The following is a 288358-nucleotide window of genomic DNA, read 5'->3' as shown; positions in this document are numbered from 1 at the left end:
CACTCTAATCATTTGCAGTTGCAAGCCATTAGTACCTAAAATGGTGTAGAAGCTATACTATGTTTACATCTGCTACGCAAAGTCAAAAGTTTAGTTTTCAGCAATTCTTATGAGATCACACCTCATTTTAATCATCACAGTGCTCAGAGGGCTGAATCTACATTATAAAAAAAGAAACTGTGTAGCTAGAGAACTTGAAGGTGAGGAGACTTGTGTATTTGGACAAAACAGAATATCGGTATTCCTTTAAAGGTGATTTCTCTACACTGAAAGCTTAACTTTGCTATGGTATACATGTATTATTCAGGGACATTTTAGTTTTTGTAAAATGTTAAAAATGTATTTATATATCCAGCAGAAAATGGAACTTTTATCTGTATGCACTTCTTATACTTCAATGTTGGCCGAGGAAGTTTTGGCAGGAATTTGCATTTGTGAAATAGACAATTTATACTTTCAGCACAACTATGTTCTTAACACTTGCATTTGCAATGTCCTGTGGTTTTGGAAAGAAATGTGTACTGTACATGTTGCTAACACTGGTTTATGCTTCTGATGTGGATCCATGGCAACTTTTACTGGAGTGGTGGGCACAGTGAAAAGTGACTGACATTCATATTTTTTTTGTTGAAGAAGTATAGACATCCAAATAAATCTGTGAAAAACACACACACACACACACACACACACACACATATATATATATATATATATATATATATATATATATTACGTGATATTTCTTTGCTTGTACAAACCTTCATTTGCGTGCATGTGTGTGTGTGTGTGTGTGTGTGTGTGTGTGTGTGTGCGTGTGCGCACGCGTGTGCATGAGCGCATGTGTTGGGGGGCCCATCTACCATTGTACTGTTCTTTTGTCCAAAATGAAAAGTGTGTTTCAAGTGCTTTTTTGCCGAACATGAGTAGACATCCTGATAATTCTGTAGAAAACATATAAACATTACTTATGTGGTATTCCTCAGTTTGTATAAACCTTCATTTGTGTGGAAGGGGGAGGTGGGACAGCCACCTAATATTCTGTTGTACTAAATAAAAAGTTTGTTTTATGCTTTTAATCTTGACAAAGGGTACATAGAAACTAATTATTTTTGTAGTAAATATATTACTTATGTGATATTTATCTGTTATAGCCATTTCTGTTTTATGTCACATAGGATTATGGCACCCACGTATACAAATCTAAGAAATTCCCCTTTCAGTTACACTGAGAATGAAGTAATAATACAGACTCTGAGGCAGCATGGAGCCTTCCTGCATGAGGGAAGCTATGGGGGATATGGCTGCCAGAAAGGAGATTTGGAACCAGTTAGTGATGTAAATGCAGTTGGTGGTCACAGTGTTATGATCTTGTGCAGGATCAAGCCACTGATATGATTTCATGAGCCCAATGAAGGGCATCTACAGTTGCCCAAGAACGGCTGGCTATGGGGGGGGGGGTCCTGCTACAGAGCCACCACTGACACCAAATGAGGAATTCCTGTTCACTGTCAGAGATCTCAGCAGCTTGGTGGAGACTGTGCAGTTTGTGTTTGAAGTAGGTCATGATGTGGCTGGGAAGCCAGTTGTGTCCCAAGTGCAGCTTCCAGGTAAGCTTACATATGGCATTTTTTTTATATTTGTTTGTAGAATAAAATATATAAATTGGATACTACTTTCTGTGATACATTTTTCTATCTGTACCTATTAATAAGGTGTATGGTTATACAAGTGAGTTGTTCAGTACAGATTGATGTCAGTGGACATCTCAGCCAAGTTTCAGTTACAGCTATTTCTTACAGGACATATAGGTCATGATGTATTCCCTGTCCCCCCTGTGTTTTTCCCATTGTGGTAGTTAATTACCATCCTTTCCTTACTTCTTTTCTTCCAGGACCATCCTCCCTGCAAAGTGTGAAGATACCTGCACATGATAAGCAAATGTTTCTTTGCTTATTACAAAGTATTATTTATATATATAATGTTGCATATATATATATATATATATATATATATATATATATATATATATATATATATATGTGTGTGTGTGTGTGTGTGTGTGTGTGTGTGTGAGGAGGGCGTAATGAGTGTCTTTACTGATGTACCATCTGAGGTTGTGTGACCAGTGTTACTTTTTGTTCCTCTCTTGGATTAAGTGTAATTTCATTCCTGTGTTTATTACTTATTATCACAGGTGATCCTCACAATGGAAGTATAGGACTACTACCACCTGATGTTGGAGTATCTGTAGGGTCAGATGATGATAGTGGCCAAATGGAGACACAGTTTGGGGGTGCAAAGGTTGAATCTGATACTAAAGTTGTGACTCACACATCCCCTGAATTTCCTTCAGACACCGTCAGTATGCCTATGTATACCCATTGCACTGAGTCAGTATTTAACATATTTAGTAGGCTGACGGATGAAATGTTCATCTTATATAATTTCTCTCCTGTCCTTACTGTGAGGAAGCATAATGCCCACACTTCACATGACATCCTGCCCTACACATAGAGTTATGATATGTGCTGAGTCACAATAATTATTTCAAAATGACATACCATCCTTGGCATGTTTAACAAATTGTACACCCAATTAACTTGTGATTTACCTTGAGGCATGGCTGATATACAGTCAGTATAAAAAATTATTTCAGTAGGCATTACTCACGCAATTTGGGCAATCAACACATTTAAGATAGTCATTCCTATCTAGTCTTATAGTAAGAGTTAACATTACTCATGATAATCACATTCTGACACCCTTTGTAAAATAGTCTGCATACTGGACACGGATCCTGCTTCACTTGTGCCTTTTCATTTAGCTCACTGAGCTTATGACTTATATCACAGAGAAAGTTAGGTGACAGCTGGATTTTCTCCACTCAGTACAGTCCAGAGTGCCAATGACCACCCATCACCACTAAGCCTATTTGCTCTACAGAAGGCTAACCAAATTACCAAATTAAACGTTTTATTTTTTTTCCTTCGCAGTGAACCCTGTTCGCCAACAACCTAATGTCATGCAAACAGGGAAGGCAAGCACAACAGTTCCTTTTTGAATTAAGCTTTGATTATAACATGTCAGAAGTAGACTCCAATATGCAAAGTGTATATCTGCAACATGTTAAGATAAAACAAATCTGTTCTATATTTAATCGCAATCACAACATTTTTTCTCTGCTTCTTACTTGTCCAAAGGTTGGCAGGGAGCATCACTGAACACACCTGAACACTGCTACTTCACATTCCAAGTTCAACACCTCAAAGTATAATCACGCATGCACCAATACTTTGCCAGCATCCTTGCAGATACGTTTCTCAGTACTGGGCTTTAGGAAGAGATTTTGAACAAAGATAAGCATTGTTAATGGACTGTATTAGCTCACTATATGGAAATTGCATAATGTACTCAAGTGAACTGCAGTGATTGACAGTGTAATATTCCCATGCATGAGTAGATACCACTCCTAATATCAGTGGCATTTATTAATGTTTATATACCATCATCCTAACCTGATGATACCTGACTGCTTCATAGCCCATCCCATGTTTCACAAGTTTATGTGTCTCATCTACACAACATCATGTAAAACAGGTACATGTCAGTGTCAGTTCTGCAATATACATTAATGAGAGCATAGATGACCTAAATAGTAGTAGATATTTATTATTGATCATAGGACTGCACTTATTCCTTCATATCAACAAATATGGCTTTGCACACAAAAAACTTCAATATCATAATATCTTCTCTGACAAAGAAAGAGAAACTAATCCTATGTACACTGCACTGCCACACTGTAGAAGTCAGACTTCTTTGGTGGTGCTTGTGCTAAGAACTGTGTCCTCCAGATTGTATAACTAGATAGGTAGATAGTTCTACTCTCACAGCAGTTAACTTGTGCATATGTGGGTTGTGTATAGAGTCATGTAAATATAGCTTTACATACTGCTGGACTCACTGAAATAGCAGTGTTGAGAAACATTTACACTGCAAGGTAAGTCCACTTCATTATCAGACCCTTCTCCCAACATCATCTTCTGTAAAGTGCACACTCACACAGTAGAAGTCAGACTTCTCTGGTGGTGCTTGCATTAAGTAATTGGTCCACTAAATTATGTAGCTACAGATGTAGGTGGTTCTACTCTCACAGTAGTCATCGTATGTATGTGGGTTATTTATAGAGTTGTGTAAATATGATTTTATGTACTGTGGTCTCACTGAAATAGCAGTGAAAAAGAACTTTTACAGTACAGGGTGAGTCCACATCAATGTCAGACCCTTCTCCAAACATCATCATCTGTGCAACACTATGCTGATGTAATTCTCTATAAAGTGCACTCTAACAGTCTCAAAGTAATTTCAAATCACTGATTATGTAAATCCTTTGACCAAGGAACTTTTACAGGGCTATCCTGTAAGTGCTAACTTGATATGATATGTAAGTAGAACAATCAGTGAGTGAACTTTCAGGAGAATTCAGGTTTGTGATGGTAGGCTGGCCACGAAAAGCAGATTAGAATTTGAAAATATTCCATAAAATAAGATAAAACTTTTGGTTGCTAAAGGTTGTACCCTATGGGTGACAGAGCAGTATTGGATGAACACCATATAATGCAACATGCTATTGTTAAAATTAAAGCAGTAGCTAGAAAAAATCAAACCCTGATGAAAAAAAATAATTGTGCTTGCAAAATGTTTGCATGTCAGATGGACCAAACAAAGCAAAGACAAGCAATATTATATCTATATAAGTTTTGTAGGTGGATTCTGGAAAGATTACACATTAATTTCACAGGACCAAGTTGATATGATTAAAATTATGTTCCAAGGAACCACTAGCAATTTAAGAACATATTTCATTGCCATGGCAAAAATTACTATTGTTTATGTCAGAAGAACGGTATTTATTTATTTGTTTGTTTGTTTGTTTGTTTATTTATTTGCCTTTGTTTACTGGTAAAGTCCACCTGGGTTTAGTTAAACCCCTTTTTAGCAGAATCAGAGGAAGAAAAGCTCCTTAGATTTCTTTTACTGACAGGCAGACAGTAAATAAATAAATATAATGAAGAATGACAGAGTACAAACAGTATGCAGGTATTTACTGAGTACATAATATTTTAAACAGTGTGCATAGATTTTCATTGTACATGAATATTTAAGCAGTGTCTATATACTTATAAAGCACACACACACACACACACACACACACACATATATATACATATATATATATATATATATATGTATATATATATATATATATATATATATATATATATATATATACAGGTAGATAATAGATAGATATAGATATGTATAGAGCATCATATTTCTTATTTCCCATGTGACATTATGAGTCTAAGTCACTTGTAGTGTAGATTCTTTTTTCATTTGGTGGTGTAACAGGGAGAGAACAAATTAGCAAACAGAGTATAAAACATGCATTTTTATTAAAAAAAGAGATGACAGATTTTTAGAGGCATCATTTTTGGTGGTTAGTATTTACAATCCCAGTCTTTAGAGAAAAATGGGGTGCAAGATGTTGTTTTGCTTGATAGAGAGAATAGAGAGTGGAGGAAAGGAAACAGCTTCATAAGGGAACTCTCTATTAAATGTATACAGTGAATTGTGAGATTATGACTGTAGAATCAAAACAGTTCAGCAACAAGGAAAGGTAGCTAACTGTATATTTTTAAGGAAAATCAAACAATCACTTCCAGTTGTGCACCTGGTCATCTGGTCACCAATGGATTAGCTTCAAGATCCATACAATTCTTGAAACACATACCAATGTTGTTGGTAATTGTACTACAGGACAGACATGCAGATTTATACTTCACTAGACATAACAGAACAAAACTGGGCCTGAATAATTGGAGTTTGAGAGGGTCTGTTTGAAATAAATAGTACATACAAAAGTTTCAGGATGACAGCCTCATGAAGAGCAGAACATCCAGTGAGGATGATTCAGTGTATCTCTGGGATACTACTGGGGTAGTCCTAAGCAGATTTCAGGAATTTTCCCAGATAAAATTTCATACCGATGTCAAAGAAATGATTCTTGAAGGATGTATCATGACAAGTTTGAACCTAGACATTTAATGGCTAAGGGCACTTGCCACTTATAAACAAGTTAATCCTTATGCCAGAGTATTGGAAGCTGATTGCATTAATATGCCAAATGTGGAGGATGACTCAGCTCCAAGTGTTTGCTTCTTGGCTGAATCTACACATTCAGTTGACTAATGAGTCTGTCATACCAGAAAATCGAGAAACCTCAACTGAAGTGAAAACAAATATCATTTTTAAAAAGCACCTCGCATCTCACCTACTGACTACAAATCATGGCAGCTGTACTGCTCCTGCATGTAAAACAGCTGTTCATTATTGCTGAAGTAGCTATATCAACTAATGGCTACTAGCAAATGGAAACCACGATATAATTTGGCACACTAAAGTTATAAAGGGCAACTGCATGCTTGTTCTACATTTGAATTTCCTTCAAAGTATATTAAAGCTACCTGTATCAAGGGCCATTAGTATGAAGATGAAGGAGAAAAAGAAGATTTGTCTTTGGGTCAAGCAGTGAGCTATGAATCAAGGGGGACTGAGAGTGGAGGACAATGGGAGAGACTAAGATGGCTTTATTTCAATTACCAGGAAACGTCTCCTAGAAGAGGTGCCAAAAAGTTACAGGAGAATGACTGTGCCTTAACAGTGAGATGGAAGTATGACTGGAAGGAGAGCACTGTGCTGGAAAGGTAAAACAGCATGGCAAAAGAAAAGCATTGTAAAGTGGAAAGAAGAGGTAGAAAAAATTGAGACAGCGTACCAACTGAATAAGATAAAAGAGTAAGGGATGGAGGAGAGAAGAAGAAGGGTATAGAGGGAGGAAACTGGCAAGAATGCTGGTAAGGGCAGAAGGGGGAAACTAACAACACCAAGAAGAGAGTGGAAGGTAGCTGAAAAAGAAAAGATTAGACAAGTAGACAAGCGATGGAGAAGGCATAATGAAAATACATGAAGGATGAACAGAGGGACACTGGAAAAGGTCAGGGGCTAGCAAGAACTTAAGAATGCATGGGAAGGCAGAAATGGAAAGCAAAACATGGATGGAGTGCAGGAAAAGTATGTGGGGAGATAGAGATGTGGTGGTGCTGTGTCTAGCCAGAAACCTATGAAGGAAAATGACTGAATTAGGAACACTGATAATATAAACTGAGGATGAAGTGGTTGAGATAACAGAAAAATAGGCAAAGGACATAAGGAATGGGACAAAGTTAGTTGATGACTGCAAACTGGGAGTGGTCATTGAAACCCCATAGCGATGTCAACATCCTGCAAGAAGGTCTTACGTAGACTAATGACTGGTGCCAAAGTCATGGTCTTAAACTTAATGCAAAAAATGCATTATCATCCCCTTCGGCAAGGGTGATGTTCCTGCAAACTACCACATCAATAGCAATACCCTAAGCACACATTCAGTGGTGAGAGATCTGGGCACACAGGTTGACAGCAATCTTAACTTCAAACACCATGTCTCCACAGTGGTAAGAAGGGCATTTATATTGCTCATCTCATAAGTAAGGGTGTTGCCTTAAGAAAAAGAGGTTTATAACTCCCCTGTTCTCTTCCCTCATCAGGCCAATAATAGAATACAGTGTTCCCTTTTGGTATGTTCCTTTCCAAACACCTGCAGCAATTGGAGAGGCCACAAAGGTTCCTTACAAAGAAAATTCAGGGTCTTCAAGATCTGTTTTATGTGGACAGACTGAAGTCATTGTTACTTTTTCTCTATTGTACAGACTGCTCAGAGGTGACATGTGTCTTGCATATAGAGGAATCTCTCACACAGCTTTAATGAAAATGCTGCACATTCGCAAGTCAAATGGCACACAGGTCACTTGCTCAAAGGACCTTATCCTGGTATGTGAAATCAAAAGAACTTGCTGGAGAGACAGGTTTGTCTCACAGAGGTTTCCCCTCCTTTGGAACAATCTTCCTATTCATGTTAAACAAAGCCCCTTGTTGGCTCTATTTAAGAGCAATTTGGATGATTGGATGGGTAACCAGAAATTCACCCAGGGGGTTCCACTTTTGTCCCTCTTGGACAGGGGCAATAGGTGCTGATTTTAGTGTCTGCTTAACTAGACACCCTTGGGAACATGGGTTAAACTTGGCTAGGCTTATAAAGGCCCTGGGCCTGTTAGCCTAGTAACCACCTATGATCCTATGACAAGGTGTTGGTAAAAGTCAGGCTAGGGAAGGATGTTGGAAAGTGGTTGTATACCTAATGGAAGAGTTGAGGGGTAAGTGACAGAGCATGAGGAGATGCGGCAAAGGGAGAACATGAGGTGAGAAGTGGTTAAACAACAGGAGTCATAAGGCAGCAGTCAAAGAGTAGCAATCGGAGATTAAGAATGTGAAAGGTGATGGTGATAAGGGTTGAACCTGAGCCCTGTACTGTATAATGTGTCTGACTGCATGTAGTGCAATGAAGAATAGATACACTTTTCTGACACAATGTGTGGGATGGGGAAGTTTCAGCTAACTGCAACAGTCAAACAGACTAAGCAGACTCATAGCCTCCTTTTGCTTACTAGTTTATATGATGCAATGTAATGTAGTGCAAGTGTGATATAATAGTTCCAAACAAAAGTCAAGTATTCAGGGGACTGATAACAGAACTAGCCTTAAGAGGGACCTAACACTGGAGGCATGGCCAGAAAGGATGCAGTTCTCATCTACCTCTCTATGTTTAAAATTCTGCAGCTGGGAATGACAATCAAAATGTGGTCCTGGAACTGTGGAAATCAGACCGAAAACCCAAAGTAAAACGAAAAAAAAGAAAAGAAAAAGATCAGTCACGGGTGATTATTATGGACAATCTAAACTATCAAACTTTGCCTGTAAAGAATTTGTCAAAACAAACATAATAAATATCTAGGTGGTTAGAACATAAAGAAAGGGCAGTGAAATATCCCTTTAATCCGGCAGTGGTCTGGTCTCTTTTAGTGCAGTATTATCAGTTGTGGGGACCTTACAGACAAGGAGAAATCACAGTGGTAGATGTGAAAAAAGTGCAAGGTGAATGGGATGGTGAGGGAAATGGAGGATATGTCATGCTGGGACAGGTGAAGAAAGTTCAGCCCTTTTCTCTGAAAAAGAGGAGAGACAATACACAATATGGTTATTGGTGGCACTAAGGGGCAAATGTTATGGAAGAGCACAGCAGGAAGGAAGAGGCACTGCCAACTGATCAAGTGGATACAGTTTAGTCATTTTGTGTTGTTGTTAGATGTCCTTTTCCCCTCTGCATGCCAAACAGCAGACCTTCTCTTAAGAACTTGAGCCCTTTCTTTCCTGAGGAAATTTTCTCCCTATGATCACCTAGTGTGAGAGATTCTGGAAGGTCCATCATCCAGGTGAACTTTGCAGAGTTTTATTGTCTCACTGCATCCCAGCCATGGCAGCAATTCTGACTAAATAGCCCAGATCCCTCCCCTTGGATAGTGATGTGGACATCTATGTCATTTTATGGACTACCTATGTCCATTCAACAATTTGTGTCATGCTGTCACACATGTGGTCATTGAGGGCTACCATCAATGGCTTAGATGGCCATTCCATTTCATCTCTGCACCAGCCATAGCCTGTATGTTTCCATCCCTACCCTCCATCCATCAGATATCATGTTTGGGAGTGGAGGCTATGACTTAATGGGTACCACCCCTTCTCCCACCAGATGACTGTGTCCATCCTGTCCTGTCATGCCATCAAACACCCAGGCCAATAATTGGAGCTGGGCTGCCTAGCGTGTAGTCAGGGTAGTTTTCCTCTATGCCACTGGTGTGGCAAACACACATGGGGAATCATCTTTACACAGAGAAAAGGTGAGTACAATCTGTTACTTAAATTGGTTGAGGAAGCTAGGACTGTTGGGACATTTAAAGGAGGCCGGGATTTGTGAAGGGATAAGATGGAGGCTAGCTGTCTTAAGTTACCTGCAACAGTCAGACTAGACATACCCATAATCTCCTTCTGTTGACTAGTTTATATGAGGTAATGCAATGCAAGTGTCATCTAACAGTTCTGAGTAAAAAGGAAGGACATTTAACAAATACAAGTTAAAATATATTGCAAGGTGTAAACACACACAATCACATTCTATAAACAATTGGTGCATTTAACCAAGTTTCACTTATTCCGAGCACAGGCAAGTAAAAGTTGCCTGCCAGTGGGTCTTCAGCTTTGTATCTGACTGTTTCTCATGTGAAATGTTGTTTGCTCAAACAGATGAACATGACACATGATAACAGACGTTTCTTATAATGTGATCACTGAGCTCTCATGGCAGGAGTCATGCTATACATTGTTAATTCCTATGAGGCCCTTGACAAATAAAACTTCCAAGCAAAAAACCTTAGTATCTAATAATCATTAAATGTAAATGCACTTCTGTTGTTATACTTCCTCTTTGCAAGATTTACCACTTAGCACAGTGCTGCCTATAATTAAAGAGAAAATACACCGAAAACAGTGTACAACAGGGCCTCATATGTCTCTCCACATTAGTGTTGTATGAACCCACTTGCAGTTCCTGCAATGATCCCTGAGGTTAGTTCAAGCCACTAGGCTAATTCTTTTTAATACCTTTTCATTTCTTTATATCAATTAAAAGAATCAGTTAACTGAATGCAATGAAAATTGACTCATGGTTCAGCTAACACAGTTGTTAATCACTAGATCTCTTTGCCAAGATAAGATTACTTGACACAAATTCACCATTGTTGTTACCCACATAAAAATTAAGTCAGTTATTGTTCTAAACTGCAGAGATATATATAAAGTGATAGGATGATAGCAATAATAAATTAATGAATCCCATACTTAGTAAAAGCTAATGCATGGGGAACAGTTCATTAAATCACTAACAGGGAGATTTTAAGCTTTATTTCTGAGATTATAAAATGATGTTGTAAAACCATTCAGAGCAAACGTGTCTGATAATAGTAATCGCTCAGTTACTTTTCATGTGTTTTTTATTTTAAATTCACGGTTGACCACCTAATAAATGAGGCCATCAGAAACCAAAATTACATTTTAGGTTAATTATACCCCCAAGTACAGTTGAAGGATATAGAGACCAGGGATGCAAAAAAAACATATTTAGTCAGCACTAATGTAATAATAGTCAGATGAATATGCACTTATTCATTTTATTTGAAACTGCACCAGATCATTTTATAAATATACAATTGTAAAATGTAATTTCTGACTTTGCACTTTAAATGAGCCCAGGAATAAACAAATACACTGGTGCAAACAAATGTCTAAAGACTGACTCCACATTTTCAGACAGATTTCAGTATGTCTGCTGAAGGAAATTATATATTCACCTCCTCACTCTCACCCATGAATAGCTGCTAACACAGTAGTGGAGTGAGCCCTGAATTACAAGTCTCCAAACATTGGCCAGAATGCTGACAGGATCTGCTTGCAGGCATCAATTACCCCAGATGGGAGCAATAAAGTCACTAATTCATCAAGCCCTTTATGTAATATCTTCTCATGTTAGGATGACTAGTATAAGGCAAACATTCCTTGGTGGAGTCAGATCACTGTGCTTGATGTGAGGTCCTCTGGCAATGGACAAAAGAAAACATTTACCTTTTTACACATGGCACTGGCATTAGGAAGTTCCTAAATCAAAAAAGAAACTCTTTAAAGCAGGCAATGAGCTGTCCTTGCCTCATGTTCACAATCCTGGGCCCTGGGAGGTACTGTTATATACATGTGGAGAATTTCTGGAATGCTTGTTATTTTAAGTCATGCTAGTAAAACCATGAATCCTACAGCAAAGGTAGCTCAGTAAGCCACTTTCAGTTAATGAGCTGAGGGCAAAGAATGTGATAATGGAGAAAACCTCTCATAATCATAACATAATATATTTTTTAATGTGTCCTTACTCATATTTCAGAAAATTGTTTCAGTAAAAACACGGCCAGAATGTCAGCCTCATGTTGCAGCTGTGCATAATGCTTTGCAAATGAAGCATTTATAGTAATGTTATAATAAGTACTCAGTGATCTAGCTTGCTATCATAAACTAAAAAGCCACAAAACTATTTTAGCTACTGAGCATATTTCTATACCTGTAAAGACAACTCCCTTAAGTGACAGCTGTCCGTATACCTTTAACAATATGTGCAGTGGAACAGCACAGAAGTGCTTCACACTTGGTTCTCAGCTAGGAAACCTTCTGTGCAGAGTCTGTATGTTCTCCCTGTATCTGCTTGGGATTTTGTCGGGTGTTTCAGTTTCTTCCCAGAGTGCAGAGGCATGTGTGTATGTGTGTGTGTGTGTGTGTGTGTGTGTGTGTGTGTGTGTGTATGTGTGTGTGTGAGTGTGTGTGTGTGTGTGTGTGTGTGTGTGTGTGTGTGTGTGTGTGTGTGTGTGTGTGTGTGTGTGTGTGTGTGTGTGTGTGTGTGTGTGTGTGTGTGTGTGTGTGTGTGCGTGTGTGTATCCTGCAACAGAGTGGCATTTTGTCTAGAATTATTTTTATGGACTGTGCCACTTAATATCAACATAAGCTTTTTGCTCCCCTGCAGGCTTGAATTGAATATAGTGATTATCAGAGAGTTTATAAAATAATAAATGACAGCAGCTGCATTCTATGCAGTAGATACAGATAGACAGATAGATTGACAGACTTGATATTGATATAGACATACAGGTCTTCAGATTTCAAGTCAGAGCAACTGGCATAAGGGAGTGTAAAAGATGAGCTTTCTAGATGTACTGTGGTGAGAGAGTGGACTTTTATTTCATACATTACAAGCAAAAAAGTGCACAAACCCTTGAAACAGTCGAGTTTATAAATCGTATGCCATAATACACTGGCTGAATTTTGTCTATCTACCACTTACTGCATTAGGTTACAGAAGAGTGTCATTCTATGAAGCTGAATGAATAGAATGACAGCAAACCAGTGTCGTTGGGCCCTGGAGGAAAATTGATCTGAACAACAGGAGTGAGTTTGGCGTATCTGACAGTTAATAGTACAGCACACAGATACCTTGCAAAGACCTGTAACTATTAAACAGAGGTGATGTGGGTAAGGTATGGCAACTGTTTTCAGGTTTATACATATTGCCAATCCTGCATATGCAGCCTTTAATACCTACTGAAAAATATGATGGTTCACAAACCCCAATAGCTAAGGTGGTATTTGTGTGATGGGACTGCTGTCCATGTGAAGCACAGCACAGAGTGGGATGCAATGTTTCCATCACTAATTGTATGTTCCACCTGCAGTTTTTACCCTGCAGAGTGTACTTACAAGAGTTGCCTGTGCACTGACTGTAGGGTCCCAATCTGTGTACCTTGCATGTTCTTTCTAGTCACTGGCCCCTCGAGTCACTAAACTTCAACTTCAGGTTTATTTGAATGCTTATAAATAATAACGCTAAAAAGTACAAGTTCAAATATCACAGAACATGTCAGCTGAGGGAAACAATGAAGCAATGAAATTAAAATCTGAGTTGAAAAAGATGAACCTTAAGAGACCTTTTAAAATTAAAGAGCATTGGGATGTCCCAGTACCACCATATTAGCAGACTCCAAATGTATAGCACTTGATAAATAAAAGATTGAATCTCAGACAACATGACTTTCACCAGCAGAACTACAAGTATCTTCTAAGTATCATAGCAGAAGGTATATGCAGCCCAGATTGGCACAAGCAATAAACATAGTAGATGATGATGTAAGATCAAGCATGCAGCTAATGTAGTCTCCAAATTACCAGTGTAATGTAATTTCCCAGTTAGTAAATGGGTGATGGGTTTTGTACTAGCTAAGAGTGATAAGGTTCACAGTCTGAAAGCCCCATATACAAGAATTTGTAATAGCCAATGTTTGAGGAAACCGGGGAGTGTGCAATCAAAGTCAAGGAGTAATAGTAAATAAATGTCTGATCCAGACAGTATTTTTTGTGAATGCACAAGGACTTACAGCAGCAGTCACCTGGCTCGTGAGGATGAGTGCCTTATAAATGATCACTCAGATATTATGCACCTTAGACATACATTTGAGCCACTCAACTCCCTAGATGATGCGAGTCTCTGAACATGATATGCAAGTCCACAGTACCCATCTTAGTTGTACAGAGATACAATCTTTACTTATCAAGTCCTATAGAGACTAATGTGGTTACTATGCATCTAGTGGATGAATTCTGTCAAGATGAGTTAATGGGGAACTCAGGATAACAGATATGCCTAAGGGAAGGAGAAGTAAAAACTACAGGTGATGAGCATTGCAATGACATTGAAGACCTCTCTTCCTGATGAGATCATCAAAGACCAGTAGATACACAGTGAAAAAAGGGACATAAATTGGAAAGCTGTTGTCCTCTGCAATTCATATTCTAGAGTAAGGAGGACCTAACTCCTCAAACAGCCCTCTGCCAGCATCCAAACCAATTTAAAAGAAGTATCCATTACCAGAATAAATTTGTAATTATTCTAAAATGTTCCCGTGGTCATCTCTGTCAAAACCTTGCCATGAGCTCAAGGAGTGTCCATGATCCAACAAAATACTGATATAAACAATATAGAAACAAGTTGAAATTACATCAGAGGAGGTCTGGGTGAAACAAACCACACTGAATGTTTGCTAAATCAGAATAACTGGCAACTGGACACAGTTAGTAATTTAGGAAACCAGGATAGAAGAAATAATGTAAGAATAATTGGTATGCAAGGAAAAATGGAAGCAGAAAATATGGTTAATTTCCTAAACCAGCTGGATTCCAAAAAGTATTAAGCCTTCATTAGGGCTTGTCATATGGTACAGAGAGAGATTATACCTCTCTGCCAAAACCTCCAACTAAGGAAGATGTTACTCACAGTTCTATAAATACTAAATTTGTTTAAATAGATAGTACTATCAGAATTGCTAGGCAAATGCTCTAAAAATCTATAGTTCTGAGATCATATCTGGCAATGATTACTAACAGAAAGTAATAGAAAGGTAGAAGGCTTTCTTAATATTGGAAATGTCCATAAAAAGGGTATTAAGTGCCACATTTTATTTCCAGCACAGTTATTAATCTTTCTATCAGAAAGCACAAGTACATTTGATTCTTTATAAGATGACTTTTCCTTTCTTAAATCTAAAAAGCTCAACAATCATCAAGAAGGTTTGGATTGGAGCAATGAAAGCCAAAAGAGACAGAGTACTTGGATGGAAAACTTTTAACAAAACAGCAAAAAGACTCATGAAATGGAACATTAATGCAATTAATTAACGTGTTTACATAAATAAAGTATACTTTTTGTCTATCCAGGAATAGATGTAGAAACTTCACACAAGATTATTTTTTGGACTTCAGTGACTCATTGTTATTCGTGTTCTGTGAGGACTTAAAATATGAATCCTAACAATAAATATCAATTTAGTCAAGTTAAATGAATGAAGCTTTTCAAACTGAGTTCTTTATTGTCTAAGGACAAAGACTGTATATATCACACATTGTTTGGTAAGCTCTGATCTAGATAATTTTTCTTCACTGTTTTAATATATTTTATTTATACCCATAAAGTTTAATCTGCAGTATGATTGTGTCTTTTGGCTTTTCCTGGTTAGGGGTTGCCACAGTGGAAATCCTGTCCACTAATAATTGGCAGTGGATTTTTATGGTGCCGAGTTGCCAGCCCGACGCCGGACCTTCAATGAAGGCACGCCCATTCACGCACGCACCTACCTGCATGTCTTTAATGTCACTCAACCGCAGGGGGGACCTGTAGACTCCACACAGAAGGTGCACCAGCTGAGAATCGAATGGGAGAACCTCTTGCTGTGAGGCGACAACCCTAACCGCTGCATTAGTCTACAGTATATGTCATTTAATTGATATAGAAAATGTATTTACTTAATATTTTATTCTGTCACATGGAAACATACTGGTTCATAGTAGAGTTTTTTCCTTTCAAAAATTTGTTTTTATAGTCATCATACTGTTTGTGAGACTAGTATATTCAATATGTAAATTGATTATTTATATTCATATTAATGGTTTTGATGTTTTTCCATATAAAATTTTTCTTAGACTATATCCAAACTCCCTTCTTTGTTTAAGCAATGAAAAGTCAGTAGTGAATGTTTAAAAAGCACAAAATAAAATAAAATATGTCATGGAGTCACTCTATGACTTTGCAGTAAGCAACATAAAGGGTTCTGGAGTTGAGTTTCCTGTCCAGAAGAGATCTAGAAAAGAAAACAATGAGTTTATTTGCTTTACATTCTCTTTTCTTTTAGTGAAGTTCATCAAATGTTATAAAATATGTTCAGAAATACTTTTGTTCTTGTACAGAAAAATTTGTAATTTAAAGAGTGAAAATAGCAGAGTGAGCTGACAGAAAGTTATGTAAACAGTAATAGCATGCAAATTACTGCATAAGCAGCTGAACTGTTTGCTAATCAATCAATCCAAGATGGAGTAGCTATTCAACAAGCTATAAAGCAACTGTGTAGACTCAGTGTTGGTTTTCCATGCAAATTCCGAAACCTATTGGAATACAGCCATGGAAAGGAGTCTACACAGAAGCAATGTTAGTAGCTGCTATTGATTTAATTCATGTGTATGTGCAACAGGCTGAAGTCTGTGCTGCTGCTGCTAATAGACCAAGGCCAAGAAGAAGAATTTTCAGATTTCAGGTAACTTATGACAATCTACATGATGTGGAAATTGTAGAGCACTATAGGATGGATAAAGACACACTACAGGGACTCTGCAACCTCTGTCGTCCTCAACTTAGAACAAGGGCAAATTGAGGGGAACCTATAACAGTGGAGACAAAGGTATGTGTAGCACTTAGAATTTCAGCTACAGGTGCCTTTCAGAGACCAACAGGGGACATGCTGGGGGTGTCACAGGCATCAGCATCAACAATCCCCCATTAATTCCTGAATGCTATGCTACACCATGCCAGTGACCACATATATTTTCTCCAGACTCCTGAGGGTAAGACCAGAAATATGCAGGAATTCTTCCCTGTAGCTAACTACCCTGAAATACTAGATGTCATAGATTGCACACATGTAGAAATTAAGGCACCATCCAGGGGAAAATAGAAAGGGCTTCCACTCTATTAACTGCTAAGCTGTGTGTAATGCCAAGAGAATCATCCTGAATGTGTGTGCTGGCCAACAAGGCAGTTACCATGACTCACACATCTGGCACAACTCCCAACTATATTAGATGTTCAGTAGGGTATATCCCACGGGTCATTTGCAATGGGATGCACACTATGCTCTGGAACTATTGCTGATGATACCCATCAGAAATGCACACACACCTGCTGAAGAATGCTATAAATGAGGTGCATGCTCAAACCAGAACTATTACATAGCATGTGTTTGGGCTGCTGAAGTCATGGTTCCAGTGCCTAGATACATCTGGGGAAGTCCTGCACTACAGTCCATGTACATGAACTGAAATCTTTACAGTATGTACCATGCTACACATCATCATCCTGAGAAAACAGCTTCAGCATGATCAACAAGGTGTAGGAGTACATATTCCACCACCAGTGCCAAGGTCACCACAGCCACATGCAGGTGAGGAGTCTGAATGGGAAGCAGCAGATGCTGTGGGTGTAGGCAGATGTACATGTGCTCAATATGCTATCGCACTGGCTAAGAGACAATATATAGCACACTCACTCACCACCTAAGGGCCTAAAACCTTCCTCCTACACACACATATATATATAGTAACATTGATGCCAGGCAACTCTCATGTTTACCTACCCATGTAATGGCTGTGTACTGCTTGCATCAAACAGAGTCAGCCCTGAACAAAAACTGTTGCAACTGCTGGATTTACAAGGTAAGTGTTGAACCTGGAGTGTATTGTGTAATAATATGAATGATTGGCATATCCTTGCATGTTACTACTTGATAGTGTAAGCAAGAAAATGTGAGAGATTTGTACATAAATGACCTTAACATGTGACAGCAGAGACTTATTTGATTTATATGTGTCCATTACTAAATAGGAGACATCAGGCATGAAAGATTCACACAGTCATACCTCTCAAAAGTAGTGATGGTCACTGCATGCCCTCAGTTTAACACCATACGTTTGTACTGGAAAATCATTAAAGAGAGAAGTTACAAAGTAATGATACATATTTCAGTTTCAGACTTCACAACCCTCACAACATCATTAAAAATAAAGATGGAAACATTTTGATGCCATCCACTGTCTAACTTTATAAGACCAATATATGTTAAAGGCACAATAACCAATTCAACATCACAAACACAGATATGATAAGCATTAAGTCAGCTATGCACCCTGAGCATCAGACACAAAGCTTATGTATCCCTGAATCCAAAAGATACAAAACAGGGATATGGCACAGTTATCATCACTTGTACAGGGTGTTGTGTGGGGGGAGCAGGAAGCCTAGGCTGACAGTGTGTGTGAGTAAGGAAGAGAAGCAGGTAGTCATTCGAATAAAGTAATAAATGGCCAGTGACACAAAATGAGTTTTAAGCTTCACAGCTGAACTATGTAACTGCTGTGTGTGTGTCTGTATAGGTCCTACAGATGAAATTGATGTGCATGAACACAGCTAAGCTCTATGCTAGCTCTATTCCTTGGTATGTTGGACAGGTGTGAGCCATGTATGGTAGAGGTGGCAGTTAATCATTGTCTTACCCAACCATGAGAACTGGCTCTGCCAGGAGTTGTACTGTCAAGTCCACACCCATAGTCAGATGCACTGCTGCTAATAGAATGTGACTGATGTCTGCTGGATGAGCTTCCCTCATGAGGACACCCAGGACCATGACCCCATGGTTTGCTACATCTGGGTATGGACAGCGCAACTACTGATGGAGCAGTGGAAGTGCTGCCACTTTGGGAGTGTGAGTGGGCATGGACACTTTGGATAACAGCAGATGATGTGGCTGACCTACACCCATGAGGATGCCATCACCCTCCCAGCATACATTCCATCAAAGACACTGCCCATTCCACATGTCAATCATCCAATCCACTGAATCAGCAACATGGTAGAGGCAGTCATGTATGTCAGCCTTGGCCACATCTACAACCCTAAGTATTTCCCTGGAGGACCTGTGGGAACATGTCTGTGCCTCCATGATGGCCATAAGCATACGTTGATCAGGTGGAGAATGTACAGCAGGCCTCCTTCGACCACCCCTAAAAACGCTCTTGCATGGCACCTCACCCACACTTTGGCTTTGGCCAGATTCAACAGACACTGAAGCCATAGTAACCAGAGTTCCCAGATTGATTGTCTCACCCTCCACCTGTCCAATATCTGAGGGCTTACTGGAATGGGTAGGTGTACGCCCAATGGAATTTCAGGGGATGGTTGTATGTCAACCTTTGTGTCAGATTCAACCTTTACATCCTCAACTGTGCCTCTGTTTGGCCACCATCATCATCGGAGTCTGCTGATACTCTGACATCAGTTGACAGAAGTCCCACAATTCCACTGTCAGGATTACCTGTGATAATAAGCAACAAACACAGGAACAATTAATACCTACACTACTATAGTCCAATATATGCTAATCAAATAACAGTGATGCCACTAGTAGACAGTACAGCAATACGCACAACAGTTCTAACATCACCATCACACCCTAAAATATTTCTTTGAATTGCTCATCAGTACTGACATAAAAATGTTTTGCTTGCCATGTGCAAATGATATTATGCTCCATATGCTGGACGTCCTTGAAGAAGTTAAGCAAAAGGTATGGACAACATCATCACAATTAACAGCAACACAGAGGATAATACCTTTTCCCCTTTATATGTCCATTAATTGTACTTTCAACAAGAACTTGGATGACAAGTCCACCCTAAGCCCATGTGTAATGAATCAGAATGTGTTAATTGTAGCAATCTTCAACCCCCCCCCCAAAAAAAAAAATTCTTGTGAAACAGAAGTCACATATTGATTTAAATTGTTTTATTATACAACATTATTTAACAATTGAGATGCAAAAGCCTTCCTAGGAGCTCCTCCTGGGGCATGTGTGCTATCCCTTACACAGTAGCACCCATGTCAAGGACATTCTGTTCTGCACTTTCCTGGCAGTTGTTTGGATCTCTGAAAGTGGACAGCAACTCTTCATTTACTGTTAGTGGTGAGTCTGTTGCAGGCCTCCCCTGTATGCATCCAGTCATGAGCCACTGCAGTTGTTCTCCTCCGTACAGATGTGATCATGTCAGGGGCCCTATGGCACACCTGATCATATGTCCTGCTGTGGCTGCCTACTGCAATAATGTCTGCAACTATCTGCTGCCAAATTTGCATTCTGCCTGACATAGCTCCATGTCCCCTCTCAAGCAGGAAGGCATCATGTCACCTAAAAGCTTCCATATTGACCTGATTCTTAGGGTCAGTAAAGGATGGTTTTCAGGGATTGAGATGCCTAGGTGCCATAGTCGTAGGTGTCCTAAAAGACAGCAAAAGGATAATACACATAAATATCACATAACTACAAAATAACTGTCCCCGGAATAAAACAGAAAAGGTAGCATTTTAGTATTACCCACTCGAGAAACATAAAACAGTCTAGACATTTGAAATATGAACAACAGGCTGGATACAAAAAAAAGGAGAGTAACAATAGCAACATATCCTTGTTTGTGCCATAACAGAAATGCAGCTTTACTCCCCCACACCAAAAAGAACAGGCAAATGACACATTTTGCTAACAAACCATCTATGAAATGCTAAAAGTGCTATCAAATGAACTGTCCCTGAAACATGTCTACAGATTTAACACAGAACATTCCACTTTAAGGTATTGTCGATAATGTACACCTGTGAAATACCCTGGCAAACATGCCCATGCCATCAGTGCACTTCCAGCGAATGCATGCAGATAAAAGTGTAGTCTTTGCTAACCAAAATATATCTTTAAACCATTAAACATATTTTTAATTACATTTCAGCATCTGCAGTATATAGCTGACAAAATGCAAGCATACCTTCTCAAGTTCGTAAACTTCTGTACAGATTTGTCCCAAAGTAATATCCACTTTTCTGTGTTCTCCACATAAACAAGTCTGCTAACCTTCAGTTTCCCTAGCTAAATGGTTGCCTTTATGGTGTAGATTCAGGGCCGTCAGCACTGTGAATATGCAAATAAGGTGTGAACTCAATTAAATGTCTGAATCTCAAATACTTGGCTCCATGTAGCAGATTGAAGCATAGTGAAAGCACTCCTTCAGTCTTGCAACTATAAAATATTAATGGTATGGAGAAGGAAAATACAACAGCAATGCAGACTACCCTACATCCAAAGGGTGTGTGAGGTTAGACATACAAAGTGTTACTTGTAATTTTGTCAAAATTGGAAATGTAAGTAATAGCACACAATTCAAAGGTTTTGTACATGAACATCCAACCTCCTCTTCATTTGTTGGCAACTGCATATTATATTATTGCCATTTAATATCCTCACCCATTTTAAGGACAATGATATAGAATGGCTTACACACTGCATGTCTCAGATTATTGGTCAGATAAGAGAAGAATGAGCAACAAACACAAAGAGGTAAGACAGAGGTGCATATTTGAAACTAATGCTCATAACTGGCTGTGTAATGACTCAGTGCACTACTTCCAGAATTAATAAATGTACAAATAACTTTTACATGTTTTCACATTACTGTAGATCATGTTGCAGTTGGTTGTATGCAGAATGATTTCAGTAACTTGCTACAAAAGTATTTGTGTGGCAAAGAGGTATAAAGGTTAAGGCACCTTTAATAAAGGTTCATTGGAGTGAGAGTTCAAATTCAGAGCTATGTAGAAATATTTCATGTGTGCTAACATTTTGTAGTGTGTGTATCATAGATTGCTTTTCATCTTTTCAACTACTTTTCCCTTTCTTTTCTATTATTTTTGTGGGGACAGTGTTTGAGAGATGCATGGCTTAATGCAAACACGGTTAATGGAGAAAAATAAATGTCAGGTTTAGCTGTGTTTATCTCATTTGCGAGAAGCATGGCAATGTGCAAACTGGACTACTGGCCCAGCCATGAAACAGACAGAACACCTTCAGATCACCTGCAAGCAGGACATCTGTAAAGGGACAAAGGTCTAAGACAATACATTGTTGCAGTTTTTCTTTTTCATCCTGCAACTGATCGTAGTGGCATTGTACAGTAGTTAGCAAGGTTCCCCAACAGCTGCTGCCATAAAACACCTGCAGACAGGACTCACGGCAGCCAATAATTGAAACTGGATACATTCAATTAATTCTGTTGAGCATTGTACAAACATGTTAAGCGAAGTTGCATGGCTGTTAACACAGAGACTTAAGAATGATTAAGAAATTAGGAAATGTCATGTACCTAGTCCTTTGGCAGCAGTTGTATGTGTAGGGCTGGAGTACAGATCATCTTGGGTTCTAGTACAGGGTGTGCAACCTATTTTTACTGTTATGACAGTGCAGTTTATTGCAATGAACTGAAAAAAGCGTTATTCAAAGATTCAAAAGATTCAAGGAAACTTTATTGTCATTTAGGACCACAAAAGTGCAGCCTAAATGAAATTACAAATGTCAGCTCATGAGTGAAATGCAGTGCAAATAACATAGATGCAGCAGTATGAAAGAATAACATAAGAAAGAAAATAACAACACATATGACATGCAAGAGGTAGTTCACATTACATAACCACATTCAATACCCATTGTCCAGTGATAAATAAATATCCACCACCAAACCCCTACACTGTTAAGATAGAGAATAAATAGACACTAGTGAATAACAGCTGTTTAGTTACCATATTGCACTTGTTAACACTGGATGTGACTCAGTGTAGCCATCATATTGCATAATAGTAATGCTGCTGGTAATTGCTCAGAGCAGCAGGATTAAATAAAAAAGCGCCTTCAGTGTATCAGGTATTACGGTTGGTGTCTGAGTTAATAAGTCTCACAGCTGTAGGATACAAACGTTTCCTGAATCTGGTGGTCCTACAACAGACACTGTGGTACCTCCTTCCAGATGGAAGTTGTGAGAACCAGTTGTAGGCTGGATAGGTCAAATCAGCAATTATTTTACATGTTCGCTTTATTGCTCTTGTAAAGAAGAGCTCCTGAATAGAAGGGAGGTTTGTGCCCAAGATTTTCTCAGCCACCCTTACCACCCTCTGCAGTTTCTTCTTCTTCTCAGCAACTGTGCAGCTGCCGAGCCATGCTATGAAGTTGCTAGTGAGGATGCTCTCGATAGCGCCCCTGTAAAAAGTGGTAAGAGCAGACAACCGGATTCTGGTCTTTTTGAGCTTTCTCAGGAGGTGAAGCCTCTGTAGAACCTTCTTGGCTATATGGTTGGTATTAGCAGCCCAGGAGAGGTCATCAGAGATGTGAAGACCCAGGAACTTGGTTGTTTTGACTTTCTCTACTACCTTCCCTTTGATCGTGAGTGGTTGGTGAACTGTTGCCTTTCTCCTGAAGTCCATAATCATTTCTTTGGTCTTATTAACATTCGGGTCTAGATTGCTCCTGCCACACCAAGCAATCAAAGAGTTCACCTCATCCCTGTAGTTATGTTCATTCCCACCACTAATGAGACCCATGACTGTGGTATCATCAGTGAATTTTATAATATGGTTTGACTTATGTTTTACAGTATAGTCATGTGTGAGGATGGTGAAGAGCGCATAATCTTGAGGAACACCAGTATTCAGGACCATGTGTTGAGCGGTTTTATTTCCAGCACACGTTCACTGGGATTTACCAATCAGAAAGTCAAGAGTCCAGTTACATAGATGCTTGTCTATCCCAAGTTTCATAAGCTTATCCACTAGTTGCCTTGGTATCACAATGTTGAATGCAGAACTGAAGTCAATGTACAGCAGCCTTATGTAGTTGTTCCTCCCTTCTAGGTGTTTTAGTGCAAGGTGTAATGTGACTGATATAGCATCCAGAGTCAATCTATTTGCCTGGTATGCAAACTGGAGTGGATCAAAGGACTTAGGCAGACTCACAGATATATGTTTCTACAAAATCCTCTCAAAGCACTTCATGATGTTTGAGGTTAAGACACCGGTCTGAAGTCATTGAGGCAGGTAGCGGTGGGTTTCTTCAGAAGTGGGACAATACTTGTTTCCTTGAAACTTGAGGGAACTTTCTCCATAGCAAGGGATGAGTTGAAGATGTCTGTCAGTACCAGACATAACTGATCAGCACACCCGTTCATCACCTTGCCAGGTATGTTGTCTGGTCCAGCAGCCTTCCTAGGATTCTATTCATACCTCTCAACCTGGAAACATCAAAAATCTGGACAAATGCCCATGAAAACTAGGTACAAATTTGTACGCTGATTAACATAACATTTCCATATATAATTATGTAATCACACCCACACAAATGGAAATGTGGGATGCCGACTTTCAAATGCAAACTGAAGAACAGACCACCAAAATATGGCCCCAGACCCTATAATAAATGGTAAGCATTTTTTTAAATGTGTAGCAATGATGTTCATTGGGAAGGGAGACGATGATGAAACTTAGGATTTTGTTTTTCATGACTTGCAGTATGTGGGTTTTCTGGTAAAAGTAGGACATTTAATAGTAGACAATATTCTAATCTTAGCAAAAGAATATTACTGTGGTAGCGTTGTCACCTCACAGTTAGACGTTGCCCATTCGACTCTCAGTTAGACCGTCTTCTGTGTGGTGACATGATTGAATTGGCGTTCCTTCATTGAAGGCTGTGCATTAGGCCCGGCAAGCCAGCATGTAAAAATCTACTGCCAATCATTAGTGGACCGGAGTTCCACTGTGGCAACCCCTAACCGGGAAAAGACGAAAAACACAAACAAAGCAAAAGAATATTATAGTTTGGTAGGACTTCTAAAAGTCATTCTCCGTGGCCTACTGATCAGTGGCATAGCTAGAGTTTGTGCTGCCTGGGGTTGTCTTTGAGTTTGCCACCCTTCCCCCCTCACAAAATCACAGTCTTTCCCCCTGCAGCCATTACAATGTCCCATTACTTGGCTATTTCACCCCATTTACCATAAACACTGTAATGTGCATACTTCTTTACTTCTACAATGATTATTTGGATTTCATTTAAAACTTTTATTTTACCTTTTATAGCACAAACACTAATAGACATTTGCTAAACAAAGCAATACAGTCTCACAATGAAAACAGACAGCATTAAAGCTTCTCTGCCCTTGAAACTCACATTCATTGAAACAGCAATGAAACCCACATACAAAGAAAATGCATCTAGCCAGTGGTGGATAAAGATTACCTATGGGCTGTTTTCAAATCATAGGCCCCTTGCACACAAAACATACATGTGTTCTTTGATACAACTTCCTGATTGCATTAAATTATATTAGGAAAACAAGATGAAATCCACAGAACCACCACGACAGTCTTGAATAAAATTGTAGTTTAATAGAAGGTTAGTGCTTTCATGCTCCCGCTGAGCACTTCAAAACACATTCTAAATAAATATTAAAACACTAACCACATGACCAATGATGTCACCAGCTATTTAAATACATTACAAGTCTTTAAAATGAGCTTTAAAGGTACATAACCATTTAACCCTGGATGTACATCTGCCTGTAATCTCACTATCCATCTAGTCTCTCTCTGTTCCACTACATTGTTGATATCTCCCATCCATAACTCTTGTTCAACATTTTCTAATACTCTAAACCTAAAACCATGTGTAACACCTTCCTTGTGGACATGCTTAGCCAAAGCATACCTCAGATCCCTATTTTTAATAGCCAGTAGGTGTTTCCTTATTCTCTCTCTTAACACCCTCACACGTTTTCCTATATAGAAACATGAACATGCTTGGCAGCAAGCTAAATAGACCACATTAGTGCTAGAGCATATAGCTCTAAATCTAAATGTGTATTGTTGGTTTGTTATAGGATGTACAATCGTATTATTAGAATCTATATACTGACAGTGGCTACAACCACCACAAGGTGTTGTACCCCTAACGTCTGTTGCCTTGTTCTCATTCTATTATCATAACACAGAAGTCACTTGAGAGAGTGTTTATTGTTAAATACAAAGTGTGGTTGGGTCCCACAACACTACCTATCTTGGCATTTGACAATAAAACTGGCCTTTTTTATTATATCACAAAAAATAGTGTTGTCGTAAGTATAATGCATCAGAAAACTTACTTTGTTTTTCTGACCATCGCTAGCCATCTGTCTCTGGTCTTGTGCTGTCTGTCCACTAGAAAAATAGGGTTGAGCTGAAGTATTTCTTAAAATTCAAACATCCCTAGCCATGGCCCTTACTTCACCTTCTTTATAACTCCTATCTCTAAACTCTTGTGTCAAGGTGGTCAAGTTAGACTCAAACACATTTTATTGGCTGTTCAACCTCAAAATCCTTATCCCTTAACACTTCAATACATTTTTGAACACTCTAGCCAGATGCATACTGTCCCTTCTCAGTGTGGTGTTCACTCAACATGATTCCCTATAGAGTCTGGTAGCTACCTTGTCATTCCCTAACTTAGAAACCTCAACATCTAAAAAAATCCATATTAGTATTAGAATATTTTATGTAAATTTGAGAAAGGTGGTTGTAGTGTGGAGATAATCTACAAACTCTGGAATCAGTTTTTCCGGTCTTTGCCACAATAGAAAGAGATCATCCACAAACCTTTTAAAAATATAATATATTTGGAAAACCTGTTATTGTTCAAAACATATGTTCATTTCCATTGGGACATAACCAAATTCGCATAACTAATGGTGCAGGGTGTGCCCATGGCTACACCCTGCTTCTGCCAATAGTACACCCCATCAAAAAGAAGTATGGTTATGGATTTTGGGTAGGCCATTTAGTGTGGGTACCGATGGAAGCAAAACTCTAAAATAGTTAAATAAATCTAAAGTAATCAAACTTTCTGCTTAAAAGGTTTGTGGATGATCTCTTTCTATTGTGGCAAGGACCGGAAGAACTGATTCCAGAGACACACTGACGTCCCGCTCACCAGACTGAGTAAGGAGAAGGTCACAGTAAGCTGCCTGTCGGGCACTAGAATCCGCCACATAACGCAAGCACTCAGGTCTCTCAACAGCAGGTACAAATACGACTCAGTCATTGTCCACGCTGGTGTAAACGACCTGAGACGTACCTCCTTGGACTACATGAAAAGAGACATTGAGGAGCTCTCTGATTATGTAGCCCAGTCAGGTATGACCCTGACCTTGAGCAGTATCCTACCTTCACCAAGAATGATGCCACAATACAGAGATAAGATGATCAGCTTTAACAATTGGCTTAAACTCTGGTGTCATTCAAAGGGGATCCAATGTCTGTCTGCCTGGGATGACATGCTGGACAAGCCACGCTGCTTCAAGGGACGGCTTGCACCTGTCACCCTGGGATTCCGGATATTGGCAAAGGCTCTTGCCACCCCATAGTGCCTTTTTAGGCAAGGCTCAAATTCTAAACCTACCACCCTAGAACACAAAAAGGAAAAAACTAAGGGTAATGCTGCTCAATGCCAGAAGTCTAAATCTCAAAATGCACGCACTCGAGGCCCTTCTCAGTATGGAGAACATCGATGTCTGTGCAGTGACAGAAACCTGGTTCAAGGCTCCTGAGAGCACCCCAGCACTATCAGGTTTTACCTCTTATCATGCGTTCCGCCCCAAAATCCGGACAATACCAAGAAAGGAGGGGGGTTATCCATATTCATCAAGGACACCCACACCTCAAGACTGGTGGCAACGCACGATGCATCGGAGACCATCCAGGTGAAATTAACCATAGGCAAGACTGCTCTGCAAATTGTAGCATGTTACAGGCCACCCTCACAAACTCAGGAACCTCACATGGCCTTCCTGAAAACACCAGAGGGATAAATGTATCACCAAACACCATCATACTAGGTGACTTCAATTACCCTAATATAGACTGGGAACACTACTCAAGCCCAAACACCCTAGCCCAAAAGTTCCTGGAATTCATAAACTCAAATGCCATGGAACAACTAGTCACCATCCCCACAAGAGGAGAAAACATACTTGATCTCATCATCACGAACATGGGAGCACAATGTTCAACACCGGAAGTATACCCCTCACTGGTGAGATCAGATCACAAACTAATCTCGCTGGAGGTCCTCATCCCACCCCCACCTGAAATAAAAAAGACCACAGCAAAGAACTTCTCGAAGCCGACTTCACACTTCTAAAGACTAGTGTGGTCTCCTTTAAGGCCCCCGAGCCAGCGGAAAACAGTACTCAAGCCGCTGAATCACTTACAAATGCCTTCTACCAGCACCTGCAGGACTGCATGGATAAGGCAATCCCAAGCAAAACAAAGACTCTTTGTACCAAAGGCAAGCGTCCAGTCTGGTGGACCCCAGCCATAAACAAACTCTACAACAAAAGGAGGAAGCTACTACAAGATAGAGCAAAATCCTTAAAAGGTAAGACACCCTTGATCACTATAAGTAAAAAACTAAGAGCTCTCATAAAATCATCCAAAGCAAATTTTGAGAGAAAAATAGCTAAAGACTCAAAAGACAATCATAAGGCCTTCTTTAGCTATGTTAGAAACCTGGGAGGAAACTCCCAGATATGCTCAGAACTAGTTCAAAATGATGTGAAGATTACTGATCCTACAGACATTGCCAACATACTGGCTGACAGGTTCAGTGCAAACTTCTCTCCCCTCCCCCCCAAAAGGAGAGATATCTATACCAAGCGATTGCAGCCCCCCAAACATCTCCAACGCCCAAGTGAGAACTGCTCTCTCCAAAGCAAAAAACACAGCATCCATGGAACCTGATGGTGTCCCCGGCTGTGTGCTCCACGAACTCAACGAGGAATTAAACCCACAGCTAGGACAGCTGTTTAATCATAGTCTTACCTCTGGATACGTACCCAGGGAGTGGCACACTGCAACTGTGGTCCCACTTCACAAAGGCGGTGCCTCCACCGACCCTGGAAATTACCGGCCCATTAGCTTGACAGGCCTTATCTGCAAAGCCATGGAGAGGATCATAATGGACCTCATAAATAAAGACATAGGGAATTTGCAGACTTTGGATCCATCCCAGTTTGGCTTTGTCAAAGGCAGATCATGCCTTCTAAACTTGGTTGACTTTTTCGAAACGGTCACCAAAGCCATTGATGAGGGAAAGGCAGTCCATACAGCCTACCTCGATCTGGCAAAGGCCTTTGATACAATACCCCACTCGGGTATCATTGAAAAACTCATCAGCTTAAATGTTAACCCATACATCACAAGATGGGTTGCAAACTGGCTGAGTGACAGAACCCACAGGGTCAGAGTTGCTGGCGCCATGTCAGACTCAAAGCCTGTCACAAGTGGTGTACCACAGGGCTCAGTCCTGGGCCCACTCTTGTTTGGCATCTACTTTTCCAAAGTACAAGCAAACACAGGAGGGTTATGGCTGACAAAGTTTGCAGATGACTGCAAACTGGGCGCCATAGTAGAAAACACATCTGACACAGATATCCTTCAGAAGGGTCTCACAGAAACGGATAACTGGTGCCAGAGCCATGGCCTAAAGTTAAATGCCAAAAAATGCATAGTCATACCCTTCGGGAAAAACAAGGTTACCCCTAGCTACCAAATAGGTGGCAATCCACTGAGCACAGAAGAAGTTATCAGGGACCTGGGGACCCAGGTTGATAGTAGTCTGTCATTCGACACCCATGTAGCTAAAGTAGTTAGGAAGACCTTCTACATTGCCCACCTTATCATGAAGGGATTCTCATCTAGATCAAGGGAGGTCATAGTCTCCCTATACTCATCACTCATCAGACCAATGATTGAGTACAATGCCCCATTCAGAATGTATCTGACCCGACACTTGCAGCAGCTGGAGAGGCCACAAAAGTTCCTCACCAAAAGGATAAAGGGTCTCAAACATCTGTCCTATGCTGCCCGATTGAAAGAACTCCAGCTCTATTCAGTCGCACGCTTGCTCAGAGGTGACCTTTGCCTAACATACAAGGCCATGTCAAACCCAGATCTGATGAATATGCTTCACCTCAAAAAATCTAGATCCGTCAGAGCCACAAGGGCGGGAGACTTAAACCTCGACACGGCTATTAATAGGACGTGCTGGAGGGATAGATTCATCACCCAAAGACTCCCTATGCTGTGGAATAAAATCCCGGTATATGTGAGGCAGAGCACCTCGCTGGCCTTGTTCAAGAGAAATCTTGACCAATGGATGGGAGATTGCAGATATACCCCAGGGATTACCTCAGTGACACTGCTCGACAGAGGCACAGCAAAATAATGGGTATAGTTCCCCATACTAAAGGGGTGGCGTAAGCTACAAAACTATGGGCTAGGCTTGTAAATGCCCTCGGGCAGATAGCCTAGTATGAACCTATGAACCTATGAACCTATCTCCACACTACAATAACCTTTCTCAAATTTACGTATAAATACTCTAATACTAATATGGATTTTTTAGATGTTGAGGTTTCTAAGCTAGGGAATGACAAGGTAGCTACCAGACTCTGTAGGAAACCATGTAGTGTAAACACCACACTAAGAAGGGGCAGTATGCATCTGGCTAGAGTGTTCAAAAATGTATTGAAGGGTCAAGGGATGAGGATTTTGAGGTAGAGCAACCAATAAAAAGTGTTTGAGTCTAACTTGACCACCTCAACACAAGAGTTTAGAGATAGGGGTTATATAGAAGGTGAAGTGAGGGCCATGGCTAGGGATGTTCTAACTTTAAGAAATACTTCAGTTCAACCCTATTTTTCTAGTGGACAGACAGCACAAGACCAGAGACAGATGGCTAGTGATGGTCAGAAAACAAAGTAAATTTTCTGATGCTTTATACTAATGACAACACTCGTTTTGTGATATAATAAAAAAGAACTGGCCAATTTTATTTTTGGATACCAAGATAGGTAGTGTTGTGGGACCACAACCACACTTTGTATTTAAGAATAAACACTCTCTCTCAAGCAACTTCTGTGCTATGATAATAGAATGAGAATAAGGCAATAGATTTTAGGGGGTACTGCACCTTGCAGTGGTTGTAGATCATGTCAGTTTATAGATTGTAATAATACAATTGTACATCCTGTAACAAACCAACAGTACAAATTTAGAGTTAGAGCTATATGCTCTAGCACTAATGTGGTCTATTTAGCTTGCTGCCAAACATGTTCATGTTTTTATATAGGAAAAACTGTGAGGATGTTAAGAAAGAGAATAAGGGAGCACCTATTGGCTATTAAAAATAGGGATCTGAGGTATGCTTTGGCTAAGCATGTCCACAAGGAAGGTGTTACACATAATTTCAGGTTTAGAGGATTAGAAAAGGCTGAACAACAGTTACGTCTGGGAGATATCAACAACATAGTAGAACAGAGAGAGACTAGATGGATAGTGAGATTACAGGTGAATGCACATCCAGGGTTAAATGGGTATGTACCTTTAAAGCCCATTTTAAAGGTTTGTAATTTATTTAAATAGCTGTTGACATCATTGGTCATGTGGTTAGTGTTTTAATATTTATTTAGAATGTGTTTTAAACTTTTTGTATTGGTCTGAAAAAGTGTTCAGGGGAGCATGAAAGCGCTAACCTTCTGTTAAACTACAATTTTATTCAAGACTGTCGTGGTGGTGCTGTGGATTTCATCTTGTTTTGCTGTTGATTCTGTTGCTTCCACAGACCTTTTTCACAGTGGATTACCTTCCTTTTTTAATTGTATTAAATTATTTTCCTTGTATACAGCACACTTGTTAGAGTGCATTTTAAATTTATTGTTTTGAAAAATTTTTCCTGTAAGCAATGAAACAAAATGCATGAACTAATAATGACAAAACCGCCCAATTAAGAACATTTCCAACATAAAAGTCTACTCAAACTTCAGCAATCCACCAGTATCAGCAAATATGCACAATCTCTGCAGAAGTAAAAGTAATCTAAATAATTCCACTTTAAAGAGGTCTATAACTAATGGAAAGGCTGCTGCCAGCAAACAACTTTATATTTCATTGTTTCATCTACAAATAAAGTGTCTGTTGCCCTTGAGGAACAAATTGCCTATGTTACATTTAAAAAAATGATAAGCTAGGAATATTGCAATAGGGAATGGATGGCAAACTGATACAAGGTTCATAGTTACCAGGTATCTGCACCAAAGAGGACATTCTCAGGACTGCAGCATCCACCCTCTTTAAAAGTACAGAACAGTACAGTATCAGCAATCCATTTACATACTGTGGGAGTAGAACCCACAGCCTTCTGCATCAAAAGCAAGTATTTTACAGTAGTAATTTCATGAACTGCAACATTCATAAAGGATATGTTTACTCTGGAGGTAAAATAACATGTTTTAAATGCATTATGTCCTGCAGTCCATATTTAAGTTATCATACCTTTTGTTGAGTGACTTATTTTGAATTTTAAAAGCTGATGTTGTGCGTGATTCCCTAGGCAATAAAAATTTAAACCCTAAAAATGTCAAAACCATTAAGTTTCTCACAAGTTTGGAAAACAGAGGATCTTACTAAAAGTTAATTTTATCAGATGATGCACAAAGTACATCTTGGAATTACACCACTATAAAAACATGTTTCAAGATGCATTGTATATAAACTTCCATCATTCTATGTAAAATTACAATGTTGTCAAATATAGTTTGTACAATAATATAACCATTTGAGCTAGATGACAGTTAATGAAACACTAGCACTCAAAATCTGAGATTATTGTCTCTAAGTACCATGTAGAGTATAAAAGGCACTAACCTTCAATTATCACGAAAAGCACCCCAGAACAGAAACTATACAAAAAAAAAAAAGACTCACTGAAGTAAAATAATGTAGGATCCAGCAGCATGATACTCACACTAGTCTCAGTCCATAATTCTTATATTATTAGATTCTGTCACAGTTACATCATATGCTTAAATTGGGAATTTGTGGCATCCATCTCTCACACACACACACATACACACACACACACACACACACACACACACACACACACACACACACACACACACACACACACACACACACACACACACACACACACACACACACACACACACACACACACACACACACAGTGATATATGTATGCACCAGATTGCATACACTGGCAATACTCAGTGCAGACTCGACAAACAAATTCAGCACTCTTTGTTTGCAAATATTTATTTTTGAGAGTTCAAGGATTACCCCACTATATAAATTCCAGTACTCTAAAAAAAATCGATGCGCACCCTGGATATTCTCTTTCTTCAACATCTGTTCTAAGACAGTATTAAAACAGAATAACTTCAGCTGAGTATAGCAGAGCTATGGTTCTTGACAACTCTCCTGCTGAAACTAAACACTGCATGCAACAGTTAATATTCATTAGTCATAAGGTCATGATCATTTACTAGTGTACACCATTTAAGCTATTAATGGATCTTGAGTTTATTACAGCACAGTTGTCACTAACAATCACCTTCCGGAGGCTCAGCAGGTCTTCAACACCCCTGCTAATGTTGCACCATATGCATTGCCTCTATTCCTGCAGTGATCTGCACTTTTCTTAATATGCAAATGAATCATGTGTGGTTTTGTATATAAAGGACCTATGTTAAAATGGCAAAGGACTCTCCTGGTGACTCATCCATGTGAAGAAGCAAGTGCAAACCATTCTGTTTCCTGTCAGGTCCCTGCGAATACTACAAGCAAGTTCCATCATTATGATTCCAGCTAAGCCCAACAAAACTTCATTAAAAACAATTTGTATTCAGTTCTAAAGTGAATATCTCCCATCTCCTGATAATCCTTTCAATTATTTCTGTTAGTTCCCAAATGTACAAACTGTTGCATTAAGAGATGTGAGTAAACTTAAAAAGAGGACAGTTTCCCCCTTCAAATTTTCATTTTTGCTCAGCTCTGTTTCTGAACCCGACTTGAAATTAGTCAGTGAGACCAAGTAAGCACATGCAGAGAAAGAGAAAAGATACAGAGAGTCAAGGAAAGATTGAGCAGCAGCCAGCTTAGTACTACTGTGACCGTCACAGAAACAGTGCAGCAGATGGAGAGTTAGTAGAATGAATTGGTCATTAGCGATACGCATAATAACGTGTTTTTTTTTTTTATTCTATAACTTACCTGCAGGAGATTGAGAAAGTAAATGGAATAGATTGTGGATTCTGTCCCATAGTGCGGACATGGGTGGGCGGGCGCTGGGCCTGGGTGATCTTCCCTTCCTTCTGCAGAAGTTAACGTAACTAAATTAACTTAAATAAAACTGTGGATAGTGCACACTGCACACACAGAACAGATCCTCTCCAGTCCAGAGTCTGCTCCCTCGCTTGCTGCTGCTGCTAATACAAACAATCCAAACATTTACAGACAAAGACAGTCCGAGAGTCTCTAAACAAATCCAGCAACAGGTAGTCCTCTGCTTCACAAAGCTGATGTCATCACACTTGCCTCTGCACATTGCTGACGATGTGCAATAACGTCATCAGCCATTGTTTAAAGTTTTAAATAAAAATTTTAAAAAATTGGAAAAAAATCAGAATTGAAGGGGACCACTTGGGAATTTGTGGCACCTCTTTATTTTACCCTCAAACCAGTAAATACCGAAGAATTCGGTATGGTTGAGAGGTATGATTCTATTATTTCAACATTCTTCTGACAACAGGTGTAAGTTTAGGACTGTCATACACATAATCCTGGGTTCAAATACAAGATATACAAGTTACCATTATATCCACTCCCACTTATAACACTTTAGATAATGGAGCTGATATGAATTATATGTATGAAGGATGAAACACCATTATTGTTTATTTTATTTAACATTTATTTACTGAGAAAGTCTGACTTTGAATGAAGCCAATTTTCAGTGCAGGCCCTGGGAGAAATGCTCCAGACGCATGTATTTGTAATGTGGGAGGAAACCCACACAAATGCAGGGAGGACATGCAGACTCCACACAGAAGGCACCCAAGCCAAGAATCGAAAAGGAGAATCTGTTGTTGTGAGGCAACAATGCTACCGCTGCACCACTGCATCGTCCATTGTGCTATCAAATGTATAACTGAGGGAATACTGTCTACTATATTTCTGTAAATATAATTCTGTCTGGACTTGCATGACCTTCACAATTACATAAGACACATACACAGCTGTATCTATATCTAATAACCTTGTCAGGCCACACACATACACGTATAACAGTTCAAACTGTCACCTGTATTTATGTCTGTGCAGCACTTCTTCTGTGGCAATGATGGAAAATGTATGCTGTGGAAGAAAAGGTTTTGTCCCTTATGCCTAGGCTTGAATCCAACAGTTTAAAAATCAATTTTTCTCAGTGTATGAAGGCAAAACAAATATCTCAGGTCATTACATTTATGCTCCCAGTACATGTCTGCAAACATAAATCACCTAATAATTACCCTACAATTTCCAATATATACTTCCAGGCTACATCATTAGACACCCTTCAAACTAAGACAAAGTGTCAGATTAACTTTCCAGTTTCAATTATTTAATTCATCCCTGATTGGCATTGCTGTGTTCTGCTTAACATCATGCAAACGTGATTGGCATATTTGCTCAGGTTTGCGCACTACCAGAAAATGCGACAACTGGAATTGATGGGAAAGCATCAGTTTCCATTGCTCTAGTTCATCTGGTAGACATGGCTGGCCTTAGAGAAGAAGGTACCAAGTTCTGGGCACAGAGGTGGGGTGTCCAGGAGTCCAGGATATTTACTGGACTCCTGGTAAAGTGCCACAGTCAAAGGCTTCTGCAGGGGGGCTATTCTGGCTCCCAGTACAATTCTGAGGCATGGAATAATGTGACCCAGGCTGTATCCAGTGCCACTGGCATCCCACACATTGGAGAACAGTGTAGGCATCATTTTAATGGCCTACACAGGCAAAAAAAGGATGCCCTCAACCGTTGGTTGAATGAGTTTGAGACTGCAGACATCCCACAGCTGTGTAATTATGACAATAAGAGAGTACTTGTAAGACTTAGAAAGCTAAATATAGGCAAGACTGGTATGCATAATGCTCTTCTGTTCTTTTCTGTTCTTTACCCAGCTGCCACCAAACGTGAGTTCAATAGGCAGGCTTGTGTTGCTCGAATGGAGAGATTGAGGAAGCAAGTGTCATGTATGCAGCAGAAGAGAAGTGTTACTATACATCTAAAAGTTAAAGGTAGCTTTTTTTTTTTTTTTATACAGTTGCATCAAAATGAGCATGCATATCTCAACTGTAAAAGCAAGTATGCATGCATTAGTCTGTAGCACAAACCAATTGTAGCTGTCAAATATTAGACTGTAGTCAAAGGTTTTGGTTTCAAATACCACAGTTCACAACTATACAATACTGTTATTTCTTAATAATATTTACATTAAATTAAAAATCCACACCAGTGGCACAAATGCCCTGCTGTAAAGTGTAATCTGTATAATTGGAACATGCATATGTGCAATGTATGCACATTTCAAGAATTACTTTCAGCAATCTGTAGTATAGTCTTATCTTTTAGGATGTATACTTAAATATAATACTTCAGATAAAAGAGTTGTATAATTGTGTTAAAATGCATTGTATGTCACATATGATGGTACTAATTTTATCTTTTTATTCCCTCACCCTACCCCTTATCTCTTATTTTTTTTTTATTTTCTATTATGTGTCATTAAAATGTCTCCATGTCATTCATGTATACCACATCACTAAATGCTACACAACACAGGGAGGTAAGCCATCCCAGTGGATCAGCCTGCCCCCAGTCCACCATCTCCAGCACTGATGCCCAGCAAGTCTGGGAACCAACCTGGCAGCACTCTTTCTTTTGCCCCTGCACTACCTGCATCCGCAGGTATTACTGGCCTGGAAGCTGGTGCAGTGGTACCCACTGGGATTAGAGGCAGAGGTGGTTATTTCATCAACCACCTTGGAGATGCCAGGGTTAGAGCATAGTGTCATCCCTCACACCATTGGTGTGTACCCCCACAGGGTAGAGATGCTGGTCTCCCTCATGGTTCTTAGGAGGAGCAGAAGTCAAGCACTCCAGCCACCAGCAGAGCAAAGAGACAGTGATGACAGTCCAGTGGGTGAGGACTCGATTCTCACTGTCTCCAAGCCTGACGGGCATGAGCCTGTGTTGTCCTCTCCCTTACCCCAATCATGGTGTCCCCTAACCTCTTGTATCCCTCACTGTCCATGTCTCTTGTCTTGCTTGCATTTGCTTCCTCACCTATTCAACTTACCTGACCCAGACATATTTACATCCTTTACCCAGCAGCCCTCTCTTATTGAATTAAAAAAGAAAATGGGCACCTATCCCACCAAAAAAAAGAAAAAAAAAATCATCCCATATGTAGCTGTCCATTTCACACACATGTCTTCTTGATACAATGCATTTGGTTCACTTGATTATGCAACATGCTTACATTGTTGTCAACCCTGTCTCTGGAGGTGACAGTCCAAATTCAGCTAATATTCTGCACATATGATAAGTTTTTACTGTTGAAGAAATAGATAGCTATGGTTCTTTCCTACCTCCCTCCTGCACATTCCTGTATTACGTTTTCTTTGTTCTTCCCCCTGCTTGCACCACTTTTCTATCTACCCATGTTAGCACCTATAATTTGGTCAAAAAAAAGAATCACACACACAGCACACATAAGTAGCAGAAAAAACAATGGATCCCTTCACTTTTTAGCTTCCATGTTTGCACAGAGTTTGGCATCATGCAACAATGCCAAGTGGCAATGAGTGGTGGTATAATGCCTTGGTTACCTCCATGCAATGCCACTTAATCCCACTATGCTATGCCAACACACAGCAACACATGTACTATAAATAACTAATGTCATTGCATTATCACTGTTTATTTAAAAGTCTTAGATACACCTGGATTTGAACACAGTGAGGTAGGCCAGCCTCAGTGGAGTCAAAAAGAAATGTGTCAATGCATTTACACCTGCTGCCACAGAGTCAGATAAGCAGCAGGTGTTTCATACACTCAGTACTAGCTCTCAGACTTTTAGCAATGCAGATCACATTTGTGCACTACTTAACTATCCACAAACAGGGAAAGTAACAGGAATATGTATTTTGCATGTGCAAACACTTTGCCAACCATTGTACAAGCCCCCTGTTCACTGCGCTATGGAAAACTAAATATTATTATGTATTAGTGCTGTTTACCGTCCATTTCCTGTTTATGACATGACATTACATATGGAACATAAAAAATTGAATGCCATATCTAAAAATATATCACATATTTACAATAATGCCATGTGTTGCTTCACTGCAAGCACTACAACCCTGGTGTCTCAGTTCTTTTTTCACACATATATCAACTACACTACATAAATTAATATGCTGCATGATATGCAATGGAAATCAGTCTGGTAACATACAGAACTAGAACTACTGACCCATAAGCCTAAACAGCCATATCTGCAAGGCTATGGAAGGAATCATCATGGATTTTATCCACAGGGACATACTGTAGGTGACCTTCAACCCACTTCAGCTGATGCATTTTGGTTTTGTCAAGGGAAGATCTTGCTTATTAAACCTAGTTAACTTCTTTGATAATGACCCCAAAGACCTGGATGAGGGATAGCAGGACATACCACCTATGTTGATTTATCCAAGGCCTTTGACACTGTTCCTCTTTCAGGTATCATACATAAACTCTCCCATCTGGGTATTTACTTATACATTGCTAGATGTATAGTCAACTAGCCCACTGACAGAATGCACACTGTCAAAGATGGAGACTGCACCTCTACCACTAGAACACTTACCATGGAATACCGCAGGTATCTGTGCTGGGCCATTAACTGTTTGGAAACTATTTTCTTGAAGTCCAGGCAAAGGTAGATGGCTTGTGACTTACCAGGTTAGCAGATAATTGTCAACTGGGCACACTCATAGAGTCCCCAACTATGTTAACATATTACAGAAGGGGCTGACACAGACAAATGATTGGTGCGAAACTCACAGACTGAACTTTAAAGCAAAAAATGCCTTATTGCTCCCTTTTACAGTGAAGTACCCTGCTAATTATTATGTACATAGCACCTCTATAAGCTCAAACAGAGAGTTGTGAGAATTGGGAACACATGTTGATAGAAATCTACACTTCAATCACTATGTGTCAATAATGGTGACACATACACATTCTGCACTGTGCACTTCATATATAAGGGCATCACATTCAAGATCAAGGAGGTCATAACTACTCTGCACTTGACTCTTATGAGACCACTAATTGAGTACAATTCTCCCTTCTGTATGTAACTCACCAGACACCTGCAGCAACTGGAGAAGACATAGAGATCTGTGACCAGGAGAATTCAGGGTATCCAAAACATGACATGCATGGAAAGACTGAAAGACCTGTCACAGTACTCAGTATCATGCAGGCTGCTGAGAGGCATCTTACGCCTAGCCTACAGAGCACTCTCAGACCCTGCCCTACTGTAAATGCTGGGCATCTTCAAATCAAATGGGACAAAAATAACTTGCTCCAGGGATCTCAACCTAGCCTGTGATGTAAACAGTACATGCTGGGGAGACTGATATATCTCTCAGTTATTGCCAATCGTCTGTAATAGGCTCCCACTGCATGTGAAGCAGTGCTCCTTAGTGACCCTATTCAAGTGCAACCTTGACATCTGGATGGGTGACTGTAAATTCACCCCTCTGGTAGCACCTCTGTCCCTCACAGACAGGGGCAGTTGGTGCTGATCACAAAATCACTCTGCTAATAATGACCATCTAACTATGCTCATGAAGGCTACTTGTGTTTTTATATTACTAGGCTTGTTAACACCCTAGGGCCATTTGGCTAGTAACCTCCTATGAAGCTATGAAACTATGCAGGCCTCCCAACATCTTCCCTCCAACATGCCCTTCTGATGTCATCCACTATACGTTGCCCTGCAGCCTTGTAAAAGTCAGAGTTGTGCTGTGGCACTAGGGTAAAGTACTGAGTTCTGTATTATGTGTACTTAGATAGGGGTTATTTTCTTATTGCAGTCAACTGTGTGTGTGTGTGTGTGTGTGTGTGTGTGTGTGTGTGTGTGTGTGTGTGTGCATGTGTGTGCATGTGTGTGTGTGTGTGTGTGTGTGTGAAGCCAGAAGAGCAAAAGTGTGTATCCTACAGGTATTGCTCCATTCTCATGGATTGACAATATTTTGATACTGCACATGCCTACACATCCATTCATGCAGGCCTCCCAACATATTTTCTCCATCATGCCCTACTGATGTCATCCACTATAAGTTGCTCTGCATCCTTGTAAAAGTCAGACTTGTGCCCTGGCACTAGAGTAAAGTAGTCAGTTCTGTAGTCTGTGTACTTAAATAGGTACAGGTTTATTTTCTTACTGTAGTCAAGTGTGTGTGTGTGTGTGTGTGTGTGTGTGTGTGTGTGTGTGTGTGTGTGTGTGTGTGTGTGTGTGTGTGTGTGTGTGTGTGTGTGTGTGTGTGTGTGAATGTATGTGTCTGCGTGTGTGTGTGTGTGTGTGTGTGTGTGTGTGTGTGTGTGTGTGTGTGTGTGTGTGTGTGTGTGTGTGTGTGTGTGTGTGTGTGTGTGTGTGTGTGTGTGTGTGTGTGCGTGTGTGTGTGTGTGTGAGTGTTTGTGTGTTTGCCTTGCTAGAAGAGCAGAGGGGGTGTATCCTAAAGTTACAACTCCAGTCCCATGGATTGACAGTATTCTGATACTTGCACATGTCTACACATCCATTTCATGCAGTTCTTTCAACATCTTCTCTCCAACATGCCCTGCTGATGTCATCCACTATAAGCTGTCCTGCAGGCTTGTAAAAGTCAGATGTCTGCTGTGGCACATGAGTAAAGTACTGAGGTCTGCAGTATATGTACTTAGGTAGGTGTTCTGTTCTCACTGTAGTCAAGTGTGTGTGTGTGTGTGTGTGTGTGTGTGTGTGTGTGTGTGTGTGTGTGTGTCCAGCCAGAGAGAATTGTATCCTACAGTTACAGCTACAATCCCATGAATTGACATTATTTTGATACTTGCACATGCCTACACATCCATTTCATGCAGACCTCCCAACATCTTCTCTCCAACATGCCCTTCTGATGTCATTTATTTTATTTATTTTACATTTGTTGACCGGGCTGGTCTAGCTGGATACATGTCCATTTTCAGTAGAGGCCCGGGGAGAAAAGCTCCACATAGAGATACATAATAGTACAATTACATAAAAGAAGTTATACAGTGTTAAGAAAAAATATTTAGGAAATGTAAAATAGTACAGTCAAAACGAAAATCCCTCCCCCTTTTTTTTTTAATAGTATTCCAGTTCATAGGTTACAGTGATAATTTATGCATAAAATGCTTATAATTAGTGTACGTAGGATAGATTGTAAATATTCCATATGAAGACATGAAGGAAGGGAGGGAATGAGTTAGGGGGAGAAGAAATTAGCCAGGGTTAGTGCAGGTGCATAGCCAGTGATTATTGAGATGTGATTTTAGATGTTTTTTAAAAAGTAGGAGAGAAGTCTGAGCTGTGATTTTGGTCGGAAGTTTATTCCATAATTTTCCTACAGAGTTTGAGAACAAGGAGTCACCTGCTGAGTTGTTTGATTTAGTAGTGTTAATCAGTAGTTTGTTTGAGGAACGTAAACTTTTGAGGTTGTTATATGGTGTGATAAGGCTAGAGAGTATAGGAGTGTTGCTAGGTTGATACAGGGTCTTGTGGGCTAAAGTAAGGTGGTAAGATTGAAGCTGGTTAGGGAGTTCAAGCCAGTTTAAGATTTAAGCAGTGGTGGGTTCTGAAAGGGGAGCTTGTAGCAAATCTAGCAATATTATTGTAGGAAGTTGCTAGTTTCTTGAGGTTGTTTTTGGAGATATCAGTATATATGGGAGCAGCATAGAGCAGAGTGGATAAAAGGTGAGTTCGAGCTATGGCAGACCTAGCTTCTGGAGAAAGATAGTTTTTGATGCGATAGAGGGATCCTAGTTTCTTATTAATTAATTTTATTGTATTGTTTATGTGTGTCTCGAAGTTTAGGTTGTTGTCAATTGTTATACCTAGCAATTTAGTGGTAGGGTCAGGTGAGATAAGGGTACCATTATTAGAAATAAGATTTATTTGTACAGGGGAAGACTTTTGGGTTGGGGTGAAAAGTAGCAATTTAGTTTTTTTGGGATTTAGAAGAAGGCAATGGTCGGAAAACCATTGTTCAACAGTGTTAAAGGCTTTTTGAGTAATTGACTGAAGTTCGGTTGGTGAGGAGGCAGAGCAGATTAATGTAGAGTCATCTGCGTACTGAATGCAGGTGGAGTATGGGATTTCAGATTTCAGGTAATTTATGAAGATAGAAAATAAAAGTGGGCCTAAAATAGAGCCCTGTGGAATGCCGAGGGAGATTGGGCGGTGATTGGATAGTTCATTTTGCCAGAGTACGGCCTGCTGACGATTGCCAAGGTAAGATGTAAACCATTTTAAAGATAGAGAATCCAAGGAGAGAGACTTAATGGTGTGGAGAAGAAGTTGATGGTTGACCATATCAAAAGCTTTGGATAGGTCAATGAAAACTGCGGATGATAGTCTATTGTTATTACGGTTGTTGTTGATACAGTTTGTGAATGATAGCAGGGCAGTGGTAGTCATCCACTACAAGTTGTCCTGAAGCCTTACAAATGTCAGACTTGTGCTGTGGCACTAGTGTGAAGTATTGAGTTCTGTAGTCCGAGTACCTAGATAGATAGGGGTTCTATTTTCAATGCAATTGGCTGGTGTGTGAGTGTGTTTGCGTGTGTGTGTGTGTGTGTGTGTGTGTGTGTGTGTGTGTGTGTGTGTGTGTGTGCACTTGCTTGACATTATAGAGAGTCTTTTACACCAGCACATGAGACACTGTTATTGCCATATTCTCCTCACCAGACACTGGTGGTGTCATCAGTTATATTTGATTTGTGGATGTGCACAGTTCCCACTAAGGCAAGGTCAGAGACTGGCCTGGAGGCCAGGTAGAAGTCACCTCATCCTATACAATACAGATTACTGTGACATGAATTTCAGTCTATCCACATACATTATGGCATGGTTTTTAGGCACTGTGTTTTCTTGGTGAGTAAACCCTGTGGTCTCTCGAGCTGTTGCATGTGTCTGGTGAGGTACATGAAAAAGAGAGCATTATACTCTATATTAGTGTTGTGATGAGGTTCAAGTACAGTGCTGTAATATACTCTTGAGATTGGAATACAATGGCATGACTTATGATGTGCACAACACAGGCTTTCAATACCAGTGTGGACACTTGATGGTTGATGTTCAGATTGGTATGTGCATGGGTTTCCATCACTTGGTTTGCATCACTGGGCTTCAGCATAGCAGGACTGTTGCCAATGTTGAAATTAGCAGGAAATTCTACTTTGCAGAAGTTCAAAATAAAGACACATTTTTGCATTTACTTGTAGACCATGTGGCTTTTTCACACTGATTCTTGAGATACACCAGTGGTGACACTTCTATTGGTACAGACTGATTCACCAACATTCACAATATGTATTCTCTCAGTGAGCCAATTGATTACCTATTGAGTGACATAAGGTTTACATCCCAGATGGGTGAGTTTCTCAATGGTACCTGCGTGGGGAATTGTGTTCAAACCCTAGGTCAGTTGAGGCTAGCCAGTATGCACTGTCTTACCTTCTTCCAGGCCTTTCACACAGAATCAATGGGCTGTGACAACATCACAGATTGCCTATCATGTGACTAGTCACATGCAGATTCCTGATACGATTGAATACACATTTCAACACATGCTCCAAACAGACTATGTTCCTGTAGAAGGGTGTACATCAACATGCATCCATCTGAGTTGATGGGGGAACAGCAACCAATGCATGCATGTATAGACATATCCTGGCTCTCCTTATCCGTGAGGTAGACTAACATGTCATCATGAACCTTTTCTTAAGGGACACTATTGATATTTCAGCTGTGTGCAACAGACCTGTTACATCTGATAGATGTTGTCAAAAAGGTCATTGAGGGCATGCATGATAACAACACTGCCATCCTTTTGAAATTGACAAGCCCAAGGCATTTGACACAAATCCACACTAAGGTATTTACTCAACACTGTCATTTATGGCCATATACATCTATATCACTTAGTGGGTAGACTACTGTATCACATACATGCATCTAAATATGTTGACATGTGTGAAGTGACCCATATCTCATGTCCAGTGATCAGGTCCATACATTAGGGCTGTCTGCTAGGCCCTTTCCTCTCCATTATTTAACTGATGGACATCACAGATGACATACACATCCCTGTGTCAAAACAGCTGTCTGAAGGACTTCAGATTGTGGGCAATCATTGTCTTCAACTGCGATATTAATATAATGTAGACAATGTCAACACACACCAAAGATTGCTGTCACAGCCATGACAATACCTGAAAAGACACAAAAACATGGGGGATTTGTTACATCAGGAAAACAAACACACAACCCAATTGTAATGTAGACATCACATCCTAAAATCAGATAAATACTGCAGGTATGTGACCTGTGCCCTGGGGTAGATGGTAAGTGGAACGTCCACTAGCATGTGGTTACAGTGCTGACTAATCTCTTGAATGTAATATCACTACTGAGTATGTGAAGGACATCCACATAGAAGGCCATAATACCTCCATAATTCACAGCCTTCATCACACTAATAACCGAATACAATGCACCCTTCTTCATGTACCTCCCTACACATCCTTCAGTGATGTGTAACTGAAGTGTACCAGCTTTTCCAGAGTGAGCTCCTACACATCTTATTGACCGTACCTTGGTATTCTTTTTGTTGCATAAGCAGAACTCCCATCAAGGTGTTATACTAGATGCATATGTGATACCTGCTCTGGTGATGCAGGTAGTACATACATAGCTGGCTTGGATAACATTCGTGATGGTGTGGATTGTGCCATAAATATATATTGTAGAGCTAAAACAATTATATAGGTATACATGTCATGCACAGCAGTTAACTAGATAGGTATACATGCCATGCATAGCAGTTAACTAGCCTGCATTGATCATAATGTCACATACAGGTATAGCAGTGTCCCTACTAACACCTCCAGCAGATGTTACAGTGCCAGGAAAGTGTGCATGATTACCCTCACAGAGTGTGGACATGCCATAATAGTTGGAGAATTATGTTTGAGCAGAATCATCTCTGATCTTTCTAAATCACATATGTTATGTCAGATACATGGGATTACTGGTGGTATTATTCTGATATTGTTCATGATTGTGCTGCTTCTTTTACTGTTGTCCATGAGCCTTTACCCGTGTCCCATGTGCTGGGGACCTCTGCTGGGATTACACTCATATTCAGGTAAATCAGTTTGCACAACTTCACAATATTTACCCTACCCCAATTGTATGCAACATCCCTGATATATGCCTTCTGCATTGTTCATGTGAGGATGCTTATTTCACACAAAATGTTCCCCATTGTTATATCACCTTGTGTGACAGTCACATAATATACCTTTTCACTGTGCAGTCCATACTGTACCATATTAATATGTGATTGGTGCTGCTGCTACAACTGACTTCCATTGACATGCTCTCATCTGTTTTACATTAGGTTGTTTCACCTGTCCTCTTTCCCTATGTTCGTGCCTACAATTAATCTGTATGTCCCTATTCAATACAAACACTTCCCCTGTGTGTTTATTTTGCATGGCAGTCCATGCGCCCTTACAGATCATTTACACAACATTTGTACAGAATGTCAGGAATGGGATTTCACAATGCTCTGCACTGTATATACACTGTCCTGCACTGTGTTTGGACCATATACTTAACTATCATACTTATCAGCTATCCAGATTTTCACAGAATGTCCAGAATTTTGCCTTATATATATTTTGGTGTGTTCCTTATAAAATTTGTGTTTTTTGCCATATTTGTGGCGTAATCTCAGGACTGATGTGATTCAATAATTGCATACATTTAAGTTTCAGACTTCAAATCCTTCAGAAATATATCTTAACACGAACCCCTTGTTATTCTAGCACATTTCTAATGAGAAACTATGTCAAATCTGTTTCTATTTCTGGGTCATTGTCCCCCCATTATATTGTCTTTTATCCAGAAGTCTTGCACTAAGAGATTGAGAACTATGAAAAGTATTATCTGTTAAGCCCTGGTGATCACTGTGGCATTCCGCACAAAACCGTGGATCTTCAGTGCTCTGACTTAAACTGGATTGCTAAGCATGTTCACTTACACAGTTTGCTATGAAACCTCACTTATTTACGTTTAGATGCAGTAGGCGGCATGAATATGCAATGAGTATTGCTCGCATGGCCCATCACTGTGCACACATGTAAATTCCTTGTAGGCTTTGCGCGAAGCCTACCCAGAGTTTACTGACTCCCAGGGATGCGCAATAATAGTTTTATATAAATTACTGAGTACTTTCAATTACAGTAGCTAAACTAGTTTGTATGTGATGTTTTAAGATATACATTGTTATTATGTGTATATGCAAGTGATGTTTGCTTTTGAATGCAGACTTAGATGTAGCAGGTGTATTTGCGCTTAGTTATTAAAGATTTGTTTTTTTCTTCCTCTTTCTATGTTTATGTTTTAACCTGATATTACAAAAGCTGTAGTGTCTCTCTCTCTCTCTCTCTATATATATATATATATATATATATATATACACACACACACACACACACACATATAAATATATATATATATATATATATATATATATATATATATATATATATATATATATATATATATATATACATATAGTGAAAGACATGCTTACCAGACAGGAATACATTATTTGCATTTTAATTTTGTTGCCAGAATACTCTTTTGTTTGTTTTAACTGGCAACATGGAAGGTGTGAAATGTGGCTATTAGCAGACTCTTAGGCTGGTCAAAGTATTATCAGTATTTTGCTTATTCTGCAGATAGTAACCATAGTATTTTAGCACTAGGTTACTTGTTTGGACTTTTTATTTTAATAAAGTTTTGAGGTAATTGTTTTAGCTCTACAAATATTATTAGTATATAGTAGCTAAATCAATAATCCATACATTTTAAGCATTTAGAATGAGTTATTACTGCAATGCATCTGTTCTGTCATACATATTGCAGTTTTTTTTAAAGAATATGGGATAATTTATAAAGATACATAATAAATGGTTATAAAGAAAAGTATATAATACCTCCAGATGTCAAAGAAAATGGCATATGATTTTACATATGAAACCTGAGCAGTCTTGAGAGAGATAATTATGCAACTGTTGGTGGATTTTGAAGGCCAACGATTTTTGCAGTTAATTGAAACTATGACCTTTTTATAAGCTGTTTCCTGTTGTTCATCTGCCTACTATGTCTGTCTGTCCGTCTGTGCAGGTTACTTAACCAGATAGTGCTCTGGGGCTTTTAAAACATATATTGTCTCCTTCACCACATACCTTGTAATAACTATGGACGTAAAGACTAAAAATATGTTTAAATAGATATAAACTAATATATGATAACATGGGAGATGAAATTAAAACATATTTTGACCAGTATGATATAGCTGATTTTTTAATAATGTATTTATAAATAATTTATATAAACCATTATCAATCACACACACATACACACACACACACACACACACACACACACACACACAGCATAAGCTCAACGATAAAAAGATCAACAGAAAAATATCTAAACTGAAAAATAAATTGAAAACCACTGACGAAGCTGAAGTTATACTATGGGAAGGTCTATACACTTTCCCCACTGTTGTGTGACCACAGAATTGGTATATATAATTAACAGGGGGGGTGTTGGTGTGGATAGGCTGTAAAGACACAGGCCCCTACATGGGGGTGCAGGGGGTCATTAAAAAATACAGTTTGATTTTGTCAGATTTTTCAATGGTTTTCTTTGCGGTTTGATTATGTCACGTTTTTCAATGTTTTTGCAGGGGGGCAACCCTCTGCACCCCCCATGTGTATGATGTGTCCCCCACATTCCCAGTTAATAATATATCCCAGCTCTGACGTTACGCAACAGTGAGGAAAGGGTATAAACCCTCCTCTGGTGTAACTTCAATTTTATCAGTGTTTTTTGGCTTAGATCTTTTTACTTTGAGATATATTTCTGTCAGTCACTTTATTGTTGATCTTAAGTTATTTAGTTCATTTCAGGAACATATATATATATATATATATATATATATATATATATATATATATATATATATATATATATATATATATATATATATATATATATATATATATATATCTATCTATATATATATATATATATATATATATATATATATATATATATATATATATATATATATATATAATATGCACATATGGATCTCCTTCAAATTATCAAAGTTTCAAAACTTCGAAATTCATATTGCCAAGACCATATGATTGAAATTTTGAAACTTCAAAAATTAAATAAAAAAATAAATAAATAAAAATAATTATTTTTACATTTTTGCTGGGGAGCAGGCCCCTTGCCCCCCAACACCCCCTGTTAATTAAATATACAGACTCCAAGATCACACTACAGTGAGAAAAATGGTAAATTTCCCATTCTGCATTGTTGGTTTCAAGACTTTGATCATATGGTCTTGGTCATATAAATTTCAAAGTTTTGAAACTTTGATAATCTGAAGGGGATCCATATATAGGTCTTCAGCTTTTAATTGTAATTTGGGATTTCCAGTCAGAATAGTAAATTTAAGAACCATGAACGGGAATGGTTTACTTGTACTTACGTGTAGATATGGTTGATATTGTTTTTATAAATATAATCTAATAAAACTCAAAAATGAAAGACAAACCAAAAATGAAATGCAGGCAACTGGTTCAGGCAAATAAAAGAGTAGACTCCAAATGAAATAAGTGTATTTAATGGATAAAATAAAGTGCTTTTCATCCAGTATATTAACTTGAACTTCTTCAGATAAAAAAACAAGTACAAATCAGAGTTTTAAATACCCCTCCCAGCTCTCTCATGTGATTGTTCAGTAGCAAGCTCTTAAAGGAACATCACTATAATACCATCCGATATCATTCTTCAGTGTTACATGGGTATAAAAACATTGTAAAAAGTCCCAATTATTTAACCTATGTAAAATATTATTTAGAACAACTTTTTATAAAACATATATATTAAAACATTTTAGAGCATATTTTAGAACATTTATCTCCTCAAATTTTTCAGTTTTAGCATGCAATGAATTGAGCACATGTTATTCAGTTCTGGGCTAATATATGCGTTCAAGTTTTTAAAAATAATATTTTACATATGTTAAATAATTGATACTTTTTACAATGTTTTTATACCTATGTAACAGTGAAGAATGACCTTGGATGGTATTGTAGTGATGTTCCTTTAAGAGCTTGCTCTTGAACAATCACATGGGAGAACTGGGATGGGTATTTAAAACTTTAATTTGTACTTGTTTTTTATCTGAAGACATTCAAGTTAATATACTGGATGAAAAGCAATTTATTTTTATCCATTAAATACACTTATTTCATTTGGAGTCTTCCGTTTTATTTGCCTGAACCAGTTGACAGGTTTTTATAAATATATCAAATAAAATGAGCTTTCAGGCAATAGTTTTCCTTTTGTTTCCATACAGTTATTATTATAAGGATCTGGGTTATACTGAAATTGTGGAGATCATATAATAGCACTTAGAAACATAAACATGCATCTGACTTTATGTCATCTTTTAAATGTGCTTCTTTAAATATAAATGGCTTCAACAGTGGCAAAAAGAGAGGTAGTTTGAGTATTTAAAAAATGCATACAACACAGATGGTGATCACTACAGCCAGACGAGACCTAGCTGCTCAAATTCCTCTTATGTGTAGTCAGGGATATGAGCAGGTGTTAGCTCGTGCAAATAGCTGCTTGCACTCTAATTCAGCTGCAGTTTTCATGAACTAGATAAGTAGGAAAGGGGAGTGGGGAGGTTGCTGTTAGGTTTAGGGAGGGAGACAAGGAGTGTAGTATGGATCAATAGAGATGTTAGGTTTACAGAGTGATTTGGCCTTCACCTCAGAAAAGTTTATCCCATAAAACAGAGGCACCAAAGCCGAACCCTGGGGTATGCCACTTGTTCCGAGTCTGCTGCTTGAGGTGGCTTCCTCTATTTTGACTAGGTGGGTTCTATCTGTGAGCCAGTTTGCTATCCATCTGGTAACATATGGATTGATGCCTTGTTGAGAGAGTTTATCTATTATGCCCTAGTGGGGTATAGTGTCAAAGGCTTTGGCCAGATCAATGTAGGCAGTGTGCACCATCTTCCCCTCATACATGGCTTTGGTGACTGTCTCAAAGAAGACAACCAAATTTAACAGACATGATCTCTCTCTGATGAAGCCAAATTGTGTAGAATTGAGTGTTTGGAGGTTGCCAATGTCCTTGTTAGTGAGGTCCATGCTAATCCATTCCATGGCCTTGCAGATCAGGCTAGTTAGGCTGATGGGTCTATAATTTCCCAGATCAGTGGACACTCCACATTTGTGCAACAGGATGACAGTGGCTGTCCTCCACTCAGCAGGGACAAAGCCAGTACTCAAGCATTGGTTGAATAGGGTGCCTAATGGTGCTGCAGGTTCCTGCCTGAGTTCATGTAGGATGCAGCCTGGGATGTCATCAGGTCCCATGGAGGCTGTATTTTTTGCCTTTGAAAGAGCAATGATGACCTGATCCCTAGATATAAGGGGAAGGGAGCAGGTACTGGGAATGTCCTGATGTACTGATGGGGGGAACAGGGGTGAAGTTTTCACTGAGTCTGTCAGACAGCAAGTTTGCTATATCTATGGCATTTGAATATGTGGTGTCCTTGACCACCAGTTCTGAATAGATCTGGGTGCTTCCTTTGAGGCTGTGGACATATATGAAGAAGGCCTTATGATTGTCTCTAGTAGATGTGGCCAATTTGGACTCGAAGTTTGCTTTTGAGGATTTCACTAGTATGCTTATTTTCTTGTTCAGGCTAAGGAGACATTGCTTCCAATTGGGCAACTGCTCCTTCTTGGGCTTGGACAGCAATTTTTTCCTCCTGTTACAGAGTTTATTTATTGCAGATGTCCACCAGACAGGTTTACTTTTCCTTCTGGAGGATGATTTAGTCCTGTCAGGTATTCCTGATTCCATGCATCTGTATAAATGCTTGGATAGTGCTTTGGTGTAGTTTCGGATATTGGTTCCAGTTCCTACGGGGGAGGGCTGTGAAATTGTTTATACCATACCTCAGGAGGCTGCAATCAGCTTTGGTTAAGTTTTTATGTCTGACCCTAGCTAGATGGGGATTGGGAGAGATGGTGACTTTGAAAGTGACCTCTTTATGGCCGGCACTTACCAGAGAGGATGATACTGTAGGGATGCTGCAGTAGTTACTCATGTTGGTTAATACCAAGTCCAAGATATTTTCACCTCTTGTGCTGGTATTGACTAGCTGTTCCAATGTGTTTGCATTGCCAAAATTGAGGAATCTCTGGGCATTTGTGTTCTGGCATGAGTGGTTCTTCCCAGTCAATGTTTGGGTAGTTAAAGTCATCCAGGATCAGAGTATAGGGTTGAATCTTGATAGATTCAAGCAGGTCCAGATAGGCAGAATGGGCATCTTGAGTCAGATTTGGGGGTGGTAGGTAGCTATGATTTGAATAGGGGTCTTGTCAATGGTTAACTGCACCTGGAGTGTCTCCTGTGTGTCATACTGTTTGACCAGCCTGGAGATATGTATGTCTTTAATATATATTGAAACTCCACCTCCTTTGGCTTTACTGCCCACATTTTGGGGTCTGAATATATGACAGGATGAGTAACCAGGTAAGGCTGGAGTGCGCTCCACAGCTTTGAACCAGGTTTCTGTTACTGCACAGATGTCAGCATTTTCCAGGGTTAAGAATGCTTGCAATTAGTGCGGTTTCATGTTTAGACTCCTAGCATTTAGCCCACGACCTTTAATTTGTGTTTTGTTGAAATTGTTATGTTGGTAGTTTTAGCCTCATCACTTTTCCTAAAAAGGCACTATGGAGGAGGCAAGAAACTTTGCCAGAAGCCTGAAGCCCAAGTGAGACAGATGCAGGCCATCTCTGGTAAAGCATAGTGGCCTGTCGAACATATCTTCCCAGGCTGTCAGGTACTGGATCCCCCTGGAATGACATCACAAACTAAGCCAATTGTTAAAGTCAATAATTTTCTGTTTGTATTGAGGCACCATTCTGGGTGACAGCAGAATGCTGCTTAAGGCTAGGGACATACCTGCCTGGGACACATAATCAGTGAGCTCAATCATGTCTCTCTTCATATAGTCCAGAGAGGTACGTCTCAAGTCATTCATGCCAGCATGGATTATGACAGAGTCATAACAGTACCTGTTGTTGACAGACTTGAGTGCATATGTGATATGGAGGATTCTGGCACCTGACAAACAACTAAAAATGACTTTCTCCTTATCCAACCTGGTGAGAGGCACATATGTGTGCCTCACAATGGAGTCGCCTATGACTAATGTGTTTTTGTTTTGCAATATAGTATTTTGCTATGTTGTTAGAAGTTTCATAAATAGTATTATATTATATGTTTTATTTCAATGTATCACATTTTGTTAGTTTCTGTAGAAGTTCAAACTCTTAGCAGAAGACAAGCACTTAACTATTAAAAGTGTTATTTTTATTTTGTATTTCAGATAATTATTTTCTGTGAAGACATCATAGGTCTTTTATTGCAAGATAATATTAACAAATTCAATGCAAAGGAATGTACAGTTCTAGCAAGTTCTATTTTAGAAAGGGCTCAGTAATCTAATGGAAAACTCTGTTGTAACTGGAGTTGTTAGCACGTAAAATGATGATAAAGGTATGATGTCAAAGGTTATTACTAAACATCACAAAAGGAAAACAAAAAAGTTTGCTTTTGTTTTAATAACTTGTCGATATTTTTTATCTTAAGAGGTCTGAATTTTATCCCAGGGACTGTTTTTGTTTTATTGGTTGAGTCTAGCAAATATCACAGAATTTTAGCTTCAGATTATGAAGGGGAGTATAATAAAGACAGAAGACTTTTACTGTATACTTAAAGAAAATGATACAAGCTCAGTCAGCAAACCTGTAATGAGAGCATGAGCTAAGACTTTAGTAAACTTAAATGACTGACTTAATCTTGTCAACATTAATAACTTTTCTGAATCAAATTCTTTATGTTACATTCATTACTTTTATAGATGTTATAGCCAGTCAGGGTATTTCAAATGATTTGGTTTCTAAAACAGAAAAGGTAAAGTTGATAACATGTCCTGTATCAGGTCAAAATGCAATTAATTAAACAGTAATGATAAAGCTAAGAAAGTGTGCTTCTTTTAATAGACTGCCTACTCATACAACAAGGATACATAATTTCAAAAGTGGTTTCTAACAGCAATACAACAGTACTTTTAATTATAATGATGAAGTTTGAAATGTGATCCCAAGAGACTTGATTAAATTATATTTATATGGGAAAGCCTTAAATTGGTATTATAATAACAGAGATCAATGGGATAAAGACTTATTGGAACTGCAAAAAAAGGTTGACAAAATAAAGTTAAAATATAAAAAAGGAGAAAAAGAACTATCAAAAAAAAAAAACCCCAGAAACTCCAGCAGCTTAAAGCTGCCATTATTTTAGAAAATGCCAGATTACATTCTTATTCTCATTTGTTTTTGGATATGGATAGGAATCATGCCTCTCAGCATTGCATATTTTTGCAGAATGTCCACATTTTCCCAATACCTTTGGTCTGCTCCTCATAATATTTGTGGTTTTCTGGCAAATTTGAGGATTGAAATCACTAAATAATGACATACATTTGAGTTTCAGACTTCATATCCTTCAGAAAATCAATTCTATCACAAAACCCGTTATTCTGATACTGTCTAAGTTTATAAGAGCAACATTTAAAAGCTGTCCCTAATTTTGGGCCTTTGTCTCCCTATTATTTTAGGCTTTGTACCACATTTCTTGCACTAAGAGGTTGAGAGGTATGAATTAACAAGATCTTACCACATCAACAATATATATATATTTCTACTGTAATAGGAAATATACAGACAAGGGAAAACATTATTGACTGTTAAAAAAACACCACAATAAAATTAATGTACAGCATAGTAATATAGAAAATGAAAAGGTAATCAATGCTTTTTTTCAACAGGAATATGTAAAACATTTCAAAGCAAATAAGAAAAATGCAAATACTATTTCTATACTAGAAACAAAAGAGCAACAGACTGAAAGAAAGTAAAATATTACCTTAAAATGTTTTGTCTCTGTTACAATTAGCATACCTCTATCATAGAAATAAACAAACATTTCTCTTTTATTAAAACCAGTAAAGATCCATCTGTATTTTCTTCTTATTAGCCTATATCATTAATGAATGTTGATTATAAAAAATCTTATTTTAAATCCTTGCAAATAGATTAAGCAATATGTTACCTACATGGGTAGAGGAAGACCAAACTGGCTTTATATGAAATAGGCAAACACAGGCTAACATCAAAAGAATAATTCATTTAATTGATTATGACAATGGCAATAACAATAAACAAAAACTATTAGCAATTAGCTTGGATCTAGATAAAGCCTTTGATTCAGTAAAAGGCTTTATTTAACTAAAGTTTAAGAAATATACATATTTCCAAATATGAATCATTTTTAATAAAATTCATCCTCATGTGTTAAACTAGGATATTTTATTTTTCAGTCAGTAAAGATAAAAGCATTGGCTTAAAACAAAGTTATCTGTGTCACCTTTATTAGTTGATTTGGCCACTGAACCCCTAGCCAATTACATAAAACTTTTTTTTTAATTTATTTTACATTTGTTTACTGGGAATATCCAACTGGGCCAGATGGCCCTTCTTCAGCAGAGGCCCAGGGAGAAAAGCTCCTTTGCAAAGAATCTAAAAATACATTGAAAACTGATTGCATACCACAGAATAAAAACATTACAGAACATGGATACAAGTGCAAAAATATTACATAAAATAGTTCAGAGTCTAAACGCTCTGTTACAAAAAAGAAAAATAAGAAACAACTTTACTTATTTGTAGTAGTATATACTAAGGCAATCTTGAGGCAGAGAGCATGAAGGAAAGAAAAGTGGAAGTGTAGGAATCTTGCGATAGAGAGAAGTCTGAACTGCAGGAAATGTGTTAAGCGTAGGAGAATTATTTATTTAAGGAATCCAGATTTTTGCAGGAAGAGAGGACTAGAAGAATTTAGACTTAGATGATTTATGTTGGTACAGGAGATGAGTGGAAGACTGGAGAAGGGTGAAGGGAGTGGTCATCCTGGGGAAGAGCAGGAGCATAGTCAATTGCCATTTAGGTAGTTTTTGAGGAGCGATTTGACATTTTTTTGTATTAGTAGTGTTTATGATTTGTTGTGGAATGGAGTTCTAGATCTTAAATATTTTGTACAAGAAGATGGATTTACCAAAGCTATTATTGACTTTTGTGTTTTTTAGTAATAATTTATCAGAGGATCTTAAAGTTCCATTACCGTAGAAACAAACTTGAGTGAAAAAAGGTAAAGTGCCTCAAAAAAGTCAAACAATCTGTACATCCAAAGCAAAAACTCAGAGGCACACCACGGCAATCGAAGCTTACTTTATTGTAACAAACAACACAGGAGACCAGGTCATTAGCACTTTCACATCTCTTAGAATGCTTCATCAGACTATATGCCTAGACCATTAATTCACATACTTTATAACAACTGTTATCCAATAGAAACACAATTAACATTTGAGATCATTTCCTGTAAAATATTTCACATTCCCCTTGGTCTTATATAAAACCATTCTAAACATCCATAATAAATATCACTCATATTAATATACTTCATTCCTCATCCTAAATTTGTTTATACCATTAAATGTATATGAATATAAAATTTATATAAAAATATAAAAGTATATATAACATATAAAATATATATGTAAAAAAAAAATATATATAAATATATACATATATATATATATATATATATATATATATATATACGGGTGTGGGGGGCACAGACATATAACATCAGTAAAAACTGCTTGCAAAATGTAGGGGGCTACACCCCCCCACACCCCTCAATGTGGGGGGCTGTGCCCCCCACACCTCCCAACTTTATATTCTCACTCCAGGGTTGCACTAGAGTGAAGAACAGGGCATATACCTGCCAGTGCTGTTTTTTGGTCAAATAAGTTTTCGGTCATATGGGTTTTCAGTCAAATAAACTTTCAGTCATTTGGTCTCAGTCAAATGGGCTTCGGTCGTATGAACTTTCAGTCATATGTAGTGAACCCATATATATATATATATATATATATATATATATATATATATATATATATAAATAGAAATATGAATAAACATAGGAGTTTGCATATGTAAACTATTTCTTTGTAGTATATAAATATATGTCAACAAAACACTGATCTGCAAGCATCGTACTTAAAATATATATTATAATATGTATATAATGTATACAATATAAATGAGACATTCTCTATCATCTGCTTAATTTCATTAATGTCAAGCCTGATCTGGGGCCATATGATCAAAAAAAAAAAAATATATATATATATATATATATATGTATATATATATATATATATATATATATATATATATATATATATATATATAGTAATATAAAACCTCTAATATTAATATATTCTAAAAAATCCTATATAATAAATAACTTCTATATATCTCACTGATAGACCACATAAGCATTAACATATTTATTCTATTTATTAATGTATATATATATATATATATATATATATATATAAGTTATTCATTATATAGGATTTTTTAGAATAAATTAATATTAAAGATTTTATATTGATATATATATTTATATATATATATATATATATATATATATATATTTTTTTTTTTTTTTTTTTTTGATGATATGGCCCCAGATCAGGCTTGACATTAATGAAATTAAGCAGATGATAGAGAATGTCTCATTTATATTATATACATTATATACATATTCTAATATATATTTTAAGTAAGATACTTGCAGAGCAGTGTTTTTTTGACATATATTTATATACCACAAAGAAATAGTTTACATATGCACACTCCTATGTTTATTCATATTTCTATATAAATAAATATATATATATATATATATATATATATATATATATATATATATTTTTTTTTTTTTACATATATATTTTATATGTTATATATACTTTTATATTTTTATATACATTTTATATTCATATACATTTAATGGTATAAACGAATTTAGGATGAGGAATGAAGTATATTAATATGAATGATATTTATTAAGGATGTTTAGAATGTGATTTTAAATGGTTTTACATAAGACCAAGGGGAATGTGAAATGTTTTACAGGAAATGATCTCAAATGTTAATTGTGTTTCTATTGGATAACAGTTATTATAAAATATGTGAATTAATATAGGCATATAGTCTGATGAAGCGTTCTAAGAGATGTGAAAGGACTAACTATTAACCTGGTCTCCTGCGTTGTTTGTTACAATAAAGTCAGCTTCGATTGCCGTGGTGTGCCTCTGAGTTTTTGCTTTGGTTCTATTGTCGTAGCATTGCTGTGCTAGGTCTTTGGGATCTGGGCAGCAGTTTGGATTGTAGATGATGGCAAATCTAGCTATTTTGTTATACAGATCTTGAGTTTGTTTAGGTCATTTTGTTTTAGATTAGTAAAGCTGGGGGAGGTATATAGCAAGGTGGGGAGGAGATGTGTTCTTGCTATGGTCTGTCTGTGGTATTGGTGAAGAAAGATTTTACTCTATTGATAATACCATGTTTAATATGCACCTTTTAATGGTTAAAGCCAAATGTTTGTTGAATTTTAGTGAGTTATCGATTGTTACCCCAAGACGTTTTATGTGTTGTACTGGTTCTATTTTGGTATTTTTAGATGACAAAATACTGAAGGGGGGGTTGAGTTACTTGGGATTTGCCTTTAGTAAAGATGATCAGTTTGGTTTTGTTTGGGTTGAGTATTAGCTGATGTATTGATAAGTATTTTTCTATGTCAAGGAATGATTTCTGTGTTATTTTCAGGAGTTTGGGAAGAGTTGGGGGTGAGCTTATAAGAGAGGAGTCATCAGTGTATTGAATAATAGTAGCATTTTTAGTAGCAGGGGATAGTTTATTGGTGAATATGGAAAAAAAAGTAGTGGACCAAGTATTGACCCTTTAGGAACACCCGCTGAGACAAAAAGAAGGGGAGAGAGTATGTTTTGCCACTTAACTGCTTGCTGGTAGTCAGTTAGGTAGCTATGGAACCATGCTAATGCTGCTTGGGGAAGTTTACAGTAGCTAGTTCATTTAGCAGTTTTTGATGTGAAACAGTAAAAGCTTTTGACATGTCAAGGAAGATGGATGAAACTAAGAGGCCATTGGTTTTAAGCTCATTGATCTTAGTGTTGAAGCAGATTAAGGCTGCTGTGGTGATATGTTTAGGTCTGAAACCATGTTGTGAGTTTGAGAGAAGGTTGTTCCTTAATAGGTGGTCTAGAAGATTCATATGAATGCATTTTAAAGATTTGTGCTAATGGGGGTAGAGAGGCTATGGGATGGTAGTTAGATAACTCTGTTGAGGGGCCACCTTTATGCATGGGTATGATGTGAGATATTTTCCACAGTTTAGGTATGTATTGTTCAGTTATAGATCAATTAACTAGAATTAAGATGGGGTATGTGATTGCATCAGCTGCATTTCTGAGAAATTCACTGGATAACTTCGTCAACAACAAGAGTAGTAGGCCTTAGTTTTTAAGGAGTAGTCTTATGGCATTGGTTTAAACTGTTTTGATATTGAATGAGTTGAGGTTTGGGAGGGTGCCTAAAGGTCGTTTTAAGGGTGAGCTGTTGTGATTTACTTTATATAGTATTGAGTTTATGATGTGGGAGTTAAATTGGGATGCACTACTGCCAGAGGTGGTGGGGGTGGTGAGTGATGATGTAGTATTTTGACCTGGGCTAAGGAGTTGTTTTATAGTTCCCCAAAATTTCTGAGGGTTGTTTTGGTGTTTTTACTGTAGAAAAGCATAACAAATTTTTTGTCTTTTCTAACTTTAATTTTGCCTGGTTTCTTAGTTGTCTGCAGGTAAGCAGAGAGCATTAGGGTTTTGTTTCCTGATAGTGGGATCAGGTTATATCCCTGTTTTTGAGACATTGCTTGCTATCTATGGAAAGCCATGGAATTTGTTTTGCTTTAACTCATTTTTCCTTGGGAGGCAAGATTATTTAAAATATTGAAGAAGGTTTGATTGTATAGTTGTACCACTGAGTCTGGAGAGAGCTGTTTTAATGGGGACCAGTTGCATTGTTGTAGTAGGCTTTTAAATACATTGGGACAGAAGTTTATATTATTCTGTATGAGTTTATAAATTGTGTTTTTGAAGTGCTTGATTGGTGTCAGGCCAGGTAGGTGGGCATGTGGTCACTTGGGCTGTCTGGTAGGTAACCTGCTTGTTGGTAAAGTTTGGGTTTATTTGTCAGGGTCCAGTCGAGGATACTTTGTTTGTTATTGTTGACTCTAGTTGGGGTAGATATCATCTGGGAGTACCCATATAGGTTGATAAAGTTAATTGGATCTTGGGAAGTACAGGTATTCTAATCCATGTTAAAATCTCCTATGATAATGGTTTCTTGGTTAAATGTAGTTGCTACCCAACTAAAGAGGTTTTCTATTTTGGTCTGGTTATTACCTGGTGGAATGTACAATGCAATAATTATTAAATGTTTATTGGGGTTGAGTTTTAAGCAAGTAATTAGTACTTCAGAGTCAGAGTGGTCTGGTGGGGTATAGTTAATGCATAATATGTTTAATGAGTTTCTATACATGATGACTATTGCACCTCCTCGCTTATGTAATCTGTCACTTCTGAGTATGTTGTTGTTTTGAGGGAAGATATTGGTGTCTTTTATATGTGGTTGAAGCCATGTTTCAGTTAGTTTAACAATATCCATAGAGTATAAGGTGAGGGTGGAATGGTATTTGTGAATCTTATTTGGTAAGCTTCTAATGTTCATTTTTATGAGTAGAATGTTGGTAGTCTTGTTAGTCAGATATGGCAAGTTATAAGTGAGGGGGTTTACTGTAGACCTCAGAGCTTGTGATGGGGTTTGTGGGTCTGGATTGGGATGTATATCACTGCTTTTTTAAGTTGTAGTGACTTTTGGTGGGGTTGGTGGATGCTTTTAATTAACAGTATTGCTGCTTTGTGTAGTAGGTTTGATGTTACACTGGTATGGTCATATCTGAATCTTTAAAATGTTGTAATGGAGTGGTTAAAGAGGTGAGGGGGCATTTAAATGTTTGTTAAAGTGGGTGAGTGATAAGGGGATCTGGATTAGTTGGTTAGTTGTTGTCTGTTATTTTTTCTTTGTGATAGGAGGTATTTTGGCATAGAAGTATGAGTATGCCAAGTAAGATGGTGTGGCTAAGTAACATGATGGCTATATTAGGCTGCTAAGGTTGAGTTTGTTATAGAGGGTGTTAAAAATTATTTGACAGGAGGAGACTAATAGGGTGTGACCAATAGGTAAGGTGGGTTGTAATTGGATAATTTGTGATTGTGGACAGTGCTCAACTCTAAGTACAGATGAAGTGGGGTGGGCGGGAATGGGGTTGTGTAGGGAGCAGAGTGAGCCAGAGTGTAGTGAGGGCAAACAGACTGGGGAAGAACCAAAGAAGAACCAAAGAAAGATCATGATGTGGAGAAAGAGAAAAAAAACAATCAGTGAAGCTGGAAATACTGGCAGGCAAGACACAGGGTAGTACTAATGCAGATAATAGCAAGCAAAGTCAGCAAATAATATATTGAAAGGGAAGGGATATAAGGTAGCAAACCCTGCTACTAGGAAGGGACCTTTCCGTTCCTCTAGAAAAAATATATGCTACACCATTATTGTAGTCCTGTAGGTCCCTTTCCAACTTCCTAATCTTCCTTTGCACAATCCTGTCACAATGCTTATCTACCTCACAAAATGTTTTTTCATAATCTCTTTTAATACCCATGAAGTTGCTATTATCAGTAATGCTGGTATTGAGAGAATCAATATCAGCCAGAAGTACATCCGATTTACATTCATAGTCAGCTACCATAATTTTCAGCAATTCAAGACTTGTTTTATTATACAACTCTGAAATTTCTTTAAATAAATTCGAACCTGGCAATGCATTGTTAGGCATTTTGTTGAGACGCAGCCCTTTCGGTATGCGTTCCACTCTGATACACTCATTTAGGTACTCTATTTCAAGCTGAGTTGTTTTAAAAGCATAAAGCTTATTATTAAATTCTAGCACAAGTTGTTCTAGCTGAGCGTTATTGGTGTTGTAATTCTTATTAGCGTTTACAGTACCTTCAGCAAATCTATAATGTTTGCTAGTCCAATTCCTAAGGTTGAAATCACTCTCAAAACGTCCTTGTTTCGGCGTCATATTAGGACCCTTTGCCTGCTGTTCTTGCATCAAGTAACAAGATTCACGAACATCATCAGTTGTGTCTGAAGCAGTTCTCCTTTTTCGTTTCACCACCGGTACAGGAATATCCCTCATATGTTCATTGTTGTTCTTTAAATTCTGTTGGTTGGGCGGCAAACCTGTTGTGGCGTTATTACTATCGTTGAGCAAAAGTCCGCTCAACTGAGACAGCAAACAGATTACTTGCTTGAACTCCCCTCTAGTGACGGGCGCGTCATCCGGACGTTCGACTTCGTCATCAATATTCAAAATAGATGGAGTTTTGCTAAAATCCACAGTACCTGGATTCTCGGCCATGCTACGTAAACGAAACAGCAAGTCAATAAAAAAGCACGATGAACCAGTAACACACAGCTCACGACCAGAGCAATCACAAGGACCTGGAAACAGATATTGTTTTATAAAAGACTCCTTTATTGCACTTTGTGTCCTCTTCAAATCCAAAAATTAAAAACAGCTTTAACAAAAACGAAAACAAGAAATATTGTCAAGCGCTTTCGCCCGGGCTCTCCCAGGCTTTATCAAGACAACTGTAAGTGGAAAAGCACTTCCTTTATATACCTTTTGCCTATTCCCCTGCTTCCTTAATTGGATTGATGGACTTGATTACTTAATTAACTTTTATTATTTATGTTTATATTTTATTTCTGTTTAACCACAACCAAATGATGTTGTTTTTAAAAATTCTAATATTTGGTGTTGATTAAAAACATTTAAAAATCTTGAAAATAAACTAACAAGCTAATAAAAATAAATATAGAAATAACTATGGAATAACAATAAAAACATGTTATAATTGCACTTTCTACCATCAACTTTAACAGCATTATGTTGTCCTTAGAATTAATAAATGTTTTATGGTATACCTTCCTTAAAAACAGTTTTTATTTGTTTATATGTAAACCAAATTAGATTGTTATGGAAGTATTCTTAAACTTGCTTGTGCTATACCTCAAAATATGTTTTTGTAAACATTATTTCTTAAGTCTGATAAAAAAGGAAAAAAATATATATGTATATATGTGAATTTGTAGTACTGACAACCTTTTCCAAAGGGAATGTGGACACCTAAGAGAATTATTTTTGGAGAAGGGTTATCCAAACAATTTATTTGAGGCCCTATGTAATGAAGTTTCTCAGAAAAGGAATACACTTTACCCCCCTCTGCTTGGCGTAACAGAAACACAAGAGATGGTTAAAACAAAAAATAGTGATAAGGTAACCAAACCTTCTTTTTCATACACATATAATAGCAATAATGAAGAAATTGAGAATACGATTAGGAGATTCTGGCCCATACTTTCCATTAATGATGACCTCAGAAAAAGTATTCCCAGTGAACCTCAATTTATTAGAAGAAGGGACCGTAATCTGAAAGAATTATTGGAGAGCGAGGCCAAACCTAATAATATTGTAAACCAACAGATTAGAGGAACTTATAAATGCAATTCCTGTAACCAATGTTGTTTTATATTGAACAATAAGGGTATTTATTTAAAATCAAGAAACATAAATTTATTTCCATCTGGCCATTTTAATTGTAACTCGAAAGGTGTGGTTTACTTAGGATTTTGTCAACATTGTTTATGTTTTTATGTTGGAAAGACTGAAAGAACCTTAAAAAGAAGGGTATATGAGCACATTTATGAAATTAAAAACAAGAAGGAATCGAATGCGTTTTTTAAGCATTCTCTGAAATGCAACAATATGTGCTTAAAATTTTTTGTGTTGGAACAAGCAACTGACAGTGTAAGAGGAGGTGACTGGGAGACATCCCTAGAACATAAAGAACTATTATGGCAGTTGAAATTAAATGCCACAAAACCACCAGGCCTCAATGATGCTATAAGCATTAATAGTGTCTTGAAGTTGCGAAGAGCCAAATTATAATAGAATGTGGTTCACAAGTAGGTTGCAACTGTTTAACATCTATGAAATGGCAGTCACAACATTTATAATAACAAGAGTTTTATAGAGATGGTTTTTCCACCAAATTGTTGTAAATAAGGTTATATGTTTTGTTATACATTTCATTATTTGGCATTATACAAGAATGTATAAATATGAAGCTATCAATGCATTTGTATACATATATATAGGTTTTTAAGAAGCTTTAGCATTTTTAGGTTAAAGGAAATTTTCTATTCAAGCGACACAATAATATAGAAAGTATTTTTATATACAGACTTTATACAGTTTTTTAAAAAAGATGTTTGTTTTTTAAAAAAGTATTTACATATATACATATATATTTTTTTCCTTTTTTATCAGACTTAAGAAATAATGTTTACAAAAACATATTTTGAGGTATAGCACAAGCAAGTTTAAGAATACTTCCATAACAATCTAATTTGGTTTACATATAAACAAATAAAAACTGTTTTTAAGGAAGGTATACCATAAAACATTTATTAATTCTAAGGACAACATAATGCTGTTAAAGTTGATGGTAGAAAGTGCAATTATAACATGTTTTTATTGTTATTCCATAGTTATTTCTATATTTATTTTTATTAGCTTGTTAGTTTATTTTCAAGGTTTTTAAATGTTTTTAATCAACACCAAATATTAGAATTTTTAAAAACAACATCATTTGGTTGTGGTTAAACAGAAATAAAATATAAACATAAATAATAAAAGTTAATTAAGTAATCAAGTCCATCAATCCAATTAAGGAAGCAGGGGAATAGGCAAAAGGTATATAAAGGAAGTGCTTTTCCACTTACAGTTGTCTTGATAAAGCCTGGGAGAGCCAGTGCGGCGCTTGACAATATTTCTTGTTTTCGTTTTTGTTAAAGCTGTTTTTAATTTTTGGATTTGAAGAGGACACAAAGTGCAATAAAGGAGTCTTTTATAAAACAATATCTGTTTCCAGGTCCTTGTGATTTTCAGTCAAATAAACTTTCAGTCATTTGGTCTCAGTCAAATGGGCTTCGGTCGTATGAACTTTCAGTCATATGTAGTGAACCCATATATATATATATATATATATATATATATATATATATATATATATATATATAAATAGAAATATGAATAAACATAGGAGTTTGCATATGTAAACTATTTCTTTGTAGTATATAAATATATGTCAACAAAACACTGATCTGCAAGCATCGTACTTAAAATATATATTATAATATGTATATAATGTATACAATATAAATGAGACATTCTCTATCATCTGCTTAATTTCATTCATGTCAAGCCTGATCTGGGGCCATATGATCAAAAAAAAAAAATATATATATATATATATATATATATATATATATATATATATATATATATATATATATATATATATATATATATATATATATATATATAGTAATATAAAACCTCTAATATTAATATATTCTAAAAATCCTATATAATAAATAACTTCTATATATCTCACTGATAGACCACATAAGCATTAACATATTTATTCTATTTATTAATGTATATATATATATAAATATATATTAATATATAAGTTATTCATTATATAGGATTTTTTAGTATAAATTAATATAAAAGAGTTTATATTGATATATATATTTATATATATATATATATATATATATATATATATATATATATATATATTTTTTTTTTTTTTTTTTTTTGATGATATGGACACAGATCAGGCTTGACATTAATGAAATTAAGCAGATGATAGAGAATGTCTCATTTATATTATATACATTATATACATATTCTAATATATATTTTAAGTAAGATACTTGCAGAGCAGTGTTTTTTTGACATATATTTATATACCACAAAGAAATAGTTTACATATGCACACTCCTATGTTTATTCATATTTCTATATAAATATATATATATATATATATATATATATATATATATATATATATATATATATATATATTTTTTTTTTTACATATATATTTTATATGTTATATATACTTTATATTTTTATATACATTTTATATTCATATACATTTAATGGTATAAACAATTTAGGATGAGGAATGAAGTATATTAATATGAATGATATTTATTAAGGATGTTTAGAATGTGATTTTAAATGGTTTTACATAAGACCAAGGGAATGTGAAATGTTTTACAGGAAATGATCTCAAATGTTAATTGTGTTTCTATTGGATAACAGTTATTATAAAATATGTGAATTAATATAGGCATATAGTCTGATGAAGCGTTCTAAGAGATGTGAAAGGACTAACTATTAACCTGGTCTCCTGCGTTGTTTGTTACAATAAAGTCAGCTTCGATTGCCGTGGTGTGCCTCTGAGTTTTTGCTTTGGTTCTATTGTCGTAGCATTGCTGTGCTAGGTCTTTGGGATCTGGGCAGCAGTTTGGATTGTAGATGATGGCAAATCTAGCTATTTTGTTATACAGATCTTGAGTTTGTTTAGGTCATTTTGTTTTAGATTAGTAAAGCTGGGGGAGGTATATAGCAAGGTGGGGAGGAGATGTGTTCTTGCTATGGTCTGTCTGTGGTATTGGTGAAGAAAGATTTTACTCTATTGATAATACCATGTTTAATATGCACCTTTTTAATGGTTAAAGCCAAATGTTTGTTGAATTTTAGTGAGTTATCGATTGTTACCCCAAGACGTTTTATGTGTTGTACTGGTTCTATTTTGGTATTTTTAGATGACAAAATACTGAAGGGGGGGTTGAGTTACTTGGGATTTGCCTTTAGTAAAGATGATCAGTTTGGTTTTGTTTGGGTTGAGTATTAGCTGATGTATTGATAAGTATTTTTCTATGTCAAGGAATGATTTCTGTGTTATTTTCAGGAGTTTGGGAAGAGTTGGGGGTGAGCTTATAAGAGAGGAGTCATCAGTGTATTGAATAATAGTAGCATTTTTAGTAGCAGGGGATAGTTTATTGGTGAATATGGAAAAAAAAGTAGTGGACCAAGTATTGACCCTTTAGGAACACCCGCTGAGACAAAAAGAAGGGGAGAGAGTATGTTTTGCCACTTAACTGCTTGCTGGTAGTCAGTTAGGTAGCTATGGAACCATGCTAATGCTGCTTGGGGAAGTTTACAGTAGCTAGTTCATTTAGCAGTTTTTGATGTGAAACAGTAAAAAGCTTTTGACATGTCAAGGAAGATGGATGAAACTAAGAGGCCATTGGTTTTAAGCTCATTGATCTTAGTGTTGAAGCAGATTAAGGCTGCTGTGGTGATATGTTTAGGTCTGAAACCATGTTGTGAGTTTGAGAGAAGGTTGTTCCTTAATAGGTGGTCTAGAAGTTTCTTATGAATGCATTTTTTAAAGATTTGTGCTAATGGGGGTAGAGAGGCTATGGGATGGTAGTTAGATAACTCTGTTGAGGGGCCACCTTTATGCATGGGTATGATGTGAGATATTTTCCACAGTTTAGGTATGTATTGTTCAGTTATAGATCAATTAACTAGAATTAAGATGGGGTATGTGATTGCATCAGCTGCATTTCTGAGAAATTCACTGGATAACTCGTCAACAACAAGAGTAGTAGGCCTTAGTTTTTTAAGGAGTAGTCTTATGGCATTGGTTTAAACTGTTTTGATATTGAATGAGTTGAGGTTTGGGAGGGTGCCTAAAGGTCGTTTTAAGGGTGAGCTGTTGTGATTTACTTTATATAGTATTGAGTTTATGATGTGGGAGTTAAATTGGGATGCACTACTGCCAGAGGTGGTGGGGGTGGTGAGTGATGATGTAGTATTTTGACCTGGGCTAAGGAGTTGTTTTATAGTTCCCCAAAATTTCTGAGGGTTGTTTTGGTGTTTTTACTGTAGAAAAGCATAACAAATTTTTTGTCTTTTCTAACTTTAATTTTTGCCTGGTTTCTTAGTTGTCTGCAGGTAAGCAGAGAGCATTAGGGTTTTGTTTCCTGATAGTGGGATCAGGTTATATCCCTGTTTTTGAGACATTGCTTGCTATCTATGGAAAGCCATGGAATTTGTTTTGCTTTAACTCATTTTTCCTTGGGAGGCAAGATTATTTAAAATATTGAAGAAGGTTTGATTGTATAGTTGTACCACTGAGTCTGGAGAGAGCTGTTTTAATGGGGACCAGTTGCATTGTTGTAGTAGGCTTTTAAATACATTGGGACAGAAGTTTATATTATTCTGTATGAGTTTATAAATTGTGTTTTTGAAGTGCTAGATTGGTGTCAGGCCAGGTAGGTGGGCATGTGGTCACTTGGGCTGTCTGGTAGGTAACCTGCTTGTTGGTAAAGTTTGGGTTTATTTGTCAGGGTCCAGTCGAGGATACTTTGTTTGTTATTGTTGACTCTAGTTGGGGTAGATATCATCTGGGAGTACCCATATAGGTTGATAAAGTTAATTGGATCTTGGGAAGTACAGGTATTCTAATCCATGTTAAAATCTCCTATGATAATGGTTTCTTGGTTAAATGTAGTTGCTACCCAACTAAAGAGGTTTTCTATTTTGGTCTGGTTATTACCTGGTGGAATGTACAATGCAATAATTATTAAATGTTTATTGGGGTTGAGTTTTAAGCAAGTAATTAGTACTTCAGAGTCAGAGTGGTCTGGTGGGGTATAGTTAATGCATAATATGTTTAATGAGTTTCTATACATGATGACTATTGCACCTCCTCGCTTATGTAATCTGTCACTTCTGAGTATGTTGTTGTTTTGAGGGAAGATATTGGTGTCTTTTATATGTGGTTGAAGCCATGTTTCAGTTAGTTTAACAATATCCATAGAGTATAAGGTGAGGGTGGAATGGTATTTGTGAATCTTATTTGGTAAGCTTCTAATGTTCATTTTTATGAGTAGAATGTTAGTAGTCTTGTTAGTCAGATATGGCAAGTTATAAGTGAGGGGGTTTACTGTAGACCTCAGAGCTTGTGATGGGGTTTGTGGGTCTGGATTGGGATGTATATCACTGCTTTTTTAAGTTGTAGTGACTTTTGGTGGGGTTGGTGGATGCTTTTAATTAACAGTATTGCTGCTTTGTGTAGTAGGTTTGATGTTACACTGGTATGGTCATATCTGAATCTTTAAAATGTTGTAATGGAGTGGTTAAAGAGGTGAGGGGGCATTTAAATGTTTGTTAAAGTGGGTGAGTGATAAGGGGATCTGGATTAGTTGGTTAGTTGTTGTCTGTTATTTTTTCTTTGTGATAGGAGGTATTTTGGCATAGAAGTATGAGTATGCCAAGTAAGATGGTGTGGCTAAGTAACATGATGGCTATATTAGGCTGCTAAGGTTGAGTTTGTTATAGAGGGTGTTAAAAATTATTTGACAGGAGGAGACTAATAGGGTGTGACCAATAGGTAAGGTGGGTTGTAATTGGATAATTTGTGATTGTGGACAGTGCTCAACTCTAAGTACAGATGAAGTGGGGTGGGTGGGAATGGGGGTTGTGTAGGGGAGCAGAGTGAGCCAGAGTGTAGTGAGGGCAAACAGACTGGGGAAGAACCAAAGAAGAACCAAAGAAAGATCATGATGTGGAGAAAGAGAAAAAAAACAATCAGTGAAGCTGGAAATACTGGCAGGCAAGACACAGGGTAGTACTAATGCAGATAATAGCAAGCAAAGTCAGCAAATAATATATTGAAAGGGAAGGGGATATAAGGTAGCAAACCCTGCTACTAGGGAGCAGTAGCTAAAAAACACAGTTGAAAATGTAATTCTGGAAGGCAGGACTAGAATAGAAGTAATTGTGAGATTTAATAGCTGGGCAGAGAGAAGAGAGAAACAGAGAGGTAAGGGGTAGAGACGGAGTTTGGCACTGTGGCGTGCAAGCAGCCTAACCTATATATATTTAGCAGAAATATGATTTTAAACTATTAAGGTACACTTATTGTTGAACTGCTGGGTCAGTGTAAGGAAGATAAATTACGTTCTTGGCTGGACGATGGTAAAGCTTGTGGCTTGCATTGATTGATCGGTCTGCTGTCAGCATTAAGGTAGACTTATTGCTGAACTGTTGGGTCAGTGTAGGGAAGGTGAATTAAGTCCTCGGCTGGACAATGGTAAAGATTGTGGTTTGCACTGATTGATTTACCTGGTCTGTTGTCTTTATAATGGATTGTCCACAAGACTTAGTAAGAACAGTAAAAAGTATGACTTCTGCACACCACTGGGACCCTTGAGAGTAATGGAGAAGAGTTACAGAGGTGAAAATGATATAATTGGATTTAAAATCAGTGTTCATTATACTTACAACATTCAGTTATTTAGTGAAGCTATACTATTAACAAAAAGTAATATAATTATTCACTAATAACTATAAAAAATTTAAATACTTTGAAGCATTATCAGATCTAAAGTTCAATCAGAAAAAAAAATAACAACTTATTAATTAACAAATATTTAAATTATTTGATGATGTCTAATAGTGAACTTAATGAGATAATAAAGACATCACTTAGGTGTCACTTTTACATACAATTGTAAAGAAATGGCAACAATAAAGTATAACACAGTTTTCAGACATATGGCTCTACAGCATATACAAAAATGTAATGATACAGAAATGACTGTTAAAGAAATAGTTATTTAGAAACACCAAAAGCTAGTAGATTCCATGTACATAAACTACATATTAAAAACATTTAGAAAATGTATATAATTACCCAGTGATAAAACACAGTACAGTAAACTGCCAGTTAAACGGCACCTATGGGGATTGGTAGATGCCGGATAACTGTAGTTTTTGGTTGCTTGAGAGTTACTATTAAAAATAGGCCTGACTAATACTGTACCCTATACTATTTGTTTGGTTTGATTTTTTCTCAGGTTGGAGAGAGAGAGAGACAATTTATTCCTAGCTTCTTTTTTAAAACTCTAAACACATAAGGTATGCTTCTGCAGGGGGGGGGGGGGGCAGAAACTGCAACACATGAAAATTGTACTGTATTGCTTCAATTTTCCGTCAGTTGCTTGAGTTCTGGTTAACTAAGAGTTTACTGTATTTCACATTATTCCCTACAGCGTTTGTGCCCAGAATGGGATTTGATCTTTTGGAGTCAAATGTTAAGATTGACTAAATTGCTTAGCACAGACTAGTCAATGCATATATATATATATATATATATATATATATATATATATATATATATATATATATATATATATATATATATATATATATATATATATATATATGTTAAGGATTTGGAAAACTGGATTGTAGAACAAATCTAAAGTCAATTGCAATATCTAAAGTTGATTTAATGTCAGATATAATGAAACAGAATATCCACCCATTTTTTGATTTTCTAAACAATTTTGAAACAAATAGTGGGATAGGGTGTTCATATGTATACAAAATATATAAATTAATTAAGACGTATAAATCTCATATCAAAGATAACTACTAAGATTATACTCTCCAAAATGAGTGGCTCAACATTAACTGCAATAAATAAAAATTGTTTTAATATTTTCAAAAAAAACTATATCATCTTTATTATGGAGATCATTCTTTTGGAAACTTCTACATTCTGCACAGATACTTATCACTCTACAGATAACTGAAATTATATACAAAAACGTATTATTGTTAGGAGTATAAATCCTTAAAGCAAATGTCAGCATACAGTTTATGACTGCAAAGTTCAACAACCTTTTTTTGGAGAAAAAGTGATGTTTTCTACAAACATTGTGATCTGATACATTTATATTAATTACATTTTTGGTGGTGTTGTTTAATGCTTCAGTTTGCAGATTTGTACCCAGGTCTCAATTTTCACTTCTCCAGAGCTTATTAACATTAGCCCGGAAAACTACTACAAACAAGTGGAAAAATGAGGTCATGCCTTTCTTCACAGAATTTGTAAATGCTTTCACTATAGTATGCCATTAAGAAATTAATACTATTTAGATAAAAAAAGCAAAATAAGCACAGAATATAATTGCTGGATAAAAACTGAAGTTACTTGTTGTTGAGTCTTTCGGCTTTTCCCGGTTAGGGGTTGCCACAGCGGAACACCGGTCCGCTAATGATTGGTAGTTGATTTTTACGTGCCGAGTTACCAGCCCTCACACACAGCCTTCAACGAAGGTACGCCCATTCACGCATGTCTCCATGCAGAAGATACTCTAGCTGAGAATCGAACCGGACAGCGTCTTACTGTGAGGTGACAACGCTACTGCAGCACCAACACCACAGGTAAAAACTGAAGTTACTAATAGAGATATATTAATTTATGATCTGTAATCTGTTTAAACTGGTCGTTTAATACATTTTAGTAAAGTATAATGCAAGAACTAATATAGACACTTGTGTAAATATTTGCCCAGGGGTTCGATAAACTCCATGTAGGCTTCACATGAAGCCTACATGGAGTTCAAATGTTGCACGATGAGCAGGAGTGCTAATCACATATACATGTCGTGCATCGCACTTACATGAATACAAGTGACATTTCATGGCCAGCAACAGTGTTGCCAGCCAGGATACTTTGCAGAGCAGCACAAACATAGCAAGAACATGTAAATAAATTTGCCTATGGGCAAACCTGCTCTGCGAGATTGCGTGGACAGCCTCAGTGACTACCAGGGGTAAAAATACTGTAATAACTGCAGTATTAACACATTACAGAAAAGTGTACTCACTGTAATGTACACTACAATAAGTATTTGCAGTCTGAAATAACAGATGTTGTGCTAAACAGCAAGGGCCAATACACTAGGCTGGTAAAGTGTGCTGATTAAAATGGCCGCAGACCTAAATGATAAGAATCAAGAAAGAGGAAGAGGGCATGTAAAATTTGGCAATGTAGCCAAGATAGGATATGCCAATTTATGCAAACTTCCAAAAAAAGTCAGTACTATAACATGAAGCACATATGTAACTAGCACAGTGCAGACTGCTATTTACACTCCCTTAGGAATATATGTATATCACCACATATGATAGTATACATGTGACTGTCACGCAAGGTTACATGTCAATGGAGATGAATGGTTGTAATATAAACATCACTGACAGCCTTACTGGAGAAGACATTTAGCTAGGATGGTATAGGAAGATCTGAAAAATGAGTTGCTTGAATATGACAACCAATCATGAAGGCATAGCAATAGACTCAGACAACTGCTGACTGAAGCAGGCACAATCAGAAACATTTTTAAAATATTAATAAAATTAATCTCAGATATTGCCAGAATATGTGAGTTTAAGTTGTCTTACATTTTCTGCAGGAGCAGATATTTACAACTATAATGACTGTCAGTATTATATAAGGGGAATTCACCATCCCTTTTCCAAAAATAAGCTGTCATTTGAAGGGTTAAGTGGGACAACCTGGAGTTGAATTCATGGGCAGTCCTGGGCATTTGAGAGGTTTGCTTGACACATAAGCTACAAGCCACATGTGCAAGAATCAAATATGTTGTCAGTGATCTCTGTGTTTACTGGGTGCAACACAGAAAGATGTATCACACATGCATCTTGTACCACACCTTAATAGGTATGAATACCAAAAGATAGTTCTGTGCAGGCGACAAGATGTGTGAGAGCTCACTGTGCCAAATGTAATACACTTGACTAAAGCATTCCTGGCTGACATAAGTATTGGACATAAGGATAATAATACTTATAAACAACATACTGTTGTAAGTGGATTCCCTACACACAGCTGGTTATTGCATGCATCTGCCACATATCATAGCAATAGATATTGTCTGAAGCACCTGCAATTGACGTGTGAATTAAGAACTGGTGTGTTATAATGAATGGTGCAGCGGTATGTGAGACTGATGGTAATGCATCAACTATGCTTATGTGCACAGAAAATACATCAGTGTAAAGCCTAGCATCAATAAGCAAGGAAGCTGTCACCATGATATTTTCTTCTCATAACAAACAATGCCTAGAGCATACCCTATAAGCACATGTCAAACCTCAAGACACATGATCACTGTCCACCTGACATACCAGTCAAAATGTTACACTGCCATGAATTCCTGACATGCATGCATATGTGTTCATGCAAACTATCAAGTGGTAATACTAATGAGGCAGTGGTATGTCCTTGACACTGCACAGTCACACTATAGCTGTACCTAGCATACAATTGGTGTTAATAGGTTCATTTGTTCACAGGGGAGTACTAGGCTAATGTTCCAGGATGACATAGGTATCATCCTAGACATATTAAACAAGAGTTTCACAAGTTTAAATTGCTATGTGAACAAAGTTCAGGCAGTTATGAGCCTACGCTATGTTATCTAAGACCAACTGCCTCTATCCACGAGGGACATGGGAGCAACACCAGGAGTACAATTACCATTAACCATCCATTGACGTAAGATGCACTTGAACAGGGCCAGGAAAGACCTTTGCTTTATGCGAATGGGAAGCTTGTTCCAGAGAAGGGGTAGTGTCTGAGAGATGCTTCAATCACTCCAATCTGATTTATTATGTCAGAGGCTAGGTTAACATCTTTGGAACGAGTGACCCTCATGCAGTTTGCTATACCAATGTGTAACATTTCTGTCAGGGCCAGATTGTAAGCTGCTCTGTAGGCCAGGCACAAATCAGCCCTTAGTAGTCTGTAGAAAACAGAATACAATCATATGGGATTCAATCTTTCCATGCAAGACTTGTCTTTTACCCTTTGTATCTTCCTTGTGCAAAATCTCTGGTGTTGCTTCAGCTGTTGCAGATGTATGGTGAGTTACATGCAAAAGGGTGCATTGTACTCAGTTATTGTTGTGATGAGGGTTAAGTAAAATTGAATTATAACATCTTTTGATCTGGATGATATGCCCATACTTATGAGTTGTGCCACATAAAAGGGATTTGTCACCACTGTGGACACATGGTGGTCGAACTTACTATCTGCCTGAGTACTCATACCACTAGGTCTGCTCATTGGGGTGTGCTGTCTATATTGTAAGCAGCTTCAGTATTTGCTTTACAAAAGGAAAGAATTATGCTTTTTTTGGGCATTTTTTTGCATCTCCATGGCTTTGGCACCATTCATTTGCAGGTGTTACTACTTTCTGCAGTATATCAGCACCATTACTGGATTGAAGGATTGTCCTCAATTTGCAATCATCTGCAAAGTTGATTGGACAAAGGCTGTTTAAGTTTGCCCTGACTTCTATGAGTTAAATACCAAACAGGAATGGACCTAGTACAGAACCCAGTAGCACTGCACTGCTCACTGGCCTTTTGCTACAGGTAAATTCAAACACTTTGACAATATGTGTCCTGTTGATGCTCCATTGGGCTACCACTTGATGATGTAGTAGTTTATGGCCAGTTGAGTCAGTGTCTCTGTAATACCTGAGTGTGGAATTGTGTCAAATGCCTTGGCCAGGTCAAGTTATGTGGGATGCATGCTCTTTTCCTTATACATAGCCTTGGTGACCTTCTCAAAGAAGTCTACCAGATTTAACAGACATGATGTAGCCTTAACAAATGAAAAATTGGTTAGCTACAGTTGGGAGATTACCTATGTTTTTGTTGATAAGGTCCATGATGATTCTTTCCATTGGCTTACAGATGAGTTTAGTCAGGCTTATGGGTCTATAATTTTCTGTGTCTTGTGATGGTCCTGACTTGTTCAGGAAGATGACTATTGCTGCCCACCATTCTGCCAGAAAATAGCCTGTCTGGAATATGTGGTTAAGTAGGGATCCAACTCTGTCTGCTAGGTCATGTTTTAATTTATTGATAAGGCAACTGAGGATGTTGTCAGGGTTCATTGGTGCCATGTTTTTAGCCTTAGAGAGTGCACAGATGAGCTGCTCTCTTGGGAAAATATACTGAGTAATTTTTGCATGTATATTTTGGGTGATGACCAGAGGAGACAGGGGGGTGGAGTTTGATACAAATCTGTCAGCTAGAAGGTTGTCTGTTGCCTCCAGCTGAGTATTGTTGGTGCCATCCACAATCATCTGTGCACATAGCTGTGTATTCCTTTTAAGATTTTGTACTTGTTTAAAAAAAAAGATTTGCGATTTTTGTACTTGTTTAAAAAAAGATTTGTGACAGCACCTCCAAATACAATCTTGGGGATGCATCACATTGCACACAATGGAACTGTTAACACAGTCATACATCTCTACCTATTTCATGTCATTACATCACTTGCACATCATATGCCTATTTGTTTATCATTGGAAAGGTGTGTGTGAGGGCTCAGATACCATATATGGTCACATTACATATGAGGCAGATATGGTTCGTGCAGAACAATTAATGACACAAATGCTGACAGTCACACAATGCTGCTGGGCAACACCTGAGTAATCCTTATGAAAAAAAAAAAAACACAATTGTATATGCAATGAACTCCCCAAAGTTGCAAGTGAATCTGACCTGGCTATATGTTTGTGTATATACTAGTATTAAAACATGTGGATGAAATGAAGCATATGTGCTCATGCAATTAGTATGATATAATATTGTTGTATGACACATAGCATTTCATGATGGTAGGTATACACATGCACATGTGCTACACTGCAAGTATCACTGTGATAGTTGAATGAGAAATGTGTATAATGTTAATATGCTCCACTACAAGAACACATGCCTTACTAAAGCAATGATATACATAGCATCATCCCATGTCAACAGTCCTCAGGGGGCATATTACTACAGCTGTTATGTTAGGAACATGTAATCAAATGGCAGGAATGGCCATCAATGCATTATCTCAAATCACAGATGGAAATATACTGTAGTAGGGTTACTGTACATCCACACCTCAACACAGCACATGTAGGTGACAGCAGCAGTTAACTGTGCAATCTTCATACCGTCATAGGAGATTACTAGACAAACAGCCAACATTACATAAAATCTGAGCCGTAATTATACAATTTAAACCAAAATTGCTATATCTGTATGATGGAAGATAGTTGTGGTATGTGTGTATGTGTTTGACTGCATTACATACTGTCTCTGTCTACATGTAACATGTGCACCATCCCATTACAGAATCAGCAATCACACATCCAGTGGTCTGTAGACGGCTTGCAGGGGGTCATGAAAGGGCTGTGCTTCACAATGTATGTGCACATCTTTGAGATGATGACATCCTCCAGTGTTCTGCAGAAAAAAATGTTATGTGGGCAGATGGAAAAAGGGGATGTTGGATTCATGGGGCTATGTTAAACATTCTATGTTAAACATTCTCCTGAGAGGGAGTCAAATGAAAAGAGACTGAAAAGATCATATACTGACCATAATATACCACCAACCACAAACACAGCAGTTGACTGAGGTCAGATTTGAACATTAAGCCTGTACAACACAACGCTAGAACTACCACAGATTTCTGACTTAACATTGTCACAGTACATTTTATAGAGGATGACAGCATCATTGTATGCTGAGGAGAAGAAGATGTTGGGAGGACTGTGTGACATAGATGTGGAGTCACATCTCAGTGTAAAATTGTCTCCACACTCATATTTTAATGGACACACACAAGTTATTTCTGTGAGATTAAACCACAAACTATCTGGTTATACAAGCTAAAGGTCAAATAGTTAATGCTCATGCCACAGCAGATGTTGGAGGATAATATTGTCAGAATGCACTTTATAGGAGATCACATCATCATTGTATGTTGAGAAGACGATGTTGGGAGAAGTGTCTGACATAGCTGTGGTCTCACATGCCATTCTAAAATTGTCTCCAGACTGATAACTTAAATAGACATATATAGTCAAGTTGATTGCTTTGAGATTAGAACTCCTACCTACCTAGTTACATAAGCTATAGAAGACAGTACTTAACACTAGTATCACAGCACAAGTCTGACTACTATATTATCAGATATGTCTTTATAGCAGATAACAGCATCAATGTATGGTGTGAAGAAAATGTTGGTAGGAGTGTCTCACATTCTGCTCAAAATTGTCACTAGAGAGTTAATTGAAGGCATACACAAAGAAGTTGACATTCAGAAGATGTTGGGAGGGCTGTATGAAATTGCTCTGTAGTCATGTGATACTGTAAAATGTTGTTCTCCGTGAGACTTGAGTGAGGACATAGACTTATGCTCTTCTGACTATACACACACAGTTAGACATACAGGCACACATACAAGTTAACTGTTGTGCAATCTGAACTCCTACCTACTTAGTCCAGCTGCAGAATACAGTACTTAACATTCATGCCATCGCAGAAGTCTGACTTTTTCCTTGTCACAGTGCACTTTTTAGAAGATGACATCATCATAATGTTGCAGGTAACATATACTGTTATGAGACTTGTGTGCAAAGGCTGAACGTAAGATTTGCTCATGTGCTTGCAGTATTCCAATTTTTTTATGTCATCTTGTTAACCTATATGAAATAAGCTGTCATAAATGTATGTTGCAAAACTGAGACCTACATGTACCTGTTTGTCAATATGTTGTATATATAACACATTAAGTCTCTTTCACACACACACACACACACACACACACACACACACACACACACACACACACTCACACACGCACACACGCACACACGCACACGCACACTCTGAAAACAGCAGGACTGCAAGTGTTGAGGCATGTGTTCATACTCTGATGAACTGATGTCCACAGTACTAGATTTTTCTGACAATATCAATGTGTTTTCTTCAGTGATGACCAATAGCTAGTGTCAGCATAAACCCATAACAAATGTAACAATGCAATTGTGTTTTTTATTTCTGTAATGTACATGATAAGTGGACCAATTACTGAGATATCATTTGCAAGTGCATTGCTGCAGGACACACATAAGTCTGAGTATATATGTCTTCAATGAAGAACACATCCCTTCCTTTCTGTTGTGTTTATGTATCCCTTTTGATGAGATGGAGGATAACTGGACAATAACCATAGTAAGACATGCCAAACACATAGCACATCACTGAGAAACTGATTTGTTTGAACAATGGCAAAGTGTTAGCGCATGTGAGATTTGTATTTCATGACTCCAACTTGAACTTGAGAAGTACTAAGGAATATATGTTATGGGAGAAATAGCTGACAGATACTATGCTGTTCATTCTGTAGTTTATATTGGAAATGCTGTGGCATAACTTTTATGAGATTAAGAACTGTTGCTATTGCCTTCCCCATTTCCTCAGTGTTAAGCAATGAGCAAATGTGGTTCTCTGCTTAAATGGCAGAAAAATAGTAATATTTCTATTGGTTCACCTTCTGTCATGCAAACAGGCTAAGTGGTGATGCACAGTGTCAGCATTCTGGACAGTACTGAGTGTAAAACATACATCTGCTGCCTAGCTTTCCCCTGTGGCACTAGGTGTAAGAGTAGTAAGGCCCTGGTCAGAGCACAGATAACAGAGTGTTCAAATCCAGATCATTCACTTTTTGTACAGATAGTGTCAGGATGGCATTAGCTAAGTAAATGTGATCATTACTGCAAATGTGACAAACAATGACTGCTATAAAGTATGTGCCTTACACAATTTTTATCATTAATGCCTACTTCTATACAGCGGTACAACTATTAACTGCTTTGCAGGCCTCACTGCAAATCACAGTTTAATTGTGTGTACAATTTTCTAGAAATGACAATGGGCAGTACACATTTTAAAATGATTGTTTCTAACTCAGCAGATGTGCTATTTGTGCATGGCCATATATCCTGAAAAGTGTGTGCTGCATGCTTTGTCACAATAAGGACATTTGCACATTGCATTATATGAAAATTTCATCCATCATCACCTGAACATGTCACTAACAGAATCCTGCAGATGATTTTAAAATATTCCATAGTGCATGAGCAGTGATAAACTATTGCATTAAGGTAACATGCTAGTATTAACCTTCAGCACAGTCAAGTCAGTGTGCAGACACCATCCATCAACATAATAGATACACACACATACAGAGGAGTTGGATGGATGGGTTGAGTACAATGGCACATTAGTGGTCATTTTTTGGCCTGCTGTCATTATTAACATTACATGCCTAGCATGAAGCCTGTGACTTAACGGTAGAGAAGGCTTAAGAAAGGGACAACAGGATTATGACAAAAAGAACAAGGTTAGCTAAATATGTCATACAAGTAGGGATGGATGTCACTTCGGATACTCATTTTTGGGCAGTAATCAATATATCTCTTTGAAATATCATAACTGTGGCAAATGTTAATATGTGAGTGATTAAATGTATCATGCATGTATGTCATCACACTAAGAAATGATGAGAGTTGCATCTGGAGTTGAACCCTTGAAGCTGTTGTAAAAACAATCTTCAGCCAATTGATTTCTGTCAACACACCACAGAAGAAGTTGCATTTTCTTACATTCAGCAGTCTAAAGAAGAGTAAATGTTTCAAAGTACTGCCTTTACTCTCCTTTAACAATGTGTTCCTTTAGTGCAGCGAGTTTAAGCAAAACTCAACAAGATTTGACACAGATTATGAAGAGTCATCCACTGCCACTCGGCACTGGTGTGCAATGGCAAACTCTGTGCAAGTGTGGAGGAAAAAAGTGAAGGCTTTATTATGGGCTGTGTCTAGACGTGTGTGGTGTGTGATTCTATTTTTTGACCAGAATAAAGGTGTGAAAATGAAATAGATAGGGAAGTGGTGAAATAGGGAGTAAGCAGAGGGAAGAACAAAAGGGAAGCGATAAAGAAATTCGCTGGAAGGAATTAGGAAAGAAAAATAGCTTACCACTTCTTTAACAGTGTAATGTGAACATGGATAGAAAATTGGATGAATTTGGGCTGTCACCACAACACAGATTAGTGACAACAATGCAATCATGTTGTATAGCCAGTTGGACCAAATCATGTGTATCAAGAAGACACATACATTATACAAAGTGGAGTGCTATGTATGGGACTTTTTTTATGGGACAGGTGCCCATTTTTTTTGGATGTCAAAAAGAAAAGGATGTTGGAGAAGGAACATAGGAATGACAGGATATGGTAGGTAGATAGGGTAGGTGAGGAAGCAGGTGCAGACATACAGGACAAACAAGACAGACACAGGAATAATGATTGATACAAAAGGATCAGGGACACCATGATTGGGGATAGGATAAGCAGGGGACATTGGAGGTACATGCCCGTCAAGTATGGGAACAGTGAAAATTCTAGTCCTCACCCTCAGAACTGTCATCACTGTCCACTTCCTTGGATAACTGTGGGATTAGTTGATGCAGGGTCTTTTTTGCATTCTAATGAGCAACTTCTTCAGATGGCTGAGTGGTGCACCAATGCCAATTTCTAACACCTCATGAATCATCCATGGCAACTCCTGGCAAGTGATGTAATCCCCACCCCCACCAATACTCCTGGAGGGCACCAATGCACCTGCTGCTGGGGCAATGTTACTTGATGTTGATGGACAAGGTATTGCAGGAGCTGTGGAGACACTACTGTCAGGTTTCATTCCAGATCTGCTGGGTGTTGATGTGGCAGCCCATGCAGAATTGGCAGGTAGAGTTCCAATGGTTGGCCTATCTCCCTCTGCTGAAAATCATTGTGTGTGTTGGCAGAAAATGATGACACCGTAACAGTTTGTTCACATATATAAAAAATGAGAGGGATGAGGCAAAAAAGAAAGCAGATGATTACAACCATTATAAATCACATAAATTCTTTATTACAATTAAATATACTTTTATTATTATATTTGATATGCAGCTTTCCAAATCCAAAATACGAATGTGAATTGTAACATGTAATCCTTGGCAATATGCAGATATTGCATATATGCTTTTATAGATAATACAGATTAAGTTAACAGCATGGCATTAAAGCCAATTTTGCTAGAATTAAAATTTAAAAAATTATCTTTTTGTAATTTGAATGTATTTGTTACTTCTGGGTATTGAACCCACCAAATCTGAATACACTATTACACTTGCCTAATACAATTACATAGAGCTACAGAAGAAAGCATGCATGTTTGCTTATACAGTTAAGCTTTGCATGCTTCAGTTGCTAGTAATGCCTGGAAGAGCAATAGTTTAGATACAATCATGTTCATTTGCATTGCATGCATGCATACATACATACATACAGACCCCTTGCCTCTCTGAGTCTCTTCAATTTCTCAGCATATGCCTCTCTGTTCACTGAAATTTCCTGAGCAGCTATAAAATAAAGAAGGCAAAAAGACATAAAATCATTCTGCATACCAGTCGTGGCAACTTTCCATATAATTTAAAGTTATCTGTATACTTACACGAATGTGGGATGTTAGCAGTTCAAACTCATTCAGCCACTGGTTAAGTTGTGCCTGCTTGTCCCATTTCAGGTCATTATAATGATGCCTGCATTGCTCCCCAGTGCATGGAATGCCAGTTGCACTGGAGGAAGCCTTGGCTAGACCATTCCAAGCTTCAGCCTTTTACTGAGACCTGGCATAGTCCTGCAGCAGCCTATGGCTGTAGTGCTTTACAAGGAGGGCAATAAATATTTTGACTCCTCCACACCCAACCTTTGAGCCCTGAATTGGGCTTTATCCTTCCCAGCTCCTGCTATGTCTGCACAGGTCCTCCAACAATAGTAAATGGATTTTTCCAAATTTTGAGATATCGCATTTTATGGCCAGGTCAAAAAACACATACAACCATGCCAACCATGTTTGCATGATGTTAAGTGGAAAAAGATATTACTGAACAAAAAGGAAGGCAGTTTATGAAATAGGAAGGGCAATGTCACAGTTGGCATTCATTTATGGCATGTGTGCTGCTATACCTGACAATAGTTTGTCCAGTAGTCAACATTGACATGTTAAATGACTTGGCTTTTAAGACCTGAATTTGGGGGGGGGGGCAATTTCATGGCTTGACACATATTTTATGGGGCTTTTCACACTAATAGAAGTAATTTGTGCAGTGTGGGATTCAAACCTATGTAAAAAACAAAATACAGAGTTGACAATGTGATTTATTGCCTGCTATGTCAGGAGAAGCAGGGCAGTGGATGCATAACATATGCCAGCATAACTAGCTGGAATTTTGTAAAGAATTATATGTCATTTGTATATCAAATCGATTTGTACAGATGCTTGTGTTGAAAAATGTATTTGTAAAGCTGCTTGTCTTAATAATGTACCAGCAGTGGATCCTGACTGTATTGTAACTGAATTAAATATATATGTCAGAGAGAATACTGGAAAAAAAGTTAAGTTCAGCTCCAGCTAACTTTGAAAATAGCCTGAAATTAAGTTACCTGTAAGCCATAAGGATTATATTTTACAGATCTGATTGCATTCCGAGACAAAATGCCTGAGAAAACAAGCACTAGGAAGCCTTCTGTATTGTCTTTAGCAGTTAACTAATTGTTACTATGGAAGGGTAGAGGTCTGAAATTGTTTTATGACTTCCAGAAGCTGCAACAGATATGAGCAAAACTCTATGTGTGTGTGTATTATTGACACATATGTGCTAAAACCTGACAGTTTCTAGCAATGGGGGTAGGATGTGAACCAGAAGTCAGATGACCAGATGCATGTGATGTCATTCTGTAATCTAGGACAAAAATGCTGTTTAATACTAGATGAGACTGAAGTCTCATTGCAGTCTGTTTTTTGAACCTGACAGAGAAGGACTCCTTGCCTACTTCATCTTACCTTGCTCTAGTAAGTGAACCAGGGAATAGTAATGTTTTAGATGAGTCAGGAAAATATATAGAGATTAGTTAAGTACTGTTTTTCTGTATCTGTGTGAATCTATTTGTCTGTGTTATTTTAATATTTCCTGAGACTGAAACTCACTTACTGTAAATAGATGTTTAGTATTTTTGTGTTCTTTTCTTATTTATTATTAAGGATTCAGGTTCCTTGACTACTGGTCCAGAGTGGGGACGTATGCCCCAACATATATTAACACACACATGTTTTTTCCTTATTGCCGTAGAAAAAGTGTTTGGCAAACATGGTCATTATTAATATACACCTTAAAAAGTGAGTGGTGCTATACTTAAATTAACCATTGTGTGACATGACAAGGTCTTGGCTTATGTATTCTCAGGTGTGATGCAGGACTAATGTGGGACAATATACTGGAAATGCATATACTTGTACTACTTTATGAGTAGATTTTTGTATTCTGGTTCAGACTGCATAATACATTTTGTTTTATAGCTATATGTGTGTTATGGGAGGTGTGTAGATTATTTATTTATTATTATTTATTTCCAGTTTGATTACCGGGGAAGTCCACTGGGCCCAGAGAGTCCATTTTCAGTGGAGGCCTGGGGAGAAAAGCTCCATGAAACAGATTATAGTAAAGATAGCAGTCAAATAAAAATAAAAGTGCAAGTACAAATACTTATCAAATAATACAAAGCGTGAGCAATATTGCCCATAGTGGAAAAATATCATGCAGATACATTTTAACAAATTCACACAGTTTAAGTCAAAAGTCAAAAACTATTTACAATATTTACAGAGTGTGAGAGATCATATGGGAATTGGCTATAGAAGGTTGTAACCAGCTATAGGTGCTTAGGAACTCAGGAGGATACCCCCCAGGGGCTTTTGTTAAAGAGTTCTAGGTAGGGAGAATGCCATTACAGTTCCATTTGGAGGAGAGGTAGGTGTAAAGCTGAGTTTTGAAGTTGTTTGTGTTTGACATTGTCCTTAGTGTGGAAGGGAGAGAATTCCATTTCTTACCTAAGGAGAAGGAAAGGAGAAGTTGTCCAGCAGGACATTTAGGTTTGTGGACAGTAATTAAGTTTTGGTGTTCAGATCTGAGAGTTCTATTTTGGGTGTATGGGAGAAGGATGTTAGAGCTGGGCATTTGGTTGGATTAAATATTAATCTATGTGCTGTAGTGAGCTGGACAAGCCCAGGTAATTTGTGAATTCTAACCAGTTGAGGGATTGGAGGGTAACACATTGATGAGTGGAATGTTTGGCTTTGGTGGCAAATTTAGAAATTTTGTTATAACAACTTTCAAGTTTGGAAGTGATGGAAGAGGATAGGTTAGTTAGTAGAGGGGCGCCATACAGAAGGGAGGGAAGGAGGTAAGAGGAGGCCAGAGTATGCCTGGTAGAAGTAGAGAGGAAGTAGTTGTTCCTGTATAGCATACCTAGTTTTTGGTGAGTTTTCTTTATATTTGCTGAAGATGGATGTTGAACTTGAGGTGTTCGTCTATAGTTACACTGAATAGTTTGACAAAGGGAACAACTTCAGTCAGAGAGTTTCTTTGTCTAAGGACCTGGAAGGAATTTTTATCAAAAGAGAAAGTTTTTGAGGGCGTGAATTGTAGTATTTTAGATTTGTTAGCATTGAGAGAAAGGTGGTTTTAGCACATCCAGATCTCAGTAGTTGAGAAGGCAGCCTGAGTTTTAGATAGGAGTTCTCGGAGGTAAGAGGCAGAGCAGACAAGTGTAGAGTCATCTGCATGTTGGATGACTTTGGCATTAGGAATAGCAAAGTGAAAGTTATTGACAGAGATATTAAACAGCATTGATCCGAGGATGGACCCCCTGTGGTACTACAGTATGGGTGGGTAGGAAAGGTGAGGTGCCTTTTTTCCATTTTACAGCCTGAGATCTATCTGACATATAGCTTGCGAACCATTAAAGTGTGTTTTGGGAGAGATTTAGGTTTGAGAGGTGACTTAGAAGGTGCTTATGGGAAGCAGTACTGAATGCTTTAGAGAGATCTAGGAGCACTGTGGATACTAAGTTCCCAGAATCTCAAGCTTGATTGACAGTTTCTAAGAATGAGAGCAGAGCTGTTATGGTGCTATGTCCTGGTCCGGAAGCCATGTTGGGTAGGGATAACAAGTTGTTTTTTTTAAGTTGGAGGTGGATGCATTTTTCTAAGATTTTGGAGATTAGAGAGAGAAGATCTATAGGATGGAAGGTTGAAATGTTAGTGTTTTTGCCTACCTTGTGGAGAGGAAGAATAAAGGTGGAATGCCAGAGTTTAGGGACATAGGACTCCTTCAATGCTCTATTAATTAGGATATGAATTGGGAGAGCTATACCATCGGCAGCAGACTTGAGAAAGGAAGAGGGGATGTTGTCAGCTGCATTGGAGCAGGGTTTAAGTTTTGGAGGAAGTCTTTTTATGTAGTTAGTGGAGACAGGTTTAAGCTCAAACATAGGGGGGAAATTATTTGGGAACTTAGATGAGGTGGAATGTAGGAGAGATGAGTCATTGTTGGGAAAAGTTTTCGTTAGGTCGGATATTGATTCTACAAAGAAAAAGTTGAATAATGAGGCTAATTCTAGGTCAGATTTACCTGGGTCTGGACAGGGGTTATTTCTGGAGCCTGGGCTGAGTAGTGAGTTTATGGAGTTCCAAAAAAGCCTAGGGCTTTGGGAATGGTCAGACTGGAGCTTAGTGTGATAGGAATTTTTGTCTTTGAAGATTTGTTTTTTTTGCAAAGTTATGGAGCTGTGTATATTGGAAAAGGGTTTTGGGAAGTTTATTCTTTTGGTAAAGCTTCCAGGATTTGTCTCTTTGCATAATTTGCTTTGTTTCTTTGGTTAGCCAAGGGGCAGTTATAGTTTTTATTTTTTTTTCCTTGGTGGAGCTAGGGAATTTAGAGCATCTAGGAAAGTAGAATTAAAGTGGCCTATGGCTTTATCGAGTGGAAGGGTGTTTAGAATGTTCCAATTCATTTGTTTGAGATAGTTAGAGTAGGTTTTGGAGTCAAATTTACTAAGGTTGTGGGTCTGAATATATTGATATTGGTGTGGATAGGAGGTGGTTGCATGGTAAATGAAAGCTGGGAGGTGGTCACTAGCAGAGTCAGGGATGGTGCCAGAGTTGGTAATTTTATTTGGATGGGTGACTAAGATCCAGTCTAGAGTAGATACTGGGGGATTTGTTTTTTGGGTGTGGTGATGGAGTGGGTTATTTGAGTAAAGTTAAAGAGGTTAATGGATAGGGAGGGTATGGGACTGTTGATTTTATTCCAGTCAATGTTTACATCACCTAGTATGTAAGTTTCAATGTTAATTTCAGCTGAGGCCCATTGGAGTATGTCTTCAAGGTGACTAGATGACTGTTAGTAAACTATGAAGTCCATCCCAGGCCTGAAAGTACATTTATAATTATAGAATAATAATTGCCATGCGACACCAGTTACACATTTAATAGATATGATACCATGTGTATGCTCAATCAACCTCCTATACATAGTTATTGTTATGTATAATTATGTTTGTTTTATAATTTTTGTGAAAAACTGTAGTGGGACCCAAAAAGTGAAATGTGCTTGATTAGTACCCCAGCTCTCCTGGGTTCTTGCCATAAACTTACACCTGGTGACACAGGGAATGCTAAGCAGCAGATGTATTTTTTATACTCAGTACTGTCCAGAATGCTGACAGCCATGCATCACCTCTTAGCCTATTTGTGCGAAGGAATGTGACACAAAAAACTTTGTTTCAGTTTTTTCCTTCAGCAGTGAACTGTATCTGCACACAGGTGAACAATGCACAAATGTCACAGGCAATAACAAATATATATTCCTTCTGTTAACACTCATTATGATTAAAACCAGTGTTGTGGGTTAAACAAATGAACAAGCCAGATACTTAAAACACACACTTTAATGAACTGTTAAAACCAAAAAACCTAAGTGCTTTCATCCTCCACAATGGAAAACTTCTTTGCATAAAACAACTTAATATACACTTCCCTTAAATAATGATTCCAGCTTCATCATATGGCGAACACACCCCCTTTCTCCACCAATCACAGTTCACCACAAAGCTGCTGCCTTACATCCTTAAAGCATCCATCATTTTTTTTTTACTTATCTTTCTTGAGTTTTTAGTTTTAAAATGCATTGAATTGATAGGACATCATTTAAAAATGTTATGTACCAACCAACACATAATTTCAAGTTCTCTGTTTTGGAAAAAAATAGGTTAGATCAGCAAGGGGGGCTATGGAAATTATATCTAGAGAAATGTGAACTTTATTGGTAGCTAAAGTTGGGGGCAAGTTACTGGCCAGGACTTAATGACGTCCGAAGAAGTTTTCTTTTGTGGAGGATGAAAGTACTTATGTTATTTGGTTTTAACAGTTCATTAAAGTGTACGTTTTAAGTATCTGGCTCATTCATTTGTTTTGTCTGCAGCAGTGGTTTTAGTCATTTTAGTTGTTGGAATACTCATTATGATCCTTCATCAGTAAAATAACTACTGTGGAACTCGACCTACAGTCTACCTATCTTACCTATTGTGTATCTCAGTATATTTAGACATTGTGATATACACACGTTTGGGTCACAGGTGTAATTTCTGCTGTCATTATCAACCAAAGTGCTGACTGCTTTGCAATGCTGCTAAGTGTATTTGTGCTTCCTAAAGCACCTGACATTAATTTTTAAAATTTTATACATTTAACCATGTTTGTGCTAAGTCACGTACTGCACAAATGTTAAAGACCCCCCCCAAAGAAAATTTAAAGTTAAATAAATGCTAAAGAATTACACAGCTCTGCATTTAAACTATCAGAGTAATGAAATTATGCAACAGAGTTGGAGTTTTATCTCACTTTGCCACAGACACAGCTTTGCAACAGCAATTAAATCATGCGCATACAACAATTCACATTTCCTCTACACCATTAAAAGGAAATACACTTGTACATTCTCAGTTGGTTGTACATGTATCACTAACATATTTTGTGCAATGAGTGATCACACACCCATTTATGAATATGCTTGTACAAATGCAGCTCTGTGTTCTCTTTGTATTGTGTTCATTCTTCCCTTATGTCTGTTGTAATCTCAGACATGCATTCTATAGTGCATTTTGTATCATTTTCCTTTAAATGTGTGCTCTAGGGACATAAACCTTGTCGACACAATAAACAGAACATGCCGGAGGAGTAGATTCCTGTCCCAGAGAGACTTCCCATACACTGGAATAAACTACCTATCTATATCAAACAAAGCTCCTCATTAGCACTCTTCAAGAAATATCTCGAATGGATGGGAAATAGGAAATTCACCCTGGGGATCACTTCCGTGGCTCTGCTCGACAGTGGCACAGGAAAATAATTTTCTTGGGTGGCAAAAGCCAGGGTACCCTTTTGGCTGAGCTTGTATAGGCCCCAGGGCCGATAGCCTAGTACCTACCTATGAACCTATGAACCTAAATACATGACAGTGAACAACAGTCTTCAGCAAAGTCAGGAGAGTTTTGGTATTAGTTAACAAAAATGATAAATATGTGCTACTTTGCTTCATTAAAAAGTTCACTGAAGTTAGTTCCACACTTTGCAAGTTTATCCTCACTGACACCCACTGCAGTGATGGCTGTCTGAATTGCTGTTGTTTTTCCTTCTCTCTCATACTAATTATTCACAGTTGCAAGCTATTAGTAACTAACAATGGTGTAGTGCCTACACTATGTTTACATGTGATACATGAAGTCAAAAGTTTGGTATTCAGCAATTCTAATGAGTTTACACCTCATTTGCATCTTCACGGTGCTCAGAAGGCTGAATCTACACTATAAAAGATAATTGTGTAGCTAGGGAATTTGAAGGTGAGGAGACTTATGTATTTATATAAAACAGAAGATTGGTATTCCTTTGAAGGTGATTTGTCTGCAGAGAAGATTTATAATTTTGCTAAGGTATGTTTGAATTACTCAAGTATATTCTAGATTTTGTAAGATGTTACAAATGCAGTTATATATCCAGAAGAAATCATCATCAAACTCCTTTTTCCTATTTTCTACATGGAGTTGGGGTACCATGTTAATCGTTGCCATCACTCTTGATTCAATGCCACACTCCTGCCTTCTTCGAGACTCATACCTGACTATCGCAGATCTTCTCTCACATAATCCATCCACTTCTTTGCTGGATGCCCTTGTTTCCTCTTACCTTCTTTTTGTTTGTCCCAAATTGTCTTCACCAGATTGTCTTCTGCTTTTCTGCATGTGTCCAAACCACTCTAATTTATTCTCTTTGATATTTTCTGCAATTGGAGCTACTTTGGCTTCTGCTCTTATGTCCTCATTACTTTGTCTCTCCCACAGCGTGCATCCTACCATGTTTCTCTTGCATTTCATTTCCATTACCTCTAGCTTCTTCATCTGTTCTACTTTTACTGCCCAGGTTTCTGCTCCATACAGTAGTATTGATTGCACCACTGTCTTGTACATCTTACTTTTCAGCTTCTTTGGCATTCTTCTGTCATTCACTACACCCGGGATTCTCAGCCATTTGGCTACAGCCCTTTTGATTCTAGCTTTGACCTCTTCATTCAGACATCCATTCTCCTTAACCATCCCTCCCAGACACTTGAAGCTATTAACCTGTTCCACTATCTTCCCTTGTATCTCAATTCCCAGACTCTTTTGATTTCCGTAATTTGCTGCCATTACCACTGTCTAATCTGTCATTTGTTTCATCCCATGTGCCTTCAGTTTTGCATTCCATCCCCCTATCCTTTGCTGAAGTTCTTGCTCAGACTTTGCCTATAATGTCATATCATCAGCATACAGTGGCTTTGTTGATCTGTCCCCTCCAACCTGTTTGCTAATGTAGTCCATCACCAGTATGAACAGCAGTGGGCTTGGAGCTGAACCCTGGTGCACATCTACCCCCACTGGGAACCCCTCTCTGAGACTTCAAGAGACCAGTTGGCATAATGTTTAAGGTCTTTGCCTCCCATACACAAGGTACAAGGTTTGATCCTGACATCTAGCCAAAACCTGCCTTGAGTTTGCATGTTCTCCCTGTGTCTCTGTGGGGTTCTTACCACCTCTGAAAAACATGCTGTTTCCATCTCAAACTCACCAACACTTGAGCTGTGGGCAGCAGCTCAAACTCTACATGATGCCCTATAGGAGAAAAGTTGTACAAACCAACTGCTTTGGGCATCTACTGTGGCGTACAATATCCTCAGGATAATACCATGGCAGGGCTAGCCACTTGATGGTGCAAAATATGTCCCAGGTGAATTGGTCATGTTTACTAAGCCAGGAGAAAATGGAACTTTTATCTGTATGCACTTCTTATACTTCACTGTAAGCACAGGCATTTTTGGCAGGCATTTACATTTCTGAGATAGACAGGTTATACTTTCAGCACAACTATTACTTTTAAAATTTGATTTTTCAATGTTCTATGTTATCGGAGAAAATGTAATGTACATGCCTCTGACACTGGTGTTATGCTTCTGAGATGGCCCAGGGCAACCTCCACAATAATGGAAAGCATATATACATTACTTCTGTGGTATTCCTTGGTTTGTACAAACCTTCATTTACTTGGTGTTTTACAGGTGGGGGAGCCACCTACCATTCTATGTTCCAAGAAGAGAAGTGTGTTTCAAGTGCTTTTCTTTTAAAAAGGTATAGGTGTTCTGAAATTTATGTGGGAAACATATATAAATTACTCATGCAGTATTCCTTGGTTTGTACAAACTTTGTTTGTTTGTTTGTTTGTGTGTGAGGGTGATGTGGGACAACCACCTAACATTCAGTTGCACTAAATGAAAAGTGCGTTTCAAGTTCTTAATGTTCAAAAACCAAAACCACAAATCAAACAAGGAACCAGGAAAAAAAACAGAACTAATAACCAAAAGATATTCCCAGGTGAAACAGACTGCTCAGGAACCATAAACCAAGAATAAAACATTTATTTAAGCTTTAAGTTAATACAAATCAGCTTTTAGTCAGTAAGACTTTGGAATAAGTTTCATTCTTGGTTTGTGGCTCCTGATCAGTCCATTTCACATGGGAATATATTTTGGTTATAAGTTCTTAATGTTGACAAAAGTGTGCACAGATTGTTTATTTTTTGTAAGAAATACAGTAGTTATGTGATATTTATATGTCTTATCCTATAGAATTATGGCACCCAACTCTACAAATCCATGAAAACCTCATTTCATTGATGTGGAAAACGAGGTCATAATACAGACTCTAAGTCAGCATGGAGCATTTCTGCTTCAGAGAGGCCATGGGGATATGGCTGCCAGAAAGAATATTTGGAACCAGTTAGTCAATTATGTCAATGCAGTTGGTGGTTGCAGCAGAAATTATGATCAGGTGCTGCATTGGGCCAATGACATGATTTCATCAGTCTGAAGGAGGCCAGCTGCATTTGCCCAAGAACAGCTGGCTAAGGGGGGGGGGGTGGTCCTGTTACTGAGCCACCACTAACACCAAATGAGGAGTTCCTGTCCACTTTCAGAGATCCAGACAGCTCAGTAAAGACTGCGCACTGTGTGCTTGATGTCAGTGCTGATGTGGCTGGGAGGACAGCTGTGTCCCAAGGAGCAGCTTCCATTTAAGCTTACATATGGCAGCATTTATATTTACTTGTAGAATAAAATATGTAACTTGACTTCTACGTCCTGTGAAAAATTTGTTTGTATCTATTGAAATGGAGCTTTTCTCCCCAGGCGTCTAATGAAAATGGGTGTTACCCCATCTGACTTTCCCAGTAAATAAAGACAATAAAAATAATATTGATAAGTAACTGAGTTATACAAGACAGTTTTTAGTGCACATGGGTGTAGGTGGACATCTCAGCTAAGTTTCAGTTTCAGCTATTTGTTACAGAACATGTAGGTGATTATGTATTCACTGTCCCCCTGTGTTATTCCCATTGGCTGCTTATGTGTGATTTTTTTCTAGCTTCATTTCTTCTAGTACCATCCTCCCTGCAAAGTCTGGAGACATCTGTGCATGGTAAGCAAATGTTTATTTGCTTATTACTAAGCAGTATTTAAATATATAATTGCCTGTGTATGTGTGAGAAGGGTGTAATGAGTGTCTGTATTGCTGTACCATCTGTAATTGTGTAAGCACTGTTACTTTTTTTATCATCTATATTGGTTTAATATTCAGTGGAGTAATAACTTTATTCCTGTGTTTGTTGCTTATTGTCACTGGTGATCCTAACAGTGAATGTGTAGGGCTCCTACCACCTGATGTTGGAGTATCGGCAGGCTCTGAATATGATGGTGGCCAAAAAGAGGCACAGTCTGGGGTGATAGGTTAAATCTGACACTGAGGTTGTGACTCACATATAGGTTCATAGGTTGGTACTAGGCTATCGGCCCCAGGGCCTGTACAACAATTCCCTGACTATTTCTTCCCACAATATTTACTTCCCTGGACCCCTGTCTAGCAGGACAACTGAAGTGATCCCAGGGGAGAATTTCCTATCTCCCATCCAATCATCAAGGTTTCTTTTGAAGAGGGCCAAAGACGCGTTCTGCTTGACATGTATGGGCAGTCTATTCCAGAGTCTAGGGAGTCTCTGGGTCAGGAACCTATCCCTCCAGCATGTTTTGCTCATTGTGATGACAAGGTTTAGATCCCTGGAGTCTGTAGCTCTGAGGGATTGGGATTTCTTTAAGTGTAGCATGTCCATCAGCTCAGGGTTTGACATGGCCTTGGATGTTAAGCAGAGATCGCCTCTGAGTAGACGATATGTGGTAGAGTATAGCTGGAGTTTTTTTTGACGGTCAGTATAGGGCATCTGCTTTAGGCCTGTGATTCTTTTAGTGAGGTATTTCTGCAGCCTTTCCAGTTGTTGCAGATGTCTTGAGAGGTACATACCATACAGGGCATGGTATTCTATAATGGGTCTAATGAGGGATGAGTACAGTGGGACAATGACTTCCTTTTTTCTGGATGAAAAGCCCTTAGTGATGAGGTGTGCCACATAGAAGGATTTCCTGACCGTTGTGCCGATGTGGTTATTTAAGGTGAGACCACTGTCCACCTGTGTCCCTAAGTCTCTTATCACACTTTCAGTGTTTAGTGTACTGCCACCTATGTGGTAATTCATGGATACATGTTTTTTCCCAAAGGGGATAACTGTACATTTCTTGACATTGAGCTTGAGCCCATGGCTCTGGCACCAAGAATATGTTTCTGTAAACCCCTCTTGTAGAATATCCACATCATTTGGGATTCAATAATGGCTCCCAGTTTACAGTCATCTGTGAACTTTGTTATCCATAGTCCCTTAGTGTTGGCCTGTACTTCAGAGATGTAGACGCAAAACAAGAGCGGTCCTAGGACTAAACCCTGAGGTACTCCACTTGTCACTTGTCTGGAGCTAGATGTGGAGTCGGCTGCTTTTACAATGTGGGTTCTGTCAGTAAGCCAGTTAGCAACCCATCGTGTGACGTAGGCATTAATGCCCAGCTTAGTAAGTTTATCTATGATTCCAGAGTGGGGGATGGTGTTAAAGGCCTTAGCGAGGTCCAGATAGACTGTGTGGACTGCCTTACCCTCATCCGCAGTTCTGGAGACTAATTCAAAGAAGTCAATCAGGTTCAGGAGACAAGATTGGCCCTTCACGAACCCAAACTGGGTGGAATCTAGTGTTTGAAGGTTGCCAATGTCTTTGTTTATAAGTTTCATGATACTACAGTCCATGGCTTTGCAGATCAGGCTCAACAGACTGATGGGGTGGTAGTTCCCAGGATCCAAGGTGGATCCCTCCTTGTAGAGTGGGATAACTGTCGCTGTACACCACTCAGTGGGCACAAAGCCTGAGGTGAGGATATGATTAAACATGACACTTAGGTGATGTGCCAATTCATTTTGTAGTTCATGTAATACACAGCCTGGGATGTGGTCTGGTCCCATGGATGCTGTATTTTTAGCTTTGGAGAGTGTGGTTTTACCTGTGTGGCTATTATTACTGGAATTTGACAATCCTTTGGTATTGAGATGGGCCCTTTAGAGGGTGAGAGGGGGTGAAGTTGGCACTGAATTGATCTGCCAGTATGCTGGCAATATCCTTGGGATCAGTATATTTAATGGCATTCTGTTGTAGCTCAGAGCAGATCTGAGCATTGGCATTTAGATTCTTGACATAGCTATAGAATGCCTTGTGTTGTCTTTGGAATTTTTGGCAATTTTATTTTCGTAACTAGCTTTGGGGGATTTTATGCGGGATCTCAGCTTCTTACTGAGGCTGGTACAGTATTTTGCATCCTGGGATTTACCTCTTTTCTGCAACAGTTTCTTCCTTTTGTTGCAAAGTTGGTTTATGGCAGGGGAACACCAGATTGTCTTCCTTTTTTTTTTTGAAGGAAAGCATATTGGTTCTATTTGGGATGGCACAATTCATGCATGAGTGGATGTGCTCATATAGTGCTTTAGTGTAGGATTTAGCAGTCAAGCTTTCAGTTCCCGTCTGCATGAGTGTCATGAAATTTGTCACTTCTGACTTGAGTAGCATGAAGTTGACTTTGGAGAATTTTTTTATGGAGGTTTCCTTACTGGGGGGTGGGGGAGGGATGTGGATGTTAATTGTGATTAGCTTATGGTCAGACCTGACCAATGAGGCGGTGGCCATAGGTGTGGAGCATTGATTTTGACCAGGTCCAGGATATTGGAGCCCCTGGTGGGACTATGGATTAGTTGATCCCGGGTATTGGAATTTATGAATTCCAAGAACCGTTGGGCAAAGGTGCTGGTACATGAGTAGTTTTCCCAGTTAATGGCAGGGTAGTTGAAATCACCCAGTATTAGGGTGTTTGGTTGTATCTTAATATTTTCCAGTATGTTTAGAAAGATGTAGTGAAAATCTTGGGGCATGGTAGGGGATCTGTAGCAAGCTACAATTTGGATTGCAGTCTTACCTAGTGTTAGTTGTACCTGGAGAATTTCAGACGCATTGTGTTGGGCAAGTAGCCTGGTGGTGTGAATATCCTTGGTAATATGGACACCCCTCCACCTTTAGTGTTTTGGTCCTGGTTTGGTGGCCGAAAATTGTGGTAAGAGTTGTAGCCTGGTATTGCAGGGGTGCTCTCTGGAGCCTTGAGCCAGGACTCAGTTACTGCACAGATATTGATGTTCTCCATTTTTAGGAGTGCCTCGGGAGAGTGCATTTTGAGGTTTAGACTTCTAGCATTGATAGCATTACCTTCGGATTTTGCATGCTTGTACCTGTTACAGTGGTGGCTTTGTCCTTTGAACTTTGCCTAAAAAAGGCACTATAGAGGTGGCAAGAGCCTTAGCCAGTAACCTGAATCCCAGGGGCGACAGGTGCAGACCATCTCTGGAAAACCATCGTGGTCTGTTGATCATGTCGTGCCAGGCAGACAGATACTGGATCCCCTTTGAATGACACCAGAAGCTTAGCCAATTGTTGAAGTCAATCATTTTGTCCTTATACTGTGGTATCATTCTGTGTGAAGGCAGGATGCTACTCAGGGCTATTGTCATACCTGACACCAGAAGCTTAGCCAATTGTTGAAGTCAATCATTTTGTCCTTATACTGTGGTATCATCCTGGGTGAAGGCAGGATGCTACTCAGGGCTAGTGTCATACCTGCCTGGGCCACATGATCTGAAAGCTCTTCCATGTGTCTTTTCATGTAGTCCAGGGAGGTACATCTCAAGTCATTCACTCCAACATGGACAATGACAGAGTCATATTTGTACTTGTTATGGAGTGACTTGAATGCATGTATTATGTGGTGGATCCTAGCACATGACAGGCAGCTGACAGTAACCTTCTCCTTGTTCAGCCTGGTGAATGGGGCATCAGATTGCCTGACTATAGAGTCACCTATGACTGAAGTGTTGGGTATGTTGTCTTGCCTTAGGGGCTGTTGTTGGGTGTCACACTGGTGTTGTGAGCTATGTGACACTTTGGATCTTTTGGATTTCCTTCAGACACAGTCAGCATGCCAATGTATACCCATTCCACTGAGCCCTCAGATAGTGGACAGATTGACGGTGACACACTTGATCAAGGTAGTGTGGTTACTGTGGCTTCAGGGCTGGTTGACTCTGGCTGTAGCCAAGAGTGAACAAGGTGCCATGCAGGAGGGTTGGTAGGGGTCCTCAAAGCAGGCCTGTTATCCACCCTTTACCTGATCCCAATGTGTCATTACATGCCACTCCGTATATGTTTAGGGCTGTCATGGAGGCTTAGGCACATCCCACTAGGATCCCCAAGGACATGCTTAGGGTTCGAGACATAGCACAAGCTGACATGGGTGACTGCCTCTGCTGTGTGGCTGATTCAATGGATCTTATGAATGACACAAAGGAATGGGCAGTGTCTGTGATGGAATGTCTGTTGGGAGGGGGACAGTATCCATGTGACAGTAGGTCTGCAACATCATCTGGTGTTAGCCAATGGGTGTGCCAAATCGCTCTCCCATAGTGGCACTATTTCCACTACTCCTTCAATGGTTGAGGTGTCCACACCCAGACATGGTAGGCTATGGGGTCATAGACTTGGGCATAGTCATGAGGAGAGCTTGTCCAGCAGACATTACTCATGTTCAGGTAGCACCAGCACATCTGACCATGGGCATGGACATGCTAGTGTAACTCCTGGCAGGCCCAGTTCTCACAGTTGGGGGCAACAATGAGGAACTGATACCTCTACCATGCATGGCTCACACCTGTCTGACATGCCAGGGTGTAGACCTAGCACAGAGCTTGGCTGTGTTTATGAAGACACTTACACACATTTGACATCGAGTGCCCCTAGAGACATCCACACATAACAGGAACATGAGGCATTCATGAGGCTGGCAGGTCAATCTGTCTCAGCTGAAATTTGATAATTAGCTACATTTCTGCCTGCCTGTCTTTCTTTCTTACACACATTCACTACTTTTGTGTCAGACTTGGCCTCCTGCCCCCAACCCCACACTGTGGAAATGATGATAACTGTACTATCACCTTGTTTCTTTCTGTCTTTCAGATTCTGGGATACATATATATTTTGTCTGAAGCACAGGGTGCATAGCTAACTGAGTGCTTAATGTATGTATTGGTGATGTTATTTTGAAACTTTTACTGATTTCTTACACCCTTTCAGTGTTGTGATTACTACCTCAAAATCATTGATACTTCAGCAAGGCTTATTCCTCCATTCATGAAAATGTAGGGATAATTATACTTTGGACTGCTTTTTCCATTCTGTATATTTTCGATGCATGAGGCATGAGGCATTTTAGCTGATAAATGGCAGAAACCTATCAACACAAGTAAGTCCTAAACTAAAAAGTATCAAGGTCTCACAGACAAACCAGTGAGTAAAAACTGCAATAAAAACCTAGCCAAGCTAGAGTTTTCACTGTGTGATACCTTAAACATTTTGCAATAGAGGCACATGGCTTTTTTCTTTTTAAGTCATTGTGGATACATTCAAGCCTCAAAGCCAAACCCCATAGGCCTCTATTACAGGAGGTTTAAGGTGTCACACAGTGAAACTCTAGCTTGCTTAGTTTTTTCTTGTAGTTTTTACTAAGTAGGTCCTGTCACATATTGATGTCATTGCTGGACATCTCACACACATTCTACTTAGGTACATTTTCAAGTAACAGTATGCAAGTATCTGCCACTCATCTGTGTTCTTACCCATTTATTCTATTTAGTTTCCTGTTCCAGAGTCAACCCTTTCCTTGATAGTCCTGCAGTAACAACTGTGTCCATTCAGGGCTGACTCTGACACTAGCAGTACACAGCTATTACATGGGTAAGTAAAAGTTGTGAGCATTGCCTGGCATCAATTTTACTGTACATATGTGCATAGGATGAAAGTTGTACCCCCACAGGTGGTTAGAATGTGTGCTATCTGTTGCCTCTTGGCCAAGATAAGGGCAGATTGTGCTCACCTGCATCTACCTACACCCACAGCAGCTGGTGGTTCCCAATCTGACTCCTCACCTGTATGTGGCTGTGGTGACCTTGCCAGTGGTGGTAGAATGTGGGCTCCTTCCCGCTGGTGTTCGTGTTGCAGCTGTTTTCCCAGGAAAATGTTGTGGAAGACAGCACAGACAGTGATAATTTTGTCAGAAGTACTGGGATTGTACTGCAGTGCATTCTCTGATGAATCCAGGCACTGAAACCGTGACTTCAGCAGCTCAAACACATGCTCTATGATATTTCTTGTTTGAGCATGTGCCTTATTATATTGTTCCTTCATGGGTGGGTCTGATGTCTAATGGCATTATCAGCCTTCGTTTGAGTGCATCCCCTGCATCCCCCAATAAATGGCCTTGTGGGAGATCTCCCCTTGAAAAAGTCTGGTAGAGCTGTGAGTTGTGCCAGATGTATGAGTTGTTGTAATTGCTGGGGTTGCCAGCATACACATTCAGGATGATTCCCTTAACATTACAGATGACCTGGCAGTTAATGGAGTGGAATCCCTTTGTGTTTATGCAGACCCTTCCCTGTTCCCTGGGTGGTGCTTTGATTTCAATATGTGTGCAGGCCATGGCACCCAAGACATAGTGTGCTATGGTATAGAAGAAATCTTGCAGAGTTGTAGCTCTTTCCTCAAGAGTACAGGGAAAATATATGCAGTCACTGGCATGCTGTAGCACAGCAATCAGGAACTGATGTAGGATCCTAGATGCTGATGCCTGTCACACCCCCAGCATGTCCCCTGTTGGTCTCTGGAAGGTTCCTGTAGCTATAATTCTGAGTGATAAACATACCTTGGTCTCCACAGGTACTGGTTCCCCTGTGTTTGGCCTTGCGCTCAGTTGAGGATGACAGAATTTGCAGAGTTGATGGATTATGTCTCTATCCACCCTGTAGCGGTTTACTATTTCCACCTCATGCAGACCATGAAAAGTTAAATGGGGTCTAAACACCTTTCTCCTTCTTACTCGAGGTCTACTAAAAGCAGTAGCAGCATCATAGATGTGCGCCTGTTGCACATACACATGCAGAAGAACAGCAGCAGCTCCCGACATTCTGCCCTTCTTGTCTAGTTTCCGTGGCTGTATTCCAATAGTTTTTGGAATTTGAGGCAAAAACCTACACTATGTGTACACGATTGCTTTACAGCTTGGTGAATAGCTCCTCCACCTTGGATTGGTTGATTAGCATACAATTCAGTTGCTTATGCTGTAATTAGCATACCACATGCCAGGATGACTGATGAAGCCAGATTGTATTACTGGTGAAAGCGCTTAATTATTTGGCATTGCAAATAAATTTACAAGTGTTTTGTCTGACCTTGTTGGTCTGGTGCTTTATTTTATTTTTATCTTCTAAGGCTAAACTATATTCCAGTAAAATATTTTCATATGGCTATTTTGCATTCTAGTGTAAGGAAATGAGAAATTTTACTGAATATCAAAACGGTAAAAACTAAAACAAAAACCTAGCCAAGCTAGACCTAGCCAGGGACATACACATTTCAACCTTCTTATGTCTTCATCATAACAGCATAAGTGGACTGTTTGGCTATACTTCAGAAACACAGGCTCTTTATACCCAGCTGATGTCCATCACCATGAAGGTGTCTGCAAAATATCCCAACTAACATCCAAAACTAAAAAGTAAAAAATTCACACAGACAAACCAATCAGTAAATTACTGAGAGGGTATTAAAGAAACAAATTTGTGCAATTTTTGGGTAATCTTTTGTAGGTAAAAAAAGAGGAATTTATCATTTAAGGGAGGGTGAATTTGTGGAGTCGGTGGGCAAATAGGATGGAGAAATGACTGAGAATTATTTTGTAAATTGGTAGAAGTTATAGTTTATGCATATTTCTGTGCTTTAGAATGACCTGTTAATTGGATTTTTTCTTTACAAAACTACCTGAGGTTTGTAAATCCATCCATCCACAACCCCTTTTCTTATTTTTTTTCACATAGGTCAGGGTGTCACTTCAACAGTGACAATCATCTAGAACCAAGGTTCACCCCCTCCCTGGGTGGCTAGCCCTGCAGTGGTTGCTCTTCCATACCACACCTTCACATGCACTCTCACACTTGTGGCCAATTTAGATTGGCCAATCCACCTAGTCCATGTTTTTGGAATGTGAGAGGAAACCAAATCACATGGACAAAACCCATGCAAACACAGGAAGGCTATGTAGACTCTGCACAAAAGGCATCCCAGTCAAGAATTGACCTGGGCATCCTTTTAATGTGAGGTGATAACACTATTCCCTGTGCCACTGTGCTACCCTCAGATGTTTATAAAGGTTGAGGCACAAGTGTTTCTGAAGTAAATGGCTTTAGAATACTTGATTACTTTCTTTTGCTTTATTCTGTACTTTTATGTAGCTCGATTGGTCAGGAAGAGATTATGTTTGCTTCAAGATTTTCCAACCATTGTCTCTTTATTTAATAAGATTGTAGAGTTCAGGCAACATCCATGCAAGGTAGGGAGTCTTCAATAGATGCAATGCATGATGGGAATTGTGTTTTGCATAATGAGGAGGGCTGTGGTGGTAAAGGTGGTAGTATCACTGACATTTGCTCAATGACAAAATATTGGCCAATTTACGCCATTAATGCCATTGATGCCATTAATTACCTTTTGAGTGTTGTCAGGTGCTTGCTTGTGAATAAGTCATGATCATGATGGTTTTGATTCTTTCAAAAGGAATGCTAAGGTTTGGCACATTTGTCACTAATGTTATGAGGGTGGACTATTATGGAGATAACTTTAGAGACATGATTGGTTTTAAATATAGCAACAAATGTATTATTAAGGCATCTAGTTGCTCCAATAATTTGTTGATAAAGACTGAGGTTGGAGAGAATGTTGTTTGGATTATTTCTGTTTTCACCTAGAAAGCTGATATCTAAAACTGGCTTTTCCATCTGTCATGCTTGATGGTACAAGTAGAAGATTGATTAAGCAGACTGAGTGACTGGAAGAGGGTATGCTGATAATCACTACAGTTAGTAATATATCCCTAGGTACGGTGAGATCAGGTAATAATCAGTTGGGGTCAAATTTATCAGGGGTAGATGAGGTGGCTTTCATTCTTTGGTCCATAAAGTCCTTGGTTAGGAACATGCATCCCCCTCCTGTGAGTGAGCCTGGCCTGTCAAGGCATATGGTGCATTAAGTACAGTAAGCTTGTGAAGTAGTGGTGTAAGACTTTAGCCAAGTTTTAATGAGTAAACATATACCCATGCTGCTTTGGGCTAGCCACGACTGTACTTCCTCACCATTGATTCTTCCAGTAGTGTGGAATTCCAAGATTTAATTGTTTTGGCTGTGAGGAGTGGTTGGGTGGACTGGTAAGCAAGTTTGCTCAAAGGCACCAACCTAAATTGTGCAGTAGGTGGAAATAAAAGATTCCAGCAATAACTGATGAAGCTGCAGATAAATATTAAACAGCATGTCCTATAGTGATGAAAATCAGGAGACAGGTAATGTAGGGCAGACTTGTACCTTAGTAGGTAATAAGGAATTTGCAGAGCTCAGGAATATCTCTTTGGGACGTAGCAGTGGAGTTCACCAGGCAGAACCTGACACTCAGTACCAATAGGAAATCCAAAACCTATGGGATTTTGGTAGAAGAGAAAGTTTAAGAGATAAAATCCAATGTGAAGTTAAACTGAAATATGTTTTAGACTTGAGTTTACAAAGTTGTCAAATCCTAAAAAGTAATCAAAGAAACAAATCTAGACTAGACATAATGCATTGTAACTCCAAAAAGAAGCACCAAAAAGGTACTGACAATGTTTATCAATGCTGATAGTCGATTCAGGTGTTGAAGCTTCACCAAAATCGGACCACAGGAAGTGCAGTGAAATTGCAGAGGTTGTACAACTGGCAAAGAGAAGGCTGACAACTGAACAAAGTGTAGAGCACTCAGTATAGAGAGAGTAGCAACTCAAAGTGATAGAGCACTGCAATGATGGGGAGGCAGTACAGCTGTAATAAGGCAAACTTCATATAGGCTTGCAGTCTCAAAAATGAAATATAAAGTGAGTCACGGAGCTAGGCAACAAGATGGTTCTTGCTCATGTGCTCAGTCTAGAATGCACACAAATTTAACGTGCATGTGGAGTAATACATCTTTGCAGCACTTTCAGGAAGCACATAGTGCAACTAACTATGCTAACACACACACACACAACAAATAACAAGCGTTGAAGATTTAGAGACAGATTTCTCATGGAGCCTTTTCCTATCTCCTCCACTAAACATAGCAACCTAGAAGATGTGCCAGTTAAGGCAACCTATCAGATTTGTTACCCTTCTGTGTACCAACACTGTCAGACTTGTTATGCTCAGCTCTAAATGTTCCTTCTTGCCTGATTTTTCAGATACAGTCTGTTAGACCTCAGAAACAAACTACTTCTAAAGTACTCTAACTATATATATGCTGCAACCTTTTCCCTGATACAGATGAAAGATGTTATGATTAAGACTACAGTTAGAAACGTAGAAACATACAAACTAATCTACTTCACACTGAAAGTGAAACAGACATGCTATTATAATATTAAAAAAAAATCACTCTGATATAATACTTTACCAGTTTTTACTGTAATAGAAAGATGAGTTGTCATGAAAAATATTTATTTCGGCAGTCAGTGAAATATATCATTTTATACATGAGAACATTTTTACAATAAACAATTAATGGCTAAGGGTCTACTTTTTGCATTCAAAACAAAAGGATCACACAAATCCGGATTAATATTCACACATTTTGAATTCTGCCATTCACTTAGGCATAGTTCAGATGCATACATTATATACTGTTGTGACTTTCTTTTAAGAAGACTAGTGGCACTTTCTAAGGTGAGGGATTAGAGCTCACTTTTTTCCTTGATGATTGTTCATATTAAGAAACACCAAGATGAGCAGTAATAAGCCCCCACCCTGTGTGCTGTGGGTAGACATTGCAATTATAATTAGGAAATATCATTTTATTATTTTAAATTGTTCTTAATGAGATGAGAGAATAAAAAGACAGACAGCTTAATGTCCATTGGGGGCTTTGCCCCCTTCGCACTCCACTCCATAGGACTGCGAGGCAGTGGAACTTAAAGTTTAAACCTTCTTAAACTTTTTAGTCTTTGCAGAATAAAAAATAACATTTAAAAATAACTACCATACTTAATCAACATTCCCTTCAGAATGCCCATCAAGTCAACACAGCCCACCCAAGTATAACAACGATGGTTTGCCCTAATATGAGCAATCACCATTTTATTACGCAGGTCTTGCTTCATGTCTTTTTCCTATTTCTTATCTTGTAATGCTGTTGCTGAGTGTGAGGAAAAGAAAAGTATGATGTTTGCAACTTACTGCTTCCTATATCAGTGTATAATCTGCTTCCTGTATCAGTGTATAATCTGCTTCCTGTATCAGTGTATAATTGTATCAACGAGTGTGGGATACTCATTAAGTAAGGAATACGGAAAGCAAGCTGTATAGAACTTTAAATGGTGCTGTTAGGCAATGAGAAAGAGCTCAGAACTCAAACCTCATCTTCTTGGGACTCATGCACATAGAAGGTAAACCTTTTTTGCATGCACACATGCTAATAGATGCTGACTAAAATTGTGTAGTGATGCTAAATGTCATTGGCAGTAAATCATTTGAGCCACTGACGTCGCATGTCTCTCCAGCTAAATCAAGTGATAAGTCATTTGAGAAAAGTTATGCTGCTATAAAATCGTTTTGCACACACACACACACACACACACACACACACACACACACACACACACACACACACACACACTCTGTCAGGGAAACTAAATAGTTTCTACTCTAATAGACAGAAGACAGATGAAGACATTTTGACTTATACTGCAGAAAACATAGTGCACCATCACAAAACTGCGATTCTGGTAATATCTTGGATTCTGTTTTGAGTGAAAGAAGATTATATACTCAAGGATGAGACCCTACAAAACAGACTCCTGGAAAATGCAAATTTGACTTTTGCTGTAACTCAGGAAGAAGCTCTCACACATGGCACTGCATCTTTGCATTCAAAACAAACCTAGGAGTCCATGCTTAATATGCCCAGCAATTACAGAATAAAGCTATACATATAAAGCCACATTCCTCACTTTTGGACAATTCAGTTTCATTCCAAGAGAAATGTAATAGCTGCTGGAGAAACCATAAGTGTAGCAGTCGTCATTTCAGAAAGCCAGTTTGTTATAAATGCATATGACAGGGACATCTGCAGGGGGCATGTCACCAAGGAGGGCATTCAGAAAATTGTAAGCTATTAAAACCAGGTAATATGAAGTAAGATAGCATAATTATTCTTAAATGCACATGATTTTGAATTACATTGCAACCCTGGCAGAGAGACTGGCAATGCAGATACTTTGTCATCTATCCATGAGGACTCCTGAGTTTTAAGTTCTGCAAAATTCAGAAGTTCTTATGTTGAAATCTGTCTCAAAGCCTGGACACATGACTGCTGTCTATCCAGTTCTAGCTGATATAGTGAATGGTTGAAGGGGGTAGCTGAAGGAAAAAAATAAGTGAAGAACTCGGGCCTTTCGGGGGCATCACCATGAGTTACCTGAATAAAATGGCTCCTTGTTTATGGAGAGATAGAGTCATAATTCCATATGTAACACAAGACCTAATACTATCTTCTCTGCATGGTAGGCACCCAGGAGTTGTCAACAGAAAGGCACTTGCTAGAAGCTATGTTTGGTGGTGTAAACTTAATGGAAAATTTAAAGTCAGGTCACTATGTACTGCTCATGACAATCCACTCCACATGCCCCAAGTGTGTGTGTGTGTGTGTGTGTGTGTGTGTGTGTGTGTGTGTGTGTGTGTGTGTGTGTGTGTGTGTGTGTGTGTGTGTGTGTGCGGGGGTTAGTTGACCTATGGAAAGTATCCAAGAACTCGTGGTCATGATTGTACACTGATTTTGCTGGCCCTTTTCAAGAACAAACCTTTCTATCTGTTCCTGGTTCTTTATCCAAATGGATGGACGTCAGTCCAATTGCATCTGCAATGTCAAATACTGCTTTACAGAATGTTATTTGTCATACATAACCCATTACATACAATTGCAACAGACAATGATACATAATTCACTTCTAAGGAATTTCAGGTATTTGTACAGCATAATGTAACTCATTATATAAATACATCTCCTTTCCATCCATCTTCTAATTGTCTAATTGGTTGATTATGTGGTACAAACTACAAAAGAATGTGCTCAAAAGAATTGCTGCTAATTTATTTATTTATTTAATTATTTAATTATTTATTGCATTTGTTTATTGGAATAATTCAACTGGGCAGAAAGCTACCCCTTTTCAGCAGAGGCCAGGAGAGAAAAGCTCTGGAAACTTTCCAGCATTACATAATTAACATAGTAAAGAGAGGTGCACAAATAATCAGCAAATATACAGCATTTAAACAAATATCAGTAATGAATAGTAGTATCATGTAAAGAGCTATGAAACACATGTGCAAATGAATTTTGCAGAAGGCCGGAAAAGGAAGATCACAGAGGATTAGTATTAAGAGGTGAGAGAAAAAGTTTAAGGATAGGTAGAAGGAAAAAGAGGGAGAGGTATTGGACATGAAGGAGATTTTGGACCATTAACTTAGGGGATATTACTTAGAAAGAATAAGGGGAAGTAAGGGGCGGGAATGTAATCGTTCAGGAGTTGTACATGTACAGAGCCAGGTATCTTTTATGTACTCTCATGTTTGTGCTTTAAAAGAGTTGGTGTTTGCTGTGTTTCTTGGAGTGAGAAGAAATGAGTTCCAAATTTTGGCCAGGAAAGAGGAGTACAGAGTCACCAGCTGAGCTGTTAGCTTTTGGAACAGTTAATAGCATTTGTCAGAGGGTTTCATCTGTCTATTTAGGTTATAGAATTGAATATTTTTCAAACTTGGGCAATTATATGGATGGTAGATGAGTTTACAGTAAGTGACTAGTTAGTCAAGTGTAAGGTAATGCCTCAGCTCTATCCACTGAAGCTTTTTTAGGCCAGAAAATGATGTGTCCTATAATGATGGTTGGAGGCAAATTTTGCCACCTTATTATAGCACCGTTCCAATAGTGGTTTAATCAAGATGGGAGCATCATAAAGTAGTACAGGGATGAAAAGGGGTTGAGCAACACTTTTTCTGGCATTATCTGTGAGGTATTGTTTGACTCTATAGAGAGCACTCAGCTTTTGGTAGATGTTTTTTCTGCTTGTTCTATGTGATAATCAACTTTTAAACTTTCATCAATAGTGACTCCTAGAAGCTTAGTTTGATTTACTAGTTCTATGAAGGTGTTGTTAGAGGAAGTGATATTGAAATTAATTTTATTGTCAGTTCAATGTTTTGGGGTAAACAAGATTAGTTATGCCTATGTATCAGACAGTCAGACCTTTATAGTTTAGAAAGACTCTTGGGTGAGTTGTTTTCATTTATCTATGCTTTTAGCAGAATAGGTATTTGTTAAATTGTCCTCATATTGTATGATCGTGACTTGCTTAGACGCTATGTGGAGATCATTACTGAATATATTGAACAGTAGGGGACCCAAAATGAATCCATAAGGGAAGGAAAGAGACGCCATTCTGCCATTTCACTTCCTGCTGCCTATTTGAGAGGTAGCTGGAGAACCAAGATAGTGAGGTTTCATGTATTCCTAGCAAAGCTAGTTTTTGAAGCAATTTCTGGTGGGATACCATGTAGAAAACTTTGGATAAATTTAGGAAACGTGATGAGACTAAGTCTCCACAATTCTGATACTGGTTAACAGTTGTTATTAAACTAAGAAGAGCTGTATACATATGATGAAAATGGCAGAATCAATGCTGTGTAGGGGGAAAGGAGGCAGTTGTCAGTGAAAGCTGAAGAGTGTAGACAGAATAGACTTCATAATTTTTGAGAGTATTGACAGTGTGGCTATAATCCTAAGGATTATAGGAGGGAGCTCATCTGAGTTTCCAACTTCATGGAGAGGAAGAATGTAGCGCCTTTTCCATTGGGTTGGGGTATAGATTTTGGTGATGGAGCAGTTGATTAGTACAAAAACTGGAAAAACTAGAGTATTAGCAATAATCTTTAGCTACTCAGTTGGCAAGGGTTGTAGATTTTAAGGTTAGCAATAGTTTTTTGATTGCAGAAATTGAAACTGGTTTGAGTTCAAGAGTTTTGTGGGATAAAAAGGGAAGAGAAGAATCTATGTCTGCCTGTGCTGAGGATTTAATAAGAGAGGTCACTGTTTGGATTAAGTGGGTATTAAATTCACTGGCTATGCTGCCAGTATGGTTAAATGAAGTAGGTATAGGTTGTGTTGGCGTACCAGGTTTTAACAGCTGGTTGAATGTAGTCCAAAACACTTCAGGTTGTTATTATTTGCTGCCTGTATAGTAATATAGTATTTTTTATCAGTTTTCATTTGATTTTTGGTGGAGTTTCGGTAACATTTATAGTACTGATAAACAGCTGTGGTTTTAACTTGGTTCCATTTTTTCCAGGCTATGTCCCTCTCTTTCTTGAAGAGTTTAGTACTTTTTTTTGAAAACCAGGGTGTGGGATTCAGTTCAGTTCTTTTGGTTCTTACTGGGGCTAGTTCATTTAGTATGTTAATGAAGTTTGAGTTACACAGCTACCACCTCATCAGGTAGAAGGTTTGCAGAGCTCACCAAGCTGACCATTTCAGTGCTTTGATGAACTGGTCCTTACTAAAGGAGGAGAGGTTATGAACAAGGTTGTACCGATGCTGCTTTTGGTTAGGTTTATGATGCCTTATTGTGAAGATGGGTGGACATACCTCTTAACCTCTTGGTGCAAGGAATCTGGACACAGCCAAAAATAAAGGGGGCAAAAGTCCAACAACAGGGACAAGTTTTAAATATTGCTTTTATAAACTTAGACACTTGATAGGATAACAGTTTTAGCATAAGCATGCATTTCTGAAGGATATGAAGGCTGAATCTCAATTGTAGGAGGAACAGACCAAAACTATGAGGCAAAAATCTGGACAGTGTGTGTAAATCTGTACAGTTGAGAGGTATGTGGGTTGTGATTACTTAAGGTATCAGGTAAGGTGCCTGTTAAGAGGATTTTGCTTGGGATATTAGATACAATTATTGCACCTTGTAGGAGTTGGAAGAAGCTAAGGGAAACCATATACATTAATGACATTAGAAGGACTGTTACTGTCAATAGTTTTCCCATCTATATTCAGGTCTCCTGAAATGACTGTCTCACGTGAGATGCTGTTTGATGCCAGGAGAGAAGTTCTTCAGCAATAGCTATGTTTTTTCCTTGGGGAAAGTTTGCTCCTATAATGCAAAGGCTTTTGTGAACATTCATTTGTAAGGATGCTATAATTATTTCAGCACTGAAGAGTAGGGATGAGCTTACATGAGACCTAGAGAGGTTTGAAATATTCTTGTAGATAATGGCTAACCCACCACCTTTTTATGGGTACTGTTAAGTCTTAAGGTGGTATACCTCTTGGTAAGATTTCTTCATCTTTTATTTCTTGTTTAAGCCATGTTTCTGTGGCTACTGTTATATCTGGGGAGGGATAGTTACCCAGGCATGCAGATCATTAAGTCTGTCTCTTATACTCATAAGGTTAGCTATGTATAGGTGGGGAGGGTATCTACCTAGGCATGGACATCACTAAGTTTGTCTTTTATACTTCTAGGGTTAGCTGTGTATAGGTGGGGAGGGTACTTACTCAGGTAATCACTGTAGGCATGCTGAGTGCAAAGAAGACATAAGCAGTGAGATATCAAACAGGTAACAAGTATACGGGTTTCTTTTGCCTTTAAAATATATTCAAAACAAAAAGATAAAAAGCCACTGCTTTACAAAAACAATACTTAGGACAGAGTACATTTTGTATCTTTGCAACTGAAGAAATTGTGAAGTTTTATTGCTATCTCAGGTTTTGTTTGGGGGAGGGTTGAGCGTGGATGCTCACAGGGGAAGTGGAAGGAAATGAAAAGGTTGGAAATTCTAGAAGTAAACCTGCAGGAGTCTGTACCTATACTTAACACTACAGAACATATATTTATACTTGATGTTTTACAATTATTTATTGTTGGGCACTTATTCCAGGAATAAGTTTTCACATAGAAATTATTCTTCTCACATATGATATTCTCAAATGTTGCGTCTGTTGCAGTACCTGCTCAGCCAGGGAGGTGTGTGGAGTTAAATCATTCCACTATGTTCCAGATGTGCAAGACAGAGATGACTTATAGCAGGGAGAGATCTACTGTGGCCAAGCCAATAACAAGAACCACCACTGTGCACTGAAGAGTAGAGGCAGCAGTGTGTTGGTTATCTTACAATGGTAAGTGGTCTTACAAGTGCAAGTTAGTCACCAAACAAGTCAAATACAACAAGTTAACTTTCTGTGTCTGAAGCTGGAGTTCTACATGTAATATTGCCATGCACAGACTTTACTGAGACAAATATCAACCAGATTAATTATATTAGTTCACTTTTGTATGCATCAATTAATGTAACCATTAACAGGAGTTTGTATTTCCCAGCAGAAATAAACATTTCAATTTCAAAATAATTCCAGTGGTCTAATAGTTATTATGAACAATAGCAGGCTATATTAAGGGAAAATCTAGCAATTTGACAAAGCATAAAAAAAAATTACATTTACTGACCTTTTAAAGTGACGTGTGCACAGAGTCCTGCAGGCTGTATGAAGATGTGTAGGATAGCAGCTGAGTGGAAATTAAGAAAGAAGGCAGAAATTTCAAAACAGGTTGCGTGTGTGTGTGTGTGTGTGTGTGTGTGTGTGTGTTTGGGGCATGATAGGGTGTCCTAAGGCTGGCAACATTATTGTTGCAGCAATAGGTCATCCCCTTGTGCTAGTATGTGTTGCAGTTCAGCAGAGCTTTTGATGAACAGGTGACGTAAAACATATTTAGATTAGCTCTCCTTCATCTAGTGATAGGTGTACTGTATAAACAGAAGTATCCTTTTTATAAGTATTAAAAAAACACAGAAGGAGTTTTGAAGAAATGGATAACATATAAGAAACTATGCCACTGGCCCACTGGGGGTACCAGCAACAATTGCAAGAACATGGAGGTACTGAAAAGTGAAAGTAGGCAATAGGTGAGTTGTTTAGAGACATTGTCAGTCAGCTGAGAGGGAAGTAGAAGCCTCCATGTATTTTGGGTGAGAAACTTCAGGTGAATGCTGTGACTCACTGTGTGCTATGTCCATACCCGACAACCTCTAAGTGCAAGAATTTGGGAAAAAGCCAATATAGACCCAAATCAGGAACAGACAAACAGTTGACTTTATTTACATCAGATGCTAGAATAATAGCAGTTGTTTTATCATGCATTTTTAAGGGATGTGAAGTTTGAAACTTAAACATTTATCTATAGTTATTGGCTGCAATCATCAATGAGTTGCCAGAAAAATACAATTTTTATAAAACACAGACCACAAATATAAGGAAAAGTCATGGGCATTCTGTGAAACCACAGACAAATGCGAGCTATTGTTATATTCCAATATGATATGAATGCTCCAAAGACACCTGAAGCAATCCATGAAGAACTTACTGCTGCCATAGCTAGTTACCCCCAGGAAATGTACCAAAGTATCCCAGAGGAACAATCTGACAGCAAGCCTGTTTTGAAAATTATGCTATCATGGAGAAAGAAATATTGTATAACATTCTGATTTTTCTTCCAGGACAACAGAAGGCATTATTGCTGGTATGAGTTTAGCTCCAGCTTGTTTTCTCTAGTATGTGTTGGGGCCTCAGCACTCATAATTTAGACAAATACTTTAGCTAACAGACACAAAATAGCAGTGGACATATGAATTTTATGTGTTCATGACTGGATTCTCAATATATGTAATACATTTTCCTGGCTGAAAATGTGCCTAGACTGGTTACTGCAAATGTGCTGAATGAAGCAGCACTTAGATTAGACCATTCACACTAGTGCCATCTTGCAGACTCCCAAAATGCATATTTTTTTTTTCTCGTAGGAAGTAAATTGTGTCTAGCCTTGATATTCAAAGCTGACCATATAATTGTTCCTGCTCTGCTGAGGTGCCACATTTGCAAATTAAAATGTGCAACAAATAGAGAAGATGTACTGGTTTGGCTAGGATACCAACTCAAACAGAAAAAAGTAGTACAGAAGTTTACTATCTTCTATGTATATAATAATAGTTCAAAAGAACAGATGCTATTCTATTTCCAGATAATCCTTAGTGTCAAGTGGGCACTGATTTGCTTTGTTTCACGTAAATCATTATCTTTTCTTATCTTATCTTACCTTATCTTATCTGTGTGGGTTATTATTCCAAGTTCCCTGAAATAAGTAGACTGACAGAAAATAGATTATGAAAGTATGATTCTTGCATGAAAGTCTATATTCTAAAAACAGGGTATGTCTTATGCTATTGTATCTGAGAATAGCTCATATTACAATGGACAGAAAATTAAGCATTTAGAATATTTGTGGGTAACTGAGAAAGCATATTACATCCAGTACACATTACCTTCAGTGCAATGGAAAATTAGGAGTGAATTATACAAACAATATAGGATTTCATGAGAAAGGAACTGAAGTACAGCACCAAATTAACAAATTCGGAAACACAGGAAATGCAAAAGTCATGGGATAGGTCCATATCCTGAAGCAGAATTTGTTAATAAAGTGTATTTTGTGAAGAAGGTAGTAAACTACACAGAAGCTAATGTAAACAAGGCAAATATATCAAAGTTACAGAAATAAGAAACCAGAAGTGTAACAACTGGTACCACTGCAAGAAAATAGAAACTTTGATAATTGTGATAGTCAAGAGCTGTAGAGAGAAACTCCAAAAGTTGTTTCCAAATGAAGATGCAGTGCAAAAATAACTGTACCAGAAGCAGGAACAGGTGTTGATTCTGACCACATCATTCAAACTATCCCTATATGGTAGGCTGTTGTATAAACAAAACAAGTCCATGGACTGTTCCAGTATTAAAAATGGATTGGACTGAAGAAGAAAATGATCACAATGTCATTTTTTTTGTGTGTAAAAGGGTGATATTTTGATGTAAACAATCAATGACAAGGTGTGAGTGGGTGGGAAGGGGGCAACTTTTTTGTATGGAAATTTACTATTTTAAAATACAACTCACGGTAATCATACACTAAACATATTAAGCTACAGATATAGTTTAATTTGTTATGAATATTTGTAGCATTTGAACTTTGATGCACACAAAATTAGTGATGAGCATATGCATCTCAATATTCAAAGGAACTCCTGTCTTTATTTATTTTATATTTATTTAGCAGGCAAATAAAGTCTGAAGACTTTTTTCATCCACACCTCACAGCTCTAAGGTAAACAACTGTATATAAAATGATTTGACAACATAAAATATGACAAAAAAAAAAATATATATATATATATATATATATATATATATATGTGTGTGTGTGTGTGTGTGTGTGTGTGTGTGTGTGTGTGTGTATATATATATATATATATATAAGCAATTATAGTACCTATTATCTATAAAATATTTGCAAAGAAAGTGTGATTTTGGATATTGCATAAGTGGTCTGCCATTGTTAATAGCAGTATACTTATGCAGGATAAACAGCAGCTCAAATTTCTGCCAAGTATGGAGAATGCAGAGTTAATATGAAAATGGTTATATGTTACTGTTGTGTAATTTATTCTAATTTGTTGGGAACAGTAGGATTTACCTTTCCAGTTCTTAGTTTAGGATCCAAATGTTTGCTTGCAAGATTTGAAAATATTGTCTTGAGTTGTATTTAGTTGAATTACCTGTGTAGTTAATATAATATGTTTATTGGTGTGTGAGCACAGGTTAAATTGTGAGGTTGGGAAGAAACTTTGAGATAATAATGGCAATGGTAATTGTAAAGGCACATCTGGATCAAAGAAGTTGGTTTTACTGTTTGTTCTGCTGGTAGTCATTTTTTGCGGCAATGAATAGTCAGTGACGTTCCCTTAAGAATGTCAGATCTAAGACTTGGTAAATCTATTTTACTGTTGTCTAAAAATGTTTTTTGTTTGTGGATGAGTATAATGTACATATCTGGAGACTGTAATCTAGATAAACCCCCGGATTCACGAATCCTCCATGTAAGACTTAATAAGTCTTACTCGGAGGCTGCAGTTGAACGGTATGACGTCAGCATGCCATGAATATTCATGAGGGCACACTGACTCAACCGTAAGTCTTACATGGACCGTATAGGAAAGTAGGGGGGCATGTACAACTGCTGAGCAGTCTAAATGTCCACACCCCTGCAAGGTTTGGAAAAGTAAAATGAAATTACACAAGAGCGAGTCCGCTCAAATGTCCTTGCACCCAACACCACACTCCCTGACATTGTAAACCCCCATCACAGTTATAAAAAGGAAAAACATTAATTTTATTTTTTTTTAATTTCCGAAATAGCTGCCCGTATTTGCGCATGTGTGCACGGGTGTGCCCATTGCTTAGCTGTAGTTAGCAATTCTGACGTGGAAGAGCATAAGAAAGAATGTTGATGCCAATCACACCCAATAGCATAATGGTAGAGCGTTTGCACAAAGAAGAGGCATTCGCGGTTCGAGTCCACCACTCCCCTTCTTATTCATGTTTTAAATCAGTATATGGAATAATACCTGACAAAAATGATTAAAATATCAGTAAAAAGCAGTGAAATGGCCAATGTATCAGTGAACAAAATATATATATTTAAAGGATCCTGATATACAATTCCTTGCAGTTAATCAGCGCTTTACCCAGTGCAATAGAGTTACCCATAGTTTAATAGCATTTTTACCCAGCGCAATAGAGTTGCCCAAAGTGTAAGAACGCTTTACCCAGCTCAATAGAGTTGCCCAAAGTGTAAGAGTGCTTTACCCAGTGCAATAGAGGTGCCCATAGCGAAATAGCGCTTTATCCAGCACAATGTGTTTGCGCTGACGCGTGCGCCTCGCCAACCAGGGCACTGTAGGGCACCGTGGAGCAACGCAGAGCAAAGTTGCTTAAATGCAGCCACACCCCCTAGCCTGTCTGGACAGTATGAAAATAAAATGAATGACAAGGTTCGAACCCAGGACTCTGTGCATCATAATCAAAGTACAGAACCATTAAGCCATGACAACGTAGGCGAAACAGCCACTGTTAACATACATATACTTAGTAATGGTTGATTAACCATTACTACGCAGGTCTGCAGTCAGCCGAGAATTTTCAAAAACGGCCAATCACAAAAAAGTGTGGGAAATGCGGCATATTTAAGCCCCATAGGTGGGAATACTCACCATAACTGATTGTAGCTCACATCTGCAGTTAGAATGGCTGGTGCTGGAGAGGGTACATGCTTCCAAGCGCAACATTGGGGCATCGAGGAGTTGAAATACATGGTTTGGCTCCTTGTCCACCATCATGAGTCAAGACTCCTGCAGGGCCAGTTCCAAGGGACAGAGTACATGGCAGAGGCTTGGAACCGGTTAGCACATGACCTCACCAGTGTCACAGGTGTTCCTCAGACTGGTGAGCAGGTCAGTCACCACCATGCAGACCTGAAGAGACAGAAGCAGGACCGCGTGAACCAATGGATACAAGAGGCCCGTGGGATGCAAGATGCCCCACAACTGAGTAGGTAGCCATGGAATGCAGTATGTAAGAATTGATAATTGATTTTGTATAATGGATAGGTATGTCTCAATATCCCTTTATTTACTTTACAGCTGCAGGTGACCGTGCTGCAAATCAGCAAGCCTATGCAGATAGGCTGCTAAGGCTGCACCACCAGGCAGGTTAGTGATTATTCTGCATGTATTGTTATATAAAATAGGGGAGAGAGCATGAAATAAAGTGTTGTAGTCTAATAATACAGCCATAAAATGGCCTGAATAAGTCCTCTGCATGTACTGTCAGATAAAAAAGTCAGAGAGCCAGAAAAAGAGTGTAGTAACCCATTAAGAAAGGTAACATATGTCCGGAATAATATCTCTGCAGGTACTGTCATATAAAATAAGTGAGTGAGCCTGAAAAAGAGTGTTCTAACCTATTAATAAAGGTATAATATGTTTTGAATATGTCTTCCATATGCACCGTTATAACAAATAAAGGAGTGAGCCTGTGGAAAAGTGTGTAATGTCATTAATAAAGGTCTAAAACCCAGAGTGTGTCTGTGTCACTTAGTTTGAAATGTTGTTGTACCCTTGCATTATACAAATAGTACTGTTTTAAAAAGTGCTGGCAACCCAGAGTTGTGCAGTCCCATATAAAGTGGGTGATGGAAGTGTTAGCAGCTGTGAAGCATATATACAGTCCTCAACAGTCAGTTACTGGCTGGCATGCATAAGTAAATCTGGCACACGAGTAGCATGTTAATTTGTTCCCCAGAAATGTGAGTGGGTGTCAAGAAATGCAGGGTTCTGTACACACTGAAGTGGAAATGTCATGTGAAAACATACAGATATGTAGATAAAGAAATATAAGTGCAATCAAGGAATATGTAGCAGTAACATCTGCATCTTGGACAGTTAGTATGTCAGATATAGGTCAGGCATATATTGAACTAGCCAAACCCATTACAAAACCTAATGCATGGTGGCAAGTGTAATAATACATGTAGGGGATATACACTTGCAGTCACTAGGAATGTAGTGTAGACTAAAAGTAATTATAAGATGTTAATCGAGGTTTTTTCCACACCCTACTGTATGTGCATAAACCATGCAATTCCACACCTCAATGGGTATGTGTAATATTAAATATTTGTTGGGACATATGTCCTATTGTTCTATAAATATTTGCATTCACATTGATGCATGTGCCCTGTTCAAACACCACAATCATGGTGGCCTGTTGCTACCAAACATCCCTGCATGCTGTTGGAATATCCACTGTCGTTCAATATATGCATGTGTTATGCTTGCTGTTCAACTGTTGGAACCTTGGTGTGTTGGGTTAATGGGAATATTACTGCATGCTGTTACAACTAATCTGGAATGCTGTTGTTTATGTTGTAATTAAACACACCTAATCACAGAATGTATGGGAAGGCCAGTCCCAGCAGACCCACCTATCCCTCCTCAGATGGCGAGTGCACCTGGCACCAGCAGGTCCGGTGCCCAGCCCAGGCTCCCCTCCACCATTGGTCCTGTGCCACCTTTAGGTGGAAGCATTGCAGGGGATGGGGCTCATCCCCCCGTGCAAGCGTGGGTGGAGAAAGGCCGCCTGTCACCCTTCAAAGGGTCCGGGCTGTGGTGCATAGGGAGCTCCAGCATTCAGTCGCTGATCCCCTATGCCAGCTCGAGGTGAGAGTGGCATGTCTCATGGGTGAGCCTGCTCGTCCTACGCAGCCCCCAGCACAGCCACCCTCGGGGCTGTGAAGGTGCAGTGGTGACTGCCCATGGGTGGGGATCTCAGTTCCACTGTTACCATCTGTGGGCTCATGGGCTTGCAATTTCCAAACATCCGACCACGTCAATTGTGTTCACCCACCCCATGTGTCATACACTGCCCCTGTATGCGTCTTGTCTGTCTTGTCTGTTTACCTCCCCAACCTACCTCCCCGAACATACCTACTTCCTCTACCTCACTTTCCACTCTCACCTGAAAAAAAAAGGGGGGGGGGCAATCTGTATCCACAAAATAATTATGCCCCATACATAGCTGCACATTTCGCACACATGTCCATTGGACATGTAAACTGATAATTATAATTAGCAGTACAACATACTTTGTTGTCCTCACCCCTCTTCCAGGGGTGGATGGTTTCAAAATTCACTCCAAATTTATTGCATATGCACAGCTGTTGCTGGTAAAGAAATGGGCAGCTATGAACCTTCCCTACACCCGTCCTCCACATCCCGAGCTTGTTTACCTACTGTCTGTTTTTCTTTGTGCCCCTTTTTTCACCACTTTCCTATCTCCCCATTTTCTTTTCTTTAAAAGAAATTAACGCGGGGGTTAGCGGGAGTAAGCACTTTTAAGCGGTAGTAAGTGGGTTTAAGCAAGTGTGTGCATGTGTGCGCTTAGCTAAGCATCGCTAAGCATTGCGCAAACCCACTTACAACTGCTTAAAAGTGCCTTAGTCACTCTATGGAAGGGCCCTTGTTTTGCTCAACAGCAAAAGAAAAGACCTCTGCCAGTCTTGAAACCCAGACCATTGACACAATAGACTGGATGAATTATCACTAAGCCACAGTAGATATACAAATCGCTTGGTTCTGACATAAATATATCATGCATTACAATGAGGGAATGGAAATGGAAATTAGGAATGGTATAACACAATTCCAGTTCTTTGGGTCTTTACCAGCAGTTGTTGTGGAATTGCATGACATGACTGTGAAAAGAGAACCAGCCATCCAAGCAGGGAATAATGTTACAGTAGCACCTTACAAACACCACACAGTATAAGACCAGGATAAATACTGGCAAAGTTGAATAGGGTAGAGGCCAGACACCCCAACTGTGACTGCTTTACAGGGATGTCCCTGATTTGTAAACAAATGTTAGCTGTGCCCCACTGAATCACTCTGAAAAGTACTATCTTTAGGAAGACAAGTGTGGAATCACATGTAGTGAATAATGTCAATAGGTGAGAGTAGACACTGCTTGCACGTCCAGAAAAGGAGTAGGTATACATATGCTCTGATTCCCAAGAAAGTCTCAACTGCAATATGTCTGTAATATATTGCAGGTGTGTCTCACTTATATGTATCTTTCACTGAGGCCGTTCAAATATATACCTGAGAGTATCTGAGGCCTGGCAGAGGCAGAAACACACAGGCATATCAGCATTACTGCTGTTACACACTCTGCAAATAGCTTTGGAAGGAGTTCCACAAGCATGCCCTTATGTAGGAGTACAACACAGAAATATCACAGGATGTAGCCATGTACTGCTAGCAACCAACTGTGACAATGCCAATGTGCCAGTGCTGAAAAGACTGGTGTGGTGCACAAAGTATAATAGGCTAACCTCTAGCTACCATCTGGATATGTCCACAGGTGGGAGCTATGCAGACAGACTACTTGCCTTGATAGACTAACAGGTACACAGCAACCCTGTATGTTCAGCAAGATAAACCTCACATGATAATAAAAAAATGCTCTTTGCAGTTCTGCACCCCTACCCAAAGGTACAACACACCTGTGTATTCAGGCAAAAACCAGGGTGTAGGTAGGCATACTCAGTACTGAACTATGTCCAGTTGTGTGGAGCAGCCTGTGCTAATGTCAACACAAACAAACCACAAACTGTTCAGAAGTAAGTAACATAATAATTACAGTATAGCAGTTCACAAACACTGCATGTGCCACAGGAATACAGTGCAATAACCACATTTGTATGGCAGTTAAATGTCTAATTCAGAAAGAAAGTACATACTCCCATGTATCCTGTGTTAGCATTTGGAGGGGTGAGTACATGTTTACACTGAGAAATGTGTACTGGAAGCAGCAACATTCAGGTTTGAGTACAACATGAATATCACTGGCTACAACCCTAGCTTCAGATAAGATACATATACCAACCTTCTGACTGACACAAAGGTGTCCAGAGCAAACAAGCATGAGCCCCACCTTGGAAAGCTGAAAGGGCTACACCTACCTAACCTAGCATTTTATAGCAGTGGGCTGCAATCACAGTGAGTAATGCAATCACCACACAGCAGGCTGCATGCAATTACTGAATGGTGGGCAGCAACTGGTGCAGAGGCTGTCACATGCACAAGTGCAGATACCTGGAAAAGCAGGCTGTACCTGCTGTCCACACATGCAATAATATCATTTTAGGTACAGGGAGATAGAGAGCGAGAGCAAGAGAGAGACACAGACAGAGACACAGACAACAGAGAGAGAAACAGAGACAGAAACAGAAACAGAGGGAGAAACCCCCCCCCCAAAAAAAACCCTACAAAACTGTAACAGACGGAGCAGGGAAATACAAAGGTAAGGTATGTAACTCATATGTATGCGTTGGCAGGTAGTAGATGTTCCTGAAGAGTACTCTACACACTGCAAATCATCCATGTGTGGCAGCAGTATATATCTATCTGTATCTGCACATGTGCATAGGGCAAGGGACATACTGTAACTGTTAGTGAAGGGTGGACAGATATCTGTCGTTGAAGGTTGTTATGTGCATATATCTATGTAGGTCATAGTGTGTGGCATAGAAAACAGCATGCAGTGCTGATATATGTCATGTGCTGGTTATACGCTGTGGGACTGATTTGTCAGATCTGCTGTGTTACAGCCAGTGAGGCCTGCTAAAGCTACATGGACCAAGGACACCCACATGCATTCTGTACAACACTGTGCAACATAATCACATAACTGTACATCCCACAACTGTCACATAAGTGATATCCCCACATGAAAGGTGGACTGTATATGTATATATATATATATATATATATATATATATATATATATATATATATATATACATATATATATAGAGAGAGAGACATTGGGCCATATGTACTGCAACAGGTGTGTGGTGACCAAGGCATGGACTGCAGACAAGTGTTGATACTGCAGTGCCATTCCTCCTTTCCAGAACACTGTACCCATTAACTACCACATAAGTAGAGATCTACCCAACACCGAAGGTGTGATAAGGGAACATGGGACACAGGTGGACAGTAGCCACCTCTTTGATAAAGACAGTGCCACACTAGACCTGTAATCTGTCTGTGTGGTATGTGTCATGACAACAGGTGTGTCATCTAGGGGAAATATAGGTCAGTGTTCCCCTCTACTCAGAATTCCCTGTGTGGTATGTACCTCACATGACAACTACAGCAGGTAGAAAGGCCACAAACATACCTCACAAAGGGTAATACTGGCCGCAAACAGATGCCCTATGCAGACTGACTCACAAAACCACATCTAGACTGTATTGCATACCGGCCACATAGAGGTGACCTCTGCCAGACATACAGAGGTATGTCACACCCTTAGCTGGGTGACAACCACCATGGCAACATATCACAATCCCTCCAGGATACACGCTCTATGGCCCTAAACCTCATCAGCTCACTAAACAGCACATGCTGGAGGGATAGGTTCCTATCTCAGAGATATGCCATACACTGGAATAGACCACCTAGCAATAGCAAACAAGGCTCCTCATTAGTAGTTGTCATAAATACCCCTGATGATTGTTTGGGAGATGGGTAATACACCCCAGGTTCTGGTTGGCAGAGACAAGTGAAATCAAAGTCCATGTGTGTCAAAGGCCAGGGTAGCATATGACTAGGCTGCTGTAGGCCCTAGAACGAATAGCATATTACCTACCTATGACACTATGCACTCACACATGTACTCAATGCAATACCTGCTATGTGAGGTTGAATAAGTGTAAAGCTGAATGCGTGCAAGGTCTGTAAAGGTGTGATAGGTTAGTGTGAAGTTGTAACTGACATGGTAGTGTCTATCCTAGCTGTGACACCAGCAAAAGATGTGTACTGAACTGTTAGGCAGACATAGTAGTGTGGCATACGATGTGACATAGTTCCTTGTTGATGACCATGGTGTCTCATTGTAGGCTAAAGCAATACATGTATGTTTAGTGAGTGATACTGCTGGTGAATCCAACTCCCATATGAACTGTAGTACTACCTGAAGCTGTAGGCCTAAACAGCACAGTATGGTGTGTGTTCACATTGCTTGGAAACACTGTCTTGTGTGTTTCCTGTAGTCTGCACAGAGGATAAAACTCAGGCATAAAGGTTTGTAAGTAGTGGCACACAGTACTGTATGGGACACAGGTAATGCTCACCTGTGTTGGCATACAGTGGTACGTTGTATGTTTGTCTGATGTGTGTGTAATTATGCCTGTACCATGGCTGCAATCATATGCATGTTACAGGGTATATGTGTGTATCCAGCAACATATATACTCTGTTACAGCAGTATGCCACCTATAGTAACAACTGTACACATATGTTAGGCAGGGCTATGGCATCAATGACTAGGGTGGTTGACTGGTACTACTGTAACTGTACTTTACATTCATTGCAATGGATGACATCTCTGTTTGTGCATTGGCGTGATATATACTCCTGTGTCGAGGTTGTGCATTGTGTCACAAACAGTGTGCCGGCTACTGTTGTATAGTGGTGTGATATACAGAGTGTGCCAGGCACTGTTAGTCAGTTGTGGCCTGAGAACCAATAAGAGGTATTGAATGTGTGTAACCTCTGACAGGCAAATGGATGGTATATATGTCAGTAAAGTGATAGCTGTGGTTAAAGGTGTAAAGTGTGCCACAGGACTTGCTCACACATATTGTTCATATCTTTTTCAGCCAGATGGCCCACCAACGCAACCCATTGTACACAGCAGCGGAGGAAGATGAGATTTTGCAAAGCTTGGTGCAGCAGTACACAATGCTGTTTTCCCGAAGCAGCCAGCACCAGCAGAAGCAGACTGCACTGTGGCAGGATCTTGTTCATCGGATAAATGACATAGGCATGCATAACCGGACATATGAGCAGGTACGCCATCACTGCAGTGATTTAATTAGACATGTACGGTGGCATGCATCTGATATCCAAAGACAACAGCTTGCCACAGGTGGTGGGGTGGCCATTCATCCCCCCCTCACCAGAGTGGAGGAGCTGCTCCTAAGTGTGGTGGCTCCTGGACAACAGCAGCAACTACCTCTGACATGTGTTGTCATGGAGGCCGAAGCCACCCAGCATGTTCACATGGAGCGAGCAGGTAACATGCCCTATCTGTAGACTACAGTTAACTGTATTGTTAGATTATGTCTACATAAGATGTGTACTGTGTGTTTAGCAGTTGTGCAGCCTAGTGTTGTGCAATACTGATATTTGGAATATTATCTCTACACCTGTGACTGTTGTTCTACTGTAGTTTAGCATACCCACTGTAGCAATGCCACAGTTGTGGCCACTAACGAACTCTCTCATATTCTCGTAGGTCCCTCTGGTGTGACAGCAGGGCAGATGATCCATGCTGGTGAGTGTGGTATAACTGCAATGTTGGTAATGAAATATGCATGTCATAGGTGAGATGTAGGCCATGTACACGTAACATACCTATGCATAATGCATGCCGTGCATGTTTGCTGTAAGACATTGCACAGCTCAGTAATGTCAGTAGCTGCCTCAATGACATGCAATACACAGAGCATCAGACACAGTTGTGGCAACACCGTACTGCACATTGGATAGGCATAGTTGCTACAGTTGTACAAAACATAACACATTTATCATACGCAGTACAATCACTGATACAATACAATCAGCCAATCACTGAACAACTACACACATGCATCAAAGCCATGTATAATGTCATTAAATGGGGCCATCTACACTTGCACTGCATGGTCTTGAGTAAGACATATTCTGCATGCTACATGTGAGGTGACTGTTTGCCTTGTGATACTGTCACCCACCTTCACCCACTATTGAGTATGTATTGGATTGCTGGTGTGTGTGTGTGTGTGTGTGTATGTGCTGTAGTGAGGAGTGTATTTGTGTGCATGTGTGCATGTGTGCATATATTCATGTGTTCATGTGTGCATGTGTTCATTTGTTCATGTGTGCATGTGTTCATGCGTTCATGCATGCATGTGTTCATGTGTGCATGTGTGCATGTGTGCATGTGTTCATGTGTTCATGTGTGTATGTGTTCATGTGTGCATGTGTGCATGTGTGCATGTGTGCATGTGTGCTAACATCATGTACAGATTGTAAAGTGTGTTTCCTGCCTTCCTCTCACAGGTGCTGAGTTTGGGGTGGCTGAAAGCAGCAGGGAAACTGAAGTCACTGCCACTAATAGTGGAGATGATGAGACATGTATTCTGGCACAGGAAGGTTTGATAGTGTCTGTCGTTGATCCGCCAATCGACAGTACACAGTGTTCAACCCCATCTATGTGCACACTCATACTGCCAATACATCCCTCATCACCAATGGCCTTAGCCGAGGGACAGCATATAGTTGGCATTGACCAGGAGAGTGTGGTACCCATGGCACTTGCATCCCCTCCCAGCAGCCACAGCTGGATTCCTGGAATGGTAGCACATAGGCGGATGTCCAGGGGTTCTCGGGGGAGCACCACTGGTCGTATTGCCCCTGGCAGACGTGCCGCCAGAGGTATTACAACCTCCAGTATGTTCCGGGCTGTAATGCAGGCACAGGCACATATGGAATGGTACACCAGACAGGGACTAAGGGCGCAGAGGACCCATTACACCGCTATCAATGACAGCATCCATGACCTTGCTGGTGCCATCCGGAATTACACCGAGGTCATTGATAGACATTGGGAGGAGACATTAGATGCCCTCCACAATGTGTTTTCCATGAGCCAGGACCGTGCAGGATGGTTGAGGTGTTGACGCGGATGCATGCCAGCAACAGCAACAGCTGGCAGTCGGCTTAGATGGCACACAGATCACAGCCGCTCCTGTAGTGGCAGTACCAGCCCCAGCAATGCTGGTGCTGGCCTGTCCATTGACCATCCTAGTAGACTACATGCACGTGGCTCTGGCCAGTCTCAACAGGGACATGGGTCCAGTCATCATACCTCTGCCTCTGATGATAGTACCCAGTCAGGGTTGGTACCCGATACTGCCCCTAGAACCACTGCCAGGCACAGGTACCGTGTCCATGGACAGAGACAGTGATCTGTACAGCCTAGCAGGTACAGTCTGTGGCTGTCCCACAACCCCGTATATGGCAGCCACATGGTGGAGCTGTGTGCATGCAGACACACACACTTTAACCAAACAACTAGGGCTCACACTTACACACACACATTACATCAACATTGGCCCATGCTGTACTGTTGTCCCTCACACACACACACACACACACACACACAGACATGTTGATTGGATGAGTCAATGTCGGGCTCTGGCAAACTAACAACACACCCTGTGCATATGATGACACCTTTGCCACCTCCTGTCATCTACAACATTGATGCAGGAACAGGCTAACATGGTTCTGATGCACAGGGTGACATTATAGCAGTGTAGCAATATTAGCAAGTTGTCAACAGGAAAGTGTAATGATATCCTTGTAGGTATATCTGAGCAGGCATTATGCATCACAGCTCTGATTGTCAATGTAGCATTGTTTACACCAGTGTTAGGTCTGAGTATGTATTGTCCACCCATGTGCCACTTGGCTGAAGTGTACAGTGTTGCCAGCATGTGTTAGTGAGAGGACAGTACGTGTGTGATGTGTGCATTATAGATTAGCAAGTGTACATCTGTGAACATGGTGGGTGCGCACTGTCTGCATGTACGTGCATAGTGGACACATGGGCCATGTGACATACCCTTTTGTACACATTGTTAACATCTCATAGTATCTTTCGATGGCAAGTATGCATTCTACTACAGATATGTACTAACATGGGTACACATGTGTGTATGACATGGGTTGACACTATGCTGTGGGTGATACTGTTAATATCTGTCAATGATTTGCAGTCTGGTAGTATACACAACCTCAACAGCATGACTATAACCAATCATTAGATGATGTCCTGACAAATGACACACAGTTGTAGGGAACTCAGTAACAGTTGGATCCTTCCGGTACTATACTATAACAGTAAACAGTGGTATTGACTGCCACGTGTTCCTGGGACCACACCTGTTTGGCATATAGCCTTCTTAGGTACATGCAAACACACTAGGGATATGTCCATCCACATCTGGAAATGCATGCATTGGCCTACAATGCATTCCCTGGATGGGACGCATATCCTACACAAGAGTATCATACAGACGGATACCTGTTGTCCAATACATGCTGTATAGCAGTAAGCTGACTATGGCATAGTCATCCACATTTACTATACATACTATCCCGACAGTACCACATAGATGGTAGCCCTCAACATGTATGTTGGGTATCAATGTGTACATACAGCCACGTGTTAATGTCATCTGTCCCTTGGTATCCACATATCCATAGGTATTGTGGAGTCCCTCGGTGTGTCACATAAGACATTAGGGGCTTGAATGCATATCCACAGGGATGTTGTACACCTATAATGACTGTCCATTATTGCCAGTTATTGTTGTGTATGAACATGTCTGACATATATCCCAGGCATGTACCTTCACTCGCAGTACTCTATAGTAACTGTCATGGGTGTGTGTGGCATAGATGACCTTGGCCACAGATCACTACAGTGGCCGGGCTTGTCATATACATACATATGTGACCTACGATCTGAGAAGCAGTGGCACAATCTGTCAAAGGAAACAAATGTATTCATGTAGTATGCAGGCTTCACACCTATGTACTGATTGAGGTCACATGTACACATATTTATTTGCCACGCAGATACCTGATGTGTGCAATGCACATACTGTTTTAATCATGATATGTCATACCATAGTAAAAGCAAAACCCACACTGCATTGACCAACTGTATCTCACACACACACACACACACACACACACACAAATTGCAGGATTCAAACCCCTACCTATATTATGATACCAGAGAGATACGCATTAACACAGCACGCTATATGCTTTGCTGCGTGGTTTTTCTTCTCCTGCTATATTTGTAGGATGCTATCATCATCAGACTTTCCAAAGAGGAATGTACCTCTTTTAATGTGTTTTCCCAGTCTCCCAAAAGGGCACTCCTTTAGGAAATCACACACATACACCCCCACACACCAAAACACACACTATCAGCATTTGCAGGAATCAAATCCCTATCTAACTATGTTATGACACTAGAGAGATATGCATTAACATGGCACGCTACATGCTTTGTTAGGTGGGTTCTGTTCTCCTGCTATATTTGTAGGATGCTGAAATCATCAGACTTTCCAAAGAGGAATGCACCTCTTTTAATGTGTTTTCCCAGTCTCCAAAAAGGGCACTCCTCTCAAAGAAAATCACACGCATACACACACAGTCAGCGTTTGCGGGATTCAAACCCCTACCTAACTATGTTATGATACTTGCAAAATACACATTAACACGGCACGCTACATGCTTTACTGGGTGGCTTCTGTTCTCCTGCTATATTTGTGGGATGCTGACATCATCAGACTTTCCAAAGAGGAATGTACCTCTTTTAATGTGTTTTCCCAGTCTCCAAAAAGGGCACTCCTTTCAAAGGAAATCACACACATACACCCCCCACACACCCAAACACACACTGTCAATGCTTGCAGGATTCAAATCCCTACCTAACTATGTTATGATACTAGAGAGATACGCATTAACACAGTGCGCTATATGCTTTATTGGGTGGTTTCTGTTCTCCTGCTATATTTGTAGGATGCTGACATCATCAGACTTTCCAAAGAGGAATGTACCTCTTTTAATGTGTTTTCCCAGTCTCCAAAAAGGGCACTTCTCTCAAAGGAAATCACACACATACACCCCCCACACACACATACACACACCCCCAATCAGCGTTTGCAGAAATCAACCCCCTACCTAACTATGTTATGATACTAGAGAAATACGCATTAACACATCGCGCTATATGCTTTACGGGATGGTTTCTTTTCTCCTGCTATATTTGTAGGATGCTGACATTATCAGACTGGACATGGTAATGTGTGTACACTTTGTTTTATGCAATCCCAGGAATGAGCCATGTGGGTCGGCAGGTGTCAACAGCTTGAACAGGACCCCATAATTCTTACCTTGTGTGATCTATCTGTGGACACATTGACATTCCTTCATATGTCAACACATATTTATACACAGATTGTTGGTTTTGTGGATACGACATGTGTCTGGGATGTTGATAAAGGGCTATTCAAAGTCTATGTGGGACATGTGTAGCTCTGTTCAGTAATGTATGTCCTGGGTGGCTACCTTGCAAACAGTGTAGCATGTTTGGGAACCATGATCTGCACATGAACATACCACAGTTGGTAGGGTTGTGTGTTTGTCAGCTTCCAATAGCTCTGTTTATGACTTCAACCATGATGGACTCCATGGCCTTGCAGATCAGACTTCATAGGCTTACTGGACTATACTTCCCATGGTGTGTTGTGCACCAACACTTGTGGGGAGTGCCATATGTTGCTGTAACACATTCAACGGTTCCAGATCTTGTAGAGAGGGTGAGGCTCAACAGACTGTTCAGGTGCAGGGTCTGTTTGTTCTGTAGTTCATGCATGACACATGTTGGGAAACAATGTAATCCAATTGCTGTCATGCTTTTGGCTTTGGGGGGGAGCTGTTCAGCCATTCTACATGTGATATCTCCTGGTTTGATGACAGGGACTATCGTCAGTGGGAGGTGGATATGTATATATGGGCCTGTCTGACAGGATGTCGGCATTGTCAGTCAGGTACAGTTGGCCCTGACTCAGGACATATATGAGTGTACATTGCTATTTATGACATAGCTGCAGGAGGTGTCATGATTCAGTCTGGACTCCTTCTCAGCTACTCTTTACAAAACACCAACAAACCTGAGCACTAATCCCTGTTATACTCTTTTACACACTTAACACCCTACTGATCCTTTGTGATCAGGCTACGGAGTATGTCATCATATTACTCTGGCATGTACAGGGGTCGGTTTCGTGTGTACTCTCCAGTCCAGCTAGTGAATATTGTGGTTTTGACACAATGTCACATCTGCCTCATGTACACAGACAACCCTCTCCTCCTCCCAACAAACTCAGATATATGTGAGAGATGCAACAATATTGACATACAGGAGGCTGAGCTCTCTCGACCCATGACTGGCATAGTCTATCAGGTGGTGAAGGTAACCACACACACCACATATCAGTCTCACATAAACCTATAGCGACAGCAATCAAACCACATTATCACACATAAACATACTCGGAGGCTCTACATAAACTCTGCCTAAGCAGCAGAGAACTCCAAAGCAGACACACAAACAACTGCTACCCCACTACAATACCCACATATCACATAGTTCACAATGTCAGTGTGCCACATATTTACTGCCCTCCGGGCTAAACAACACACCTAATGCACTTGTAATAGGTGACACTTATTGTCAGACACACTGACGTCCCACTCACCAGGCCAAACAAGGGAATAGTCACTTTGAGCTGTCTCTCAGGTGCCAGGATCCGCAATATAACACATGCACTCAGGTCACTCCAAAACAAGTACAGGACTGGCTGCATCATTGTCCATGCTGGTGCGTACAACCTCAGATGTTCCTCCCTGGACCACATGACATGATACATAGAGGAACTTTCTGATCATGTAGCCCAGGCCAGTATGACCCTGACCTTGTCTAGCATATTACACTCACCAAGTATGATGTCACAGTATACCAACAAATTGATCACATTTAACAGTTGGCTAACATATTGGTGTCATTCAAAGGGGATACAGTGTCTGTCAGCCTGGGGTGACATGCTCGACATGCCACGTAGCTTCCCTATGGACATCTTTCACCTGTCACCCTTGGACTTTTGAATACTGGCTAAGGCACTTGCTACCACCATACTGCCTTTTTTAAGCGGGGCTCAAAAGACAAACCCACCTCCATAGACATTACAGAGTACATGACACTGAGGGTAATGCTGCTCAACACCAGATGTGTTACCCTCAAATTGCGCCCACTCAGGAATCTCCTCAGTATGGACAATAGCGATATCTGTGCACTAACAGACACCTGGTCCAGGCTCCCAAATACACACCAGAACTACCAGGTTATATTTCATACCATGCTTTCTGACCACAAAACTCAGAATGGCCAACACAAATAGGAGGAGTATCCATATATATCACAGATACACATACCTCCGGGTTGGTAGCACTGCACAAAGCATCACAGACCATACATATGCACCTAACATTGTGCAAATCTGCCTTTTGGTTTGTTGCCTGCTACAGAACACCCTCCCAAACTCAGGAACCACACTCGGCTTTCCTGGGAACACTGGACAATACGAAGGTCTCCCCAAACACCATTATATTGGGTGACTTCAAATACCCACACATTGTCTGGGGATAGTACTCAGGCCCCAACACACCCGCCCAACAGTTGCTACTATTTGTAATCTCATATGCTATGACACAACCGGTCACCACACCCACAAGAGGGGACAACATATTGGACATGATCATCACCAACATGGGAACTGTATGTTCCACACCTGAGATATACCCCTCATTGGTAAGGTCAGAACATACATTTATCTCACTGGACATACATATCCAGTCCCCACACCCATCCTCGGTAATCTTGGTGAACTTCTCAAAAGCAAACATCACACTTCTCCAAACCAAGGTGGTATCCTTCAGAGAGCCTGGAACAGTGGTAAGTATGGGTCAGACTGCTGAATCCTTTACATACACATTCTATGGACACCTAGTGGACTGCATGGATCGTGCTATCCCAAATAACAACTGGACTCACTCCTCCAATGGCAGGGGACCTGTCTGGTAGACCCCAGTCATTAATAAGCTATACAACGAAAGGAGGATGCTACTACATGATAGAGCACAATCCCAGACAGGGAAGGCATCTGTGATCTGTACTAGCAGACAGCTACAATCACTCATGTATTTATGTCAGGCCTGCTTCTAATGGACAATTGCACCAGACACGTAGGACACTCACAAGGCCTTCTTCAGTTAATTCAGGTACCTGGGCGGACACTCACTGATATGCTGTGAGTTACTGCATACTGATTAAACATACCCTGAACCCACAGACATTGCCAACATCCTGGAAACAGGTTCAGTGCAGATGTCTCCCCCTTCCCCCCTAAGGAGCTACTGTCCATCCCAACAGAGTGTAACCTCCCTGACATCACAAATAAACAGGTGAGTGCTGCCCTCCTCACAGCGGACAACACAGCATCAATGGGACCAGACGGTATCCCGGCCTGCGTCTTACATGGGCTTCATGACAGACGTAACCCTCACATTACATCACTGTTCAATATCAGAGTTACTGCAGGATATGTCCCCACAGAATGACGTACAGCGATAGTGGTCCCACTCCACAGAGTTGCTGCCACAACGGACCACAGACAATATCAGCCTATAAGATTAACTAGCCTGTTCTGCAAAGCTATGGAGCGTATTGTAATGGGACTCATGGACATAGACATCAGGAACCTAGACACTGGGTCCTACACATTTCAGCGTTGTTGTGGGCAGATCTTGCCTTTTGGACCTGTTTGCATTCTTTAAACAGTTACCAGGCCCATCGGTGTAGGGACGGTTGTCCACACAACCTGCCTGGACCTTGCACAAACCTTCAACACAATACCCCACTTGGCCATTATGCATAGGCTCACCAGCGTCGATATCGACACATATCTCACACGATGGATTGCTACCTGGAGCAGGGATAGCACCCACATGCTCAGTATTGCTGGTGCTATGTCTGACTATACACCAGTTACACATGGCATCCCACAAGGTCAGTCCTGGGACCTCTCTTGTTCAGTATATATTTGTGTGATGTACAGGCTAACACAGAAGGAATATTTTATTTTTATTTTTTTTATTTTACATTTGTTAACCGGGCTAGTCTAACTGGATATATTTCCATTTTCAGTAGAGGCCCGGGGAGAAAAGCTCCACATGAAGAAAAAGCAATTTCATAATACAAAACCAGTCAAGAATAGAATACGGTGTCTGGCTCAAAAATAAAATTCTACATAGAAGTATTCTAGATTCATAACCTATGGAGAAACAAAGGTTAATAGAAACATTTAAAAGATGAAAGAGGAAAGGAAAAGAGAAAGAGATTCATAGTAATTGTAAAAGTAAGGGCAGTAGAAAGAAAGTCTTGATAATTTAATATGCATACAGCATTATTAAGAGAGAGTAATAGGGAAAAAAAGGAGTAATAGAAAGAAAAACCTAATTAGGCATAGGTAGTGTCCCATTAAAAAAGTAAGAAGGAAAAATGAGGAGAGGAGAGGTGAGAGAGAGAAGAAGGTGTGGTAACCATAGTTTTAATTTGGGTTAAAGCAAGAGCATAACCAGTGTTTTTTAAGGTGTGTTTTAAGTTTTTGTTTAAAGAGAAGTGAGGATGGAATGGAAGTTAGTTCGGTTGGAAGATGATTCCAATATTTACCAATTGTATTGGAGAAAAGGGAGTCACCAGCAGAGTTATTAGTTTTAGTTAAGGTTACTAGAAGTTTGTTGGAGGAGCGAAGAGAAGTAAGGTTGGTGTAAGGGGTAAGCAGGTTAGAAAGTATAGGTGTTTTGTTAGGATTATAGAAATAGAATATGGCTGACCATGTTCGCAGATGACTGCAAACTGGGTGCCATAATCAACTCTCCAGCTGGAACATGCATACTCAAATAGGGTCTCACAGAGATAGGATGACTGGTGCCTGAGCCATGGCCTACAGCTAAATGCCATTAGTTGCATAGTCATCCCCTTTGGGAATAACAACATGCCCACACATTACCACATAGGTAGTAATCCATTACATACAGTAGTAGTTGTTAGGGGTTTGGGGACACGACTTGTTTGTACTCTCGCCTTTGACAATCACCTTGCCAAAGTGGTTAGACTTCTATATAGCCCACCTTATCCCATATGGATTCACATGTTGATCAAGTGAGGTCATTGTGCCCCTATACGCATCACGACCATGCTTGGTTACAATGCCACATTTGGGATGTACCTTACCCGACACCTGCAGCAACTGTAAAGGCCACAAATGTTCCTCAACAAGCAGATGTAGGGACTCACACGGATGCCCTGCACAGTTCAGATACAGTAACTCCAGCTCTACTCAGTCGCTTACCACCTACTCGGATGTGTTGTATGCCTGTAGTTTAAGGAAATATCCGACCCAGATTTAATGGACATGCTCCACCTCAGGATATCCGACTCCCTTGGAGCTACACACTCCAGGGACATATACCTCAGCACAGATGTTAATAGGACATGCTGGAGGGACATATTTTTATCCCAGAGGCTCCACTCACTCCGGATTGTAATCCCGGTTTTGCATGGGCAGAGCCACCCACTGACCACCTACAGGAGACATCTTAACAAGTGGATGGGTGATCGTATGTTTACCCATGGGATATCTTCTGGGTCCCTGCTAGACAGAGGCACAATACACTAAATGTAAATGGGCTATCTTGTGTGACCTACTATTCACAGGCACAGTGTTCTACTTTGACAGGGTTGCGAAATCCAAACACACTCTGGCTAGGCTTGTACATGCCCTAGGGCAGATAGCCTAGTATCAACCTCTGAACCTATGATAATGTTCAGGATGCACAATGTTTATTGCTGATACTGTTTGCAGGTTTTATTGTCTTTGCATTCCCACTTTCTATGAACAACTTGGGTATCTGCAGAACGTATTTCATTATGACAGGGTTCCACTATATTATATATGTGTCTGTTGTCATATAACTGTGTGCACAGGGCAGATTGCTGGATAGTGAGAGGCTGCTGGGTTAACACATGCAACTGCTTGATATGTGTGGCCCACTGCTGTACTCTGACATGGCCTAAGTGTGTGAGCATGCCCAGTTCAGACTGTCAGTGTTCTGTTGCCTGACATTTGTCTCATTTATTCAAGTGTGTGAGCATGCCCAGTGTAACCTTTCAGTATGTTGCTGTCTGAGGTCCACTACATTTGTTGATGTATGTGCACATGTCCAATATTAACATTTCTACTGTGTGTGTTGAAAGTCAGGTTCTATTCTTACTGCGGGACTCACCTTTGTGTCATAACTCGACAGGGATTATGCTGTGCCTGCAGGGTTTCCAAGGAATACTTTGCATAGACTTATCAACATTTCTTCATACAGGCTGACTACTGCAATACTGTCATGGTTTAGTGTTTCAGTACTATGGCTATAGTGCATAGTGTTCTGGGTTTGAGGCCCATCACTGCTTTATATTTTCATACTGAGCAGACCAGACTGCTTAAGGGCCAGTAGATCAAATATGTTCAGCTATGCCCTACTTAGGTTCATAGGTTCATACTAGGCTATCTGCCCTAAGATGTAAGTAATCCCCGGGGTAAACCTACGATCTCCCATCCACTCGTCAAGATTCCTCTTGAAGAGAGTCAGTGAGGGGCTCTGCCTAACATGGACTGGGATTCTATTCCAGAGTGAAGGGAGCCTCTGGGTTATGAATCTGTCCCTCCAGCATGTCCTATTTATTTCTGTGCTGAGGTTCAAGTCCCTCGAGCTTGTAGCTCTAAGGGATTTGGATTTTCTGAGGTGGAGCATGCTCATTAATTCCGGGTTGGACATGGCTTTATACGTCAGGCATAGATCGCCTCTAAGTAGGTGGTATGCAACTGAGTAGAGCTGGAGTTTCTTTAACCAAGCAGCATATGGCATCTGTTTGAGTCCCATGATCCTCTTTGTGAGGTACTTTTGGGGTCTTTCTGGTTGCTGCAGGTGTCGGGTAAGGTACATCCCAAATGGGGCATTGTATTCAATTATGGGCCTGATGAGGGATGAATAAAGGGGCACAATGACCTCCCTCGATCTAGATGTGAATCCTTTCATGATAAGGTGGGCTATATAGAAGGTCTTTCTAACCACTTTGGCAATGTGGTTGTCAAAGGAGAGATTACTGTCAACTTGGGTCCCCAGGTCCCTAATTACTTCTTCCGTACTTAATGGATTCCCGCCTATGTGGTAATTTGTGGGCACTTTGTTTTTGCCAAAGGGTATGACTATACACTTTTTAGTGTTTAGCTTTAGGCCATGGCTCTGGCACCAGTTATCCATTTCTATGAGACCCTTTTGAAGGATGCTTGTGTCAGCTGGAGAGTCAACTATGGTGCCCAGTTTGCAGTCATCTGCGAACTTGGTCAGCCACAGTCCTCCCGTGTTAGCCTGAACCTCCGAAAAATATATACCAAACAAGAGTGATCCCAGGACTGAGCCTTGTGGGATGCCACTTGTAACTGGTTTAGAGTCTGATATGGCTCCAGCAATTCTGACTATGTGGGTTCTGTCCTGGAGCCAGTTTGCAACCCATCTTATGACATAGGGGTTTATATTTAAGCTGGAGAGCTTATCTATGATGCCCGAGTGGGGTATTGTGTCAAAGGCTTTTGTGAGGTCCAGGTAGGCTGTGTGGACTACCTTCCCCTCATCAATGGCCTTGGTGACTGTTTCAAAGAAATCAACCAGGTTTAAGAGGCAGGATCTGCCCTTAACAAAGCTGAATTGGGTAGGATCCAATGTCTGTTGGTCCCCAATGTCTTTGTTTATGAGTTTTATGATGATCCTCTCCATTGCTTTGCAGACCAGGCTAGTCAGGCTTATGGGGCGATAGTTTCCAGGGTCTGTAGAGGCACCACCTTTGTGGAGTGGGACCACTGTTGCTGTATGCCATTCTTTGGGTACATATCCTGTAGTAAGGCTGAGATTGAACAGCAGCTTTATGTGGGGGTTTAGCTCTTCTTTTAGTTCACGTAGGACGCAGCCCGGGACACCGTCTGGTCCCATTGATGCTATGTTTTTTGCTTTGGAGAGGGCGGCTCTCACCTGAGCATCTGAGATGTCAGGGAGGCAGCACTCTGCTGGGATAGATATTTGCTCTTTGGGGTGGGAGGGGGGGGGTTTGCACTGAACTTGTCTGCCAGGATGTTGGCAATGTCTGTGGGTTCAGAGTATTTTTTGTCATTTTGGACCAACGCTGAGCATATCTGGGAGTGGCCACCCAGGTTCCTAACATAACTAAAGAAGGCCTTGTGATTATCTTTAGTGTCCTGTGCACTTTTTTTCTCGGAGCTGGCCTTAGATGATTTTATGAGGTATCGTAGTTTTTTGCTAGGACTGATCAGAGATGCCTTCCCTTTCAGGGATTTTGCTCTATCATGTAGTAGCTTCTTCCTTCTGTTGTACTGCTTATTTATGGCTGGGGTCCACCAGGCAGGATGCCTGCCTTTGGAAGATTGGGTCTGGGTTTTGTTTGGGATAGCATGATCCATGCATTCCTGAAGGTGTCAATAGAATGCATTTATAAAGGATTCTGCAGTTTGAGCCATAGTTTCCACTGGCCCAGGGGCCTTGAAGGATTCCACCTCGGTTTTGTGAAGTGTGAAGTTAGCTTTTGAGAAGTTTTTCACTGTGGTTTTCTGGGCTGTGGGTGGGATCGAGATGTGGATATCCAGTGAGATTAATTTATGGTCCAATCTTACCAATGAGGGGAATACCTCTGGTATGGAGCATAGCGTCACCATGTTGGTGATGACCAGGTCCAGTATGTTATGCCCTATTGTGGGGGTGGTGACTAGTTGTTCCATAGCATTTGAGTTTATAAATTCTAGGAACCTTTGGGCTAGGGTGTTGGGGCTTGAGTAATACTCCCAGTCAATGTTTGGGTAGTTGAAGTCACCCAATATAATGGTGTTTGGAGAGACCTTCATATACCTAGACCCAGCTTGTCCAACATTGCTCAATATTAACCAACATTGCTGGACGTTGGCCAATATTACTCAATTTTGACCACAGTTGTGCCAGTTGGTGTGTGTGATTTTTTTTACATATATTACATGGTGGCAAATGCTGTTTAGCACTACTTTATATTGCTTAACACATGGCAATCATGCCTCAGGTGGTGCTGCAGGGCTGGCTATGTCAGATGCACATACTGCACTCCCTATACATGTTTGAAAGCAGGTAGTGTCAATGTAGGCATCCCTTTTACTATATGTGTGAGTCAGAGAAGGGTATCATTTCCAGAGTTCCTACTGAGCCAGTGTATGTGCTATGCATTGCCTCTTTGCCAAGGCCAAAGCATACTGGGCATGCCTCCTTCTGCCTACTGGGGCAGGCTCAGGTTGTTCCTCCTCCGAGTCACGCTCTGCCTGTGATGGCCTTGGCAATGGTGGGGGGCTGTTTGGCCCAGGCCTATGCTGGTCCTGCTGCAGCTGTTTTCGCTGGATCATATTATGTAGCATAGCACATACCATGACAATTTGGGTAAATGTAGTTGGTGAGTACTGCAAGGCTCCACCAGATGTGTCCAGGCACCAGAACCGTGACTTGAGCAGCCCAAACACACGCTCGATTACATTCCATGTTTGTGTGTGTGCCTCATTATGGCGTTCCTGTTCAGGTGTGTGTGCGTTTCTGATGGGTGTCATCAGTCATGGCTCCAGTGCATAGCCAGCATCCCCCACTAGGTGACCATGTGGGATGTCCCCGTTGGCAAATGTCTGGTACAGCTGCGTCAGATGCCAGATATGGGAATCATGGTAGCTTCCAGGGCAGCCAGCTCACACATTCAGTATTATGCCCTGGGCATCACACATGACCTGGCAGTTGATGGAGGGGAAGCCCTTGCAGTTGAAGTAGACCCTACCCCGCTCACTGGCTGGTGCTTTGATGCATATGTGCGTGCAGTCTATTGCACCCACTACCTCAGGGTATTCCGCTATTTTCTGGAAGAGATGCATATTGCTGGCCAATACCTCACGGGAATTGGGGAAATATACATGATCACTGACATGTGCTAACATGGCATCCAGGAACTGGTGCAGTACCCTGGATGCTGATGCCTGTGATATTCCCATCATATCACCAGTTGGTCTCTGGAAGGTACCTGTTGCTAATATTCTTAGGCCATCACATACCTTGGTTTCCACTGAGATAGTTTCCCCTCTGTTGGTTCTGTGTGTGAGGTGTGGCCTGCACAGCTCAACAATTTGCTGCAAGAGGTCTCTGTCCACTCTATAGTGCTCCACTATCTCCAGCTCATGTAACCCCTAGTAGGTTACCCTGGGCCTGTACACTCTTCTCTGTCTCCTCACTGTGGGTTGTCCAGCAGCATTTGCATTATCACCACTCTCAGCATGGTGCATATGTTGCCTTATAATAGCAATGGCAGCCCCTAACACTTTTTGTCTCAGTAAAGGTTTTTCAGTTTTCACTTCTATTAGCTTACTGCAGTGTTGCAGTGTCTCTTGAGAGAAACATAATGGGCTTTTGCTTGCAGAGTTTTAAGTGCTGGGCTGGGCTAGTGTACTGCCTGTGTAATTGCCTGTTTCTGATTGTTTTCACCTGCTAACTCTGCTAGTACTCCCTGGTAATTTCCTACTATTTGGTGTGCTTCCTTTTTCCTTTCTTTTTCCTCAGGGGGAGCGCCACGCACACAAACGCAAACACGCGCACAGCAGCTAACACGCACGCACACATGCTTACACGGACTAAAACTTGCTTATTCTTGTTAAAACGTGCGCACACCAGTGCAAATGCACTTACAACTGTTTACACAGCCTTTCATATGCTTACTCCGGCTTACACGCGTGCACACACACTTACACGTGCGCACACTGTCTTACTCGGGTTTACTGGCACGCACACGCATGCATGCACGCTCAGCAAGAAACTTTGGTGTTATCCACGGCATACACCTTCAATTTCTTTACTTTACCTAGCCTACCTGTTGACACACCTCTTTCAATAATATGTAAATGTCAGCTGACACATGCCACTCTGCTCCAATGAGCTTCACTTCTTTCATACCATACCCCCTTGTGATGTCACCTATCTTCTACTCTGTTACTCCCCTTATCCTACTCCTACACTCCACTGACTGTGCTCATTTGCTATGTAATCTTGTGATTCACTATCCTAACCCTCATTTGCATAGGATTGCCTACTAATGCTTGGTTACATCTCTTAGACTGAGCTTCTCCCCGTAGCCACCTCTACTCGGTGGCCATGTTGTCTTCAGCCTGCCATTCACTTGCATTGTAAATTAATATCAGCAATAAAATCCACATTTGTGGATCTTAATTACTGATTTTCTGTTTTTTAGGGCACAGCGCGTTTGCGTGGCGCTGCACTATCCTTAAACCCCGGAGATCGGGATGAATGAAAAAGTTATTTTATTTTTATTTTGCATCACTTCACATTGCCAATGGCCGTATTTTTGGCCATTGGCATGCTTCCTCCTGTAAATGCATCCTTTTTGTGGAGCTGTCATGGCTCCGTTTTGCTATTTGCAGAACCGTACTCAGTTGTCAACTGAGTACATTTCTACAGATAACACTACTCCTACTTGGACAGGTTCGGGTTTCCTGGATCGCAAATTTACCTCATTTGCATAGCTTTCACCTGCAATTGAGGTAATTTGCATATCCAAGCCCTGTCCGTGTAGGACTAGTTTTGAGAGCTCTGTTGCATGCCCCTACCAGCTGTTCCTGGATCGCTCGGTGGGCATGTTGGCTGCATGGAGTCTTACTCTACTCTTAGACTCTGTGCAAGCCTTTGTGAATCCGGCCCATAGTCATATATTGTTTTGGCTCCACAGTGCCTTAATCCTTTTGATAACAACCTTAAATGTTTGCAGAATATTTTCAGCTTGCAGTTTGCCATTTATATAGTAGTAGTTATGCATTAGGTAAGAGACAATGTGGGTCTAGCTAGCCTGCTAAAGTACATTAAATTGTTAACGTGTACAGGTCATTGTGTTGACTATACATTTTTTCAACAAAATTAAGTTATTTTGTATGAAAGTCCATTTTTGCTATGGTCTACTTTATAAGAAGTCCATTTTATCAAAACAGGCAAGTGGGATTGTATTAGGTGTGCGTGTGTGTGTGTGTGTGTGTGTGTGTGTGTGTGTGTGTGTGTGTGTGTGTGTGTGTGAGTCTTGTGTAGTGGTAGCATTACAGAACAGTTTTTCTAAGGTAAGGTGTAGGGTTAGGGTAATGCACAGGGGCAGGGTTACAGTTAGAGTTAGGGATAGCATGCAATATTAAGGTGGTCCAGGGGAGCGATATCTGCATTACAAAATCACAATAATTTTGAGTCTATCCTAGTAAGTTTTCATCTTTTCTGTCTTCCTTAAATTTCCATCTTAGAATCCATACGTGATCTAACAAGTAATGAAAAAGCAATCTGCTGTAAGTTTTGCATTAAAAATGAATGATTTGAATGGTAATGTCTTTTAATAATGCTGCATCTGAAAGCAAGGGGGAGACAATTCTGTAGACTGGAATGGCCTCCATACCTTCTCAGCATTTAGAATGCTTAAGAACATGACACACATAAAGCTAATAAGAATGTATTGCAGTTTGCACTGAGGATTACAACTATAAGATGTTAATGAGCTGCTTGTTGTAGTTAAAGGTACAGTTTGATTCTTTCCACTTCCTTTTACCTACTGTGAGTCTAAGTACATCATTTGGGCCAGAAAATGCTCTTGGGTCACCACTGAAAAGAGCTTTTACACTGTTAAACAAGTAAATAAAATGTTAGGGATAAAAATGTATATAAAACTATGTAAAAATCAAATGGCAATAAAAAGTAATAGACAGTATATATATATATATATATATATATATATATATATATATATATAAATAACAGAAGACATATGTTTGTGTGTGTGTACGTGTGTGTGTGTGTGTGTGTGTGTGTGTGTGTGTGTGTGTGTGTGTGTGTTTGTGTGTGTGTGTGTGTGTGTGTGTGTGTATGTGAGATTTGGGAACCTCAGGGCTTTATAGAACAAGAAGAATAAGAAGGAGTAGGGGTTTAAGGGGCCCAGATTCTCAAAAGCTTATATTTTTTATTGATTGTGAAGCCTAACATACTGTCTAAATCTAATTGGCTGTGTTGCAGTATTCATCAGAAGATGAAGGTATATTTCCACCTTCTAGTGTCTGATTTCCAGGCTGGTAGTAGCTTAAATTAGAAAAATGTTTTCACTGAGGTTTCAGCTGTCTTCTCCTGAAACAATGATCATATGCAATCTGATCCCCTTGACCAGATGTTATGCAGCACTTTTACCTCACTAGGCCTCTATAATGGTGCCAACCCAGGGCAGAACTAGAAAAAACAGGACTTTGTGCTTTGAATTAAATTTGGTCATTTTCACCATCCAGACAACACCTTTGGAAAGAAGGCACAGATTCTTTTTTTTTTTCCGCAGGATCAAAAAAAAAAAAAAAAAAAAACATATTCAGGCATTCTCATGTGAACAACATCCAGATCATTAGGACTGTTGCTAAATTGTCTCTGACTAAGTAAGTTAATAATGCAGTTCTCTTGGTCTGCCCCCGATAAAGGACAATTCTGTGTAGTGGGCTTAACCAGTTAACAAATAATTAATATATATATACTTCTTTTTTAGTAGCTTACACCCCCCACACTTGTTTCCTGGGTGAACTGGGACAAAATATAATTATATGACTGCAGAAGAATGTACCTCAGTAAGCTGTAGACTTTAGAAATGCATCAGAAACACAAAAATAGACGTAGTGTATATTTATTATGTATTGCATCATGTCTAGGACATGGCATCCATTCTGATCTAATTGTCTTTTTTTCGACAAAGGAATAATGAAGATACCCACAGAAGTAGCACATTTTTTCTTTCCCAAACTTGTAGTTAATAATTAATATGTCAAAGGTGTGACCCCATCAGTATTTATGCCTGATGCCCTTATTTAATCACCCAACTTTCAATGGGCAAAATTAGTTGCACAACTTTCTGCTGAAATGTAATTTAAACAGTTTGCACAGACTTTTATAAATTAAATGTCCTATTGATGTTTTTCTAGTGTATTTATGTGGTACTTGTTGAGGTTTTAAGTTCTAGTTAATTTCCTGATATATTGTAGTTCAGTAATAAGGGTTATATTTGGATGACTATACTAATAGTTTGGTTATATTTATTTGTTAGTTTGTATTTGATTTACAGAATTAGACCTGAATCCCTCTTTCTCATAATGCAATTTCCTGATTGACTAGCTCTAGTTAATGTTTATTATTTATTTATTTTTTTAATGTTTAAGTTTAATATGAGTGAGTTTCATATCTAGAGGCTTATTTTCTCTTTGTAACCCGTGAACAAATCTAGCATGTACCTGAAAAATACAAGCATACCTTAGCAAAATCAGAATCCTTCTATGTAGATAAATGTAAAGGAATGTCAATCCTCTGTGTTCTACAAATATACAAGTACTCTCACCTTCAAGTTCCCTAGCTACATGGTTACCTTGTTATGGTGTAGACTTGTGCCTCTGAGGACAGTGAAGATGCGAATGAGGTATGAATTCATTAGAATAGCTGAATCCAAAATGTTTGGCTTCATGTTGCAGATATAAACACAATGTAGGCACCACCTCAGTGTTTGTTGCTAATGGATTGCAACTGCGAATGCTTAGTGGGAGGGAGAAGGAATATACAACAATTCAGACTCCCTTATCTGCAGTGGATGGGTAAACCAGGATCCACTTTCAAAGTGTAGAAGTAATTGTAACAAGCTTTGAAATGGAAATGAGAAACACACATTTCTCAGCTTCTGTTCAATAATATCCAAACTGCCCTGCCTTTGTTGAAAACTGTATCTTATTGTCATGTATAATTCTTATATATTTTAAGGACAATAATACAGAATGCCTTACAAACTGCATGTCTGAGATCAGTGCTCAGATAAGAGAAGAATGACACAATACAAAGACAAGACTGAGCTGCATTGCTGCAAACAATATTCATAAATGGTTGTGTGATTGATCTAACACATGTACAAACAACTGTGAGTGTACAAGTGTTATATGTTTTGATAATACTGTGGATGAAATTGTATACACAGTGATTTGTATTCCTGTTGTAAAGCTGCTTCTGTGGCAAAGATCATGTGTTAAGTACTGACTTCCATACCTCTCAGCCTCTTAGCATAAAAAAAATCTGGACAAAGACAAAATAATGAGGGACAAAGCCCCCAAAATAGAGACAAACTTTAAATATTGCTCTTACAAACTTAACAAGTTGTTATAATAAAAGGTTTTGTGTTACTGTGTATTTTCTGAATGATATGAAGTCTGAAGCCTAAATGCCTGCTATTATTTTGTGAATTCATTCCTCACTGATTTGCAAAAAAAATCCAGAAAACCGCAGATTTCATGAGGAATAGGCCAAAAATATGAGGCAAAAATCTGAACATTTTGCAAAAATCTGGGCATTTGAGAGGTATGCTGAGTTGTCTAGCCAGTGTACCTAGTTATGTAGGTTTTCTAATCTCACTGCACTCAACTGATGTGTCTGTGTCTGTCTAGTCAGAGGAGCATAACTGCATATCCTGCATTCACCAGTACAATCCCATGGAGTACCAATATTTTGACAGTTGCATATGCCTATGCAACAACATTTTCTCTCAAACATCCCATGATGATGTCATTCACTATAAATTTTCCTGCTGAATTGTATGGTGCTTGTATGAAGTATGAGTTCATTAGTTAGTGTACTTAGGTAGGAGTTTTGTTCTCACTGCACTCAACTAGTATGTCTGTGTGCTTGCTCAGGTGGTTGACATCTAGGAGACCATTTTACATCTGTATGTGGCACACTGCTATTACCATTCTCTTCTCACCAGACACTGCTGATGTCATCACATGTAAATTGTTGTCCGACACTCTCCTACTCAGATTTGTGCTGTTGTGCTTGCATTAAATATTGACTTCTCTAGCTGGTATCCTTAGTTAAACAGGGGTTCTGATCTCACTGTAGTCAACTTGTGTATAGGCGTTTGCTTGTTTAGTTGGTTGACATTCAAGAAACCATTTTACACCTGCATTCAAGGGACTGCTATTACCATCCTCTTCTCACCAGACACTGCTGATGTCATCATTTGCAAAATGTTGTCTGGCACTCTCCAAGTCAGACTTGTGCTGTGGTGCTTGTGTAAGACACTGAATTCTCTAGATGGTGCACTTAGGTAGGTGTTCTGTTCTGACTGTAATCAGCTGGTGTGTGTGTGTGTGTGTGTGTGTGTGTGTGTGTGTGTGTGTGTGTGTGTGTGTGTGTGTGTGTGTGTGTGTGTGTGTGTATGCGTGCGCGCGTGTGTGCGTGTGTGTGTTTTCAGTTGTTTGACATTCAAGAGTCCATTTTACATCTCCATGTGGGACACTGGTATTACCCTTCTCTTTTCACCAGACTCTGGTGATGTCATCAGCTATAAAGTATTCTCCAACACTATAAAAGACAGATGTGCTGTGGTGTTTGTGTTAAGTAATGTGCTCGGTACATAGTTAAGTAGGGGTTCTGTTCTAACTACAAGCAACTGTATGTGTATTTAACAATCCCTATGGTAACAATTTTAGAAAAATATGTGAGTCCACAGCTATGTCCAACCTTCCTCCAAACATCTTGTTGTAGCATACAATTATTATGTCATCCTGTGTAATATGCACTTTGACAGTATTCCAGACAAACCTGTGCTATAGCAGTAGCATTAACTACTGTATTTGTGAGGTACTCAAATACACATTTGGGAGTTGTAATCTGACAGCAGGCAACTTGTTTGTCTGTACATACAACTATCATTTTTGAGACAATTCTACATGGAGATGTAACTCTGCATCCATGTCCTATGCTCTGCCCAGCATGTTCTCAGCATGCAGTGATGCTGTCATAATCCATAAAGTGCAAAGTGACAGTGTTACAATCAGATATATGTGGTGTTGTTTCTGTGCCTTCACAAGTGTAATGTTCAAATCAGGCCCATTCTACTGCTGTGCATGTGGTTGGTGGTACATTATAGTCACTGTGGTCACTGTTTGATCTTTGGAATAGTTCTTTATTTCAATACCACTTAGGGTACCTTCCATGTTGCCCCATGTATCTTCTTATTTCTCCTGGACACATGCAGAAGAATGAAAAATCTCCTCATGTCAAATATGCATGCACACACCATGAAGCAGAGTTCTTTCCATGAGCCTCTGCAAGTCATCTCCCGACCAGTGCATATGTGATTGCTAATTCTGCCATGGTGTGGTGCACATGTCCCATGTGGACAGAGGTAGGATGTAATGCAATCCAACAAATATACACATACACAGAATAGTCTTACTATCTTCAATAATACAGATTTATGGATTTTTATTTACATGGTATAATAAATGTTAGGATTTCATGTGATGTTGGCTATGAGCCTAATAATTTCCTATGACCCTATGAATAGTTGACATGTCAATGCTACTGTCAATGACGTGCTATATTGAGGTGTGGATGTACAGTATTGCTACAAGAGGGTATTACAATCTGTGATGTGAGCTAATGTATTGATGGCCATTGTTACCATTGCATTACATGCTCCTTCTATAACAGTTGTAGTAATATGCCCATGAGAACAGTTGACATGGTATGATACACTTGTATGTATATTATTGGTGTATTAAGACATGTGTTGTAGTGGAACAGATCAACCATCTGCACAGTTCACATTCCGCCATCACAGTGACACTTTCAGTATAGCACGTGTGCATATTTCTGCATACCATCATTACATGCTGTGTGACACACTTCAGTATAAACTCATATTTATTATATGGTCACATAAGTCTTGTCTTATACACATTTTATTATGCTGTGATATACACAACCAATGTATCACATCAACCCTGTGCAATTAATTGTATGTGTCTTTGTGTTGCTATACCCAAGGATTACTGAGGTGGTCAGCAGCACCGTTGTGTGACTATTAGCATTTGTGTCAGGAAATGTTATGCATGAGCCACAAACAACTGATCTGTAATGTGTCCCGATATGACATCAGCCCGCTCAAACACAGCTTGTCCATTAAAGACATATAGGCATAGTTTGTGCAATTGATGTAAGTACACGACATTGGTACAGTTGTACAACTTTGTGCATAGTACCAATGTGTGGATGTGATGAAGGACCAAATTTGCATTTGTAGATCTTTTCACAAATCATTATTTCAATAAATTTGAAATCTTAGGTGGAATACACAACTAAGCACAGATCTGCATGTGGATGCCACCAGGCATACCCAACCAGAGGAAACAGAGAATCAGCTAGCTGACAGTTTGCCTCACATGTCACCACCCTGTTGCCTCTGGCCATCAGCCACAGTATACATGCAAACATTGCTCAGTTTCTATTCTAAGGAGGGCAGCACATCTGTGCACTCTCTATGGCTAATAACACAAAATCAATGTGCCCTGACAACATCACAGGTTGTCTATAACATGACTTAAAACTTGACTTAACAGACACAGTTTGATCCATGCTTCAACACAGCCTCCAGACGGCCTATGTTCCCATAGAAGGTTGTGCAGCAAAATGCATCATTCTGACTGGAGTGACCCTCAACTGATGCATGGAGTTATAGAGACATCCTGACTCTCCTGATCTGTGAGGTAGACTGACAAGTCATCATGGACCTTTACTAAAAGGACACAGGTAATATCCTGACTGTGTGTGAAAGACTTGTGATTTGGTCAGGCTATATATCTGTTACATCTGTTAGGTGTCCTCAAGAAGATTAACAAGGGCATGCATGATGATAACAATATCATCCTGCATAGCTTGACCTGACCAAGGCATTTGACACAAATCCACACTTAGGTATTAATGAGACACTGTCACAAGTGCACAAAACAGTCGCATAAACCAGCACTAAGGTAAACTGTTGAAATACAAAATAGCACATAAAATATAAATTCTGGATACGGATATTTTGAGTAAAATGCAGCAGCATAATTTATTTCTCACAAAAACACAAAGCTTTCAGGAAAAAATCCCTTCTTCAGTGTCTAGAACAATTAAAATCACAGCACTTTTAAAGCACTCCAATAAAACATGGCCCTATCAGAATAACTGACTTGTCCTTCTTTTTGTGCCTGGGGAACAATACACTATATAAATTAGAATTAGAAAGTTAGAATTGGGGGAGTTCACATTTACAAAGAGGCCAGTCACAAGTGCAGTTCCTCAGGGATTATTCCTAGGACCACTCTTTTTTGCAATTTACTTCTCTAAATTCAATAGGCCAGATTCACAAAGGCTTGCATGGAGTCTTAGAGTAGAGTAAGACTTCATGCAGCCAACATGTCCGCCGAGCGATCCAGGAACAGCCAGTAGGGGTGTGCAACTGAGCTCTTCAAACTAGTCCTACATGAACAAGGCTGGGATATGCAAATTACCTCAATTGCAGGTGAAAGCCATGCAAATGAGGTAAATTTGCGATCCAGGAAACCTGAACCTGTCCGAGTAGGAGTAGTGTTATTTGCAGAAATGTACTCAGTTGCAAATAGCGAAACGGAGCTGCGTCAGCTGGAAAAAAAACATACATTCACAGGAGGAAGCATGTCAATGGCCAAAAATAAGGCCATTGGCAATGGGAAGTGATGCAAATTAAAAATAAAATAACTATTTCTTTTTTACCCCGATCTCCAGGGTTTAACCATAGCTCAGCGCCGCACAAACGCGCTGTGCCCTAAAAAGCAGAAATTTAATAATTAAGATCCACAAATGTGGATTTTATAGCTAAAACTAATTTACAATGCAAGGGAATGGCAGGCTGAAGACAACATGGCTACCGAGTAGAGGCTGCTAAGGGGGGAAGCTCAGTCTAAGAGATGCAACTAAGCATTAGTTGGCAATCCTATGCAAATGAGAGTTAGGATAGTGAATTGCAAGTTTACATAGCAAATGAGCAGAGTCAGTTGAGTGCAGAGTAGGATAAGGGGAGTAACAGAGTAGAAGATAGGTGACATCACAAGGGGGGTATGTATGAAAGGAGTGAAGCTCATTGGAGCAGAGTGTCATGTGTCAGCTTACATTTACATAATAGTGAAAGAGGTATGTCAACAGGTAGGCCAGGTAAAGTCAAGAAATCAAAGGTGTACACTGTGGATAACACCAAAGTTTCTTGCTGAGCGTGCATGAGCATGTGTGTGCGCCAGTAAACCTGAGTAAGACAGTGTGCGCATGTGTTAGCGTGTGTGCATGCGTGTAAGCCAGAGTAAGCATATGTAAGGCTGTGGAAACAGTTGTAAGTGCGTTTGCGCCGGTGTGTGCGTGTTTTAAGGAGAATAAGCAAGCTTTAGTCCGTGTAAGCATATGTGCGCGCGTTAGCTGCTGTGCGCATGTTCACGCTTGTGTGTGCGGCGCTCCCCCCCGTGAGGAAACAGTAAGGAAATAGGAAGCACACCAAATAGTGGAAGTTACCAGGGAGTACTAGCAGAGCTAGCAGGTGAAAACAATCAGAATCAGGCAATTACCCAGGCAGAACACTAGCCCAGCCCAGCCCAGCACTTAAAAGTCTGCAAACAACAGTCAGTTAGGTTTCTCTCAAGAGACACTGCAACACTGCAGTAAGCTAATAGAAGTGAAAACTGAAAAGGCTTCACTGAGACAAAAAATGTTAGGGGCTGCCATTGCTGTTATAAGGCGACATATGCAACATGCTGAGGGTGGTGATAATGCAAATGCTGCCGGAAAACCCGCAGTGAGGAGATGGAGAAGAGTGCACAGGCCCATGGTTACCTACCAGGGGCTACATGAGCTGGAGATAGTGGAGTGCTATAGAGTGGACAGAGACGTCTTGCATCAAATTGTTGAGCTGTGCAGGCCATGCCTCACACACAGAACCAACAGAGGGGAACCCATCCCAGTGGAAACTAAGGTATGTGTTGGCCTAAGAATATTCACAACAGGAACCTTCCAGAGACCAACTGGTGATATGATGGGGATATCACAGGCATCAGCATCCAGGGTATTGCACCAGTTCCTGGATGCCATGTCAGCACATGTCGGTGATCATGTATATTTCCCCAATTCCCGTGAGGTATTGGCCAGCAATATGCGTCTCTTCCAGCAAATAGCGGAATACCCTGAGGTAGTGAGTGCAATAGACTGCATGCACATACGCATAAAAGCACCAGCCGGTGAGCGGGGTAGGGTCTACTTCAACCGCAAGGGCTTCCCCTCCATCAACTGCCAGGTCATGTGTGATGCCCAGGGCATAATACTGAATGTGTGAGCTGGCTGCCCTGGAAGCGACCATGATTCCCATATCTGGCATCTGACACAGCTGTACCAGACATTTGCCAATGGGGACATCCCACATGGTCACCTAGTGGGGGATGCTGGCTATGCACTGGAGCCGTGGCTGATGACACCCATCAGAAACACACACACACCTGAACAGGAATGCCATAATGAGGCACACGCACAAACACAAAATGTAATCAAGCATGTGTTTGGGCTGCTCAAGTCAGGGTTCCGGTGCCTGGACACATCTGGTGGAGCCTTGCAGTACTCACCAACTACATGCACCCAAATTGTCATGGTATGTGCTATGCTACATAATATGGTCCTACGAAAACAGCTGCAGTAGGACCAGCATAGGCCTGGGCCAAACAGCCCCCCACCATTGCCAAGGCCATCACAGGCAGAGCGTGACTCAGAGGAGGTACAACCTGAGCCTGCCCCAGTAGGCAGAAGGAGGCGTGCCCAGTATGCTTTGGCCTTGGCAAAGAGGCAATGCATAGCACATACACTGGCTCAGGAGGAACTCTGGAAATGATACCTCTCTCTGACCTGCACATATAGTAAAAGGGATGCCTACGTTGACACTACCTGCTTTCAAACATGTATAGGGAGTGTAGTATGTGCATCCGACATAGGCAGCCCTGCATCAACACCTGAGGCATGATTGCCATGTGTTAAGCAATATAAAGCAGTGCTAAACAGCATTTACCATCATGAAGTCAATGTAAACAAAATCACACACACCAACTACTACAAATGTGGTCAATGTAGAGTAATACTGGCCAATGTCCAGCAATGATGGTTAATATTGAGCAATGTTGGAAAAGCTGGGTCTAGGTAAGGCATAGCTGAACAAAAGCCAACATGCTCATATTTGCTCTACTGGCCCTTAAGCAGTCTGGTCTGCTCAGTATGAAAATATAAGCAGCAATGGGCCTCGAATCCAGGATACTGTGCACTATAGTCATAGTACCGAACCACTAAACCATGACAGTAGTGCAGTGCTTAGCCTGTATGAAGAAATGCTGATAAGTCTATGCAAAGTATTTCACGGAAACCCTGCAGGCACAGCATAATCCCTGTCGAGTTATGACGCAAAGGTGAGTCCTGCAGTAAGAATAGAACCTGACTTTCAACACACACAGTACAAATGTTAATAATGGACATGTAGACATGCATCAACAAATGTAGTGAACCTCAGACAGCAACATACTGAAAGGTCACACTGGGCATGCTCACACACTTGAATACATGAGACAAATGTCAGGCAACAGAATACTGACAGTCTGAACTGGGCATGCTCACACACTTAGGCCATGTTGGAGTACAGCATTGGGCCACACATAGCAGGCAGTTGCATGTGTTAACCCTGGAACCTCTCACTATGCAGCAATCTGCCCTGTGCACACACTTATATGACAAGAGACACGTATATAATATAATAGAACCCTGCCATAAGCAAATATGTTCTGCAGAAACCTAAGCGGTTCATATAAAGTGTGAAAGCAAAGATGACAAAAACCTGCAAACAGTATCAGCAATAAACATTGTGCATCATGAAAATTATCATAGGTTCAGAGGTTGATACTAGGCAATCTGCCCTAGGGCATGTACAAGCATAGCCAGAGTGTGTTTGGCTACTGCAACCCAGTCAAATCAGAGCCCTGTGCCTGTGAATAGTAGGTCACACAGGATAGCCCATTTATGTTCAGTGTATTGTGCCTCTGTCTAGCAGGGACCCAGAAGATATCCCATGGGTAAACATGCGATCACCCATCCACTTGTCAAGGTGTCACCTGTAGGTGGTCAGTGGGTGGCTCTTCCTATGCAAAACTGGGACTGAGTGGAGGCTTTCTGATAATAATCTGTCCCCCCAGCATGTCCTTTTAACATCAGTGCTGAGGTATATGTCCCTGGAGTGTGTAGCAGCAAGGGAGTTGGATATCCTGAGGTGGAGCATGTCCAGTAAGTCTGGGTCAGATATTTTGCCTTCAACTACAGGCAGACAACACATCCGTGTAGGTGGTAAGTGACTGAGTAGAGCTGGAGTTACTGTATCGGAATTGTGCAGGGCATATGTGTGAGTCCTTGCATCTGCTCGAAGAATAACATTTGTGGCCATTACAGTTGCTGCAGGTGTCAGGTAAGGTACATCCCAAAGGTGGCATAGTAACCAAGCATGGTGGTGAAGAGTATAGGGGCACAATGACCACACGTGATCAACATGTGAAACCATGTGGGATATGGTGAGCTATGTAGATGTACTGTATAACCACTATGGCAATAGGATTGTCAAAGGCGAGAGTACGAACAGGTCATGTTCCCAAACCCGTAACAACTACTACTGTATGTAATGGATTACAACTTATGTGGTAATGTGTGTGCATCTTGTCATCCTCAAAGGGGATGACTATGCAACTAATGGCATGTAGCAGTGGGCCATGGCTCAGGCACCAGTCAACCTATCTCTGTGAGACCCTGTATGAGTATGCATGTGCCAGTAGGAGAGCTGATTATGGCACCCAGTTTGCAGTCATCTGCGAACATGGGCAGTCATATCCCTCCTGTGATAGCCTGTACATCACACAAATATATACTGAACAAGAGAGGTCCCAGGACTGAGCCTTGTGGGATGCCATGTGTAACTGGTGTATAGTCAGACATGGTACCTGCAACACTGAGCATGTGGGTGCTGTCCCTGCTCCAGGTAGCAATCCATCATGTCAGATATGTGTCGATATTGATGCTGGTGAGCCTATGCATAATGGCCGAGTGGGGTATTGTGTTGAAGGGTTGTGCAAGGTCCAGGCAGGCTGTGTGGACAACCATTCCAACACTGATGGACCTGGTAACGGTTGAAAGAATATGGACAGGTCCAACAGGCAAGATCTGCCCACAACAATGTTGTAATGTATAGGAACCAATGTCTGTAGGTTTCCCATGTCTATGTGCATGAGTCCCATTACAATACACTCCATAGCTTTGCAGAACAGGCTAGTTAGTCTTTTAGGCCGATATTGTCTGTGGTCTGTTGTGGCAGTATTCAGTGGAGCGGGACCACTATTGCTGTACGCCATTCCATGGGTACATATCCTGCAGTAACTCTTATATCGAACAGTGACGTAATGTGAGTGTTATGTCTGTCATGAAGGCTGTATACGACACAGGCCGGGACACCATCTGGTCCCATTGATGCTATGTTGTCTGCTGTGGGGAGGGCAGCACTCACCTGTTTACTCGTGATGTCTGGGAGGTTACACTCTGTTAGTATGGACAGTACCACCTTAGGGGGGATGGGGGGACACATCTGCACTGAACCTGTTTGCCAAGATGATGGCAATGTCAGTGGGGTCAGGGTATGTTTAGTCAGTATGCAGTAACACACAGCATATCAGTGAGTGTCCAGCCCGGTACCTGAATCAACTGAAGAAGGCCTTGTGAGTGCCCGATGTGTCTGGTGCAATTGTCCGTTAGAAGCGTGCTTGACATAAATACCCGAGTGATTGTAGCAGTCTGCTAATACAGATCACAGATGCCTTCCCTGTCTGGGATTGTGCTCTATCATGTAGTAGCTTCCTCCATTTGTTGTAAAGCATATTAATGGCTGGGGTCTACCAGACAGGTCCACTGCCATTGGAGGAGTGAGCCCAGTTGTTATTTTGGATGTAACAATCCATGCGATCCACTAGGTGTTCATAGTATGTGTATGTAAAGGATTCAGCAGTCTGAGCCATACTTACCACTGACCCAGGGTCTCTGAATGATACCACTGTGGTTTGGAGGAGTGTGACGTTTGCTTTTGGGAAGTTCACCAAGATTACCCAGGATGGGTGTGGGGACAGGATATGGATGTCCAGTGAGATAAAGTATGTTCTGCCCTTACCAATGAGGGGTATATCGCAGGTGTGGAACATAGAGTCCCCATGTCGGTGATGATCATGTCCAATATGTTGTCACCTCTTGTGGGTGTGGTGACCAGTTGTGCCATAGCATATGAGTTTAGAAATAGTAGCAACTGTTGGGCGAGGGTGTAGGGGCCTGAGTACTATCCACAGTCAACGTGTGGGTATTTGACATCACCCAATATAATGGTGTCTGGGGTGACCTTCATATTGTCCAATGTTCCCAGGCAAGCTGAGTGAGGTTGCTGAGTTGGGGAATGTGGTCTGTAGCAGGCAACAAACCAAAAGGCAGATTTGCACAATGTTAGGTGCATATGTATGGTCCGTGATGCATTGTGCAGTGCTACCAACCCGGTGGTATGTGTATCTGTGATGTATATGGATACTCCCCCTACTTGTGTTGGCCATTCCGAGTTAAGTGGTCAGAAAGCATGGTACGAAATACAACCTGCTAGTGCTGGTGTGCATGTGGGAGCCTGAACCATGTGTCTGTTAGTGCACAGATATTGCTATCCTCCATACTGAGGAGATTCCTGAGTGGGTGCAATTTTAGGGTAATACATCTGTTGTTGAGCAGCATTACCCTCAGTGTCGTGTACTCTGTAATGTCAATGGAGGTGGTTCTGTCCTTTGAGCCCTGCTTAAATAGGGCAGTATGGTCACAGCAAGTGCCCTAGCCAGTATTCAAAAGTCCAAGGGTGACAGCTGCAAGCTGTCCATAGGGAAGCTACGTGGCATGTTGAGTATGTCACCCCAGGGTGACAGACACTGTATCCCCTTTGAATAACACCAATATGCTAGCCAACTGTTAAATGTGAACAGTTTGTTGGTATACTGTGACATCATACTTGGTGAGTGTAAGATGCTAGACAAGGTCAGGGTAATACTGGGCTGGGCTACATGATCACAGAGTTCCTCTATGTTTCATGTCATGTGGTCCAGGGAGGAACATCTGAGGTTGTACTCACCAGCATGGACAATGATGTAGCCAGTCCTGGACTTGCTTTGGAGTGACCTGAGTGCATGTGTTATGTGGCGGATCCCGGAACCTGAGAGACAGCTCAAAGTGACTATTCCCTTGTTTAGCCTGGTGAGTGGGATGATAGTGTGTTTGACATTAAGTGTCACCTATAACAAGTGTATCAGGTGTGTTGTTTAACCCAAAGGTCAGTGACTGTGTGGCACACTGACATTGTGAACTGTGTGACATGTGGGCATTGTAGTGGGGTAGCAGTTGTATGTGTGTCTGCTTTGGAGGTCTCTGCTGCTTAGGCAGAGTGTATGTAGAGCCTCTGAATATGTGTAATAATGTGGTTTGTTTTCTGTCACTATCGGTGTATTTGAGACTGATATGTGGTGTGTGTGGTCACCCTCACCACCTGATAGACTATGCCAGTCATGGGTCATGAGAGCTCAGCATCCTGTATGTCAATATTGTTACATCTCCCACATATATGTGAGTGTGATGTGAGGAGAAGAGGGTTGTCTGTGTACATGAGGCAGATGTGACATTGTGTCATAACCACAATATTCACTAGCTGGACTGGAGAGTACACATGAAACCAACCCCTGGACATGCCAGTGTATTATGATGACATACTCTGTAGCCTGATCACAAAGGATCAGTAGGGTGTTAAGTGTGTAAAAGAGTATAACCGGGATTAGTGCTCAGGTTTGTCGGTGTTTTGTAAAGAGTAGCTGAGAAGGAGTCCAGACTGAGAATCATGACATGTCCTTCATCTATGTAATAAATAGTAATGTACACGCATATATGTGCTGAGTCAGGGATAACTGTACCTTACTGACATTGCCGACATCCTGTCAGACAGGCCCATGTATACATACCCACGCCCCACCACTGACGATAGTCCCTGACATCATACCAGGAGATATCACGTGAAGAATGGCTGAACAGCTCCCCCCAAAGCCAAAAGCATGGCAGCAAATGGATTACATTGTTTCCCAATATGTGTCATGCATGCACTACAGAACAAACAGACCCTGCACCTGAACAGTCTGTTGAGCCTCACCCACTCCACAGGACCTGGAACCGTCAAATGTGTTACAGCAACATATGGCACTCCCCACATGTGTGGGTGCACAACACACCATGGGAAGTATAGTCCAGTAAGCCTATAAAGTCTGATCTGCAAGGCCATGGAGTGCATCATGGCAGAAGTCATAAACAGAGCTATTGGAAACTGACAAACACACAGCCCTACCAACTGTGGTATGTTCATGTGTAGATCATGGTTCCCAAGCATGCTACACCATCTGCAAGGCAGCCACCCAGGACATACATCACGGAACAGAGCTACACATATCCCACATAGACTTTGAACAGCTCTTCATCAACATCACAGACACATGTCGTATCCACAAAACCAACAATCTGTGCATAGATATGTGTTGACATATGAAGGGATGTCAATGTGTCCACAGATCACACAAGGTGAGACTCATGGGGTCCTGTACAAGCTGTTGATACCTGCCAACCTACATGGATCATTCCTGGGATTGCATAAAAATGTGTACACACATTACCATGTCCAGTCTGATGATATCATCATCCTAAAAATATACCAGGAGAACAGAAACCACCCAATAAAGCATATAACGGGCTGTGTTAATGCATATCTCTCTGGTATCATAACATAGTTAGGTAGGGGTTTGAGTCCTGCAAATACCAAGTGTGTGTGGTGGGGGAGATGTGTGTGATTTCCTATGAGAGGAGTAGCCTTTTTGGAGACTGGGAAAACACATTAAAAGAGGTACATCCCTCTTTGGAAAGTCTGATGATGTCAGCATCCTACAAATATTCAAGGAGAACAACAACCTCCCAGTAACACATATAGCACACTGTGTTAATGCGTGTCTCTCTAACATAATAACATATTTAAGTAGGGGTTTGAGTTCTGCAAATGCCAAGTGTGGGTGTATGTGTGTGATTTCCTTTGAGAGGAGTATCCTTTTTGAAGACTGGGAAAACACATTAAAAGAGGTACATCCCTCTTTGGAAAATCTGATGATGTCAGCATCCTACAAATATTCAAGGAGAACAAAACCCACCCAGTAAAGCATATAGCGTGCCATATTAATGCGTATCTTTCTAGTATCATAACATAATCAGGTAGGAGTTTGAATCCTGTAAATGCCAAATGTGTGTGTAGGGGGATATGTGTGATTTCCTTTGAGAGAAGTAGCCTTTTTGGAGATTGGGAAAACACATTAAAAGAGGTACATCCCTCTTTGGAAAGTCTGATGATGTCAGCATCCTACAAATATTCAAGGAGAATAGAAGCTACCCAGTGATGCATATAGCGTGCTGTGTTAATGCGCATCTGTCTAGTATCATAACATAGTCAGATAAGAGTTTAAGTCCTGCAAATGCTAAGTGTGTGTGTGTGATTTCCTTTGAGAGGAGTTGCCTTTTTGGAGACTGGGAAAACACATTAAAAGAGGTACATCCCTCTTTGGAAAGTCTGATGATGTCAGCATCCTACAAATATTCAAGGAGAACAAAAGCCACCCATTAATGCATATAGCGAGCCGTGTTAATGCGTATTTCTCTAGTATCATAATCTAGTCCGGTAGAGATTTCAATCCTGCAAATGCCGCATATGTGTATGATCTCCTTTGAGAAAAGTAGCCTTTTTGGAGACCTGGAAAACACATTAAAAGAGGTACATCCCTTTTCGGAAAGTCTGATGATGTCAGCATCCTACAAATATTCAAGGAGAATAGAAGCTACCCAGTGATGCATATAGCGTGCTGTGTTAATGCGTATCTGTCTAGTATCATAACATAGTCAGATAAGAGTTTTAAGTCCTGCAAATGCTAAGTGTGTGGGGGGGTGTGTGTGTGATTTCCTTTGAGAGGAGTTGCCTTTTTGGAGACTGGGAAAACACATTAAAAGAGGTACATCCCTCTTTGGAAAGTCTGATGATGTCAGCATCCTACAAATATTCAAGGAGAACAAAAGCCACCCATTAATGCATATAGCGAGCTGTGTTAATGCGTATTTCTCTAGTATCATAATATAGTCCAGTAGAGATTTGAATCCTGCAAATACCGCATATGTGTATGATTTCCTTTGAGAAAAGTAGCCTTTTTGGAGACCTGGAAAACACATTAAAAGGGGTACATCCCTCTTCGGAAAGTCTGATGATGTCAGCATCCTACAAATATTCAAGGAGAACAGAAGCCACCTAGTAATACATATAACATGTTGTGTTAAAGCATATCTTTCTAGTATCATAACATAGTAAAGTAGGGGTTTGAATCCTGCAAACACCAAGTGTGTGCGTGTGTGTGTGTGTGGTGGGGGTTGTGTATATGTGTGTGATTTCCTTTGAGAGGAGTCACCTTTTTGGAGACTGGGAAAACACATTATGATTTCCTTTGAGAGGAGTAGCTTTTTTGGAGACTGGGAAACACATTAAGAGAGGTACATCCCTCTTTGGAAAGTTCGATGATGTCAGCATCCTACAAATGTTCAAGGAGAACAGAACTCACCAAGTATTGCATATAGTGCACCGTGTTAATGCGTATCTCTCTAGTATCATAACCATAGTAAGGTAGGGGTTTGAGTCCTGCAAACGTTGAGTGTGTGTGTGCCACAGGTGATCAATGCAGTGTGGGTTTTGCTTTTACTATGGTATGACATATGTTTCAAACAGTATGTGCATTGCACACATCGGGTATCTGTGTGTCAAAAAAATTTGTGTACAAGTGACCTCAATCAGTACATAGGTGTGAAGCCTGCATACTACATGAATACATTTGTAACCTTCGACAGATTGTGCCGCTGCTTCCCAGATCAAAGGTCACATATGTATGTATGCATCAAGCCCGGCCAATGTAGTGATCCGTGGCCAAGGACATCCCTGCCACACACACTCATGACATGTACTATAGAGTACTGTGAGTGAGGGTAATTGCCAGGATATATGTCAGACATGTTCATACACAACAACGATTGGCAATAGTGGACAGTCATTATAGGTGTGCACCAGCCCTGTGGATATGCATGCAGGCCCTAATGTGTTATGTAAAACACAGAGGGACCCCACAATACCTATGGATATGTGGATACCAAGGGACAGATGCCATAACACATGTCTGTCTGTACACAATGGTGCTCAACATACATGTTCAGGGCTACCACCTATGTGGTACTGTCAGGATAGTACGTATAGTAAATGTGGATGACTATGCCATAGACGGCGTACTGCTATACAGCATGTATTGGACAATGGGTATCTGTCTGTATGGTACCCTTGTGTAGGATATGTGTCCCATCCGGGGAATGCAGTGTAGGCCAATGCATGCATTTCCAGATGTGGATGAACATATCCCTAGTGGGTTTGCATGTACCCAAGAGGGCTATATGCCCCACAGGTGTGGTCCCAGGAACGTGTGGCGGTCAATACCACTGGTTACTGTTATAGTATAGTACTAGAAGGATCCAACTGTTACTGAGTTCCCTACAACTGTGAGTCATTTGTCAGGACATCATCTAATGATTGGTTATAGTCATGCTGTTGAGGTGGTGTATACTACCAGACTGCAGATCATTGACAGATATCAGTGGTATCACCCACAGCATAGTGCCAACCCATGTCTTACACACATGTGTACCCATGTTAGTACATATCTGTAGTAGAATGCATACTGGCCATCGAAAGATACCATGAGATGTTAACAATGTGTAGAACAGGGTATGTCGCACATCCCACGTGTCCACTATGCACGTACATGCAGACAGTGTGCACACACCATGTTCACAGATGTACACCCGCTAATTTGCAATGCACACATCACACACGTACTGTCCACTCACTAACACATGCCGGCAACAGTGTACACTTCAGCTTACTGGCACATGGGTGGACAATACATACTCAGACCTAACACTGGTGTAAACAATGCTACAATGACTATCAGAGCTGTGATGCATAATGCCTGCTCAGATATACCTACAAAGATATCAGTACACATTCCTGTTGGCAACTTGCTACTATTGCTATACTGCTATAATGTCACCCTGTGCATCAGAATCATGTTAGCCTATTCCTGCATCAATGTGACAGATGACAGGAGGTGGCACAGGTGTCATCATATGCACAGGGTGTGTTGTAGGTTTGCCAGAGACCGACATTGACCCATCCAATTGGCATGTCTGTGTGTGTGTGTGTGTGTGTGTGTGTGTGTGTGTGTGTGTGTGTGTGTGTGTGTGTGTGTGTGTGAGGGACAACAGTACTGCATGGGCCAATGTTGATGTAATGTGTGTGCGTATGTGTGAGCCTATTGTATGGTAAATGTGTGTGTGTCTGCATGCACACAACTCCACCATGTGGCTGCCATATACAGGCGGTTGTGGGACAGCCACAGACTGTACCTGCTAGGCCATACAGATCATTGTCTCCGGCCACGCACACTGTACCTGTGCCTAGCAGGGGTGCTACGGGCAGTATCTGGTACCAACCCTGACTGGGTGCTATCAGAGGCAGAGGTATAATGACTGGACCCATGTCCCTTCTGGAACTGGCCAGTGCCATGTGCATGTGGTCTAGTAGGACGGTCAATGGACAGGCCAGCCCCAGCATTGCTGGGGCTGGTACTGCCAATACGGGAGCAGCTGTGATCCATGGTCTGTATGCGACGACTGCCAGCTGATGGTGTTGCTGGCATGCATCTGTGTCAGCTTCTCATCCATCCCACACGGTCCTGGCTCATGGCTAACACATTGTGGAGGACATCTAATGTCTCCCTCCAATGGCTATCAATGACCTCGGTGTAATTCCGGATGGCATCAGCAAGGTCATGGATGCTGTCATTGATAGCAGTGTAATGGGTCCTCTGCGCCCTTAGTCCCTGTTGGGTGTACCGTTCCATACATGCCTGTGCCTGCATTACAGCCCGGAACATACTGGAAGTTGTAATACCTCCGGGGGCACGTTTGCCAGGGGCAATATGACCAGTGGTGTTCCCCCGAGAACCCTTGGACATCCGCCTATGCGGTACCATTCCAGTAATCCAGCTATGGCTGCTGTGAGGGGATGCACGTGCCATAGGTACCACACTCTCCTGGTCAATGCCAACTCCATGCTCTCCCTCAGCTACGGCCATTGGTGATGAGGGATGTATTGGCAATATGAATGTGCACATAGATAGGGTTGACCGCTGTGTACTGTCGATTGGTTGACCAATGATAGACCCTGTCAGACCTTCCTGTGCCACAATACATGTCTCATCATCTCCACTATTAGTGGCGGTGACATCAGGTTCCCTGCTGCATTCAGCCACCCCTAACTCAGCACCTGTGGAAGGAAGACAGGAAACACACTTTACAATCTGTACATGATGTAAGCACACCTGCACACATGCACACATGTACACATGCACACATGCACACATGCACACATCCACAATGTACACATGCACACATGCACACATACACACATGCACACATACACACATGCACAGAAATACACTGCTCACCACAGCACATACACACACACACACACACACACACACACACACACACACACACACACACACACACACACACACACACACACCAGCAATCCAACACATACACAATAGTGGGTGATGGTGGGTGACAGTATCACAAGGCAAACAGTCACCACACGTGTCAGCATGCAGACCATGTGTTGCTCAACACCATGCAGTGCAAGTGTAGACAGCCCTATCTAATGACATTATACATGGATTTGATGCATGTGTGTATTTGTTCAGTGATTGGCTACACCCTGGAACACAATGTGTACATGGACACAACATTGCTGTGCAAGTATTATCTGCTCTGCAATGTCATGTGCACCATCACTCAGTGGTATACATACCATGGCTGCATGTGTTATCTGTGTGACACATAGATTGCCATGTCTGATGACAGTGTCTGTGTTCATAGCACATAATAGTGGGCACAGGTGTAGAAAATGTATGCAATGTACAGACATGGGTTGAGTGGTGCATGTAGACATGAAGGAATCCCAATGCTCAACATGGACATTGTACAGTGGTTATGGTGAGTGTGGGACATATTGCAGATATGTCGGTGCCAGCCATGACATGGCATGCTACACGACTGCAACATTAAACACCACACATACCCAAAGTATGTCATGTGACCTATACACCCAATAGCATTCCAGGACATATATGTGACTCTTTGTACAGATGGAGACTGCTGTACAAAATGTGTATACTGGCATATGTAAGCACACACACAACATGCTATGCATAGTTTGTATAGGTGCTTATGTTTGCACACACAGAACAATAAGGTGCACAGCAAAGACTGCTATGTGTAGTACTGTGGTCACTGTAACCAGATGGGGTGTAGTACCATGTGCCATCATCATCATCATGCATCTTGTGGTCACTCACAGCTACTATTGTGTGATAGACCACCACCTAGCATGCTGTACCTGAACTGCAGTGCCATGGCTATGTTCACTATTACACAGCCACTTTGTACATGGGTGTATGAGGTGCCCCATAGGGAGCATTGCCCAACATGACTGTGTTATGTGTTGAAGAGTATTGCACAGCCCCATGATAGGCTTCTACCCCTGAGCTACATCATGTGTGTGTGGATGACATGTGGGATACTGAAGTGTGACCTTACAGCAGGTGTGTGGTTATGCCATATGTAGCATGACTGTGTACTGCATGTGATAAATGTGTTATGTTGTGTACAGGTGTTGCAACTATGCCTATCCAATGTGCAGTATGGGGTTGCCACAACTGTGTGTCATGCTCTGTGTATTGCATGTCATTGAGGCAGCTACTGACATTACTGAGCTGTGCAACGTCTCACAGCAAACATGCATGGCATGCATTATGTGTAGGTGTGTTACGTGTACATGGCCTACACCTCACCTATGACATGCATATTTCATTACCAACATTGCAGGTATAACACACTCACCAGCATGGATCGGCTGCCCTGCTGTCACAACAGAGGGACCTATGAGAATATGAGAGAGTTCATCAGTTGCCACAACTGTGACATTGCTACAGTGGGTATGCTAAACTGCAGTACAACAACAGTCAACAGTCAAAGGTGTAGAGATATTATTAAAACTATCCATATTGCACAACACTAGGCAGCGGAACTGCTAAACACGTAGTACACATCTCACGTAGACATAATCTAACAATACAGTTAACTGTAGTCTACAGATAGGGCATGTTACTGCTTGCTCCAGGTGGATGTACTGGGTGGCTCTGGCCTCCATTACAACACATGTCAGCGGTTGATGTAGCTGTTGTCCTGGAGCCATCACGCTTAGGAGCAGCTCCTCCACTCTGGTGAGGGGGGGATGAATGGCCACCCCACCACCTATAGCAAGCTGCTGTCTTTGGATATCAGACGCACACTGCTGGACTTGTCTAATTAAATCACTGCAGTGATGGTGTACCTGCTCATATGTCCTGTTATGCATGTCTATGCCATTTACCTGACAAACAAGTTCCTGCCACAGTGCAGTCTGCTCCTGCTGGTGCTAGCTGCTTCTGGAGAACAGCATTGTGTACTGCTGCAATAGGCTTTGCAGTATCACCTCTTCCTCATCCGCTGTGTACGCTGGGTTGTGTTGGTGGGCCATCTGGCTGAAAAAGATATGAACAATATGTGTGAGAGTGTCCTGTGGCACACTTTACACCTTTACCCATAGATATCACTTTACTGACATATATACCATCCTATTGTCTGTCAGAGGTTACACACGTTCAATGCCACTTATTGGTTCTCAGGCCACAACTAACTAACACTGCCTGGCAGACTCTATATATCACACCACTATACAACAGTACCCAACACACTGTTTGTGACACATTGCACAACCTCAAGACAGGGGTGTATATCACACCAATGCACGAACAGAGATGTCATCCATTGCAATGGATGTAAAGTATAGGTACAGTAGTACCAATCAACCACCCTAGTCATTGATGCCATAACCCTGCCTAACAGATGTGTACAGTTGTTACTATAGGTGGCATACTGCTGTAACAGACTATATATGTTGCTGGATACACACGTTTACCCTGTAACACACATATGATTGCAGCCATTGTACAGGCATAATCACACACACATCAGGCAAAAATACAACACACCACTGTATGCCAACACAGATGAGCATTACCTGTGTACTATACGGTACTGTGTGCCACTACTTACACACCCTTATGCCTACATTCTGTCCACTGTGCAGAATACAGGAAACACACATGACAGTGTTTCCAAGCAATGTGAACACACACCATACTGTGCTGTTTAGGCCTACAGCTTCAGGTAGTACTACAGTTCATATTGGTGATGGACTCACCAGCAGTACCACTCACTAAGCATACATGTATTGCTTTAGCCTACAATGAGACACCACATTTGTCAATGGAGAACTACGTCACATCATATGCCGTACTACTATGTCTGCCTAACAGTACATTACACATCAGTTGCTGTCCTCACAGCTAGGATAAGCACTACCATGTCAGATACAACATCACACTAAGCTATCACACCTTTACAGACCTTGCACACATTCAGGGTTACACTTATTCAACCTCACATAGCAGCTATTGCATTAAGTACATGTGTGAGTGCATAGTGTCATAGGTAGGTAATATGCTATTGGCCCTAGGGCCTACGGCAGCCTAGCCATATGCTACCCTGGCCTTTGACACACACGTACTTTGATTTCACTTGCCCCTGCCAATCTGAACCACTGAGGTGTTTCCTGGGGTGTATTACCAATCTCCCACACAATCATCAGGGGTATTTATAACAACTGCTAAGGAGGAGCCTTGTTTGCTATTGCTATGTGGTCTATTCCAGTGTATGGCATATCTCTGAGATGGGAACCTATCCCTCCAGCATGTGCTGTTTAGTGAGCTGACAAGGTTTAGGGCCCTAGAGCATGTATCCTGGAGGGATTGTGATATGTTGCCATGGTGGTTGTCACCCAGCTATGGGTGTGACATACCTCTGTATGTCCAGCAGATGTCACCTCTGTGTGACCAGTATGCAATACAGTGTAGTTGTGGTTTTGTGAGTTAGTCTGCATAGGACATCTGTTTGCAGCCAGTACTACCCTTTGGGAGGTCTGTCTGTGGCCTGTTCACCTGGTGTAGTTGTCATGTGAAGTACATACCACACAGGGCATTGTGATGAGTAGAGGGGAACTCTACCCTATACTTCCATAGATGACACACCTGTTGTTATGACACATATCACACAGACAGATTACAGGTGTAGTGTGGCACTGTCTTCATCAAAGCGGAGGCTACTGTCCACCTGTGTCCCATGTTCCCTTGTCACACCTTCACTGTTAGGTAGATATCTACCTATGTGGTAGTTAATGGGTACACTGTTTTGGGAAGGTGGAATGGCACTGCAGTATCAACACTTGTCTACAGTCCATGCCTTGGTCACCACACACCTGTTGCGGTACATATGACCCCGTGTCTCTCTGTCTCTCTCTCACTCTATATGTATATATATATATATATATATATATATATATATATATATATATATATATATATATGTATATATATATATATATATATATATATATATATATATATATATATATATATATATATATATATATATATATATATATATATATATATATATATATATATATATATATATATATATATATATATATATATATATATATATATATATATATATATATATATATATATATATATATATATATATATATATATATATATTATATAAATACACATACATGTACACATCCATTGCTGTACACATGGATGTAAATATAGGCACATGTACAGTCTACCTTTCATGGTGGGGATATCACTTATGAGACAGTTGTGGGATGTACAGGTATGTGATTAAATTGCACAGTGTTGTGCAGAATGCATGTGGGTGTCCTCAGCCCTTGTAGCATTAGCAGGCCTCACTGGCTGTAACACAGCAGATCTGACAAATCTGTCCCACAGCATTTAACCACCACATGACATATATCAACACTACCATAGCTGGCCTTAGGCATAGGCCAACTGGGCGGCTGCCTAGGGTGCCAGTCTAGCAGGGGTGCTTTTCCACTATTTATGTGGTATAGTAAGACAAGGATGGGGGCACCAGGAAGTGTGGTAGGGGTGCCGTGGAGCCCTTTTGCCTAGGGCACCAGTTGACCTAAGGCCGCTCCTGAGCACTGCATGCTGTTTTCTAGGCCACACACTACGACCTACATGGATATATGCACATATCAACCTTCACTGACAGATATCTGTCCACCCTTCACTAACAGTTGCAGTATGTCCCTTGCCCTATGCACATGTGCAGATACAGATAGATACATACTGCTGCCACACATGGATGATTTGCAGTGTGTAGAGTACTCTTCAGGAACATCTACAACATGCCAACACATACATGTGAGTTACATACCTTACCTTTGTATTTCCCTGCTCCGTGTGTTATGGTTTTGTAGTTTTTTTTTTTATTGGTGGTTTGTTTTGGGTTTTCGCCCTCTATTTAACTTTCTGTCTCAGTTTCTCACTCTGTTCTGTCTCTGTCTCAGTCTGTGTCTGTGTCCGTGTCTCTCTCTCTCTCACTCTCTATCTCACAGCACCTGCAATGATATAATTGCATGTGTGGACTGCAGGTACAGCCTGCTTTTCTAGGTATCTGCACTTGTGCATGTGACAGCCTCTGCACAAATTGCTGCCCACCATTCAGTAATTGCATGCAGCCTGCTGTTTGGTGATTGCATTACTCACTGTGATTGCAGCCCACTGCTATAAAATGCTAGGTTAGGTAGGCGTAGCCCTTTCAGATTTCCAAGGTGGGGCCCATGCTTGTTTGCTCTGGACACTGTTGTGTCAGTCTGAAGGTTGGTATATGTCTCTTATCTGATGCTGGGGTTGTAGCCAGTTATATGCATGTTGCACTCAAACTTGAATGTTGCTGCTTCCAGTACACACATCTCAGTGTAGACATGTACGCACCCCTCCAAATGCTAACACAGGATACATGGGAGTATGTACTTTTTTCTCACTTACACAATTAACTGCCATACAAATGTGGTTATTGCACTGTATTCCTGTGGCCAGTATTTATCCTGGTCTGATACTGTGTAGTGTTTGTAAGGTGCTACTGTAACAATATTCCCTGCTAGGATGGCTGGTTCTCCTTTCACAGTCATGTCATGCAATTCCACAACCACTGCTGGTAAAGACCCACAGAAAAGGATTTGTGTTATGCCAGTCCTAATTTCTATTTACATTCCCTCATTGTAATACATGATATATTTATTTCAGAACCAAGTTATATGTATATCTGCTGTGGCTTAGTTGTAATTCATGCAGTCTATTGTGTCAATGGTCTGGGGTTCGAGACTGGCAGAGGTCTTTTTTTTTGCTGCTGAGCAGAACAAGGGCCCTTCCATAGAGTGACTAAGGCACTTTTAAGCAGTTGTAAGTGGGTTTGCGTGATGCTTAGCTAAGCTTACACATGCGCACACTCGCTTAAACCCGCTTACTACTGCTTAAAAGTGCTTACTCCCGCTAACCCCTGTGCTAATTTCTTTTAAAGAAAAGAAAATGGGGAGATAGGAAAGTGGTGAAAAAGGGGGCATAAAGAAGGACAGACAGTAGATAAACAAGCCTGGGATGTGCAGGATGGGTGTAGGGAAGGTCCATAGCTGCCCATTTCTTTAACAGCAACAGCTGTGCATATGCAATTAATTTGGAGTGAAATTTGAAACCTTCCACCCCTGGGAGAGGGGTGAGGACAACAAAGTATGCTGTACTGCCAATTCTAATTATCAGCTTACATGTCCAATGGACATGTGTGTGAAATGGGCAGCTATGTATGGGGTGTAATTTTTTTGTGGGTACAGATTGCCTTTTTTTTTTTTTTTTTTTTCAGGTGAGAGTGGGAAGTGAGGTAGAGGAAGTAGGTATGTCCAGGGAGGTAGGTTGGGAAGGTAAACAGACAAGACAGACAAGATGCATACAGGGGCGGTGTATGACACATGGGGTGGGTGAATACAATTGACAGGGTCAGATGTTTGGAAATCGCAATCCCATGAGCCCACAGATGGCAACAGTGGAACTGAGATCCCCACCCATGGGCAGTCACCACTGCACCTTCACAGCCCCGATGGTGGCTGTGCTGGGGGCTGAGTAGGATGGGCAGGCTCTCCCATAAGACACGCCACTCTCGCCTCAAGCTGGCGTAGGGGATCAGTGACTGAACGCTGGATCTCCCTATGCACCACAACCCGGAACCTTCGAAGGGTGACAGGTGGCCCTTCTCTGCCCATGCTTGCACGGGGGGATGAGCCCCACCCCCTGCAGTGCTTCCACCCAAAGGTGGCACATGACCAATGGAGGAGGGGAGCCCGGGCTGGGCATTGGACCTGCTGGTGCTTGGTGCACTCACCAGCTGAGGAGGGACAGGTGGGTCCGCTGGGACCGGCCTTCCCATACGTTCTGTGATTAGGTGTGTTTAATTACACCATAAGCAAAACAGCATTCCAGATTAGTTGTAACAGCATGCAGTAATATTCCAATTAACCCAACACACCAAGGTTACAACATTTGAACAGCAAGCATAACACATGCATATATTGAACGACAGTGGATATTCCAACAGCATGCAGGGATGTTTGGTAGCAACAGGCCACCATGATTGCGGTGTTTAAAGAGGGCACATGCATCAACATGAATGCAAATATTTATAAAACAATAGGACATATGTCCCAACAAATATTTATGATTACACATACCCACTGAAGTGTGGAATTGCATGGTTTATGCATATACAGTAGGGTGTAGAAAAACCTCGGTTAACATCTTATAGTTACCTTTTCGTCTACACTACATTCCTAGTGACTGCAAGTGTATATCCCCTACATGTACTATTACACTTGCCACCATACATTAGGTTGTGTAATGGGTTTGGCTAGTTCAATATATGCCTGACCTATATCTGACATACTATCTGTCCAGGATGCAGATGTTACTGCTACATATTTCTTGATTGCATTTATATTTCTTTATCTACATATCTGGGATGTTTTCACATGACATTTTCACTTCGATTTGTACAGAACCCTGCATTTCTTGACACACACTCACATTTCTGGGGAAAAATAACATGCTACACGTGTGCCAGATTTACTTATTCATGCCAGCCAGTAACTGAATGTTGTGGACTGTCTATATGTTTCACAGCTACTAGCAATTTCATCACCCACTTTATATGGGACTGCACAACTCTGGGATGCCAGCACCTTTTCAAGCAGTACTGTTTGTATAATGCAAGGGTACAACAACATTTCAAACTCTGTGACACAGACACACTCCAGGTTTTAGACCTTTATTAATGACATTACACACTTTTCCACAGGCTCACTCCTTTATTTGTTTTAACGGTGTATATGGCAGACATGTTCAAGACATATTATACCTTTATTAATAGGTTAGAACACTCTTTTTTCAGGCTCACTCACTTATTTTATATGACAGTGTCTGCAGAGATATTATTCCAGACATATGTTACCTTTCTTAATGGGTTACTACACTCTTTTTCTGGCTCTCTGACGTTTTTATCTGACAGTACATGCAGAGGACTTATTCAGGCAATTTTATGGCTGTATTATTGGACTACAACACTTTCTTTCATGCTCTCTCCCATATTGTATATAACAATACATGCAGAATAATCACTAACCTGCCTGGTGGTGCAGCCTTAGCAGCCTATCAGCATAGGCTTGCTGATTCGCAGCATGGTCACCTGCAGCTGTAAAGTAAATGAAGGGATATTGAGACATACCTATCCGTTATACATACTCCATTATCAATTCTTACATACTGCATTCCATGGCTACCTACTCAGTTGTGGGGCATCCTGCATCCCACAGGCATCCTGTATCCATTGGTTCAGGTGGTCCTGCTTTCATCTCTTCAGGTCTGCACAGTGGTGATGGATCTGCTCACCAGTCCAAGGAATGCCTGTGGCACTGGTGGGGTCATGAGCTAACTGGTTCCAAGCCTCTGCCTTGTACTCCATCCCTTGGAACTGGCCCTGCAAGAGTCTTGACTCATGACGGTGGACAAGGAGCCAAACCATGTATTTCGACTCCTTGATGTCCCAACGTTGCGCTCGGAAGCATGTTCCCTCTCGACACCAACCATTCTAACTGCAGATGTGCGCTACAATCAGTTATGCCGTGTATTCCCGCCTGTGGGGATTAAATATGCCACATTTCCTGCACTTTTTTGTGATTGGCCTTTTGTAAAATTCTCGGCTGACTGCAGACCTGCTTAGTAATGGTTAAACTAACAATAGTAAGTATATGAATGTTAACAGTGGCTGTTTCCCCTATGTATCATGGCTTAGTGGTTCTGTGCTTTGCTTGTGATGCACAGAGTCCTGGGTTCAATCCTTTTCATTCATTTTATTTTCATAGTGTCCAGACAGGCTAGGGGGTGTGGCTGCATTTAAGCAACTTTGCTCTACGTTGCTCCTCGGTGCCCTACAGTGCCCTGCTTGGCGCGGCGCGCACATCCGCGCAAACACATTGCGCTGGGTAAAGCACTATTAAACTATGGGCAACTCTATTGCACTGGGTGAAGTGCTACTGAACTATGGGCAACTCTATTACGCTGGGTGAAGCGCTATTGAACTATGGGCAACTCTATTGCGCTGGGTGAAGCGCTGCTTAACTGCAGGCAATTTTATATTGGGATCCTTTAAAATATTTTGTTCACTGATACATTGGCCATTTCACTGCTTTTTAGTTATGTTTAAACATATTTGTTAGGTATTATTCAATATACTGATTTAAAAAATAAATACGAAAGGGAGTGGTGGGACTCGAACTGTGAATGCCGCTTCGTTGTGCGAACGCTCTACCATTACGCTATTGCTATTTGGTGTGATTTGCATAAACGTTCTTTCTTATGCTCTCCCATGTCAGAATTGCTAACTGAAGCAAAGCAATGGGCACACCCACGCACACACGCGCAAATATGGGCAGCTATTTTGGGAATTTTAAAAAATTAATGTTATGCGTTTTAGAACTGTGATGGGGGTTTACAATATCAGACAGTGAAGTGTTGGGTGCAGGGACATTTGAGCAGACTCACTCTTGTTTATTTGCTTTTATTTTGAACACTTACAGGGGTGTGGACATTTCGACTGCTCAGCAGTCGGACATGGCCCCTGCTTTCTTACACGGTCTGTGTAAGACTTACGGTTGAGTCAGCGCGCCCTCATGCATATTCATGGCACACTGACGTCATACCGTTCAACTGCATTCTCCGAGTAAGACTTATTAAGTCTTACACAGAGGATTCCTGAATCTGGGGGAAGGTCAATGACAAGGGATTCTGGCTGACTTAATTTGCAGATGACTGAAAATTAGGAGCAATTATAGAATCTCCCACCAACACAAATGTTCTCCAGGAAGGGCTGACACAGACAAATAACTCATGTCAGAGCTATGAACTAAAACAAAATACCAAGAAATGCATAATAGTATCCTTCAGGAAGTAATCCACTCCTGGTAACTATCATATTGACAACCCACCCCTAAGAACTGATCCAGTTGTTAGGAACTTGGGGACACACATAGACAGTAATCTAGCCTTTGATCATCACGTGTCTACAGTAGTGAGGAAATCATTCTATGTTGTGCAACTTATAAACAAAGGTATGGCCTCTATGTTCAAGGAGGTCATTGTTCCACTGTGTTTGGCATTCATCAGACCTATCACTGAATACAATGCCCCCTTTGGTATGTACCTAACCAGGCACATCCAACAACTGGATCATTCAGAGAGGTTTTTCACTAAAAAGAATACAGGGTGTATTAGTGAAGTAATATATTAGATAGAAGGATTAGAAGGGAAGAAACAGTAATAGTTAGACATAATGCTGAAGGTATGAATAGGCAAATAATTAGTGGAACAGGTGCATAGACAGTAATGTAATAGGTCAGTGCATGAGAGGAGAGAAAGCCTGAAGAGTATCAGAGTGGGTAGCAAATGTATAGAGACTGAGGCAGTTATTCTAAAGTGGGAAAAACCAATGTGGACATTTAAGTTACTGGCAAGAATGATCTATGTAGGAGACTAACCAGGAGAACAAGAAAGGTAGCCAAGGTTTATATAGATGTGATTTAAGCAGAATTTATTGGAATTGAGTTCCAGAGTTGTAAGATATAGTGAGAGCAGAGTGAGGCTCCAGAAGTGATGCATGACTTTCTGATAACAGTTCTTTGTTGCTGGAGCTGATGTCTCCAGTTGGAGGATAGTACTGTAGAGCACTCTGTAGTACTGGGCATTTGATTGTAGAGTATAGGTGGTAGTTTGGTGATTAATTGTGAGTACTAAGCTGATTAGGATGTTTTGGCCAATTTACTTGTTTTAATACAAAGCAGTGATGATTTTTATATGAAAGATTGGTTGTATATTTTGCTAGTTTGTTATAGCAGGCAATCGGTATGGTTGTATAGTTCAAGTTCATGTTTGTGAGTATTAGGGAGATATAGTGTAGTGATGGAAGAAGACAGACTAATGCTAAGGTATATCTGCTAGTATCTATCAAGTAGTGTTTGACCCTATAGAGTGATCCTATTTTTTTCGGTGGGGGGTTTGGTAAAGTATACGATTGTCAAACTTGAGACTGTCATCAGTTATGATTTCAAGAAGTTTTGTCTGACTTACAGTTTCTTTTATAGTGCTGTTTATTACTTGATGTAATATTTGTCTCTGGTTTATGTATTATTTTCAAGTGAAGAGCATCATTTGTTTTGGGGATGATGATAGGTTGAGAAGTAGATTAGAATTTTTAAACCAAGATTCAATGTTAGTGAAGGACTGTTGGGTGATTTCCTGTAACTCAGTTATGTATGAGGCAGAACAGCTGAGGGTGGAATCTTTAGCATATTGTATGAGGGCACCCATTTCAGTAGTAGTGTGAAGTTTATTTATGAAGATGTTAAATTAAAGGTGTCCATTACTGATCCTTGAGTATCCCTACCAGAGACAGCAATCCTGTTGCCATTTTACTGCTCGTTGTCGATTGGATAGACAGCTGTGGAATCAGAAGAAGGGGGAGAGTGAAAGTCGTAAATTAGCAAGCTCAGACAGGAGAGTCTAATGGGAGTTAATATAAAAGGATGTGGGTAGCTCAAGAAAGAGTGAAGAAACTAGGTTGGCCTCATTTTTGTTTTGATTAACTGTGTTACTGAAATTAAGGACAGTTATACTGGTACTCTGGTTAGGTCTGTGCCCATGCTGGGTTTTAGAGAAGAGATTGTACATAGTTATATGTTGCTTGTGCTGTGTATGAACACATTTCCTTAGGCTTTTTTTGAGAGAGACAATAGGATGGCTATGGGTCTATATTTATTTATTGTTTAGGTAGTCCTACTAGGTTAGTAGCATCTTTTCACAGGACTCCTAAGGTGGTATTTATACTGCTTCGGGAACTTTGGCCAGGGCATTAGGGAACTTCCTCTACTTTTTTAATAGGTGCTGAGGGATCTTTTACATCCACCTGAGCTACAACCAAAGCAAGTAGATAGGGACTGAATTTAACATTTCATCCAAAGGATGATACACCCAGGAATGCAGCACCCTCCCCTTTATATTGCACTGCAGTATCAGCACTTCATCAACCTTTTGTAGGAATAGAACCCACAGCCTTCTGCATTAAAGACAAACATACTACCTGTTGTATCAGAGACACTGATAGTTTACAAATTCTGTTGATGTACCACTTTTATGACATGTTATTATACAGGGTTTTTTTCCAGATGGACAGGACATCATTTTTGGTAAGTGACCAGTTGATCAGAATGACATGGGAAAGCTAGTGGCTCTGCTGCAGTTTTAGAAATTCATTTGGAAGTTTATTGTCAGCTATGGTTGTTGGTTTTAGTTTGGACAGAAGCTTTCTTATGGTTGAAGTTGACACATGGTGAAAGGAAAGGGACTGCCTGATATTTGCTAAACAGGTGGGAAATGTGAGACTAGAACAGTGGTTATAATCAATCAGGGAAAGTACTGTCTGGTTAAAATGGTCAATGAATTGACTAGCCATGGAATCATTTTTGCTTTTAGTAGTAGTAGTACCTGTTGTGGTAGTTTGGCTTGGGTGCATGTGTTTATTTAGGGATGACCACAATAATTTAGGATTATTCTAATGCTTATTTGGAGGTTATTGCTCTAAGAGTTTGTCTGTTTTAACATGGAGCACCCTCTTGTCACTGTCTCATGTCTCTGTGACAGCAACAATGTCTACCCATCATCCCCACCTGCATCACTGCTTGCAACTTCCCATCTTCTCCCACTGACTCCTTGAAATGCAGCATAGGACTTCCCATCCTTGTTCTGAGTAACTGTTCTACTTCTGTTTGGCATTTCTTTTGTCTACTGCCTAAACACCTACTCCTCTCTTTTGCTTCCTTTAGTCTCCCTTCCCCTTCCATTTTAGTTTAAAATTATGATCACTGAGGTGAAGCCTTCCACACAATCCATAAGCACTTCTGTTCCCTCATGGCTAAGATATAGCCTATCTCTTGCAGAGAGCTGGACTGTTCTCCCACAATTGTTCTATCAGTCCCAAACATTTCCTCCATTACACATGGCCACAGCCAGTCATTACAGTTCCTAATTCTCTCACTTTCTTCTGTATGCTGGCCGCTGGTATAGGTAACACTTCTGATGATGTTACCACTAATCCCTTCTCTTGTCTTCACTTTGCCACTTCACTGGTCCTGGCAGCCAGTTCAGCTGTCTTCTCTGACAGATATATATGTGTATATGTATATATATATATATATATATATATATATATATATATATATATATATATACATATTATGTTTTAGTTATGTGTAATGTTTCTTTAATTAAGAATTGATGATCTGATTATGTCATTATTGGTGGTTTATTTAAACCAAGAAAGTTTTTTCCTTCATGTTTTTTGCTTGAAGTAGGTCGTACATTGTTATGCCCGAAAGTGCTAACAATAAATTTGGAAGGTCTGGTATACCACGTTGCCTTTTTGTTTGTTTTTTGCAGTTTGGTTTTGTTTTATGATATGTGAATTAACTTTGCCCCATACCCTTTCACTTACTCTGCCCCTTGCTCTACATCCGTGCATTTCTTAAATCTTGTTGCACTCGTTATTTTTGTTGCCTGTAAAATTCCTCCTTGCTGCTTTCTAAAATGTGCCTTGGGAAACATGTTTGGCACCTCACCATATGAGGTCTGCACTGAAGACGAGCATGTGATTCAGAATCGATCTGATGCTTTTGTACCAGCACATGTATAATAATTTTATTTTAACAAATCATTTTATATACGGTAATCTTAAATTATTATTGACATTTGGGTATAACTTTTGGTATGCCATTTGTGGCTTAATATTGTTACTCTAACAGCATTTTTCTGCAGAAGATACATAAATCCATTTATCGGTCCATCTATCCAATGCTGCTGAGTTTTATTAGCTTCATCTAGTGGCCCCATGAGCAACTACCAGCTTCTAAACAGTTTGCTAAGCAAGCAGGTAACAGACATAGATTGCCATGCCTTTCTTCTGTATTATGGAATCACATCAAACGATAGTTTAATATAATCAGTCCGTCTTCTGCTTGTCTTTGGGATGAGAGAGAACTAGGGTACCTAGAGAAAACTTATACAAATAAAGGTAGGACATGCTGACCCAATACAGAAGTTGCCCAAGCCATATTCAAACTCAAATGCATATATTACATTACATTTTTCACTTGTTTACAGATATACATTAAATTTGTCGTGCACACCACAATAACAGTAAATAACATAATTCATAAATTCATAGGTGTGCAGTAGGCTAAAAACCACTGGGGGCTTTTTAAACATAGCCATGCATCCCAAACAAATCTTATGGTGACAAATATAAAATTGTTATGAAGCTGTAAATGGACTGCTCAGCAATTTGAATGTATTTCAACTGCACAAAATCTTAACAGATGAAAAAAAGAAATCTGAATTCGTTGAATTCTTATTTTAATGAACTATCTCAAAATGTATGGCTTCATAATCAATATTTCTATAAAACTCTCTTAATGGAAAAACATCTTTCATGGCAGATAAATCTATGCAGACCTAAACCGGCATATACAATTATTTGGAAGAGATCAGAACTGGGCAGTGTTAAAATACAGTGTACTTTGGAAAGAAAATATCTTGCAGGAAGTTTAAAAGACAGTCATGCTATTATTTGTGACATTGGCTGTGTAATTATCTTTTACTTACACAAGACTGACGTTTGAAAGGTGGGTCAGGCAATGAATTGAAAGTGATGCTAACACTGGTTTCTCCATACAGGGTAACCACCACTCCTGGCACATGTGGGAGTATAAACTTTTTCTCTTGTGAAACCATTCCAACTTTCATTGCCAAGCCACAAGGAGACTTCTCTGACCAAACCAAGTAATGCCTTATTAAAAAAAAAAAGAGAGAGAGAGAGAGATGTAGACAAGCTGCAACAAAATCAGTCTATGACTTCTCTTAAGAAAGATCATGATGTTAAAACTATTATGTTTTGAGTATTCTTACTGATTTTATACACATTTGCAGAATGTCTGATTGACTTCTAACTCCCATGTTGGCAAACACTTAGTGCCATTCTATTATTCTGTCACTCAAAGGTTGAGAAGAAAGATGCTTTGTCCAGCGAGAGAGTAAACGAGCAATTTCTAACATGGCAGAAATGAGATAAAATGTTTAAATGAAATGTCATTTCCTCAAAAGGATATTAGTGAAGTTGTTTTCAACCTCATTGCTTTCTTAATGATTCAGGCAAATGTAAACAGAAAGTTCCAGACAGACATCTTTCCTTAACACAGCACTCCCCTCACCCTTCATACTCAGCAAGTCTGAGCAGACTTGGGAGTTTTGTCATAGAGGTATTTCCTATGACTGCTGATTTCCGGCTTGACTGCCTGCAAGTGTTTTTTTTCCTGCATGTTACAGATGATGCCTTTACAGAGCCAGCAATCCATAATTGCATATTTTTAAAAGGAACGGTAGCTTCTGGAAATGCATATGATAACGACACTCAATATTTTAATACAGAGAAAAAGAACATAACCTCTTCCCATACACTGAAATAAAACTGCAGTTTGGAGCATACCTGAAATACAAGTTACTGGTCAAGGAGCATTGCTTTGCATATTTACATTTAAACAAGCTTTTTGCCCTTACAAGTTATTACATGTTATTATTTATTAATTTAACATACAGCTGTGAATTACATGAATGAGAGCACACTACCAGCTGTGGTAACTATGTTCCACAGACTTTCGCATATTTACATGTTGACATGAAGTTAAAATGACATTTATGTTCGTGCATGAACATTAGACATTTCACATATGCTGACAAACAGTCACTGACCCAGTTAGCCTAGGTTCATACTACCCTATACAGAACAGTGCCCAGGGATATGTTTGTGCTGCTTTCTATAGTGCTGATAATTACAGGTCATGCACACAACCTTCTGTTCTTTCTCTGTTTTTCATACTTTGCTGTAATGCCAGAAAATGGATGTGTCCAGTGTGCCAGTAGAACTACTAAATCCACAAATAAATGTACCTCCCTAATGGCTGAGATTTTCCCAGTTTTCTTTTTATTTTATTGTTATTATTGAAGAGTTTCAATGAACACAACACTGAGAGCCATGTCTAGTATTTCTACAGAGTATCCACAAGACCCCTTAAGACTTTCTCATTCACATTAACTGTTCAGCCAATAGCGTTACTACACAATGGAGCAGTAACTACAAGCCATATACAAACTATACCAGATGGTGTGTAATAAACTACTTCTGGTACACCAGTTCTTGGTATTATGGGGTTGTAAGGGTGACCTAATGGTTAAGGTATTTCCCTTACAAGCACAAGGTGCAGCATTTGAATCTCACAGGGGATAACTGGCTAGGCTTAAAGTGGCTCACAAGGGCAGTTAGCCTAGGAAACTATTATTATTATAATACTGGCAAACAATGAGTTACACCTGTAGCATTACTTCTTCTCAGGCATCATATCCACAGAGTTGTTCCAACTTAATGAAATACTTTGTTGGTCTGGTGTTCAGTCCTCCACTAGTGACAGTGAATGTATACAGTTGCAGTTTACCACATGCTGTTTTTCAGTTATTATACAACAGCATTATTTGGAAAGTGGTAGTGTGGATGGGTTTGGTAACTCATGTTGTTACTCAGGATGCTGGCAATCAGAAGGATTGCGAGTAGGGTTTATTCCTCTAGTAGGACTCATGTTGTAATGATAGTGTAGATGTGTTGCATGAGCAGTGATGCTATGCCCAAGTGCTGCATGAGGGGTGATGTTATGCCCAAGTACCATATGACAGGTGATTCTATTCCCAAGTGCCATATGAGGGGTGAGGCTATACCCAAGTGCCAGCATGAGTGGTGATGCTATGCCCAAGTGCCACATGAGGGGTAATGCTATGCCCAAGTGACATATGAAGGGTGATACTACACCCAAGTGCCAGAATGAAGGATGATGCTATACCCAAGTGCCACATGAGGGGTGATGTTTCGCCCAAGTGCCATATGATGGGTGATTCTATTCCCAAGTGCCAGCATGAGTGGTGATGCTATGCCCAAGTGCCACATGTGCTGCATTTTGTATCAAGAACTGTTTAAAGTTAGGCAGTACATATCGTGGTAGATGTGAACGTAAACATGTTCACTGCAGACGTCTGAGTTTTACATAGTACTTCTCAGGTGTGTCACTGCCAAAAGAAGCATGGAAAAGCTGACAGTCTGTCTTTCAGGTGATGGTGCAGGCTGGGACAGCATGGTGGCATAGTGGTAAGCTTTCTGCTATATACATCAATAGTGTTGACTTCTGGCATGTCTCTGGGTTAATTTCTCCAAATGCTTAGGTTTTCTTGCCCATTCTTAAGTCAGGGCATGGTCAGATTTGATTCAATCTCTGATGTCAGCCAAGAGTGTTCTTATCAGCAGCCACAATGCAGTTTGTATGGGGTTACATGTACTGGCAGCATTTTTAAGTTTAACTGTAAATTATTTTTTATTAGTCCTGGTGCTCCTACTACTATTGGAACTGTCTGGGTATCTTTCTTCCACATTACTCTTGTCTTTACTTGCAAATCCTGTTGTGAATTATGAAATGTTATGAATTTATGTCTATCATTTCATAAAACAGTATAATCACTAGGTGTAGCAATTTCAACGACCAACACTACCTTTGTCTTTTTTTCTTGGACTGCTATATCTGGTTTTCTTGTATCCATTTTTTTGAACTGTTGGTAATGGGTGATGCCAAGTGATCTGAACTTCATCACTGTTGATAATGCTTTGTGGTTCATGTTTTCAATCCTTCTCAGATACTTCTATATTGTAGAGTTTGCACAATCCCAGTGCAATAGTCCTGGCTCATTATTGATCCTTTTAGTATAAAGGCCCCCTGCTGTGAGTTTTTCATACTCAGCCACAAGATGTGCTACTGAGTCTAGTTTTGTTTTACAGAACCTGCATTTGTCTGTGCCTCCTACATTGTCTATAGACTTTGTAAACCAATGTAGATGTAGCCCACTCTCTTGGGCCACCATTATTAACCTATCATTTTTTGCTTTATATTCACTTCTCCTTAGCCATTCCTGCAACAAACCTTGGTCAACAAGAGGTTGTTCTAGATGTTCTTTGTACTTTCCGCTACTTTTATGAGCTTTCTGATTTTCTTTCCTTTTCTTTATATTTTTTAATTTGTTGTTTGTTGCTTTCAGTTGCTATCTGATTTTTGTCTACACCTGGTTTCATTTTCATTCTCACTCTGTTCTGAAATGCTTTTGCTAGGGTCTATATGACGCTATTGAATGGACTAAATAGCGAATGCTATTTAGTCAATCCGATACTGTCGAAATGTCAAAATAGCGAAGTCACGGAACATTGAATTTTTTCCCAGGGGAAAAAATTTGGTGGGCCATCTTTGGGACTTTGCCATTTCCTCCACTATGGTGCGATCTCAGAGTTGGTATAGTTAAGTAGGTCGGTGTGGGGGCCACACCCCCCCCACATGGAAGGGTGTGGGGGCTAAGCCCTCCACTTAAATTTGTGTTTAAGTTTATTTATTTTTTTTATGGAGCAGCAAATTTTTTCCCTGGGAAAAAATTTGCTGTTCCGTTTGTTCGATATTTTGTTGTTTTTATATTATGGGTACGATGAAATAGCGTTCACTATTTACATCATAAGATAATATGATATAGACGCTTTTGCTAAACTAAGCAAATATGTCATCTTAGACATCTTCTGTTTGTGATCTAGAACATTCACTATGTTTGTATCTGATAAGGTCAGCAAATGAGTACATGCATTCCCAAGACTGCAGTCTTATACATGTAGTCAGTTTCAGAGAGGCCCATACCTTCTTCAATGCGCAGGATATACAATCTTGGTATGTATTGTTGTATTGTTTATCTCTCTCTCTCTCTACACACATATATATATATATATATATATATATATATATATATATATATATATATATATATATATATATATATATATATATATATATATATATATATATATATATACAGATATATGCATGATTTAATAAAAATAAATAATTTTTCTTGTTTTCTTGTCCAACTCATTCCATACTTTTTGGAGCCAGTCAATCACACTAAAGCTATAAGTTGCAAAAGGAAGAGAAAATTGGTTTATAGCTTGGACTTTATTCTGAAATGTCAAGGCAGTTTTCAATATTAGCGTTAGTCTCTTGAAATATTCCTTACTTTGTTCTCATTTGATCACATTCTATTGCCAAATATTCATCTATTCCCAAATATGTATACTCCTCCACCTGCTCAAGGTACTTTGTATCACATTCCTGGCTTAACTATGTGGTAAGAATGCTTCCCTATCTTATGGATTCTCCACAGCCTTTTTTCCACTCCTAGCATCAATGCCCACACCAGGAGTGGACAATTTGTTATCCAGGGACCTGTACATCCAATCTTCTTTTTTTTTTGATGTACCATTTTCTATGATATATAAATAATAGTCTATATATCAATGTTGTCCTGCTGAGATTTCATCAAGTGAAGTTACTGACCAAGGCTTGAGGAAGAATTCAGTTTTATCAATGCTACTCACCTTTTCTTGCTTTCATACTTTTATTTTTACTAATTTCACCTCTTTATTTGGACACTCTGTGTCAAGTTTTCAATGTTTTTTCCAGTGTCTGCATATTTTTTCCCTCCGGTAACTGCAGTTTCCTGCCTTCTATCAAAAATATGCTAAATTATTTGCTATCCTGAATTCTCTTTTGTCTTCATATGTTGCATTTCCCCTTGTTTATGTGGCTGGGGGTCATGGCTAAAATTCATCTATGGACTACTTTGCTTACCAATAAGCAAATAAATTGATTAATTAAATTAAATTAAATTAAATTAAGGAAAACAGTGAGCTATGGTATAAAGCTGTAAAGGATCTAGGTGATTATTTAACCTTCTCATAGTTACAAGAGACAGGCATAGGGGATAAGAAACTGAACAAAATGAGCCCAGGAAGTATATGCTGATGATGTTTAAAATGATTTCTAGGAAATCTTTTTTTTCTTTACCGATTGGAACATTGCTATTGAGCAAGACAGGAAGATACTTCCCCAAGGGGCTTCTTTGTTATTGGAGTCAAAAATGCATATTTTTACAAGGGGACTTGAACTATGCTTACACCTTCTCCCTTGTGTAGCTGATCTTCAATTTATGATTCAGATTCTTTCCTTCTTTCTTGCTTCCTTTCTTTCTCTCTTTTTCTGTTCTTTATTGCTCTGTTGATTTTCTGTTTCATGTCTCCTATCCATGGATGTGTTTTTCCACCTACCCTTTGTTACTTTGCTAAGTTTGGTTAGTCCTGAACATTTACCTCTTTTCTTCTTCTTTGTCTTGTGTGCAATAATTTTTCCTTTCTGAGTAATGCAAAATTTCAGTGTGATGGGCTGTAAGTAAGTTGTATTTAACTGTCTGGTAAAGAATTATGATGGAGTATTTCTACTTCATACTGTATCCATTCATATTGTTCTCAGTTGGTTGTATTGATTATAGTATGCCTTTTTTCTTTTGATCCTAGTTGTGTTTGATAATAAGCCCATCTTGGATCAGTCCACCTTACAATTTTCTAGACAGTAGGTGAATACAAATAAAAGGCTGCAGCCGTGACAATCCTAGACAAGGATGGATAAGGATTATTCAGAGGATCTATCAGAAGAATAATGTGACTAATCCTGTAAGAATGGACATAAAATAATATAAATAAATAATTACTCAGCAGTTGTACAGTTAAATAATATTCTCCCAGTCTAGCTCTTCAGTACATCTACCTCCTATGGAATGAAAATATTAAAAAAACTACAAATATCTACAAAGAGCCATGAGCCTAATTAAAAAATAATAATCAATGAAGCTTAGCATGCACTGTTATAATTATTATTATTACTACTAAAAAAAACAGAAGACAGCCTGGTGATAGGCAGACAGCAAAATCTTTGTCAAAACAGGAGTGATGGTAAATTTGCCTAATAATTGTTTCTTTTTTAATAGATGTCTCCTTATTGTATTAATCCACTGCATTGCTGTTCTTCCTTCATTGACATTTGACCTTGTTAAGCATGATATCTTTTTCTAGTGATCTTTCTCTTCACTTATGTCAAAGGTATGAAAATTAAAATCGTGTCATTTGATTTTCCAGGGATTAATTTGTTTTTCAGGGATCCCATAGTAAATGTGATATTCTTTACAAGACTTGTTACCTTGCTGTTACATTTTTATATCAATATGAATCTTTTTCCACAAAGATCTATGTTAGTAGTCAGTAGTTGAAGATCTTATCTAAATTCTTCATGCATACTCTGCCCAGTATAATTAATGTTTGTGTTCCTTCCCCTCCACTTTTTTGCTTCATATTTTCCAGTTATGCCACTTCCCACATCCATCATTGGGTCACCAACACATTCTTCCACCCCTGGACTTTCTCTGACTCTGGGCTGGTGCCAATGTGTATCTTAAGAGCACTTCAGGTGGTCATGTTGGCAACTGCTTCTCCTGCGAGTTTTTTTATTTAATGGCCTGTCCTCATCTCCATTACCTGGCCTACATTTTGCCATTTTGTCCATGTGCTACTCCCCTCTATGGACCATACCTCCCTCCTTGCCAGTGCCTTAGACACCCTAACCATTAATAAAGCCTGGGTCACCTGGGCCATAGTTTGGGCTTTATCCCACAACATCATGGTAGTGGTTAGACATTTTTGCATTTCTTTACTGTTTGTTATTTCATAGTTGATTACTGATCCAAGTAAGCGAAAGGTGTCTACAGTTCAGCTTTCTTCTCCATCAAGAATAAATGTATTAATTTTACCAGTTTTTCGGATCTCTGCTGTCTTCATTTTAATGTGCAAACCCATTTTAAACTATGTTGTTTAATCTTGATAAGTAGATATTTCAGATTATCTTCACTTTCATCCATTAATGTTGTTGTCATATTCATAGTGATGATTGGTGCTAATTTATTTTATTTATGTTGTCATTGACTGAGTTACTCCCACTTGGTAAGTGGCCTCTTTACAGAGGAGACCCAAAGTGGTATTCATACTGGCTAGAGGAACTTTGTCCAAGGTACTTGGGAACTTCCCCTACTCTTTTCTCTTGCTGTTTTGCATCATAAGAACTAGGTGGCACTAGAGGGCTACTGCTGACTTGGTTGTGAGAAATCAAAGATGGAGGATACCTTGAGACCTGCAGCAACTTGTGTTTTGGAAAAAGCAGATTGAGACATTTCTGAAACAATCTGGACTGAGGAAATTATTGTAACAGATTTAGAAGGAGGAGGTTTACCAACACAGGATTTACTGAATTTGATGGAGCAAAGTGAACCAGAAAGTAGACCAGAAGCAGGCTGGAGTGAACTAATTGATCACATTATGGAAGCAGAAGAAATGACAGTTTCAATAGAAAAAAAACAATGAATTTTGTAGAGAAAGAAGCAGAAAACATTTGTGTATATTTGGCTAGTGGTGTAACTAGTTTTAAAGGCACATGTCAGCAACAGAGTATGAAAAAAATCTTATGTTGATGCTATAAAATGGAAAGACAAACAAGTCTGGAAAAAGAAGGAAATATGCAGCAACAGAGTGTAAGTGAGCAACTGAGAACTAAGAAACCCTTGGTGAGAATTAAAACAAAGAATGGCTTATTTAAATAGATATGGTGTTTTGGACAATATAATATTTTTTCTTTGCAATTTAGTATAAAATACATATAGGCACTGAGGACTTCTTTGAAGTGACTTTTGAAACATTTGGTTCATTAGAAAAATTCATGTCTGAGGTAGGAAGAAGAGAAGGGACTCTACCATGGAAAGACTATGGCCCTGATTACAAAATATTTGCCCTCAGTGTAAGTGACTGCTGACACTAAGAGCAGGCAGAGATCAGCTGTTTTGGAATTTGGTCCCCATACCAAGCCTGTTTATAGATAAGCTTTACACTGAAATAAGTCACATACACTAAGATCAATTGTTTTGGAATCTGCACCTATATTTTTTGACTGCAAACAAACCAACTTCAGCACAGAAACACGGCAGGTGAAAAACTTGAAATAAAACATATTTAATAAACCAAAGAGGCATAAAATGGTTAGTGCTTTCACACCCAACTATGCTTCTTCAGACCATTCAAAAAGAAAAAAAAACTACACACAATATGTTTAATAAAAGCAATTACAAATCAACCAATAAAATCACATTCCATTAAAAGACATCTAAATATTAAAGAGCCCTGACTTCTTCTAATGGGGAAGATCCCTGTATTAAGTGATTTTATTGGCTGATATGTAATTGCTTTTACTATATATATTGTGTGTAGTTTGTTTGCAGTTTGGTTTTGTTACTTTCAACACAGTTAATTCCTTGTGGGGAGTGTATTTATTTGAAGACTATATTTTTTTGAATTTGGACTTAGAAAGAAAATGAGTATACAATCCAGATCTGCTCCACTGACATTCTTGAAACTTAGTCTATTTTCTTATCTGTTTGTAGTAAAAAAAAAACAGAAAATAGGTGTGGACCTCTTGGGTTTTCGATCCTGAGTGATGCCTGCCCGGAGGGAAGGAATAACCAATTTTACAAAGCCTTTCACTCTTGATCCTAAACGGTGAACAGATTTACACGTGTAGTCAGTGGTGGAGCTAGCTCCAAAAAGAGCTGTTTTAGCCCTGTGGGCAGCTGGAGCTCTATATAGAGCTGTTACAGATCTCTATGAGCTCTGAGAAGAGCTGTTTTGTGTTTTGAATGCCCTTTCAGGCAGATGCGGTAGTTCTAAAAATAAACTGTTTTGTTTGGTTCACCGAAGCTGTGTCTGTGCCTCCAGCTGGTCTTACCGAAGCTGATACAGATTTCTGTGAGCTCTGAGAAGGGCCGATTTGTGTTTTGAATGCCCATTCGGGTGTTGGTGGTAGCTCTAATAAGAACTTTTTTGTTTTATTCTTCTTTGTGTCTCCGATTGCTCTTACCAGAGCTTTTACAGATCTCTGTGAGCTCTGAGAAGAGCTGTTTGGTGTACTGTGAGCTCTGAGAAGAGCTGTTTGGCTTAAGATGCAGATCCACGTGAGCTCTGAAAAGAACTGTTTTGTTTATGGACACAATGGGCTCTGGGAAGAGCTGCTGTTGTGTCCTTCAGTGTTCTGCAGTGGTGTTGATCTCCGTTGTCCTTCTTCTTGAACAGATCTTCGGTTCTTTTGCTATGTGTGAGTCCTAAAAAGGACAATTTGTGCGCTCCCCTATCTGTTTGTAAAGAAATTCATGATATAAAAAAGGTATTTGATGAAACCAGTGTGTGGACTTGGGGTGGAAAGTGTTAGTAACATTAAATGTGATTTAAGGAAGGATGCAGCATGTTTAAAATGTAATAAATGTTAATGGAAGAGACTGTGAGATACTGGGGCTAGCTAAAGGCCATTTTTTGTGGAGATAAGTCATTTAGTATAGCAGGGTTAAAAAGGAAGATGCAGGTGATACAGAGAGAAGGGACATACAACTTAAAAAAATGTGAAAAAAGTGTGGTAAATGTAATGGCCAATGGCATTTTTGTTTTGATTGGCCTATGTTACAGGATAAAGGAATAGCTGAAGAAAATACTGAAGATAATAGCAAATAAGACAGATCATTTTGTGAAAGAAAAATAAAACAAGAACATATGATAAATTCAGAAGAAATGGAATTGTGAAAAAGGTGTTACTGAGGAGGAAAATAGGTATGGATTACTGTGAAGAGAGGAATAAGTAGAGGGGGATTCTGACACAGGAGAAGAGCAAGAACAAAATAATGAAAAGTCAGTAGGATACAGGGTACAAAGAAGGAAAAGAAAAAATGCAAATTGGAAAAAAGCAAATGAGGAACAGGATGAAATAAAGATACAAAAATGTAAACATACTATGTGAACAGTATTAGAAATGATATTGGGAGTTAATGGTAATTGAATGGTGTAAGAAAGTGAAAGCAGAAATTATATGATTGTGTGATACAAGATATATTAAAAAAGGAATATAACTGAGGTCTTGTGGGGAAATAAGATTATATGGTCTTAAGGAAATGAAAAATGTTCAGGTATATGGATTTTGATAAGAAATAAAGAAATTAAAATATTGGCTATTACAATAATAATACCAGGTAGGATGGTCTTCTTCTTCTTTCGGCTTTTCCCGGTTAGGGGTTGCCACAGTGGATTATCTGTCCGCTCATGATTGGCAGTGGAGTTTTACAGTGTTGAGTTGCCAGCCCAGTGCCCAACCTTCCACAGAAGGCACACACATGCACAAACTCACACCTAGGGCCAATTTAGTGTATCCAATCCACCTACTGGATGTCTTTGGGATGTGGGAGGAAACCGGAGCATCCGGAGGAAACCCATGTGACCACAGGGAGGACATGCAGACTCCGCACAGAAGGCACCCCAGCCGAGAATCGAATTGGAGAACCTCTTGCTGTGAGGTGGCAATGCTTACCACTGCACCAATGTGGCTGCCCAATACCAGGTAGGATGGCGATGTGCAATAAAAGAAAAGGAGAGCAATGTATAAGATTCATGTATACACACAATTGACAGACAGGAAAATATGAGATTTTAAAAATATGTTTTTGTTAGTATGTTTGCTATTACAATAGAAGACTTTAACTATAATTTAAGGGAGGGAAGGGGAAGGTACCAAAAGATGTGAAGTTTTTGTGAGGTGTTACAAAATGTATAGTACTGCATGTAGGAAAAAAGAGAATGGATTATCAAAGAGAGATATTTAAAAGAAAGATCAATTACATAATATATTGTAATGGAATGGAAGAAATAGTTGTAGGTGTGGAAATTTCTGAGTCTTCTGATCATAGAACTGTGTAGGTGAGACTAAAGATAATAAAAAGCTTAACTGGTGAATTTATTAAGACAGAAGAACTGAGACTGGACAGTAAGGAATTATGGGAAGAGCATATGACTGACAACAAGAGAATTTTGAATGAAAACTGATCTTTATGATGGATAATGTTTAGAAATTTTTTTTAGAAATTAAAATGAAAATAAAAGTAAAAAGTAGTATAAAGCAATAATGAAACAGCATCAAGTAGAAATTTAGAAAAAAGAGAAACAGAGTAAGAGAGAGAGAAAGTTAAAAATCTGTTATTTAGACAAATAATTTTCTTAAAAGATAAGAAAGAGGATATATCATCTTATTTAGGAAAACAAGTGAGACTAAAGGAAGGAAGAATCTTCCTCTTCTTCTTTCGGCTTTTCCTGGTTAGGGGTCATAGATGTATTATTTGGTGACGAGGATGTTATAAGATATAAATAAAAAAAAAATAATGGAAGTAGAGAAAAGATTCGTAGATAAAATGTATGAAAAGGAAGAAGGTGATAAAAAGGAATGGAGTGTTAAAATATTTGAAGGTACTAAGGCAAAGCTTGAAAAGGACTTTTCTGTGAAAGAAATGCAGAAAAGAGTCAATACCATGATTAGATGGAATAAGTTATACATTTTACAAGCAAATGATGATGAGAAAAAGGGGTTTTCTGTAAAGTATGAAAAGAATGGTTAGGTAAAGGGTTAGTGCAGGAAGAGATTTGAAATGGGGTGATAACATTTCCATGGAAGAAAGATGAAAGGAAATATATATGGAATATGAAAATGGTGTGTGTTGATAAAAAGGGAGAGAAGAAAGTGAAATATTAATAATAGTAAAGGAAATAATAAATAGGATTTTTGACTAAAATCAAGAGGTAAGATAGGGTATGTGTGATGCTGAGAAGGCAATCCCAAGATAAGTTATGAGGTGATGTGAGAAATTTTAGACGCATATGAAATAAGTAAAAAAATAATAGAAACTAGAAAAATTTGCAATAAAATGCATGGGTGAAAGTATTGGTAAACAGATTTATTGGAAAAGAGATCAGGGTACAAAGGAGAGTTAAGCTGGGGTATTAGTTAATGCAATTATATGTCAGAAATTGATGAAATATATTGGAAGATGGGAAAGGAAACAGATAAAAAATGTTCATCTTGTGCATATGATGAGGTTATTGTAGCAAAAAATAGAGAATGGATAAATGAAAGTGTTATAAGACTCGATACATTACTAAAATGTAAGTTTAAGATTGAATAAATGATAAAGTAAGGGATTTCATAAAATCAAGAATATGACTAGAATTTATTATAATAGGAATGAAATTAATATATTAAGAATTTCATATGAGAATATGAAAACCTGCTGAATCATTGGAAAATGAAAATTAAAAAAATACTCCCATGGTGGAGAAGTTTTAATTTTTGTTAGAAAAAGGATTGTATGTTAAATACATACATTTTGGGTAAACTTGCTTATGTTGTGGAAATTTTGTTTCCATGAAAAGTAAAAAACACAAAAAGAAACATTTAGTAAAGCTAGACTTTCCACTGTGTGATACCATAAACCTCCTGTATCAGAGGCAACATGGGATATATGCAAAGAAGTTTACGGTATCACACAGTGGAAAGTCTAGCTTTACTAGATTTTTCTTTTTGTGTTTTTTAACCAACTGGTTTTCCTGTGTAACCTTTGCACTCATTGTTTTAGTATGAATACTAGAGAAAGAGCACTGAATCCTATTTAAAAAAGAATAATAAAAAGAGTAAAAAAGGTGCATGTCTTAAAAATCCTATTCTCTATTATCAATGCATCTATTTTGGGTCATTAATCATGTGAAAAATAGGTTTGATAAAACAGATGGGAAAATGTCATATGAGAAGTATGAAGAGAAATGAAAAAGAGATTATTGAAATAAAGAAATATGCAAATAATGTAATGTCATGGAAATTAAAAATTGACTAATGCAGTGAGAAAAGGAATGAGTGACATAAAAAAATGCAAGATATATTTCTTATATTTCCATTTTGTGATTTATCAGGTGATGTTAGAAATACAATAAAGCAAAAAAAAAAAAGGAAAAGGTTTGGAGATAACTATGAAGCTGGGAAATTTGTGAAGAATTTTGTTAAACAGGTTGTCTGTTAAGGGAAATATAAAATATAAAGCAATAGGAGAAAGAATGAATTATGATTGCAATGTAAAAGAAACTGCAAAGATTGTTTTTTTGAACATACAACGAATATCTTTTTGGGTAGAGTTTAAAAATGTATATAGCTGGGAAGATTTCAGGGACACAAATATGAAAATGATATTGTATCGTAAATATGAAGGGTCTATATTATAATAACAAACGATCAAATGATTGAACGTTTTTATATCAAACTCAAAAGTTCAAATTCACAACTACCAGAACAGCGATTTTTTTCCCAGGGGAAAAAAAATCGCTGTTCCCAAAAAAAAAAAAAATACATTCAAACATTACGTAAAGTGGAGGGCTGTGCCCCCCAAACCCCCCTATTTAAATATACCAACTCTGAGATTGCACTGCAGTGCCAAAAATGGCAAAGTGACAGAAGCGGCCAAGTGACTTTTTTCCCAGGGAAAGAATTTGCTTATATGCCATTTCGTCATTTTGCATTTTCGACATTTGAAGTTCGACCAAGACGCATTCGACAAAATGCGTCTTCGGTCTTCTGATAGGAACCCAATATGAAGAAGGGAGGTCAGATGAAATTGATAAATGGGATAAAATATTTGTTACAATCTGGGTATTGTGGCAAAGATGGTATGAAGAACTGTTGTGTAACAAAACAGAAGGGATGAAGATATATTGGCAGAAATAAAAAAATGGTTGTAGAAAACATACTGGAGATAATTGATTTAAATTAAGCAATGGGAATAGAAGAAGTATGTATTAAATGTTTCCTATATTACTGAAGAAATTGCAAAAATGTTGTTAATAGAATGGATATGGGTTGTAAAAATGTGTAAATGATATAAATAATGTAGAGTAGTGTATAAATAATGCATATATAAATAACTACAGCAACCTGTTACTCTTTTTTTATGATAAGTTCCAGGGAGTCCTTTGCATCCACCTGAACACCATCCAACTTTGGCAGAGGCGATCTCAGTTTAATATCTCACCCAAATTCAACTCAACATTTTCATATGTTGATTTCCTTCATAAAACATTTCTTCTCTGTTGATTTGTTCTGTGTCTAAATAAAACAGGTATATGGAAGTACATCTAAACTACACTCAAAATACTGCACGTATCTTACCATTAAATGTGTTGTCTGTTTCCTGTTGTGTTTGTTCTGTATATGAAGTTAAAACTATTAACTGAAGGGAGTCTCATAACTAAAGTGTTTTATAGTATAGTATTTTGAAGTTGTTTCTGTGCTTTGCCTAGGTATTTAAATCACTTCTGAGAGGGCTCTTATTTTATTGCATTTTTACCATCTCTCTTCTGAATCTGAAGCTGTAGCTATACATTTATTTGGGTTTTACAGTATCCATTGTTATTTGTCTGAGTTCTTTAACACTGCTCATCTAATTCCTTGTTTTGGTCACTTTTCAATCAGTATCTATTGCTATTTTTCTGACCTCTTAAGTGGATTACTAGCATTGCTCATCTAATTCTGTGGTGTAGTAATTTTTCATATTTAAAACAGAAAGCCTGTTTGGACAGTTTTGTGAGTTGTAAATAGAGCTTATGGTAATTAACCCAGACTCTCCACCTGGCATTTTACATTACACAATCAATTAGCTGCTGGAAGCCTTGAAGTTCAAAAACAAAGCATTTGGACTACAATTTGCATCTAGAGAAGTACTTTTAAACTACATTTAAAATACTGCACTTATCTTACCATTTAAATCAATTTTCTGAATTTCCTGTTGTGTTTTTTTGTATCTGATGTCAAAGCTATTAATTGAAGGCACTTTTATAGTTGTAGTTCTTTTTACTATGGCATTTTCAAGTGGTTTCTGTCATCTGCCTAGGTGTTTAAATAATTTCTGAGTGGCTCTTATTTTATTGCACCCATCCACCCTTTTCCTGTTGTGCTTTTAAATTTGAAGGCTTTTGAGCTGTCTCTCCCTATTGTATATCTGGCCTTGGAAGCTACTCTCAGTCTCATGTTCTGTATACCTGGCCCTAGAAGCTCCTCCCAGTCTTATCGTCTCTGCTTATCTTACTAGGTACTGACAGGTGAAACTGGGAAGGCCTTCCCCTTAGACTGTTAGTGTACTTTGAAATTGCCTTATGGTGTGTGTGTGTGTGTGTGTGTGTCTGTGTGTGTGTGTGTGTGTGTGTGTGTGTGTGTGTGTGTGTGTGTGTGTGTGTGTGTGTGTGTGTCTGTGTGTGTTCCTCATTTATGGCTTGTCTGCCTTTGAATTGCCTTGTAATTACTTGTAGCTAGTTGTTAGATTTGTTTCTGGTACCTGTTCAATTTTGACTAACTAAAGCATGTTTTTACATTAAGAGGACTTGGACTGCAATTCTAATGGCAGTAGAAAGATAGCCTTGTTTGTCTAACTTTGAAAACACACAATGAGTTTTAAGAAATAATTACTTGTTGTAGATAGTTGTTCAATTTGTTTCTAATATTTTTTTCACTTTTGGCTAACTAAAGTGTGCTTTTTTTACATTAAGAATGTCGGGACTGCAATTCTAGTGGGAGAAGAAAGGTAGCCTGGTCTGACAAATTGGAAAACACACAGGGGAGCTTAAAGTGTTAATTACTTGTTGTAGCTACTTATCTGATTTTTTTTCTGATACCTTTTCAGGTTTGAATACTTGAGATGTGTTTTTATATCAAGTGACTGGGACAGTAGTTCTAGTGGTAGTAGAAAGGTAGCCTGAGTTGGGAAACACACATGGGGCTTAAAGTGACATTTACTTGGTGCAACTAGTTGGTACCTTTTCACTTTCAGCTAACCAGAATGTGTGTTTTACAATAAAAATACGGGAGCTGCAATTCTAGTGGTAGTAACCTGTTCTGCATGACTTAGGAAATACACACGGAGGCTTAAAGCAAGGGTATTTCATCAGCCAGACAGCTATCTTGGGACTTAGTTGTTTGGGTTACTATGCACTTGAGAGTTACTTTTGCTGTGCTTTTACATTAAGAAAGTTCAGAATCATCAGTCTTATAGCAGAAGGTGTTTACCTGGTCTCTATGACTTGACCAGCACTCCATGGAGCTCAAAATTTACTCATTTATTGGCCAGAGAGCACAGGAGTTAGTTTTCAGCTTTTTTCAGTCTATTGTAAAATAGGCTCCTTTGTGCGCTGCTGCTCTCTGTGCAGTGATTAGCAGTGCCCTGTATAGTAGCAAATGCTTAGTTTGTAAAATTACATATAAAGCTAATATTTAGGACTTTAACCTGTAACACAGAAAGGGTTTGCATGAAACTAAACTTAGGGCAGCTAGTTAGCACATTGAACAGCCCTAATACAAGATCATAGCACAATCCAACATCTAGCCTTAACCCTAGACACCACTTTGGTGACCTTTGTAAAACCAAGTCCCTAAAATTATAACCCAAACTCTAATATAGGTCCTGACAATATAGATATGCAATTTCCTAATGTCTCTGTGACTAGCATAGGTATGTACACCCTGAAACAATGTAACAATGGAGCAATCAACTCATATACTCAGATAACCTTTTAATCCTTAAAAACTAATACAGTATGGCACAGATGTGCATACATAACTTCCTTGGAGCCCAACATCTTGCTTACAAACAAGTTTGTCAAGAACACACACACTACATCCTTTACACATACTGCTTACTATGCACACATAGACTTTCTCATGTTGAGGCACTTAAAAGAAACCTTTCTGAACCTCAAAGACCTCCTAAGTTGTCAAATGGCAACACCTATCACACACCAAAAGCAGCACCTAACACCATACACAAGCCTACACCCAATGATCCAAAATTAAACCTTATAAGGTAAGGAAATACTTTACCTAGTACTCTTGTCATATAGGATTCTATTGTATGACATACAGATGCCTCTCTCACCAGGTTGGACAAGGAGAAAAATAATGGTTAGTTGCCTGTCTGAAGCTAGGATCCACAATATCACACATGCATTCAAGTCACTATACCACAGGTATCAATATGATTCAGTCATAGTCTGTGTAGGTGTAAATGACATGAGACATAACTATCTGGACTATATGAAAATACATATTATGGATCTCTATGGATATGTGTCACAGACAGGTACATGGCTTGCACTGAGCAGCATTCCACCCTCACCAAGGATCATGCTACAGTATGAACAGAAAATGATTTATTATAATAATTGGCTTAGTTTTTGGTGTTATTCCAGTTCGGATCCAAAATGTATCGGCATTGCTTTTCTAAGAATTCTCTGTTCCTGTCCTTCCTGGGCTTTTGGATGCTGGCTAAAACTTTATGTACCCCCTTAGTGCATTTTTAGGCAATGGCAAAATGACAAAACTATGAACACAGCAAAAAAAAAAAAAAAAAAAACCCTCTCAAAGTAGGCAGCCTTAAAGTATTACTGCTTAATGGTAGAAGCGTAAACAAGAAACTCAACACTCTACAATCTCTTCTTACTCTAGAGAATGTGGACATCTGTGCCATTACCAAGAGTTTGTTTAAAGTAGCAGAAAGTACACTGGCAATGCAAGGCTACAGTGCCTTTCACACATTTAGGCCAGCAGCAGCACAGACAGGGGCCAAGGGTAGAGGTGTCTTTATCTAATTTAGCAACAGATACAACTCCAATTTGGTTAAACAGGATAATGCCTCGGAGTTCATCCATGCCCATGTCTCCATAGACAAGGTTCCTTACCATGCTGTGGCCAGTTACAGGTCTCCCTCTATGAACCATAAAGCTCACAACTCTTACCTAGACCTACTTCTGACACTCACCATCCAACTAAATACTCTTTTCATGGAAGACTTTAACTACCCATCTAAAGACTGGGAAAGGTATACTGCCTCTAACTCACAGGCATAACATCTCCTGGACTTTATCAATATGAACACGCTTGACCAGATGGTGTACAGTCTAACCAGAGAATCAAACATACTGGACCTAGTACTCACCAGTGTGTGAGACAACATTGCAACCTCCCCTGTATCACATCTTCATTTGTTAGGTCAGACCATCACAAACTGTTTCCCTTGAAATAAAATCAACTTGGAGAACTCAAAAACCCGTAACAGTAAGGAACTGTTCTAAAGCGAGCTACATCCTATTAAGTGATAATTTGTAAAAATTTGCATCTCCCCAAAACCCTGAGAACACAGCTACCTATACAAACTTATTCACAGAAACCCTGTACAAACATGTAAATGGCTGCATTGAGGTTGCCATACCTAAGAGAAATAAGTACAAATCTAATGCCAAAAACAAAGCCAACTGGTGGAATACTTACCTTAACAAGATGTATAACAAAAGAAAAAAGTCATGGCCAAAATCAGAAAGAACAACTTTTCTAGAAACTAGAAACTAGAGCTGTCTGATTCAACTAAACAAAAATTGAATAGGTCTAATGAAGTCCAGCAAGTCAAATTACAAGATCAGAATAGCCTTCCAGGACCAATCTTTATTTTCTTTAACTCTGCCAGGAACCTTAAAGGTAACACTCAGCAGTGGGCAGAACTGGTCATAAATGACACAACCTTCACTGAACAAGGCGACATAGTGAATCTACTGGCTAATAGATTCAGCTCTAACTTCAGTTCCTACTACTGCCTGTGAAATCCTTTCTAGTATATCCACTCCAACTATGTCAGTGCTAATTAAGGTCAACAACATTACTTCAGTGGGCCCCAATAATATCCCTGGTTGCCTCCTAAATAGCCTAAAACATGACCTAGCAGGACCACTTGTGCCACTTTTCAACTACAGCCTCAAAACATTTTATATGCTAGGTGAAAAGAGGGCCACAACAGTCATCCATTTTGATAAGGATGGACTATCAAATGACTTCAGAAACTATAGATCCATCTGTTTGACAGGTCTACTATGCAAAGCCATGGAAGAAATTATCATGGAAATTAGCAAAAGGTTACAGGCAACCTACAGACATTAGACCCATCCCAGTTTGTCTTTGTTTAGAGAAGGTCTTACCTACTCACCCTGGTAGACTTATTAGAGAGGGTCACCAAGGCTATGAATGAGGGGAAAAATGATTCATATCACCTACCTTGACCTGGCCAAGGCATTTGACACAATACCCCACTCAAGTACTATTCACAAATTCTCATAGCTAGGGATAAATCCCTATATAACTTCCTGGATTGCTGGCTGTCTCACAGATATGACCCAGTAAGTCAGGACTGATGAGATCACTGTGAGGCTGGTCATAAGTGGAGGACATCAGGGCTCGATGGTGGGCCCGCTCCTGTTTGGAATCTACTTCTCACAAGTCATGGCTAATGTCAAAGGCCTCTGGCTCACCAAGTTCACAAATGACTGTAAACTGGGAGCTATCATAGAGAATGCCTACAACATTGGTATCCTACAAGAGGGTCTAACATAAACAAATGACTGGTGCCAAAGCCACAGATTAAAACTCAGGACAAAGAAATACATTATAGTGCCCACTGGGAAATTATCCACACAAGCTAATCACTCCATTGATAAAAATCCCTTAAGAGTTAATCCTGAAGTTAGGGATCTGGGAATATATGTAGACAGTAATCTGGCCTTGAAGCAACATGTAGACAAGACAGTAAGAAAATCATTCTATGTTGCCCAACTCATAAGCAAGAGTATGGCATGCAGGTTCATGGAAGTTATAGTACCACTCTACTCAGCCCTTATCAGAGCCATCATTGAGTACATTGCCCCTTTTGCATGTACCTAACCAGACACTTGCAACATTTCTTAAAGGTTCCTCACCAGGAGAATCCATGATATGAATACAATGTTCTACATGGATTGCCTTCAGGTCCTATCTTTATACTCAATCTCCTACAAGTTACTGAGAGGTGATCTCTGCTGGCATATAAGGCAGCCTTAGATCCAGCTCAGATGGTTCTCTTGCATACTCAGAAAACAAAGAGCACTAGAAGCACAAGATCCAAGAACCTGAACTTTGCCTGCAACATAAATAAAACATGCTGGAAAGACTGATTTGTGTCTCAAAGGATTCTTGCACTATGGAATAAGCTCCCCATCTATGTGAAGCAAGGTTCATCCCTGATTCTATTCAAACAAAACCTTGATCATTGGATGGGAGATCACAAATTCACCCTTGGTCTGTCCCTCATATGGTTGACAATAAGTAAATCAGTCCCCGACAAACATATCCCCCAACATAACCCTTAGCTAATTCCTTACTAATATAACCCACCATATACATGTCTAAGATAGTCAGGGGCAAAACTGGGTCGGGTTGCATGGCTAGGATTATAAAGACTCTGATGGTTATTGGCCTAGTATAAACCTATGAACCTATAAGTATGCAATCCATTTCCACACCTTTACCACTTCTAAATGATTTTGGTTCTTCTTGCTCTGTTTGAACTGTTACTTCTTGACTTATGTAAAGATTGTATATGAAAACTATCAGGTTTCCTGGTACACACGTTTCTCCTGGTGACAGTGATTTTTATGACTGACACAGTCAAAGACTTTGTTATAATCAATGAAATATATGTAGATATCCTTTTGATATTCTTTCATCTTTTCAAGAATCCGTCATGCATCTACTATAATGTTTCTTTTTCCACCAATTTTCTGGAAACCTGCTTTCACTTTTGGCAATTTGTACTCCAAGACCAACAAATAAACTTGAAAAGAATCTCCCTGGTTTGTTAGATTTGAGCAATTGTGCAATAATTTCAGCAGTTAATCTGATCAGCCTTCCTCAGGATTGGTATAAACACAGATCTGTTATAGTCTTCTCTATCTGCTGTCTTGTAGGATGTTGGAAATTTCAGAAATGGTCCACAGTTGCTTCTCTTTTCTCCCCTGGCTTTACATCTCTATGCTTCTGAAAAATCTTGAAGATCTCATTAGCCAACGATTTTTGTTTGAGTTTTTTCAAGGCCTTTTCATCTTCTTCATTTATAACTTTCTTAATATCGTACCACAGCTCTTGTGGTTCTCTTTCCATTTATTTCTAATGCAGTGAAACAATTTTGCATTGAGGTTTTGAGCTAGTGTCATAGTTCTTAACCTTCCATCTCCAAAGTATGGAACAGGACCTTTCATAAAATTGAGCAAACTGGAAAAACGTGAAACTCTTAATAAATACTTTCTAACATCTTCAACTGCAAAGCTCACAGAATGGTTAATAACTGTTTACGCATACAAAAATTTATTTTGATGAATTAGTATGACAGGATTACTTACCATGGATATCCATAGTGATCATATTATTGAAAGAGCTGGTGGTATAATCATTATATACTGAAGAACTTTTAACATTGGAAAACTATATAATGTATAATACAGACAAAAAAGTTGAATATTTTTTGTTAATGTATGTGTGCCTATGTCTTAAGCAATAATTTGATAAAGGTGTTTAATTTTTTTTAACCTTGTGTGCACCCCGTACAAATATCAAACATTAGTGCCATTGAAGTCCTAGTAGTGACACTTAAAATTAACACATAAAAATCAATATGTACAGCATCACTGTATAAAATGCCTAGTGAAAACAAGTCAGCTTCTGAAGACATATCTCAACTAGCTACAAATATATTACTTGAAGCAATAATCCAAGTTGACGGTGTTAATGATTGGCTCAAGTATACTCATAAAAATCGTTACCCTATGGATTAACACAACTATGACATGTGACCACAAAAACAGATAACGTTAATGGAAAAGAAAGGATTTTGGACCAGATACTAACATCAGATCCAGACAAAATGTTCCAGTGTACGAATTATGCCTGATACCATTAGTGATCATAATCTTTCATATAGAAACATACAACATTTATATCCATTATAAAATCCCCACAAATGCCACCAAATTCAATAAAGAAACCTTAAAAAACTCTTGCTTTAGAAATTGTGGAACTCACTTTAACAAAACCTTCCTCTCTACATTAAACTCCCTAAAATCTCAACACAGAAAAATAATCAAATCAAATATTGCACCAAGGCTTACACCACATAGAAAAAAGCTAATGAATAACAGAGAGAAAAAATCATGGAGCTTGTGTTTGTGTGTGTGGGTGTGTGTATGTGTGTGTGCATGCACGCGCGTGTCTGTGTGTGTGTGTGTGTGTGTGTGTGTGTGTGTGTGTGTGTGTGTGTGTGTGTGTGTGTGTGTTTGTGTGTATATATATATATATATATATATATATATATATATATATATATATATATATATATATATATAGAGACTAGGCTAATGAGCTGTCAACACTGAAACAAATAACATAAGATGTGCCACAAAGTTTGGTATTAGAACCTTAACCCTTTAATAATTAAATTTTATTCAGTCTCTCTCCCAGCAATTTTAGTACGATATGCACATGATAAATACTAACATATACTGCCTCTTCAGTCAAACAGCTCCAAAATAATCTGTATGATTCATTTGCAAAAAATGAAAATTGGCTGGAATAATGGAAACTGCTCCTAAATTCAAATAAAATCAAACTAATAGTATTTTACCTCCAACCCCAAAATCAAACTATTGTGATTTATCACTGTTATCAGTCAGTAATATCAGAATTGATTTAGTACAAAATATGAAACTACTGGAAATAGTAATACACCATAAATTAAGATTCAAAAGTTCAAAAGACTAACCATAGACTAGGGTTTTTTATAAAGTGAAACAATATATGTAAAACTGTAGCTCAGACCAGAGCCAGATCCAACACTAGGTGAACTAGGCAGCTGCCTAGGGCCCGCTGGCTGGGAGGGGGCCTGCTGGATGGGAGGCTACCACAATATTTACTTTTTTAATTAAAAATTATGTGTGTGCATGTAAAATGCCCTAGTTAGGGATGGCAGGTTACTTAATTTACTAAGGCTCAAACCTTGTACATGGTCACAGATACCAAGAGCTGAATCCTCTGCACCAACTACCAGACTTCTCAAAAATATTAGTTTCAGTGCATTTTCAAGGAACTGTAAGCTTCTAGGGAAAATAAGTTTACTGCTGCTCATGCTGTCTGTTTTCAATCGGCAACTGTTTTGTTTAGGAAATGGTCATCACTGTTTGTGATAGTATTTGAAAGTGTTGTTAGTAGTACAACAGGTACCATAGTTGCTTTTGATGCAGAAGGCTGTGGGCTCTGCTCCCACAGCATGTAGATGGATTGCTGATACTGTGTTGTAGTTTAAGAAGGGTGGAGGTGCTGCAGTCCTGAGTGTGTCTTCCTTTGGATGAGATGCCTAGTAACTAATAACCTGTTGTCAGTTTGCCATCCATTCCCTATTGCAATATTACCAGCTTATCAATTTTTTTAATGTAACATAGGCAATTTATTCTTCAAGGACAGCAAGCAATGAATATATAGCTGAAACATTGAACTCTAAAGTTGCTTGCTAGCAGCAACCTCTTCATTAGTTATAGATCCCTTTAACGTGGAATTATTCTGATGACTTTTACCTCTGTAGAGATTGTGCATATTGACTTATATTAGTTGATTGTAATGACAGAAGTTTGAGTGGTCTTCTATCATTGAAATGTTCTGAAATGGACAGTTATGCCATTATTGATTCATATGTTTTGTTTCATTGCTTACTGGAAGAATGTTCAAAACTACAAATTTAAAATACACTCTAACAAGTGGTGCTGTATTATACAAGGGGATATAATTTAATACAATCAGGAAGGTGCATCAAAGAACACATGCATGTATGCATGGTTCAAAAAATGTGTGCAAGGAGCCTATGGTTTGAAAACAGCCCAAAGGTAAACTTTATCTGCCACTGGCTAGATGTATTTTCTTTGAATGTGGGTTTCAATGCCATTTCAATGAATGCTGCCAGCGGGGGTTGAGATGGGGCTGCTGTGTGTGCGTGGGTGTGTGTATCTCCTGTCAAGTCTCCAGTGTACATCATTGGCTTTCACTAACATATTGTCCTGCCATCCAGCTAAACTTATCAATGTTATAATAAAATTATGAAGTTTGCTAGTAGCTACATTAATGAAACACATCATTGTGAGGCATTTCACTGTTCTACCTGGCTTGAGCTATCTAATCACACAACATCTTTTATACCCTGCCACCAAGGAGTTATTTATCTGGCACACTGGTACACCCCCCCCCCGCTAGAGTTAGTCACTCAAAAATCTAAAAATCATAATGGTGACTGACTATGCTCTGCAAATGCTGCTAACCTTTGGAACCTGATCCCAAAAGGTGTTAGAAATATCTCCTCTTATCAATAATTTATTTACAATTTAAAATGTTTTTGAATGTGTACCTTTCAAAAAAATGGTCCAGCACTTGTAATGACACTATTACCAAGACCCCTTCTTAATCTAAATGTTATTGCTTCTATAATTTACAATTAAATTCTACCTTTCAAAATAACAGTACTTTCCTTGTACCAATCCCATTAGTAATTCCTTACCTCATTCAGTCAAATTAAACAAATATCATTAAATTCTCACACTTTTACTAGAGTAATCTCCTGATTATGTGTCTCAAATGATTTTAACTACTTGGATAAAATGTGGATATGCTTTACCTGTTGTCTGTGTGCTTATATTCTAGTGGGAATTTTTATATACATTGCAAAATAATGTTGAATGCTGTGTTGATGTGCGTATGTTTTACATGCTGTACATACTATATTCTATAGATGCGTATGAGCTTAAAACATTGTAAATAATATATAAAGTATGTAACACGATGATCACCTGTTAGTTTTAATAATCCCAAATGTTATAATATATTTGTACTCTTTGCTCATTTGAATGTTATGAAATGTGGAGCTTTTCTGCCCAGGCCTCCAGTGAAAAAGAAAAAGACTTTGCCCAGACAGACCTTCCCTGTAAAAAAAGCAAAAATATATATATATATATATATATATATTCATAAGCAACTCCATCACTGTCTTCTACAAGAACAGCTCTTAACTTCTACCCAACATGGCTACCACCCAACATACAGTGCAAGTACTGTCCTCCTATCATTCACTGACACCATAAAACACAGGGATTGAGACAAACTTGTTTCCACTTTATTCCTTCACCTTTCAAAAGTTTTTGATACAGTTTCTCACCCTAAAGTCCCATATAAACTATCTTAACTTGGGTTATCCCCTCCTTCATTACTGTGTTTCAATAGCTATTTAACTGACAGGCTCCAGCCTATAAAATGACAAGATGCTCTCTCTCCATACTTGCAAGTATCCACTGATGTACTCCAAGACTAATCTTGGTCCCTTCCTCTAAATATTTTTATCAATGATCTCTACATCTCTGTAGGTCCAGCCTCTCTTATACAATATGCTGATGATTCTACACTTATATATGCATTTAATAACTTGCCTCAACTCCTCCATATCATGCAAGAAGCTTCTTCCTCAATTGAGAAATGGCTCCATAATTCCCAGCTACAACTCAACCCTTAAAAAACACAAAGTTGCTGCTATTTTTTCCCCAAATCACACATGCCTGATAAAGTAAATTCAAATTATTTTCACTAAATAAAACTGAAATTGAAGTAGTCTCCCATACAAAACTTTTTGCGATGATTGTAGATAATAAACTTAAATATGCCTGGCATGTTCAATTTGTCAAAAGAGACTCACCAAAAATTAGAAATGCTCTACAGGCATAAAAGCTTCCTTAGCAACACCACCAGAACTACTCTTACCACTACCTACCTTCTCTTATTTCTCTCTTACATGATGCACCCATCCTTACCAGCCTTCAGACTGCAATTAAAAATAATCTGGAGGCATTTTATAAGGTTGGCAACAAACAAACAGTACCGCAGCCACCAATGTATTGCCCTTAAGCTTTGAATTAGCTCAAATTGCCTCACCACTTAGATTACATACAACTAATCTCCACACACAACATTATTCACAAAGCTGATGACTGCACTGCTTTAACTCCTGTCACCCTAATAGACTAGTTCGACTTAATGAACAAAATCTTCTCGGCATATATAAACCCTACACATCTTCTGCCAAAAGTCTCTACTTGTACTCTGTCACTAAAAATAGAATTCTATTCCTCTCCAAATTATCTGTACCTCTAACCTCTCCAATTTCAAACTACTACTAAAAACTGGTTAAATAAGACTTGGCTCTGCCCCTGCCCTACCCAGACTGAACTAGTCTCTCCTTCTACCACCAGAATACTTTGACTATGCCCAGAGAGAAGGAATTAGTAAAATCTGTTTCTTAGACAATGACAAGCATGTTTTAGTCTAAACGATATTATTTAGTCATCTCTGTACCAAAGAGTGTACATAAGTGTGTTTAATGTCATCTTTATGAGAAACAACTTGTGAATATTTTATCTATTGACAATGTTCTTTTTCAACTTTTTATATCTGTCCAAACATTTGCACTATGTATGTATAGGTTCGCACTGTATGAACTGAAGCTGAATGTTTACTTAGTTTATGTGTTAGTCTTCTGTGTTAAGCTTTATAATAACTTTATCAATAAAAAAGTAAATCCTCTGTAATGAACTGCTTGGTATCTACACAACCAAATGTAACAAACAGCCAAAATACCACAGCAAAAACACGGTGGATGAGCAGTTAGGTAAAATAATACAACCAAAATCTATATAAAGCAGCTGAACTCACAAATGTTTTGTAAAAACTAGAAATTTAATAACGCTGAGTGCTTTCTCAAAACCAAGTTTGCTTCTTCAGATCGCAAACAGAATAAAAACTTAATCAATTAAATACTTGAAGCAAAAATCCTGTGTACTCTGACAACCAATGAGCATATGGACAATTATGGCTGCTAAGCAACTAACCACATATACATAACTCAGTTATACAACCATAACAAAATCTCTGCAAGTATACAAACCATTAGCAGCATGGTTCACAGGAACCAACTCACAATCCAAAATAAAATTCTAAAACATAAATATTACTCCGAAATATATAATAATATATAAATCAATATATTTAAAAGCAATAATAAACAATAATACATAAAAATTTACAAAGCTTCATCATTTCTTAAGTTTCTACACTTTCAAGGCAGATTGTATAGAATATAATCATTTAAATAATAGCCCTGGTGTACTCTCAATTTAAAAATCCAGTGCATTTCAGCCCGTTCAGTAACATTAATCAAATCCCCTCTTCTAACACTTTGATGAATAGCCTCCAATACTAAGAAACTAAATACATGTTCATGGCCCTTCTCATTTATATGTTTAGCTATGGCACTATAATTCAAGCCCTTACAGGCACAGTACAAATTATGTCTTATCCTTTCACTTAGGTGCCTATTGGTTTTACCTATGTATAGGGACCTACAGGCCACACACTGAGCAGCATATAGTATATTCTTAGTGTTACAATCAGCCAATGGCTTTACATTATATATTTTACTACTCTGATGGTGAATAAAAGCAGGGGACTCATTGACAAAGGAACAATAAGAACGTTCATTACATTTCCTCGTTCCCAATTCCTCACCTATATTTTGCAATTAGGATAATAAAGTTTGTATTTCAATGATTTCTTATTTTTGTAGCTGAAGAATGGCTTAGATCCTACCAATCCGGCTATATCTGACTCTGCTTGTAACACATGCCATTGCTTACATATGATGTCTCTGATCTCCTGATCATCTGTGGAATAAGTCAATGTGAAAGCAGTCCTCTTTCATTGATGACAGTTAGACTGCTTATATGTGGGTGGCGATGAGAAATGTGGTTTCCTCACAGTATTCCTGGCCCTTCTAACTTCATCCTGAACTTGTATAATATCTGATTCCTTATAACCTCTTGCTAGAAACATATATCTAGCTAGAGCTAACCTAATATCAAATTCATCATTCTTAATGGTTAGCCTACTAGTCCTCAGTGTCTGTCCCTTCAAGATGTTGCTAAAAACGTTGTACGATGTAAATAAGTTAGACAATGACAATCTTTTCAATGCCGACTGGTATAAAAACTATCCATAGTTTCCCTAAGTATCCGAACATCTAAAAGTTCTATGCTCCAAACTGTAAGGTAGATGTACATTTCTAGAAAATACTACTTACATTCAAGTAGTTTACAAATGCTAGGAGCTGTGTTTCACTTCCCTTCCACAGCATAAACAAATCATCAACAAACTGACAATAAAAGAGCACATGGTCCCGGTCAGATTGAGATCTTAACACATGTTCTTCTTCCTAACAAACCATAACCAGATTGGTGTAGCTATTGGTACAAGATATGCCCATAGCTATGCCTAAGATCTGTCTATAATAGACCCCATTAAATACAAATACATTATATTTGAGTACAAGTTCCAACAAATAACAGATGAAATCTATGTTACGTGTTCCAAATGTACTCTTATGGGTCAGGCCCTCTTCACCATCTCTATTCCCTCTAAGTTAGGAATAACTGTGAATAAAGAATTTACGTCCAAAGTCACCATATATTGAAAATGAGATATGAAATCATTTTTCAGATTTAAATAAAAATCATGTTTACTGTCTCATAACACCACCATACACTGATCAAGGACAGGTCTTAGTTGTTTTTCTATGTAAATGGAAATAGAATCCATAAGCCGTCCCTCTCCCGCTACTATTGGTCTAAATGGGTGTTTAAGTGAGTTCTTATGAACTTTAGGCATTCTATTTAAACTTGGTATAAGTGGGTTCTCAATCATAAAGTATTGGAAGAGTTCCTTTGTCATAAGGCCAATGTCTAAACACTCAGAAAAAGATCTCAACAATTCTTCCTGCAAGCGCTCAATTTCCATTAAACTTATTACACAGTATGTACTCTTATCCCATAACATATCATTTATAGTATTGAAATAGTAAGATCTATCCATTATCACCACAGAGCCACCCTTGTCCACTGGTCTAATGACTATATTTGGATAACGTTGTGATGACAAGAGAGCTCGTCTGTCTTCCAGTCTGAAATTGGTTCCTGTGAACCATGCTGCTAATGGTTGGTTATACACTTGCAGAGATTTTGTTAGAGTTGTATAACTGAGTTACGTATATGTGGTTAGTTGCTTAGCAACCATAATTGTCCATATGCTCATTGGTTGTGAGAGTACATAGGATTTTTGTTTCAAGTATTGAACTGTTGAAGTTTTATTCTGTTTGTGATCTGAAGAAGCAAACTTGGTTTTGCAAAAGCATTCATCCTTATTAAATGTCTTGTTTTTACAAAATGTTTGTGGGTTTGGATGCTTTATATAGATTGTGGTCAGATTATTTTAACCAACTGCTCATCCACTGTGTTTCTGCTGCAGTACGTTGGCTGTTTGTTACATTTATAATACGTTTATTTAATAGTAATCATATTATGTCAATGTGGAGCTTTTCTTCCCGAGCTTCTGCTAAAAGTGGGATATTATCCCAGTTGGACTTTCTTAGTAAAAAGATGTCAAATAAAAAAAAAAATAGGAATTTGTTCTGTATTGTTGTTGTATTATTTTATTGTATTTATTTATTTTAATTTGTTTGCTGGGTAGGACACTGACCAATTCTGACCAATTTCACTTCAGCCCAGTTTCAGAAATTAACTACTGGCTAGAAATACAAATTAGGCAAGAGTACAATAGCACATAGGTAACAGTAAAACAGTAAAATAGAAGGCAATTCCAAGTACATAGGTGAACCCAAAAATGGAAGACTGCACCAGTTCTTTAAATCTCTTTATTCACAAAGGTATGAGTGCTTTCACAGGTTATACTGCTTCATCGGATACAAACAAGAATAGAAAAGATTGCATTAAATACTGTAATAAACAAATCACATAATACATTTCACTTAACTCTAAAAGGGACACAGTCCTAACAATGCATAACATTATGCACACTAACTAAAAACATATAAAATGAATAAAAACAATATTTCTGAGTATAAATTCCTTTTAAAACAGTAGTTGCACAAATACTCTATACTAAATACTGCTGCTTCACCTGTATAGTTGCCTACTCTTTAGTTTAGGTTTAATGGGCACCCTGTCATTCAGCCCATGCCCATAATCACTTCTGAGCCTGATTATCCATTTGGCTTTCAGTTGTTCAGTAGTATTTCTGATATCACCACATCTAGAACTCTTAAACACTCTACCAATAGCTATAAATAAAAATGTGTGTGTCAAATCTGTCTCCAAGACATGTTTAGAAAGGGCACTATTCTGGCTGCCCTTACTAATATGGTAAACATGTTCTTTTATGCAATCTTGCATGGCTATATCTGTTTTCCCAACAAAAAAATTGAGCACACACTGTGCAAGAAGCTAAATAAATTATGAGTTCTGAACTACATGTTGCATGTATATTAAATGTATATTCTTTCTTTTGTTCAGGATGTAAAAACACGTTAGTAGTATTTATATACTTGAAAGCAGCACATTTACCACAGGGAAATGTCCTCTTATATACTCTCTCAATTCTATGAGTTTTAGGGTAGCAAAGACGGTTCTTAAAGGATGTCATCTTTTTATATATAAACCTTGGTTTGGTGTCTAAAATTCCCATAAGACTTTCATCAGTCATTAAAATGTTCCAGTGTCTCTCAATAACTCTCTGGTACCTAACATTATCACTTGCATAAAACATGAGTATTCTCAACTTCATACCATTACCAGAATCTTGTGGTACTACTGCCTCATTTGACTTAGTTATTTGGTTTGAAAAATAGGGTTTGGCACTAGTATCTCTCACTTTCCTTACAGCTTCAATATTTTCAACAATTTCTTTGTTGTGATAGCTTCTCTCTATAAATACTTTTCTCAAATTATTAGTGTGATGTTGGTAATCACTTTCAAGTGCACTTAACCTAAACATCCTAAACGCTTGACTGTGGATTACATTCTGAAAAATGTGTGGTGGGTGCAGGTTTCCTCTATGAAGAAGATGGTTATGATAACACGGTTTTCTGAACACATTTGTATACATACCCTCACCATTCTTTCCTATGTTCACATCTAGAAAATGTATACTTGTACTAGATGTCATTTGTGCAAAATTAAAACCAAAGACACTGCTGATGGACAGGTCTGATTTTCAAGCTGGAAATGTGTTTAAATGGCCACGTAACACTGAGCAGTTCACTGTGAATATTTCTGTCAATCAACAGGCAGCTCCAGTTACTCACCCAATCAATGATCGATCTGATGATGATAGCTTGAATTGAATAATGGTGACAGAATCAGAATGGTGACATCACTCCTGTCATTCAGAATGATGCTGAAGGGTGGAGTCACAGAGGGAACTTGGTGCCAGAAGGAAGAAATTGCAAGTGACAGCACAGGTTTATAGAGCTCAAGGCAACACAGAAACTGACTTTAACTTGAGCAATTCATGTTCTCTGCCCTCTCATTTTTTACAGCAGCAGTTAAATTTTCCTCTTCCTATCAAGGACTCTACAAAAGTAGAGACAAAACAATGTTCCAGAAGCAAGAACCACTTCAAGAGGAAAACAGAAAGTGAGGCAACAGGAACACCCACTTTGAAGAAAGTATGGGGCTTGAACAAGAATCTTTAATTTGGAACTTGTCTTCATGTTTTGACTGACTCTGACATTTTGTTGTTGAACAGAGGTTTGTTATTTATTCCAATGCAGGACACAAATCTTACTGAGGTAATTTTAGACTTAAAGACATTCACATGCAATTTGATGTTGAAACTGTTATTTAAAGAAAATAATGGTAAAATTAATAGTGAGATGTGTTTTAAGAAGCCAATGACTTATGTGCCTCTGCTTAATCCAATATTAAATACATTTGAGAAACTATGTATAGAAGATTTTTATAAAATTGATGTTGGGCAGAAGAATAAGAACAAGTATAATTTGTCGAAAGCTGAATATTTAGCACTGAAAGAACTTGAAAATAATGTCAACATCATTATGAGACCTGCTGATAAAGGGAGTCCAATTGTAATTTTTGACAGTGTTAGATACACAGCAGATATGTTAAATATGTTGGTTGATCAAATGTTGTATGAGAAAGTTAATAAGAGATGTGTAAACAACATGATTCAGAGTGTCCATGATGTGTTAAACAGGCTGTTTAAATCTGGTCTCATAGACAAAAGCTTGCATGATTATTTTTTTGTTACACATCCCCTTATTCCTGCCATGGATGCATGTAAAAATTGTGAGGAGTCTAACCAGAGACCAAGATACTTGAAAGAAGACACTTGCTCTAAGGGATAGTTATCATGATCATAGATTGTTAAAGTTTTCCTGAATTTACTGAGTTTTTGTTTAGTACCAAAAGCTTAGATTTAGCTTTGGATGCATTTAGCATGAGGTTTTCAGTAGTAATCCACGCAATGAGGTTAATGAAGTTAAATTTTAGATCTTGCTGTAATGTAGTTAGAGGGTGGTTGGAGTAGTAGAGGACCATGTCACCTCCATAGAGGAGGAGCGGAGGAAGGTAAGGAAGACTGAGTGGAAGTCTACTGATATATATGGAGAACAGAAGGGGAACAAGAATAGATCCTTGAGGTACAACTTTGAGTAGTGGAAAGGAAAGAGAGAGATACAGGACTTGTAGTTCACTGGTTAACTTACATAACTTTGGAACCAAGGTATGGCAATTGTAGCTGATGCTTAGTTTCGAAAGGTGGATTATAAGAGGGGAGTGATTTACTAATTAAAAGGCTAAGGTGAGGTCTATAACAGTTGTGACTCCAAAACAAAGTTAACAAACAAAGAAGAAAAATGCATTACTGCAGAGACTCCAATTTGCAGTTCCAGCAGGAAACAATCTCAAAAAAGCACTCAAAGGCTGTTGAAACATTTAGCGTTAGTACTTTCATTTTAATAAATGCAAAACTTCTTCAGATAAAACAGAAAAATCCAAATACATTTCAAATGAAGTTCATATAACATCCCAGAGAACCAAGCTCTCTTTCATTCATGAAATTTAAACTATACACCCGTATCAAAATCTTTACCCCATAGCTTAATTTACATAGTGTTCCACAGGTATTAAGCATTGCAAAAAGATGTTGGGCAGGATTCACGATGGCTTGCATGGAGTCTAAGAGTCGTGTAAGACTCCATGCAGCCATAGCGATCCAGGAACAGCCCGAAATACCGTGTAAGAGACCAGCTAAAATGTCTCTTACACGGGCAGGGCGTGGATATGCTAATTACCTCACTTGCAGCCGAAAGGCATGCAAATGAGGTAGATTAGCAATCCACGAAACTGAAACCAGCCTGTGTAAGAGTCGTGTTAGGTGCAGAAATGTACTCAGTTGACAACTGAGTATGTTTCTGCAAATAACACAATGGAGCCATGTCAGCTCCAAATAAAGTGTGCATATGTGTCAGGCAGCATGCCAATGGCCAAATATGTGGCGTAACCCGATGCAAACATGAAAAATAAAGAATTTTTTTTCGGCGATCGGCGCAGTTTAAACGCAGAGCAGCCCCGTGCAAACAGGCTGCGCTATATAAAACATAAAAATAAAGGTTTTAAACCCACAAATGTGGGTTTTATGCAATGCATGGATTTACAATGCAGGGACTAGCAGACCAAAAACAACATGGCCACCGTTTAGTGGTTGCTAAGGGGGGAAGCTGAGTGTAAGACACGTAATGAAGCATTAGTAGGCAATCCTATGTAAATGAGTGGTAGGATAGTGAATCTCACTGTCACATAGCAAATGAGCACAGTCCGTGTAGTGTAAGAGTTAGATAAGGGGGAGTAACAGAGTAGGAGATAGGTGACATCACAGGGGGGAATGTTAGAAAGAAATCAAGCTCATTGGAGCAAAGTGGTATGTAAAAGATGTCAGTCACACAGCATAGAAAGAGGAGTGTCAACAGATAAGCATGGGAAAGTCAAGAAATGGAAGGAGTACACTGTGGCCAACACCAAAGTTTCTTGCTGTGCATGCATGAGCGTGTGTGCACGCTGGGAAGCGTGAGTAAGACAGAGTGCGCGCATGTAAGGCAGAGTAAGCAAGCAGGAGCCTGTCTAAAGAGCTGTAAACCTGTTTGCGCTGGTGTGCACGCGTTATAACCTGAATAAGCAGATTCTAGTCCGTGTAAGCATGTGTGTGTGCATGGTAGCCACTGTGAGCGTGTTTTTGCTGGTATGCACGCTGCTCCCCCCTGAGGAAACAGAGAGGAAAAAGGAAGCAGAAGAAATAGTAGGAAGCTAGCAGGGAATACTGGTGGAGCTAGCAGGTGAAAACAATTAGAAGCAGGCAATTACACAGGCAGAATACTAGCCCAGCCCAGCACTTAAAACACTGCAAACAGCATTGCAGTATGTTTCTCTCAAGAGACACTGCAAGACAGGAGTAAGCTATTAGAAGTGAAAACTGAAAAAGCTGCACTCAGACCAAACATGCTAGGGGCTGCCATAGCTGTTATAAGGAGACATAGGAGACTTGCTGAGGGTGGTGACAATGCAAATGCTGCCAGACAACCCACAGTGAGGAGACGGAGAAGAGTGTACAGGCCCAGGGTCACCTACCAGGGGGTACATGAGCTGGAGATAGTGGAGCGCTATAGAGTGGATAGAGACCTCCTGCAGAAAATTGTTGAGCTGTGCAGGCCATGTCTCACACACAGAACCAACAGAGGGGAACCCATCCCAGTGGAAACCGAGGTATGTGTTGGCCTAAAAATACTAGCAACAGGTACCTTCCAGAGACCAACTGGTGATATGATGGGGATCTCACAGGCATCAGCATCCAGGGTACTGCACCAGTTCCTGGATGCCATGTTGGCACATGTCAGAGATCATGTATATTTCCCCAATTCCCATGAGGCATTGGCCAGCAATATGTGACTCTTCCAGCAAATAGCGGAATACCCTGAGGTAGTGGGTGCAATAGACTGCATGCATATATGCATCAAGGCACCAGCTGGTGAGCGGGGTAGAGCCTACATTAACCGCAAGGGCTTCCCCTCCATCAACTGCCAGGTCGTGTGTGATGCCCAGGGCATAATAACGAATGCGTGTGCTGGCTGCCCTGGAAGCTACCATGATTCCCATATCTGGCATCTGACGCAGCTGTACCAGACATTTGCCAATGGGGAAATCCCACATGGTCACTTAGTGGGGGATGCTGGATATGTACTGGAGCCGTGGCTGATGACACCCATCAGAAACGCACACACGCCTGAACAAGAACGCCATAATGAGGCACACGCACAAACACGAAATATAATAGAGCATGTGTTTGGGCTGCTCAAGTCATGGTTCTGGTGCCTGGACACATCTGGTGGAGCCTTGCAGTACTCACCAACTACATGTACCCAAATTGTCATGGTATGTGCTATGCTACATAATATGATTCTGTGAAAACAGCTGCAGCAGGACCAGCATAGGGCCGGGACAAACAACCCCCCACCATTGCCAAGGCCATCACAGGCAGAGCATGACTCGGAGGAGGAACAACCTGAGCCTGCCCCAGTAGGCAGAAGGAGGCATGCCCAGTATGCCCTGGCCTTGGCAAAGAGGCAACGCATAGCACATACACTGGCTTAGTAGGAACCCTGGGAATGATACCCCTCTCTGACTCACTCATATAGTAAAAGGGACGCCTAACATGACACAACCTACTTTCAAACATGTACAGGGAGTGTAGTATGTGCATCCGACATAGGCAGCCCTGCAGTACCACCTGAGGCATGATTGCCATGTGTTAAGCAATGTAACACCATCTAGTATATGCAAACATGATGACCCTGCCTAACATTTCACCCTCACCAAGCATGATGCTACACTATGAAGACAACAAGATCAAGTACAATAATTGGCTGAAGTATTGCTGTTAGCAAAGGGGAACAAATGGCTGACAGCCTTGGATGACATGCCGAGCAAGACGTGATGCTCCACCTGCTAGGGATGGCACGCACCCAGCACACCTGGCTGTGTGGATACTGGCAAAGGCTGTTGTCATCCCCACTGTGCCTTGAATAGGTAAGGCTGGAAAAACAAACCCACCACCATAGGTAGCACAAGGGATAACAACATGGACGTAATGCTACCCAATGCCAGAAGTCTAAACTGCAAGATGCATGCAGACCAAACCCACCTCAGCATGGAGAATGGTAATATCTGTTCTGTAACAGAAACCTGGGTCAAGGCCCAGAAGAGCACCCTAATACTACCAGGTTATGCCTTATACCATGCTCTACAGCCCCAAAACATGGAACAAACTACAATAGGAGTGTGGCTATCAATAATTGTCAAGGATAACCACACCCCCAGGTTGGTACCACAGCAAGAAGCAGCATGGACTATCCACTGGCAAGTAACAGTGGCTCAAACTGCGTCCCTGTTTGCAGCCTGCTACAGACCACCATCCCAAACCCAGGAACCCCAGCCAGCCTTCCTGAAAACACTGCAGAGTATGAATGTCTCACCAAATACCAAACAAGGCACACACAAAGTATGACATAGGTGGTAATCCATTATGTATGGAAGAAGTAATCAGGATCCTAGGGACACAAGTGGACAGTAACCCGTCATGTGACACTCACATTGCCAAGGTGGCCAGGAAGACCTGCCATATTGCCCACCTTAATATGAAAGGATGCACATGTAGATCAAGAGAGGTCACCTTGCCCCCATACTCTTCCCTTATCAGGCCCATACTTGAGAACAATGCCCCCGTTTGGATTTACCTTACCTGACACATGCAGCAGTTAGAAAGACCCCAAATGTACCTCACCAAGAGGATAAAGGGTTCAAACATTTGTCATCTGCTGCCTGGCTGAAGAAACCACAGCCCAATTCACATGCATACTGCCCAGTCAGAGGCGATGTATGCCTGATGTACAAGGCCATGTCCAATCCAGAATGAATGGACATGCTCCACTGCAGAAACTCCAAATCCAGCAGAGACACCACAGTGAGATATCTGAACCTCCACACATAGATAAATAGGATGTGCTGGAGGGACAGATTCATAACCCAGAGGCTCCTTACACTCTGGAACAGAATCCCAGTCCATGATAGGCTGAGCTCCACACTCATACTCAACAAGAGAAATCCGGTCAAGTGCATGGGAGATAGTAGGTGTGCACTGGGGGCCATCCCTGTGTCACATCTAGTAAAGTAAACCCTAAATGGGCATAATATGCACATTGCAAGGGGTGTTGAAAGCCACACACAGTCTGTCTATGCTCAAACATGGCCAGGGCAGATAGCCTAGTATGAACCTATGAACCTATGACGATACAAATTGTGCAGGACACAGAGGATAATCACACCGCTGTCCTAACTGATGGTAGGAACCATGGTGATAATCCACAGATATGCTCTGAAGTACTCAAATATCACAAACAATACACCAAACCCACACAAATTGCCAACATCCACCCTAACAGATTCTTTGCAAACTCCCCACCAGCACCAAACTGCCAAATATCTATCCCAGCAGAGTGCTGGCCCCCTGACATTGCAGATGCTGAGGTAACAGCCAGCATCTACAAAGCAAACCACACAGCATCAATGGTACCAGATGGTGTCCTGGGTTGTGTCCAAGCAGAACTGTAAGATGAATGGAACACCAAATAGCACTACTGCTCACTCTCAGTCTTACCACAGGATATGTACCCAAAGAGCAGTTTACAGCAACAGTGGTCCCTCACCACAAAGGTGGTGCCTGAATGGATACTGCAAACTATCACCCCTCAACCCTGACTATCTTGGTTGGCAAAGTAATGGAGAGGATGATCATGGACCCCGGGAATAATGAGATTGGGTACCTACAGACATTGGACCCTACCCAGTGTGGCTTTCATAGGGCAGATCCTGCCCCTTACACATGTCTGACTCATGTGAAACGCACACCAAGGCCAATGATGTGGGGAATGTGGATCACACAGCCTATCTGGACCTTGCTAAACTCTTCCATACAATACCCTAGTTGGTCAGTACAGATAAGCTCATCAGCCTAATTATAAACCCCTATCCAAGTAGATGGGTTGCAAACCAGCTCAAGGACAGAACTGACCTGGTCAGAAATGCTGCAGCCATGTCAGACTATAAACCAGGTACAACTAGCATCCCACAAGGCATGGTCCTGGGACCTCTCTTGCATGCTATATATGTCACATAGGTACAGGCCAACATGGAAGGACTCTGTTTGAACAGGTTTGCAGATGACTACAAACTGCCCACCATATCAGACCCTCCAGCTGACACAAGCATCCTACAAAAGGCAGACATCGAAACAGACAAGTGGTGCCACAGCCATGTCTACAAGCTAAATGCAGAATAGTGTATAGTCATCCCCTGTGGAAACACAGTATGTGGCCACAAATTACCACATAGGTGTTAAACCATTAAGTACATCAGGAGCAATAAGAGACCTGGGGACACAAGGTGATAGACATCCTGCATGTGACAACCATGTGTCTGTAGTGGTTACAGAAACATACCATATACCCACCTAATCATGAAGGTAAGCACAGCTAGGTCAGGGTAGGTCATTGTGCCTCTCCAGTCATCCATCAGCAGCCTCACAATTGCGTATAATGGCCCTTGTGGGATGTACCTTAGCAGACACTTGCATCAACTGGAAAGACCCCACAAATGCCCCACCAGGAGGATCTCAAAGCTGTAACAGATGTGTTGCCTGATTAAACAAACTGCAGCTTCACACAGTGCCATACCGCCTGGCTGGAGGTGATCTGTGCCTGATGTATAAAGCCATGACCAAGCTGGAATCAATGGACATTTGGCACCATGTAAAATCTGAATGCTGGTGACCTATGCACATGACAGGCCTGAACCCCAGCACAGACATAAACAGGACATGCTGTACCGATTGGTCCATAACCCAGTAGCTCACTCCACTCATGACTAAACTCCCAGTACAGGTTATCCAGGGAGTCCCTCAATGACTGTCATCCAGAGGAATCATGATGACTGGATGGGAGATGGTAGGTGTACCCTGGATATCACCTGTATGTCACGGGTAGACAGAGGCACAGCACACTAACCTTGACATATGTCATGGCAAACACCAGTAAATATGTGTGTTGAAGGACAAACACTCTCTGACTAGCATTACAAATGGCCTAAGGCACATGGCCATTGTTTGTCACTGTCCACACAAGTTGTGGAATACATTAACAATGTCGGACAATCTTGTTCTATGTTGTCCATATCTGAACAAAAGTCAACATGGTCATATCTGCACAACTGGCCTCAACCAGTCTGGTGTGCTCACTATAAATATTACAAGCAGTGATAGGACTGAAACCGATGATACTGTCCACCACAGTGAAAGTACTGAACCAGTGCACTATACGACAATACACTGTTTGGTCAGTATGAAAGGATGTTGACAACTGTATGCAAACTATCCCATGGCAACCCTGCAGGCACAGCATAATGCCTGTTAAGTTCAGACACAAAGCAGTTGGGCAGTAAGAACACAACCTGACGTCCAACACTCAACTGTACATGTGAAATATAGATGAAGCCAACACACAAACACAAATGTGGTGGACCACAGATCCCAACATATGGAAAGTTCACACTGGGCATGCTCGCACACTTAGATAAATGAGACGTGTCAGTCAAGAAGCCATATAAACTGAGAACTGGGCATGCTCACACACTTAGGCCATGTCACAGTTCAGCAGTTGCACACACATATCTGGCATCTGTATGTGTTAACACAGGAACCTCCCACAATACAGAAATCTGCCCAGTTCACACAGTGAAATTACAACAGAGACATAAGTAAAGTACTGGATCCCACTCATATGCAAACATCTGCCACAGTACACAAGTTGTTCATAGAGATAGGGAAAGCTATGGCAATAAAGACCCACAAACAGTATATGAGCAACAGATACTTGCATCTGACAGGTAAACATATGGCTGTAGAGTGCAATACTAGGCTGTTGTCCCTAGGGAATACAGAAGGCTATCCACAGTGTATTTGGCATCTGCCTCCACAGTACAGTAGGCCACTGTGCCTCTGCAAAGTTAATGCATATATATGCTCTCCCCCTTACTGATGGATAGTAACAGATGTACATACCTCTTCATAAATAATGATGTCAGCACACTATACATTTGTCAGGAGCACAAATGATACCCAGTAATTTGAATCACGTGCTCAGCTACTGTGTCTCTCACAAGTGTCATAACATAGTTAGGTAGGGGTTTGAATCCTGCAAGTGCTCAGTGTGTGTGTGTATGTGTGACTGTGGAGGGGGGGGAGTAGTGTGTGTGCAATTCTATGCATAAGAGAAATGTCCCTTTTGGCAACTAGTACAACACACCACATGCTGCATATTCCACTGTCTAAACACTGATGATGTCAGCACCCTATAAGTACAGCAGGAGAAAGCAAGCTTCCTAGTAATGCAAATAGCGCACTCTGCTACTGCGTCTCTCACAATTGTCATAACATAGCTAGGTAGGGGTTTGAATCCTGCATATGCTCAGTGTGTGTATGTGTGACTGTGGGGGGGGTAGTGTGTGTGCAATTCTATGTGTAATAGAAATGTCCCTTTCGGCAACTAGTACAACACACCACATGCTGCATATTCCACTGTCTAAACACTGATGATGTCAGCACCCTATAAGTAGTGCAGGAGAAAACACGCTTCCCAGTAATGTGTATAGCATACTCTGCTACTGCGTCTCTCACCAGTGTCATAACATAGTTAGGTAGGAGTTTGAATCCTGCAAGTGCTCAGTGTGTTTGTGTAGGTGTGACTGTTTGTGTAGGTGTGACTGTTGGGGGGAGTAGTGTGTGTGCAATTCTATGTGTAAGAAAAATGTCCCTTTTGGCAACTAGTACAACACACCACATGCTGAATATTCCACTGTCTAAACACTGATGATGTCAGCACCCTATAAGTACAGCAGGAGAAAACAAGCTTCCCAGTAATGCAAATAGTGCACTCTGCTACTGCGTCTCTCACAAGTGTCATAACACAGTTAGGTAGGGGTTTGTATCCTACAAACACCATGTGTGTTTTTGTCACACAGTTTGTCCATGTGTGTGGGGTGGTGTTCCCAATATTGCATGACATAGATTATATCAGTAATGTCAATGCACACATGATGTATGTGTGTGCCACATACACATATGTACCTGTGACCTTCAATAGTTCCCATGTCTGAAGCCTGCCTCATGTGAATACATGGAATTTGCATTAGACAGCTGTATGACTGTGGTGTTCTGTGCAGGGGCTGCATGTGGTATGTGAATATACAGTGTGAGTTGTATATGGTGTCATCCTACCAGCAAGGGATACACGTCTGGTCTGGAGCATATAGTCCACATGTTGTTGATGAACAGGTGCAGCATGTTTTCACCTCTTGTGGGAGTGGTAACAAGTTGTTCCATAGCAATTCAGTGAATAAATGCTAGGAACCTTTCAGCTAGGGTCTTGGAGCTAGAGTAATGCTCACACTCTATGTTTGGGTAGTTGCAGTCCACCCATATAATGGTGTTTGTAAAGACCGTCATATTCCCAGTGTTGTCAGGAAGGCCAAGTGGGTTTCCTGGGTATGGAAGGGTGGTGTGTACCAGGCTATGAACCTGAAGGCAGTCTAACCCACTGTTAGTTGCACATGGATAGGCTCTGATGCTTTGTGCTGTGCCACCAACCTGGAGGTGTGTGTATCTGTGGTGCCTTTGGATACTTCCCCCCTGTTCTGGTTTGGTGCATGTTTAGGGGATGACAAGCATGGTATGAGGTATGACCTGGCAGTGATGGGGTACACCTTGGAGCCTTGTGCCAGGATTCTGTTACTGCATGGATATTGCTGTTCTCCATGCTAAGGACACTTTCCTCTGCATGCATCTTGAGGTTTACACTGCTGGCGTTGAGTAACATTACTATTAGTGTCCTATCCCGTGTGATACCTGTGTAGGTGGCTATGTAATTTGAGCCTTGCATAAAAAGGCACTATGTGTGTAGCAACAGCCTTTGCCAATATACAACTGCCCATGGGTGACAGGTGCAAGCTGTCCCTAGCAATGCAACATGGCTTGTCTAGCATGTAATCCCACACTGACAGGCATTGGATCCCCTTTGAATGTCCCTGAAACATAAGGCAATTGTAGAAATTGATCATCCTGTCTACATATTGTGTCAGAATTCTTGGTGAGGGTAAGATGCTACTCAAGATCAGGGTCATACCAGCCTGTGCCACATGCTCAGAGAGCCCCTCTATGTGCCCTATCATGTAGTCCAGGGAGGTATGTCACAGGTCATTCACACTGGCACGGGCAATGACTGAGTCATATTTGTACATGCCTTAGAGTGACCTGTATGCTTGTGTTATGTGGTGGATCATAGTGCCCAACGGGCATCTCACCGTGACCTTCTCCTTGTTCAGCCTGGTGAGTAGGACCTCAGTGTACCTGACGATAGAGGTACCTATTACAACTGTAGCAGGTGTGTTGTTAAGCCGTATGGGCTGTGACTGTGTGGCACAAAGGCTTTGTGAGCTATGTGTTCCACGTGCTCTGTTCTGACATAATGTTTGCTTGTGTGCCTGCTTCGCAGGTGTCTGCTGCTCAGGCAGGATGCTATTCTGAGACTCCAAGAATGTTCCTGTGTGTTTATGTGTTTGGATTGCTGTCATGTCAGGTCTATGTGAGACTGGTATTGTATTCACTGTAGTATCCCACTCCACCTGACCGGGTATGCCAGTACTGAGTTAAGAGAGCTTAGCCCCCAGTTTGGCTATATGGTTGCATCTCTCACATGTGTTGTAAGTTTATGGGAAGGGGAGAGGGTTGTCTGTGTACATGAGGCAGCTGTAACATTGCCACATGATTCACAGATTCACCAACTGGACCAGAGAGGAGATTGACAAGTAACCTTTGCACATGCTACCATAGTATTGTGAATCCCATAATAATTAACAACACATAGGGCCAATGGGGAACAAGGTACTCAAGGTGAGTATGTGAGGGTATAGTGCTCCTGATTTGTTAGTGCTGGCATATATAAATGCTTTTGTGAGCAAATGCCAGGTAAGTCATATGCAATGTGTTACAGGCGACTTACATGCAAACAGGACAAAGTGACGTTCTGTCAAGTGAGACATGGACATCAGTACAGTAAGCAATACAGATGTCACTAGGGATCCACAGAGGCGCTGTAAATCTGCATTGCAGGTGGAATCAGTGTTTCAGGGAAATAACAAGCAAACATGCATACAAACAAAGGTACAGTCAGCAGGCCTGGATCTAGATTATGCTACAACAAACAAGGTGTACGACTTCCAGTAGGTAACAGTGCATATATGCAGGCACTATAAGCCTGTACCCAGAAATTCACAGGTCAGACAGGCAGGGTCCAGCCTCACCTCCAACAAGTGTACAGACCATGTACCTTCGTAATGTAGAATAACTGGCCTGAAACCCAAGTGCTCATACCTGAACTAATACACATTTCGAATAACAGACACTGAGCCCTCACTCAGCAGTTCCAAACTTAGTAGGATGTATGCTACCTGTCCTGGCACCACAGTATCCTTGACATGTATGGAGACTCTCCCTCCTGTCATAGTTAGTTCTGTGTTTTGAGGCTGTCATGCATGGTATGAGGTGTGACCTTGTAGTGCTAGGGTGCTCTTGTGAGTCTTGAACCTGTTGTGTATTACTGCACAGATATCAACATCCGCAAATATCCTCATTGCAGAGTCGAGTGTGGACAGCATGCAACTTGCAGTTGACATGTCCATCACTGAGTATCAATACTTACGTTATCTTATCCCCTGTGCTACCTATGTAGGTGGCCTTCTGTTAACAGCCTCACCACCAGTATGCAAAGATGTGCAGACATTACACTATGGTAATTACTATGGGTGTACAAAACAATACAATGACATTCATACTGTAACTGCATCAGGCATGCGCTGGGATATACACACAATGATATCATTACACTGTACTGCTGACAACATGATACTATTACTACACTTCTATGTAGTCACCCTGTGCATCAGCACTATGTTAACCCGTTCCTACACCGATGTTACAGATTGCAGGAGGTGGCACAGTTTCATCATATGCACAGGGTGTGTACTTGGTATGCCTGAGTCTGCCACTGATACAACCAATTGACATGTATGTGTGTGTGTGTTGGTGAGGGACAGCAGTACAAGATGGGGCAATGTTGATGCAGTGTGTGCGTGTATGCGGTAGCCCTAGGTGTTATCAATCCACATGTGTGTATGCATGCACACAGTTTCACCTCATGTCTGCCATATGCAGGTATTTGTGGACAGCCACAGACTGTACCTGCCAGGTCATACAGATCACTGTCTCTGGCCACGGACATGGTACCTGTGCCTGGCAGGGGTGCTACGGACCATATCAGGTACTAAGCCAGACTGGGTACTGTCATCAGAAGCAGGTGGTTGGTGACTGGAGACAGGTCCCTGTTGGGACTGTCCAGAGCCACGTGCACGTGGTCTCCTGGGGCGGTCTGATGACAGCACAGACCAAGCATTGCTGGGGCTGCTGTTGGCACTATGGGAGCGGCCGCAGGCCTGTTGTCATCCGTGATGACTGTCAGCTGCTGCTGTTGCTGGCATACGCCCAAGTCAACACCTCAACCACCCACCATTGCCCTGGCTCATGGACATGTAGTTGTGGAACAGACCTAATGTGTCCCCCCAACGTCTGTCAATGACCTCGGTGAAATTACGGATGGCAACCGCAACATCACGCATACTGTCATTCATAGCTGTGTGACATGCTCTCAGCTCCCTCAGACCCTGTCTGGTGTACCGTTCCATACGTGACTGTGCCTGCATTACAGCCTGAAACATAGCTGAGGTTGAAAGACCTCTGTGGGCACATCTGACAGGGGCAGTACGCCCACGGATGCTCCCATGAGAACCCCTGGACATGTGCCTGTGTGGTACCATGTCAGGACCCTGGCCATGGCTGCTGTGTGGGGATGCATGTGCCACCGATACCACATTACCCTGGTCAATGCCCACTGTATCCTGTCCATCACCTAGGGACATTGGTGACAAAGGATGTATTGGCAGGATGACTGTGCACATTGATGGGGGTCAACAGCTGTGTACTGTCAATTGGCTGACCAACAATGGACCCTGGCACACCTCCCTGTGGCATTACACAGGTATCATCATTATCACTATCCACAGCAGCTGATTCAGGTTCCCTGCTGCACAACACCAGAGCAGCACCAGAACCTGTGGGAGTAAGACAGGAAACACAGTTTACAATGTGTACACAATGTCACCACTGATACACACAGGCACACATGCACACAGGTGCACATGCACACATGCACACAGGTGCACATGCACACATGCACACATGCACACAGGTGCACATGCACAGATGCACACAGGTGCACATGCACACATGCACACATGCACACAGGTGCACATGCACACATGCACACAGGTGCACATGCACACATGCACACATGCACACATGCACACAGGTGCACATGCACACAGGTGCACATGCACACTCCTCAGTATATGAGATATCAACACACAGACACAAACACACCTGCAATCAAACACATAGCACTACTGCTTCAGCCTATTATTACTATTAGTATCAAGAGTATTGAAGGTATTGTTATTACACACTCACCAGCATGGATAGGCTGCCTTGCTGTTTCACCAGAGGGACCTGCAGAAATGAGACATTTATTGTCAGTGGGCACAACTGTGCCATTGACACTGTGAGTATGATACAGTTCAGTAGTACAACAGTTGGCTTCCACAGGTCTACTGTTGATATTGAGAATATCACTCTTGCACAATAATTACCAAGATAACAGCTACAAACCGAGGACACACCTCACACATGCATAAACTAACAGTGTACAGAACAGTCAACTATACATATGGCATGTTACCTGCACACTCCGAGGCCTGCTGCTGGGTGGCTCCAGCCTCCATCATTATGCATGTATGCTGCTGCTGTTGTTGCTGTTGGGCTGGAGCCACAACACTTAGGAGTAGTCCCTCCAGTCTGGTGAGGGGGGGATGTATAGCCTCCCCACCACCTGTGGCAAGCTGTTTCCTGTGGATATCCGATGCATGCTGACGGACATTTCTAATTAAATCACTGCAGTGATGGCGTACCTGCTCATATGTCCGGTTATGCGTGCCTATGTCATTTACCCGATGGACCAGGTCTTGCCACAGTGCAGCCCTCTCCTGCTGGTTCTGGTTGGTATGGGAAAAGAGTATTGCGAAATCCCTCACCAGGCTCTGGTGTATCTCCTCATCCTCTGCAGCGGAGTATGCAGGGTTTCGCTGGTGAACCATAGCCCTGAAAAGGAAAAGAAAAATATGTCAGCAATATATGTCAGCAAAATATGGCACACATAATACACATAATACTCAACTGTAGTGATATAACTTAACCCCCATATATAGCATCTGTCTGTCTATTGGGGGATACACATCTAAATGACCAGATATCAGTGCTCAGCCGACAACTGTGCAACAGTACCTGGCACACTCCATACGACAGACTAGTATACTCCAGCAGTCAGCACACTGGTTCAGGTCCAATGCACAACCTCACACTGGGGGTTTGTATCAAGGTACTGTATGGGGAACATTATCTACCCATGCACTGCATGCAATTCACGTTCCATATTTCACTGGTAATGCACACTACTCTTACTTGCCATGACCCTACCTACACCACAGTCACATACAGGGCAAAACAGCACAACATATGGCAATGTAGTATGTTTTGATCGCAATACCTTACACATTTGTCTCTGGCCTCACACCAAGGACACACACTACCATGACAGACAGACAGTCATGGTGAGCAATCACACCAGTACATAACATGCACCCAGTCACTGGCACACTCATTCCACCTCACATAGTTGGTTTGCAATGGGTTTGCGGGTGTGCATTGTGTCTTAGGTAGGTAGTATGCTATTGGCCCTGGGCCTACAGCAGCATACTGTTATGTTACCCTGCCCCTTGTGATACATGTGATGTGATCATACCTGCTCCTGTTAAACAGTTACACAGGGTGACTCATATGGCATATTACCTATCTGCATAACATTCAGCAGGGGTATGTCTGACATCAACTCATAGGAAGCCTTGCTTTTTAATGCTGTGTGGTTTACTCCAGGGTATGTCTTATCTGTGGGTAGGGACCTGTACCTCCACCATGTACTCTTTACTGCGGTGTCAAGGACGACAGACATAGGTAATTTGGGTTGTGGATGTTGTGAGGTGTTACCATGGTTGTTGGACAACTGTCATGGATGTGACTTAACTATGTATATCCAGCAGTGATAACCTCTATGTAGGCAGTATGGGTGCACTCTGTGGTCTTGTCAGTCACCCTGCATAGGTAATGTGTTTGAGTGCATTGACACAGTTACTTACGTATGACTGTGTCCTTCTCCATATCTGTAGCTGTCAAGGGAGGTACATACCGTGTAGGACATTGTGGGGTGTAGAGGGGTACAGTGACCTACATGTCCATAGCTGACACACCATGTCTGCTGACACATACCATGTAAAGGTATTACAGGAATAGTGTGCCACTGTGTATATCAATGGGGAGCCTATTGTACACTTGTTGCCCCTGTTCCCCCCTGACATATGCAGTGGTGGGCAGGCATGCACATATGTGGTGGTTACTAGTGTCAGTGTTTTGGAATGGGGTATGGTACTCCAGAATCCACACTGGTGTTCACTCCATGCCTTTGTCACCAGGCACCTGTTGCAATACATCTGCACACATGTGCCTCACTCAGTATATATATATATATATATATATATATATATATATATATATATATATATATATATAATATATATAGATAGAGATAGATATATAGATATAGATATGGAGAGAGAGGGGGAGAGAGAGAGAGAGACAGAGGGAGAGAGAGAGTGAGAGGGTGGGACAGAGAGAGAGAGATAGTCATATACAGACATATCTGTAGACAGTCAGATCTGTCTGTATATGTATCTACATATATCTATATATGTATGTGTGTATTACATATATCTGTATGTACATATTTTATCTATCTATATATGTCTATGTATTTCTACATCCCTCTCTATCTATGTATGCATATATGCATATTATATATATATATATATATATATATATATATATATATATATATATACATACATATCTCGATATATATACATATACATATGATAGATATATATATAATCCTTTTTATTTACACATATGTATACACACACTAACGTACTGATGAACATCCATTACTGTACAACCTACATTGTACATTGCACTACAACCTACATTGATATGTGCACATAGCTACCTTCACATACATATGTATGTACAGCCTTCAGTGACAGTTGTAGTATGTCCCCTGCCCTATGCACACCTTCATATACATAGATACAGACCAATAACACATATGGAGGGTTCACAGTATGTAGACTATTATATTAGTCCTTTACATTACCTGTGTTTGTTACAGCTGTTTGCGTTGGCTTTCTGATAGTTGGCCTGCTGCTTCTCTTGCCAGCTTCAGTTTGCCTTGGCAGTGTCAGGTTGTGATGACAACTTGTTTGTTTTGTTGTTATATATTTTTTTCTTTCTTTCTTTCCTTTCTCTTTCTCTCTCTCTCTCTCTCTCTGTCTCTACCTCCAGAGGGTGCAATGAAAGTATTGCATGTGTGGACTGGGCATACAGGATACTTTTGTAGGTATCTGCACATGTCCATGTGATGGCCTCTGCACCAATTGTTAGCCAGCATTTACTAATTGCATGCAGCCTGTTGTGTAGTGATTGCAGTTCACACTGTGATTTCAGGACAGTGCTATAAAAAGGTTTGTTAGGTAGGCGTAGCCCTTTCAGATTATCAGGGTGGGGACCATGCTGGTATGCTGTGGACACTGTTCTGTGAGTGTAAGGGTTGGTATGTCTCTCATATTTCAGGCTGTGTTGTAGACACTGCAATGCATGTTGTACTGTAAGTATTCCTTCCTCCAGTTTCCTCTTCTCAGTGTGTATGTAAACTGACACCTATGACTAGTAATACTGTGTATATGGGTGTGTGTGCTTTCCTGTGGGAATTGTGGTATAACTGGTATATAGCAGTGGCTCTTGCAATTTGTTGCCATGGCTTCAATATTTGCCCTTTATATTCACTCCTTGTATGCCTGCTAGGTGTCTTTACTGTAATGTGTTGCTATGGCTTTCCTATTTTCCATTTACATTCACAGCTTGTAATGCTTGTTATATCTGTTTGAGCAGCAATTCCCTATGTGTTTGTTGTGGTAGGGTGGTACTGCATGCAGTGTGGTCTGGCCATGGTGTGGGCCTTGACACTTAGAAGGGTATTTGATTATGCTGCTGAGCAGGCCTCAGATACTCTCAGGTGCATCTTTTATCAGCCTCATGGAATGGTACATATCAGTGGGATACACCCATGAAATATTCTGATATTTTGCAGTTGTGACTGTGGGTTATTTTGAGCATATGTATTACTACACCATTTGTGACGTGCAAGTGGTGCATACTTTCAGTAATTCATAGTTACCATTGCATGTGTTGTAACACCTTTCTGCCTACTGTTAGTACATTTCACAGGGAGTCAGTGGGGCACAGCTGACATTTGTTTTCAAATCAGGGACATCCCTGTAACTCAGTCACAGTTGCTATGTCTGGGCTCTTAACTATTCAACTATGGCAGTGTTTATCCTGCTCTGAGTATGTGTGTGGCTTGCCAGGTGCTACTGTGATATTATTACCTACTAGCTACCAACTAGCATGGCTGTTTCTCTTCACACAGTAATATTTTACAAATCCACTAGATTTGACAGTAAATATACATGACATGCTTTGTGTACTAGACTTGCTATATTCCCTTTACATTAATTCCTACTATTTCATGATATATTTCTTTCAGCACAATGTTCTTGTATAGCAGTCATGGCTTAGTGGTAAGTCATGCAGACTAGCGTTTCCAAGGTCCTGGGTTCGAGACTGATAGAGGAATTTTATTTTGCTGCTGAGCAGACTACAGGCCTTGTCATTCAGAGTGACTAAGGCACTTTTAAGCAGTTGTAAGTGGGTTAGCACTGGTTTGCGTGGAGCTCATGCATGTGCACTGTCACTTAGCTTCGTGCACACATGCTTAGCTAAGCGCACACACAAGCACACGCCTGCTTACAACTGCTTAAAAGTGCTTACTCTCGCACACACCCACACTAATTTCTTTGAAAAAAATGAAAATTGGGAAATAGGAAAGTGGTGAAAAAGGGGGCACAAAGAGGGTAGGACAGTAGGAAAACAAGCTCGGGATTTGCAGGAGGGATGTAGGAAAGGCCCATAGCTGCCCATTTCTTTATCAGCAACAGCTGTGCATATGTTTGTAATTTGGTGTGAAATTTGAAACCTTCCACCCCTGAGAGAGGGGTGAGGACAACAATATTTCATGTACAGCCAGTTGTAATTGCCAGTTTACATGTCCAGCAGACATGTGTGCGAAATGGGCAGCTATGTATGGGGCTTGATTTTTTTGCGGGAACAGAGTGCCCTTTTTTTTGTTTTCTTCAGGTGAGAGTGGAATGTCAGGTACAGGAAGTAGGTATAGCTGGAGAGGTAGGTAGGGGAGGTTAACAGACAAGACAAACAAGACGCATACAGGGGTGGTGTATGACACATGTGGGGAGATACACAATTGACGGGGATGGATGTTTGGATATCTCAAGCCCATGAGCCCACAGATGGCAACAGTGGAACTGAGATCCCAACCCATGGGCAGTTTCTACTGTGCCTTCACTGCCCAGGACGGGGCTCTGCTGGGGGCTGTGTAGGATGGGCAGCAGGCAGGCCCATGAGTTGTGCCACCTGTGCCTCAAGCTGGCATAGGGGCGCAAGCACAGAATGCCTGATCTCCCTACGCACCACAGTCCGGACACTACGGAGGGTGAGTGGATGGTCTCCTCCGGCCACGCTTGCAGGGGGGGGGACGATCCCCATCCCCTGCAGTGCTTCCACCCGCAGGTGGCACAGGGCCACTGGAGGAGGGTCCGGCCTGGGCAATACTGCCAGGTGCACTCGCCAGCTGAGGAGGGGGAGGTAGGTCTGCTGGAACCCGCCTTCCCTGTCGTCCTATGTTTTGCATTATTTTATGACAGTTTGGGTTAGTAACGAACAATACCATTCACAATTAGTTGTAACAGCATGCATTAGTATTCCCATTAACCAAACACCCATAAATTCAAGCCATTGAACAGCAAGCATAACACATGCATAATTTGAACAACAGTACACAATCCAACAACATGCAGGGTTGATTGATGGTAACAGGCCATCAGGTTTGGATGTATGAACAGGGCACATGCATCAACGTACATGCAAATATGTATGAACCAACAGGACAAATGTCCAGGGGAGTTAATTGTGAATACACATACCCATTTCATGTGGAATAGATTATTTGTGGTTATAGGGTAGGGTGAAGAAATATTTCATTAACAACTTCAAATACCTATACATATGCTGTACATTTCTACTAGCTGCAGATATATACACCCTACAGGTCTGACTACAGTTTCCTATGTGTAAACTTACGCATGTTGGTGATGGGAATGTTACTGCTACATTAATATACATTGCATTTTTATTCATACACATTCATATCTGGCTCTGTTCAGCTACAACATCCTGCTACATTTGATTTATATGGCTCTAGACAACTGTGGATGTTTGGTATTTCATACAACCATACTATCTGCATATTGCAAAGGTACAGCAACATATCCAAATTGTGGGACACACATTCCAGCTTCAGTACTTTATTGCACACATTTCACTCTTTGCTTGTGCCTGTCACATTCATTTCATTCTGTACTGACTGCAGTATACTTTATTCAGGAGTTATTACAACTTTATTGGTGGATTCATAGCTCTTTCTCACACTCTCACTTGTTTTATTTTTACAATTCAGGATGGTACTTAATTCTAGGCTTTATTGACATGTTTTACTTGGTTACAACAATCCTTTCCAACAGTCTCACTTGTGTCATGTTTCAGATTTTAAACGGGGATATATTTCACACATGTGTTGTACACAGCTTGTGTAGCTGTAATTTACAGCCTGCTGCAGGTTATGTACTATTACATTACAGGTGGAACATCTGTATTTCAGACTTGTTTCATTTTTATTTTTGGATTACAGGCTGCATCACACTTATGTAATCACACAGTACTAGCAGAATCTCTCTTACACTGTTACTTGAACATTTTATTAATAAGTGACTACACTGCACTCTTTTGCAAGCTGTCATACTTATATTTTTTAACAGTTACAGGGAGAGAATTACTAACCTGCCTGGTGGTGCAACCACACAAGTCTGTCAGCATAGGCTCGACAATTCATGGAACGGACACCTGCAGCTGTAATTTAAATGAAGTAATATTGCAATACACATCTCCATAATATCAGCTAGGTTCATTTCTTACATAAATAATTACATGTGACTTAGTAGTGGGGCATTGGGCATTTGCCAGGCCTCCTGGATCCAACGGTTCAGTTGGTCCTGCTTCTGTCTCTTCAGGTCCGCATGGTGGTGATGGACCTGTTCACCAGTCCTTGGTATTCCTATGGCACTGGTGAGATCATGTGCCAACCGGTCCCACGCCTCAGCCTTGTATGCTCCCCACAGGACCTGGCCCTGCATGAGTTGGGCCTCATGATCATGGACGAGGAGCCCAACCATATATTTGGACTCCTCAATGCCCCACCTCTGTGCTCGGAAGCAACTACCCTCTCCTACACCTGCCATCCTGACTGCAAATCAATTCCACAATCAGTTATGCTGTGTATTCCCACCTATGGGGCTAATATATGCCGTTTTTCCCACACTTATCTGTGATTGGCCATTTTGGAAATGTATCAGCTTCACAAAACCTGCTTTGTCATGCTTCTCTTTCCATTCATTCCTATATATATGCTAATACTGCATTTCTAAGAGCAACTGTCATGGCTTAGTGGTTCAGTACTTTGACTATGGTGCATGGTATCCTGAGTTCAAGCCTGGCCATTGCTTTTTTTATTTCATGACTGTCTACACAAGCTAGGAGGTGTGTCTGTGTAAAGGCAGTTTTGATACAGCTTGCTCAACGTTGACCGCTGGTTATCTTGTTGGCGCGGTGCGCAGCTCCGCGCAAACGGGTTATGTGTCAGTTGGCTGTCAGCACGCATATTACGCTCAGCTCAGCTACGGGCACACAGTTTCAGCATGTTACAACACTGCTCAATCCCGGGCACTCATTTTACACCTGTTAAACCACTGCTCACCTACGGGCAAATATACTCAGCTTGTTAGAGCGTAGCTCAGCTATGGGCACTTCTGACATTTTTTTTTTATCTCACATTTCTTCAAAATACATGGCCCATTTCATTACATTTTACATAAAATATAATTTTATATATGTACATATATGTCAGGGAATTGTTTCATGCTTATTTCACTAGAAATAAAAATTGATGTTGTGGGGGCTCGAACCATGACTGCCTCCTCTTCAGCTGACGTCTCTACTGCTATGCTATTGCTTCTTGGCTTACTTTGCATATTTAGATCTTATATGCTTTTCCACTGACTGCTAACTGTGGCTAAGCGATGGGCACGCCCACGCAAACGAGCGCAATTATGGGCAAACATCTTTAAATCTTATAAAAAAAATGATAACATGTTCATTTTTACATTTTATGTTTATAGTCTGTGGGGGCATGTGTTGTGTTGTGTTTGTTGACATTTACGTGGACTCTCTCATGGGGGTTTACTTTCGGGACTGTTCCTCTTCTAGGGGCGTGTCCATTTGCAGGACTCGCCCTGCGGACACGCCCCCTACTTTCTTACACGGACCGTGTTAGCCTTGAGTGTGAGTCAGCATGCCCTCATAAATATGCATGGCATGCTGACATCACACTGTTTAACTGCAGCATCCGTGTAAGACTTGTAACTCTTACACGGAGGCTTCGTGAATCCTGCCTGTCATCTAAACTTAGATTAACATAACAAACCATAGACAAATCATGAAAGGCACAATAAAATCATAAAAAACAAAACAAAAAAAAACTGGTCCCAAAATGTTGTATTACACAACAAAAATATTCAAAGAAATATCCAAATAATATTCATATAGAGAGCAAAATATAGTAATAAGGAACTACAAGAAGAGAACTGAAAAATGAGAAATAGCCTATATTTTTTATTTTATCTTTTTAAAGCCTTAAGTTTAAGTAAACAACCAGTAGAGGTGTGATGATTAAGTCCAGGCCAAATGTTAGCATGGAGACTGACTTGCCAGAGTAGCTCATGTTTTTTCTAGATACAGCTGACACAGACCCCTATGTTCATCTTGTGTAATTTTCTCAATGATCACAAATTTGAAAAAAATGACCTGGAATGTTTGCAGCATGTTTGGCTAAAGCATTTTTCCCTTGTTAATTCTAATGTCATTTACATGTTCATAGACATAGTCTTTTAATTTATGCTTGGTTTTACCGTTGCAAAATGCTGGACAATTTTGGCATAGAGCAGCATATACAACACCACTAGTGAGACAATTAAATGAGCCTTTTAATTTGAAAGTCTTGTTACTGACCTAGAATTCTTGAAATACCATTATAAATTTGTAAATAGAACAGAAACCCCATTTTGCCATTTTACAATTCTTTGTGGGAAAATAATTCCCAGCATTAAACATTCCACTATTTTCTTAATGTTACAGGTGGCTCATATACTATATTCAGTTTGTCACCTACCTTATTCAATATATTTGTGTCCTCCTTGAACAGAACTCGATTCATCTCCAAAATTCTCTTTATGACTCTGCTATCCACACTGTATGGAGTAATAAAGGCAACACTGTAATTGAGGCTCATAGAACGTATGCCCATACTTCCCCTGCTTCAAGTATGGGACAGGGGGAAAGAGGGGGTTCTACTCTAGAATGCTGAAGAGCGATATGTGTTATGCTGGGCTCATCTTGGATAATAGGTACAAAAAATTCTTCTAACATTTGTTGATGACTTCATACATCAACTCATTGACCAGACTAGATGGATAATCTCTGGCCAGGTACACGGACCTGATGTTTTCACATTCGTCCAAAATAATTTTTGAGTTGTAATACCATGCATGCAGCACTTACAAACTGGCCCTTGACTATTCCACACTTCTGATGAAAGGGGTGAGAGCTGGAATAGTGTAAATAGGTATTTGGAAAAGTTTGGAGTGAATTTTAGATACAAATCTTTTTTTTGGACATTCTTGGTCAAGGAAATATCAAAATAAGCAGTAGTGGAAATGTTGGTTTCAAAGACGAATTTAAGGAAATCATTTGTTTGGTTTAGGTACTGAAAGAATTTTAGGAAACTGTTTAAGTCTCCTTCTCATATAAGAAAAATATCAAAATACATTTTACAGACATTCATGTATTCTAACGTGAAAAGGTATTTTTCTTCCCATTTCAACATAACAATATGTGCCACGAGCTCACCACACACAGAATCCATAGCAACCCCTGTGGACTGCAAGAAATACACATGAAATAATTATTCTTTAAGGTGATCTCTTATAATGTTTCAAAGGTGTTGATTTTGCCCTCTAAAATACCTTTGCCATACAAGTATTCCATGAGCCATTGTAGACCAGCATCATGGGGAATAACATTGTAGAGATCCTTTACATCCACTGTTGATGAAGTTGTCATTATACTCCAGAGAGTTACTTTACCCAAGGAAATCCCATGAATCTTTACAAATGTAAATTTTTTGTGTGATTAGATGCTTTAGTTTTTTGTCCAGAAATTTAGCACAAGGGTGTGTGACAGACACTCTGCTATTGATGATGGGTCTCATGAGGGTTTTTGGGTGCACTTATGAATTTTTGGGATCCCAAAGATTATAGGTATGGTGGGGGAATGTGCGTTCATTAAATTAAATTCATGTACATCAATCTGCTGGTCAATAAATAAGTCCTTAAGGATGTCCCTGACTTTTTTATATGCAGTAATCGATTTGTTTAAAGAAGCCTGATATAAAAATCACCCGCCAACGGACTATGCATCCTGGTATTATAATCTGCCTTATTCATGAGAACTAGTCCCCCCTCCTTTGTCTGGTTTCTTCAGTCTCACAGCATGATTATTTAATTCGGTAAACAAATCTTTTTCCCTAGAAAGTATATTGTCCACATAACTGTGTTTTACTAAGGATGTCTCAAAAGCCAATTTCACAAATCTTTTCAAAAAGGAAAATAGTGAGGACAGGAGGGTTCAAAGTACTGCAAATCCTCAGAGGATCCACGGACCCATTGGTTGTGTCAAATACTATATTAAAGTTCAGTTTTCTTATATAGTATTTAAAATCCATAAATAAATTTGGCAACTTAGCTAGTTCACATGATCCAAAAGTCATACCTCGTTCAAAAATCAGCACAGTCCCCTCTAATGTCATAGAAAGAGCAATTAAATGCTTTGAAATCACCTTTGGTATTAAATACTATTTAACATTCATTAATTGGTGGCATAGAAAGAAAAGGAGTTGTACTCGCTTCCAATAGTTGTTCGTGCATTTCAAGTTGTGCCAGTGTGTTTGTTTTTTCCTAGGTGGTGTCCATGTGCCTTTTGATTCGGTTGGAAAGGGTTCTGCCGCGCCTTGATTCTCTTCAAAAGACAAGGCAGTGGAGAGTTTCAGGCTCCTCATCCTGGGGAGTTTGGTTGTCGCTGAAGTCAGTCTTCTGTCCAGCTCATATGCCTGTAGGTAGCTCCAGCAGTAGAACCAAAATGATTCCCCCAGGTCTTTGAACTGGGGGAAGGGGATAAGCTGTGTTGTCCAAATATGCACACTTACCTCTTTCCATTTTTTTTTATTTTCCTATTTTTAATAATACTTAATTGTTCATCAGTGCTCTTAAAGATTCCTCCATAATTGAATCTATACTGCTCAAATGTCAAATCATGAATAATAAAATTGTCCAAAATGTATTTTATTTATTTATTAAATTTGTTGACTGGGTATGTCCAACTAGGCCAGAGGCCCGTTTTCAGTGGATATCTGGGGAGAAAAGCTCCACAGTAATATATACAACTAGCACAAATGTAGTAACAGTAAACATTAGTACAGTAGAATTATTTACAGCATCAAGAGACAGTAAAATGCAAGGTCATGTAAATACTGATGACCCGGGGAGAAGAAAACTCCACATTAGTACAAGACAATCAGTAGTACAAACACAATCAAGTAGTACTAAATATAATACAACCAATCAGTAGAACTGAACAATTATTGTTGCAGTAATAGCCAGTGGCAGAAGATATAGTACAGTCTGTTGGTATGTACAATTACAGTACAGTTAAGCAAAAACACTAGATAGTAGGTAGGATAAAGTTAGAAGGCAAGGTGAGAAAGGTAGATTAGGGGTGGTGAAAAAAGATTAACCTGGGGAGTGGCAGGAGCACAGCCAGTGTTTTTTAAGGTGTTCCTTTAAGAGTGATTTGAATTGGTCATGTACTGAATTTTTTGTTATTGTGTTTGGAAGGGTGTTCCAGAGTCTGGCTATTTTGTGTGAATAGAGAGAGTCACTGTGTTGGTTGTGGGAGTTGAATATCTTTAGTAGCAGTTTGTTTGAAGATCTGAGGGTTCTGCTATTAGTATTTGATTGAACTAAAGAGGAGATGTCAGGGCAGTTGTTGGGCTGGTAGATTATATTATTGTCTAAGGATAGTTGCTTAAGAGATATAAGGTTGGGGAGCTCTAGCCAGTTTAATATTCACAGAGCTGAGCAGTGGTGGGATCTGTGTGGGTGATTAGTGGCAAACTTAGCAATCTTATTGTAACAAGATTCTAGATTGCTGAGATCAGATTTTTGTGTTCTGCAAGTTCATCTATTGATTTCTTGTTGTGGTTAATAAACAACTGCATTTACACTACAGATATTTAGAAAGTCCCAATCATGGTTTAAATCATATAGGATCTACACCTGTCCATTAATTACCCTGTCTTATTACCCATCTATAGATGCACTCTTGAAGTTGGACAAGATGAACTTTGTTTTACATGGATAGGGAGTTTGTTACAAAGCAAAAATATCCTGCGTGAGATACAACTGTCCTTCCAAACTGTTCTGTTGATGTGCAGAAGTGGTTTTGATCCCTGGAACAAGTGTTTCTGTTGCAGCTTGACCTTTCTGATGTGTAGATGGTCCATCAGCTTTGCTTCAGAAGATGCCTTGTATACCAAACACTGATCACCTGTTAACAGTCACTAAAAGACCAAGAATAGTGACAGGGCATTGACGTGGTCTATGAAAGGCAGATTATCTAAGCCTAGTACCTTTTTTGTAAGGTATGCCTGTCAGTGTTCCAACTGCTACAAGTGTCTGGATAAAAGAGGCATTATTCTCAATTATTGGCCTTATGAGGGCTGAGTAAAGGAGGATAATGGCATCCTTGGACCTGAAAGCAATCCTTTTGTTAATGAGATCCACAATATAGAAGGATTTCCTCACCACAGTGGACACATGTTGGTTCAAAGTTAGGTTACTGTCCACATATGTTCTCAGATCCTAAACAACTAGGTCATCTCTTAGAGGTGTGTTATTGATGTGCTAGTTCCCCAGAGATGTTGACATCTCAAATAATAAGGTAATGAATTTTCTTGCACTTAGCTTTAGACTGTCATTCTGGCACCAGTCATTTGTTTGGGCTAAGCCTTCCTGCAGGATGTTTTTTGGGGATTCAGTAACTGTACTCACCTTACAGTCATCAGCAAACTTAGTCAATGAGAGACTCTTAGTACTGGATTAACTTCTGAGAAGCTGAACTGCCAAACAGGAGAGGTCCCAGCACCAAGCCTAGACGGTCCCCACTGGTGACTTTTTTTTAATGGTGGTAGCTTTACCTATTTTGATCTCCTGCATTCTATCTGTGAGATAGTTAGCAATCCAGCAGGTGACACAGGGGTTTATTCCTAGTTTATTAAGTTTATCTACAATGCCAGGGTAGAGGATTGTGTAGCCAGGTATAGGTTGGTGCTGTGTACCATTTTATCTTCATCCATAGTGCTGGTGACCTTTTCAGAAAAGTCCACCAGGTTGAGAAAGCATGATTTGCCTTTGACCAATCCAAACTGAGATGGTCCAGTGTTTGGAAATCCCATATGTCCTTACTGATTAATTCTACGATAATTTTTTTCTATGGATTTGCATATGAGGCTGGTCATGTTTATTGGCCTATAATTTCCTGGGTCCACATTCACATTACAAAAATACATATGGAGGCAAAGGATGATCAATGTTGTTGGGGTGAGGCTAAATCATGCTATTTAGTATGTATCCAGGGATTTTGTCAGGTCCCATCAGTGCAGTATTTTTTGTTTTAGACAGTGCTTCAGGATTTGATCTTCTGTAATAACTGGGGTGGGTCTGTTTTGGTATTTCATGTGGGATACATGGGGGGTAAAGTCTGAGATGAACTTATCAGCTAGTAGGTTAGCTACATCTTAACTTCTGTGAAGGTAACATCATTCACAATCAGCTCAGCACATTGCTGCATTGTGCTTCTGAGGTTATAAACAGAACAAAAAAAGCCTTGTGGGTTTCTTTAACTTGGGTGGCTTTAGATAATTTCTTTAAGCACTTGAGATGTTTGTTTAATGATGGGCGGCCTATTGTTTTGGGAATTACTCTTCTTACGTTTGGCCAAAATTATCTTCCTTTTATTATTTAGCTTGTTTATATTAAAGCTTCACCAGGTTGGGTTTGTTTCTTCGGTTTTCCCTGTGCTTCCTTCTAGAAGGGACAGCTACATCCATGTAGCTGTTTACATGCCGGTACAGTTTGCTGGTACATGCTTCCAATGTATTTAACAGAATTTTTGGGTTTGGTGGGGATTTGATGCTTGCCAATGAATCACTTAGGAGCAGACAGTTTGTATTAGAAAAGTTTCTGAAGAAGCCTCTGATTTTATTTTTATTTTGAAGGAGACAACTTTATGTTTGGACCTAACAAGGAAAGATGATACACAAGGGATAGTGCAAGATGCCTCCTCACTGGCAAAAATAAGAGCTAGGATATTAATCTCCATAGCAGATACTTTGATGAACTGTTCCAGGGTGATTCCCTCTACAAAGTCCAGGAATCTTTTTGTCTGTGAACTTGTGGTGGTGTAGGTTTCCCAAGTCTACAGTTGGGTAGTTAAAAATCACATAGGAAAATTGTATTGAGTTTAATACCGATAAACTCCAGTTCTTGTAGATAGGCATTGTGGCTTTCTTGGGTAATAGAGGGAGTTCTGCAGCTAGCTAATGTATGGCAATGGACTTTTCTGATGGTGGTTTGGACATGAAGAAACTTTTAAGCATCATGCTGCCTTACCAGCTTGATGTGAGTTCCTCAAATAAAGGCTCAGACACCACCACCATTTTTCTCCTCCTTCACAGTGGCTGGTCTAAAAGTGTGAAAAGCCTGCACAGCTGGAGTACTGCCTGTACATCAATAAATACAATTAACTGTTCTATGCGTAGAATTTAATTTCAATCTTCAAGTGTGTTCTTGATTATAAATGCAACAACATTTCTAGTTTGCCTTGCTTTTGCAAAAGAATATACATGTTCCTCAGATTTGAAGTGCTGGATGTCAGTCTATTTCAGTTCACAACCACTCAAAAAACATAGATATGCAAGTTCTGGTTGTTGACTACAACTTGCTTTCCCTGGTTCATACATCATGTGTTCATGTCCCAATATGTAACAGACTTTTGTGAACTCGGCCCCCATTTCATGCACACCATTATAGCAGTTTGATGTCAGAAAGGCTGTACTATCACGTGCCTTGTGTACTGGATTTTACTCTGTACATTATTTGGCTTTTCTCAATAGTGTGTAGATTGTTTTCTGTTCCGAGGAGGTCATCCTCCAGCACAACACTGCAGTCTGTACCTTCATGATAAATCAATACTGTAGTTTGTACCACTCATGATAAATCAATATTGCACTTTGTACCACTCATGATAAATCAATATTTTAGTTTGTACCACTCATGATAAATCAATATTGCACATTGCATCCTGATGATAAATCAATACTGTACTTTGCACCACTCATGATAAATCAATACTACAGTTTGTACCCTCATGATAAATCTCCTTTGACTACTACTCTGAGTGTATCCCTGACACTTGCACAGTTCAATACAGGAATGCTCAGTTAACTGAATCAAGTTTTTTTTTTGTCTCAAGCAACACCATAGTCATGCATCTGCTTAGCCCTTTTCATCATTGCTAATAAAAGTTAAAAGATGGTACCATTGATTTGTACAGTAATTTCCATTAATGAATTATATGTGCATTGGTTTAAGTATCTCTGGGGAACACTTTTAATTTTAGATGTGAATACCCTTGACCATAAATTTGCTTCCACATTTATCAGGAAATGGATCTACAAACTCCTGGTTCATCCATCTCTTTCTTTTCTTTCAACACACATACCTCTCTAAATGACTGGGATACCCCATCTTCTCTCATTATTAAATTGTATATGTGTGTCATACTGTCTACTGTCTCCAGAAATATTGACTTGTAAAGTTCAGCTAGAAAGCCTCCATAGTTCTTAAGATATCTGCCTTGAATATCTACTACTCCAGTACTTCTTGCCAGCTGCCAGTGACCTCCCCCCCAAGTAGGCAGCTGAACTACTCCTTCTCACATTATAATACCAACCCCCTTCTCTTTATAAAGTTGCTCATAAAAGTCCAAGACGATATACAAAATATCTTCTCTATCACACAATCCCACCGCTGCTGCTTCTTTAAAGCCAAAACGTTACTACCCTTCCATTACATTTTTAGTTGATGCACCAACATATTTCCATCTATATTCCCTTTTGTCCACAGTTTGGCCTGTATTCTTCTAAACTCTGTCTCCTTCTAGGAGGTTGTTAGGCTATGGATGATGATTTTTATTTGTGCTTCAGGAAGGCTGATGTTTCTAATCCTACTTCAAATGGATTTATGTTGAACTGCCAAAAAATAAAATTCAGTGAGTGACAATACTAAAAATGAAATCCCACCACATTACTATCCCATCCTTTTACTATTTAAACTTCTTTAATTCTCTTTTTTTCTTTTTTAAACACCTTTATTAAATTATCAATTAAGGCATAGATACACATCATTTACAGAAAAGAAAAACATATTAACATTTGTACATTTACACATAGTATCCATTATATGTTTTCTTTCTTTATAACAACTGTCTTTCAATTCAGTACTGTATAAATTACTTAATTTCTGTCTTCTCTTAAACCTCACTCCTCCTGAACATTATTCTTCATGTGTTGTTCCCACAATTTCCTTTTATGTCTATGTAATTTGCTCCTTCCCCTTGCTAAATATCCCTCTTCCAGTTATTTTATTTATTTTATAATATACAATACTTCAAATACAGCTGATTTAAACTTTGATTTCAGTTTTCTAGTAATTGCTTTTTTGGCAGTCAACAGAATTAGACTAAACAAAGCTTTACTGTGTCTCGACAACTCAGATTCTGTATCCCAGCTCAAAAGAATAATTTCCTTAGTTGCAGCCATTTGCTCACCCAATACTTCTGACAAAGTACTCTGCAGGGAATTTTTAAAATCTCCGAACTCATTACACACCCAAAACATATGTTCACAGTTAACTCTTCCCCATCACATCTCCAACATATGCTATCTACCTGAGGAAAAATTCTTTGAAGTCTGCTTGGGATAAAAAAATACCTATGCAAACACTTCCAAGCAAAAATCCTAAACCTTCCGGACTTTGTTGCATTCTTGAGAGCAATACATATGTCCTTCCATTGTTTCCCTGTAATTTTGTTTGTCTAATCTCTCTCTTCCAACTTTCTCTGATTGATTCTTATAGCTATCTTACAATATTTTATATGTCCCATGAATTATCCTTTTTTAACAGCATCTCAACTAAAAAAGAAAAAACTCTACCATTGCAGGTCTTTCATTTAGGATTTCCCTATCCTTTCTATTTGCCTATACTCTGACATCAGTCCCTGGTAGGAAAGGCAGTCTCTACCTGCACTCTAAACATCTTTGCCTCATCCCACTCTGTTACCTTTTCCCTCTCTATTTATTTGCTCCCAATTCATTGGTTCCTTTGCCAGTTTGCTCCAGTGAATTCCAACCCTCTCTTGCCTATATCTGTACTTCTACTTGCAGCCATCTCTACTGGCAAAATCTTCTTTCTCCATTCCTGTCTTTGCCCAGTTCCTCTAATACTTTCTGCTACTTTATGAATATAATATTCTGTATGGTTATTGTTATTCTTCTCCTTAAGGATCTGCATCCAAAATTTTAATCTCTGTCTATTTCTTTAACTTTACACCTGCTTCATCATCATCCTTTTCCACTTTGAATTATAACCTTCTGCTTATGTTATGTATATGAGCCTTAACTGTGTTACTCTAAAATATCTGTTCAAATCTGGTAATCCTAAACCACCTTGTACTATTGGAAGGATGAACTTATTCCATTTAGCTTTTGCCCTCTTCTCCCAGATAAATTCCTTCAACTCTTTATTATTTATTGACTACAACTTCTCCTTTGGTTGATAAAAATACTCCTGACCCATATATAAAACCAAAGGGACTAAAAACATTTTCAGTGCTTATTATTTACTGTACATATCCATAAACAAGAGGTTCCAGTTTCTCTTCCCACATATTGGTAGCTGCCATAACAGAAGTTTTTTTTAACCCATACTCCTAAATACTTCATCTTATTATGTTCCTATAAATATGGGTATTGCTGAACCACTTCCATTGATCATCTTTAAGGCACTCTTCCCATCTGTATCTCCAGTACATTTTCACATTAAACACTATGTTATAGTCCTTTATAATAACACTGTATTGATCCTTTCTAATCTCTTCCAGGCTTTGGCAGAATGAGGACATCATGTTCCATCTCCTGGTTTGACCCACAGGAAGTAGCCAGTATATGGTCACCATCCTCAGATTTGCATTTAATGGTTACTCACCTGTGTTTTTTGCATCCTCTACCGCTCTAATCTTCCATATCTGACACTTTATGTACATTGGGTCTTTTTCCACTCAAATCCTCTGTACCTTATTTGTCAGACCTCCCAGAGACATATAACTATAGTGAAAATAAAATCTGAACAACTGTACATAGAAAATTTGAGAGTGGTACTCAGTATGTAATGGCCCAAAGCTGTCATTCCCCCCATACGATTCAGGCATTACCCTATGGGGAGTTCATACACATGTATATATTGTGTAATAATGAAGAATATTTTGTATTAGAGCTTGAGAAAACTAATAATATGTTTAGAAACGGGATATAATACAGAAATAATGAATGAATGTTGGAATACATTTTTTAATGAATATGTCTTAAAGACAAAAAAGCAAGAGACAAAGTATAAATATTATGATAGGAAATGTACAAAATACAAACGTAATGATTTGTATTTTGTTACTACATTTAGTTGTTTTAGTATGGTGTTAGCTGATTTATTGAAGATTTATTGGGGTTATATTATGTCCTTAAAAGATTTAAATTTTGGGGGATACCCCATTATGTCATATAGAAGAAGAAGGAATTTGAGGGACTTTATAGTTAAGACCAAGTTTAGGCTTCCTTGTAACAAAATATCAAGAAGTTTAAGTAAATATGGCACTACACCATGTGGCAGATGTAAAGCCTGCAAACATGTTGTTGGAAGTTTCCATAGAATTAATGGTCGGGTCTTTCACCCACAAGAAAGTTTTTGTTGTAATACAGAGGGCATTATTTATGCCCTCTGTTGTCCATGTAATATTTTCTATATAGGGGAAAGCAAGAGACCATTTAAGGTCCGACTGTTAGAACATATAAGGGATATTAATAACAAAAAAAGGAAAGCCCAATAGCTATGCATTTCGAACAAACTCATGGAGGTAATAGTGAAGGTTTATGTGGATCCATTCTAGAGAAAGTGTGTTTCCCCATTTGATGAATATAATATTAAAAATGTATTGTTATATAAGGAATCTGTTTACATTTCAAAGTTTGACACTTTGGCCCCTCGTGGGTTAAATGCTGAAATGAACTGGAGGTTTTTTCTCTGATATGCATTTAATTGTTTTATTGTTCTAATTAATCAATTATCTATTTAAAATGTATGTAATTAAGGCAGGTGTATTTTTTGTGATGTTATTACTCCTTGAAGTCTGTCTTAGTCGAGATGTTAAAGAGAGAGAGAATAAACTTCTTTGGATTGCTAGTTGGTGGTTTTTTCCTTATTGCTTAATTTCTGGTGTTTTTTTACATATAACTATAGTCCCTGATCTGTGTTCTGTACTTGGTGATGGTAGCACTAAGGCCATGAACTGATGATGAGCTGCTTCCTGTAGTTCAGGGTTTGATTTCTACAGCCTTCATTTGCTGCTGTCTGACTCTAAGTCTCTTAACCAGACAGTGCTCTGGGAAAATGTGCAACTGAGCTAGACTCCTCAATAGTCTGCTGGACTTCATTCATCATAGAGGTTTTGTGAGTAATTAGGTCAGGAATATGACTTATGCAGATGCATGCATGCATGCTATATTACAGTCTCACTGTATTTATCACTGATGTATTGTTTTAAATAAATAAACTCATAAAAGTTGTGATTGCAGTACTTATAGTGGTTACAATATTTAAGATGGTAATGTTGTTTGCAATCTTTTAGACCCTGCTTTCATAGCTAACTCTGTGGAGCAGCACATAGATAATTAGGGTGGGACAAAGGGGGTGGCCACCTTTACAGGGTGAGCAATCAGCAATTGATGATGGGGCAGAAATGAAGCAACAGCATTCGTATTTGTATCAGTGTTAGCAGCTATAGCAAGTAGCATGCTAGAGTTGTAGCAAAGGGCAGGCTTGCTACTTTTACAATTGCTACATTTACAGTTGATATTGGCACTTGCCTTGTTTGGGGGTGGTCTTTATCTTTAGGAATACCTTTTTTCCCTCAAGTTTAATGGTTTAAAGTGTGCCAGTTTGGGGTACTGACTAGGGCATTAGTTGATGTAGCTACAACTCTGATATAGCTTTTGTGAAATAAAACAACATACATTTAGCATGCTGTACTTAGTTTTTAGTCTTATGAATGAATCATTGCCAGTGTATTGTCTAGTTCACTTAAATATAGTCTTCTTCTTCTTTCGGCTGCTCCCATTAGGGGTTGCCACAGCAGATCAACTGTTTCCATTTCTTTGTGTCCTCTGCTTCTTGCTCTGTCACACCAACCACCTGCATGTCCTCTCTCACCACATCCATAAACCTTATCTTAGGTCTTCCTCTTTTCCTGTTACCTGGTAACTTCATCCTTAGCATCTTTTTCCCAATATACTCTGCATCCCTCCTCAGCACATGTCCAAACCAACTTAATCTTGCCTCTCTGGCTTTGTCTCCAAACCTTCCAACCTGGGCTGACCCTCTAATATACTTATTCCTAATCCTGTCCATCCTCGTCAGACCCAGTGCAAATCTTAACATCTTCAGCTCTGCCACGTCAAGCTCTGACTCCTGCCTTTTTGTCAATACCACTGTCTCCAACCCATATAACATAGCTGGTCTCATTACCCTCTTGTAGACCTTCCCTTTCACTCTTACTGGTACTCGTCTGTCACAAATCACTCCTGACACTCTTCTCCACCCACTCCATCCTGCCTGTACTCTCTTCTTCACCTCTCTTCCACACTCACCATTACTCTGAACTGTTGATCCCAAGTACTTAAACTCATTCACCTTCGCCACCTCTACTCCCTGCATCCTCACCATTCCTCTATCCTCCCTCTCATTCACACATATATATTCTGTCTTAGTTCTGCTGACCTTCATTCCTCTTCTCTCTAGAGCATATCCCCACCTCTCCAGGGTCTCCTCCACCTGTTCCCTACTCTCACTACAGATCACAATGTCAGCTGCAAACATCATAGTCCATGGGGACTTCTGTCTGATCTCGTCTGTCAACCTGTCCATCACCATTGCAAATAAGAAGGGGCTCAGAACGGATCCTTGATGTAATCCCACCTCCACCTTAAACGCATCTGTCACTCCCACCGCAGACCTCACCACTGTCACACTACCCTCGTACATATCCTGTACCACTCTTACATACTTCTCTAACACTCCCGACTTCCTCATACAATACCACAACTCCTCTCTAGGCACCCTGTCATATGCTTTCTCTAAATCCACAAAGACACAATGCATCTCCTCCTGACCTTCTCTGTACTTCTCCATCAACACTCTCAGAGCAAACATTGCATCTGTAATGCTCTTTCCTGGCATGAAACCATACTGATGATCACCAATCATCACCTCCCTTCTTAACCTAGCTTCCACTACTCTTTCCCATAACTTCATGCTGTGACTGATCAGTTTAATCCATCTGTAGTTACTACAGCTCTGCACATCACCCTTATTCTTAAAAATAGGTACCAAAGCACTTTTTCTCCATTCCTCAGGCATCCTCTCACTTTCCAAGATTTCATTAAACAATCTAGTTAAAAACTTCACTGCCATTTTACCTAAACACCTCCATGCTTCCACAGGTATGTCATCAGGACCAACAGCCTTTCCGTTCTTCATCCTCTTTATAGCTATCCTTACTTCCTCCTTGGTAATCCACTGCACTTCATGATTCACTATCCACTTCAATATACTATTCTGTATAAAATTGCTCAGAGGTCTACTGCTTGTCTGAATGAAAATGGTGTATTGGTTGTGTGTTTATGTTGAAAAAAGATTTCTTTTGATCAAAAACAAAAGGATCCAAAAGTCCCTTGGCTGGAAGATAAGAGATATTTGTGGACTCATAGTTTGGCTATGAAAGTAAGCAAGATAAGTCATGGCTCAAGTCCTATTTGTGCCCAAGAACCCACTCTCCTTGCCTGGAGTTTCATTGCCCTGTTCACCCTAGTTTCACTATTTCCTTACAGCACAGCCATTATTCTATTATTCATTACTACAAACACACCACACACACACACACACACACACACACACACACACACACACACACACACACACACACACACACACACACACATGCGCTCAATATTGCTTGGTGTAAAGATCCTACATAAATTATTTAACTATGCTTTCTACACATTATATTACAGCTTCACCCTCTACTTGAAATTTTGCACATTTGAAATGGACTCTTTAGCCTTACTATACTTCGGGTAAGTAAAATTGTTCCAGAACACTCTTCTTGCCTACCTCCCATGCCTCTCCTTATGATCTTTCAATATATCCAGGAGTCCCACCGATTGGTCTAGGACATGGACACCCCCATGAATGAGCCACTGATCACCTTCCCAGCATCCTGAGAATGTCAACACTTCTGCACTTCTGTTGTCCACATATTTGGGAACCTCATCTTATATGCTTTCTTTAAGAGTTTTTCCCATTAGCCCCTCTTTGTCTCCTTCTCTACAGTAAGCCTCTGCCTTTGCAGAACCTTATAAATTTGTAGATGGATAGAACTGCTTTATTCAGATGGCAGTGATGCCTGGAAACTTCTTCAACATCTGCTACAATTTGTCCTTTTCTCATTTTTTAGGACTTACAGTAGCTATAACAAATCTCTAACTCTTATGGTCTTCCTCCTTGGTCCGTTTTTAGTTTTTAGCCATAACATTGCATCCTTTTCTGGTATAAGTCAGAACCCTCTTAAACCTAAAAGAAAGTAGAAAAGAAACAAAAAGAAGAAGGAGCAGGATTAGGAAAAAAAAGGCAGCTCCTGCCACACGTACCTCTTAAGTCTCCAAAATGAAACTTGTGATCTTACATTCATGAATCTGAGGAAATCTTGTCTGACTTTGCAGTTTTTGTGAAGTCATTTCATAATAACCCCACTGCAAAAACCTTCCTTAACTAATCTTAATACTTCATAAGACTTATTACATTTGTCATCTATACAGGTTACCTTTACTATATAATATTCCTACCCTATCCCTCTGTCTTTCATTTAGATAATTATATTCTCACTTGTTCTCATCTTTAATATTTCAGAGACCCCCCATTTGCTGGGTTTAGCCCTCACCCTACCACACTTACTTTTTATACATGTCGATAATAACGTCTCCTTCTCCCTTAACTCCTTATACATGTTACCTATCCACAGTAAGGCTACAACATTCCATCTAGCTGAGTCCTCATATTGGAATGTTATCCATATTTTAACCATGACTATCAGAATCTGGAACACCAAAGCCCTCTGTGGATGTAAATGTGCATCCCTCCCTTCCTGTCCTCTTTCCAAACTCACCCCAGCCTACATAATGCAACCAAATATTGCTCACTCACAGCCAATTTGTAAGATACTAAATGGCCTCAAGCAATACTGTCAGAGATGTGCATGGAACTGGTAATATCCATCACATATTTGTGTGAAATACTGTGAACAGACTTTTCACAAGTGTTAACACTTGTAATGGTTATACTTCATTCCAATCACCCTTGTGTTTCATAGATACAACATAGTCAGCACCGAGGCACTACCATTTCCACAGCTCTCATCACTTAACTGCTCAACCTGTTAGAAAAGGCACTTATTTAGTACCTCCTTTGTCAGCCAGGATGGCTAGTGCACACTATCTGAAAGACAATCATGATCAATTCAGTAACAGCTGACCTGTGTCATCCTAACACAGCAGATATAATAGTGGTTCCTGCTTGTCCTCACTCAGTTGGATGGTTTTTCTTCCTTCTTTGAAGTTCACTTGCTTCCACAATCTTGTTGAAATCTACAGTGATGGGGAATCTGACACAAAATTTTACCTCATAATCAGAATATCTCACCAGCTGGTATAATGACTATAAGGCACTATATAATTGCCCTTGTTTGTGTCTCGGTCACATCCATATCCAGTATAGATCAGTCAGATAGTTTCACAGAGCATGGATCAGAAAGGAGGCAATAAAAGCAGTAAAACAAATCAGGTGTAGCAATATCTTCATATTCACACTATTTGCTTCCCTAGCCTAGATTACTAGAGGTTGGTGCAGTTGAGATTTTCTCCATATGCTGACAAATACAGCAACATGGTCAGATTAGATGGGCAAGATCATGTTTTTCTCCAATCAAAATCTGACTTCATATATTTCTTTGTGATGGACTGATCTCTAGTGTAGGTTTGAGGAACTAATGCAAGCAACTAATCTCACATGTGCACTTTATCCCCTTGCAAGTGCAGTCATTTTAAAGTACCTTTGATGCCTTGTTGAAGAAATTTAAGGTAAGAATCTCAAGGAGTTTTGATTTCTTTTTCCATTTCAAAACAGACTGCAGTGCTGTATTGTTTCCAGTGACGAAAGCAGATATTCTTCTTTTTTATTATTTGTTGTTAAGATAGTGTCATCTATCTGATTTTTCAAGAGATGTAAAATCCTTCATAGATTATTTTAAAAGTGAAATATGAATTATTAACCCGCTTTCTTAACCCTAATTGCCGGGTCTGCAGGGCGGCAGCCTCAATTAAAAAATGTTAAAAAATACATAGAAAATGACCATAGAAGAACTCTTAATTAATGGAACTGCTTGTTCTGCATAACCACTCCCCAAGAAAAAAACTAAGATATAATCGATCCATTCATAGAGTATTTTCAAAGTAAATCAATAAAAAAAAACATAAATTGCAAAACACACAATGCTTAACCGAGCTACATTCTTAAATTTCCAAAAACAAAACAGAAATTTGGAGTGTGACACAATATGACAATACTTTACGGCCATTCCCATAGCAATAGAAAACAAAAGACCACACTAATCTAAGAAGGAAACTTACAGATACAGTACACAAAAGAAAAACACTGCATACATACAAAGGCATATTAAAATAGTAATACTACAAACATAAAAATTACAGAAGAAACTCAGACAAACAAAGGCAACAAACATACCATCAGCCAAATCAACCTAATAAAATGATGAAAGGCATTACTTCTTACTCATGTCTTTCATTTCCTGGAGTGCCAACAAAAATGATTCTCCTTGTGAAGCTTTTAAACTGTTATGTGGAAACTGTATATATGTTTGTGAAACACTGTGCTACTGATATTCAGGTCCCCTGTTCTGTATTCTTTCACCTGTCTAGCCTCAGTTAATGAGGTGTCATATTCCTCTTTGCTGGCAGTTTGGTCAATAATTCCTTGCGGTTCTGAGTTACAGTAAATTCAAATATGAATGAAGCATTTTAAACCAAACAATAAAAGCAGTGCATTATCTTATTTATTCAGTATAAAACCCTTTTCTCACATTTAAAACAAGAAGCAATACATAACAAAATGTTAGGAAATAAATAAACTTTAACAGAATACTAAAAAAAAATATTTATTTTTCCAGATGTAATCAGAAAAAGAAGAAACAGATGTCAAATAATAACATATCAATAAAGTTACACATATGTTACAAAGTTATATCAAACAGAAATGCTCCACATACTTATATCTGTACAATATATAGACTTATATCTTTCATTATTTGCAATGTTTAACATGCCTCAACTACTATATACTTATAAACTTAAAGAAAAATGGTGTAAACAGTGGCATAACAAAAGCATTATCAAGTTATATAAAAGTAGTATTTTATTAAAGCAAGCTAAGACACACACACACACACACACACACACACACACACACACACACACACACACACACACACACAAAGAAAGCATTACACAAAAGTAGCACAATATCAATAAACACACCATTTTCTAAGCATAATGGTGCCTTCCAGGGTGCACAGAAATAATGGACCTTCTAGGGGAACCTGCAATACCAGGCCTCATAACAATCTTGGGCAGTCTGTTATTCCCCTACACTGCACATCCAGCCAAGAGTTATTGCTTACATAATACATGTATTATTATGCAAAATAAACTATAATTTCAATAAATAGGCCATAGATTGTAATGACATGCAATGTTAAAGAAGGAAGACTGGAAAGGTATGTAATACACTATAAGCAAAGACAGCATTATTTAATGTTCCATTAGTATAGCAGTTCCTTATGTATCGAGGGGCTCCATTTCTGCCATCAAAATTCATAGTCATGTTCTCTGAAGGGGTCCTGATGGGCATTTTATCTTATGAGTCAAACAAATTAAGTATAGTTGGCAGATGGTTGAAGAAGAGGACCAAAATGGTGCTGAGGACTAATTGTAGAAAAAACAGAGGGGAGAATAAAACAAAGCTCATGTTCCCGTGAGACAGTTAAAATAAACAGTAACCCCTAGATAGGTATTTATTGTTAGCAATACAAATGAACAAAACTGCGCTCTGTATTATGGATATGTGCCAGCCCCTCTTGAATCACCTGACTCAATGACCTGCAGAGATTAAGTCATGCCAGGCCACATATGGAATAGTTATTGCCATTCCGGTAGTCACTAATGAGGAAGTAGAACTGGACATTTAGGGAAGCTTTTGGAGTTTGATCTAGAGAGAAGTGAACTTTCCATTCAAATCCCACAGTGAGACAAATTGGGGACAAAGGAGCAACTTACAGAAACTACTGTACCAAATCAGTTTGAGGTGGATGAGAGACGGTGATACTTCAAAAAAAGGCAGAACAGTATAACAGGCTTTGATGGAGTCTGACATGTTGTTGTACATGACTATTCAAATATTTTGATTCACAGAGGGTGAGCATGTTCTGCCCACCTGCAAATGAAAACAGATCAAGAGGCATGGTTTGTCTGTCTCTTTCTCCTCTGCACTGAATTTAGTTTCCTGTTTACCTGGCATCCAGTGTTCTTCACATTATATTTAATATGTACTTTGCAACATCTAGTGCATTGTTTTCATAAGCCCATGATGAATGAGAAATTACTTCTGTTAATCACAACTCATTTTTATTATAACTCATGATGTTTAGCCCATAATGCAAAATATGCATTTGATCACAAGTAATGAGAACTGCATTTAAAGAAAAAAAGACCCAAAGACATAGAAGTATTTTTTTTTTTGCATGGGCCAAGTTCCTCTATACACCCACTCCTGTCTTACTTAAATAATCTGCCACTAGGATTATTCAAACAAAGGACATATTTTGACAGTCTTTCTTTTTTCCCAAGTTTGGTGGATGACATATTAATAAATCCGAATTATGTCCAAAAACGTATTTTCAGTAATGTAGTGAAAACACGTACAATGAGGTGAATAGCTCTGTGGCACTAAAATCATTCAGTAGTGCTTCACAATTAAAAAGTTGCTGTTAAAGTATGCTGTGACCAAACAGAATATGGCAACATTGAATAATTCCATAGATGAAATGGTTTCATGTGAAATATACAATTACTTTCATGCACATAATGTAGTATGCCTCAACACGAAGTAAGAAAAATAAATGTGTGCATGTGTGTGTATCTGTTTGTGTGCTTGTGTTTTACTATGCATATTCAGACAGAGGGAGGGTCTCTTATTTGCACTCTGAGAATAATGTGTTTATATATTTTACCCACTACAACCTGCAATAATTTATCTTGTTTTACTCAGGACTGAGGTAATTCATACATACTGATTGTTACAACTTCATTGCTTGATTTATGGTGTAGGGTATTATGTTGTGAATGTTAATGGACATGTATGCCTGTTATTTCTATAATGGTGAGTTGAGTCTCTCCTGTGCATGACCCTTTGGTCTATAGAGTCTCATCTGGCTAATAAGAGGCACATAAATAAAATTAAACTGCTAATTCATGGATCTCAGTATAGTCTCCCTGAGTTATATAGTCAGATATAAACACATGACCTATTTTATTGTTTATGTCTAGCTTTTAAGCTCATAATATGACCATTGCAGTATCTAAGAAGCTCAGCAGACTCTGACATATGCTTATGAAACTGAAATAGTAAATGCCGCTTTCCAGACTAGTCAAATGGAATATCCCAGAATTCTGATGTGATCTGCCACACTCCTGCACACGGAATACTTGTTTGAATGCATTTCTTTACAGTGCTGTGTGGTAACCACTACTAGCTGCCATGATTTTAAGCTGTGGTGAGCTGTAAAAAGATTAAATAATGTAAATAAACTTAATTCTTCAGACATATTTTCTTTTGGGCAAAACTCCCTATCTGAATTCTCAGACAGAAAGATGAAGAGAGCATCTATGTAATTCTAAGCAGTCAGTGTGGGAGAGAGTGAGGGGGTGTTTATTTAAAAATGTCTAGGGAATGTTCGTCTTTTTTTTGTTCATTGTAAGGGAAAGTTTAAGTGCCAGCACACTCAGACTTGGCTTGGAAAGTATTTGGGAGTTTGTTAAAATGTTTTGTCTTAAATGTGAGAAAACCTTTTTTTAAAACCTTTGTCTCTGATGAGGTCTGCCACCCACATTGTCCAGCCACTTCAGTAAAGCACATCTCAGCCTTTACTCTTTTATGGCCAGTGACAGTGTGTGACGTGCTTTGTTTTGCATTACAAGAAGTATGCTATGTATAAGAAGAAAGTCATCTTCCTGTCACTCACATAATGGTTCAGTTATGCTTTGGTGCTGTTTTATAGATTCTCTTTTACTAATTCTTTCTGTTAATCATCACTAGTCAGTTTAGATCTGGATTAACTTAAAGGGCGTTCTTAACCTGTCAGCAGGGTTTTGAAAAATTGTGTTGAAAGATTAAAAAAGTCATAAAAGCCCATTGGACCAGCTAATAGTATTACAGTCACAATCTTAAAGCATTTGGCTCTGTCTCTTGGCATTTATAAAGAAAACCTTATTTACTTCAGATGATCTAATACTAATACCATGGGTACTTTTCATCTACAGGTGTGCCAGTGATGTATGTCTGGTACCTGTTAATCATCTTAGACCATAAGCTCTGAAGAGGACTGCACATCCTTCACACTAATCATGTTTGCAATATTCCATATAGTAGCCAAAAATGCAAAATTTCCAATAGGAACAACATTCTTTTAGCCTCACCAGTCTGTTGTCAGGAACATTACAAAAGAAGTATTGAAAATGGACTCCCCAAAATCTTTAAAAAAGGAAGACCAGACTGATAATCTGGAAAGCTTTTCTACTGGTCTTCAGATCACTGAATTTCTATTCCTAAGCTGCCAGGTGTGTGAGTCACAAGACACCAAGGAGCAGAACGCTGGTCTGTTGTGCATAAGAAATCATTGTCAGGAAGGCTTCTAAGTTCTTGCCCACCACACTGGTGGATGCTTTCTACAGCAAAAAAAAAAAAAAAAAAAAAAAAGAACTTGCAATTTGAGTTTTGCATTTGGTTTTGGTGTTTTATTTCCTTGAGTTTTTGTTACTCAACTTTTCATTTCCAAGGAGTAAAACTCTTTTTCTTTATGCAGTCTAAAATGTTATGGCTTCAGATTTGGAGATAAACTTAGCCCTTAGATGGCACTGGTGAAGAATAATTAAATAGACATGCCCCAATGTTTTAACACCGAAAGCAGAAATAATTGGTAAATTGCTTTAGACACCTAAAACTCTTATGTACTGAAATATAGACTGATTTCAGATACCGAGAATAGCATGCCATCATTGTATTAATTGCTACATATGAATGACAAGATAACTTTGTGGGCTACATCCAGAGAAGAAATAGCATATGTTAATTTAGGCTTCTGGATAACTTTTTGATGGCCATATGACTGAATGCAGATCCATTCCCAAGCGAGTCAGTTGACATTGGTTTGACCTGTTTTCTCCTGCGCTATGGACTGTATCCCCTACTATAACTTTAACAGCCAGCTCTGGAGTCATTGTTCTGTACAAAGGGTTGTGAAGAGAAGCTCCACTGTTTAACAACTGATGTCACTGTCTGAGCTGCTTTTCAATCAAAAACAAATTCTCCCAAGTGGCAATAGTGAAACTTCTCAATATCCTTAAATATAGCCCTGCAAGTACAGGACTTTGTGCACCAATACCTTTGCCACCAGAAGTTGACCTTAAGGTCCATTGGGTCCTTCTGAATGTTGATGTAAACCATTGTACAGTGATGTGGCCACATGTTCTACTTCAGTCTCATACATTTGCAGCCTCATTACTTTGCACTCTTCCACTCTTTTTGTCAAGAAATTCTGTGATCTCGTTACTCACTTCCATGAAAAAGTACTTCATTGTGTTGTTAATAAATCTCCTAGCCCTCCCTTCTTCTCTTTCTTCTTCCTGACTTCAACTCACTCAGTCTCATGTCACTCGAATAACTTCTGTTCACAATTTAGACCTTATCCTTAGCCTATATTCCAGTATCCTATGCCACCCACCATTTAGATAACTGTCATTTGAATGCCCTGATGAATGTGATGTGTTGCTCCGCATGTGAATATGCAACTACATTGTACTGGTTAAATGGCCATTGCTGCCCAGAGTCCACATCCCTGAGGATACAATCCAGATGCAGTCATTTCATAATACTCTAAGCTATTCAGCTACTGGATGATTTTGAGTCCCAGGCCATTTTCTTAGTTTGTCCTACCAAGAACACCACCAGCATGTATGCAACATAAGTTCTCATCCAATTTACCTCTCACAAACTATAACCATGCATTTATTTATTCTGAATTTCCTCTGGCATTTTGCACCACACATGTGTCCTGTCTGAGATTCATTCTTGTTTCACCTGATAGCTAATTTTACAACCCATTTGTGGCAGCCTTACCAACTTTCAGATAACTAACGGATAGATTTATTAAATGTTTCAGTTTCAGTGTTATACCTGCTACAAGTGTATAAAAGTATGCCAGGCCAAATACAATGTTCTTTGCCATTGCAATAATAACTAACGCTTCTGCTGACAATTCTCTTCAACTTCTGTCTTATACATTTTGTCTCTAAATCATTTCTCTATCTACTCCATGAGGGAATTTCCCACCCCATTGTACTTCAACTCTCCAACCATCCTCGTGTGAAACACACTGACAAAGCCCTTGTAAGAGTTCTAGTTCCTTTAATCCCATCAACATTCCCTTCTTCACTTCATTGGTTCATAGGTTCATAGATTAGTACTAGGCTAATTGCCCTTGCGAGCCATTTTAAGCCTAGCTAATTATCCCTTGTGAGACTCAAACCCTGTACCTTGTATTTGTAAGGCAAAGACCAAGTTATACATGCAAATTATAGTGGACCAGTAAGATTTATCCTCACTGATGATCATTGTTTATGTCTTTATCTTTCTTCAGCTACCTAGATACCTCTGTAGTATGTTCACCATCACTTTCCTGGAAACAAGTGCAAGACAGCAGAACCAACCTTGCACATTTCCTTCGTAGACACTTTACAGTGCAGGTGAAGTTCCATCAGTTTACATCAGTCACTCTGTGGCATCCTCCTCATCATATTCAGACAGGGTTAAATCTGTCCACATTCCTGTGCATTGTTATAGGTATCAGATATGCAGTGCAGATGGAGTTCCGTCAGTTCACGTCGGTCAATCTGTGACATCCCCATCATCATATTCAGACAGGGTTAAATTTGTCCACATTCCTGTGCATTGTTTTAGGTATCAGACTAAGCTAAAAATCCATTTTTCAGGAAGAACTTTAAAGCACTCTAATGAAGCTGACATAGAACATTCTTTGACATTTTTTTTTGACAGGAGCAGCATTATAAAAGTCTGCCAATATTATTGCTAACCACTGGCTCATAGTTTAACAATAGACAACCGAAGGATACTTCATACAACCAGTTCACTAATTTTCCAGTCTATGATAACAACACATATCTTACATGATTGTTTTTTTTTTTTGTTTGTATTTGCTTCATATTTATTTGTCATAACAGTCTCATAATGCTTATTTTATTACTTTCGAGAGCCAATTACTATATTTATTTTTCTCTGGGAATTCACATGTTCCTGTTATCCATAACTCTTTCTTGAGGAAGAAATTTATTTTATCTTTCTCTTCCTATTCAACAAACTCATAACATTGTCTTTTGTTATTAAGATTATATTTTGCTGGAAAACCAATTCTTCTTTATGTTCTTTGTAGATAGAGATATTTTAAAGTAAATTGAAATATGTTTCATAACCAGAAGAGATCTTAACCTATTATAGTTTTTCCTTTTACATTTGCCTCCCTGAATAAGATGAATAAACTATCAGTCCCAAAAATCAGAAGGCACAAATACAGACAGGTTACAAATGTGATGCTGAACACTGTACTTGAAAAACAGTAGTTTCTTCTTAATGGATGAGATTAGGTCAGTATTGTTCAACAATCAGAGTCTTTGTAGGTTAGTGACATCTAAAGAGGTAAGAGTGTATACTGCAGCTTATTGATAAATGCAAGCACTAAAGGCAAGACATAACTGTCACGTGATTAACACATAGCTGTATTAAAGTATCTTGCTCATTTATGTATATGAGTACCGGTGATTGCTATCCAGGAAAACTTAGTTTTGCTTTGTAGTGAATGATTTTTTTAAACAATCACATTTTATTGAAACTTAACCATGTGAAAGAAGCTAATCCTGTACCAATGGTGAACAGTATCAACTTAAACATTTTAATAAATTTAGCTTTCTGAGTTCCTGAAGGAGGCAATGATATGAACTTCACTGCCTCTCCTGTTATCACTGCACTGTGATCTTTATTCCCTCACTTCCACCAAGCAGCAAAGAAAATGAACTGAATGTGTTATTCATTTTACTGAGCACTGCATGCATTCATTATGAGAAGATGCTACTGAAAAATGATGTTACTGTTGTAAATACATTAAATTTATTTTCAGTGAGTGGTATGGATGAACTAACACAGCAGAGCTAGCCACCCAGAGGCATAAACCTTGGCCCAAGATAATTGTCACTGTTAAAGTGACACCCCGACCCCATGTGCAAAATGGGAAAAGGGGGGTTGAGGATGGATGAAATATGAACATAGTTTTAAAAGGAAATTAAATGTCTTAGAATTTACCATATGCAACAGTCTGAAAATAATCTTAAGTATTTAGAGGTAGCGGGTTGCATTCATTGTCACAACATGTGTACTGGATGCCCACAAGGTAACTGTTTGACATGATCGAACAGCCAAAATATTGAAACCCACAGCATTGAACATTGCATTTGATGAAAGCCGACTTCTTCAGATTACAACTCTTCGAATTTCTCCAGTTTGAATTTTAATGATCCTGTTCATAAGCAGAGATTCAACATGAGCAGCATGTCCAGTGTTGTAAAGTAAATTTCTCATATCCGGATAAAGGAATGCTGTTTGGTGTTTTTGAAGGATTTTATTCACATGAAATAGTTTACAATTGTCCACATTTAGCAAGCAAATCTGACACTGCCTGGCACTAAATTTAAAATGAACCATGAACTCTGGTGAATACCGTATGTAGGTTTCTCTAGGTTAATGTTGTTTGGTTTCAGTTGAGAATATTTCCAATCTGCTGAAACATTTTGTTTTCCCTCACCAGACTACAGTGACATCTGAGCTGTTGGCTGACTATGAAAGTAGATGAGATGAAAATCGAACTATTCGGCTTCCGACAAATATCCTCCTCCTACACCTTCAAACGTGCCGTAGTATGTGCTAGCAAATCATTGGTGGTCGAGGACACTAAATAGTGAGTTACATTTGAGTTTCAGACCAGAAATAATCAGCAACACCTTTAAAGTATTAGTACTATTAGTTTAAGAATGTGAATTAATATATATTCTCTGAAGTAAAAAAGTCTATAACTCTATTGATTGTCATTGTTTATTAAGTAAAATTCTCCACCTTTTCTCCAAAAGCAACCAGTTTTAAGAGAGATTAAGGCAAGCAGAACTAGAATTCGAGTCAAAATCAGGGACAGGTAAGAGGTAACTTTATATCCTTTAGAAAATGCATGTTAACCTAAATCCTGTTATTATAGCAACTTTCTAATTTTATAAAAGCAATATTTAAAAACTGTCCCTATTTTTGAGCCTGCGTCCCCTCATTATATTAGACTTTGTCCGGATTTCTTGTGCTAAGAGGTTAAGATCGATCTTTTTCTCACACACACACACACACACACACACACACACACACACACACACACACACACATACACACACACACACACACACACACACACACACACACACACACACACACACACACTTTTCTACTTTGTTTGTTTTAATTTTATACTCGCTAAATAGCAAAAGCACTGCTTAATAAGTATCAAATAATGGCTCAATCACTCTCACTCTTCCATACTAGTTAGGTAGGAGTTATAGGTTGAGGGAGCATAGAGGGGGTGTTATAGCTAGCCTTGATGTGATAAAGGAGGTCTTGTTATTGGCAAGTCAGACATGGGGGAGTTCTAGATTGTTATCTTGCCTAACTAGTCTGGAGGTGAAGTGTTTTTTTTTTGTTTTTTTTACAAATATGGAGACACTGCTACCTTTAGTACCTTCATCTATTGCAGTGAGCCTTAACATGTGGTAGACATTGAAACCTTGTGTTGATGGGGTTGTTGTCAATAGTCTGGAACTAGGTCACTGTAATGATACATATATCATTCTTAACCAAGATATGTAGACCTTGTAAGGATAAAGTTTTAGATAAGGTTCCTAGCACTGAGCAGCAATACCTTTATATCTGTTTTGGAATTATGTTGTTATGTTGAAAGCTTTTAAGGATTGACATTGCCTTAAAATAGCAGCATGTGAGTGGACAAAGTTTTAGCCACTATACAAAAGCTTTACAGGGATAGGTGCAGGCCATCCCTTGGCAAAGCAGTTAGGACCGATAACCATCAACGGCAAAGATAACATCATAATCCCACCTGAAACATATCTACAGTGTTTGATTTGTACGTAATCATAACATTATGCCTAATATCTATGAAAATTCTTCCCAAGAAACTCAATCCCTCCAATCCCTCAGACTTCTGTCTTATTTCTGTCCCCCTGCCCTAGGAAAGATTCAGGTAAAATGACTTAACTTGCAACTTACTCAGTAGATCAACCAATACCAGCCTTCTTCTCCTAAAAGCAGCATGGTGTTAGATCTGGTTGCAGTACATTTACATCTTTCTGGACACTCACTGACAACATTCTTCTTGGAATATACAAACGTCTAATGACTGGAACCATTTTTATTGACCTCACCAGAGTCTTTAATCTTGTTAATCACTCAATTTTCTTCACCATCTTATGTAAGTAGGTGTAACGCCCCTGCACTGTCCCAGTAATCAAGGAGCCACAATCCTCACCACTGGCAACAGCTAGGGGACATACACAATGGGAGGATGACAAATACGCACACAGTAAAGTACAATTTCCCTTAAGAGTACCCAGAAATCTCAGTCAGTCTGGGGCTGGTTTCTCCCTCTTACTCCAGAACCCCAATAAGAATCCCCACTGGCACAGCTCTAGGGTTAAGATCTCAGCTGAGGGGCCAAGCCAAGACCTCCAGCACCCTCTCCGTTCAACCAGAGCTTCATGTCCCTGCCCAAGTTGCTGACACACACACTTTGAGATTTGATTTATATACAAACACACACACACACACACACACACACACACACACACACACACACACACACACACACACACACACACACACACACACACACACACACACACTTGGGGAAGGCTGGCACAGGTTTACTAGCTAAGCCCCCTTCTTCCCAGACTATAAGGCAGTTTCCACTGCCACCAACCCCTACATATCAACTACTTTTAAGGCCCTTACCAAAGGGTGTCCAATCTTACTGTGTAATGTTATTATTAATCTAAATGTCAGTCTGACCAAGCAAGGCTATTGGAGTGGCCTGCACAGTGTAACCAAATAGATATACAAGTACTCCAAGAGCTTAAATATGGTTCACAAGGTAGGTTTAAATATATTTAATAATAAATAATAAAAGAACAAGACAATACTCAATAAATCAACACAGTAACTTCAGAGTTCAAAATCACAAGAAATATTTTAAAACAACATTGCAGGACAGTCTCAAATAAATACAGAAAACATCTCAAATAATCTTTATTATATTTATATCTGTATCTAAAAAGAGATACTATGACCTAAATCTAACTTACAGCAAGGCAAGTGCAGATGGTGATGATGAGTGGATGATCTTGCTGGGTCCAAGACAAAATACAAAATGCACAGTCTCTCTCTGAGAGAGTTCTTAAATTAATATCACATTTTACTGCTAGGTTAGCTTGGATGACATCACTTTTTTTCACCTGACTTCAGTTCCCAGGCTAAAACAGAAACTAACAGAATTTAAAACCTCTGTGTTAAAAATACATATCTCTCAGATATTTGCAGATCTTGGAAGTCATAAAACAATAAAACGCTTTTACATTTGAAACCTAGTAATTACTTCTCTTTCAAGACAATACAGAAACTTCTAGCTCTAGACAGACGGCAGGATTCACGAAGGCTTACACGGAGTTCAAGAGTAGTGTAAGCCTCCGTGTAAGCCTCCCGATCCAGGAACAGCCCAAAGCTCCGTGTAAGAGACAGCTAACACGTCTCTTACACGGACTGGGCATGGAAATGCTCAATACCTCATTTGCAGCTCAAAGATATGCAAATGAGGTATTTGAGTGATCCAAGAAGCCTAAACCAGTCCATGTAACGGACGTGTTAGCTGCAGAAATGTACTCAGCTGACAACTGAGTACATTTCTGCAAAATTGACAACGGAGCTATGTCAGCTCCAAATAAAGGGTGCATATGTTTCATTTAGCATGCCAATGGCCAAATATGTGGCCATTGGCATTAAAAAGTGTTGCAAAAGCATTTTAAATAACTTTTTTTTCGTGGGATTTCCATGTGTAACTGCAGCGCACACCCGCAAACGGGGTGCGCTGCCTAAAACTGAAAACCGAAGCTTATAAGCCCACAATTGTGGGTTCAATGTATTACATGGAATGACAATGCAGGGACTAGCAGACCAAAATCAATATGGCCTCCGTGTAGTGGTTGCCAAGGGGGGGAAGCTCCGTGTAAGAAATGTAACTAAGCATTACTAGGCAATCCTATGTAAATGAGAGTTACAATACTGAATCACACTGCCACATAGGTAATGAGCACTTTCTGAGTAGTGTAAGAGTTATAGAAGGGGGAGGAACAGAGTAAGAGGTAGGTGACATCATGGGGGGGAATGATAGAAATAAATGTATCAGATTGGAGGGCAATGTAACGTGACAGATGACAGACAGACAGCAGGGAGAGAGGTGTGTCCCAACAGAACACTAGGAAAGTCAAGAAATAGAGGGTGCACACTATCCCTACACTCAAACTTTCTTGATATACGTGCATGCGCGCGTGTGTGTATGGCAGGTTCAACATGTGGGAGCGTGTTGCAAACCGTTTACAACGGTTTGCGCGGGGGCGTGCACGTGTGGAAGGCATGTATAAGGCTGTGTGCGCGTTTTACCATGAATCAGCCAAGTTCACACCGTGTAAGGATGTGTGCACGCGTGTAACACCGTGTAAGGATGTGTGCGCGCGTTTAAGTAACTGTGAGCGTGCTTAAGCTGGTGTGCACATTGCTCCCCCTGAGGAAACAGAGAGGAAAAAGGAAACAACCAGATTACAGGGAAACTGCCAGAGGATACTGCTGGAGTTAATTGGTGGAAACAATTGGAAGCAGGCAATTACACAGGCAGACTAGAAGCCCAACCCAGCACTTAAAACACTGCAAACAGCAGTGCAGGGTGTTTCTCACAAGAGATACTGCAAGAAAGGAGTAAGCTATCAGAATTGAAAACTGAAAAAAGCTGAACTCAGAGCAGAAATGCTAGGGGCTGCCATAGCTGTCATAATCAGGCATAGGCGAATTGCTGAGGGTGGTGACAATGCAGATGCTGACAGACAACCCAGAGTGAGGAGAAGGAGGAGAGTATACAGGCCCAGGGTCACCTACCATGGGTTACATGAGCTGGAGATAGTAGAGCGCTACAGAGTGGACAGAGACCTTCTGCAGCAAATTGTTGAGCTGTGCAGGCCACGTCTCACACACAGAACCAACAGAGGGGAACCCATCCCAGTGGAAACCAAGGTATGTGTTGGCCTAAGAATACTAGCAACAGGTACCTTCCAGAGACCAACTGGTGATATGATGGGGATATCACAGGCATCAGCCTCCAGGGTACTGCACCAGTTCCTGGATGCCATGTCAGCACATGTCGGTGATCATGTATATTTCCCCAATGCCCGTGAGGTATTGGCCAGCAATATGCGTCTCTTCCAGCAAATAGCGGGATACCCTGAGGTACTGGGTGCAATAGACTGCACGCACATATGCATCAAAGCACCAGCCGGTGAGCGGGGTAGAGCCTATATTAACCGCAAGGGATTCCCCTCCATCAACTGCCAGGTCGTGTGTGATGCCCAGGGCTTAATAATGAATGTGTGTGCTGGCTGCCCTGGGAGCTACCACGATTCCCACATCTGGCATCTGACGCAGCTGTACCAATCATTTGCCAGTGGGGACTTCCCACACGGACACCTAGTGGGGGATGCAGGTTATGCACTTGAGCCGTGGCTGATGACACCCATCAGAAATGCACACACACCTGAACAGGAACGCCATAATGAGGCACACGCACAAACACGTAATGTCATAGAGCGTGTGTTTGGGCTGCTCAAGTCACGGTTCCGGTGTCTGGACACATCTGGTGGAGCCTTGCAGTACACACCAACTACATGTACCCAAATGATCATGATATGTGCTATGCTACATAATATGATCCTGGAAACAGCTGCAGCAGGACCAGCATAGGGCTGGGCCAAACATACCCCCACCATTGCCAAGGCCACCACAGGCAGAGGGTGACTCGGAGGAGGAACAACCTGACCTTGCCCCAGTAGGCAGAAGGAGGCATGCCCAGTATGCCCTGGCCTTGGCAAAGAGGCAACGCATAGCACATACACTGGCTCAGTAGGAACACTGGGACTGATACCCCTCCGACTCACTCATATAGTAACAGGGATGCCTAACATGACACAACCTGCTTCCAAACATGTACAGGGAGTGTAGTATGTGCATCCGACAGAGGCAGCCCTGCAGCACCACCTGAGGCATCAATGCCATGTGTTAAGTAATGTAACACCATGTACCATATGCACACCTGAGGACCCTGACTAACATCCACCCTCACCAATCATAAACCACAAAACACAAACCCACCTTCATAGGTACCACAAGGGATAGGAACCTAGATGTAATGTTATCCAATGCCAGAAGTATAAACAGCAAGATGTGCAGTGTAAACGCACACAGTATAGAGAATGTAGATATCAGTGCTGTAATAGAAAACTGGGTCAAAGCCCACATCAGCACCCTAACACTACCAGGTCACACCTCATACAGTGATGTACATGTGCAAAACATGGAACAAGCTACAAAATGAGGGTGACTAGCAATAAATGTCATGGATAACCACACCCCCATGTTGGTACCACAACAAGAAGCAACATGGATTAGCCATGGTCAAATACCAATGGCTAAAACTGTCTACTACTATATAGCTTGCTGCAGACCACTGTCCTAATAGCAGGAACCGCACCAGGCCTATGTTCATAGGTTCATAGGTTCATACTAGGCTATCTGCCCTAGGGCATTTATAAGCCTAGCCCAGAGTTTTGTGGCTTCCGCCACCCCTTTAGTTTGAAGGATAATATGCCCATTATTTTGCTGTGCCTCTGTCAAGCAGTGACACCGAGGTTATCCCTGGGGTATACCTGCGATCTCCCATCCATTGGTCAAGATTTCCCTTGAACAAAGCCAGCGAGGTGCTCTGCCCCACATGTACCGGGATGTTGTTCCACAGCATAGGGAGTCTCTGGGTGATGAATCTGTCCCTCCAGCACGTCCTATTAATAGCCGTGTTGAGGTTTAAGTCTCTTGCCTCTGTACTTCTGATGGATTTAGAGGTTTTGAGGTGAAGCATGTTCATTAATTCCGGGTTGGACATGGCCTTGTATGTCAGGCACAGGTCACCTCTGAGCAGACGGTAAGCGACTGAATAGAGCTGGAGTTCCTTCAGTCGGGCAGCATAAGACATATTTTTGAGACCCTTTATCCTTCTGGTGAGGAATTTTGGGGCCTTTCCAATTGCTGCAGGTGTCGGGTCAGATACATTCCGAATGGGGCATTGTACTCAATCATTGGTCTGATGAGTGATGAGTACAGGGGAACAATGACCCCCCCTTGATCTAGATGTGAATCCCTGCATGATCAGGTGGGCAATGTAGAAGGTCTTCCTAACTACTTTGGCAACGTGAGTGTCAAACGAAAGGTTACTGTCAACCTGGGTGCCCAGATCCCTGATAACCTCTTCTGTGCTTAGAGGATTGCCACCTATATGGTAACTAGGGGTAACCTTGTTTTTCCCGAAGGGTATGACTATGCATTGTTTAGCGTTTAACTTTAGGCCATGGCTCTGGCACCAGTTATCCGTTTCTATGAGACCCTTCTGAAGGATGTCTGTGTCAGATGGGTTTTCAACTATGGTTCCCAGTTTGCAGTCATCTGCAAACTTTGTCAGCCATAATCCTCCTGTGTCTGCTTGTACTTCTGAAAGGTAGATGCCGAACAAAAGTGGGCCCAGGACTGAGCCCTGTGGGACACCACTTGTGACAGGCTTGGAGTGTGACATGGCGCCAGCAACTCTGACCCTGTGGGTTCTGTCACTTAGCCAGTTTGCAACCCATCTTGTGACGTATGGGTTTACATTTAAGCTGGTGAGTTTTTCAATGATACCCGAGTGGGGTATTGTGTCGAAAGCCTTTGCCAGGTCAAGGTAGGCTGTGTGGACTGCCTTGCCCTCATCAATGGCCTTGGTGACTGTTTCAAAAAAGTCAACCAAGTTTAAAAGGCATGATCTGCCCTTGACAAAGCCAAACTGGGTTGGATCCAAAGTCTGCAAGTCCCCTATGTCCTCATTTATGAGTTCCATTATGATCCTCTCCATAGCTTTGCAGACCAGGCTTGTCAAGCTGATGGGACGGTAGTTTCTGGGGTCGGTGGAGGCACCTCCTTTGTGAAGTGGGACCACCGTTGCCGTACGCCACTCCTTGGGTACATATCCTGAGGTGAGGCTAAGATTAAACAGCTGCCCTAACTGCGGGTTTAATTCCTCATTGAGTTCGTGGAGCACACAACCGGGGACACCATCTGGTCCCATGGATGCTGTGTTTTTCACCTTGGATAGAGCAGTTCTCACCTGAGCATTTGAGATGTTTGGGGGGCTACAATCCTCTGGTATAGATATCTCTCCTTTTGGGGGGGGGGAGAAATCTGCACTGAACCTGTCAGCCAGTATGTTGGCAATGTCTGTAGGTTCAGTGATTTTTACATCATTTTGAACTAATTCTGAGCATATCTGGGAGTTTCCTCCCAGGTTTCTAACATAGCTAAAAAAGGCCTTATGATTGTCTTTTGAGTCCTTAGCGATTTTTCTCTCAAAATTTGCCTTGGATGATTTTATGAGAGATCTCAGTTTTGTACTTATAATGAGCAGGGGTGTCTTCCCTTCTACGGATTTTGCTCTATCTTGTAGTAGCTCCTTCCTTTGTTGTAGAGCTTGTTTATGGCTGGGGTCCACCAGACTGGACGCTTGCCTTTGGTACAAAGAGTCTTTGTTTTGTTTGGGATTGCCTGATCCATGCAGTCCTGGAGGTGCTGGTAGAAGGCATTTGTAAGTGATTCAGCGGCTTGGGTAATGGTTTCCGCTGGCTTGGGGGCCTTGAAAGAGACCACACCAGTCTTTAGAAGTGTGAAGTCGGCTTTTGAGAAGTTCTTCACTGTGGTCTGTTTTATCTGGGGTGGGGGTGGGATGTGGACTTCCAGTGAGATTAGTTTATGATCTGATCTCACCAATGATGGGTATACTTCTGGTGTTGAACATTGTGACCCCATGTTCGTGATGATGAGATCTAGTATGTTGTCTCCTCTTGTGGGGATGGTGACTAGTTGTTCCATGGCATTTGAGTTTATGAACTCTAGGAACCTTTGGGCTAGAGTGTTGGGGCTTGAGTAGTGATCCCAGTCTATATTTGGATAGTTGAAATCACCCAGTATGATGGTGTTTGGAGATACATTTATCCCCTCCAGTGTTTTCAGGAAAGCTGTGTGAGGTTCCTGAGTTTGAGAGGGTGGCCTGTAACATGCTACAAACTGCAGAGCAGTCTTGCCTATGGTTAATTGCACCTGGATGGTCTCCGATGCGTTGCCACCAACCTTGAGGTGAGGGTGTCCTTGATGAATATGGACACCCACCCTCCTTTCTTGGTGTTGTCCGGATTTTGGGGCCGGAACGCATGATATGAGGTAACACCTGATAGTGCCGGTGTGCTGTCAGGAGCCTTGAACCAGGTTTCAGTCACAGCACAGACATCGATGTTCTCCATACTGAGAAGGGCTTCGAGTGTGCATCTTGAGGTTGAGACTTCTGGCATTGAGCAGCATTACCCTTAGTTTTTTCCTTTTTGTGTTCTAGGGTGGTAGGTTTAGAATCTGAGCCTTGCCTAAAAAGGCACAATGGGGTGGCAAGAGCCTTAGCCAAAATCCCGAAGCCCAGGGGTGACAGGTGCAAGCCGTCCCTTGCGAATCAGCGTGGCTTGTCCAGCATGTCATCCCAGGCAGACAGACATTGGATCCCCTTTGACTGACACCATAGTTTAAGCCAATTATTACAGCTGATCATCTTGTCTCTGTATTGTGGCATCATTCTTGGTGAAGGTAGGATACTGCTCAAGGTCAGGGTCATACCTGCCTGGGCTACATAATCAGAGAGCTCCTCTATGTCTCTTTTCATGTAGTCCAGGGAGGTACGTCTCAGGTCGTTCACACCAGCATGGACAATGACTGAGTCATACTTGTACTTGCAGTTGAGTGACCTGAGTGCTTGCATTATGTGGTGGATTCCAGTGCCCGATAGGCAGCTTACTGTGACCTTCCCCTTACTCAATCTGGTGAGCGGGACGTCAGTGTGTCTGACTATGGAGTCACCTATGACGAGTGTGTCTGGCATTGTGTTTGGCCTTAAGGGCTGTGACTGTTTGGCACACTGACTCTGTGGTCTATGTGTTGCATGTGCTGTGCCCTGTGGAGGCAGTTGTTTGGGTGTCTGCTTTGGTGGCCTCTGCTGTTTTGGTAGATTTCTGATCAGAGCCTCCGAGTATGTCTTTGTGTGTTTATGTGTATGATTTGAAGTTGTGATAGTGCTATGTGAGACTGGGTTTGTGGTGTGTGTGGTTACCTTCTCCTCCTCTCTGGTCTTGCCAGTCCTATGTTGAGAGAGCTCAGCCTCCAGTTTGGCTATATAGTTGCATCTCTCACATGTATTTGTGTTTTGTGGGAGAAGGAGAGGGTTGTCTGTGTACATGAGGCAATTGTAACATTGCCTCAATATTCCCAGGTTCACCAGCTGAGCAGGAGAGGACACTAGCAACTGATCCCTTGACATGCTAGAAGGAATAGACAAGAAATGTTGGAATACAGGAAGATATCAAGCCCCCCAAACCACATTATATTGCTTGACTGACAATACCTACACATACACCATAGTTTCATAGTTTCATAGTTTACTACTAGGCTATCTGCCCTAGTGCATTTATAAGCCTAGCCATAGTGATGTGGCTATTGCCACCCCTTATAGTGGTAATAAGTGTACAGAATAGATTCGAATATTGTGCCTCTGACTTAGTAGTGACACATTATGACCCCTTACGTAATCGAATAACTTGACTGTGCCTCTGTCTAGTAGTGACACAGGGAGGACCCCTGGGGTAAACCTACAATCTCACATCCAGTTGTCCAGATTTCTCTTGAAGAGAGTCAGTGAGGGACTCTGTCTAACATGAACTGGGATACTCTGCTAGAGTGTGAGAAGCCTCTGAGTTATGACTCTGTCCCTCCAGCATGTCCTATACATGTATGTGCTGAGGTTCAAATCTTTAGCTCTCATGGTTCTGGTGGATTTGGATTGCTTGCAGTGGAGCATGTCCACCAAATCCTGATTGGACATGGTCTTGTATGTCAGGCATAGGTCACCTGTAAGTATGCGGTATGCTACTGAATAAAGCTGGATTTCCTTTAGTCTGGAAGCATATGACATGTGTTGTAGACCCTGATCTTCTTGGTAAGGTACTTTTGGGGTCTCTCCAGCTGTTGCAAGTGCTGGGTGAGGTACATACCAAATGGGGCTTTGTATTCAATCATGGGCCTGATAAGGGAGAAGTATAGTGGTACAATGACCTCCTTTGATCTGGATGGAAAACCCTTCATGATAAGGTGGGCAAGATAGAAAGTCTTTCTAACCACTTTGGCAACATGGGTGTCAAACGAGACGTCACTATCTACATGTGTCCCCAGGTGTCTGATTTGTTTTCTGTGCTCAGTGGGTTGCTGTCTATGTATTGATTTGTGGGTACTTTGTTCCTCCCAAAGGGGATGACTACACATCAGTTGCATTCAGTTTCAGGCCATGATTCCGGCACCAGCTATCTGTCTTTGTGACGGCATTCTGTAGGATGTGTGTGCCGGCTGATGTATTCACTATGGTGCCTAGGTTGCAGTCATCTGCAAACTTTGTCAGCCACAACCCTCCTATGTTTGCTTTCACATCTGAAAAGTAAATGCCAAATAAGAGGGGTCCCAGGACAGATCCTTGTGGGACACCACTTGTGACTGGCTTTGAATCTGACAAGGCACCTGCAATGTCGACTTTATGGGTCCTGTTTCTTAGCCATTTTGCAACCTATCCTGTGACATATGGTGTTATATTTCAGCTGTTGAGCTTGTCTATGATGCCTGAGTGGGGTATTGTGTCAAAGGCCTTAGCCAAGCGCAGGTAGGCTGTGTGGACCGCGTAGCCCTCATCAATGGCCCTACTGACAGTTTCAAAATAGTCAACTAGGTGCAAAAGGCAGGATCTGCCCTGTACAAAGCTGAACTGGGTGGGATCAAGGGTCTGTAGGTCACCAATGTCTCTGTTTAAGAGCTCCATAATGACTCTTCCCATAGCTTTGCAGACAAGGCTGGTTAAGCTTGTGTGGTGGTAGTTGCCAGGGTCTGTGGAGGCATCTCCTTTGTGGAGTGGGACCACTGTTGCTGTACGCCAGTGTTCAGGTACATATCCTGTAGCAAGGCTAAGGTTAAATAGCATTTGTATATACGGGTTTAGCTCCTTCTGGAGTTCACATAGCATGCAACTGGGGATACCATCAGGTCCCATTGATGCTGTGTACTTGTCTTTGCTGAGTGCGGCTCTCACATGGACATCCGAGATGACAGTGAGGTTACATTCAGCTGTGATAACTATCTTCTTTTGGGGGTGAGGGAGGGGGAAAATTGCACTGAACCTGTCTGCCAGAATGTTGCCAATATCTGTCAGGTCACTGAAATATATGTTGTTGTGTACCAACTCTGAGCATATCTGAGGGTTCCCACCCAGGTTTCTGACATAACTGAAGAAGGCAGTGTGGTTATCTTCATTGTCTTTGGTGATTTATGTCTCCAAGTTGACCTTGGATGTCTTTATGAGAGAATGTAGCTTTTACTAGTGCTGATCACAGCTGCCTTCCCTTTAGGAGATGTAGCTCTGTCTTGCATTAGTATCCTTCATCTGTTATACAGTTTGTTTATGGCTGGGGTCCACCAGACAGGCCACTTTCCCTTGGTGGAGAGGGTCTTGTTTTTATTTGTGATTGCATGGTCCATGCTTTCTCGGAGATGTCCGTAGAAAGCGTCTGTGAAGGAGTCACCATTGTGTGTTGTGGTTTCCACTGGCCCAGTGGGCTTAACGGATACCATCTCAGTCCGAAGAAGTGTGAAGTCAGCTTTTGAGATGTTTGTCACTATACTCTTTGTATTATACTAGCACTGACACAAGTGTAGACAATTTCCCAGAATCCATCAAACAAAATGGACATGCAAAATGTAACACTTCCACAAGAGGGGTAAGCATACTGGATGTGATAATCAGAAATATGTGTAGTGGATGTCAAGATGAGAAGTGTATCCCTCACTGGTAAGACCAGACCATAGAGTAATCACACTGTAGTTACACATCCCGACCCCAGTCCCTGGCCAAATTACCACAGTGAAACACATGTATAAAGCATAGCTTGCACCCCTACAAACCAATGTGGAATCCATGAAAAGCCTTGTGCAGGTCCAGAATATGGGACACACTGCAGAACATGTTATACAGGCATACCATGAACACAGCCAAGAGTGCTTGGAGTCTGCAATCACAAACAACAAGACACAATGCCATACACCCAGGCATCTGGCATGCTGGACTCCAGCAATTACTAAACCATTGAAGAGAATGAGGAAGCTACCACATGATAGATCAAACATAAAAGGTGAAGTAATCAGTGATCACTAGTATGGCAATAAAATGTGTCCACACATACAATCCACTAAGGCCAGGCAAAACAAGTAGAATCTGTGAATCCAGTGGCAATGTGACACCTGTCCCAAGTACACACACAACAACAACTCACCCCAATAAATACAAATGTATGTGATAGACGCAACCAGGTAGCCAAACCGAGCCTGAGCACCCCAAATCAGTACTGTCAAAACTAGTCAGGAGGACAAGGTAACCACATACACCACAAACCCAGTCCCACATAGACCTACAACGACTGTAAACCAAACACATAAACACAAAAACATTCCCAGAGGCCCTAATTACAAACACACAACACCAACACAAGCCTCCAAAGCAGACACCCAATAAAACAACCTCCAGACATAGCACATGTAACACATAGTACACAAAGCTGGTGTGCCAAACAGTCACAGGACAGAAGGAGAAACAACATGCCTGATACAGTTGTAATAGGTGACTCCATAGTGAGACATGCTGCTGTTCCAGGGATGGCTTGCACCTGTTACCCATGAGCGTCTGGATATTGCCTAAGGCTTTTGCAACCTACAGAGATCCTTTCATAGGCAAGGCCGAAAAGACCAACCCACCACCATAGAAAACAAAACTGGAAAGAAACAGAAGGGTAATGCTGATCAATGCCAGATGTGTAAACCTCAATATGCATGCTCCTGAGGCCCTCTCCAGTATGGAGAACATCGATGTCTGTCCAGTGATAGAAACCTGCTGCAAGCCTCGTGACAGCACACCAGCACTACCAGGTAATACCACATATCATGTGTTATGGCCACAAAACCTGTAACAAAACATAAAAGGAGGGTGAGTATCCATATTCAGCACAGACACCCATACGTCCAGTTAACTGACAATGCTTATGTCATTGCAGTCCACCCATGTGCAACTAACCATAGGCAAGACTGCTGTACAGTCTGTAGCATGCTACAGACCACACTCTCACACACAGGAACCCCACCCCACTGTCCTGAAGACAGTGGACAGTATGAATGTACCACCAAATACAAAACAAGGTACACACAAATTACCACATAGGTGGTAAACCATTATGTGTGGAAGGAGTAATCAGGGACCTAGTGACACAAGTGGACAGTCACCTGTTATGTGACAGTCACATCGCCAATTTGTCTAGGAAGACTGTCTATATTGGACACTGTATCATGAAAGGATTCACATCTACGTCAACAAAGGTCATTGTGCCCCTATACTGTTCCCCTATCAGACCATATTGTAATACAATGCCTCATTTGGGATGTACATTACCTGGCACCTGCAGCAGTTAGAAAGACCTCAAAGGTACCTCAGCAAGAGTCAGAAAGGGTCTCAAATATATCTCATATGCTGCCTGGCTGTAGACACCACAGCTGAATGCAGTCACATACTGCCTACACAGAGGCATTGTATGTCTGTTGTACAAGTCCATGTCCAACACAGAAGTAATGGACATGCTCCACCCCAGAAAACTCAAAGCCATCGGAGCTGTGTGAGTCAGAGATGTCAACCTTAACACATAATCAAATAGGATGTGCTGGAGGGACAGATACCTAACCCTGAGTCTCTCCACACCCTGGAACAGAATACCACTACATGTTAGGCAGAGCCCCTCACTGACACTCTTCAACAGGAAGTTAGCAAAATGGATGGATAATTGTAGATGTACACTGGGGGTCTTTACTGTGTCATGTCCAGACAGAGGCACAGCTAAGTAAATCATAAATGGCCATAATATTCACATAGCAAGGGTGGCAAAAGCCACACACACTGTGGCTAGGCTTACAAATGCCCTAGGGTGGATAGCCTAGTATGAACCTATGAACCTATTATGATACAAATTGTACAGGACACTAAGGATAACCCCAAGGCTGCTGCAACTGATGGTAGTAAGCGTGTTGTGAATTCCTGGATATGCTCTGGATCACACAAATATTACAAACAACATACCAAACACACACACGTATTGCCAACATACATCCTGACAGGTGCAGTGCAAACCCCCATAATGCAAAATATCTTTCCCAGCAGACTGCTGCCTCCCTGACATTATGTCAGCCTTACCACAGGATATGTACCCAAAGAGCAGTGTACAACAACAGTGGTTGTTCTCAAGAAAGGTGTCGCCTGAATGGATACTAAAACAACCACCACAGAATCCTGAGAAGCTTGGTCTGCACAGCTATGGAAAGGATCAGCATGTACCGCAGACATAACGATATTGGGGATCTATTGACACCCGACCCTACCCAGTGTGGGTTTATGAAGTGCAGACCCCGCCCCTAAACATGTGTGACTCAGTTGAAACAGTAATTGAGGTCACTGATGAGGGCAATGTGGTCCACACAGTGTAGCTGGACCTTGCAAAGCCTTCCATACAATACCCTATGTGTTCAATATAGATATGCTCACCAGCTTATGTATACACCCCAATGTCACTAGAGGGGTTGCAAACCAGACCAACGACAGAACTGACATGGTCAGACATGCTGCAGCCATGTCAGACTACAAACCACATATAACAGGTATCCCACAAAGCTTGGTCCTGGGACCTTCCCCGTCTGGTATATATGCCCCATAGGTACAGGCCAACATGTAAGGACTGTGCCTGAACATGTTTGCAGAGGACTACAAACCGCCTAACATATCTGACACTCCAGCTGACACAAGCATCCCACAAAAGGGCCACATAGAAACAGACAACCGTGCCATAGCCATGTCAGCATGTTAAATGGAGAAAACTGTATAGTCAACCTCTGTGGATATACAGTAAGTGACCAACAATTACCACATAGGTGTTAACCCATTACATACTTAACATGTAATGACAGACCTGGGTACACAAGGTGATAGATATCCTGCATTGGACAAACATGTGGCTGTAGTGTTAACAGAAACAATCCATATACCAACCTAATCATGAAGGTTATGACATCTAGATAAGGGGAGGTCATTGTGGTTCTGCAGTTATCCTTCATCAGCGTTACAAATGACCACAACAGCCCCTGTGGGTGTACCTCAGCAGACACCTCCATCAACTGTAAAGTCCACAACAGTACCTCACCAGGAGTATCAAAGAGCTTGAACACATGTAATGTGTTGCCTGATTAAACAGAGTGCAACTCCACACACTGCCATGCTGGCCACCCAGACGCAAGCTGTGCCTGATGTAGAAAGCCATGTCCAAGCTGGAATCACTGAACATGCTGCACCTTGTACAATCTGAATGGCAGTGAGCTATGCACATGAGGGACCTGAACCCCAGCACTGACATACATAGGACAAGCTGTACTGCATTATCCATAACACAGAAGCCACCCCCACGCATGAGTAAACTACCAGTACAGGTTATCCATAGAGTCACTCGTTGATTCTCCTCAACAGGAATCTTAATGAGTGGATGGGAGATGGTAGGTTTACCCTGGGTATCAATGTTATGTCACAGGTAGACAGAGGCACAGTATACTAAACAAGACATATGTCATGGCAAACTACACTTACAATGTGTCAAAGGACAAACACACTCTCTGACTAGCATTAGACATGGCCTAGGGCACATTGGTAGTGTTTGCCAATGTACACCTATGTTGTGGAATACTCTACTGATGTTGGATGAGGCTATTGTAAGTAGTTCATATCTGAACATAATGCAACATGGTCAGATAGGTTCATAGGTACATAGGTTTATACTAGGCTATCTGCCCTAAGGCAGTTATAAGCCTAGCCCAGAGTTCTGTGGCTTACGCCACCCCTTATATGGAAACAATACTGTGCCCATTAGTTTGTTGTGCCTCTGTCCAGCAGTGACACAGAGACGATCCCCGTGGTAAACCTATGATCTCCCATCCACAGGTCAAGATTCCTCTTGAACAGAGCCAGCGAGGTGCTCTGCCTCACATGGACCGGGATTGTATTCCACAGCATAGGGAGTCTCTGAGTGATAAATCTATCCCTCCAACATGTCCTACCTATATCCCTGCTAAGGTTTAAGTCACTTGCCCTAGTGGTTCTGGTGGATTTGGAGATTTTGAGGTGGAGCATGTCCATTACTTCCTGGTTGGACATGGCCTTGCATGTCAGGCACATGTCACCTCTGAGCAGACGGTATGTGACTGAATAGAGCTGGAGTGTCTTCAATCTGGCAGCATATGACAGATGTTGGAGTCCCTTTATCCTTTTGGTGGGGACTTTTGGGGTCTCTCCAATTGCTGCAGATGTCGGGTGAGATACATCCCGAATGGGGCATTGTACTCGATCATTGGTCTGATAAGTGAAGAGTACAGGGGAACAATGACCTCACTAGATCTGGATGTGAATCCCTTCATGATCAGGTGGGCAATGTAGAAGGTCTTTCTAACCACTTTAGCAATGTGAGTGTCAGAAGAAAGGCCACTGTACACCTGGGTCCCCAGGTCCATGATAACCTCCTCTGTGCTTAGAGGATTGCCACCTATATGGTAGCTTGGGGTTACCTTGCTCTTCCCGAAGGGTATGACTATACATGTTTTGGCATTTAACTTCAGGCCATGGCTCTGGCACCAGCTATCAGTTTCCGTGAGTCCCTTCTGAAGGATATCCGTGTCTGATGCACTGTCCACTATGGCGCCCAGTTTGCAGTCATCTGCAAACTTTGTCAGCCAAAGTCCTCCCATGTTGGCCTGTACTTCTGAGAAGTAGATGACGAACAATAGGGGGCCAAGGACCAAGCCCTGTGGGACACCACTTGTGACCGGCTTGGAGTCTGACATAGCGCCAGCAACTCTAACCCTGTGGGTCCTGTCCTTAAGCCAGTTTGCAACCCATCTTGTGACATATGGGTTCACATTTAAGTTGGTAGGTTTTTCTACAATACCCGAGTGGGGTATTGTGTCGAAAGCCTTTGCAAGGTCAAGGTAGGCTGTATGGACTGCCTTTCCCTCATCAATGGCCTTAGTGACTGTTTTGAAGAAGTCGACCAAGTTCAAAAGGCATGATCTGCCCTTGACCAAGCCAAACTGGGACGGGTCCAATGTCTGCATGTCCCCTATATCTTTGTTTATGAGCTCCATTATGATCCTCTCCATAGCTTTGCAGACTAGACTTGTTAAGCTTATGGGGCGGTAATTACCAGGGTCCGTAGAGGCACCGCCTTTGTGCAGATGTGCACAACTGGACCCTAACCAGGCTGTTGTGCACACTATGGAAATGTAAAGCAGTGATAGGACTAAAGCCCAGGATACTGTCCACCACAGTGAAAGTACTGAACCACTACACTATACAGTACTACAGTGTTAGGTCAGTATGAACAGATGTTGACAATTGTATGCAAAGTATTCCATGCAAAACCTGCAGGCACAGTATAATCCCTGTTGTGTTCACACAAAAAGCAGTTGGACAGTAACTACACAACATGGCACAGAACACACAACCATAAACTGGAGATATTTGTTGAAGGTCACACTCATCCACAAATGTGATGGGCTGCAGAGTTCAACATATGGAAAGCTCACACTGGGCATGCTCACACACTTTGATAAATGAGACATCTTTCACACAACATGCCATGGGAAGGCTGAACTGGGCATGCTCACACACTTAGTCCAAATGTTCCTCTTAGCAACTGGGAAAACACACCACAGGATGCTCATTCCCCTTTCTAAACACTGATGATGTCAGCACCCTATAAGTATATCAGGAGAAAAGAAATCCCCCAGTAATCCGAATAGCATGCTCTGCTAATGCGTCCGTCTCTAGTGTCATAACATAGTTAGGTAGGGGTTTGAATCCAGCAAGTGTGTATGAAAGGAACATCCCTTTTGGCAACTGTGGAAACACACCACAGGATGCTCATTCCCCTTTCTAAACACTGATGATGTCAGCACCCTATAAGTATATCAGGAGAAAAGAAATCCCCCAGCAATCCGAATAGCGTGCTCTGCTAATGCGTCCGTCTCTAGTGTCATAACATAGTTAGGTAGGGGTTTGAATCCAGCAAGTGTGTGTGAAGGGGGGTAAGTGTGTATGAAAGGAACATCCCTTTTGGCAACTGTGAAACACACCACAGGATGCTCATTCCCCTTTCTAAACACTGATGATGTCAGCACCCTATAAGTATATCAGGAGAAAATGAATTCCCCAGCAATCTGAATAGCGCGCTCTGCTAATGCGTCTGTCTCTAGTGTCATAACATAGTTAGGTAGGGGTTTGAATCCAGCAAGTGTGTGTGAAGGGGGGTAAGTGTGTATGAAAGGAACATCCCTTTTGGCAACTGTGAAAACACACCACAGGATGCTCATTCCCCTTTCTAAACACTGATGATGTCAGCACCCTATAAGTATATCAGGAGAAAAGAAATCCCCCCAGCAATCCAAATCGCGCACTCTGCTAATGCATCCGTCTCTAGTGTCATAACATAGTTAGGTAGGGGTTTGAATCCAGCAAGTGTGTGTGAAGGGGTAAGTGTGTATGAAAGGAACATCCCTTTTGGCAACTGTGAAAACACACCACAGGATGCTCATTCCCCTTTCTAAACACTGATGATGTCAGCACCCTATAAGTATATCAGGAGAAAAGAAATCCCCCAGCAATCCAAATAGCACACTCTGCTAATGCGTCCATCTCTAGTGTCATAACATAGTTAGGTAGGGGTTTGAATCCAGCAAGTGCCAAGTGTGTGTGAAGGGGGTAAGTGTGTATGAAAGAAACATCCCTTTTGGCAACTGGGAAAACACACTACAGGATGCACATACCCCTTTCTAAATGATATCACAATTAGTTATGGCTTTTGATTCCAGACATGTCACGTGTGTTTTGCTCACACAGAATGCCCATGTGTGCGGGTTGTTTCTCACAATAATGCATGACATCGATTAAACCAGTTATGGCAATGCACACATGATGTATGTGTGTGCCAAATACACATATGTACCTGTGACCTTCAATAGTTACCATGTGTGATGCCTGCCACATGTGAATACATGGTATTTGCACAGGGTAACATTATGACTGTGGTCCTCTGTGCAGGTGCTGCATGTGGGATGTGTATATACAGTGTGAGATGTAGATGCTATCAACCTAGTAGTGAGGGATACACACCTGGTCTGGGGCATATAGTCAACATGTTGTTGATGAACAGGTGCTGCATGTTTTCACCTGTTGTGGGAGTGGTAAGAAGTTGTTCCATAGCAATGCAGTGACCGCATGCTAAGAACCGTTCAGCTAGGGTGTTGTAGCTACAGTAATTCATTACCATTCAGTAATATGTCAGCATTCCTGGTGAGGGTCTGATGCCAACCAAGGTCAGGGTTCTACCAGCCTGTGTCACTTGCTCAGTGAGCCCTTCCATGTTCCCTATCATGTATCCCAGTGAGGGACATCACACATCAGCTGTAGTGGCATGGACAATGACTGAGTCATATGTGTCCATGCATCTGACTGACCTGTATGCTTGTGTTATGTGGTGGACCATAGTGCCCCATGAGCATATCACTGTGACCTTCACCTTGTCCAGCCTGGTGAGCATGACCTCACTGTACTGGACAATAAAAGTACCTAACACAACTGCAGCAGTAGTGTTGTATAGCTGTACAGACTGTGCTTGTTTGGCACACAGGATTTGTGTGCTATGTGTTATGCGTGCTGTGTTCAGGCCTAACGTATGCCTGTGTGCCAGCTGCAGAGGTGTCTGCCACTCAGGCAGGATGCTATCCTTAGGCTCCACGAATGGCCCGGTGTGTTTCCGTGCTTGTATTGCTGTCAGTGTAGGTCCACATCAGACTGGTATTGCAGTCACTGTAGTATTTCATGCCACCTGACAGGTTATGCCAGTACTGGGTTCAGAGTGCTTAGTCCACAGTTTGGCCATGTGTTTCCATCTCATACATGTGTTGTACATCCATGGGTAGGGGATAGGGTTGACTGTGTACATGTGGCAGCTGTGACATTACTACATGACTCACATATTCCACAACTGTACCATAGAGGTGACTGACAACTGACCTTTGCACATGCTACCATAGTATTGAGATTGCATTGGTGATTAACAGCACATAGGGCCAATGGTGAACAAGATACATAGGTCCATAGGTTCATACTAGGCTATCTGCCCTAGGGCATTTATACACCTAGCCAGAATGTGTGTGGCTTTCACCATGCATTGTAAATCTATCTTGCTATGCCCTTTTCCAAGGTTAGTATACTGTGCCTCTGTCTAACAGTGACACATAAGTGATACCCAGGGTAAACCTACAATGTCACATCCAGTCATTAATATCCCTCTTGAAGATAGTCACTGAGTGACTCTGCCTAACCTCTATTGGGATATTATTCCAGAGTGAAGGGAGCCTCTGAGTTATGAATGTGTCCCTCCAGCATGTCCTATGTATATCACTCCTGAGGTTCAAGTCTTTCCAGCGTGTAGCCTGATGGGATCTGGATATTCTGAGGTGCAGCATGGCCATTAAGTCAGGGTTTGACATGGCTTTATATGTCAGGCACAGATTGCCTATGAAGAGGCAGTATGCCACTGAGTAGAGCTGCTGTTTCTTTAACCAGTCAGTATGTGGCATCTGTTTGAGCCCTTTGATCCTCTTGTTGAGGTACTTTTGTGGTCTTTCCAGTTGCTGCAGGTGTCTGGTAAGGTGCATGCCGACAGGGGCATTGTAGTCAATTATGGGCATGATGAGGGATGAGTAAAGAGGCACAATGTCCTCCCCTGATCTACATGTGAATCCCTTCATGATGATGTGGCCTATATAGAATGTTTTCCTAACCACTTTGGCCATGTTGTTGTCAAATGAGAGAATGCTATCAACTTGTGTACCCCAAGGTCCATAATTCCTTCGTCTGCACTTAATGGATTAACACATATGTGGTACTTTGTGGTCACTTTGTTTTTGACAAGGGGATGACTATACACTTTTGGCATTCAGCTTGAGGCCATGGCTGTGGCACAAGTCGTGTGTTTCCAAGAGGCTCTTTTGGAGGATGCGTGTGTTAGCTGGAGAGTTGATTATGGCGTCCGGTTTGCAGTCATCTGCGACTTGCTCAGCCACAGTACTTCCATGTTGGCCTGTACCTCTGATAAATATATACTGAACAAGACAGATCCCAGGGCTGAGCCTTGTGGGACACCACTTGTAACTGGTTTTGAGGCTGACATGGCTCCAGCAATTCTAACCATGTGTGTTCTGCCCTTGAGCCACTGTGCAATATCTGTAGTGACATAGGGGTTAATATGTACACTGGTGATCTTCCCTAGAATGCACAAGTGGGGTATTGTATCAAAGGCTTATGCAAGGTCCAGGTAGGCTGTGTAGACCACCTTCCACTTGACAGTGGCCTTGGTGACTGTTTCAAAGAAATCAAACAGGTTTGAGAGGCAGGATCTGCCATTAACAAAGCCAAACTGTGTATGATGACGTGTCTGTAGGTCCCCAATATCTATATTTATGAGGTTCATGATGATCCTTGCCATAGCTTTGCAGACCAAGCTATTCAGACGTATGGGGCGAATAGTGTCCAGGATCCGTTAAGGCACCACCTGAATGTAGAGGGACCACTGTTGCTGTACGCCACTCTTTGGCCACATATCGTGTAGTAAGGCTGGGATTGAACAGTAGTGTTATGTCTGGGTGTAGCTCTTCTTGGGGTTCATGTAGGACACAGCCTGGGACACTGTCTGGTCCCATTGCTGCAGTGTTTATTGCTTTGGAGAGTGCAGCTCTTACCTGAGCATCTGAGATGTCAGGGGGGGCAGCACTCTGCTGGGAGAAATATTTGCCCTTTTGGTGTGGAGGGGGGGAGAAGGTAGCAGTGAACCTGTCCACTAGGATGTTGGCAATGTCTGTGTGTTTGGTATTTCGTGTGACATCTTGGACTACCTCTGAGCATATCTGGGTATTACCACCCAGGTTCCTAACATAACTACAGAAAGCCTTGTGATTATCCTCAGTGTCTTGTGGAATCTTCTCTCAAAGATGGCCTTAGACAATCTTATGGGTGCCTGTAGTTGTCTTCTAATACTCATCAGTGATGCCTTCACATTTTGGGAGTTTGTTGTATCATGTAGTAGCTTCATCCTTCTATTGTATAGTTTGTTTATGGCTGGTGTCCAGCACACAGGACGTCTGCCTTTGGAGGATTGGGTCTTGCTTTCATTTGGGATTGCATGATCCATGCATTCCTGAATGTGTCCATAGAATGCCTTTATACAGGTATCTGCAGTCTGGTCCATATTTTCAACAGGCCTGGGGGCTTTTAAGGTTTCCACATCATTTATGAGGAGTGTGAACATGCTTGACATGAGTTGTTGACTGTATTCTTCTGTGCAGGGGTGGCCTTGGGATGTGAATATCCAGTGAGATTAGTTTATGGTCTGATCTTACCAGTGAGGGATACACTTCTGGTCTGGAGCATAGAGTCCCCATGTTGGTGATGATCAGGTTCAGTATGTTTTCCCTCTTGTGTGAGTGGTAACAAGTTGTTCCATAGCATATTGGTATATAAATTCCAGTAATCTGTGGGCTAGGGTGTTGGAGCTACAGTCATGCTCCCAGTCTATGTTTGGGTAGTTTAACCCACCCAATATAATGGTGTATGGACAGACCTACATATTTCCAACTGTTTTCAGGAAGGCCAAGTGCGGTTCTTGTGTTTGTGAGGGTGGTCTGTAGCAGGCTATAACCTGGAAGGCAGTTTTACCCATTGTTACCTGCATATGGATAGTCTCTGATGTTTGGTGCTTTGCCACCAACCTGGAGGTGTGGGTATCTTGGATGAATATCAATACACCCCTCCTTTTGTGGTTTTGTGCAAGTTTTGGGCCTGAAAAGCATGGTATGAGGTATAACTTGGTAGTGCTGGAGTGCTGTTGGTAGCCCTGAATCCGGTATCTGTTACTGCACAGATAGTGATGTTCCCCATGCTGAGGAATGTTTTGAGTGTGTGCATCATCAGGTTTAGAGTCCTGCAGTGGCATATATGACTGCTCACGTGGACAGATGCCAGGTAAGTCATATGCAAAGTGTCACAGGCAACGTACATGTGCACAGGAGAAACAGTGACATTCTGTCAAGTGAGACATGAACATACATATAGTAAGCTATGCAGATGTCACTAGGAGTCCACAGAAGCTGTGTAACTCTGCATGGCAGGTCGGATCAGTATTCCAGGGTAACTGCAAGGAAACATGCATGCAAACATAGCTACTGTAAGCAGGGCTGCATGTAGTCCATTGTACAACAAACAAGCTGTACCACTATCACTAGGTAACACTGCAAATGCTCACCAGCTGACATATGAATACCTATGTCACCAAAGGTGATACTTACCAGACCACGGACAGAAATGACATGGCCAGACACGCTGCATCCCACATGAACACATATCTCAAGCAACACAGACCTCACAATGTCAGTGTTCATAACAGGCACAGCCCATAAGGCCAAACACAATGTGTGACACACCTATAATAGGTGATGCCATAGTCAGACACACTGACGTCCCGCCCTCCAGACTGAGCAAGGTGAGGGTCACATTTAGCTACCTGTCGGGTGATAGAATGTGCCACATAACACAAGCACTCAGGTCACTCCACAGCAAGTACAAGTATGAGGCAGTCATTGTCCATGCTGGTGTGAACAACCTGAGACGTACCTCCCTGGACCACATGGAAAGAGACACAGAGGAGCTCTTACATCACCCTCTCAAACTCAGGAATCCCACACAGCCTTCATGACGACACAGGAGAGTATAGATTTCTCTGCAAACACCATCATACTGGGTGACGTCAACTACCCAAACATAGACTGTGAACATTACTCAAGCCACAATACCCAAGCTCTAGGGTTCCCATAGTTCAGAAACTCTTTAGCTATGGAACAGGTAGTCAACATTCCCACAAGAGGGAAAATATACTAGACCTGATCATCACAAACATGAGTACAAAATGCTCACCACTTGAAGTATATCCCTCATTGTTGCAATCGAACCATATACTAATCACACTGGAGTACTGGATCCCCCACATATGCAAACCTCAAACACATTGATGTGTGTGTGGGAAATGCCCCTATTAGCAACTGTGACAGTACACTACAGGATGCAGATTCCCCTTTTGAAACACTGATGATGTCAGCACTCTATAACTATATTACCTGAATTAAAGTTCTCCAGTAATTTGTATAGCACGCTCTGCTAATGCGTCTTTCTCCAGTGTCATAACATAGTTAGGTAGGGGTTTGAATCCTGCAAAGGGAATGTATGTGTGTTAGTATGAGTGGGGTTTGTGTGTGTGCATAATGCTGTGAGGGAAAAGTGCCTTTTGCCAACTGGGAGAACACACTACAGGGTGCACATCCCTCTTCCTAAACACAGATGATGTCAGCACCCTCTAAGTACAGCATTAGAAAGGATTTCTCCCACTAATGCAAATAGCACACTCTGCTAATGTGTCTGTCTCTAGTGTCATAACACAGTTAGGTAGGGTTTGAATCTTGCAAATGGAAAGTATGTGTTTTAGTGTGAGTGGGGTTAGTGTGTGTGCACAATGCTGGGGTGGGATGTGGCTTTTGCCAAATGGGGCTATGCACTGCAGGGTGCACATTTCCCTTAACAAACAGTGATGTTGACAGCACCCTATACAAACAACATGACAACAGACAACTGCCAGTACTCAGTATAGTGCTACATGCTACTGTAACACGCACATGTACCAGAATATACCTAGATAGTGTTTTGAAACCTGAATGTGGCAAGTGTGTGGATGTGGGATGTTTCTGTGTGTGCATTTCCATATGGAAAACATGTTTGATGTGGCAATCAGGGTACCACAGTACCTGATGCACATTACACTTTTAAACTAATGAGGTTGCCTGCACCCTGTGAGTACAGGTAGAGAAGAGGAAATCTGTAGTAATCCACATAGTGCACTTTTCAAATGTGTACCTGTCATGTATTGACAGCTACTCATGTAGGGTAATAAATAATGGAAATGGCAGGTGAGCGTGTGCATGTGGGGGTAGCAGGGTGTGTGTAAATGCATGTGTGACAGAACAGATACATAGCAAGGCTCATAAGGCAAACCCACATCCATACGTATCACAAAGGATGAGGAACTAAGAGTAATGCTACTCAACACCAGAAGTCTAGACCTCAAGATACACGCACTCAAAACTCTACTTAGCATTATGGACATCGATATCTGTGCAGTAACAGAAACCTGTTTCAGGTTTCCCGGGAGCACACCAGCACTACCAAGTTATACCTGTTACCATTCTTGTCGGCCCCAACACTTGGACCAAACAACAAAAGGAGGGGAGTATCAATATTCATCAAAGATTCCCACACCTCCACATTGGTGGCAAAGTACCACATAGGTGTTAAGCCATTAAGTACAGAAGAAGTAATTGGGGACCTGGGGAACACACTTGATAGCAATCTGTCATTTGTCAACCACGTGGCCAAAGTGGATTGAAAGACATGTTATATAGCCCAGCTAATCATGAAGGGATTCACATGTACAGCAGGGGAGGTCATCGTGCCTCTTTACTCATCCATCATCAGGCCTATAATTGAGTACAATGCCCCTTATAGGATGTACCTAACCAGACACCTACAGCAACTGGAAAACCCCAACAGTACCTCATCAAGAGGATCAAAGGGCTCAAACAGATGCCATATGCTACCCAGTTAAAGAAAAGCCAGCTGGACTCAGTGGCATACTGCCTGTTCAGAGGCAATCTGTGCCTGCCATATACAGCCATGTCCAACCCAGAAGTAATGGACATGCTGCACCTCAGGAAATCAAACTCCCATACAGCCACACGCTCAGGAGACCTGAACCTTAGCACTGACATAAATAGGACATGCTGGAGGGACATATTCCTAACCCAGAGGCTCCCTTCACTCTGTAATGAACTCACAGTACAGGTTAGGCAGAGTCCCTCATTGACTCTCTTCCATAGGAATCTGGATGAGTGGATGGAGATCATAGTTGTACCCGGGTATCACTTCTATGTCACTGTTAGACAGAGGCACAGTATACTAACCTTGGAAAAGGGCATAGCAACATAAATGTTAATTGGGTGGCAAAAGACAAACACATTCTACTAGGCTTATCAATGCCCTTGGGCAAATAGCCTAGTATGAACCTATGAACCTATGTGTACTGCTATAGTACTTCTGCCATATGTTGCATGTGTGTGTGTTGTGGGGGATGCACAGGTAATGGCCAGATATTTCTGCACAGGCAACACGTCTGAAACACTCTGGGTGTTCATCCCTACATACTGTATGTGTGTTGCCATCCAACCCTGTGATGTGGACACACATTACTCAGCCTGGATATACATATCCCAACAACACCACAAGCACAGTACACTACCTTGCTATGTATGTATGTACTTACACAGTTATTCACTAGTTAGGACTGTGATGCTATCCATGCAGCCCACTGGGACAGTGGAAGCCACAACACACACTGCTGGCCCCTTTGCAAAAGCTTACCACAGACATCCCACATAGTGCATGTAATGTGCACACACATATCTAACCCAGACCGTATGCACACCACTTATTTATCCTGTCCAGTGGACTACAGATACAGGCACATTGTATAACAATAGCAGGAGGCTACTGCAGCACAGGGCAGATTCACATGAAGGCAAGGCATCTGTGGTCAGCAGTGGTAAGATGCTTCACATTCACCAAATGCACAGATATTGGCAACATTGTTGCAGACAGTTTAGGTGCAGGTATCCCCCATTCTCCTACACAAGTGGAATTAGTTATCACAGATGACTGTAACCTCCCTATCATCTCACATGTCCAGGTGAGGGCCACCCTCAACATTGCAGAACACACAGCATCACTGTTACAAAATGGTATCCCTGGATGTGTGATACGTTCACCCCTAGAGGACATAGCACCACATTACAGACTGATATTAAACCCTGGCCATACTACAGGATATGTACCTGAACAGTGCCATACATACACAGTGGTCCCACACCAATGAGGAGGAACCTCTACTGACCCTGGGAACTACTGCATCATATGCATAACTGGCCTTGTGTTCTAAGCTATGGAAGTTTTAAGTATGGACGACATGTACAGCAATATTACATATGTATATATATCAGGACTATGTACACACAACCTATCTCATGGACATACCTATAGATAGTGAACTATGATACATTTGGAGGTTTCACAGTAAACACAGTATTAACCTGCTACTTTGCATTACCTGTGTTTGTGTCAGCTGTTGCTGTGTCAGTGGTGCTACTTGCTGTTTGCTGCTGCTGCTGCTGGTTTTGTTGCTGGCTGTCTTTATTTCTTTTTCTCTCTCTGTCTCTCTCTCTTTCTCTGTCGGTTTTGTGCAATGAATGTATTGCATGTGTGGAGTGTGAGTACTGGATGCTTTTGTAGGTATCTGCATAGGTCCATGTGATGGCCTCTGCACCAATTGTAAGGCAGCATTTGCTAATTGCATGCAGCCAGTTGTGTACTGATTGCATGTCTCACTGTGATTTCAGGACAGTGCTATAAAAGGGTATGTGAGATAGGCGTTGCCCTTTCAGATTGTAAGGGCGTGGACCATGCTGGTATGCTGTCGACAGTGTTCTGTGAGTGTGAAGGTTAGTACGTCTCTCATGCTTCATGCTGTGTTGTAAATTCAGGTTGCTGCATTTCTCTCACCTGTTCCCTGTAGTGAGTGTGTATGCATACTGACACCTACAACTATATTTCATATGTATTGATATATATATATATATATATATATATATATATATATATATATATATATATATATATATATGTGTGTGTGTACATATACATACTTTCATATATGTACATTAGCTGACATTATTGGGTACAAGCTAACAATTAGCAGGGCTGTTTCTGTTAACACTGAACTAGTATGGGAATCCAGTAATTGGGACAGTAAAAGTCTGCCTGACATGCTTTGGGTAGTACACATCCTATATTGCCTTTATCTTCATTCCTACTATTACATGTTCTACTTATTTTAGCACTATATTCCTGTATGAGAGTCATGGCTTACTGGTAGGTCATACAGACTAGTGTTACAATGGTGTTGTGGTAGGGCCTACTAGTATGCTTTTATTTTGCTTTCAAATTGAGTACAGGGCCTATCAATCAAAGTGCTGGAGGCACCTTTAAGTAGTTAAAGGGGTTAGTAGGTCTCACAGGAGTCAGGCTGTGTTGCAGATTCTAGTTGCTGCATTTATCTTCACTGTTTCCTGTAGTGAGTGTGTATGGATACTGACACCTACCACTATATTTCATATGTATTAATATATATATATATATATATATATATATATATATATATATATATATATATATATATATATATATGTGTATGTGTACATATACATACCTTCATATATGTACATTACCTTACATTATTATGTACAAGCTAACAATTAGCAGGGCTGTTTCTGTTAACACTAAACTAGTATGGGAATCCAGTAATTCAGGCATTAAAAATCTACCTGACATGCTTTGGGTAGTACACATCCTATATTGCCTTTATATTGATTCCTACTATTACATGTTATATTTATTTTAGCACTATATTCTTGTATGAGAGTCATGGCTTAGTGGTAGGTCATACAGACTAGTGTTACAGAGGTCCTGGGTTCGAGACTGACAGTGGGAATTTATTTTTCTTTCGAATGAGTACAGGACCTGTCAATCAAAAGTGCCAAAGGCACTTTTAAGCACTTAAAACCAGGTCTGCGCTCGTTTGCGCGGAGCTCACGCATGCGCACTGGCGGTGAGCTCCGTGCACACAAGCGCACACCCGCGCTATTTTCTTTGAAAGAAAAGAAAAAGGGGTGACAGGAAAGTGGTGAAAAAGGGGTCACAAAGAGGGTAAAACAGTAGGGAAACAAGCTTGGAATTTGCAGGAAGGATGTAGGTGAGGCCCATAGCTGCCCATGTCTTTCTCAGCAACAGCTGTGCATTTGTATGCAATTTGGTGTGACATTTGGAACCTTCCACCCCTGAGAGAGGTGTCCGGACAACATTAATACCTGTTGTACAGCCAATTGTAATTAACAGTTTCGATGTCCAGCGGACATGTGTGCAACATGGACAGCTATGTATGGGGCGTAATTTTTTGTGGGTACAGAGTGCCCTTTTTTTTATCAGGTGAGAGTGGTATGTCAGGTGAGGTAGTCGGTATAGCTGGGGAGGTAGGTTGGGTAGGTTAACAGACAAGACAGACAAGACGCATACAGGGGCGGTGTATGACACATGTGGGGGGGGTTACACAATTGACGGGGACGGAGGTTGGGATATCCAGGGCACATGAGCCCACAGATGGCAACAGTGGAACTGATATCCCCACCCATAGGCAGTTGCCACTGTTCCTTCACAGCCCAGGATGGGGCTGTGCTGGGGGCTGTGCAGGCGGGACAACGGGCATGCCCGTAAGCTGTGCCACCCGGGCCTCAAGCTGGCGTAGGGGCCCAAGAACAGAGTCTTGGATCTCCCTTCGCACCACAGACCGGACACCTTGGAGGGTGAGTGGACGAGCTCCTCCGGCCACGCTTGCAGAGGGGGGACGGGCCCCATCCCCTGCAGCGCTTCCACCCGAAGGTGGCACAGGGCCACCGGAGGAGGGTCCAGCCTGGGCACTAGTGCCAGGTGCAGTCGCCAGCTGAGGTGGGAGAGGTGGGTCCGCTGGGACCTGCCTTCCCAAGCGTTCTAGGTTTGTGAGTATGTTATGTTAGTTTGGGTTAGTGGCATATTATTCCATTCAAATTAGTTGTAACAGCATGCATTGGTATTCCCATTAAACAAACACCCAGATATTAACACCATTGAACAGCGGGCATATCAATATCACATGCATTATTTGAACGGAAATACACAATCAAACAACATGCAGGGTTGATTAATGGCAACAGGCCATGAGGTTTGCAGGTATGAACAGGGCACATGCAACAACAGACATGCATATATTTTTGAAACAGGACAAATGTCCATGGTTAATGAAATGTTCACATACCAATATTTAGTGAGTGTTTTAATTTGCAATTATAGGGTGGGGTGGAGAAAGAAAATGATGACACATTCATAAATTATACATTGATATACATTTGTAATAGAAACACAATTAACTTGTGGGTGATAGTTTCAAAATGATTTTTAATTGACTGTCATGCTAGACCTGTTACAGATACATCACTATCCTAGTTATTTTGAATTTGATCAGATACATCATCCTGCTACACTTTGATGACAGAGCAGGGGACAACTATGGATGTTTAGTATGTCAGACAATCATTCATTCTATCTGCAAATTGTTGACTGTCATCACCATATACAGATTTTGGCCTGAACATTCAAGATTCAGACACACTGAAATCAGTTTGGGATGTTAAGTTTTAATTCCCACATGCATTTAGTTCTGTAGAACCACACTGAAGCCTATATATTCAGGAGTTATTACTACTTTATTCATTGATACATGACCCTTTCTGTCACTCTCACACATCCTGCAATTTCACAGTTCAGGTTGGTACTTCTAGGCTTTGTTCACATATTAGACCTGTGGTGATTCCAACACTTTCCAGCAGCCTCACTTCTGTCATGATTCAGCATTTCAACAGGGGTATATCTCACATGTGATTACCTCAGATTCTGAAGCTGTACTCTTGAGACTACTGCAGGTTATACTACATTTAATTAATGGTGGGACATCTGTATTACAGCACTATTTATTTCTATCAATTATATTTCCAGTTACACTTGCATACTGATGAACTTGTTGCAGCCATACCTGCAGACTTTCACTTGTTGCTTGCACATTATATTACTTTTAATCAATACACTGCAGTGTTCTGCTACATGCTACACTATAATATTTATTTACAAGTACTAGGTGGGGTTACTAACCTGCATGGTGGCGCAGCCGCGCCAGCCTGCGGTCATATGCCCGTCGATTCATAGAGCGGACACCTGCAGCTGTAATACAAAATGAGTAATATTGGACTACACATCTCCATGGTATCAGCTAGTTGAATTCCTTACATACATAAGTAAAATGTAACTTACTCAGTAGTGGGGCGTTGGGCATATCCCGGGCCTCCTGGATCCATTGGGTCAACTGGTCTTCTTTACGTCGCTTCAGGTCCGCATGGTGGTGACGGACCTGCTCACCAGTACGTGGAATCCCAGTAGCACTAGTGAGATCATGAGCCAACTGGTCCCATGCCTCCGCCCTGTACGCTCCCCATGAGACCTGGCCCTGCATGAGTTGGGCCTCATGATGGTGAACTAGGAGCCAGACCATGTATCTGGACTCCTCAATGCCCCACCGCTGTGCTCGAAAGCAACGTCCCTCACCTACTCCACTCATTCTGCCTGCAGGTGTATTCTACAATCGTTTATGCTGTGTATTCCCGCCTATGGGGCTTATATATGCCGATTTTCCCGCACATTGCTCTGATTGGCCATTTTGGAATTGTATCTACTTCACAGAAACTGCTTTCTCATGCTCCATTTTGGATTATATCCTATATATATGCTATTTCTGCATTTCTAAGTACTGCTGTCATGGCTTAGTGGTTTAGTACCTTGACTCTAGTGCATGGTATCCTGGGTTCAAATCTGACCACTGATTTTTAATTTTCATGACTGTCTAGAAATGAGTTGAGGACCTGTCAATCAAACATGCCAAAAGCACTTTTAAGCACTTAAAACCAGGTCTGCGTTTGCGCGGAGCTAACGCATGCGCACCGGCGGTTAGCTTGTGGGAGCGACGCGCACCTCCGCACAAACGGTGTGCGCTGGGTTAAACCTTAATTGGCTAGTAACACACATGTTCAGCTAAGCACACCTAGTTGCACACAGTTTGAGCCTGTTAAACCGGTGCTTAGCTACGGGCAAGCAATTTGCAGCCTTTGAAACACTACTCAGCTACGGGCACTCTGTCTCACAGCAGCTTAGCTATCACTACATTTCTAAATAATTTTATTATTGTATTACTTGAAATATATGCTCCATTTCATTCCATTTTACAAAAGGAAATACTTTTACATTTGTACAATACTGTCAGGGGCCTTTTTAGTGCTTATTTACAAAAAAAAAAAAGGTTGTTGTGTGGGCTCGAACCTTGCCTGCCTGCTCTTAAGCCGACAACTCTACCGCTATGCTATTACTTCTTGGCTTACTTTGCATATTTAGTTCTTAAATCCTTTTCCACTGATTGCTAACTGCAGTTGCGCTAGTAGCACACCCGCGCACACGAGCGCACGCAGTAGCAAACATTTACGGGGTTTTAAAAAATAAAACAGTTTTCATTTTCATTTTATAACATCTGTTCACTTTTTACATTGCTGGTCTGTGGGGGCATGTGTTGTGTAGTGTGTTTATTCACATTTCCATGGCCTCTCTCGTGGCTGTTTACTTTCAGCCATTCTAGACTTCCGGGGGCGTGTCCGCTTGCAGGGCTTAGCCTACGGACACGCCCCCTACTGTCTTACATGGACCGTGTAAGAGTTACGGTGTGATTCAGCATGCCTCATGCACCTCATGCATATGCATGACATGCTGACATCACACCGTTTAACTGCAGCCTCCGTGTAAGAGTTATAACTCTTACACGGAGGCTTCCTGAATCTGGCCCATTGTGTCTGCTACACTGAACTGAGAGAGAATGTTTATAGCACAATCGTAAAGCAACTTAATTTCAACTTATTTTCTTGAAGTTTTGCAAGTTAACTCTGTACGTCCCAGTTTCTACTATTAAAACATACATTTACAGCGGTATATAGTTTATATGCATTTCTGTTCTAAGTCAGCAGGACATGCTGTGGTTACATTTTAGCTCAGTACATAACATACAGTTCTGTATAAATCATATCAATATTCACAAATGACATAGAATTATTTACAAAATTCCAGATAGCTGGTCTGGCAGTGTGACAGTAGGTATTAATGATAAAACACTGCCCTGGTTCAAAAAGTCTACCTCTCTTAATTGACACTTCTCAGTGAATTCCAACTCATCAACCTCTTCCTCAATTCCTCTGTAAAAAGGCCTCTCCAAGGATCTGTTCTGGCACTGCTCCATCTACATTAACTCTTGATTTTCCCCATCTTCCTCTCCTGCTTTATACTAATGATACGGCCGTCTTCCACTTCAACCATTCTCTCTGCTCTCATCTCTTAAACTTGAACTTCAGACTAATTTTCATGCTTTTATTTAATGGATCAGTGATAAGCAAGTATTGCTTAACTCCTCTAAAACAAAAACAATGTTTTTTGGTGCTAAGCAAAAGTTCACATCTATCTGTAATGCTCTACAAATTCTCAAAAATCTGAATGACACTATTGAAAATGTCACCACATGCAAATATTTGGTTGGGCCCCTTCCTAAATTTCCATGTCTACCTAGACTACTCGTGCCCCAAATCAACTCTGTCCTATTCTTGTCTAATAGTCTCTCCTGTTTT

This window comes from Protopterus annectens, chromosome 1.part0 (assembly GCF_019279795.1).
Source record: "Protopterus annectens isolate FY-2018-M chromosome 1.part0, PAN1.0, whole genome shotgun sequence".
In the NCBI taxonomy this organism is placed as follows: Eukaryota; Metazoa; Chordata; order Ceratodontiformes; family Protopteridae; genus Protopterus; species Protopterus annectens.
The sequence above is the reverse complement of the archived record's forward strand: the minus strand, read 5'-3'. Positions refer to the sequence as shown.